This window comes from Acanthaster planci, linkage group LG07 (genome assembly GCF_054643075.1).
Source record: "Acanthaster planci isolate LZ-2023a linkage group LG07, COTS_SCS, whole genome shotgun sequence".
NCBI classification, from domain to species: Eukaryota; Metazoa; Echinodermata; class Asteroidea; order Valvatida; family Acanthasteridae; genus Acanthaster; species Acanthaster planci.
This window is the reverse complement of record NC_141783.1, coordinates 3256573-3544930: the sequence shown is the minus strand read 5'-3', so window position 1 is coordinate 3544930 and position 288358 is coordinate 3256573. Positions and strand designations below refer to the sequence as shown.

General features: G+C 41.0%; 6 protein-coding genes, 4 long non-coding RNA genes and 6 pseudogenes across 22 annotated transcripts; 8 read left to right on the top strand and 8 right to left on the bottom strand.

The window, feature by feature from the left end:
- Nucleotides 1-6520: 6520 nt before the first annotated feature.
- Nucleotides 6521-7786, top strand: LOC147798549 (uncharacterized; annotated as a pseudogene).
- A 1254-nt stretch (nucleotides 7787-9040) lies between these two features.
- LOC147798548 (uncharacterized) lies at nucleotides 9041-13263 on the top strand. Its single transcript, XM_087139226.1, has 3 exons — nucleotides 9041-9893; nucleotides 9947-12697; nucleotides 13033-13263. Exons 1-2 carry the CDS (start codon nucleotides 9333-9335, stop codon nucleotides 10226-10228), a joined length of 843 nt encoding a protein of 280 aa, XP_086995352.1. The 5' UTR covers nucleotides 9041-9332; the 3' UTR covers nucleotides 10229-12697; nucleotides 13033-13263.
- A 26307-nt stretch (nucleotides 13264-39570) lies between these two features.
- Nucleotides 39571-42950, bottom strand: LOC147798547 (uncharacterized). The gene is made up of 3 exons (XR_015426041.1): nucleotides 42614-42950; nucleotides 42236-42388; nucleotides 39571-42079 (listed from the first exon to the last, which is right to left on the bottom strand). It is a non-coding gene; the product is annotated as an uncharacterized LOC147798547 (long non-coding RNA).
- A 12176-nt stretch (nucleotides 42951-55126) lies between these two features.
- On the top strand, nucleotides 55127-56156 carry LOC147798546 (uncharacterized; annotated as a pseudogene).
- A 606-nt stretch (nucleotides 56157-56762) lies between these two features.
- Nucleotides 56763-59538, bottom strand: LOC147798545 (uncharacterized; annotated as a pseudogene).
- Nucleotides 59539-92993: 33455 nt separating this feature from the next.
- Nucleotides 92994-101428, top strand: LOC147798544 (uncharacterized). 2 transcript variants are annotated; one of them, XM_087139380.1, is made up of 4 exons: nucleotides 92994-98921; nucleotides 99188-99321; nucleotides 99622-99762; nucleotides 100074-101428. In XM_087139380.1, exons 3-4 carry the CDS (start codon nucleotides 99639-99641, stop codon nucleotides 100352-100354), a joined length of 405 nt encoding a protein of 134 aa, XP_086995506.1. In that variant the 5' UTR covers nucleotides 92994-98921; nucleotides 99188-99321; nucleotides 99622-99638; the 3' UTR covers nucleotides 100355-101428. The 2 variants fall into 2 exon arrangements, with proteins under 2 accessions (XP_086995506.1, XP_086995507.1); XM_087139381.1 differs by lacking the exons at nucleotides 92994-98921; nucleotides 99188-99321 and having other exon boundaries at nucleotides 99369-99762.
- A 17794-nt stretch (nucleotides 101429-119222) lies between these two features.
- Nucleotides 119223-129038, top strand: LOC110990248 (uncharacterized). 2 transcript variants are annotated; one of them, XM_087138790.1, is made up of 6 exons: nucleotides 119223-120006; nucleotides 124822-124960; nucleotides 125418-126139; nucleotides 126287-126387; nucleotides 127080-127160; nucleotides 127643-127824. In XM_087138790.1, the coding sequence occupies exons 3-6, from the start codon at nucleotides 125815-125817 to the stop codon at nucleotides 127685-127687; spliced, it is 552 nt and encodes a 183-aa protein (XP_086994916.1). In that variant the 5' UTR covers nucleotides 119223-120006; nucleotides 124822-124960; nucleotides 125418-125814; the 3' UTR covers nucleotides 127688-127824. The 2 variants fall into 2 exon arrangements, with proteins under 2 accessions (XP_086994916.1, XP_022110832.2); XM_022255140.2 differs by having other exon boundaries at nucleotides 119226-120006; nucleotides 126287-126367; nucleotides 127643-129038.
- An 18688-nt stretch (nucleotides 129039-147726) lies between these two features.
- On the top strand, nucleotides 147727-199873 carry LOC110990245 (uncharacterized). Of its 5 annotated transcripts, XM_087138795.1 has the most exons (5): nucleotides 147727-149153; nucleotides 178967-179047; nucleotides 195433-195594; nucleotides 195752-195940; nucleotides 196226-199872. In XM_087138795.1, exons 1-5 carry the CDS (start codon nucleotides 149151-149153, stop codon nucleotides 196241-196243), a joined length of 453 nt encoding a protein of 150 aa, XP_086994921.1. In that variant the 5' UTR covers nucleotides 147727-149150; the 3' UTR covers nucleotides 196244-199872. The 5 variants fall into 5 exon arrangements, with proteins under 5 accessions (XP_086994921.1, XP_086994918.1, XP_086994919.1 ...); XM_087138794.1 differs by lacking the exon at nucleotides 147727-149153 and having other exon boundaries at nucleotides 177217-179047; nucleotides 196226-199873; XM_087138792.1 differs by lacking the exons at nucleotides 195433-195594; nucleotides 195752-195940; nucleotides 196226-199872 and adding an exon at nucleotides 179730-180704 and having other exon boundaries at nucleotides 147745-149153.
- Nucleotides 151673-152927, bottom strand: LOC147798543 (uncharacterized; annotated as a pseudogene).
- On the bottom strand, nucleotides 159632-161840 carry LOC147798542 (uncharacterized; annotated as a pseudogene).
- Nucleotides 161891-162697, bottom strand: LOC147798541 (uncharacterized). The gene has a single exon (XM_087139196.1). It carries the CDS (start codon nucleotides 162539-162541, stop codon nucleotides 161891-161893), a length of 651 nt encoding a protein of 216 aa, XP_086995322.1. The 5' UTR covers nucleotides 162542-162697.
- An 8249-nt stretch (nucleotides 199874-208122) lies between the features above and the next one.
- LOC110990251 (uncharacterized) lies at nucleotides 208123-248296 on the top strand. Of its 3 annotated transcripts, none has more exons than XR_015425958.1 (3): nucleotides 208123-208250; nucleotides 208599-208783; nucleotides 240105-242186. It is a non-coding gene; the product is annotated as an uncharacterized LOC110990251 (long non-coding RNA). The 3 variants fall into 3 exon arrangements; XR_015425957.1 differs by having other exon boundaries at nucleotides 208161-208286; XR_002599793.2 differs by lacking the exon at nucleotides 208123-208250 and adding an exon at nucleotides 248211-248296 and having other exon boundaries at nucleotides 208293-208783; nucleotides 240105-241498.
- LOC110990249 (uncharacterized) lies at nucleotides 212771-248243 on the bottom strand. Of its 3 annotated transcripts, none has more exons than XR_015425953.1 (6): nucleotides 248154-248243; nucleotides 246876-247400; nucleotides 245004-245077; nucleotides 244835-244873; nucleotides 216666-216723; nucleotides 212771-216341 (listed from the first exon to the last, which is right to left on the bottom strand). It is a non-coding gene; the product is annotated as an uncharacterized LOC110990249 (long non-coding RNA). The 3 variants fall into 3 exon arrangements; XR_015425955.1 differs by lacking the exons at nucleotides 212771-216341; nucleotides 216666-216723 and adding exons at nucleotides 242696-243282; nucleotides 243411-243966; XR_015425954.1 differs by lacking the exons at nucleotides 212771-216341; nucleotides 216666-216723 and adding an exon at nucleotides 242696-243282 and having other exon boundaries at nucleotides 243411-244873.
- Nucleotides 224503-225415, top strand: LOC147798540 (uncharacterized; annotated as a pseudogene).
- A 4909-nt stretch (nucleotides 248297-253205) lies between the features above and the next one.
- Nucleotides 253206-276018, bottom strand: LOC110990243 (uncharacterized). 2 transcript variants are annotated; one of them, XM_087139169.1, is made up of 5 exons: nucleotides 275554-276018; nucleotides 257070-257254; nucleotides 255989-256350; nucleotides 255297-255619; nucleotides 253206-255052 (listed from the first exon to the last, which is right to left on the bottom strand). In XM_087139169.1, exons 2-4 carry the CDS (start codon nucleotides 257173-257175, stop codon nucleotides 255500-255502), a joined length of 588 nt encoding a protein of 195 aa, XP_086995295.1. In that variant the 5' UTR covers nucleotides 257176-257254; nucleotides 275554-276018; the 3' UTR covers nucleotides 253206-255052; nucleotides 255297-255499. The 2 variants fall into 2 exon arrangements, with proteins under 2 accessions (XP_086995295.1, XP_086995296.1); XM_087139170.1 differs by having other exon boundaries at nucleotides 256011-256350.
- Nucleotides 257907-260379, bottom strand: LOC110989610 (uncharacterized). 2 transcript variants are annotated; one of them, XR_002599657.2, is made up of 3 exons: nucleotides 259819-260379; nucleotides 259199-259385; nucleotides 257908-259104 (listed from the first exon to the last, which is right to left on the bottom strand). It is a non-coding gene; the product is annotated as an uncharacterized LOC110989610 (long non-coding RNA). The 2 variants fall into 2 exon arrangements; XR_015425956.1 differs by having other exon boundaries at nucleotides 257907-259104; nucleotides 259199-260379.
- Nucleotides 276019-288358: the final 12340 nt, after the last annotated feature.

Genomic DNA, 288358 nt, shown 5'->3' with positions numbered 1-288358 from the left:
ACTGGCTGGTGTAACTCCTCATTGTTGACATCAATGGTCTTTAGCTGTTTACTGTCTCTTAACTCCTCATGTTTCATGAACTGTCTCTTAACTCCTCATGTTTCATGAACAGGGAGAGGAAGTGCTGGAATAAGTCGACCATTTCATCATGGAGGCGATGGCACATTGGTTGCTTCTGTTCGAAGGTCAAGATGAATGCCTTGAACAATGTCGAGACTGACAGGTACAAATTCATGTTCAGCATTGTTCTTTTAGGTCTTTACAGAACTTTGTCAATGCTCCTTGCTTTACGGTCTTTCCCCTCTTTGGTTGATGACTTCTTCAGAATCTTACGATCTGGTATATCCTTTGTCTTGCCTTGACTGATACATGGCTGAGAATATCGTTGATCACAGGAAGATAATCCTTTCACCCATCAGCTGAAACCCATATAGTAGTAAAATGTCTGAATGGCTTTTATGACACCATGAATCTTCTGTACCACGTTGTAAATTGAGAAAAATCTATGAGCCACTTGCTGAGAAGGCACATGAAAATCAACACCTATCAATGAGCAGACTGCTTCCACGTACTCACGCAAGTCAGGAGAAAATTTGCAGTCAGTATGTACATGTAGATCATTAGCTAACTGTTCAATTACATTCCCAAAGTGCTTGCAGAATTTCTGTACACTGTTGTGCACATAATGGCAAATATTGTAACAAATAGCTTGTAATGTAATTGTATTGGTGCATATATTACCTACGCTGGGTGAGGCCTCCCAAGTTCCGTTCAGTCTTAAGGTAGGCCTATTGTTGTGTACTGGGGTAAGGCACAGACTTCTTTTGTCAATGTATTCGAATAGTTTCTCACATAGTTTCCATTGATAATCAGTCGGGAAGATCGCGATGAGTGTATAAAACCCAGTAGCACTAGCTAGAGGTGTGGTCATTTTGCCAAAGCCAACTGGCAGCATGGGTCAGAGGAACTCATCGGCTTGGGGGATCTTTAGTTTTTTACGTTCGTGCAGATAAGTCTCTGTAAATTTTCCTCCCCCAAATTTCATTTGGCCTTGTTTCTTTGGTTGTGTGCACATTTGTGCCTATTGCCTCTAGCACCACTTCATCAGATTTTTGTTGTTATGTTTAACTCTAACCAAGTGCAGTTATATCGGGCCACGCCCTTAGGTTGGTTAAACACTACACAACCTTTTCCTACATAGTTTCCTCCTCCTTTATAATTGTTAAGTATTAGTCTATAAAATATACATTGTCTGGAGGGCCCTCTGGAAATCCTGTGTTGCTGTGTGCTTTTTTGTGTGTGTTAAATTTGTCTTAATTTTTGTTTACTGGGTTTTTTTTGTCAGTCGCCCCACCGCTAAGTCAATTAGTTACCGTTCGGTCCGTTACAATATCGCCATCAATGTCTAACAACTAGGGGGCTGATTCAGGCAGTTTGGCCTCAAATCCATTCACCTTCCTCTTGTAATTTGAGAATCCGAGAGGTTTGAGACCAACTGTGACGATGGGATGTCATTCTGTTACACAGTTCAATACAGTTGCTGCATTGACAACTTGGAGAGACCGGCTTGCCCAGTGTTTCACAACTGATTGTTGAAACTCCTCTGAAAAATAACTCACTAGAACACTCAACACCTTCTTATTGTTGTTGGAAAAACACATTGATTGAAAACTTGGACTCCTTCAGATCTTTCACAAGTGGTTTGTGGTTCAGAACACCATGGCCTTCCCTCACCTTGTAAGAGGCAGTTATGCTGGACGAGCTCAATGTATCAAGGGCCTTGGGTCACGTGACATCTTACACAGATCGACTGTAGCAGAGGCCAATGAAAATGGTATATTGTTTTCTACCCAGAAAGATGTTAGCAGAGCATCCATATGTGCTTTTCGATCAATGACACTTACACTGGGTGTTGGCATGGGCCTATTTGCAATTTGCATATCCACAGGGTCAGCAACATTCGGAGGTGCACCGTACGGCAAGGGCCTGTCACAGGCAGCTGGTGGGTCATCTACACAGTCAATTACTGCCCGGCTGGCTGCAAAAACGGCTGGATGGTCGGTATATTGTTCCTTACCTCATGTATTTTGCCGTGTTTCTTTGACTTGGAGTGGTTTTCAAGTCGATCTTACCGGAAGAGCTGTACTTGAGTCTGTCATTGCACCACGAACAAATTGCATATCCCGGCTGGTCTATTTTCCGGACGTAATCCGACAAAAAAATCTCTGTTGCAATCCCTCTCCAACCATTTCCAACTAAAGACGTTGCTGATATTTTTGTCGACGTCTTTGATATTGTGTAACCGATGTACCACTTTGAACATGTTGCCGATTGTTGGGCGAAAAGCAGATTATTTCGCTTGAGAGCGTGACACGCGGCTCAAAACAGAACATGTCAGACGAGTAGCAACGTGCATGCGCATGAAAGATCCAGCTTCTAGTCTTCGTTCAAGGCATTATTCTACCCAAAATGGAAGAGGGCCTTTTTTATACGTGTGTTCCGGACCATTATGTCCGCATGGCCCAATTTTCTGGCCCAAAATGGTGGTGAAAATGACATTTTTGATCCCAAGGAATAGTAAGACATGTGGTTCGAACACAAAGGTACAGCTGAACGCTCACAGTTATCATCGTTGCACTGGCAAAACAGGATAATTTTCTTCAAAAGATGGGTATGTAATTTCTGTCTTTCTGTTTCCTTGTCTTTGGTCGTCCAGCAATATCGGAAACCCGAAACCATTTTTCAAACAATTGACCGCCCTCCTTTAACTTCACTTTATACGTAAGTTTTTTTTTATGATTTGTTTTAACTATCTGGCCTTCGTGAATTACCCTATTTGAAACTTTGCCTTTCCCGGTCATCCTTATCAAGACTTCGTAACCAATAAGGTACAAACTAGGAGGATTTTTAGCCATTGATCTTTTTACCATATTCTGTGCATTCTTCCTAGAGACGCGACGAGCTTTCTCTCTCATACGTTGAACTTCGCGCTGCCTGGACCTAACAACATCAGAATGACGGCAATCACTTGCTGCAGCAGGGATATTGGTATTAACCTTTCTTCCATGATAGACTTCAAATGGTGTTGCCCCAATAGCTTCGTTGAACTCTGTGTTTCGCAGAAAAGCATATTTTTTACACTTCGGGCCCAGTGACTTTTCTTCGTTTTGACAAAGTCAAAAAGAATTTTTTTCTTCCAGGTGCGATGTGATGATTCAATTTTCCCTTGGCTTTGTGGGTGATATGGTCGTCCTTTTACTCGAATTATTCCCCTTTTGTGCACAAATCATTGACGTGGCCCAAGAACTCTTTGCCGTTGTCACTTTGTAAAACCTTGGGCTGGCTGTCTGACAAGTAAAGCTCATCTAGTATTTCCGCAATCCTTTTACTGTTTTTGATGGCAACGGGAAGAGCCACACATACCTACTAAAGACATCCATAACACTTAGAATGTACTTAAAGGTTTCCATCTGACTCGAATTTGTCATCTTCGCCATATTCACTAAGTCAATTTGATGAATCTTCTGCACATCACCCGCTATGACAGGTGTTAATGGGGCTTTGTTTGTAAAGACCGGTGACAGTTTTTGGTGAATTGTCATGGTCTTCAAGTGTTTACTGGTATCTTTTCGAGATACCCCACGAAACTGCTCACCCAGTCGTTTTGCAACCTTCCTGATACTTCCTCCTTTACTGGTAGTGTATCCTTTCTTGATAATCCGATGGACTTCTCCCTCCTATAGAAGCATGGTGTTGTTAATGAATATACATTGTTTCGTTACTCCCCTGACTGTGTTGTCGCGTACGTGTACATTGTAAGCGAGACGCCATCTTCTCAACTGCCTCCATGCGGCCTAACCATTTGAGTCATCTAATCGTTCGGTTACTCGAATGCCGTTAAGGATATCTTGGGAAAGGTTTGACATTAAACTCAATGAAACAATGAAACATCTAATCGTTCAGGTACTCGAATGCCATTAAGGGTATCTGGGGAAAAGTTTGACATTAAACTCAATGAAACAATGAAACATCTAGGCCTAATCGTTCGGTTAGTCGAATGCCATTAAGGGTATCTGGGGAAATGTTTGACATTACACTCAATTAAACGGTGTTGTTGCATTTAAGGACAAGGGCTAATTTAGAGTCACTGGGATCAGTGTCATATTCAACATTACGAAGCCAAAGCCTCTAATTTGCACTTTTTGACGGACTTCCTTCACACAATGTGGAATTTTACTCATAGTTTAATAACGGCGCTTATTCAGCCCAACCTTTGGCAAAAATCTTTGGAATGGTGGTTTTTTATTTCTATGCTTGTTTTTAGGGGGATGAGTATTGTAATATTAATGAAATATTTGTCACGTATTAAGATGAGAGGACCAAGGCGTGAAGTAAGACATAGTCTAATTTGTTCTTGATCTCAGTAATTTAATAAAATGGTGTTGATATGCAATTTTAATTGGGAATCAGCATTGTCACAATTTGCAATTCTCCCAACTGGTAATGTTTATTTTTTTTTCGAAAAAGATAGATATAAATTACCCGTGAGGGCTTAATGTCATTCTTCGCTGACGCTACGTATTTTGTTCCCCATTCCTGCACTTGGGTGCCACAACGATGCCAGAAGAATCATCAAAGTCACGATGGTGTTAGCCCTGCACCAGTAAAAATATGGCATTATTCTCGAATTAAAAGAAAAGAATGTGATGCCAACAAATTTTTGAACAATTATTTAATGACGAGCAGTGGCTTACTTCATACATAGCAATGTCTTGCAATTGTCTTTTTGCAAATGTTACGTTAATTTTTTTTTTTTTTTTTGGTTAAATTTCATTTCTCCTCTAGTGAAAATTTACTCCTGAAAAGTGAAACTCAAGGGATAAGATGATTTCCGGTGAAATTTAATTACGCCAACATATCAGGAATCCTGTCAAATTTGAAGGATCCCCTTTTCCGAACTGTTTCAGTTTTAACGGGCAGTGAATTTCTCAGTCGATATCGTCTAGTTTCTTATTTCACTCTTCGGAAAAATAACACCATGGAAGACATGAAAACTTATTAAGTTGGCTCTGTGTGCACAAACGTTTACTTATATTTAACTGGGATAAAGGCCTAGCTACATAATTACTGGAATTAGTCATATGGAAGTAACATTTCATGCAAACCAGTTAATGCAAACATCATGCAAGCGAAAGAGCACATGGAACGATTGTTAATACAGACCTGTTCATTTTTGTTGTGTTGCTAAAGGTAAATGTCGTGTGATGTGGATCAAACACTTCGTACAAATATCAAAAATTGATGTGAAACAAATACTTCTTGCAAACACCAAAAGCGTACAAACTGAATCTGAACAAATACGAATGCACAGCCCAAGGATGAAATGATGAAACGATGTACACTGGAAGTAATAGTAACAACTTGCAAACTGAAGGATGAGAGAATAGCTAACCTTGCGGAGAATAGCTAACCTTAAAAAAGAATTGGGGGAAAGCACTTTAATAACAGCAACGTTGCATTGACGCCCCGTCCACCAATCCTCACAGCGAATCCAAATGACATATTTTTTTGTCAATATCAACCCTCTCCCACTAATCCATCAGCCAGTCTCGCCAGATATATTTGCGTTCTCCGTTCGTGAAACAACCGTGGCTTTGTTTTCGTTAGAAAGACAGTGTTGATTGATAAAAGCATCCACTGCAGTGGGTGGCAAGGCCTGTACAAAGAGGTATCAATTTTACACAGGCTAAAAAATATGGACCCATACTGGAATTCTTGTTTTGGGGGGTTTTGGTTTTTTTTTTTTGGGGGGGGTAGTTTTTGCTAAATGCACCGCCCAGCTCATTGCCAGTCTGAAGGGTGGCTGTATACAGGCTAAAAGAGTCATGAGAGACCAGACAGCCCGGTCCTTAAAATAAAGCTATAGGTGTCTGTTTTCAGTGCCGCCGACATCACTGTTGAAGTCTATATCATTATTTGTCTTGACAAACATTTTCAGTTAAATACATTTAAGACCTTTTTAGAGACTTACGTTCGTTCTTGTGGGGGATGCCATCTTCAAGTATCATGGGGAGAACCTTCTATAACCCGTTTTCTGCCGCTTGAGTGAAGCTGAATTAGACCTCTATAACATCAGGCAACTGTGGCTACTGACACCAAAGCTAACATCACAGGTGGGAATCTTGGAAAGTCACTGTCACGCCCAGACAGGGCTGTGGGTGTGTGTGTACCCGGGTACATTCAGTTTAATACGAGGCTCTTTACTGTTGCAGGCAAATCGATTATGTAACCAACTTCATCCATTTAACCGCATGCGCGTTCACTTATGACTACCGGTACACGTGCACCCGACCAACATGGGCAAAGAATTGTTCAGTATGTTTAACTTCAACCAAAAACACACATGCGGATACACAAATTCATTTTAGGCCCATTGGGGCTTCAAATAGTTTATTGCCGCTAGGCTGGGTTGCTGGAGTAAATTCCCCGGCTGACCGCACAGGCGCTGGATTTACGACCCAGCTGTTTAGTTACAGCTTCATAGGCAGAACCAATGTGTGTGCTGGTCACCTCTGTCTGAGCAGTTTGCCAGGTCGGTTCGTTCGGTTTATTGTGGGAAAAACAATCAGTGTTGTAAATTTGCAAAGTATCCTTTGTAGGTTAGTCGTTTTCTACATTCTGCAATTTATTAGCAGCTTTGGGAAAGGATATCGCGTTTATTCCAGCCCCTTCCAGTTATTTGGAAAAGATGCCACGGACAGCAAGAACAAAGCGGAGCACTGCCGGCGCTGAGGGCTCGAGACCAAGGGGGAGGCCTCGTTTGGACCCCATCGCGCCAGCGGATGTTCCGAGTGATTCATCGGTGCCCGTCGCACAGACGACTGCTGTTTCATCGGGTGAGTCTTTTTCTATCCCGTCAGAGCTAACGCCTAGACCAGTAGTTTCTGTCGCATCTGCCCCTGATGGCCCGGCCATTTCGGTTGCGTCCCCCCCTATTGTTCATTCTGTTATGTCTGTTACCACTTCGTCGGGTGTAGGGGGTGGCGATGTCACGCCCCTGACAAGTGTTTGCGATGATCTTGGGTCCGGGGTTTCTCAACACCTTCGGGACAAAATTTGGAATGGTGAATTTGTAGATTTTGCGCTTCTTTTGCGGCCCTCTAGCAGTGTCAATAGTACCAGTGACTGCGTGTTTACTATTGGGTCGCGCGATTCCCCAGCATGGCAAATTCGTTCCCACAATCAACCCCCTCGGATCACCTCAATTGAACAGTGGACCTCGGCTTTTCTAATTTTTGCATCCATCTATTTGATGCGGCACCATACGCAGGCGAGGCAGCTGCTAAAATATGCCGACATCGTCCGTTCGGCTGCTTTTCGTTGAGTAGGTTATGGGTGGCACGACTATGATATTCAACTCAGGTTGCGCCAAGCCCGCATGCCGTCTCGGTCGTGGGCCAGCATTGACGCTGAACTATGGCTAACATTGGTCGGTGCGCCCGTCCAACAAGCCATTTTTCGTCCCTATTCCAACCAGAGCAACCACCAACGGGCAATCAGTCACACCAATATTGGGGCAAGCCGCACCGCCCAGCGCGAGCACACTGCCGGAATCTGTTTCGATTTCAACCGAGGCCACTGCTTCAGACCCGCCTGTCGTTTTGCCCACAAATGCGCAACCTGTTTGTCCATCGGCCATTCCGCCGCCTCTTGCCGTGGCGGCCCTCGCTCAGTGCGGGGAGCACTCACTCCAACCACACCTCCCAACGCCGGTCAGAATAAATAAACTGCGCCCCTTTTTGGCATCGCATGGTGACAGGCATGACGCTCAGGTGCTGTAAGACGGTTTTACGTCTGGTTTCCGTATAGGGTATACGGGTCCCCGGGTTAGCACTTCTGCCCGTAATTTGATCTCTGCTCGACAAAATAGAGAGGTAGTGCAATGCAAACTTGACCGTGAGTTGCATTTGGGTAGGATTGCTGGCCCGTTCCCCAGTCCCTTATTTCCCTATTTTCGTTGTTCTCCAATAGGTTTAGTGCCGAAACAAACCCCTGGTGAGTTCCGTTTAATTCATAACCTTTCGTCTCCTTTGGGTGATTCAGTTAATGATCATATTGACCCAGCCAGGGCTGCGGTTTCTCATACGACTTTTGATGATGCTGTTGAATTGGTTTCTAGTTTGGGTCCCAGAGCCCTTCTGGCCAAGTCAGATATAAAATCGGCTTTTCGTTTACTTCCTGTTCATCCCGATGATTATGATTTACTCTGTTTTTCGTTTGACGGGTCATTTTATAACGACAAGTGTATGCCCATGGGTTGCTCCATTTCTTGTGCCACGTTCGAACGATTTAGCACCTTTCTCGAATATTGCACTCGCAAGGTTGCAGCTACTCCGCACATTCTCCACTATTTGGATGATTTTCTCTTTGTGGGCGAAGGGCAATCCAACGAGTGCGCACATGCGCTTACTTCTTTCACAGTAGTTTGCCGGGACTTTGGTGTTCCTTTGGCCAGTGACAAAACAGTGGGGCCAGTGACAAGCTTAGATTTCCTGGGCTTAACGATTGATACAGTTGCCCAGCAGATTCGGGTTCCTACGGCCAAGGTCCTTGCAATTCTGGCGAAGTTGGATTGCACTTTGGCCAAGCGTAAAGTCACCCTACGTGATCTTCAATCATTACTGGGTAGCCTAAATTTCGTTTGTAAGGCAATACGGCCGGGCCTTCTTGCGTCGTCTCATATCACAAGCGGCATTCAGAAACCACATCATTGTATCCGTATTTCCTCCAGTGCGCGGGCCGACATGCTGGCTTGGCGGGAATTTTTGTTCCATTTCAATGGTTCGGTTATTTTCCCCCAGGAGGTAATGGTATTCTAGCGGCAACTTGCACTTGTATACGAACGCATCCCAGCAGTTCGGTTTCGGAGCTTTCTTTAATGGGCGTTGGCCGCAAAGCATGTGGCCACTGCAATGGCGCTCCTTGAATTTATCCATTACTTTTCTCGCGTTGCGCTTATGGGGCCCGGCCTTGCAAAACCCGCGTGTCATATTTTGGTGTGATAATGGGGCTGTGGTGGTGATTATTAATAGCCAAACATCACGGTGTTCCAGAATTATCTACTTGGTTCGCATGTTTGTAGTGCTTTGTTTGAGGTTGAATATCCACTTTAAGGCACGCCATGTACCTGGTCTTGATGATGGCATCGCTGACGCTCTATCTCGTTTTCAGATGGATCGTTTCCGGCGGCTGGCGCCCGAGGCCGCCCCCGTTATGACACCCTTGCCTGCAGACCTTTGGAACAACTTAATTTAGAGGTTCACAGTCTTTTGATGGACTCAGTTGCCCCGCGTACCCATTCAGTTTACCAATGTGCTTGGCAATTTTTCTGTTGGTTTAATTCCCACCATGGTTTTCTTAATACAGCTTCTAGTCCCACATTGCACCAGCTCGTGCACTTTATTGCATTTTTGTCCGTTAATGGGTACGCTCCGGCTACTGTTGCATCGTATGTCTCAGGGATTGTGTCTACACTCCGCTTGCCGGGTTTCCATGACATAACTAAACATTTCATTGTGAAACGAATGTTAGATGGTTGCCGCCGCTGGTGTGGGCGGCGCGATCAACGCCGCCCTATTACGATTGTTTTACTGCGGCGTATTATTCCTGCTTTGCACTCCGTTTGTACCAATAAGTTTGAAGCCCTACTGTTTCGAGTGGCTTTCCTGTTGGCGTTTTTTGGATTTCTGCGCGTCGGTGAATTCACTGCGTCCACTCGATCTGGAATTTCACCTTTACGTCGTTCTGATGTTACCCTTCATCATACCGATTCCGGCAGTGTGGTTAATCTAAACATTCGTTTTTCCAAGACCGACCAGTACGGTCAGGGTTGTGTAATTTCCATACCTGCTGTTTCTTAGGGCAACTCTCCCTGTGCCCTGTTCAGGCCACTACACAGTTCCTCAGCAAGTGTCCTCAGCATTTCAGCAACTTCCTGTCCCATTTCGATGGTTCTCCAATTACACGTTCTCAATTCACTGCTGTTTTAAGGCGGGCCCTTGGCTTCATTGGCATTCATGATACCCGTTATACTTCTCATTCCTTCCGGATTGGAGCGGCCACAGCAGCCGCAATGGCGGGAATTCCTGACGATGAGATCCAACAGATGGGTCGTTGGCAGTCAGGCGTTTCCCGCCGCTATATTCGTATTAGCAGTGACCTCCCATGAGTTTTCAAATTTGTGGCTACTTTGTACATTGGGGTCATGTTACCCCACACCCAAAACAACCGTGATTCCAACCATACGCTAGCTTTTCATTAAGCATTGATAGCTATATAACTTCTGTTTTACTTCCATGAGCAAACCCGCCGATCGACAACAAGCCCCTTGTCTGGGTGGTTGGCTACTTGTTCATCCATTGGACCTCCCGTGTGGCGTTATCCTCTCCTTGGGGGGAGGCACTTGATGGCTGGCAACTGTTCGCTGGATGGGTAGGGGGGGCCTGCAGCTGGACCAATTCAACGACTTCCTTCATAGCTGCTGGCTGGCGGAGCAAGCATTGCCAACATGGATCATCATACACGTTGGCTCCAACGATCTGGGCTACGTCCCTAAGAAATCAATGCTCGAGGGGATTAAACAAATTCTTGCCGTCACCCGAGCATTATTACCTCACTCCATCATTTACTGGGCGGAGATTTTGCCAAGGGTCTCCTATGCCTCGGCTAACAGACAAAATTCGGTCGAGCGCACCAGGTGAGCTCTTAACCGTTCGGTGGGCAATCTTTTCCACAGGGCGCCGGGTGGGTTGATTGCGCACCCCCAAATTGAGTGGTGGCGGCAGGATTTATATTTATCCGATGGGGTGCACCTTGTGGATGCCGCTTTGGAATTCCTTATTTATAACTTCCATACCGCGTTACTCCAATCTTGCGGAGTAGCTTGATTTCCTGTTACAATGCCAGCGCAATCACCACCTCCCCCTACACACACGAGGTCACTTACCTATCATCACGCGGCCCATTTGGCGGCGGTCATAAATGACCGTGTGGCGGAATTTCATTCTTATCACCGTCATAGGCCTTAGGATTATGGATCAATATAGCTATATAAAACCTATTCAATCAACGATTTCTTACATACATGGAATCAATAGGAAGTCTGTGTAATGTTTATGGTTCACTTTGCAGTTATAACCCAGATGGAATGGGTAATCTATATACGGGTATGTACGGGTGTGACGTGAATAATGTCTATTCCGCGGATTACGCTTCGACCAGGAATGATTATGGTAGTACTTACTGCTACACCCGATGTTATGTTTCGACCGGACTTGCTTTAATAATCGATGTTACGTCTCGCGGCTTACGCTTCGACCGGGGACTATTTGCTGCATTGATTTACAATCTATTCTGTTGTCTCGCAGCTTACGCTTCGACCGGAGACTGATCATGCTTAAGTGTCTTTTACTGTTGTCCCGCGGATTACGCTTCGACCGGGGACTTGCCACGTTTAATTGTCTGATACTGTTGTCCCGCGGATTACGCTTCGACCGGGGACTTGACAAGTGCAGCCAGTTACCGTCCGCGGATTACGGTTCGACCGGGACTTCCGTAGCTTAGCTTATTTACAATGTTGTCTCGCGGTTTACGCTTCGACCGGGGATATGCTAAACTGTCACTTACATAAAATGCTATTGGTTATCGATCTGGAATTAAAACTGCTCTGGCCGTACGATAACAACAGAATTAAACTTGTGCTGGTGTAAGATTTCATTCATTTTGTGTCAGACTTATGCGGCAATAAATGAAAACTTATTCCATCGTCACTGTGGAAGAATAACTTAAATCATTAAGTGAATTAGAAACAAAAACCATATACAAAAGCGAGCCGGCCCTTGCGTCACCAAGCTCTGGATACAGAGTTTTAAAACCCCCGCTCTGTGGGAAACAGCAGCCTAATGGGCCCACGGGCGAGTTGTGTTGACAAGCGTTACCCAGCCACTATCGTGACCTTGCTTTAGACCAGTGATGACTTCCTCAAGGTAAGGATTGTACCCTGAATAATAAGCACATTACGTACAAATGTTCTGGAAAATTCAGTTTTGCACAGACACTGGCATCTATACCAGTGTTGAGATCCCTCTGAAAATATTGGTAGTTTTATTTATTTGTTGTTTTTGTCTGTTAAATTTCTCCCCTGGCAGCAAATAGTCTCGCTCTCTTACGCGTCACTTCTTTAACCAATCTAAATTTCGCGCTTGTTTTCCTAGCAGCCAGTAGAACTTCGTCGATCACGGATCGGGCGTCTTAATCGCGATCGAGAGACGCGCGGTTTCGTTGCTATGAATTACGTAAAACCACCGGCCATGGTTATTGTCCAAACATACTTTTGTCTTTGTTCGTGTTAGGGTCCGGTTTTTTTCCCCACTAATTTCTTTATCTGTATTCGTAGGATGGTGTAGTTTTTTTTGGAGTTGAGTTTGGTGTGTATGAGAGTGTTGGCAGAAGATTTTTGATTCTCAATCCGACAACATCCTAAAGTGAAAGCTGAGTGAGAGATTTGTGACCGGTGTCAACTTCGCTGAAGTCCCTGATCCAGCAGGCAAAATTCAGTGCCAATACGATCTGTCAGGAAACCGATCCCCTTCTCTGCAACAATCAGCCTAGACATTGTCTAGTTATGATGGACATAACCGTAAGTTGAACGAATTTTGTACTTAAGAATGTAAAACTGAAGAAAATATTTTAAACTTTGAAGATATAATTTATTGAATTATTACAACTTTAACTGTGAAAATAAACGAAGCTGTGTATGAGGAAATAATTCATCATTTTTTGTAACATTGACGTCAATAGAAGAGTAGCTGACCTGATGATTGGATTAGGAAGGAAAATTGACTGACCTGTATATTTATTGAAGGATACTGTAAGAAAGATGAGTAATGTCACAGAATTGAGAAGAGTTTTAACGAATGATTGGTAATGTCGGCACGATACTTGTATGTATTCGGTTGAATTTTACTTTAATAGATGGCCGTAACTGTTGGGTTTGACGTCTCCCTCCCCACCATGTGACGCACTAGCTAGGACTCCATTTCCATCTTTGAGAGAAGGCTACGAGACTTGTGTTCTCCAACTGGGGCTTCCTACTCCTAGTCACGCTGAACTAGCTGGACACGAGAGCGTCGGTATTATTTTCACATATTGAGGGAGAACCCGGCTCCATATTCATCAACTAAATAAATTTGGTATAAAACTTAACTGTTGGTTATTCACTCAATTCGAAGTAAGTCAAATTAAGAATACCTGTATTATTTGTAAATTCTGTAGTTGTTCGCTTATTTGCCGACTTGAAGAGTTAGAATCTCTAAACTGTAAACCGAGTGAGTTTGTAAATAGGCAAAACTTAAGTGCACTGATCTGGAGTGAAGTTAAATACGAGAACAGATTCGCTGGACAGTTATTGGGCATATTTCTCAGATTCATGTCTCCTCTGTCAATTTGTAAATAGATGTGTAAATAGAGTGTAAATACACAAATTTAAAAAGAATTCATTGGTCTCTTTTCATTCATTCAGTTGTTCTTGATTTATGTTCGGATCTGGGGGTCATCATTGCAGAACCAGATTGATCATTAGCTAGCGGTGACAACCAGCGACATCAACCCAATAATCTCTCCATGGTGGTCACAGAAAAGTATTCAAATAGATCAGCAAACAGACCGCTCGTCCATTACACTGTAAAATCAAACAACAAGAAACGAATGAAGGGGCCCTGTTAATGCGGATAACAAATCCCATCCACTCCTTGCTAAAAAAAATCCAATCCACGGCATCAATATTTTGGGAATAAACCTGAAACCCCCTGTTAGCATAAGGACAAAATCGACCGATTATTCCTTAAAACTTTCTTGCACAGACCGGTTTCCCTTATTTTCTCCGCCATGGAAACACTTTACGTAACCTTAGGAAACAGACCTCATGTGTGGCGGCCGAACTCAACTTCATCAAACTTAAGACGTAGGCACGTATGTTTCAGAGGGAAATTATTCACTGCGCATGTCCCGTTTTTAGGTCATTTGCCTGCGTAATGAGGGCTATGGAAATTTGTGCCAGGCAAACAGCTGCTTCATTTCATGAAATTTAGGCCTACGTCGTATTTTAATTTTGTGGAAATAAAAATTCCTGCCCAAAATATTTCAAAGTAAGAGGAGGCCCTTTCCTATTACGTGTTTGGTGAAAAGTAAATTGAGAATTGATTTTTGTGACAGCAGTAGTTTATTTACGTTTCGATGCGATTTCTGAAGACTCGGAACAAAGAATTCGAAGTTTTCAACAGTGGGCTGTGGTGGAGAAAGGTCTACAGGGTTTAGATTTGCTGACGGTTTGACGCTTGCCTTTTTGTTTCTTTTCCTAACCAGATGCGTTTGCATATCGACCTCACTCGGCACCGATTCCGTTCATTCCGCATTAAATCTTACGGTCTTGCGAGCGTAAGAATTCAGTGACTTGGGAACGGAATACAAATTCCAAAAATACAGAAAGTTAACATGAAGTTCACTTTTGTAACCACGAGGTATATCTTTCATAAAATGCAAGGAAAATGTTGAAATTCACGGTACATATCCCGAGTTTTACATGAACATTGTACTGCGCGAGCATGAACCACACAAACATGTACATTATGTACACTTGCTCCAACGGTCACAAATTTCCTTGCACCTATATGTGCACGTCTACGCCGCAGTAACAACCCGCAGTATACTGGATCGGCTTTGAGCATGTAAAACACAAACAGATCGCCCTGCGCAGAAGTACTCGTGGAAGTCGAACCAAAAATATATAGCTTCGTGTATATAGAACTGATTGTACCGTGTGGTTGGGATTCTGGCCTGTCGTATGCAGTAACTCACTGTTTTTGGAAAACATCTAAAATTCAGAAATTTTGTGAAAAAATACCAATTGGTCGATTGAAAATGGAAATAATTTACCATCTTAGCAACAATTTTGAGGCTAAATTTCAAACTTATGTCGCATTTCTTTTCCCAATTCTATAGTGCTCTATTCGATTTAAGCCTTCTAAGGCACATACAAAGAGTTCAAATCTGTTTGTTAACTTTATGCAAAGAAGTCTTCAAAACGAGGAGGCTCAACAGAGGATTGGCAAGTTGCTAAGGACATTTCCGTATGGTTCACGAGGTTCCGGTCAAGTAACCGTCTCCCACGTTCGAAGTCGTTTAATTCCACACGTTGAATGGGGGTGGAACATACGTGTAGGGCGACTTGTTACGCCCCTTCCCTATACACCCACGCACACACAATTTTCCTGCAACTGGGGATCCCCTATTGTTCCTCTTTTGTTTTTCTTCAACTCTTTTAAAAGAACACCCATATGTTTTGTGCACAATCGGGGACCCTATGTGAATCGGGGACCTTACTGTCCTCTATTGTTCAGGGTCCCCAACTGAATGCAAATACAAACTCTCACTTACTTATAAAAGTACAGCTTTTTCTCATGAATTGTATGTACTATCTACATGTATGTACATTTCCATAAAACACTTTACAAGGAATTATGCTCAAACTAATCCGCACATTACCATTTTGACCCAGAATAAGTAAACTTTTGTTTCTTTTTCAATTAGCAACATTACCCAACACAAAGCCGTTGTGGAAGAATAACAGCATACATTTAAATACCTGCAAGGAGCTTTTAAAAAGGAAAGCTTTTGAAAACAAAGAAAAATACGTTAGACTTTATTAATTAACAATGGCCTCCTGCGGACACAATGGGGCGGACATAATGGGCCTGATCGAGGATAGAATTGACCGGGCCAACCCTACAAATATATTTATTTAACCTTACGCAAGAATGAGCGGCTATCCAAACACAAGGGGGGATATCAGTTAACGAACGGTGGACTATGCCCTTGGGGCTGTTCGTTTGGTGGAGGTTTACCACCGCTCTGTGATTAGGTAATTGATCCCAATGCCAATAAAGATTACAATAAATGTCAATAAGTGATACAGGACTGAACTAAATCTCACGGTGACTAGTGATTTCCAAGGCAATTATATGATTGGTTTATTCAATGTCAGTGCTCAGTTATCCGTTATAAACAACAGCAATTAACTATATACAAAATTATCCTCACGGAGATGTAGTCCTACGTGGTCAACTGCACCACGAACGTGATTAATCAGCGTTATCCTTAACCTACACCAGAATATCCCTCACGGTGATCAGGGTAAACCTCACAGCGATCAGGGTAACCCTCACAATAACCAGGTAACCATCACAGTGATCAGGGTAACCCTCAAGTCTAAATAAATAATCTACCGATGGCTTATAACTGATAAGTCTTGACCACACAAGCAAATACGATCTTTGTAACTGTACAACACAACACAACGGTGTAGACTTGTACAACAATAATCTATACTGCCTTACGAAGCAACACAGTTCCCAAACTGCAACAATGTTTAAGGTGACTTAAATAACCCTCACCCACTTCAAGTTATTACGAAATAACACAGGTAAGTTGATTAAGAAGGCGATTGTAATAGTCCTCACCAGACTCTCACGGAAACCTGCACCCAGTAAACCTCAACGAGGAAAACAAACTCCCAGACCAGGACTGCAACCAACCGTCGCCATGCCAACAAGCATGGAAAAACGGCACACAATCCTTCTAGTCGAAGCTCCGCTAATTCCCCAATTAACTGGTTTACACGGGTTCCCTAACCTATAATCTACCACTTCTTAAATAAACGAGACTTTCTAACGATTCCCCAATCTTCAAAGAGATCTGATATAAACGGCAGCTCCGGCAACTGAGAACAAGCACCACACTAACCGATCGCACCAGGTACACTTGAGGTAGATCCCCAGCCACCAGCGGTCGTACGTCAGATTTACACTCGAAACTCGGAACACAACACAACTCCACAGAGCTCTGGTTAGCACGCTGCCATCTCGAGAAGTCCTGGCAACCCACGCAGCCAGCGCCCCAGCTGGGCATAATTCCCAGAGCTGAGCTTCCTTTCGGATGAGGTGACATCTGAGCAAAGCCCAGCTAAAATAAGTACAAGAACTCCTTTCAGATGAATTCCGCAACACATACATTAGGATATGACAGGCAACTTACCACTTGTCTCCCCCTCCCTGACTTTCAATTTAAAACTTTGAACGTTGGAAAAACAACAGCTTAAGCTCTTGCATTTTCTTACCAAGATTACACTGAGTAAATATATATAGGCTCACCTGGTTAGAAAAACTGCAGAACTGTTTTATTTTAACTTGTGCATTTCTGAAAAATGAAGCTTAATTTTGGGCTTTTACGTGCACTCTAAATTGTCCAATAATACCACTATATGAAATAAAACTAGGTCATATACCAATATAAAAATCTTATGTAAGAGCCAAGATTATACTGGTAATACAGTGCAACTGTCTTTTCGCTTGTTCTTCAAAATACAGGAATCATGGTCACCTAAAGTCACAAGCACCCCGGTGAAGATGGTTACAATCCCATTGCAGGATTTGCAGATGTTGCACAAGGCGGCGAGTCAGATTGATGGTTTGTGGAAACCCAAGTTCATCACTGATTCGTTCTCCATGTCTTTATCTTCTGTTTCCACCCCCACACATCTCCCATCACCATCCCGACTGTCTGCTGCCCTGGCCTCTTCTGCTTCTCCTGACCTTTCAGTGCCTGTAATGAATATTGAATCCCTCTCTTCGGAAAGAATCCCGGACCTTAAGAATGGTTCCTCATTTGAGGCACCTTTTGCACTTTCTTTGGTTCATGTATTATTCTTAAGAGGGAGATAAAGATAAGTAATTGCAAAGGGGTGCGAGGGAAGGAGAAGCTTGATCTGGTCCGTCTGAATGCCGTCAAGGCCATTGTAAAAGAAGAAGACATCTCTTGACCTAGGCCAGTTTGAAATATATTGGTGCCGGGAATGCATCAAGGAAATCAACGAGGGTTGCAGATGACTTAATCGTTCTATACTGGCACCGGGAATGCATCAAAGCAATCAACGAGGATTGCAGACGCCTCAATCTTCTTAAACAGTTCGTGTTATGTTTATGGTTTTATAATTTATAACTAGGCTTTGCAATGCCCACAACTTGATGTCATGTTTTTTTGTCAAATCAACTGAAATCACCCATATCACGATGATCCCTGCGAGGTAATATTCAACTTAATGAAGACATAATTTTGTCTTCCATAGCTATAACGTTGGCAAAAAGATCACAACCATGGGCAAAACTGGTTTGTAGTTTTGAAGAAGAGACCAAAGTCACACAGATTTTAGCAGTTCATGAACAATCTTGTTTGTTTACAAAATAAACAACTTTCATCTGGAAATGTTAGGTTTGTATCATGTAACATCCCCTATTTCATGACGAAGCATTGGTGAATTTAAAGGAATGCTAAATTCTAAAGCATTTGAAAAAGAGACCAACTTCAAATGCGATTTTCTCACAACCTATGTTTTTCAATCCGATGAGAATTTCAGGAACTCATTTTTTGGATTGTACATGTATGTAACCTGAAGTATTGCGGAAATAAAAGTTCACTGAATGAATGAAAGAAAAGGTTCACGTGAATCATTTAAGAAATGCGAGTTTTAAAATACTGTTAAATTTATTTGATGTTCATCAAACACGGTGACCTCTTTCGGCATTACGACTTCCAGCTCTAATCTGATAGATCTAATGAATATCTGTACCCCAACTTTGGTAACAATAAGGTAGAGGGATGCCATCTGAAAAATGGCTGTGTGCAGATTTTGAAAATTTTTTGGGGGGGAGGGTGATTTCGTTTTGTGCGAATTTGTTAACCAATAGAAAATTGGAAAGAAACAGAAAAATTAAGGACTGCAGACAAATTTTATTTTTCTTTGAGAAACTTGCACGTTGAGCGCTGAACAAAACTGCTTTTATCAGACGAATGGGTCGTCGATCAAGGAGGAAAACACGGCTACGCTGAGACAGGAACAAAGAGCTAAATTTCGCAAATAGTGATTGGAGAGGTTCATTGGAAAGATTTATTGAAGCAAAATCTTTTCAATATTAAGGACATTTTTTATTTTTAAAAAAATTACTCTGATTTATCCTTTTCTGGAAGTAAATTTTATGTAGAGTAATTCTTTAACAAGACAGACTATCCAAATAAAAGAGCCATGGATGGGGGTACAGATGGGCGAGGCAATCAGAGTTTCTGCTCTCAGCTGGGATTGTAACAGTAAGTTCTCACTTGCTCACTTGAGCTAGGCCAATTAATGGACTTTCTGAATACAGACATCTGAGTAAAGGATTTCTTTGATCTACATTGTATGTGGACTGGTTTTCAGCTTACTTGTACTTTGCAGGTAAATCTGCCAAGTGATATTATTTCCTTATTTCTCTGTGTTGTAGCTGAGACCATCTTAAGACCCTACTGGACCAACACTCTAAATTCAAGTCACAAGCTATTCAGATGAACTGCAACAGCAGTATTCCTTTGTCACTGTTCACCCTGTTACTTGTGACTGGTCTTGTTCATGGTGTTGTGTGTGGTTAGTAGTTGGGTCCTGTGGATGGTGTTAACTACAACATTGTCATTATCTGCCTAAAAGCTTAAAAAAAGATTCAAAACCACAGAGAGTTTCACAATGACAATCCTTAATCAATCTTAATCAAAACCAGTTTTAAGGACTTGAACTTCTGATGCCGATCATAGAGTAAGCATGTGTTGCCAGACATGCAGGTTTTTGGTTGATACATGTATGTGTAAATCCGTACGTCAAAGAAGTATTCAATTTGCAACAGAAGGGAGCGGACATTTATTACCTTTACTAACAATGTCAGCAAAGACTTCCACAGTTATCTTGGCCATGAAATTGGGCCCTAATTTTCTGTCCCTTTTTTCTTAAAACTGGCTTTGACAACCCCCTCCCAACATGACATTGCTACCATTGGTAAAGATTCTACTTTAATTGTTAGTTCTGAACATATTTGCCATTTTGATAATGTTTCTTAAGTACTGTCAATTAAGACAACATTTACCGTTTTGACACTCAATACAACTACTGTGTCACCCAGCAGCCCCACCCCAGCTTTATAGAGCTTTTCCCTACCCCTTCTTCTCACTAAACCACTTTTGCAATATATGTGACTTGCAATTATCCATGTTATGTTGCATCTGTTCAACAGTTCTCTACAATCCACTTGGGCACCATTTCAAAATTCTTACGGGGTAGGTGTCCGACAGAATGGTCGGACAAATACATTTATTATCAGTTGGCTATGAGGTTGAGTGTTCTCAAGTGGCTAATTCTAACTGATAAATGCCTTTTTATTGCATTACTTCCAAGGCTATGTGGTTTCAATTGAGCAACACCCCCTCCATTATTCACTCAACAAAAGTCACTGTTATTAGTTGGATGGCTCCTATAGTCAACCTGTAGGAATTTTGAAATGATGCCTTGCATGATTCAATTCAGGATAACAAATGCATGCAGCTAAAGCTATTTGAAAGGCTGATCAGTGACCCAGAAATGCTTAACTCAGTGTTCCCCACCACAGCATCCTTCGCGCCTCTGACTTCAGACTTTACCCCCGTAGAGTATCCATTTTCAGGAAGTAATGCATGCAGTCCAACAGCCCTACAATGCGGTTCCATGGAGTGTGGTATTTTGCTTCACTGATCAGCTCAGTTAATGTCAAAATGTCAGGGCAACTGCAGCAGTTGTAGCTCAATCAAAATTTGATGATGTACATGTAAATGAGCATTAGGCATTCCTGATGGGTAGTGGACTCTGTCCAAGCAGCAAGGCCAAGTAAGAGAGCAAAACAGTTAACCTGGCTACTGAGCTGAAACAAACATTTGTACGTGGATGCCATCCACATAGTATCTGTGATAGAGAGATGATGCCTGGCATCCTGGAATCCAACCCACTTTGGTGACAGGGTTGCTCATGTGGATCACTCCAAGGCCATTCATATTGTCCTCAGCATATCCTTGACAACAGTACAGAGACAGTGTCAGGCATTCTGGAAATCCAACCCACTTGGTCATTCTGGTGAGAGGTCTGCACATGGAATCACTGATTAAGGCCATTCAAACTGTCCTGGGCTTATCCCTGTCAACAATATACGGAGAGTGTCTGACATCCTGGAAATGCTACCAAATTAGCCACTCTAGCAGCAAGGCTCCTTGGGTTTGTAAGGAGACAACATCTGAAATGTTTATTGTATGTACATGTACATGCATCATTAGTCATCAGGTTGCCAGGATCCTAGAAATCCAGGAATCTAGGAATCTAGCAAGGCTTACACTGTGGGTCATCACATGGGTGTAGCTTAGTATGTCTTCAGCAGAGCATCAGCAAAGCGGGATGGCATTTGGCATTATCATACAACGGAGCAGGCCACTTTAGTGGAACACTACAGAGGGCCTGAAATGGACGTTGCTTGAAATGTCTTCAGCAGAGCATCAGTGCAGTCTGACTCTCTGGCATTCTGCTATTTATGTAGCCGTCAGGTCACCCTAGCAGCAACAGTGAGAGGCAGAGTTGAACAATGTCTGGCAGCCATGTAATGGAACCATTGGGTCCATCTAGTGGAAAGGCTCCAACGATGGACCATGGTTGATGGTACTCTGATGAAATGCTGCATTTGCTCAATTAGGATGGTTCATGTTACCAATGGTAACCATTCTTAATCATCATTTGGAAACTCTTATGCCAAACCGAAGAGTATTAATTTTGGAAGGCAGTGACATAACTTGGGTGATTTCTTTTTTGGGGGGAGCCTGGGGAGACAAATTATTCCACGGCAACACTGAAAGCCGATGAGCCACAGCTTGTACATAAGTGCAGGTTGTGTACATTTTAGAATTTCAATGAGGGGTGAGGACATGGACCTTTGCTGGAGGCATGGACCTCTGCTGGGGGAAATGTGAACCCCTAAGTTATAACACTGTGGTATGGAATACATCTTCACCGTCTGCCAGGTTTTGGAACCCCACTGACACCCTGATGTTAGGCCATTCCAAGGTTCAGATGCATTACCATTTTACATACATCCACAATGTAGTCTCATTTGACAAATATTTGATTCAGGTTTTAATCATACACACAGTTTTGTTAATAACATAACTTCATACAACTTATACAAATTCATATAAAAAGCAACTCAGTGGAAAGTAATTCATAAAATACCATTTCAATCTGATTACTAAGCACGCTTTGAGACAGAAATTCCAAGGCCCTGCCCAACTTCACCCATGGCCATAGTGATTACCATCTTAAATCTCATAGTCTCAATTTCCTGAACAACTTTGTTTTATATCTCTTTCTCTTTGGTTTCCTGGTCACTGTTGAAATATCGTTTGTGCCATCACTAGGAGAGAAGGGGGAATGGAATACTAAAGTGAAGGGTTATGGCTTGCTCATGTGCATGTACCTGCCACGTGTACATACAATTTTCCTGTAAGCCACTGTGGGTTGTGCTCTAACATGTACATACAACAGAAATAATAAAAATGCCAAGTATATTTATATATTGCCAAATCACCAGAGGCGGCGAGGCACTTACTAGAAAACAAAGAAAACAAAAGAGAGCCATCAACTATGATCTGTGGAAGAGATACTTCTTGAAAGTAGATTTGAATGATGATACACTGTCTAGATTCCTAATGTGGTGGGATGAATTGTTGCACCGGCAAGGAGTAGCAATAGGAAAAACCCTGTCCCCAGCCTTCTTAAGAGTCTTAGGGATGACAAGAATGAGACAGTCAGAGGAAAGAAAGGAATTAGAATAGGTGTGGTATTCAGAAGAGAAAAAAGAAAATAAAGTCTGGTGCAAGGGTTTAAGTGGTTTGAGGGTTTACACTATTGTGTGAAATTGAATATGTTCTACAACTGCAAGTTACTGCAGCAAAGGGAAACAGGTGTATGTATGGATTTCTTGAAAATTAACCTGAAAAATATTGTAAAAATTTCAGGGATTGTGAAAACTAAGAGTTCCATAATCTCTCTTAGAAAGTCTTATTCAAGCAGACTGGTAAGAAGATACAGGTTCATCTTAACAATTGAAACTATGTGCTGTCAGTGTACAAATCTATACTGGTAATATTTTGAAGGCAAACTGAAGGCCTTACCTTCTTTAGGAAGAAAAGTCAACAGTGTAAAGTGCTTTTAGCAAGCAAATGACTCAAATTCATATGCTTTTTAGAACTATAACAAATTCGCTTCAATCAATTAAACATTTCATCTCATGAGAAAGATTTATATCAACATGTGCCATCTACATGAATCAATGCTGCTACTTGGATACTTTTTTCATATTTGAATGCATCTGCTTTTTCAGTTGGTAAAGGACTCAAGGTGGATATCACATGTTTGACTGGAAGTTCTGTCACAATCAAATCATGTGTCATTTGTGCAAAAGGGATGAAATCCTAAACACAAGGTGGGAGGAACTATCTATAGAAATAGAATAATGTGAGAGGGAGCTGGAAGATGGCAGGACATGGTATATCTTTCTGATGGATGATATACCATTGTAGGGAAGAATTAGTGATATCTGCATATGGTGCCATCACCACAGATGTAAAGTTTGTATGTTGTGCATGTTTTATTTTGAGTGTCCAAATAACAAAAACATTTGTATTGGTTGACTGTGGCTTATATAGATGTAAGATCAAAGAACAAGGGTTTACGCCCATGGGTCTATACGTCTGTTCACAGTACAGTTCTAACTGCACCATCAATATGCATTACCACCTTCCAATGCTTCATCTTACCAAAAACACGATTTTGATCAGTTTAAAAACACGACTGACAAAATAGTTGGACAGGATGTGGAGTTCTGCTACAGTATGTGTATGTAGCATCAACAAAACGTGGTTATGAGACAGGAGAAAAAATGTGCAAATGGCAGACATTTCAGAAAGGAAAATGTTAAGAAACCTTTCACAATTAAATGATTCTATTTCTCATCCAAGAAAATGTGATTTCGAGGCAAAATCTGAAATTCAATCACAAAAACTAAATCAGAATCATAACAACAAATTGCAATGTTTATAACAAATACATGTATGTCTTACATGTTGTTGGTTCCAAATTGTGTTCACAGGAGTAAAAACACATTTAAGACTGTGTGAAGGTCATGCACTTTACATACATATTACATTACATATTTTACATTACATATTAATTATCTTCCAGTCAGTGGTATTTTTTTACAAAAGAAAAACCGTAATGCACAATCACAAACAAATGGACTCACGAAGTTATTAATAACCGTAACCCTAATAAAGCTATCGAAATCAGTTTTGAAGAATAAGCAATCTGAATAAATTTACTAGTTTTTAGTAAAAACAAGCGAAGCATTTTCATTAATTTTGAGCCAAGTGATCGATAGACAGGTTTAAGCAGTATTAATTTTCAGGAGAGAGTACCAGTAGTTGAAGTAAGATGTACTACTGTATTATTACATACTGTAACTACTGTAACATGGAATACATGTGCTACATGACATGAATAGAAAGGATTTACCTCGCGTGTTAAATGCAATCCATTTCTTAGCCATCAGTCAATTGACTGGTAAAAATAGAATGGAATGGCATCAGGTGATTTCTGATATTGACATTGCTGCTGTTATTTGGCATTTTAGTGACAGGGAGATGTCTCCCAATATTGAGGGTAAAAACGAAGGGAACAATTTGAGTGCGCTTGACAGTTTTTTTTATTTGTCAAATGACACTTCGAGTAAACTTGCATGTACATGTATTACTATTGGTCAAACATTTAAGCATTAAGTACGTTTGATGATTGTGTATTTCGTAAACATGAACTAAATAGGTCATACACGACACTGTTTATTGCCTGGTAACCGATCAAGCATTTCTGCGACAGAAAATGGGATCATTCTTAAAAAGAAAAGAGGAATTTTCAAAGGTGTCATTTCAGTAATTATTTCAGTTTGTATCATGAAAAATTTTTGGAAAATAAGAAAAATTAAGCAACATTGTCAGAACGCTCCTAGAATAAGGAAAAGGAAGTATCTTCCTGGAGGCAGCTGTTCCCCTGCTTATTCTATTGCTGCAGTATTTTTCTTGGCCTTGTAGAGCTTGTGTAGGATTTTTGAACACTGTGTAGGACTATTGGAGTCCCTCTTGGCTCAAAAATCTTTTTTTCCTGGCCTTGTAGAGGTCATGTTTATGTAGAGGTCGTGATCATGCGGACTGATCACAGATTCCCCTTCGGCTCTATTTTTTCCCGTGCGTACGGTTTTGTTACAGGCTCCTCATTCCTGCGGGATGAAGTCTCGTGGTTGCTATTGTGGCGGGCATCCCCGGGCCTACCCTGAGTTGATGGGATCAAACCAAGCACTATTAGTGGCAGAGTCGATCTTCCCAACCCAAGGCTTTTCCCCAGACGAGAGACCACACAGAGCGACCTCAAGGCAAAGGGTGCGCGACCGTTTTGGAGGAAATATACCGCCGATTGTGACCGAGTGTTAATTAGTCTCTGTTGAATTACACAATCAACCTGTAAAGAAAGTAATCCTTGACAGAAGAACTGTAGGTACAGGACGTTCAATTTATTCAACAATAATCAACACAAATCAACAAATGAAATGTACAGTGAAGTGATTGGGAGATTGGTTTGGTTGCCTGTGCATTTACTTACTTGGATTGAGCACTAATTTAGCATAGGGCCCCAGCAGCAATACGCCAATGCATCAACTATGCACCATGCGCATCAGCCATTCACTGTGCATCAACCACACACAGCGCATCTACAAAGTCACACTGCGTCAGCAATGCACCACTGCATATAAGCAACGCACCTCTGTGTAAACAATGCACACCGCTGTGTAAACCATGCACACTACATGCACTGCATCAACAATGCACACCGCGTCAGCAACGTACAACTTGTACAACTTCGTACGAGCTTCACCTAACGTGTATGCGAGCCAGCGTCAGCAACGTACAGCTCTCACAGCTTTGTACTTGCAACGCGTCAGCTACACACACTAGTCAGCCACGTACAGTCTATACAATCACGAACTTGCAACGCATCAGCACCACGCAACGCTTCGCACAGCGCTGACAATGCTTTAGCTCCGTACCAACTCACCAACTTCACTCTGCGAAGTCCAACAAGCAACCAACTATAATGCGATCGCAGCGCTCACTGCAGTAGCACGACCATGTGCACACAGCGCGCTACGCTATGCCTAGCCAGCACACGTTACCAAGTCACTAGCCAATCAGGTACGTGCACTGCAACTCATTAATAAAATTAGACTAGCTTTAGTCCTATACACTTTCCGTCACAAAGGCCCGAGCATGGCGGGGTATGTCCCCATACACCACAAGCCATAACAATTAAATAAGGAAAGTGTGTCTTCAACTTATAACTCTTCTAAAACTCATAGAAGATTCATTGGGTCTTATACAAAGTATAACTCATTAGATATTCACAAGATCTTATACACATTCTAAGGGGAAAAAGAACACCTAATTTTGCCTCATTAAATATGCGCAAAACTTTCCTACGCAATGCAACGGGCACAAGAACACCAAAATTTACCTAATTTAATATGCACAAGACTTCACCAAAATTTCAAGGCACCTAATTTAATATTTACAGGAAAATTTGCTCACAACTTTGAAATGGCATACAAACTGATCACTGTTTCTGGCATGATTTTATACAAAATTAAGAGACAAGACTTCTGGCAGATAAAATTATATAAGTAGATGTTCTCCAAGGCTCACAATATACGGTTAATTTTACACAGGTTTTAATTTATACAAAAATAGAAAATTTCAAGTACTGCATGATTACACATGATTGAAGTATAGATTTCACTTACTCGTCCGTACCAACTTAAGGATTAAAACACTTATAGAAATAACTTATGTCATCTTTAAACAAAGCTTAAAACTCTTTTATATAAGAGTGTCAGTCCTCGTCTCTGGTTCTTTACTTCCCGGTCAGCTTTCCCTCCGCGTCTACTTCTATTTGCTTCTGGTAGACCGAGTTGTGTTCATCCGTCTTAACGAGCTTGCCGTCTAGATACACCTGCGTGCAAGTGTACTCCCGGACGGTGGCGGTGCGTGTCTTCTTCGCTGGAGGCGGTACAAATGGTAGCGAGGCGGCCTCTTGTTCGTCCTCTTGGGAAGCTGACGAAAGGCTCTCGGCGGCCTCCTCCACGACCATCTGCAACATGCCTTTCGGTTTTCCCCGGGACCGCACGTAGGGTGAGACTGTTTTGGACTGGGGCGACGAAGGGCGCTCCGTCAGTGGGGACATGGGGGTAGGCGACAAAGACAAGACTGCTGCTCCAACAGCCTGCTTGGAGGCAGTTGCCTCCGCAACCTCCGGGAACGGACTTGACTCACTGGGCGACATGGTCTTAGTAGTCGGCTGACTACCGGTCACCACCGTTCGCACGGCGCTGAATAACGACCTGTCTTGACCAAGGCTCTGAGCCGGGCTTTTAGCGCCCTTCCCCGCCTCACTAGGGTGGCAGGTCTCCATATGCCGGAACAGCGTGCCTACCTGACCCGCCTGGTAGGAACACCTACTGCAAAACAAGGTACTCTTCGACTGATGTATATTTCGAATATGGCGCCAGAGGCTCTGCCTATGGTTGAACCACAGGGGGCACTCTTGGCAACTGAACCGCCTTGGCTTGGACCTTCCACGACCTTTGTCTTGCAGCATTTCTCTTCACACTCTGCAAGACAAACCATAACAGAAAGAAATATGTATTTAATGGAACATATGTCGATTTCTGGACAACCCTCGACTGTTAGCAATTTCACTGCAAGTTTGGTACATGCAATTTCACACAAAGCAAAACAACTTTGTACAGCGCTAACGATAGCGCAAGGGCAATCTGTGCGCCCGTTTTGGGTACCGCCTCGATGGTGTTTGACCCGACACAAGATTGTCCTCATTCTCCGAATTTGACCCTTCTCTGACGTCATGAGACACCAAAGGAGTTTCACCATTACTGGCCTCATCAACCAACTCCCCAGATGAACCACTGACACCTGGAACATCAGTCACTTGATCTATCGGGAGGCTCTCCTCCACAACATCCTTGGGTTGACTTGCCCAAGTACCAACTGTTTCACCGACACACGGCTTTAACCTGTCAACATGGACAACTTTCAACTTGTTCCCCGACTTTTGCTGAATACGGACGATAACATCCGATAACTTCTTGGTAATTAACCAAGGTCCTTCCCAACGAAGCTGTAGCTTGGGGGAAAGGTTCTTTCTCTTCGCTGGGTTGTGTAGCCACACAAGTTGGCCCTCTTTCAACCTGTGTTCGAATGCTCGCCTGTCATAATTTCGCCTTTGCCTCCGGGCACTTTTCCTGAGACAATCTCTTGCCCTTTTGTGGGCACTCTGCATTTCACTTCTCAATTTCTCAGCAAAGTCCAAAGTTGTGTCCTCTTCAACCTCAACACACCCCGTGACCAAATCCACTGGAACGGTCACTTCCCGTCCCAACATCATCATGTTGGGGCTTTCGCCAGTTGTGTCTTGTGGCGTACACCGGTAGGCGAAGGTGGCATAGGGGAGAAATTCGTCCCAGTCCTTCTGCCTTCGCTTAGGGTCAATGAGCATCGCCACAATGTTGACCAAGGTTTTATTAAACCTTTCGACCATGCCGTCAGACTTTGGATTGTAGGCAGTCGTACGAGTTTTGGAAATGCCAAGGACTCGGCACATTTCAGCAAACACCTCAGATTCAAAGTTAGTGCCCTGATCTGAATGTAGCTCTTGGGGCACTCCAAATCGACACACAAACTCTTTCACCAGGGTATGCGCGACCGTAACTGCAGTTGCGTCTGGAAGCGGGAGTGCCTCCATCCACCTTGTGCAGTAATCGCCAATGACCAAAACCCAACGGTTGCCATTGTCCGTCATGGGCAATGGCCCGAGCAAGTCGATGGCTACTCGCTCCATGGGAACCCCGACTGGATACTGCTGTAAGGGTGCAACCCTTCTCTTAGCAGGTGACTTTCTTCTGGCACAAACATCACATCCCCTCAGACATGACCGTACGTCCCCGGACATACCTGGCCAGAAATATCGAAGTTTCACTTTGGCCAATGTTTTATTGACCCCTAAGTGACCACTAAGTTGCCCACCATGCAACTCAGCAATGACTTCCTTGCGGAACTTTGGAGGTAACACCAACAACCACCGAATGGACTTTCCGTCATCGGAGTCCCATCGTCGGTGTAGCACACCTTCGCGGACCTCCAACTGGTCCCACTGCGACCAATAGGTCTTGCAGGTCGCTGACAAGTGGGAAATTGTCTTCCACTCTGGTCGGTTTTTGTTCTCTTCCTTCAACCTGATGAGCCAACTTACGGTGTCATCCTGTAACTGTGCTTCTCTTAAAACACTCCCAGACAGGACTGGTTGGGCGGCCACGCCCCTAACCAAGAACTCACTACCCTGAGGCTGACCCTTGGGTACCATACCAGTTGCCTCAACTCCACTGACCTCTTCCTCACGGCCGCACTGTTTACATGGCCGTCTTGACAGTCCGTCAGCATTTCTATGCTTCTTGCCACTTCTGTGCTCAACAACCAAGTCGTACTGAGACAGAACCTCCAACCATCTCGCTAACTGACCTTCGGGGTTCTTGAAATTAAGTACCCACCGCAATGCAGCATGGTCAGTTCTGACCGTCACCTTCCGGCCATACAGGTATTGTTTGAAATACTTCAAATACACCACCACAGCCAGCAACTCTTTGCGGGTGACACAATAGTTTCGCTCAGGTTTGCTGAGCTTCCGGCTCGTGTAAGCAAGCACCTTTTTGTCACCTTCTTGAACCTGGGACAGACTGCCCCAATGCCATCACCACTGGCATCGGTGTCCAGGATAAAGTTGCCTTCAGGAATCGGGTATGACAGAACTGGAGCGGCCTGGAGCCTGCTCTTCAGCTCGTCAAACGCCTCCTGACAACTCTCCGTCCACACAAAGTCCCTTGCCTTCTCCGTCAAGGCATGGAGTGGGCTTGCGATTTCTGAAAATCCCCGTATAAACCTCCGGTAATACGAGGCGAGACCCAGAAAACTTCTCACTTCTCGTACACACCTCGGAGTTGGCCAATTTGCCACTGCTTCGACCTTTCTTGGGTCTGTGGCAACCCCTTCTGAGGACACAATGTGCCCCAGGTACGCCACTGACTTTTGAAACAGCTGGCACTTGCTGGGCTTCATATTGAGCCCGGCATGTCTTAGCCGCTCAAACACTATCCGCAAACGGGCTAAGGTCTCCAGCACCGTCTGACCAAACACGATAATGTCATCTAAATAGATCAGTAGGATCTCCCACTGCAAGCCGGCCATGATCTTCTCCATGAGCCGCTCGAAAGTGGCAGGGGCATTGCACAGCCCAAATGGCATGCATTTCCACCGCCACAGCCCATTTCTCACAACAAATGCTGACTTTTGACTGGCGTCCTCATCAAGAGCGACTTGCCAGTACCCCAATGCTAAATCGAGGGTACAGAACCACTTCGCCCCTCTCAAGGCATCAAATGTTTCATCAATGCGCGGGACGGGATAGGCATCCTTGATGGTAACCGAATTCAACTTTCGGTAGTCAACGCAAAAGCGCTTCGTACCGTTCTTCTTGTCCACCAGGACAACATTTGCTGCCCATGGACTATCTGAGAGTTCAATTACTCCCCTCTCCTCCAGGTTGCGTATTTGCTCCTGAATCTCCTGCTGATGCAGGTACGGATGACGCTTCACCCTCTCTTTTATCGGTTTAGAATTACCAGTGTCTATGTGATGCTTGACCACGTCCGTGTGACCGATGTCATGGTCACCCTTGGACAACACATCTTGAAAGTCGATCAGACATTTCTGGACATCCTTATGGTACTTGGCCTCCACATTGGCTGTACCTCTCTCTTATAGATCTTGCAAATACGGGGGCAACACCTCGTCCGCATTTGCCACCACGTTGAATTCTTCATGAATTGAACTAGCTTCAACCTGGGAAACCACTCCCGCAGTTGTCCCCTCCCGGGCAACTCTTTTCTCCTTTCCAGGATTAAACACCCGCAATGGAACAACATCGCCTTCAGTCTCAACCAGAGACCTGGCCAGCATCAAGCCTCTCTTGGCTAAGTCACCACCACCTTCAACCGGTTCAACTAGGGCTGGCCCGAGCAAGTCTGTGCCCTTCCGAGCAATTTTGCCCGGGACCACAGCTTCATGACCTGGTGGAATTACTGTAGTCTGGGAAACCACAACACGCCCAATGAAGGGTTCGCCTGCACCATTCATGCACTTGATTCGCTCACCGTTGAGCCTCCACTCCCTTAATTGGAAGTCTATGTTTCCACCTGTTGGCACGAGAAAATTCATGCCCAGGATACCATCATACCTCATTTCGGCAAAGACGACTTTCACTGGGTGCGTGGTTCGACCCACTTGCACCTCCACCAAAGCCTTTCCCAGCACAGCTAATTGGCTTCCGTCAACTTGTTTGACTTGGACATCCACTGTCTCCAAGACAGGTCTCTTCTTTTTTGGGATTTTATGGTACACTTCACTACTTATCAAAGTATCAGTCGAACCTGTGTCGATTAAGAATCGACACTTGGTCGACCTCGCCAACCCCTCAACAAACAACCCATAACGAGGATTGCGGCTTGAATTAGGCAGGGAAATTATTCTCTGCCCATCGTCTTGCTTTGACCTCTTTTCTCCTCTGCTGTCATTGTTACCGAATTCTCTTTTGGACCCTCTTGGTCTCTCAGCCTTCCCGCGGGTCCTACGGGGGGCTGATCGCCGTTTCCCTGTTTTGGAGCATTCTTGCACTCCCGGGCGAAATGCCCTTTCTCCTTACACTTGAAACACTTGAAGGTTCCAGGCTCGGCTCTCCCGGGCTTGCTTTTCTTCGGAGAAGACGAGCCCTTGCCTGGCCCCTGACCTGACAATGACTTCATCATTTCGGCCACAGAACCCAAAGTCTTGGCCTGTTCCTTGAGACTTAACTCCAGAGTCTCCAACCTCTGTTCTGTGTCAGAGTTCAAAGCCCTCGCCAACTTGGCGGGCTTCCGATCCAGCAATCTGTGTTGCTCGACCTTTTCAAAATTCTCAGTCTCTAGGGCAGCCTGGACTGCTTCGTCCAAAGTTTTTGGACGGGCCCTGTTTATACCCTCTCGTACTGAGTGACTGTCAACGGCATCAATAAAGTGGTTCTTTGCCAACTTCTCTCTAGCCTCTTCCTGAATTTCAGGGTACGCTCGCACCGTTAACTCATGGATTGCTTGCCCCAATTCCAATAAGCTTTCCTTCGGCTTTTGACGCCGGTGCCTCAGCTCAACGAGATAGTTCTCGCTCTGTCGAGCTGACCCGAACCCTTCACCAGCTCACTGTAAGTGTGCTTTTGGCCTGAGTCACCCACCAACCGTAGTGCGTCACCTTGCAAGCTTGCGGCCAACCACTTCGCAGCTTGCTCTTCGCTCCACTGGTTTACCTCACGACAGGACTCGAAATGGCGGAAGTACTCCTTCCAGAGCACTTTCCCACTATACCGGTCAGGAGTTATGTTTGGCCTGCGATTGAATCGCTCCAAACTCCCCTTCTGACCCGAGTCACCATGGACACGTGCCTCTCGTTTCAGTGGCCAAGGACCCACTGACGAGCTGTCCACTCCTTCAACGGAACTGCTGTCCTTCGCCTCGACGGGTCGAGTTGCGAAACTTAGCAGATCATTGTGCACTTGTTTAGGGGTGGTCTTCTCCCCATCACAACCAAACAGGTTAGTACTCGACTTACCCTTTTCCACGCCACCTTGCCCTGACAGGAACAGCGTCAGGTCGTCCATGACTTGACTCTCGCGCTCCAAGGCGAATGGCGTCAACCCTGCTTGGGGTTTCATCCCTGGGCTTGGGTCCTTCAGAGGTGTACTTTCCATAAAGCTCACCTCCCTCCCCATCTTTGGGCCAACTCAGGCGTTCCACCTGCGCCTGACACCTTCCCAGCTGCTCCAGAGACGTACCCAGACGTCTCCCCAGGCAACTGAAACTCAACATCTGAATCGACCCAATGGAGCACACGCCCGCTCCCAGCTGGCGTGCCAACGTTCCCTCCCTTATTTGAGGAAACACCCGACTGCAGTTTCATGGCAGCCTCCAGCTTCTTCACAATTAGGTCATTTTCCCACTGCAGAAACTGGGCTTCCAAACGCAGTCGCTGCACCTCGGCCTCAGCACTTGAGGTGCTCGCTTGACCCTGCAAGCCTTTGCTCATACTGACGACCAGGCAACCACCAATACCCACAAGAAAATCAAAAGAAAATTAACAACAAAAGCAGAGCAATCAACAATTGACTCAAAATTTCTTAACAGAGAAATCAACTTAATCAGTCACAATCATCCCACTTCTGACACCATTTGTGGCGGGCATCCCCGGGCCTACCCTGAGTTGATGGGATCAAACCAAGCACTATTAGTGGCAGAGTCGATCTTCCCAACCCAAGGCTTTTCCCCAGACGAGAGACCACACAGAGCGACCTCAAGGCAAAGGGTGCGCGACCGTTTTGGAGGAAATATACCGCCGATTGTGACCGAGTGTTAATTACTCTCTGTTGAATTACACAATCAACCTGTAAAGAAAGTAATCCTTGACAGAAGAACTGTCGGTACAGGACGTTCAATTTATTCAACAATAATCAACACAAATCAACAAATGAAATGTACAGTGAAGTGATTGGGAGATTGGTTTGGTTGCCTGTGCATTTACTTACTTGGATTGAGCACTAATTTAGCGTAGGGCCCCAGCAGCAATACGCCAATGCATCAACTATGCACCATGCGCATCAGCCATTCACTGTGCATCAACCACACACAGCGCATCTACAAAGTCACACTGCGTCAGCAATGCACCACTGCATATAAGCAACGCACCTCTGTGTAAACAATGCACACCGCTGTGTAAACCATGCACACTACATGCACTGCATCAACAATGCACACCGCGTCAGCAACGTACAACTTGTACAACTTCGTACGAGCTTCACCTAACGTGTATGCGAGCCAGCGTCAGCAACGTACAGCTCTCACAGCTTTGTACTTGCAACGCGTCAGCTACACACACTAGTCAGCCACGTACAGTCTATACAATCACGTACTTGCAACGCATCAGCACCACGCAACGCTTTGCACAGCGCTGACAATGCCTTAGCTCCGTACCAACTCACCAACTTCACTCTGCGAAGTCCAACAAGCAACCAACTATAATGCGATCGCAGCGCTCACTGCAGTAGCACGACCATGTGCACACAGCGCGCTACGCTATGCCTAGCCAGCACACGTTACCAAGTCACTAGCCAATCAGGTACGTGCACTGCAACTCATTAATAAAATTAGACTAGCTTTAGTCCTATACACTTTCCGTCACACTATTTATACGCTTTTTATGCTGTAGGAATTTTAAGGGTAGAGAAGGATCCTATTTTGCACTGTGTAGAATGGGATAGGACTGTAGAATCCTACAACCATGTGGTCTTTATTATTCTTATTATTATCAATCATCCCACAGAACTGCCTTATGCTTCACCTAGATCAACTCACGAGAAGACATTTGAACGAAGGAAATGCATGTACTTACCTGACTTACCTGATTAACCGTGACCATGCACCAGTCTGTCGGTGTGAAACTTAACATGAATGATCAGCCGACATTTGCAGCTGGCCGTGTAGATTTAGGAAGGAATGTAGCTGTAGCCACTAGGCACTACTGAAGTGCACTGTACAACGTGCCTACATATACACACTCCGACATTCCGCGGAAAATCTGGAAATCAATCATGTCAAATTTGGGTTCGTTGTCCCTCCAGTCCAGGTCTTACCATGGAGGAAGGAACACCATGGTCTTACATTATCAGTACATGGAGGAAGGAACAGATAAAATCAGATCAAGCCGAATAATTATATCCCAGTTATGCCTATAACGAAATCAGGTAACTGTGTTCAGCCTAGCGTGGAGGTAAGAAAATCAGACGTACGATGATCACTCTCTCGACCTGATCTCCCGTATTGTACTTTTCTGGGGAACAAGGTCATGAAATTAGCCTACATGTACAGTATATGTACTGTACATGTACTGTACATGCTGTACGTAAAAATATGACTTTCACGAAAGGTCCTGACGTGCGATATGATGCTGACCGAACCGAGGGCTCACCATAGTTCCGCATGGCTTGTACATTGTACACATGTACAGTACAGTACGTGTATTGTACATGTACATGTGTTACATGTACCCTACATGTACATGTACATTGTACACTGTACAGTACGCTTATGGCCAAGTGTGCACAGCACTATCTGGTTTCTTCCAGGGTCACGCCCCTTCCACCATGTTATGAATAATGCAATATTTCCTGCTTGGTGTGGGTGTTCCCTCCACAAAAGTTACACCCCTTCTAAGCTTGTTATGAATAATGCAACAGAAATTTCGCCACATGTTCTACCTGCAAATGGTCGTAACCACACGTATTGGATCTAAAAGACGTCTCGCTATAATAGCCGGACAAAAGGGAATTGGTTTAAGAGACGAAGGAAGAGAGGGGCAAATTCAAAATCGAACGCGAATTCGGGCTTAATGAAGGGGAGAAGAAAATCAAACGGGCTAACCAAAAACTTGTGGGGAAACAGCGCCCTCAGGTGTCCAGAGAATCATGGACTTTCAATAGGTGCACTATGTGTTTGACCAAACAGGAATTTGAAATACTTTTATTTGTTGAATAAGAATGTAAAATTGTATAAAAACTGTGCCTTAGAAAAGTAATTGCAGCTACACTTTTACGACGTAAGATCTATAGTCATGTACTAAATGCACTTTGATTTAGGAGGAAAAATAAATGACAGGTCTATTGAATCAGAACAGATCGAGGGGTTGCCAAAACGTTAAACAAAATGGTAAAACAATATAATTTCTTTTATTATATTCTGTTTGTTGTTGGGAAACAGATTCCTTAAAGTCTAAGGCAACATAGCTCACAAATATAAGTAAATAAGTGTAGGAAAATTAGGACATATTCAGCTTCAGGGAGAGAGGAAACTCCTGGACAAATAATACTAGTAAAGCCACAAAAGCGGGTAAGGATTAAACACACAATCCACACTGTCCTCCGGGAATTAATCCTTGTTCACACAGGTGACAAGCATGACAAGTATCATTGTAGCAACCTGACTCCACAGTCTGCTAAGAACTTGCAATATTTATGTCAGCAGGCTCTGCAATTGCAGGCGGATTTATCAGATCCAAACTGGACATGCAAACAAAGTCCAAAACATATCACTCCTTTCAGGTTTCAGAGGCTCAACATTAAATTCTAAATTTGATCGGGGTCTAGTCATTGTCTACCCAGAAGCTATTGTTTAGTTTGTAAAATTAGTAAAAGATTTCTAGGTGTGGAAAGCAGCGTCCCGGAGATGTTGCGCTTTTAAAAATAACTCACCCGATGCTGTTTCAATAGGTACAATAATAACACTGTTTCAAATTCAAATGTAAATTAAGATTGTTCAAATATAAATCCTTTTTAAACAATGTTGTTCACAAGCCTTACTCAAATAGCAAAATGAATTATGTTTCAAATTATTATGGAATAGTGCAGGTATTCAGGGATTAGCGCAGTAGGTAGAATCCCTTCTTGAGTCAGAATCCTCTTACATCCAGGTAAAATCCATCTTCCTTCAAGTTGTTGTCTCCGCTCGTTGTTTCAATTTAAAATTATTTATATAAAACGGTCTCAAAAAGAAATCTGTCCACTCAAAGCTTTTGTTTCTGTTTTGCTTGGTTTAATACGAAATCAATTTTACTCCACTGTGAAATGGCGATCGCATCTATATGAAATAATGTAGTGATAGCGATCCACAATCCACACAATCCTGCCTCAATTGACTAGTGGATGTGCATAAGCTGGCTGAGTGACGGCAAAATTTCCAGACATCAGATTTCAAACTGAACTCATCGAATTCATAATACAAACCAAGACTTCAATTTCAGTTTTAATAGAAAAACTGCACGAGCCCTCTCGAGTTTGGGCTTCAGAACCTATTATATAACACGTTTTCTCAGATTTTTTTTGGGGGGTGCTGTTAGAGACTAAACAGCAAACAGGTCGAAATGGAGGAAACTGGTCGCCAAGGCTTTAGCAGAGTATGGTACATGATGATGATGATTAGGAGGGCGATGAGGGTGATGATGATGTAAAATGATTTTTTTTTCGGGCGGATACAAGGATTATCAAGAGAATTATGTCGCAGGTAGAACAATGGAGGGCTTAGTGTACACATGTATATAGGCATTAGGGTGGGAACAGCGCCGTATTCTCCTTTTCCATTTTCTCATATTCTCATTATTGTATCATCCACTTCTGAAATGAATTAAGGTGGTATCTTATTTAAAAAAAAATGTCCTTGCATCCGACAATTGAATTACGACATTAATCAGAATGGGTTTAAAATTACAATTTATTTTTGCATGATAATTTTTGTTGAACTTCTTATTAAAAAACGTTTAACTTTCATATAAAGGGAAAATAGAATGAAATAAAGTTACAAATACACGAGAAAGGCCGACCACATCTTTTCAAGTCTTGTGCGCGAAACGCCTCCTGAAGGCACTGTTACAATTAATGCTAATAATGCTCTCTACAAAGTCTAGCGCTCAAGTGTTATCTCTTTCAGCACTGGATATGTTGATTTTTTTATTAAGTCAATGAGGAATGTGCTTTTCAGGAATATACTTAAATAATCCATCAGCTCATCGTCAAGGCGGAATAAACAAGTCTTGTGCAAGTTACAGCGCTTAAATTTCCAGGACCACGAGGTGCAATCCACAGCCAGGATGAATAGTCACAGTCACAATATACGTCCAAACTAGGTGGCTGCGAATGGAAGTAGTACACGTATCTACGGCAGGAGGTTAGCCTGTAGCTTCATGTCAGCATGCTGCTGGCCAACGAACTTCATTAGGGGACACCTCGGCGAAGCAAGCAAGATGCGACGCATGGGATGCTGGAAATCATAGTTTTTACGTCTAATTCCACGCATTCCAGGTATCTTGGAGGGTCTTGAACGACGACCATGGAGCCGTTGCTGTGTGTTTATTCCGTTGTTTTGTAAAACCATGGAGGAATTTCTGAAGGAAGAAGTTTCATGTTCCTACCCCGAGAACTCCGGTAGTTCTTCGTCCGCTGCGCAGTCCCAATCGCGGGCGAGTTCAGGGGTTTGCCAGTGAGGGTTGTAACGTCCTAGGTAGCTCGGCTTACACGGCACTTCGTGTGACCTGACCTTGATTGTACTAACATTATACATGTAAACAGTTTGTGGCTTTCCTCAGTGGTTTACGTCGGTGGTCGGTAGGTAACTGTTGTGCTGTCTTCTTGACTCTGCGTGACTAAGAATCTAACATCTTAGTGTGAACCACGGAGGAAGGAAAAACAGGTGGGCCCAGGAACAGTCCTATTCAATAACACCATGATAAATTTCTGAGTTGTTACACCATACGATAGTTCACAGACCGACCGACCGTGCCTTGCTTTGCTGACGTACCCTACTTGTACCGTCATGTCTGTACAGTCTCCATTACTACAGGTAAGTCATTCAGGTAAGTACAGTGTACTCACATGTAAACGATTGGAGTTGCAGCCGTGCACTGATTTGGGGAATTGGCATGTTTGTTTTTTTCACAGAGCAAGGAAACAGACAGGTTGAATAGAAGAGGTGCGGGGGAAGTTACATTTGTTAAAATTGATTGAGGATGTAAGTTGCTCACAAAGTACTGCTATGGAAAAGACTGACAATTTCCTTTTTAGTTTTGTTGTAGTTATAACAGTATAATGTGTGAGTGAGGTTTGATCTTTCAGTAGAAAGAAATACAGTAGAAATGTAGATACATGCACAGCACAAATCACTGCAGATAATAAGTTCAAAAGAAGTTCAAAGCACTTGTTTTTCCCGGGGGGGGATTGACACAACAGAATTTTCAGTCTTGGTGTCATTCTCTGTAGTGACGTCACTGTTGTCACTGTCACTTGAGTGACTGAGAATGAACTGTCATGACTATCCGAATCATCTAGAAAAATTCCTTGAAGTGCATCAGCACTGCACATGCTACTCATGCATCTCAAATGAAAGGATCCATAAGCAGGGTAATTCAGGATTGTTCTCAATTTTAATGAAAAGGGGAAGAATTGTCTGCTTGTGATGGTCTCTGGTGATATGGACAGAAACTTGTCTTAAAATGCTACGAAGTGATGCTTAATTTCTACTGCCAGCCATCTTTCTCATGGATTAACATGGAAGGCCAGTGTAATTGCCAGTGTTCTGCAAATCTACCTACATCATTCTTTTAGAATACAGCATTCCAATTTGACAGTTGAGTGAGAATATAAAGGCTTGTATTGAGGCACTTCACTAATTAGTTCTGTCACAATCAAGGATGGATCCTGAGGCTTGGAAAAAATCAGTTACCATCCCCCATCAGCACTTGTGTCTTTTCTCTGTGGCATGGTTTCAATGACAGAATGACAGAATACTTCATACTGTAAGCCAACACACTGTACTGGCAGATGTGATGGCCTCCATTCAGTTACTGGCCAAATATTTAGCAGTTAAGCAAGTAAATTCAAAGTACCAATGTAAAGTTGACATAGATTAGGACAAGTATCACACATTTACATCTGTAATGCTGTTTCCTTATCTTTAGAGACCCAAGTATTGTGAACACTATACATGTAATTAAAAAACCTTGGCAACAAATAAACAATGATGACTTGCCAATATTTCTCTTTAAAAAGCCCATATTTGAAGCATTGAACACATTTAATTTCACAAATAATTTTACAATCTGCTACATGTACATATACATACATACTTACATGTATAACCTTTGTATTTCACAATATACACATTCGTTATAAGGTATGGAAACTTCCATAATACACCTGTACGTGCCACTTACAAGTGCCAACAAATTACAAGTTATCATTGTACCGAGGGAAGCCTTGAAAGAATTCTTTAATCAATTTGTAATACAAATAATTTCCATTCTTTGATGGCCTTTGCAGTCCAGTTGCATGCCAACCTTTTTCTGGCAGAAATGCACATACATGTACAGTACGTGGATTCGTTTTGATTTTGTCATTTGGCAAAATTCTTGAGACTACAAGTACAATGTACATCCATTCTTGGGATATTTAGCTGGCTCCCTCTGGGTCCGCTGGTGTCTTCTGATACGTCCATTCACATCTTGAAGTAGAACAGGGGTATTTCCCTTTCCTTTCATTTGAGCGTCTTGTACAGACTGGCATCTTTGCAATTGATCATAAGCAATGTAACTGATTGAGTTGCTGTAAAGTTTAAATGTAATTGTAAAATTAAATGTAATATAAATTGCTCGTGGATTTAAAAACACACCTGCAATTTGCTGTGAGCAATAAAACATGCTTGACACACATCAGAGTGTGGTGGTATTTGGACTTTAATAGAGCGCAAATTGTATGGCACAAGGAAAAAACCTCGCAACAGAAAATACACTAAAAGTCAAAATTATAACATGGAAATCAAGATAAACTCTACCAATTTCAACTGACAAATTACATTTTAACCATTGACCATTTACTGATCATCCAGTATCAAAATATAATTCACTCAACAGAACATAGCCTTCACAGAGAAACAAGATCAACTCCTCTGGTCAAGGTCTAACTCCTTTCCCAAACTTACATTATAAAACTCACTGAATGCAGTGCATTAACATATAACTTAGGTGAAAAAAAACCACTGACACAAGAGAAAAGATAAAACATACCCCAATCCTTCCCAGAGGTGCCTTAACTCACACACACATGGGCCAGTGGCACCAAGGCCATCTGGACCCTACACTGCCAGTTCACTTCATGCTCCACAGCTGTGTCACAGGGTCAAAACCAAAAGTGAGGTGAGTGCACAAAACAGCTAAAACAGAAGAGATAATGTTTTAACTTCTACATTAAATGTACTTTGTTTAACAACTGAATCACCAGTGACAGGAAACAACTTGATGCTGAAATTCCTATTTGACCAGCACTGTATTAAACCAAGTATTGTGGACACTGCGGTATTATAAAAAAACTAAATACAAATTATGTACCAAAAATGGGAAAATGGTTACAAACTACTGGTAGCAAACTAAACAAACAAGATTTTAAAATTAATGCATGGTAAACAATACAAAAGTATAAAAGATAAAAAGAAAGAAACAGAAAAAACTCTGCCTGACAAACACCAGAAAATTCAATGAGCCAACACTTCATACAAGTTATATTTCAAATCTCAGAATCATGGATCCTAAACTTTGCCAACAACAACCAGTACTACATTTTCCATAATCAAGCTAATTACAAGTGAGAGTTAAAAGAAATTGTGACATGGATTCAGAACAATAAGAAAAAGCATCTTATCCCTTAACCTTTTAAATGACACAGAATAACTTTTTCAAGTCCAGGATGCTCAGTAAGGTTAAAGACAGAATTACATGAAACTAACAATGGATTATACTCAAACTCCTGAAAGAATCGGCACACCAACTAAGCAGTTTTATTGTGTGTACATGTATGTGTCTCTTGCCACAGCTTCAATTTTAATCAATGTTGAACTGTTCATCCATTTTTGTTATACAAGTCCATGACCTAAAACAAAGAACAGCAGTTACCCTTGGTGTTCACACACAAGGAATAGAAATATCCCTAACCTATGAGTTATCTCAGACATGTTAGCGTTGCAAAACTGTTAACATAAAACAAGACGGTAATTGGAGACACATGTAGGAATTATGGCAACTGACTCATTTCAATACATTTTCTCATTCTTATTCGTTTTTATTTAGATCATAAAACCATTTACAAACAGATCATTAGGTTACAGTTAATGATTTTTCTGTGCACATGGGGATCTGGCTGGTGGGGACCATCAGGTTGGGGATGCAGGGCATTGCAGTATGCTGAGTAGAGTTACTTGTTCTGCAAAACAAAAGCAAATATTGAGAACAATTTGAAATTTTGTTGCTGCATTGACTGGTAAGTTTTCTGATGTTCTCAAAGAGTGAGACCGAATTATACGAACCGTATACATGACCTCTTAAGTTTTATTTTAAGGAATTCGAAAGGATAACTTACGAGTCAGGACAATATCGGGCGGTGACAACATCTCCTTGAAAGGGACAGAAGTTACAAACACATTGGCGTTCCTGGGGATTGGTGTTGTCGTCCTCGTCCCCATCCTCACTGGCGTCCCTAAAATCCAGCTCTGCGTTAAACCACGGGGCATTCCTGGGGGAAAAAAAACAATAAAAAAACATGCAGAAACAGAGTTATCTCAGACATGTTAGCGTTGCAAAACTGTTAACATAAAACAAGACGGTAAATATAAGTACATATATTAGAACAGGAGACACGTGTAGGAATTATGGCAACTGACTCATTCAATACATTTTCTCTTTCTTATTCGCTTTTATTCAGATAATAAAACCATTTACAAACAGATCATTAGGTTACAGTTAATGATTTTTCTGTGCACATGGGGATCTGGCTGGTGGGGACCATCAGGTTGGGGATGCAGGGCATTGCAGTATGCTGAGTCGAGTTACGTTGTTCTGCAAAACAAAAGCAAATATTGAGAACAATTTGAAATTTTGTTCCTGCATTGACTGGTAAGTTTTCTGATGTTCTCAAAGAGTGAGACCGAATTATATGAACCATATACATGACCTCTTAAGTTTTATTTTAAGGAATTCGAAAGGATATCTTACGAGTCAGGACGATATCGGGCAGTGACAACATCTCCGTGAAAGGAACAGAGGTTACAAACACATTGGCATTCCGTCTTTCAAATTCAGCTTCACCCCTCAATATTTCAGCATAGGCCTTACATTTGTGACCTGTTATCAGTGCAAGGCTAGGAGTGGAGTAGATGTTTCTTACTTCATCAAATCCAACAGCTTGTTTACTTGCATTGATAACTTGTTTAAATTTCTGAGGACATACTGTATCCATTCAGCATCTACATGTACCTCGTCAGTTGGATACTCCAACACTATTCTTGCAATCTCACACAAGCATTGCCTTTTGTAGCTTTCCTGATCGGTTGAGTATCCAATCCATGTTTTATGGTTTCTCCAAAGAATTTGAGTATATCTCAGCTTGCCTATCATTCATCATGTTGGCCTCTATTACTTTCAGCCATTGATTTGAGTGAGATATACTGTACATGGAGACAATTGCAACAACCTGTTTATCGCCTATTCACATAATGCATTACTCTATATGAGCACATGCACATCAATATTTACAATATCAAATTACAAACTGCAGTCTGAAGTTGTCTTTATCTGTTTACAGGCCAACATATGAAGCAAGGTGCACGAAGTATGCTCGCATAAGAAACATGTAAATTGTTTTAGAAATATCAAACTATTAAATGACTGAATGTGAGGTCACTTGTACTTGAGAACGGTCAAACTTTTCATCACATTGACTCATGAGGACACACTTCTTGTGACAGGTAACAACATCGCTAACACTGATCCTAACAGGCACCTGTCCATCGCTTCCTCTCCTGGATTTAATCAAATCTCCAAAGTCCCCATTCCCCTCACAAACAACAAGTGACATTAATCACTGAAGTAGGGTTTCAACTTCTGTTGGCGTCAAGACCTCTGAAACATGGATGGATATGGCATTGTGACAACCATACATGTATGCACGTAACAACTCATACATTGTCAGATGCCAAGGACAAAGGTAGATTAAAGTGAGAGGCGATTTTATTTTCTGAGCTTTTTATTCAAATATTTCCACAGTGACCTGATTCCAGGGGAAAAACAAACAGTGTAAAGTCATAATAATCATAACAAAAAGTAAGATATTTGTTGCTACTTAATTGATGATCCAACAATTAGTATGGCATGGCTATGGGACTGGGTTAAAAAATTTAGTTGATAAATTTTGAAAAAGAAATATTTACATAAATATACCTGTAAAAGCACGTACCGGTATACACATACATGTACATGTGATTATCAAGGTAATCAAAATACAATGTACATGTAGCACATGAATGAAGTGCTTGGCTCCTAGCCTCCTGTTATAATGAATCAGACAATCCTAACTTTAATAATGTCAGCGGGGTATATCTTCTGGTCTGAATGCAGGGCCCCCAAACTGTCTCCGGTGCTGTCTCTGATTCCAAATCTGTTATTCAATTGATGTGTCAACGTTGTCTTCAACAAACCTAACTGCCACCCAAACTGCAATAACAGTGGAAAATATTATTAAGCCTTATGCATGCAAGTACCCAGGCTTATGGCACATAAAATTAAAACATTTAACCTTCAAAAAGCCAACTGCAAAGAGTTAACCTGAAAGAAGAGATTTACTGCAGCGATACAAAGAAATGTCGGGTTCAGAATCCCCCTATCATCATCCAGGCTCTTGACTTATTTGTGGTAATATGCATTTCAATCCTCATTGATTTCATCTACATGTATGCTTGATTCACTCTCTGCACTGTCATCACTACACATGTAACTGGTTTCTTTGATTCCTCCTCAAACTCACTTTAAATGTCAAATTCATCATCAAAGAGTGGTGAGTGATCATCGTGTTTTTTTTTTCATTAGGCTTATCCCTCTTCGTTTATTTTAGGTCAAGTTGCACCTTCCTACAGATTGTCGTTCCAGCGTTTTCTGCTGTCCATTAATTCCTCTTGGAACTTCATACGAATTAAGCACCACACCTCTTGATGTGTTACACACAACATCTGATGACATAGCTGCCTTTTTTCTATCCACTACCTCTCTGTTATCATTGACAGAAGGTTCACAAAGGCCACAAAGACGCATCTCGTATTAAAACAACAACTTTTCTTCTGTAGAACTTTACATTCGTGTACAAGTGTATATCCATTCAACCTCGGGGTTCCCATGGGGATGTAGGATGGATGCGGGATGGATCCCGCCAGGATGCGAGATGGATCCCGCCAGGACGCGGGCTGGATCCCACCAGGATGCGGTATGGGCGATTTGCATGGGATAGCCGGTATCCTAGTTGGATTCCAGTCACAACCCACTGACATCCCACTGGGATCCCTGTTTCATGCAGCTGACATCCCACTGGGATCACAATTTGATGCAACTGACATCCCACTGGGATCCCAGTTTTGTTCAACTGACGTCCCAATGGTGTTCCATATGTGCTGTCTGGTCGCATTGCATTTTTCAACTCAAGTCGCATTTTTCAACTGGTATTGGTGTCCCAGTTTTCAACCTGTGTCTCATTTTTTGGTTTGGTGTTGCATTTTTAACCAGTGTCACATTTTCAACCGGTGTTGCATTTTTCAACCAGTGTCACATTTTCAACCGGTGTCACATTTTTCAACCAGTGTTGGTGTCGCATTTTTCAACGGGTGTTTCATTTTTCAACTGGTGTTGCATTTTTCAACCTGCATTGCATTTTAGGTTTGGTGTTGCATTCATCAACCGGTGTCGTATCTTTCAACCAGTGTTGCATTTTCAACAGGTGTTGTCCAAAAATTACCAGCACAACACTGCAGGAAGATTTCGAAAGTGTACACCGTGCCCTCCTCAGAAAGGTTGTTGTTTGATCCTTCAGGGGAGTAATTGATCATGTACAGCTTCTTCATATCTTGCAATGTCAGGTCATCATCTTGGTACACAAACAGTGAAGCCGTTGCAGTTGGATTCTTCTTGATTTCAGGCTAAAGTGGCCTTAGGCCTTCAATGAACTGACTGGTTGCTGGTTGTACTCTGGAAAAAGGGTAGTATAATAAAGAATCAGGACACACAGAGCCACTCTCCAAGCCATGATAGTTTCATTGTTCAAAAAGTGGTCCCGGCGGTTTGTTCACAGGTCTGCGTACCTCCAGGTGACGAAAAACCATGGCACTGAGCATCTGGTGAATCCCCCAGCCCCCATCCCATTCAAACTCATGGTTTAATGTGCCACAACATGTACTCACCAGCAGTAGCAGAAATACACACAAGACAGTCACTCACAGGCCTACTCCTCTGGTTGCCATTTTCGATTCATAACAAAACAACACAACACCCAAATATTTAAAAGCTAAAAATCACGAATTATTGATAACAAGGTAGCATCAAAAAACACATCCAATAAGATAAAAGATAAGGGCAATTATTATCAGTACAAAATGTAGACAAAAAAGATTTAAACGTATTAAAAAGACAAAAACACAAGCAAATTCAGAACAAACCTGGCAGCCGAGACAGCGCCGTCACACCTTTTAGACACTCACAAGCTGCAGACTTGGAGTGTTAATAGTTGCTGTTGTTTTCATTTGCAAAACTTCGTCCTTTATTTGTTTCAAGTTCCATAGGAAATTCCTCTCCAGATTTTTGATGATATTCTTTTTCTCCAATTGCTAAATCGAATGAATCTGTAAATATTCCAAGTCTGCTTGGGTGGAGGGCTATTAGCACCCTGCTCTTCATTTGCAACCTTTACCTTTGTTGGCCCTGATTTGGAGGTTAATCGGTCTTTCTTTCTTTTAATCTTACAATTGTTGTAACGTTCACCGTCATCTGCTACTTTCAAGCGTGTTTTTATAAACTTTTTGTGTTTATGCCGTTATCATGTACATGTACACGTACATGTATTTTTACGCCTAGTGTTTCATCTTCATCGTTCGTTTCTTGAGAGTTTTATTCAGTCACGTTAAATTGGTTTTTGTGTTGTACGGAAGTTATGCCCAATTCATTATTGTCACTTGTGCTGTCTGAAGCTGATCAAAATGAACGTTTTCCTGAATTACAACCATTCATTCTGCAATAAAACGTAACATTATCCATGAATGATTCATCTTTGCATTCTGGTGCAAGATCTATGTGTCAGTAATGATTCGACCAGAACATTTGTTGCAAGTAACCATGCTCCAGTTGGCATTGTGCGGCTGATTTACATACATGTATACAGTACAGTTGGGGCTCAGAATCACCACTTTTTCCATGTTTGAATCATTTATTTTTTTTATTTTGTTGCAGTGTGGCTGCTTTTTCATTGTTTGGTTCATTATTGTTTGCCAATTTCTTTGCATTTTTCCATTGGGGACAGCTTTCTCCCTGGTTGGGCTCATAATTAATAATTTCAAGCCTCTTGTCGTTTGACATTTCTGTTTTTGCTTACGCACATGCGACTTTTGTTTACATGTTCAACTGTATTGGCATTATCCTTCTTTACTGCTTTGCACCTTGCAAGAATCAGGCAACTTTACCCCTTATATCATGTCTGTTTTGATCCCACATGATTGACACTGCCTTTAATCCATTCCTGTCTCGTCTATCCCACTGAATCTTGGCTTGTAATAAGCAATGACAGCTACTCGGTAGGGCATTGTCATTAACTTGCTTTGAACCAATGGACGGGCCTATTACTACTGCCAATTGGTCGGCCTTCTGTTAAGCTGCTGTCTTTTTCTTCCCTCCACTGGAATGGTTATCTCCATTGTTGATTGCCCTCTCCTTAATGAATAAAAGAAAAGGAAAACAAAATAGAAAAGTAAAACATAACTACATTGTACCAATACACTAAATACCCCATTAGCTACAAGTTGAGTCATATACACAAAAATGTTGCAAGTGTTAAAAGAGAAAATCTCTTGGTCTGACGGGTGAAGGAATTCATTATTGTCACTTGTGCTGTCTGAAGCTGATCAAAATGAACGTTTTCCTGAATTACAACCATTCATTCTGCAATAAAACGTAACATTATCCATGAATGATTCATCTTTGCATTCTGGTGCAAGATCTATGTGTCAGTAATGATTCGACCAGAACATTTGTTGCAAGTAACCATGCTCCAGTTGGCATTGTGCGGCTGATTTACATACATGTACACAGTACAGTTGGGGCTCAGAATCATCACTTTTTTCCATGTTTGAATCATTTTATTTTTTACTTTTTTTGTTGCAGTTTGGCTGCTTTTTCATTGTTTGGTTCATTATTTTTTGCCAATTTCTTTGCATTTTTCCATTGGGGACAGCTTTCTCCCTGGTTTGGCTCATAATTATTAATTTCAAGCCTCTTGTCGTTGGACATTTCTGTTTTTGCTTATGCACATGCGACTTTTGTTTACATGTTCAACTGTATTGGAATTATCCTTCTTTACTGCTTTGCACCTTGCAAGAATCAGGCAACTTTACCCCTTATAGCATGTCTGTTTTGAGCCCACATGATTGACACTGCCTTTAATCCATTCCTGTCTCGTCTAACCCACCAAATCTTGGCTTGTAATAAGCAAAGACAGCTACTCGGTAGGGCATTTTCATTAACTTGCTTTGAACCAATGGACTGGCCTATTACTTCTGCCAACTGGTCGGCCTTCTGTTAAGCTGCTGTCCTCTTCTTCCCTCTACTGGAATGGTTATCTCCATTGTTGATTGCCCTCTCCTTAATGAATAAAAGAAAAGGAAAACAAAATAGAAAAGTAAAACATAACTACATTGTACCAATACACTAAATACCCCATTAGCTACAAGTTGAGTCATATACACAAAAATGTTGCAAGTGTTAAAAGAAAATCTCTTGGTCTGGCAGGGGTGAAGGATTTACTAATAAAATTCCTGCAGAACAATTCTCTGCCCTCTGTGTGTGGATACATCTAGGAAGTTGTTATTTGACTGAGTTGTAACAAATTGTCTCTTGGGAATGTGGACAGAATTGATCATTATGGTGCAGCTCACACCAGCAGAAACCGTTTGTGCTTCCCTGGTTATTAGAACATGTACATGTATGTACGACACAAGAGCCTTGCAGCAGTGCTAAACTCCTTTGCCCAATCACAGTACTGCACCCTGGTCAAACTTGACTTTAGATGAGGTGGTGACATCACTGTGACGGATGTGACGGGTAACAAATATATCCACTTGACAAGCTTGTCATGATCAGGTGTACATTAACAGCACAAAGAGCACGGTTTAATTTGTCCAAAACAAATATGCAAAAATTGACTTTAAACAGTTGGAAATTATAAGTATAAATCAACAACAATTTTGTTCATAATTGAAGTTAAGCAATCATAACTAATCACATAGTATCTGGCAATTAACAGGATTGATGACATTAACCTGGATCCACATATACATTTTACACTGCACACAATAAACCTAATGTGACATGTAATCGACCCCAATACACATTGTAAATTGCCCCAATTTTGTTACTTGTGCATGTGTTTTTCCCCAAAATAAATGCCTTAAACATATCCCACAACCCAAAGAATGTCTATAATAACCAAAGAAAGGAATTACAAATGACAAGTTATGTATATTTCACTTACGACTTTGGGATGGCGTGATAACGAAACATGAAATATGGCGACTGCAAAGCGTGACCGGGAAGTTTTAGATTACAGTGCAATTGTAACAGCGCCCTCTATCATTGAAATATAACAATCAATAAATTTACCCATAAAGAAGCATTCTGACTTAACAATCACCTTTTGTCAGTTACCATGGAAAATACCTGTAGTTTCGCACAAAGAGACTGTTTCCGGAATGGACATTACTGTACCAAAATATCATTGGTAATTCTATCACCATCACCTTCTACTTGTACTGTTTGCTAGTTGCGCAGATAGATTATCACATGGGTCGCCCATGGGATAATTTACCATTAATCCTGTGAAATGATCTGAGTTGCAGTTTCAGTTGCATTCCTTTGTGTAAATGAATCAGAGTGGATTCAGGTATTTTGAGTTGAGAATGCCAAAATGAAATGGAAATATTGTGGAAATGTACACATATCCTTGTTTCATTTTACATGTAATATATGCATGAGGTGAAGTAAAACAAATGGAACATTGTTTATTTTGGTTACACAGTCGATATTGCCTCCCCTGGCATTAGCAGTTGACAAACTAGTTCCTCAACTTTGCCTTGGGAACTAGTTTGTTAACTTCAGATACCAGTGGGAGCTAATATCGACTTTCCAACCTCAAACTATGTTATACTATCTGTATACTAATCACATCAAAGTTGTGGAATCTTTACCTTTTCCTGTTGTTCCTCTTCACGTTCTTTAACTTTGGCATTCTTTCAGAGGTCTGCAACAACACCTGAATGATTTCCCATAACTTTAATGGCTCTTGTTCTAACGGTAGCCTATATAGACCATGGCAAACACATTCTGTTCTCTAGTTCCTTTAATTCTTTTGAGTAGTGTAGAACATCATGTATGACAGGGCAATCATATATTTTTCCTGTATGTCAATATTATGGACCCTCGGTTTTTGAAATTAGGAATCATGAAAACCATAAAACGAGTATGCATGTGTGTGGCATGAGGAAATTGATAATAAATGTCATTTAACTAGCTTTTCCATACATATATATGCCATGGGGCCAAGAAGGGTTGATTGAGGTTATGCAGCACTGTTGGTTGCCTGCTGGGCTTTCATTGTTTTAATCTGGTTCCAATGAATATACAGGGTTAGGGTTTGCCTGAGCATATCATTCTCCTAGTGATAAAAAACACACTCGACTCAAACTCTGCCTGAATGCATAATCCTGTGAATAAACATGAACATGTCAGAACTATACCGAATCGCATTTCCTGGTACATTGTATTTGCACTTGCATTTACAATTATTTAGTTTGGGCAATTTCTTACATTGTGCCCAAGTTCCTTGCAGTTTGAACATTGATATGGTCTGGACTTTGTGCTGCTGATTCTCCAGATCTTTGGGCTGGTGTAAAATGGTGTCTCTGAGGGAGAGAGTTTGACCATATTTCCTGGCAAAGTGCCCTCATAGTTCCCCTGAACAACTTGTTGGCTGCCTCATTTTCCTCTCCGCTGATTCTGCCAATGGTGCCAGGCCCCTCAGGATCTTCAATTATTTCCTGCACATGCTCAATCATCTTGTGGAGATAATTGGGCCATGCGGCATACGTGAAGCTGGTCAGCAGCAGATTCCCCATTTCTACCACACGTTGTCTGTAGGTGCTGACAGCTTCTGGATCAGGGCGATGGGCATGGTATGCCGTACGAAGACGAAATAAGTTCAAAACTTTGGCCAGGCTCTCTTTTCTGTTTCCGTGCAGAATGAGTGCCAAGCAAGTTTTGCCTTTCTAGCATCCAAAAAAAATTGCAGGCAAAGTTTCCTGGCATCATTAATTTTGGCACCAACCTAATAGTTGCTGTGATGTGCTCGTTGAATCTCTTCTCTGTCTCTTCTTGTCCCCTCTCTAGACCCTGGCAGTTTTGCAGACAACAAGCTTCTTGAACAAACTACCCAAATTAATGTCAGGATGAGTGGCATTGATAAGTTAATCTTTTGGCTCTGATTTGAGAATTGGGTGGGATATCACACCCCCAGCCTTTTTTGCAAGTTCTGATGCTGACAGATTGTCAGACTGGCGCACCTTCTCTGGGATCATCCCTTACATCTCAAGCGGTTGTAAAATACTAGTTTTACTGATACCTATTGTTTGTTTGTTGGCTGGTTGGGTTTGGGTGTTTTTTTTCTTTGGCTGTTCCTCTCCCATGGTATTTAGCCCACCTGCCTAAAACTGTCTCTTGGGCTGTCTCCCTACATGGTTTTTCCTTCATGATAACAAAAACAAACAAACAAACAAACAGTAAAAGTATAAACCAGAAAGGAAAGCAACAAATAGACCTTACAACACATGTAAAAATTCAATACCTGCATCAGTGAAAGGTTGAATCCTCCCATCTCGTCCTTGTATAGTTTTCCATACACTTGGCAGACAGCTTACTGCTCGGAAAGAATGCTTATAATTGTTAAGATTGCTCAAAAGAAAATCAAGTGCAATTGTGGTTTGGTTTTCTTTTTACCAAAAAAAGTGAGTTGTTCCCTTTGTGTTTGCTCACAATGACGGTTAGTTCCGAACTTTGATACTTGCAACCTCCATTGGTTTGATAGTTTTTTGTTTCTGACAGGTAGAAATTTAAGTTAAAAACTTGGGAAGAGATAAATATGCAGAAATTGTTTCTACCTTAATTGATTGCATAGAATATTTATTAACTCACTGAGCATTCATGTGGGACAAAAACAGGTTTTCCTCCTGAGTTGCTTCGGCGTGTCTTAAGTTCTGTCGTATTTCTTGCAGTTCCTCATTTAGCTTCTTCAGCTTTGTGTCTTGTTTCTTGTTTTGCATGTATAGCATGCGTAGAGTTACATCAGATGGTGCACTGGACCCCTAAATCAGACATTTGGAAATACATATGCACAGCAGGATAAGTTTTTATCACAACATTTAGCATACTGACTCATCATCGGAACAGGTTTTGCATCTGCTGTTTTCCAGTCTCCCTTTATTCACACTTGAGCTTACTTCTGTTACATCAGTTTATATCACTGCTTAAAATGATAAACTAGAACTTTATATTATTTTCTAAAGGTCTTGCGAGATACGGAGGGTTGCCAACCACTGAAGAACCACCAACACATCAAAGTGTTGTGTGTTCTTCCCTTTTCAATGAAATGCAATGGTAGAGTTTATGCCTAAAGTTTTTGCTGTGTTCAGATGTTTGCATGACTTAATGTCGTAGGTATTAGTAATAACTGAATCGGGTTCAAATTGTTGCTGATATTTCACTTGAAAATAAGCCTCAAAATTTGACCAAAGAGAACTGCAACTTAAAAATGCCAAAAACTTAATATGAAATTAATGATCCAAATATTTGAATTCCATACTTGTCGTTAAATGTGCTTAATTTACCACTGAAATGATTCCCGCTAAAGTATTGAGCGAAGATGAAGACTGTCCACTCCTCTCGGACAAAATGGACGATGTACATGTAGATTCTTGGCTTTCAGATTCTCTATTGCTAGAAGTTAGTGTTGAGGTTGCTTGTGGGAATCCAACTGCATTCAGAGGGACATCTCCCCTGCTTCCCAGGGTGCCGATTGGATGTCTTTTCTGCAAGTTCTTTCTTAAGTCTCAAGATCCTTTTCCTGTCCTCCTCACGTCCCTTCGATACTTCTTTGATTTTCTCCTTCAACGCCCAGTTCTCTTCCTTGATTTCTCGATGATGTTGCCTGCTCCTGGAAGCAAAGTCAAATTGTGTCGAAGGATGTGTTGTGCCCAGCTTTCTGGGATGACGGTGCTGCAAAGTGGGCCGGCGAGCTTTATTCTGTAATATACCCACACTGGCCATGGATTTCCTTTAGTTTACCAAGGTTTTCCCCTTTAAAGTTGATGGCCAAATGTTGATTTCAAGAGTTTGCCTGTTTTGCAAGTGCTTGAAGATGGGAATAATGCTTGAACTTTCTCATGGGCTAATTTTACTGGTACACGTCCATTTTTATTGACTTAAAAAATATCATGAATTGCTTTTGTCAGAGATTCCATATTAAAAAAAACAGTATACGGAATGAACCAGATGACGAAATAGGTGCTGAACAAAAAAAACGTATCGATAGAATGGAGTTGCTGCACCACCAGGTTGAAATATTTTTTGCACAAAGATATAATGCTGTTTGTTTATTATAAACCAGATGGATTTGGGGATTTGTGTGGTGATGTGCTGACCTGAGCTCATTCTTTAATGCTGATCTACGTTTATTCTATACAAGCCAGAGTCCACAAGTCCACATCAACATGCTGACATGGCATTAAGGTCACAGACCACAGTCAGACCATGTACATGCAACTAATTTTGACTTATAAAAGACCACTCGTACGATCAATCCAATTTGATATGGTATCAGTCTGTGTGTAAAGCGTCCACTTAGAAAAAAACATGCTTTAAACAATAAGAGTTCAGCCAAGACTGTGTGTTAGATGCGGATCCCTTTTGGCACTTGGCATAAGTGTAAATGTGTGCACAAGCAGTGTTTTCCAGTATTAGCTACTTTTATATTCCTGTGTTACCATAGTGAATGTCGACCACCTACATGTACATCCGTTGTCCATAATTACAGACTGTTCATGCTGGATTCTGTTGAATCTGCACTACCTTTTGGTATAGAACCTAGGCTCAACCCAACGTCACAATATCCTGACTGTAGAGGGATCCCAATACGATGCATTTAGGAACGATCTGCGCACTTCCACGTTCAAAGCGAGGCTGTATTTGTCAGCTTTGGGGCCTGTGTACATACACTTGTACGTGCATGATCTTCTTAGATCCACACACAGTGACTGGATCATGGCCACTCACTCTCAACTTTCGCCGTCTTGAATGACTTGAATGCCGGATTTTTATGACTGAAAATTGGATTCCAGATACAAAATACAAAAAGGTATTTGTACATGTAATAAAGACTTCTGAGCCTGCAAATTTTTATTGAAGAGTCTCTTAGGATCTGTGAAAAGAACAAATTGTGGCTATTTTTGTGACTCGATCTTCGAAGTCGAACATTAATTATCATGTGGCTCCACACAGGCGAGCTAACATTGACAATGCCATGGCGGAAATGTGTAGTAGGCCTAGCACACTTCGACTTCGTTTTACCCTTTTTTATTGAAACATTTGAATTCATCTGGTGAAATGATGGTTCATAACACATGTGCTTAATCATTGTGAGCAGTTTTATTGTCTTGAAATTTCTTTCAAAATTCAAAAGCAGCGTCGTCTTGAAACTGGGAACGCCATGTAAATGTATTTTTCTAAGTAACTTTCATTAGGCCTAGTTTCAAACTGAACGAACATTTCTAGTAATATTGGATACATAATCCCAGTAATCATTCCTTCATTCACTCACTAAGCAGCTTAGATGTGATCCTACCAAATATTTACTTGAGTTTTTGTTGTCGTTTAACATAATGAAAGCCGGGTTTAAGTTACAATAGGCATGAGAGGCTGATAGGCTTACAGGCACATGTACATGTATGGTTATGATGATGTTTTCCTTGGACATGTGTCTCTTTTGATGAATTTCAAAAAGTGCACTTTAAGAGTATTGGTACCAATACAGGTACCGTAATGATGTACCCCTCATTTGGGCCGACAATGGCATGACTGAAAACTGAACTTAGCATTGTCTGACATAGGCCTACATGTACATGTACATGTAGGTTCAACGTAATTGCATGTGCAGATTTTTTTCTCATGTCATAAGCTTGGGATTGGCATTTCAAGCTAAATAAACTGTTCTGTTGTATTGAACTAGTAAACAGGTTATTTGCTCCATCATGCCACCTGTGGGGACTTCACGAGGAGTTGAATGTGCAGCATACGGTTGCAGTAGTCGCTTCTAACAAGGACATGTCAAGATCGCCATTCCATTTTCTTTTTCTTTTCCCTCTGATCCGAAAAGACGAGACAGGTGGTGTATGAGAATCAAGAGAGCTTATGGTTGTGATGGGTTTGTTGTTGGCAAGTCCACTCAAATCTGCCATCTTCACTTTAAAGATGAGGACATCAGGAAAACTCTGAATGGAATCTGGTGACTCAAACCTGATGCTGAGCCAAAAGATGTACTGTCTGGTTTATCCCCCAGTAAACGCAGGGTGCTTAAAGGTGTAACTTAAATCATTTCACTTCAAGTTGTTCAGCCGGTGAACAGCCAACAGATGATGATGTAGATGTATCAGTGAGTAGTGATGAATCCCTAAGTAACTCTCACAGTGAATGTGATGCTCATATCAATGTAATGAATGAGAGCAAACACTCCAATGAAGTTACAGCACTGAAGGAAACAGTCCAGAGACTGCAAAAGACAATAAATTGTTTTTAAAATAAATGAGCAAAATAAGTTCATAAATACTTTGGAAAACAATGATTCTTTGACAAAACACTACACTGGTTTTCCTAGCTACTCCCTGTTATTGGCCATGTTGTCTTTCCTGAATCCAGGCGATAATTGTAAACATGTTATTGCCTACACTCCTGACAGAGAAACTGTACCATCATGCACTGTTTTACAGCAACCTGTAACCAAAGATGCAGACCACACTTGTGTGAGTTCACATAGAACCCCTAATAAACCTGGGAGAGTAGGACACTTGTCAGCCAAAGAGCAATTCATTTTGGTTCTTTGTAGAGTAAGGTAAGGTTTCTTTGTAAAACATTTGGCATATCTCTGTGGCGCTTCATGAATTGCATGAATTATTATCCATGGACTCATAAATGTAAAAAGAAAGAGTTCCACATACGAAAGTTCACTCATTTTCCTTTTTAATAATCAATTAATCCCCAGAAATCAGTTACAGGCCAGAAAAGTCAATTTTAGCAGTGAAAGAGTAGAAGCATTTTCAATGAGAAAACAATTTCTAGACTATTGTCTTATAGTTTATACACAGGGTGTTACGTGAACTTCGTATATGGAACTCTTCCCATGTAAACCTGGATTCATACATAAAAATATGGAACCATGAGATTCACATCAACGCTTATTGTGCATACATTGAAGTCTTGAGTTGAATTTGTTAGAGACCCGAGTATGCACCATACATGTACATATACTAGCTTGAAGTTTTCACTGAAATGGTCTAAATACAAGAAAGTACAGCGTAGATGTATAACTTTTTAAGAGGACATTGACTGGAATTTAACACTAGCCACTGTTACTTAAAAGCCAAAATAAACATCAGCTAATTTTTTGTACAGGGTGTTCCAAAATGCAGAGTCAAATGTTATCTGTTGAATGATTAAGCCTTTATGTGTGCACACAACAAAATTGCACCATTCTGCTCCAGTTAATGCTAGCTGACCCTGCTCTTGAGTGTAGTATGGATGATCTTTTTTGAGTACAGGCTTGCCACCTTCAAGTTTACAACAGAAATGGGGATCATGACATGCTGTCAGAGGGTCTTCGTCTTTCTGTTTTTCAGGGCATTTCATGTCGAGAATTCCAAAAGGACTTTCTGCCAAAAAGTCCACTACCTTGCGGTCTGGTGATGCACCCAACGACCAAGCCTTTGGATCAATCACAAGTCCACACTTCTCAAGACGAACAGCATGCCCAGACCCATTCATGTGTGAATACTTCTTGGCAGCAAATGGCTCAAAATCAATTCCATGTTAGAACTTTTTCTTCAAAAAGTCTGACACAGGTTTCTCTTCACCAGGTAAAAACATTCTGCAAATTTGCAGTCTAATTTCTTTCAAATTAATATTGAATGAAACTTGGAAGCTGTGAATCTAAACTGTCGGTGATTAAACTTTTCTCCGTGTATCATTTGCTATTTGGACTGTGTCAATTTGTTGAATGAAAGAATAGAAGTCTTATTCAAGTTGTTAGGCAGGGACATAATTGATATTATAGATAGGAACAGTTGTTAATGGAAATGATGGGTAAAAACTCAAATCTAGCCCTGTTCAACTTGGCTGGACACTGAATGAGCACCTCTCAGGAAAATTACTGTAAACCTGAAAATGAAATTCAAAAATAGAACACCGGTAGCTTACTGGTGAGCCAAGTGGAGCAGGACCAAATCTTGTGTTTTTGTACAGTGTGGTTTGATCCTCCTCCTCAACAAGATCCAAAAATGGGATTGAGGGACACGTTTCTCAGAGTGACTGCTAAAATTCAGTTAATTTTTCATTATCATTTACTCTACAGTAAGGCACTCGTGTGTCAGACAATGTTGACTCAATTCCACAACCTGTAGTCATCTCATCAACCTTTAGCTGTTTAACTGTCACATCCATTACCGGCTGCTCATCAACTGTGCCTTTACACCTTGGGACTACCCACTGACTTAGTCTTGAGGTTCATGCAACCTCTTCCGGTACAGCTTTTGAACCATGAATGTGGTAACTTGCCAACTCGAAAAGTAATGCGTGCATATGGTTGCACACACCCCCTAAGCCAGCTGGGCAGTCACAGTGGGCATAAGTAATGTTTGCATCAAGAAATCGCATGGCAACACTTTCTAGAGCAGCTCTTCATACTGGCCAAGCATATTGCCTTGCAGTAGAAAAAGTTGTCATCCCAACGGGTGAAAATAGAACCAGCACTGAGATATCTCTGAGCTTTGAAGTGTGCACCATGTATTGCTGGTTTTGAAACTCTTGTCGATTCCTTCTGGGGTCTTGATTTCATGTTGGCTAAATCTACATGCAGATCGATCTCGCGACGGGTAAGGGTAGGGACGCTGCTCAAACTCTTCCTCCAGTCTGAAGCATTTCCCCACTGGTGGTTACAACCTTTGTGTGGGATACCAGTGGTGTCAGCACCATAGGTTATGCATGGTCTAGAGCATTGTGTGTTTCTCTGCCTTGTTTTTTGTCCACTGCTTGTTAGATGTGGGATCAACAATTTGAAACTGATCGCCATTTTTAACAATCAGCTGGATTCTAAAATGTGAAAAAACACAAAACAGGAAAAATAGCACACTGTAAAAACCTAATCCAAAGGGCTTGTGTGCAGAAAATATCCCAACACACTAATGCTGCCGTGTACATGTAGTTGAGTGGGCTAATATTTCAAGCTGCTGTTCACTTGATAGTAAAACATTTCATATTTCAGCCTTGAAGATTTTGAAAGAAGGGAAAGGAAAAATCTGGCACGTTTTGTATATGAACGCAACATTAATTTGGATGCCTAAGGTGAAAGAGTCTTCCCAAAGATTATTTGTTTTGCCTCTGTATTCTGTATTCCTTAAACCTTTATTTTTTTGTGATAATTTTTTTGCATGTATTTTGGTCATATTGTATACATAGTATTATGACAAAAAGTTGAAAATGAACTGAACTGACTTGTCCCAACATGATCTATTTGAGTCAGTCTCCCTATTCAATGTGACTTTCAGCTTAAAAAAGCAAGACACAATATTTTGGTGTACTCAAATTTCTGCTCTTTTATTCCATTCAATAGGAATCGCTTACTAGCAGTCTCCCGTATAACCTTTGCTATTACATCAATACAGTGAATGAACTTGCTTATCCAGTATACACAGCTTCATGTAGCTCATTGCTACTTCTTGAATGGCATGAGTTTCTGAATTCCCACAAGCCAATCTTTGAGTAGTATGTGGAAAAACACAGTCAGTTGCTGAATATTTTGCAGTTGAGTACTGTTCCAAATGAAGCTACATGTAGATGCAGTATTATTCCCACGTCAGGTGCTATTTTTGCGCCCCCAAAAGTGTACTGGACAGGCACCACCAAGCTAGTTGTCACACCAATTCATAAAGTAACTGCTCTGGTATTCTACTTTTCCCTGACCATGACCCAATGTTAAAAGAGGCAACGATAGAGTCATAGTTATTTAGACTACCTCTCTATCATCTGTGCCTTGGTTTTGAATCCCTTTCAAGAATCTCCACCATGTCCACGGCAGCTTAACCAAAACTTGAGGTCTGAGCATTTCTTTTTCTGAAGGGCAGGCACTGTTATATCTAGCTTGGCTCCGGGAATGTCTTCCTCTTTGACTGTGAATTCTGCCATTGTCTATTAAACAAAGAAAATTAGGTTTTCAAGCATTAGAAAAATTATCCATCATATAAATAGAAGATGGCATACAAACATGACAACTAAAATCATTTCTAAAACTGTCATAAATGGTTGGTTCAGCCACTCATCAGGCATCTCTCCTTATCAAACGTGTTTAACCAAGTATGATTGAACATTGTGATGGCAGGAAAAAAATTATGCCAATATGGGGAAAATTTGCTCGGTTGTATATGTAGGGACTGCACATGAATTTTGAGGTTTATTTCATGTTGTTTAAAACATGTCTTTCTGGAAAGAGTGATTGAGTCTGATTACATAACTCTTTGAATGGGGTCAACAGGTTACCCGGTTGCGAAGTTATGGCCATTTGAAATTTTCTGAAATATGACAATTGGTAGCCATTTCCCAATGCATTCAACCGTTTTGTTTTAGCCTAATTTAGGTTGTTTACAACTAGTTTTTGTAGTAAACAAAGTAGTAAACAAAATCAAATTGGCATAACTTCTAAACTATATGTCCTAAGACATCTACATTTGTTATACTGGCTACTAATGAGTTGTTCATCATGATCACATATGAACAGAATATTTTACCCAAACAGTCGTTGCCATGGCAACAACGATACAAATTGTTTGTTTGCGCATTTACGACCATTGGAAGGTATACCGATAGGCTTTTAAATATGAAGCTATTGTGTAACCATCAATCTATTTGATTGACTCAAATAAAAGAGACTTGGGATGTTCCATATTCAAAATATTGCATGCTTAATTTGTTTACCTCATTTAATACTATACATTTTTGGAGGAAAATGTAAACAAAGTAGTAAACAAATTGAACTGCTTATAAATATTAAAGTATGCATCTAAAAATCACCAAGTTTAGCAGTTGTATTGGTGACTGTTTGCACTGTGCATATTAAATCAATTTGTTCTTCTTCTGATGTACATGTAGCTGTTGTCAAGTACAGAGAGCAGGATGACACAGAAGGTGGTGGTGCCCATTCCAAATATCGGAGATGACGAAAAATTCGCCTCTCTGGTAGCCTTGCATGGCAATAATAGCCGCTGACGGAAACATCCAATCCGTTGGTGCCAAGTTTCTAATGAAACCCCTATAACACAGTCTGAAAAAAAATTATAAAAATGAGTTTTGTAGTTGGCATTCATAAAATTAATAATTGAAAATGAGACAATTACACAGTAATCATGATCCACTTTTCTCAAAAGAAAGGAATTAAATGTATGAACAACAAGAAAATTCAGCATAAGTTTATCCCCTGCCTGTGCTGGCAAGCAATCAGGAATTAATGCATAATGGATAGATTTCACCATGGAAATTTATCTTCAATCAACATATCGACAGGAAAAACTGTGAAAAAGTATTTCACATAGCAAGGGACTACCAAAATTTTGGGCATAGGTTTCCCTCCTACGGCACAGGCCAGAAGACACAATTAATACATACAGAGTAGGAACTGCGACCCATTATCCAAAATGTTCATTTTGCAGCATGTTTTTATCTGTTGTTACAGAGGACATAAATCTGATTAATAATCTTTTTGATTCATTAAAATTGGTGGTAAAATGGCCAAGTTATTGATATTTTAAGATTTTTGAGGCTGTTGATTATCGTCTTCAGTTTCGTATTGTTTCTACAGTTCCCAAACAGTGATTCTTTAGTTGTTTACAACTGTAAACAAATCTGTAAACTGGTTCTAAAATATTTTTGCACTAATTTTGCAAAAATATTTCATTATTTTCTTTACATTGTAAACAGCCGTTGCCATGGTAACAAATGATAAAAAAGTATTATTGATTTAGTGGATAGTAGAAGAGAATTTCATTAATAACACAAGCCAAGGAATCCAAGTTGCATTCCTTTTTTGGTCAACAATACACTCTTTTATTTGTTTACTCATTTTTCGTCATGTAAACAAAGTAGTATACGAAATTGATCGGCTGTAACACTGAAACTTAATGAGATAAAGTTGCCATTTTTTCTTAATTTCCGCAATTTGACATAATTCTTTGATGTGTGGTGTTACGATTATTTGTATCAACAGCATACTGCCTGGATAAGACAATATTAATAATGTATTGTAATCTATTGCCACTAAATTGAGGAAAAAAGCACAATTGTGTAAGCCAGCCCCGAGGGGTTGGTGGAAAGGTAATCTGAAAATGAGCAAAGTTATGCAAACATCAGTAATTGTTGCAAAACTGGACAACGTCTTTAATCACTGGCTGCTCATCAAGGAATCTTTCATCATGTAATCAACACCTTCCTTCGCACTAACAAATTATCGCTCAAACTTATAACCATTCAGAAGGTCTAAATAGTACATTCAATCCCAAAGAAATGAAACTCTAACCAATGGACGAAAGAAACATAATACAAAACAAAATTTTCGCACATGCATAAAAGTATGGCAAGAGCACAATTGTCAAATACTCATTTAGATCCTTAAACTATACTGTGTCTTTTCACCGGGCTGAGTTGCGCAAGTGAGTGAACCAAAATAAGAGTGAAGTCAATCCTATTAAATATGCACAAGAAAAATGTGTGTTCTTGGCCCTACTAGTTTTCACACGGTTTAGCACTTGCAGCTGCTGCCATATAAGCGCATGGTCGAAGATAAACAACCTCTTATCTCAAACAGTGTCTGTGGTCACTACCCAGTGGACCACATGGGCACATCCTGTCTCCCCTACCCTCGCCCGAATACTAATGAGCTAGGGCTTGGTTCCAGGAATGGGTGACTAATCTCTGCTTGGACCATTTCCTGTCCAATGTATGATAGCCACATACACTGTAAATCACTGGCTGCTCATCAAGGAATGCTTGAGACAGCCAAGGTGAACAAAGAGGGTGAAGTTCCATTTCCTGCTGGGTGCCTTAGCCAATCAGAAGGAAGTGACCATGGCAACTGGGTCACTGCCCAGCTGACCAACTGTACAGGCTAAAAGTGAGCATGTGCTAGCCACAAGAGCACAGGGAAAGTGCATGAGGCAAACATACGGGGAAAGACTATTTTGGGGGGGGGGGAATTTCCTAAAACTTTCTCTCAGCTTTCGGAGGGGCCCTACACTTGTATTTAAAGTCTTGTTTCTTTTTATTACTTCAAAAGAGTCTCAGTAGTACAATTGTTTACTTGTATTCATCAAGTCTGAACATCAAGCATTTTGCAACTGTGAAACAAGTATATGTAGTTGAAATGTAACCTTTAGCAAGTATTTCAAGAGTTTGAACATGTTTCTGTAACTTTTAAGTAAACATTAGTAATGCACAGGTATTGATGACACTACTTGGCACACTCAGCAATTTGACATGTACAAATTATGTGTTTTCTTAAGTTTAGAAGCAACATTTTCTGTCAGAATGGTAACATTGAACTGTTTTAGCACTTCATATCTCAAAGATACTTAAGACTAAAATACACTATAAAAGGATTTTCAAAGAATTGTCCTTGTAGTCATCAACAAGACAAAGAGAATAAACTTTGGGGACATCTTCATGTGTAATATTATACCAAGAGGGAAAGCCTGGAACTTGACTGATGACAGTGCCTCTATACCATTCTTCCCCATCATCGGTGTTCCAAAGATCAGAGACTTTTTTGCCAACTAGCAAGGAGATTGTCAGATATTCATTGTCTGGTGTCTTCTGCACAGAGTGGGAAGAAAATACAGACTTTGCAGCATTGGTCATTTTTGTCAAGTGCGACAGAATTTCAGATAGAGGCTTGTCCAATCGTTTAGTTGAATTTGGCACAGATGCATTAAAATGAAAACCCTTATCACCTTCCATGCACTGATTTAGCATTTCCCTCCTGAAGCATATCTGTTTCTTTACTGCCTCAAACTTCTGGGTTTTTTTGTTTTCTGTGTGTCTAGGTACTCTACCATCTGCTCTTCTGATTGCCAGAGCCCCGTCTCTGCAATGTCAAGAGTTAGACATTCTTTCTTTGCAAGTAATAGCAGACGACTATCTTGTAGAGTCTTAGCTTTCTCTGCTTGCTGAGTTTCCCATTATTTTATTATTTACAGACTTCTCTGTTTTGCAATTTTTTGGGCATTTTTAGACGCAAATTGTACGGTTTTGACAAGTTGTTCTAAATCTTCTTCACTCTTTGAGTCTATGAATTCAGCAGTTTCATTAAATACGTACATCACTTGAGCTTCATTTGCAATCGCTGTTGAGTTTGGTCGTTTGTGAATGAGATAATCTAGATAACCAAATATTCTCTCTGGTAATTTATTATGTTTGGGGGCGGATGCAGTTGTTTGTTTCACCTCCTCGTTGTGTTTCACTTTGTGGAATCTTCCTCCTGGAATATAGTCTGCAGTCACTCTTTTGAAGAGTTGTAGAATAGTACTCAGAGTATGCTGAAGAAGAGAAAGAGTGATTTCATCGAAGGGCCAGGCCCCATGAGGTATTCATACACTTCATCTTTCTCCAGTAAAGACTTGTCAAAATAACCAGCACGACCAAAAGCAAAATCAGCAAGAATCTTTTCCTATGAAGTGACCTGTTCTAGAAACTTCACGAGCCCAGTATAAATCTCACACATCTCTAGAATATGGCCATTTTTTCAGTTAGTCACCATAGGGGTGCACTTCTTGATTTGTTGATTATACCCAAAACTTTACATCCTGCCAAGTATAGAGGTACCTTACAATCTGCAAGCAGTGGCTTCAGAAGTTCATTTGTTGTACCATGTAATGGAAAATCTTTAATGTGGTTTGCCAAAAAATAAGTACGACCACCAAACAGAAAAACAACATTGAATCTGTTGCTTTGGAAGGGCTGGAAGTAGGTTGAATTCAGACCAACTTTTCCTTTAAAAACCTTCCAAGCCCTATGACACCCATTCTTTTTGTCAGACCTCTTGCAAATGCTTTTCAGGCATTGTGAACAAGGCAAGTTATGCCACTGGAGGTATTAAAGACAGTTATGCCTGGTTCAGCTGCAGCACCGACCTTTCCTTCCAAGTATGATTCCTCAAATCGTTGAAATGATACAGCAACTGCATCGGCCATAGAAGTCAGAAGATGAAGGCCACAGAAGAAGTTGAACATTAGCGACGACTTTTCTTGTTGTATTCCATCATGCAAACTCTCATTCTCCTGTAACAGCTGATATATTGTTTCTTTTTGTTCCTTTACCTTCTGATGAAGCTCTTTGCACTCTCTTCGAGAGATTCTGTGTACGTTCCTGTCCATGGTTTGTTCCCTGAATCATCTGGCTGCTGATCCTCTATTCTTGGCATTTTTTTCAATTTCTGAAAATCAGACATCAAGGACCGCTTAATTTCTTTTCGCGTGACAATTGAGAAGTCAGCTTCTCTGTGCATGTGGATGAAATGGAGATCAGTAGTTTCTCCAGAATTTCCTCCCGGTAAAGCGACTGTCCATTATGTATTGACAGACAACACTAGTCTTCCCCCACTTTGCAATACCAGCCCAGACATTTAGCTTGATTGGTTGTGTGGCTTTTGGCTTGAGTTTTCTTGGACGTCCTTTCCTTTGAAATGTTAACTTGCTGTATCTGTCGAGCTGCACTGTACACTCATCTGTGAAAATAACGTTGAAGGTGTCACCACGACCTACAGTATCACGGCAGAAATCAAGGCATGCTTGCTTGTTGGGTCGCACATTAGTTGACAGTAGCCTGGTCCACTTGCCACCCAACCTAACCTTAAACGTATGCAGCGGATAGTTGATTTTGCAGCACAAGACCAAATATATTATGCAAAATAAGGCTAACATTGGCCCAGAGAAGTTGAGAGGACATGGGAACACATATTTTGGGTATGCTTCAGCCTTCTTCCCCAAGCGTTTATTCCAGCCGCAACTTGAAACAACAAATACAAATGTTCTGGATTTACAGGAATTGCTATGGGGCCCCAGAAACACCTTGAATGATACACAAGTAAAGGCAACAATAATACATGTAGCTATTAGCAAAGTGCACAGTGCTAACAACTATAACGGAGAACTTCTCCTTAGCGTCACGAGCAAGAGACGCCGGGTTTAACGACGCAAAGTAACGGGCAAGAAACGCTGGATCTTGTAATGCATGTGTAACGGGCAAGAGATGCCAAAACTCTAACACATAGATAACGGGCAAGAGACGCCGAACCTTTAACTGGTGGCCAGTAACCGAGAGAGACTGTGTGTGCAGTAAGTCGCCAGAATGTTTGCCCCCATCCCGACCCCCCAAGGTACGGGGGGCCCGGGGGGGGGAGAAGCCACCCCGCGACTGGGGCTTTTATGCCCAGAAGAGGACGTGACTTGTGCCAAACAAGTTCCGACATTAGGAACTTGCCCAATCCCCCCTTTTTTGCCAGTTACAACCCCTCCCCTACTTACAAGGGAATAACAACATACGGACAAAGGTGCACATGCTAGGGCTTGGAAATGCGAGGAGGGTGGAGGAGGGCCTCAGGGTTGTGTTTGAAGAAAGTGATAGCGGCAACTAAGTTCTGGCAGAACAATTTGTTGCTTAGCTGGGAGAGGTGTAAGCCATCTCGCCAGAAGATGCAGTGTTAGGGTTGATACTGTCAGAATGAACTATGGCATGGGCCTTCCCCAGATGTCTGCACAGCCTATGAGCATATTTATTAAGGGCATTGACATTTCTCTGGCCCACTCCAGGGCGTTCCTCATTATAGTAAATAAGGCGCATCAGAATGTCTGACCAAATGATGGTAGTGTTGGGGAGGGGCCTTGTCTGGGCGAATGTACCTAAGAACTGCAGCAGATTGCCACCGCCCCATGGTCTGAATTTGTGGCAGCGGGATGCCATTTGTGGCCACGGAAGTAGCGGCGCCAGTGCGGAACCTGTGTGTATTAAATCCTTCAGTTGAGATCCCACAAGCCACAAGGGACCTCGACAACATACAGCGGAACTGGTACGAGGTCAGTGGGGTGCTGTCAATGTGGATGAAAAGAGGGCCCTGACGTGCGGGCCGCAGTTTCAGGTAACTAGATACCAGGGCCACGGGGCAAATGCCGGGGGGCTGTTGGGGCCTGAGCTGCAGGCGAGATGAGGTGCCGCACTGATCCGTTTTAGAAAACCTAATGGTGACGACTAAACTGGCCACAGGAGGGGGTGTAACTGAGACGTCGCAGACACTCAGGATCTTGGAAGTGTCGCAAGATCGGCTGGGGTCAGAGAACTCCCCAACCCACAGGCAGCCAAAAAAGGCAAGCGAGAACGCCGCGCAGAAGAGGTTGGCTTCGAGCTCAGAGTAAGTAATTGGTGGTATGATGTTGCATAATTTCGTGAGCAAGTGGGTAGTAATGGGGCGTCATCCTTCCTGACAGATGGTAGGTTGCTAGCCACCCCTGGTTTACGGGGGCCCGAATAGCCCAGTTTGAAACCCGACGAAAACCCCACACGGAGAGTGGTAGCTGCCTTGGTAAGCGGGTATGCGTCGAGCCATGGTATAAGTTTTTCGAGGTGTGTGGGGGTGTGGGCCAGGTAGCATAGGCAATTAGTTGAAGAACCGCAAAGAGGTTTGTTAGCGGGGGTGTGGAGGTTGAGACTACTGGGGATTTTGGCTGGTTTTGTTTGCATGTGACTTGCAGGCAAATGCACCATGGCCGGCGGAGTTGCAAGAGAGGCATTTGTGGGGCACCCGGTGGGTCGGTTGAATGCAAAACATGGGGCTCCATTCCTATTGGGTAGGCGGGGGTACGGGTGAAAGGAGCTACTGGCGCGCTTTGGCCCAGAAGCCAGGGCCCCCCCAAGCTTCCTTGAGCAGGCCCAGGGGCAGTGATGTAGAGGGCCCACAGTTCTCCATTGATGATGGACCAGGGACGACTGGGGTGAAGTTGTTGCCGCATTCGAAACTGCCTGTCGTACTCGAGCCAGCCACGGTTAGGGAACCGAGCAGCGGCCGTGCGGATAACATGCATGTTTTTAAGCAATTCCTGATTGCGCCCCGGGTGTGCTGACAAGAAAATTGATGCAAAGATCAGAAATGCATCGGTCCACGATAGGATACAAGTTATTATTTTTTGTGTGTGTATCTTTGATGCAAAGTTGACCTGCCTTATTTAGGGGGAAGGTGAGGTTAGGGGTGGGTGGCTTGGGGGAAGCATGATGGCTGAGTAAGGTATCGAGCTCGCTAAATTCACTCTTGATTATCTTTTCCTTGACACCCACCGGGAACCTACCCCCAAGGGGTTCGCAAATCGAGATGAGGGCCCCCCTTTCGCCCCCGTAAAGGTAGCTGGGGGCATTGGCACTAGAAGCTAAGCCTAAGTGTGAATGGGGGTTAGGTACATGTACATGTATATTAGCTAGGCCTAACCCTAGAGAACCAGTTGGGCCTTCTGGCCCTAGGGAGGTATGGGGGAGACCTAGGGTGGAGGTAGAAAGGCACTTACCCCTCTGACCCAAAGGGGGTTCCCCGGAGACAGGCTCCTGGGAACCGTATTATGCCAGGTTAGCTCATTTGAGGATGCTGGAAATTTTTTAGGATGCCCACACACTGCTCTATTTGCGAAAGATCCTGTTGCTTTCAATTTCTTTAGAAATAGTCGTATCATTCATCACTAATTTTCCCTTATGGCATACATGTAAGTTATAAAATGTCCTTTATGTCGGGGAAAAAAGTGATTTTTTTCAATCTAGCCCTACGTTTTTTTGTGTCTCCGTGGATTCAACAAGTACTAAATGAAAACCTGAATTCTTAATTGCACTTTAATTGATAGCAGCAACAGAGTGGAAATAAGTGTATGTTAACTGTCTTCATTTTTCTCTGGTTTTTCTAAAAGTCATGTATGTAAGTCACTGTTGGATTTACATTTGCTGAGAGTATTGAAGACCTTATGTTTTGCTGTAGTTTTTGCATAATTCATGTGAAATGTGAAAATGTGAAGGTTTTTAATAAGAAAACTCTTTTGATTTTCCAGACCAGTCCTACAAGTTTTTTGTGCATTGCATGTCAAGTGATGTCCATATACAACGTACATGTATGGAACTCTTTCGTTAAAAAAGTTTTTTTTCACTGTGATGTAACATGTACAGTACCGCCCACATGTACATGTGGGTCCGTTTCCTCGTGAGGAACGAGCGAGCACGAGCAAGGAAAATTCTGTTATGAGTACGAGGCTCCTCACAAGCTAACGAGGGGCCTCGCAAGGGAAGCCCTCCACTCGTGAGTTTAAAACAAGGCGATTACGATCTAAACAAAGGACTCTCTCATTCCCGGGTTGCATGCCGGAACACAGCGAGTACCCCTCACTCATAAAGCTGTTCGTAATTGTACATGTGTACGTGCTCTGTGGTTTGTCATAGAGCCATACAGGGTACATGTGAATACATACATGTAGGCCTATACTGTAAATCTGGACCACAGGAGCGCACGGTTGTTTGCCATATTTTGGTGCATAAAGCCCATTCTTGTGAGTGAAAAACCTCAGAGACCACCCCACACAAGGCTAACGTACGTATACATGTAGTACTTGAAAAACTTTAAAGCTTTGTACAATTGTGATCGAACTAATGTATGTACATGTGCAGTTCATCATGGTTGTGCATATTCATCACTCGCTACCTATTGACGTGTGATGTACGTGTGATGGGGATTGTGGCGATGATGACGGCTTGTGATCCTAGTCATGCTAGTAGTACACCTAAATGTACCGTGTTCTAACATATCAGAACTGCCTTGAAAGACATTTTTGGGGCATGGAGCTGCCAAGTTGTTTTTCGATCACAGAACCTTTGCAAGGCGGCGGATGGCTTCATTCACAGACTTTCAACAGGTTCAATGGACGATGGTCTGTTTTCATCATGTTCATAGCTACCAAGTCCATGTAACTCTCCGACCTTTTAGTTTTTCATCGTTGTGGAAAGATAAGCTTTTTCTAATCATGGACATGACCGAAACAATGACAAGTCTATTGACAAACATTCTGACAGTTAACATTTACACCTTGTATCACCATTAATCGTCATCATTTTGCCATTATTCATAATGTTTATTACCACCATCAGTTCAAAGGTAACTTCTCATACAATATTATATTAATCATCTCAATCATGTCAGTGAATGTCAGCCTTTACAAAAAAGCAGAGAAGACTAAGTTTGGTCAGCCAAACGTTTTCTAATTTTGTGTATGTTTTTACTGGAAAATACCTTGATAAATGAAGAATGTTTCAGATTCTTGGTTTCCATGGACTGTGGATTTTGTACCAAACAGCTGAAAATGGTAAGTCGTAAAACTCAAGATTGTACTACATTTTTAACTTATACTCCCTCAAAGAATATTTCAAATAAGATACACAGTCAATTTTATTTTTTTTATGAAAATGGCTTATGTAATGTAATCCTTGGTTATGCTCACTTATTTATTTTTTTTTAAAAGTTCATTAAAATGGGGAAACTTGGAACTGATTGATCAGAAGATGAAATAAGACCAATTAAAGAAAAACATGTCAGCATCACCGCACTCCTTTTGGGGGTTGCCTCAATTTGTTTTAATGTTGAAATTTTTGAATAAGTTTTATTTTCATCGTGCTATGTATTCTGTTTTTCATACACACAAAGTAACACAGAATGAAAACTCAAGTTGTCGATTTAATTTGCAAACATTTTATACTTTTATTTTCAAACAAATTATGGTTTAAATATTTTTTCTGTGCTACATACAGCCCCTATAATATTAAACAAGACTAAACACGTTTTTTGCACCGTGCTTGATGTCTTTCATTTTTAGTAACAATGGAAAATCCACAGTTTGATTTTGTAAAAGTAATGCCGGCCATCTTGAAAAGCCCCTCCTGCCCCCTTTTTTCATAAATCCAGACACTGAGCATGTTTGTATGGTTTTACTCTAATTTGCAAGCCAGAATTTTTTTGTACCCCTTCCTCACTGGATCTTTTTAAATGTCTCCTTTGGGCTTCCTGCACAGCCTTCTGCATCTTTCGTCGAGAGCAGTTACACACTTTTTGTTCCAATAAACCTCATACTCCTGCTTGGGTATCAAAACGTACTTCTCCATGATATCCTTGACAAATGTCAATCTAGGAGGATCTAACGCATCCTTCCCCCAGACCCCCCTGCAGTTGGATCTCACCATCTCTGACTCAGTAAATAGTTCCCTTATCAAAATTAATGCACAATTAGGAATTGAGGATTGCTTGTTGAAGATTTACATGTTTTTTTCTGGTGAAATTAATGACTCATCATCACCTGCCTGAATACCCTCAATGGTCGGTATAGTCTGGATTTGTATGTAGTCTGAACTCATACTCTGAATACTAGAAGTGCCGCTACTTTTTTCCTTCAGGAGGAGCTGAAGAGGCCTGTTGTTTTCCCGTAGCAACTTCCAGTTGCCAAGGGCCAGTTTTGTTACCTCCTCCACAGTCTTCAAGCAGGGGCATGAGTTACAATCAAGCTACATGCAAGTAAAAAACGTACAGGTCCTTGCAGGTTGGCGGGTTCCTGATGGTCTGTGGGTTCCTGCGGTCTGTGGGTCCCTGGTGGTCTGTGGGTTCCTGCTGGTCTGTGGGTTCCTGCTGGTCTGTGGGTCCCTGGTGGTCTGTGGGTCCCTGCTGGTCTGTGAGTTCCTGGGGGTCTGTGTGTTCCTGATGGTCTGTGGGTTCCTGCTGGTCTGTGGGTTCCTGCTGGTCTGTGGGTCCCTGCTGGTCTGTGAGTTCCTGCTGGTCTGTGTGTTCCTGATGGTCTGTGGGTTCCTGCTGGTCTGTGGGTTCCTGCTGGTCTGTGGTTCCGGGTGGTCTTGAGGTTCCTTGTGGTCTTGGGGTTCCACCTCCATGAGGATTTCCTCATCAAGACTTGGTGCACCTAGATTCCATACCTGCTTCAATAAAATATTACAGGACTAAAGCATGTCTCTTTGAAATGCATGTAACTAACTTGCAATGGAGCCCCAGCATTGAATTATTTTCTGCAGTGTAGCATATCCCACCAGTTATTCACACTTAATAATCACAGTTTACAGGTTGATGAAGAATTATGGCCTGTGAGCATGATCTTTATTTGAACGATTCCGTCCAAAAGGTAAGTGGGGTATTTCTCTGCTAGAAGTGAAATCTGGTTTTTCGTTTTGCTGAGTTTTTGAAATGTAACATCAGAGCAAATGCATGACAACAACAATGCTATCTCTTTTTTGAAGGTGTGTTGACTCTGAAAAGAGCCAATTGGTTTAATTAGCTTATTCAAAATCCTGTTGCTTGCCCACTGGCTTGTATCACTGCAGGACCAACTTTCATCATGGAGCAGTAAATGCTCCATGCTTTCATCAGGTGGTTGATGTACCTTGTGGAGGACTCTACTGTCACTTTGATTTGCCAGAAGAGGTGTTTTTCCTCAATGAGTTTGTCTTTGTTCTTTGGTTTTACCTGGCATTGAGGGAATTGTTTCAGCTTGTGCCACAGACATTCTGTGGGGTTATGATCTGGTGATTCTATGGGAACAGGAAACCAGTTGATCCCGATCTGCTGCATGAATTCTTTGGTTTCTCAAGCTCCATGCTTGGGATTGTTCTCCTGCTCGAAGCAGTGCTCCTGGGGAAAATGCTTGTGGATGAAAGGGAGATCAGTAGTTTCTCCAGAATTTCCTCCCAGTAAAGCGACTGTCCATTATGTATTGACAGACAGCACAAGTCTTCCCCCACTTTGAAATACCAGCCCAGACATTCAGCTTGATTGGTTGTGTGGCTTTTGGCTTGAGTTTTCTTGGACATCCTTTCCTTTGAAATGTTAACTTGCTGTACCTGTCGAGCTGCACTGTACGATGGCCTTTCTCCCGATGCTTTGTGACTTTTTGTGAGTGAGGGGAAGGCCTTTCTGTCAGTTCACCAAGTTTCTGCATGAGTTCAGCATTCTCATTTTCAAATGATTTTTTTTTGGTTTGTTAGCTTTTCATTTGCGGCCTCAAAAGCTTGGTAGTTGTAGAAGGTTTTCTTGGTCCTTTGAAGACTGGTAGCTTGTACGATTCCTCCAGCCACTCATTCAATCGTTCCTTTCCATCAGCCCGTCCAATGTTCTTTCTCAGGTCTCTATTCTTGCTGTGAAGTTTTGTCCAACTTAATCGAATCTTGTGCGACCAATCAGTTTCTCCGGTTGTAAGACTATGCAAAATCAGCCGCAGCCAGTCTTCTGTAGCCACCCATTTGGTTGTTGGACTTGTCTCCCGAAGGGTGTACAGCTGTAGTACGTGTTTGTTTTTGAGCGCATGTGGAAGATTAACAGAAGTGCACATGCCATTCTTGAGGGGTTGAAGAAGCTCATCAGTGAGGAGTGGAGTGGTCTTAGCAACTGGAGGTCCAGGGTTCAACTCAACATCACCAGATAGAGTGATACAGAGTTGCCCAGACAAGTGCAGATAGCACAAGGACGATACGATGACTACTGCAAAATAGGTGCGCAGACCTGGACCGGCAGAAAAGCCAGATGACGTGAAGTTTGCAGCATCTTTATCAACTCAGTTTGATGAGCAAGGTCTAGGTTGATAGCAACCAATCCTTTGCCTCCAAACTTCGAGGGAAACACCCATGATAATGCTGGGAAGTAATTCATGGGAAAAATAAAAAAGGTCATCAATATTTCAGTGTCTGAGTGATAATTGAAACCCTATCCCGCACCTAAAATATAATTGTAGTCCCACAAACACATCTTACTGTCCAAATTTTTATGAAAAAAATGATAAATATTAGTTTTTATAAATATTACAGATTCTTACTTGCTTAGGTACAAAAATAGAACAAACTTTTCATTTATTTTGTACAAGAAGACAAACGAAATTGTAACTGTTTTTGTTTGAAAAAAATTGGAACTCCATTCCTAAAACGAAATCAACAATCGATGGGAGTAAATGGGATAAATAGAACAGCCAAAAATGGCCATCCTGACATATCTTCCTTAACTATATGCCGTACTGTTCCTAAAAATGTACTCCCTCTGGAACTACAAAATCCAAGTGCCTAATTGTGCAAATTTCATGATTATAAAAGAGGTTATGATCAATCAAATATTGTTAATTTTCAATCATTTTTAAATGTCTTCACATTAATCAATCAAAAATTGAATTCCTGTACACAAATCTGAGGACCTAATTTCGTATATTTTCACATCGTGCCGCGAAGAATAGGTGTTTAAATGCAATGATCAATGATTTTCGTGGGGTTTTTTTTTCAGTCGTTAGGGTTCTTCTTCGGCAACCAAATGGCATCCATGTGGATGATGCTATCCCACAATGCTTTGTGCAAGCCAAGTGAAACCGATTTTCTGCACGGAGACTGAGTTTTTTACACAACATTTTTTCGGCAGTGTGATGCGCAGTAGCGATGCGCAGTAGCCATATGCAGTCGCTACATTTACTTTACTGACATTCATCAAACCCAGGTCAGTTTTTTGTATGGTACTTTTGCTTAAGAGCATCACAGTCATTCCAAATTTCAAATGCTACAGATAATGTACAACACTAACCCTCACCCTGCTGAATGCCACAAGTTGCAAAGGGGGAAAAATTCTTTGGGATTTCAGGCGTACTTGTATGTGCAGAAATTTTCAGATGAGGGTGAGCACCGAATGCACAAACGTTTTGATGGGGGCTCTGTGGACCCTTCCCTAGAAAACTGGTAGAATTATACTGCTACAGCTATTTCTGGAAAATATCCCCTTCCCCCAAAAAGAAAAAACCTCAACATGTGCCTGAATTCTGCTGCACTCGGCATGCTCACAGCTTGTGTTAGTGTTAGATGCATTCTATCCTCCGTGAGCCCCCATATTATAAGCAAAAACAAAGTTCTCAAAATACTCCACATGAAAAGTTGTCTGTGAGCCCCCAAAATCAAATCTTGGGTGTATGGCTAGTTGTAAATATCGGGCCTAATTAATGGTCAAATGTGTCTCATAAAGGAAACTTCATGCGCAAATTGACAAGAAATAAAATATCAGGGAAAGTAATTGCAAAGAATTTTGGTTTTGCAACGATACCTGTACTGAGACATGTCAAAGTTGTATCATGCTTGTACATAATCTAATTCATTTTGAGATCGTGTGCAAGCTTCTTTCTGTCTAGTAAACACTACCATGGGCCAAAGGTAGCGCTAGCTTACGATCGGTCATGGCAACACAGACGTGGAAACTGGGGATGGCGACCACACAGACTACTATGACTGTGGCTGTCTGTCATGGTTACATGACGATTGCTCTGTATTCTGTCATTTTGAGGGTTTGAAACTGTCCGCCTAGATTTCATCAACAGGGCATATTTAAATTTAAACATAAGCTGTGCATGATCTGTTATTCACTTACGAAATCTGTGAAGATGACGTAGGGTTATTCGACGATGAATGAAATCATCTGTCCTGCGCCGCAACTTTCCCGCCATTCATGTAACATATACAGTTCACGTAACACCAGGAAAGACGAGAAGCACTGGCATATTACACCATGTTGTGATAGTTTGGACGGAAACCAGTGACGGACTGAAAATTTCCCCTAGAAAATTTCCCTCAGAAGGTGTATGTGAAATGGAAACTATTGTGAGGAGAACCAGTTGAACTGGTAGGGGCTTGCAAGATATTGTAACGTGTCCCGCTGAACAGGGTTCGACGCTGGTAAAGAATGACACTCAGCAACAACTCGCTGTTTTGGTCAGGAAATCTGCTTTAATCTCTCGTCCACAACAATCCGTTTTTTTTAGCTCAAATCCAACATGGCGCCTGGCGACATGGACTGCGCAGGCGCGAGGCGGGAAAACCGCGGGCCATTCGCAACCAGCGCGGGCAGCCAGCCAACTCCATGCGGGTCCGAGCTGGCGCCCCCACCGGCCGGACCCGCCGGCGCTACAATATTCACATAACCAAACTTGGCCTGGACAGACATGAAGAACGTAGTCAAACAACGTGGCATATGTCGTTAGTTGATTGAAAATTTAATAAATTGCACCGAATTATCTGCAAAGTGTCAAAAAAGGAACCCATATTTCAGCTTTGGTACAAACATTTCTATTCTGCTTTCCCAGGATGGATATTTATCTTCACACAACAATCTACATGTAGGACAGACGGTTACGTGAATCATACAGTTTCGTTTTCTGAAGAAATTTCTTCGACGATGTTGACTTGGTATCCCCCAAAATTGTAATTACCGAATTGACACAGTGTCTCTTCTGAAGTGGCAGTGCAGAAATAGAAAACAATTGGTTGTTTTATTTTGAAATTACATTTACATCCACCCCATACAGTCAGTGTCCCAATTTGGTGCCCCCCTCCCTGGATGACATTCACATTGACAATAAAACCTATAAAAAATAGATAAGAAATGCAGAGAAGTTCAGTTTATCTTTATTATCAGTACAACTGATAATGTTATTTTATACACAAAATTTATACAGTAAAGTGTGCAGTATTCGTGAAAAGACACCTCTGGAAATGTATACACAAAATAGGCCCCAGAGCAAATAAACAGCCACATCCAGTTTCAAATGTATATGCCAATCACATATCCATGCTAAAGCCAGTTGGCCATAGGTGTTACTCTATCAATGGTGGCAATTGTTACATTTATAGTAAATCCACAGCAAATATGAAGCCTTCATTGTGACCATGCACTTTTACTCTTGAACAGCAATAAATACCAAAATTTCAAACAAGTTTGTAACTTGGTATTACACCAGATACACAAACTAAGGTTCAAACATTCCCATGGTGAAAAAACTAAACTAAATGTAACATGCACTCTGTACCTTATTTGTAAAAGATAATTGCCACGCAATTCTGTATTAGCCTACCATTCACATCATTCTTGAAGTGATAGATGTTTGTTAGTCTCTCAAACCTGTCTGTTCTCAGCAGCCTCCGTATGTCTGACACCATGTCAGCTGTGGTTTTCACCAGGAGCGAAGCTTTCATACTGTAGCTACGCATACATCTTTAAAGGCATCACTGTTTTCCTATTGACATTATAGACAAAAAGTTTCAAGGGAACTGTGAATTATTCAGAATATAAAGGTAAGTTGCACCTTTAATTGCTTTTTTGCCATTATCTTACAAGACTGGCTGATTCAGATTATACCAATTCCTGCAAGTCTCATTCAGATTATACTAATTCCTGCAAGTCTCATTCCACTGATATGTTTAACGGGTGTACTCTGGCAGCAGTCAACATTTCAAATGAATCAGTTTTTAAAAATTGTCTGCCAACCACCACAAAAGACACAAATTTCAACTTTTCTTAAAAAGGACGTCAGATGGAAATATTTCCCATGTGGCTTCAAAATGATGTTTTACTTTCAACCAACACAGAAAACTGAGCAGCGTATTTTTTCACAATGCACCAAACGTGTCACCCACCTTTGTAATTTATCAAAATTCTCATTCATCCACACAACAATTTGATTAATTTGACTAATTACCTCTGTTTTCAATGCTGTCCTCTTCTTTCACCAAAATTTCCATATCATATGGGATACTTTTATCTGTACTGTATATTGCCCATCATCACCAAATGAGCACGAATCAACAAATAAAATACCTTTGACCTTGAACTAAGGATAACCATACTTTTGTTTGACGTTAACATAATTGTCATTCTAAGTACCTCCCTGTCTGCCACAACAGCAGCAATATGGGTGAACCCCTTGTTGTTCCCTTGGGTAAGTTGGGCCATGTTTTCCAAGAAAGCGACGCAGCTTGCATCATTCCTCAGGTTTCATCAGCCTCAAGTTCTTGCTGGTCACTGCTGACTTGTTCCCTCTCATCCTTCCATTCCCTCGCAGGCATCAGAAATGATACAAATGGCCTCGGAGTTGGGATTGGTAGGGAACCAGTGTAAACTCACTCCATCCTTAGTAGTTATGCTGCAAGTAGCAGCAACATACCTCATTGACATGGCCAAAACACTGCAGTTTTGGACCCCAAATAGTAAAGTACCTTCACATGACTTTTGCACACACACATATGGCTTCTGCTAGGTCAGACCAGTCAGCAAGGCAAACATGTTTGCGTCATACCCCTCGTAAAGACTTATGTTAATGCTTAATTAAGCTAAAATTCTGTGGGTGGAGGAACCTGTCGCAACCTTTGAAATAATGTTTCTCATACTTATTCAAGAAACCATTTATCACATCACACAAAATATGAGTCTGTATATCATGATTTTTTGGTTTAACAAGAATAATGCAAAATTATCCATCATCCTGCCTTTAGCTAATTCGATTTGAAGCCATACTTGAAAATGTATTGTAATAAAAATTCTGAAAGTGCCTACTGCAGCCTTGAACTACACGTAGATGTTTGTTTTCTATTTCTGGTATATTTCATTTCTGTCTTTGGGGGGTTGAGGGAGCTTGTTGTAGAAATGCATATTTCTTTCTGTTGATGATTTGAATCAACACGCTGTTTTTAATTTTAAGTTGTCCCTTCCCTTTTAATTGTCCTTGACGAAACAATCAGTTTATAAAGCATGTGGTTCCAGTTTGTAATGTTCAAGAATAGATGCCAATTATTAGTTCATTTGTAAACCAACAAACTTCAGTGTTTCGGTTGTCAAGGCCATAACTATTGTATTTCAATAAGCGTAAATCTTTAGACTTATCACAAAAGCTGGCCTCAGCTTTGTTTTATTTCCAAGAACTCTTTGAATATTGCCAGATACCAGAAGTTTTTTGGGTAAACTGGCAAGAAAATTGTATTTTCCTCGGGTACACCAGACCCAGCCATGTAATAGGGCACACCAGGCCCACCCAAAACACAGCCCCTTAGACCGTGTTAATATTCAGGGCACACTAGACCCTGCTACAAGTATGGCTTACCAGACCATCATAGTGTAATTAGGGCACACCAGGCCCACCGTAAATATGGCACACCAGGCCATCAAAGTAAGGCCACACCTGGCCCACCATTATACAACTCTAAACAAGGCACTGTAGCGGCCCATGTTAATGTAACAATTATAACACACCTGGCTGACCCATAAATGCTGAATAACAACTGGGCATACAAGACCCTAAAATCAGTAAAAGCCAACAGTCATGTTAACACCAATTAATTAATAACTCTGTAGTGAAAACACTAAACCTGAATTATTAAATCTGCAGGCAACAGTTGGGAGGAATGGCCCATGGTGAACATCCATGGAGCCAATCGAGTGCCTGTCACAAAACATCGAGATTACAGCTATAGTGCTTCCATTGTATGCTCTAGCAGCTGTAACTGGTAAGATAACTTTATTGGCCATTGATAGATCATTTCTTGACCGTGTCTGTTGAAATTCCCGCCAAAAACTGCTTCAAAATGTCAAGCTTACTCAAATCTCTATGCAAGGTACAATTCCCAAATCTGAACCTCTGAGGGGAAGAAATGGTTCTTGGTGTACATCCAAGAAACACAAAACCGAATATTTGCGATAATACAAAGCACAATACCAACATTTTGTGCGCACCATAATATGTTACTAAACACAAGGTGAAGATGGGGCGGAGGCGGCTAAACAAAATTTGGAAGTTGCACTGTCTATTAAATCTTTACCCTATAAAGGCTGTGACAAAACTGATCTTAATTACATTCCCTAAATCCATCAAGCCATGCCTCCCATTAAGAAGATGTCCCATTTGTTAAAAGTTTTGTCACAGAAGTTCCCTTATTGGGCTAAATTCTATAATGTAATTGGCCGACACATTATGCTAATTATTCAGTGGATCCTTTTTTAGAATTCTGTGTTTATGCTTCCTTCCAATTCCACACATACCTGCAGATAAGGAAAGCTGGTAAAAAACACTACCTAATAGTTCAAGTACCACGTCTTGGTAGTTAAGCATAGGAGAGATTTCTCAGTTTTTCTTGTCCAAATTTGCAGTGAAATTGGATCATTTAGCTAGTCAGCTTCACAGAGCCATCCTAACACACAGTATTGCTTGCAAGCTGTTACAATACATACATGTACCAACCATTACACACAGGCGAAATACACACATACATGTATGTACCGCAAACCAATTGCAAAGACCTTCATGAAGATGTATGTTTTCCACATGTCCACACTCTGCCTACAGCACTGGCAGAGCCCAATGAATATTCATCACAATGTTGCCTCAAAGCAGCTGATTGGCTGCCTACCACGGTACAGGATCCCTTGTTGACACAGAATTGCTTATGGCATTCTGTGCAGTAAATAAGCAGTACATCCAAATACATGCATTACTTACACATGTACTGTGTAAGCATAATCCGTGCATGCACAAATGTTCATCTTCGAATGTGCTGTGGTTTTAGCTGATGTTGGCATATCTTAACATTAATTAATTCAAAGAACACATTGTTGCATATCATTAATGAAATTATCTGTGACAAACCAATTGAACACTTATATGGAATACTGAGAATAAAGCATTTGATCATTTAATGATGAAATGTCATGTACATGTAGGGCGGCTAGTAACTGCAATCCTCATGTTATTTTCAAAGTGAGAAATGAAATGTTTTATGTTCTTAAGAATTTCGTATGCTCAGTTCGTCCAAAAGGTTTTTTGACAGATATCATTGGTTTTTCTTTTTGCTTAGGTTTTGAAATGTAACATCAGAACAAACGCATGACAACAAGAATGCAGTCTCTTTTTTGAAGATGTGTTGGCTCTGAAAAGAGCCAATTGGTTTAATTAGCTGATTCAAAATCCTGTTGCTTGCCCATTGGCTTGTATCACTGCAGGAATAACTTTCATCATGGAGCTGTAATACAGTAGCTCCATGCTTTCATCAAGTGGTTGATGTACCTTGTGCAGGGCTCTGCTGTCACTTTAGTTTGCCAGAAGATGTGAATTCCTTCAATGAGTTTGTCCGCTGCTGTGAGCCACAGCTGGAAATCAATTTCCCCCAAGAACGTGCAGAATTGGCCTCCTACCTAAGGCGGAATTGCTCGTCATAATCTCGCCAGCCAAGCCCCGGGAATTTAATGGATGCAGTACGAATGATTTCGGCATACTTAATGTAACCGGACCAGGTTCCTCAAGCTAGGCTGTTTTATTAGCAAACAATCACTTACGATCTTAGGCAAAATAAAAGGGGTTGGTGGATTGGCTATAACCAGAAAAAGAGGAAATACATGCAATAAGTAAAATGGAAACTTAAACACAACACACTTAAGAACAGATAACTATGCAGCAGGAACTATATACCCACAAAGAAAACATAATAGACCTGATACAGGCTGTATAAAGATAAACTCAACTCCAAAAACAGAGCGAATATCTAATGAGGCACAAAGCAGTAGCATATGGTGGAACACAGTCTTGAGCACAGAATGCTATTTAGGTTTTCAATCATCAGTGGTTCCTGGGTAAACCTGTGCAGCGTTGCGGCAATGATCGTATATCAATTACTGGAGCAAACTAAAATTGAAACACAACAACTTCAACTCTAAAGCAGCAATATCGATACATACAGTATGGTGCAATCCTACAGTTCATGGATATACAACAATCGATAAGCTCACTTCCTAAATACCAACATTACACTCAGCCAGATGGCCTAAGGTTTTTTTTACTCCAGTAGGCTCCAACAAAATAACAACTTCATTGTTTCTACCAGAACTCATTCTCATGGCCTTATGAATGTGCTCTGCTCACCTTACATACATGTACTTTTGCTGGCCGAAAAATGTACATGCAAAAGTCAAATCCCCACAAAAAGACTTAGACTTATACAGTACTTGCATTTTATTTTTCAAGACATATGTCGTTTATTCCTGTTCGATACTGGTAATTTATTCATCGTACATGTATTCTTTTATTGCGAACCGGGTATCAAATTTCCAGTATTAAATCAAAGATATAATGAAGTAGATGAACCAAACAAGAAATTCAGTCTGCTTGGATAAGACTTTCCAAGATCAAGATCATGGAACTGATTGTTTTCATTATCTCTGAAGTATTTACATTATTTGCCAGGTTAAGTTTCAAGAAATCCACACATACACCTACTTACCTCTGCTTCAATAGCTACCAGTTGGTCAACATATTCAATTCTAGACGTTAGCCCATACCCTCAAATCACTTAAACTCCTGCACCAGGCTTTCTTTTCTACTCTTTTGAGTATCCAGACCTATTCTAATTCCCTTCTTTCTCTGACTGTCTCTTATTGTCATCCCTATTAAAGTCTACAAAGAAGGCTGATGACAGGACTTTTTCTATTGCTACTCTTTGCCTGTGTAACAATTCATCCCACCACGTTTGGAACCCAGACAGTGCATCATCATTCAAATCTGCTTTCAAGAAGTATCTCTTCCACAGATCATAGTTGATTGTCTCTTTTGTTTCTTTTCAAAGTGTCTTGCAGCCTCTGGTAATATGGCAATATATAAATATATTTATGATTTTTAGTGTTATTATTTCTGTTGTATTTACATGTTAGAGCGTCTGCCTACAGTGGCTTACAGATATGCACACGTGGCATGTACATGTACCTGTCATTACCATTCAGTTCAATATTTCATTCCCTTTCTCTCAGTGATGACACAGAGGATACTTCAACAGTGACCAGGGAACCAAAAGATATAAAAACAAAGTTGTTTAGAAAATTGAGAATATTAGGTTCAAGCTGTAATCACTATGGCTATGGGTGGGGATGAGCGAGGCCTGGGCATTTCTGCATTGTAGCTTGCTTAGCAATTAGATTGAATGGTATTTTATTTATTTCTTTCCACTGAGTTACTTAGTTTATATGAAGTTGTACAAGTTAAATGACGTTATGTTATTAACAAAACTGTGAGCATGATTAAACCTTAAGTATTTTTCAAATGAGACTACGTTATTGATGTATGTAAAATGAGAATGCATCCGAACCTTGGAATGGCCTAACATCAAGGTGTCAGTGGGGTTCCAAAACCTGGCTGACGGTGAAGATGTATTCCATACCGCAACTCTATAACTTGGGGGTGTTACAATTTGGCCACTAAAGTGGCCTGATTGAAGCATTGGCATGGTGCCAAACACCATCCTACTCTGCTGATGCTTTGCTGAAGACATTAAGCAACATCCACTTGATGACCCACAGTGTAAGCCCTGCCAGATTCAGGGGATTTCTAGGATGTTAGCAACCTGGTGACTAATGATGCATGTGCATGCAAAAACAGTTCAGATGTTGTCTCCTCACAAACTCAAGGTGCCTTGCTGCTACAGTGACTGATTTGGTAGCACTTACAGGATGCCAGACACTGTCCCTATACTGTCTACAGGAATATGCGGAAGACAGTTTGAATAGCCTTCATCAGTGATCCCCATGATGAGCAGACCTCTCACCAGAATGACCAAGTGGGTTGGATTTCCAGAATGCCAGGCATCATCTCTGTATTGCTAATACTATGGAAATGACAGCCACTTACAGATGTTTGTTTCAGCTCTGTTGCCAGAGTGGCTATGTTGCTCAAAGTCCACTAGCCGATAGGAATGCCTAATGTTCTTCCACATTACCAAAAGTTGATTGAGCTACAACTGCTGCAGTTGCCCTGACACTTTGACATCAAGTGAGCTGATCAGTGAAGCACAATACCACACTCCATGGAACAACAATGGGGGCTGTTGAAAAGCATGCAGAACATCCCGACACTGGACTATCTTCAGGGGTGAAAATGTAATTCAGCGGAGTGAAGGATTCTTTGGTAGAGAGCATTCAGTAAGATGCTTCTGGGTCACAGTTCAGCCCATGAATTTGCTATCCTGAACGGAGTCTCTGAAGTAGGTACTGCTGATGCTGTTCTGAACGCAATTCAAGTAACAGCTGCTGATAACCCTCTGTAATGTTACAAAGTGGCTTGGCAGTTGATACTATGCAGATGACATCCACTTACAAATGTTTGTTTCAGCTCTGTAGCGAGGGTGACTGTGTTGCTCTCTTACTTGGCCTTGCTGTTAGGACAAAGTCCACTAGCCACTAGAAATGCCTAGTGCTCCTCCGCATCATCAAAAATTGATTGAGATACAACTGCTGCTGCAGTTTTGCTGAAACTTGGACATCGAGTGAACTGATCAGTGAAACAAAACATCACACTCCATTTTACCACAATGTGGAGCTGTTGAACAGCATGCAACACTTCCTGACAATGGACACTCTACAGGGGTAAAGGCTGCAGTCAGAGGAGCGAAGATGCTGTGGTGGGGAACATTCAGTCAGCAATTTCGGGGTCATTGTTCAGCATTTAAAATAGCTTTAGCTGTATGAATTTGCTGTCCTGAGCAGAATCCCTCAAATTGACAGCATAACGTGGTAATAGCAAGTTATGTATACTGCAGAAGGCATGTATATTGCAGAAGGCATGTATATTGCTGAAGTGGTGAGAGGAAAGGGTAGGGCTGGAAAAGCTCTGTAAATTTTGCTGGTGGTAGGGGGCTACTGGTAGTTGAGTATGTGACACAATGGTTGTATTGATTTTCAAATTAATTGTTGTATTCAGCTGATGGTATTCATCAAAAAGGCAAAAATTTTAAGAACAATTTAAGTGTAATCTTTACCAGTGGTAGCAATGTTATGTTTGTGTTAGGTATTACCAGAGTCAGTTTTAAGCAAAGGGAGACAGGAAACAGGGATTGTAAGTTTTTGGATAGTGTTCCTATAATAGAAGGGAGGGCTTCATTTTAACTTTTGAATTGACCTTGGTAGATGACTGTGACATCGTGCTCAACAACTGTAGGGTTGATATTGTCTGAAAAGTGCAAGGTTTTGAGTGAAATTATGAGGGGAAACTGTGAGTGTTATTACACATGCCACACGGTGGATTGAAATTTACATGGTTAGTTTACCAGTAAGAAAGTCACATTTTCTCACAATTTACAGTTTGAAAAATTCAAAAAATAGGGAAAGTGCAATGAAGAGTGTTGCCTTTGTTATTTTGGGAGACTTACCAGTTTTGCAAGATTGAAATCTCAAAAAAACTGGGAGTCCCCAAGTATACAATCATTGGAAATTGGGCTTGATTTCATGGTTAAGATAACTGTGGAACTTGCGGCTGACATTATTAGGCAAGCTAATAATTGACTCTTTTCTGTTGGAATTAAATACTTAGTTGATGTTTGCATATATCAATCAAAATACTTACTGTCTGACAACACATGCTTAATCTATGATCTGCATCAGAAGGTCATGTCTTTAAAGCTGGTTTCAATGATTACAATTATGAGATTAAGAATTGTTATCATGGAATTCCTCCGTCTTTGTAGTTTTGCCAATTTTTGAAGCTTTTAAGCAGGTAACAGTGTTGTAGTTCAGACCATCCCCAAGACCAATCACAAAACCACACGCAAGACTATGAACAAGACCAGTCACAAGTAACAGGGTGAACAATGAAAAAGAAATACTTTTCTTGCAGTTTATCTGAATAACTTGTGACTTGATTTTGAACGAAGTCTTGTGTGTTGATCCTGTGGGGTCTTGAAATGGTTTCAACTACAACACTGGGAAACCACTTGGCAAAGTTGAATGTTAACATGTTAAGTAAGCGTCGGATAGAAACCAGTCAACATCCAATGTGGCTGAAAGAAATCCTTTGCTCAGATTTCTGTGTTCAAAAGATCCATAAAATTGGCCTGGCTCAACTGAGAATTGTTACATTCCTAGCTGAAAGCAGAAACCCTGATTGCCTCGCCTCAATTTTATATATCCCCATCCATGGCTAGTTTATTTGGATGTGCTATTTAATTTATTAAAGACTTATTCCATTCAAACGTCACTTCAAGTGCAGCGTGAAAGGTTGGAGAACTTTATCTGTTACATCTATAGTTCCACATGTACATCATGTAAAGAGACCACACACAGTGCATCATGCCCAGTCTTGAAGAACTGAGGCTGCTTTTTCTAACTGCATCTCTGTAACCTATGAGAATGGTCCACTATCTAGAATCCACAAGTCCAAAGGACTGGCCCGAAAACTTGGTTGTCATTAAAGTAAGTATCCAACTCATCACATCTCTGTGTTGGTTGCCAACATGGGGTTGTACCTCCAAAAGGGTTTAGAAATTTATTAAACTCTCAGATTGTAAAATTTCCTTCCACTGTTTGCTATCTTTTCTTCATACTGTCACTTTTTATGCATTTTGAATTTCCATCAAATGCTGCGAATAAGAGATGTACTATATATTCTTTACAAAAATATTGTCTGCATTAAGTCATAGGAAATATCTTGAATGTGTACCATTCACAATATGATCATCACTAAATACTGGACTGCCAGTTGAAATAATACAGGAAATCATTTTGCCTAATTTCCTTCTTCCATCAACACTTTAACAAGACTATTTCTTTCACAAGGTGCTGCACAAAGTATATTATCTACAGACCTAATTTACCTGTACATCTATTATAGGATCACCCAAAAATGGATCTACAGTATTTTTCAACATGGGATGGATGAAACAACAAATGGACCATGTGGGGACCGTGAAACGGACTATGTGGATAGTGCTGCAGCCGTCTCATGAACCCAGCTTTTCTTTCAAACATTGAAACAGCTCAATTCCTCTGGAATATGACCAAACTGAAAATTTATTCATTGAGGCTTGTGTAACTATGTCTTTCTGACATAATTTCCTTTGAAAGATGTAGCCTATCAACCAATATAACTGACTTCCAGTTTCTTACACCAGTATTCAAAATTTCTCAGACATGTAGTCAGTAATGCTGTATTTGTCTTCATTACAACTTATCACTTTATTCTTTACCAAAGGATTTCAAAAGACAGCACAAACATGCTCATGACTTGTTATCACCAGTGCTGCAGACACCTGGAAGAAGGCAACAATGAGTCAGGTGGTACCTGATGATACCCCCACCCACTGAGTGGATAATACAAAGATCAGTGTCATGTTGTATCTGATTGCTTGGCTGTGGCTGACAGTAATGTATGTGTCTATGGGAAACGAATTTAGCCACTAACTGGCCGTTTGCATTGGTGCATGCACTATTGTCAACAAGCCCAGCTATTAGGATGTGCCTTGACATGCTGATCTTTGGGGGACCTTTAACCGTAGGTGTATCATGTCTTTACTTGCATCCTGTTCACTGATTACTAAAATACTTTTTTGTTTTCAGGGATGGATTAGCGCGGGGGAGCTGTTAATTAATTTTGGATTTTTGCCTTGCCCGATGTGTATTACAACACTGCACTCAGTGTTAGCCCCTAAATGCTTGTGAAAACCCACTAGTGAAACAAACGGCTTGTGTCGGCTTTGGTTTGAGTCAGATGTAGCAGCAGGATGTTTCCAAGGATGGATTTGCATCAGGGAGGTGTTAATTAATTTTGGATTTTTTTACACTTGTGTTTTTTTTACAATCCTTTGGGGGCAAACACTGAGTATACAGTGTTGTAATACAAGTCGGGCAGGGCAAAAATCCAAAATTAATTACTTTTTTCTCCCACAATGTAGGTTCCATTCCTGAAAAAAAGAGGAAGCTTAGGTACCCCCCTTCAAAAAAAACTTCAGTTTCTGGTCAGTGTGCATTAAAAGTCCAAAAGCTGCCAAACTTGCTTGACTGACTGGACTCCTACTACTGCATAAAAATGTTTAAATGTTTTAGATGGGGTATGGTCAAGTAACATGCAGAGTTAAGGAGTCCCTCTATTAGGCCCCCCCATACAGTTAGTCAGACACTCTTTTTCAGATGACATCATTCCTGTATTATACATTTGCCTCTGGAAACCAGACAAACGAGGTGGTCTTATGTCTTGTTTACATGTACATCTACAAGCTGGAAATCAAACTTACCTTCTTGGTTTGTCATACATGTAGGTGAGGGGGGTGCTTGTACAGCCACAGTCAAAATAGAAACGGTTCATGAAGTGGGAAACGACAGATAAATGGTAAGCTCCTTACCCACTTCAGAGTAAAGCAGGCAACGATAGGAAGTCACTAGCTAAATTGCTTGTGGTTCCATGAACACCACACCTTGGTGATGCTTTGTGATAACAGAGAGCTTTGAGGATTACACTCCATTGTGGCTGGTGGTTGAGTCATTAGAGCTGTTTAAACAGCTGGGACTCCAGCCCGTTGATATGTCAATAATTTTTGGGGGGTTTGGGGATGAGTTTGTACAATCGTTTTGATGGATATGGATTTTTTGTTTTTCCTTCAGTCTGCTACACTGCCCTTAAATACCAACATTAGTTGACTTTTCTTATTTTCCTTTTTTAGATTTATTTTGAAGTCCCGTGATTGTTGCATCTATAATGTTCTCCATTTCATCTATTGTCTATTCCAACCTTTGACAAATCTATCAAGTGGAAATCACTGCCTGGCAGCGCTAGATTTTAGGAAAGAAAACTCCAGATCTTAATTAAATGAGATGAGACTTAGTGATGCAAATGGAGTTAGTCTTTTGTTAAGAAATTAATTGCTTCACCCTTTCGAATAAGTTGTGCTAGGCCTGTGGATGAACTGGCCCAATGTACACAACAAAGCCGATGCACAATAACCATTCATGGTTAGCTGGCCGTCAGGGCTTTTGTACCAAGGCCGGGAATGTACATGTACACATGTATGCATCAAAGAGGTCTCTGCATAGCCAACTTCCTTTCCGGAAAAGCTCTCTTGCAATCATTGCCCACTTGCAGTTAAATCGGGCGTTGGTTTGAAGGGGATTAAGGTCAATCGTTTCCCAGTTGTTGAACCGTTTCTATTTTGACTTGGGGCCTTACAACTTTACAAGGCAATTGCAGTCCCATCTGTATCTCACTATTAGAATAGTGTGCATCAAGTCTTCAAAGCATTCTGTCTAATAATACCAAAGGTCTAGGTTGGGGTGCTGCTGCCTCTAGCTAATTGCTCCCACAGGCAGCTGGCAGTAATACATGCATCTATGTGGGGAGTGCTGCAGCCTCTAGCTAGTTGCTCCAACAGGCAGCTGGCAGTAATACAGGCATCTATGTGGGGAGTGCTGCAGCCTCTAGCTAGTTGCTCTCAGGTAGCTGGCAGTAATACAGGCATCTATGTGGGGAGTGCTGCAGCCTCTAGCTAGTTGCTCCAACAGGCAGCTGGCAGTAATACAGGCATCTAGGTGGGGAGTGCTGCAGCCTCTAGCTAGTTGCTCCAACAGGCAGCTGGCAGTAATACAGGCATCTATGTGGGGAGTGCTGCAGCCTCTAGCTAGTTGCTCTCAGGTAGCTGGCAGTAATACAGGCATCTATGTGGGGAGTGCTGCAGCCTCTAGCTAGTTGCTCTCAGGCAGCTGGCAGTAATACAGGCATCTATGTGGGGAGTGCTAGAGTCTCTTGATCATTACTCCCACAGGCACACTATCAAGCAGCCATCTGAAGGAAAAAAATTCAACTGTGTAAAAGAAAGTATTGGCCCTTCATAGTCCGCTGCTTCTAACCCTCCATGCAGCCCTTGGATAATGCTAGTATTTCATAGTTAAAGCCAGGCCTTCTATAAAGCCACTTTGCACAGAAAACTGGTAACAGAAGTGGTATTTTTTCATTTTCATGCACAAGGCCCATATATAGTGTCTATATAACACATATAAGTGTCTAATCATACTTCAAAAAGACATGACCAAGGGAACACCTGTGGTTAAAAGTCCCCCAAAGATCAGCATGTTAAGCCACATCCAAATAGCTTGGCTACAGTTGACAATAGTACATGCACCTATGCAAACTGCCAGTTAGTGGCTAAATCCATTTCCCATAGACAAATACATTACTGTCAGCCACAGCCAAGCAATCAGATACAACATCACACTGGTCTTTGTATTATCCACTCAGTAGGTGGGGGTATCATCAGGTACCACCCGACTCATTGTTGCCTTCTTCCAGGTGTTTCAACCTTAATAGAAAGTCACTACAAAGGGCAGGACAATCAAGTTACATTGTCCTACCGTGAAGTGACAGAGTGATCGTGATAAAGAAACACAGTCAAGAAAGGAGGAGATGCTTCCCAACACTGAGGACAAAGTGAAAATGACAGGAAGTGAGACAAGGAAATGCAAGCATAAAGCCCAGAGAATGAGGAGCAGTGAGAATCAGTTCATCTGAGAGTGAGATTTCATTAATGAGGCAATGGAAGTGAAAAGGTCAGAGACAGAATACTATCTATTGGTCAACAGATTCAAGAGGAGGGATTTGAAACAAAATGTATATGAACAAGCATCATCAAAGCAGCATTACTGAGCCTCAATTACAATACTCAGTGTGAATGATGCAGGGTTGAGGCCAAGGAGGTTGAACCATTTTCCAACAATGACCTAGAAGCTGACAGGCAACCCAGCTAGAGATCCCTCCCCAAATGATAAAGAAACAAAAGAGCATGTTACAAATAAGCATAATGAACAACACTGATAGATGCATACTACGTCCTTGATAAAAATTTGTGGGGCATGGAAGTGGCAAGATCAACAAGACATTCATGAATCAAGTCAAGCAGAAAAGGGGTCCAAAACCAATGAGCAATAGGTGGCGATTCATACTGGACTTGAAGTGCATGTTGCAAGTAAGTTGGAATAAATTTTGAATAAGTAGACAAAAGATACCCTGCAACCATGGCAATGGATAGTGATGAATGATATGGGAGGGGCAATCAACACTTCTGCTTTCAGAAACAAATGTCCATGGAACAGTAAGTTCTGAACTGGGGAAACATCTCTGGAGCTGCTAAGCACAATAAACATTTGCTATCAAGTTACCGGCCAAAATGAACTAAAATGAAATGTACATGTACACGTACTTTGGCTGGTTACCAGCTGATATTTGACATGAAGTTGCTTAGCAGGTGCTATTTCCTGCTTAGGAGCTCCATGCCACTGGACCCAAATGTTATCAAGTCTTTCACTGATTACTCTTCTTCCTTGTCACATGATTTGTACTAATTTCTTTTTGTTCTTGGGGCCTGTCTACTTCACACTGATCCAGATCTTGATCAGAGATTCCAACACTGGTTTGCTCCATCCATTAGGTGCTTTGTGGTGTCAGTGAACCAACGTCAGATCAGTGATCCAGCTCTTGATCAGTGATCCCAATGCTGGTTTGCTTCATCCATTAGGTAGATTGTGGTGTCAGCGAACCAACGACAGACCACTGATCATGATCTGTATCAGTGCAAAGCAAACAGACCCTTGATCGTTGTTTTTCAACAAATTTCTGCTTCATTTCTACCATTACTACCAATACTCAGACTTACATGTAAGATTAAGCTTTGACCATTTGGCTTCATGATGCATCAATCACCAAAGGCAGTTATTAAGACCAGAGCTTAATTCAGTAGCTATGCTTACTGAAAGCAAACAACAAAAAGGGTATTTCACAAGTTACCAAGAAATCTAACACACATGTATACACAAATATTCATCCTTTAGTAACAAGGACTTGTTATAGGATTGATCACAAAATTTCAGTGACAGTTTTGTCAGTCAAGAATTGCACTATAAGTACAGCCATGAATCAAGCATTAGTCCTGTCCATTTTCCTTATTAGTGTACAAGTCCCTAGCCAGGGGAGAGAAGGCCTGAAGGCCTGGGTGGGGCCCTCGGCAGAAACTGTAAAATTATCTATTATTCTTGTGATGCCCCCATGCTCCAAACTGGCAATTGGGCTGTACATGTAGCATTTGCAAAATAAACGAAAAGATTACCATGAGAAATAGCAGTAAAAATGTTTGTCCCTCTGTTGGCCATTCTGAAGATAGTGGATACTGCTTTGAAAATCAATACTGTCACCATTGCGTATTTCTGGTCAGTTAGAGGCAAAAGCAATGGAAATATTCCATTATTTTTCCATTACAAGTAAATGTTGGTTTCCATCGACTGGATTGTTTGGAATACACATCACTATAAATCTGGTCCTATGTTTATCCTTATGATGGCAAGAATGTCCATCAATGTGCTGCTAGATCCATGCTTCAACCACGTGGAGATATACCAGGATATCCAGTTGAGGTCTTGTATGATCTCAGTACTCATGAACTCATTCCACTCACATGTACACCAAAACACACCCATCAGCAAGCCATTCCAAGTGCCATTTTTACAGCCACACGTGTATTTGTTATACATGTACGCAACACAATAAGTGAATTGTCTGTAGAATGGTATCAGCTGTGCACAGATGACGCTGCATCCTCAGGAAATTCAACCAACTTGGTTACTACGATAGGGTTATTCATGGGTATCACTGATGAAGGCCATTCAACTTGTCCACTGCATATCCCTGTCAACAGTGCACTACAGTTTTTTGTATTTGAGAGATAAAAATATAAAAATATGAGAAACATCTTCACCGTCAGCCAGGGTTTGGAACCCCACTGACACCCTGATGTTAGGCCATTCCAAGGTTCAGATGCATTCCCATATTACCTACATTAACAATGAAGTCCTGTCTAAAACGAGATTGATTGAATTTTTAAACATATATGTCAGTTTTGTTAATAAACATAAAATAAATATACACATACATTTACATCCATCTCATAAATTTAAAAACCATTAACACTATATGTACGAATGTACAAATGTGCTGTCCTTATGTATGTATTATCTTGGAGAAAACAACAAATTGTTGTAATCACTGCAGAAAACCATTTTCAGGTGCAGCAAGCAATTGTGCTTGGAGATTGATCTTTTTCTAGTAGGACATCATCTGGCTTATTTTTGCTACTGTACATGAGCAATGGGCACACTAAAGTCTGTGAAAAGACAATGGATGGTGCTGTGACATCATTAGCAGAGCTTCCGTTTTGGGGACACGATTATCTAGGCTTCAGCCACAGTAGCATTACAAGCCATAGCCCTTATATTACTCAAGTATGCTGGCAAATGTCCTCAGCCACAAGTTCATGGCCATAGCCCCAGCATTACTCAAGTATGAAGCTTAAGGTCCACAGCCACAAACCCAATGTTGCTCACTTGGCTGTCTTCTCTGTGTCACCAATGAGGATGTCTTTGTATGCAAGATGCCACAGCCAACATTTGGGACATGTCATTGCTTTTTCCAAAGTCTACATATACATGTACACTCTACATGAACATCTGCTGTATTCAGAGCTAAGACACAGTAACTTTAATAACATGTCAGTATTGCATAAAACCCACTGTACACAACAGTAGAACAAGGTACATGTACACATTATGGGCTACAGGTCTTGGCTTCTCCTTTTATCATGAACAAAAAATCGTATGAACTGATCAAGAAACTGACATAGTTAAGCTAAATGACATGACAATCCCGAGGACATTCAAGGAACAAAGGTTTTCCATGGAGGGGCCAGAATTCTTTTGGGGGCCACAAACTCAGGAATTCCTGTGTGCTAATTACTTTTATGGCCCCTTAAGGGGGTATAAATTTTGAGGCTTTGTACTTAGGCATGTGGGAGAAAAAATGAGACGGTCCCAAAGACTGGCTTTATTTCTTTTTTGGAAACCTCAGAATATTTTGCCTCCTTCAGGATTGCTATGCTCCCCATTGGCCCCCCCCCATTCCCCAGATCTGCCTTTGATAAAACCCTCATGGTGAGTGCCAAGCAAGGTCAGCAATCATCAATTTGACCTAAAGGACGTTTAATTTTTTGAGGCATGGCTAAAAGCTATATTTGAATGAAATCACTGCAAACAATCTATTCAAAGTCAAGTCACTAGTTATTTCGAATAAAAAAATATATGTAATATATGCATTCCTTTACCATGACCCGAATAACGCATTATATAGAACTAACTCATTTGTAACTCTAGTCAATAATATTCACTATATGAACTGCCTTTAATTTTTAAATTAAGCACATTAAAAAGCAGAAATGTTGAGGCCCTGCCCAAGACCATGCTGTGGGCACGGATACTGCAGGGCTCCATGGGGTGCAGTTTGGAAAGTAGTTTAGTCTTTTGTCCTGTGATTTCCTTGAAAAAAATATTTTTGAAATCCTTCCCTGCATTAGTCGAAGAGTTGACTGCATCCATTCCTGTATTTTCATGATCATCTTTTGTTTTGTTTTCGATATTTTGGCCTTTGCATGCTTGCTGGGAAATTAACAAGCACATTATCAAACATACAGGAATACCTGTAGGTACATGGATACTGCAATGAATTACCAATGTCTCTGGTGAATGTTTGAATGAGTGGGAGGGGTCATTGGAATGCTTGGAAATGGTTCAGGCTGTAAAACTAGTGATTTGGAATTTCTTCAAACACAAGGTGAAAGAAGGTGAGGGAAGTCATTTAAATTAAACACAACAAGTCTTACGGAATAAGTCGAGAATGTGTGGTCAGTGGGCTGATATGGTGTTTAGAGGTGTGAAATGGTTTGTAAAAGAATGCAAACTAGAGCAGGAAACGTAGCTTTGTGTTGAGCAGATTAGCAAAAATGCTCTGGATTTCATCAGAGAAGGAGGAAAACATGGTACCAAGACCAAATTCTGTTTATAAGAAACATTCAAAAAGAGTGATAAATGAAGGTAACATTAGCTTACTCAGTTGAATTTATGAAAAATAATGGACCGTAAACTGGCTGCAAAATATCCAAGTCCAGTGGAGCAGTCTGAGCATAACAATCAAGACTGAATCAGAAACGAAGTTCTATGAAGATGTACATGTAGTTGTAAAACAGTACTACATGTAGGTGTGAATGAAGTATTGCAATGATACACTAGTTTATGAAGTAAGTACCAGTCTGGGATCCCAATGTCTGCGTTGGTGGTAGTCCCGGATTTGTTAGACATCTGTGGCATGTTGACTGATGCTAGTGCACACACCCAATCCTTGAGTGCAAGGAAGCATCAGCTTTGCCATTTTGCTTCTACATGTATGTCTCTCACTTCCTGTTGCTCATTGGTCCTTGTTGGCATTAATCTTGGACTTCAGAAGCTAGCATATCATCTGAGAGGAGAATCTAGAAGATAGTTCCACTGGGCAGGCTGTTTGTAGCATTGATTTTTGTGAGTGCCCGGCTCTCTGCTTGTAAAAGGTTTTGAGCAGTGGAGTAGGTGAGTCTTACCAATTCAACCAACTTTGCTATCAACCTGTGTTTTTTTCAGTGGATTTCCCGCAGGTTGGCAAGGCATATTCAGTAATACACATAGCAACTGGAACATGCTTCCAATGGTTATCACTGAGTTAGGATGAAGGCATCAGGAGGAAACCATCCTTTAAAAAGAAATCAAATAAATCATAAAAAAACAAGTGAAAGAAAATATAACATTGGGCAGGGAATGAATTTCACCGATGTGCTTGAAATTGCTTTTGAACAGACCATTTTCTACTTCTAAAAAATGTAGGTACTTTGACGGATAATGGAGAACCACAATCAAGCATATTTATCCAAGAAGATAAAGAGCTGCTAGTTTTCACTAAGAAAGGCAGCAAACAGCAGATCCAGCACCTTTCAGTATATCATTTTGCAAAGAGAAGCAATCCTCAGGAACACTCTGTGCCGGTCCTTATCAGCTGGACCAGCATATTTGCTCTGCTGGTTTTGGTCAGTCAAAACTGTGAATTCACTATTGCGTTCAGAAATATTACCAGTAAATGTACATTCAGTACTTACACATGTTAACATAAACTTTGTCACCATGAATTTCTGTACATGTGGCAAGCATGAAACCTTTGCTGAGACCATTCAATATATTATGCTTTGAAATATAACTTTGTCTAAGCACATATTTGGCTGCCAGCAGAGCTCTCACTCTCTCCGTCTTCCACGCTGCAGAGGACGATCACAATAAATGGTTGCTGACCAGTTTGACCCTAAAATTACCTGTTTGGGAGATCAATGTGTGCGCTATCCTCATGCCGACGGTAAGCTTGTAGCTTATCCCTTCTGGTAATGAGATTTCAGTTGAGTAAATCAATTATTAAGAGGTGTATTTTCTGGCTGTTTTAATGATCGTTATTGAAACGTTCTGACGTGTGTACGTGCACTATGCCTGTAACCAACTCATGTACTGTACATGTACATTTCTATTGCAGTAGCCTGGCTGTGGGTGAAGAGAGCACGCTGGCTTGGGGTTTTTTTTTTTCCGTTTACTACCATGGCTGGGCTGGGGTTTGTGTTCACTACTGTAATATTATTCTGGTTGACTGCCGATGATAGTTCTTGATATCATCCTGGGCTGGGGAACAACTAAGAAATACCCCTGTGGTGTTGAGTCATTTCTCAAGTGGTACACACCCTCGTCACACCGAGGTAGAGTTCACACCCCCCTCCTTGACAGGAGCCATCCCACCCCAGTTCCATGACATTACATTACCAGTTAAAATTTGCATGTTTCTTATAATTACATTATCTCAACTCAACAGAGTACTGTTGCTAATCAAGGTTTGAAACCAATCACTTCACTTTGACCAACTAAATTGGGATGGAAAATTGCTTCGTTTGTATTTGTAACCTACCCTTTCTGGATTTTATACAAATAACAATTAAACACATCCCCTGTCAATTACATAAACTAAGTACACAGATCATGTTTTTCTGAAATACTTTTAGTGAAGATATAAGTGTATATAACACTCATATTAACGAGTGATCGTTGACCACACTTTACCACAAGTTAAATGAATTTTACCACAGGAATATTACCACACAAGTATAACCACTAAAAGTACCAGAGGAATAGTACCACAAGAATATTACCACAGGAACTGCACTCACAGGACAAATCAATCTTACCACAGGAATAGTACCACAAGAATCACCACAGGATTTACCACAGGAATCTTAACACAGCAAAAGTACCACAGGATTAGTACCACAAGAATTTCACTGCAGTCATTCAATGTACCCACAAATTTTACCACTGGAATATTACCACAGGAATACTACCACAGGGTGCTGTGGTACATGTCCCCCAAACCATAGGATTTTCCTATGGTATTTCCTGTGGTATTTTCCTATTTTTGTGTGGTAGTACCAAAGGACATTTTTATAAGGGATATCACACGAGCAAGCTCAAAGTATGTTCGTGAACAGTGTGAAGCCAAAGTGACAAAAATTCGCAAATATGCAGATTTGCAAACCACACTAAGAAACCAGTATAGGGCCACTAATGCAAAACACGATGTCTCTTGTGACAAAACCTCTCCGTTGAGATCATCGCAAGCCAGGCTCACCACCACACAAAAGACTCAGCCCAAGCAGAAGAGGAAAAGCTGTTAATTCGCCAGGGGAACTCCATCTACCTGTAGGGTAAGTTGGTTGCTTGTGGAAACTACTGTTAGACATGTACATGTAGTATGTACATGTACATACATGTAAGTGGATTTCATTTCATCAATCTCAACAGTTGATGTTGATGATTTCCTACCCAACTTACATGACAACGAACGTCTGGGGCAAGAATGGACAGTGCTGATTGGCAAAATCATTGCACAGCATATTCCATCTCTCAAGTGGTTCAGTGAACACATTCCAGCTAACGTTTCCAATGCTTACACAACTGAACTTCAGCAGAAGTCCAACAATGTAAGTAGATATACATGTATTACAGTTCATTTAGTATCCTTCATATTATTCATCAAAAATAATTTTGGCATGCATTATACACCAAAGCATACGCGGCTGCGAGGGTGGCTGTGCACTTGTGCACTCTTGTGAAGCTGTGTAGAGGAAGGGTTAATCACATCAACTTTGGTCAGCTGAGTCATTCAGCAATAAACGAGGTTTGACAGATTCTCTTACTGCAGTGCATTAACCCTAACAATCCTGAATCCTTCAGGTTTGATGGACATGTGTATAGTGGTATACTCTTTATTTGTTAGGCCTTTACACAGCAGTGTTTGGAATTAGAGCTTTTAAGCAATTATTACATTTTAGGAGAAAAAAAATGTAATTAATCTGTCTCTTTTACGTTCAAAGAAAACACCTGAGAAAAAGAAACTGAAGGGGGAAAGCCAAAAGTAAAGTGTAGTCAAGGAAGCTAGCAGTGAAAAAGGTCAGAGGCAGCTAAAGCAAAAGAGGCTCAGATAGCTGCAAATGAAATAATGGTTGAAAAACTAATCATTGATCATTCTGGCAAGGAAGCAGCTTTACAAGCACTGGATCAACTTCAATTCACTTCAAGCAACATAGCTTCAAGCAGCACGGCTTCAAGCAGCATAACTTCAGGCCCTTCCACATCTCTCTCTTTGTCGGGAATCTACTGCATGCACATGAGACAACTTTTGTACTTGGACGGTAAAACAATTGTTCAATACAGTTGGCAGAAGACTGACAGTCAGTCACAGTTGAAGCAAAGTAATGAGGCACTGCCGCAGGCAGAGGGCTTGAGAGTCAACCAAATGTCAGAGAAGAAAAAATTACTCAAAGCAGAAATATAGAGCCTTGCAAGCCAACTCACTGGGCTTTTGTTCAGGACTAAAGGCCCACTTGTCTGCCCCTGTAACTGTGGAGTTTGTGGACTTCTTGTCCTCCTGCATTTTTGGAAATTCAGCCAGAGAGACCGAGTTTCTCTCATTGTCATCAGTTTCAACAACCATCACTTCACCAACCCTGGCACCTACAAGTACCTTCCCACTAGCTTGTGCGCACTCCATTGTTGAGTTTGACACCCACCACTTTGAACCCTGTGCCCATAACTTCATACGGCTCTGTACTCACCACTTCGTCCACTCCTGTAGCTGCTCCAAAAATGGAACACCCAAGTGATATCGAGATGGTTGACATGGGTGAAGTCTCCTTTAAGAAGGTTGTGCGGGACTCCTGCCTATCTGCTGCTAAGGGGTCACCCGCCAAGCTGACTTAAAACCTCCTGCAGGCCTTCTTCACAGAAGATATACTGGCAAGTAGCTCTCGGGTGGGAAACAGAGGACGTCAACGTCTACCTGCTCATGTCATTAAGGCGATCACAGGATGATAACCAGGGGGAGAAAACAAATCCCCACACTAGAAAAGGGAAATCAAGGAAACATAAAAGATACTACAAGGGAACATGGCCAATACCAAAGGGGAAGCGACAAAAGAGTGCTATGGGGGAGAAGAGACTTTCAACTTTGGACTCACTATTTGAAACATTTTTGTGCAACGTTTCAGAATTGAAAACCAAACTTTTTCTACATGATAAGAATAAGGTTGAACATTCTACCCATGTGGAGTTCATTGCCTGTCAGAATGACTCTCTGAACACCTTTCAACACCAAATTCTTGCCAGTAATCATGATATTATTACATTAAGGTCAACTGTAAATAAAATGGACCAGAGAAGGACCAGCTCCTTCATACCCTCAAAACAAATAGGGAGGAGCGACTCAGGGCAGAGAAGAAGCGAGATGAGCTGGCCCAGCAGGTTGAGCACCTTCAAGAAGAGAACCACCAGCTTGCATCTGAGAATGCTGTTTTTTGCACCAAGCAGATAATCCAGCTGGAGCAGTATTCAAGCACTTCAGCTAGGCATCTTGTCCTCGTCGCAAGACCAACCGGCACCAAATCGAAACCCCAGACACCTGTACCTATCCGACTCCCCCCAAGCTCCCAGCTCATCGGCAACTTCTAAGACTTTGGAAGGCAGGGTGAGGGAACTGATGAAGGTATGTCTCTTTTGTGTGTTTATACTGACCACATTCATTTTGTAAACACTTCAGTTTAGTCTGAATTTCACTTTTCAGCCGCCTTATATGCATTAAATTAAGTTCAATTAAATAGCAACATACTAATTGAAAGTTACCAAACCAATGTTATTTCAGTTTAAAGCTGTTTTGAACCAGAAGAGGACAACAAACTGAACAATCCTACGCTGCAATTTAAAAGATAAGTTTCTTCCTTTGATAACTTTTATTCATGCTTTAATTTTCAGATGTGCCAGATGATATCTTCGAAGGAGAGCCCAACTTCACAGGATATCATCACGACACTGGCATCATTCTTCTGGAAGTTCCCCTCCCTTAGCATAAGATGCTTGTCGCAAAGCTGACCTCTCTCTGCGGAAAGGTAAAATAAAATATTCAGACAAACTGTGTGGAAAGTTACCAGAGTTGTTTTGTGCAGTTATATACACTTGATTATTAAGAAATGTAGCAAGGTATGAAGAAAAGTCTAATTGTGTTAAAAAATCCTTAAAAAAACCTTGAGTCCCCATGGAGTATGTACACAACTGGTCAAGGTTTACTCAAAAATCCCAAAACTTGCCACTTCAAAGGAAATTGCTCTGTGTGATGCATTTATCGCTTAATCTTTGAAGATTGTTCATGTAATTGTAAATTTTATATTTCTCTTGCATTGTATTCACAGAACTGACTGCCGGAGAGATGCTGGACTTGAAGGTGCTGCTGAGGTTGCCCATGCACAAATTCAGGCAGCTGCGCACCCTCTTATCCAATCATGGCGTCAGGCTTTTTTCCAGTGACAGGCATGTCCACAGGGAGTTAAGAGGTAACTCGCTTTGGTAGCACTTATAATAGTCACAGGCAGTCAAAAATAGCATCTCCCAAGACAGATAATCATTGCGACAGGTGCTGAGATCAATTAAATTAACTCAAAAAGAAGAACGCAGGCAACTGGTCGTCAAATCTAATCAATCAAGTAATACCAACAGTCATGTTTAGTGACTATAAAGTGTTTTACATGGTCCCTTGACTGATGTAGATTGAAAGGACAAGTTATCCACAATGGATATTTGCACTGAGATTTAAGTAAAATTTCCATTCTCAAAACTTTGATTTGCATTATTATCATCATTTTAGGTTGTCATGATATATCAGAGACGACCACCGAGCTGGGGGAGCTGCAGATGAAGAAGAACGTTGGCTCGTCATCTCCAACTGATGTGGCTTACATGCGCATCCGAAATCTGACAAGCCACGTTGAGAATCTCATCGGGAGCCACATGGAAGCAGGGGATGTCTGGTACAGCACCAATTTTCGGGGAGAAGTATGGATAAAAGTTCTAGGGGATAAAGGGGGGCCGGGCACCAAACTTGCGTGCCGGATATGTAACTTCAATCAAAGTAATTCAGCCGATTAAACAGATATTCTTGCCCTCCATAATGCAACTGATTTGTATAATATGGCCATGATTTTCTCTCCTTTCAAACAACAGATTTTACAGCTCCAACGTAATTCACAATTAAGGGTTGGGGACAAATAAAATATGCATTTGTTTGGCTGGGGATTACAAGTTTTTAACAAAGGGTATGGGCCACATGGGTTCTAATGCATCCTACCCATGCCTTTGGTGTTATGTACCCCTCTCAGCCTTGCCACAGGTAAAGATGCCCACTCCCCTAAAATCAGGGATGAGGCTGGCGAGGGCTGGATGGACAATCCATCATGGTACTAGCAAAGAGAACCTGAGGAGATTGTCCAGGATCTTGCCGATAAAAAGGCAGATCCTAGGAGGGGTGGTAACACCAAGACAAATGGCCCATACCACAACTCTATCTCCAGCGAGCCTATCTTGCCAATCATCCATGATCTAATGCACATACACGTATATAGCTCCACCCATCTTACATATTATGTTAGGTCTTGTTGTAAGGTTCTAAAGAAATATTGAGTGTTTGTGTAGGGACACTGATCAAGGGGACCTGAGGGCAGTGGATGATAAATTAAATGATAAGTGGCAGGAGTTGTCTATTGAGGCTAAAATGGGCGAGAGAGAGCACAGCCGAGCAGCGAAAGACTTGAAATATGAAGAGAGGTTGTTAGAGGAATTCCGGAAGGTGAGAAGAGGACGAAGAGGTAGGGGTGAATGTGATCCATGTGATTTTTCTGCTTGCGCTGTCGCTGTAATGGAAGGAGAGGTTGAAGGAGATGTGGAATGGTTTCAGTGTGATGAGTGTGGTAATGGGCGAGAAAAAGGATGGTTTCATAAAGATTGTGTCAGATTAAAGGGTGTTGATATGGAGAAGAAAAATTGTCCAGTTTGTAAGGGGGAAGAGAAAAATGTTAAGGATGTTGTGTGGAAGCAGGAAATAGTTGTAGATAGGCTAAAAGAGAGGGTAGGACAAATAAAAATGGGATGGGACAAAAGGAAGGGTGCCCTTCAGAAGATATATGATGAAGTGAAATCTAAAATGGGGCCCCTGGAAAAGAGAAAAGCAGGGCTATCATTCACAGAGTTTTGTTGCGATCACTGCAAGATAATTTTAAATCAATCATAACAGTTGATTGATGTGCTCGATGGATTTGAGGAGCAAGGGGCACACAGAGAACTTTTTTCTAGGTTAAGGGACATATTCCACATCACTGAGAAGGGGTTTTTATCGGTCCAAGAAAGCAAGATCTTTCCCTTTGCCACTAAGCATCCACTCACAATCAGCTACAGTGGCACAGCCATGTACACCACCATTCTCATCTTCCGCGCAACAGATGTCTGCCAGACTTTAACCTGCATTCCCAACCTTTGGTCTACCCAACGCATCTTCCAGATCAGCCGTATCTCCCAGAACAACTGCATCTACCAGACCAATCGCATCCCCCAGACCAGCCGCACCTCCCAGACCAGCCACACCTCCCACACGAACCGCATCTCCCAGACCTGGGAACTTCATTTCAAGGACCACCAATTACATGTTTACCTTCGTCATGCCACAGTAATTTATCACAATAATTATACAAATTGCAAATAAGACTTCATTTGCAAAGATTGAAAATGAAGCAATGTCGCATTGCTGGCATGACAGCATGTAAACGCAATTGTCCATGACATGGTATCACATGCCCCCCCCCATCATGTGATAGGTTGCCATGGGATGGAATTTAAGAAGTACCAATTCTGAATTCTTACATGTACAGGTATGAGCACAATTTATGAGCACAAACTGAACAGCACATGAAGCTATAACAAACAAATGCCACACAATTGGGACTATCAAAAATCCCTGTGAATTTTACATTGAAGTACTGTTTATGCTTTCGTCAAACTTTGTTACTGTTATCAATAAAAGTAGCACATTTTGGACTTGAATGACAAACCAGTAAGAAAAGTTTGTGTGGACTTACTGTATGTATCTGTTACCACTGCACTGCACTTCAATCTTTACAATGCCTGTACATAAATCTCATTTAGAACAAGTTGTAAAACTATGCCCTATATCAGCCATTTTTTTTATTTGTCTGTTTTTCAGTTTTGCACTCACAAAGACAAGGCTCCATTGGACTATGCTCCACAATCACATGATGAAATACACAACGTTTTTCGGCGTGTAAATTTTTTGTATTTTTATTAAAAAAAATTTTTTTCATTATTATTTTTTTATGTTTTTTCCAGATTTTTTCCAGAAGTAAGAGATACATACATGTTTGAATTTTCTGCACAGCTTGAAGTAGAGGTATACACCACGTTCCTCTCACATATAGGACAGCTATCTCATGCAGCACAGACTCACATCCACACCTACCACCCCCACACGCACAATGGAACGGACATTTTAAGCCCTGTCTGCACTGGGTTTTAAATTTTGAAGAAAGAAATGGGCAAATATTTTCAGCGTCTGAACTTGGGCGTTTATATGGAAAAATTTTACTGAGACTGTACGGAGCAACTACGCTTTCAGTATATGATTTTGTTTTGGAACACCATATATGATGTTTTTGTGCTATTTCCATTTAAAATGCTGCAATACCCCAAAATTACATCTACTGTGTCCAGTGCGGACAGGGCTTTAAACAAACCTCACTTCTCTATTTGCGTAGTCATCCATCAGGGGCTCGGCCAGGACTTCACACTCCCAATCATCATCTTCATCACCCTCAACCGGCTTACACTCCACATTAAACAATCCATTCTCTCCCACTCCTAGCACTTGTCTTTTATACCACACTTCTTCTCCATCCCCATCCAACCATACAGACTCAATCTCACATCCTATCACATCCTTTGCACACAAATCCACCTCTTTCAAATCTCCATTTTCCCAGTCTTCATCTATTTGTTTTCTTGTGTACTCATACTTATCCTTATCAATATCATACTGAAATACATACAGTACTCCCCACGCTTCTTTCTCTCAATCACGTACACTATCTTTTCCTGTTTTCCCTCACTCATCAAATCATCAGCATTCGTACAGTACTCAGTCTTGCACGGTTCACTGCACTCACACCATCACTACTTTCACTGCTGTCTCATCTTGGCCATTATCTTTCTCCGCGCACTCATCACTCATCAACACCTGTCTCGTGTTTTCTCTCATCTCGAAGCTACCTGGAGGGACGAGCGGAAATCACCCTTCCCCAACTACGGGGTTAGCCCCAAATCTCAAGGGAGAAATGAGGCAATATTTGGAAAAAACCCATATCACTGACGAGGAGCTACTGAATGTGGAGACTAGTCTGGAGGAGAAGTGTCTTCAGAAGCGAGGGTCGAAAGTTAAGGTCAGCAGCATCGTTTCTGATGACTTGCAGAGTCCTGATGGTGTGGAGAATTTGGTCAAGGAGATAAGGGAGATGAAGGCATCGATTGCAGTCCTGCAGCAGAACAAGGACCCAAAGAAACAAGACATACCAGAAACAGCAAGAAGCGTCCATCCTGTGCCCAGTGTGAAGAAGCAGGAAAGCCAGAGGGGTGCAATCATTGTTTCAAGTGTGGAAGCACCGAGCACTACGCACGTGGATGTCGACGTGGATGGCAGGGAAACGACAAACAGCTACTCCTGGGGGACGAGAAGTAGCTAGCAGAAAAGTTCCTAAGATGTTTTGGATGTGGAAAAATGGATTTGATCAAGAACATGAAACTTTGTTCAGACTGTCATAATACTTCATACTGTTCCAAGGGTTGCCAGCGCAACAACAGGAGTGAGCACAAGAAAATTTGTTGTCAGTTGCAGGAGTTAAATCGTCCAGCTCATGCCGGGAAAAAGAACTGCAACAGAACTATGGTATGTCATATCACACCAAAACACCACGACAACCTCATAAAACTAGTCGGCCAAAAATGCATGGTCCTCTGCACTTTAGAAGGGAGGCCCTCTGGGGTCTTGTGGGACACCGCTTCGCAAGTGGCCATGGTGGCTGACCAAGTTTGCCCGAGGCTGACCTGCGAAGTACCAAGTACCTTGTTGACCTAGATTTCCAACTCACAGCAGCGAATGGGACACCCGTACCATTTGAGGGGTGGACACCTTTACGACTTGCATTCAACCATGAGGGCCACACCAAGGAAATGACTGTCCCATTTCTGGTCACCAGGGATGACGTACCTGAACCAATAATTGGTTATAACGTACATGTAATTGAGGAGATTATTCACCTGTCCTCTAGTGATGACAGTCTTTTGGGATTGTTGTCAGCAGCCTTTCTGAAACAGACGAAAAGGGGGTTGACCACCATAGTTAACCTCATCCGTGAGAATAACCCAGATGATTTTGGAGTAACAAGGACGGGAAAGTCACCTCTCACCATCCCAAAGAACCGGACTGTTGAAGTCACCTGTATTATTCGCACTGGTCCCCTACACGACACAAGAGTTAGTGTTCGAGCCGAATATCCTGGGCGATTTACCGGATGGCTTGCAGCTTGACGAGTGCATTGTCCAGCTGAAAAAGGGATCCACTAGCCGTGTGAAAATCCCAGTGAAGAACCATACATACAAAGACATCATCCTTCTGCAATGCACTTTGTTGGGACATTTACGACTGACACGCTCAGTTTGCTCTGGTGGAATAAATCCACAACCCAGTGTGAATGGTTTCACAGTTAGAGACAGTGAAAAGGATGAGGCACTGACCCCTGAGAGTGAACCATCCGTGTGGGAATCATTTGACCTGTCCAACCTGAGTGAAACCCAGAAAGAAACGGCGTTAAAGATGTTGCAGGAAGAATCTTCAAGTTTCGCAAAACCTGAGAGCGATGTGGGGTCCATCCCAGAATTGCAGATGAAGATTCACTTAACAGATGATGTCCAAGTACAGCGAACCTATCAGTCCATCCCACGACCCCTCTATCAGGAAGTGAAAGCCTATCTACAGGATTTGATAGAAAGGGAATGGATTGTAAAATCCCAGTCGCCTTACGCATCACCTGTCGTGTGTGTGAGGAAGAAATGCGGAGGATTGTGTCTCTGTGTAGATTATCGCGACCTCAATAGGAAAACTGTTGATGACCGCCACCCGATACCTCGTATTCAAGACGTCTTAGATGGCCTGGGAGGAAACCAATGGTTCGGTACACTTGACCAAGGCAAGGCTTACCACCAGGGGTACATGCATGAAGGTAGTCGGCACAAAACGGCTTTGGTTACCCCCTGGGGCCTACATGAGTGGGTCAGGATTCCATTCGGACTTAAGAATGCACCGGCCACGTACCAACATTGCATGGAACACATACTGGATGGACTCAATCACCAAATATGTGAAGTCTACCTTGACGATATAATAGTGTACAGTGCAAGTTTCGAAGAACATGTACAAAATCTTGTACATGTACATGTACAAAAGTCTACTGAAGCCTCGAAAGCCAATGGAAGTGAAGTGAAACAGAAAAACAACACAAGAAGGACAAAACAAGGGCAGCTTTCATTCAAGATGCCGATCCAATGGCTGCCCCAACATCAACAAGTACTGAACTCATTCCTAGATGAACTATCAAGTCAACCGGTGATGAGCTACCCAGATTTCAGTCTCCCGTTCGTGCTACATACTGATGCGTCTCAAGAGGGACTTGGTACGGTAGTCTATCAGCAGCAAGGGGACAGAATGAAGACAATAGCCTATGGTTCTCGGTCACTGACGCCAGCCAAGAAAAACTATCACTTGCACTCAGGGAAACTTGAGTTTCTGGCATTAAAGTGTGCGACCATGGACCACTTCAGGGATTACTTGTACAATGCGAAATCATTCACCGTCTATACCGACAATAATCCCCTCACATACATCCTGAGTACAAGCCAAACTGAACGCCATTGGTCATCGATGGGTGGGAAAACTGGCAGATTTATCTTCAGTATCAAATATGGACCTGGAAGAGAAAATGGAGATGCCGATGCAATTTCAAGAATGTGGATGTCAGCTGAAAATCTTGAAGAGTTGTATACTGAAGAAATTTTCCCAGCTGTAATCCAAGCATGTGTACAGGGCTTGCAGGTTCAAGAACAGAGAGAGTTTGCATTTGTAAACTGCCTGGCCGTGAACTCTGACACGATGGATCAACTGGAGGATCAGCTGCCAGATGGGATCCAGAAGTTCAGTCAAACTGATGTACATGTATACAATGCCCAACGTGAAGACAAAGCAATCGCCAGGTTCTTGAACTACAAGTCTAAAGGACAATGGCCCAAGCGTGCAGAGAGGGCTGGAGAAGAAAAGGACACAACCACAATGATGCATGAATGGAAACTATCAATGTTGGCCAAAATGGGATTCTCTGGCGAATCACGAAATGCAGACAACTAGTCATACCACAGAAATGGCGTTTACTTGTTTGCAAGGAACTACACAACAAGATGGGACACTTGTCAAAAGATAGAGTTCTTCATCTGGCCCGGGAGCGTTTCTATTGACCCCATATGGAAAACTTCATCGAGTCTTACATCACCAAACAGTGTCACTGTATGAAACAGAAGAAACCAGCCAGACCAGGTAGAGCTCCGATGGTGAACATAGTCACTAACCGTTTGAGCTGGTAAGCATTGATTTTCTACATTTGGAACAGAGCACCGGGGGACAGGAGTACATTTTGGTCGTGATGGATCATTTTACTTGGTATGCGCAAGCATATCCCACTAAGAACAAAGCTGGATGTGCTGCGGCAGACAAGATTTACGCCTCCCGATTGACCTGGCTTTTGGGTTGGAAGATCAACGCAATAAGACGAGGGACCATGGCGAATATGTTCAAAGGTGGAAGGCTCGGATGACTGAGGCTTACAATCTTGCACACAGAAATGCAGAGAAGTCAGCAGCAAAAAGTAAACATTACTATTACCGAAAAGCCCTCAACACATCATTTGCACCAGGCGATCGAGTTTTGGTGAAGAACTGCGTCCCTCCTGGTGGGCCTGGGAAACTACAGTCTTACTTCGAAGACAAAGTGCATGTGGTTGTTGCACAAAAGGGAGATCTACCAGTGTATGAGTTGAGACCAGAGACAGGAGAGGGGAGGACCAGAGTTCTCCATCGCAATCTGCTTCGTCCCTGAGATTTCATCTCCAGTGAGCTACCCAACCGAAGTACAGAGAACCAAAGACGAGATCCCACATAGTCCAGACGACCAACGCGAGGGCACCACCACAGTCAGCCTGTCGACCCACCCAGCAGTACAGATGAGGAGGAAGTATTTTCATTCAGTACCACAAAGGGAACAATCCTGAGTCAGTGCAGAGGACATCTGCAGCAGAGGAGATTTCCTGTGGACAGCGGAGCTGTTATGACGAAACATCTGCTGACGAAGGACCTGCAGGATTGGAGATAACCAGTGATGCAGGAGCAGGCCGTGAAGGTGACAATTATGCTGAACCAGACCCACATTTATTGATATTGTGCTATGTGAGTAGGACTGTGTGCAGCTTGAGTAATCGCTATGTCATCAGTGCACCACACTGGCCTTCACAGGAAACCCCCTGTGGGGAATGTTTATGTTTTACCCCAGTCCTCTGGAAGGGCTACTCCCTAGTTCATTAGTATGTATTAGGATTTTGGTCAACTGTTTATTGTTCAGTAGGACACTGGCCAGCAACTTCACTGTTCTGCTTGAACTACTGTGAATATTTAATCAGGCAGACTTGTGATTTTACAATGTGCCTACTAGTACTTACCTGATTGGTAATTGTTTTGTGGATTTATGCAACTGCTTGCCTCCCGAGTATTAGAAATAACTGTGGATGCGTACTACATGTTGGCTATGAAAAACTTAAGGCTAGGCCAGGCGTATGGAGATTTATGTTTCCAGTACATGTATGTCATGTTATTGATATGTGAACTAGTTCAGTGGTACTTTATTAAATTTGTGCATTATTTTAGTTGCCAGTTCAGAATCCCTCCTTTGATCATCATTATTTTATTCTGCCACAGCGAATTGGAACCCTGGGTACCCCCTTTGATCCTGGTACCCCGGCACACCCTGGTAACATAATTAAAAGTTTGTTTAATACCCAAAGACGTGACAAGAGAAATTGCCGGAAGACCAAGAAGAAAAAAAAAGTAGAAAAACAAAGCCATTTCTACATAGCGCACTATGGTCATTCAATTTGAAAATTGCCCTGAAAAAAAATGGCTGATGAGATTTAAAACACTATAGAAAAAAATTAAAATGTAGGCGCTTTTGTTGCAGGCAAAGATTTCCCCACTTAGTTTGTGCATTAGCCTTAGCTATAAGTAGTGCTCCCTGATAAACATTGCCCAGGTACCTATGGGTTGGCAGCTGAGCCCCAGGGCATTGCAGAGCCACCGGTTGAAACAAAGAGGGTCTTATTAGTTTTCCCACAGCCTTTGTGAGAAATTCCTCATTCAGCAGAAGGGCATGGATCGGTGCAGACTGCACTGACTTTCTCTCTCCACACTTATGTACTAGCCCAGAAAGTTTGTCTGCCCCGCTATATTGGTGAGTCCCCATTTCTTAAGTTTTGATGATTCTTGCAGGTATTTTAATATTCCTACATGTTCTTCACTGAGTTTTGGATTACCTTTTGTGTATTTTTAACTTAGTCTAGTTTTATCAGATAATCTAGTTTTCTCAGATAATCTAGAGGCGAGAGTTGATGAAGAATTATTAGCCTGCTTTATTAGAAGATGTAGTAGAGCTCTGCTGGTTTTAAATGCATGTGACTGAAGAGATGTTTTCTTGATTAGTTTTTAATTTGTCGGTTGATACACAGAACATGAACACTTGATGTATTTGAAGTTACTGAAGTTTCACATGCACTAAGTACTCTGAGAGCAAATCTATTTGTCTGAGGAATTCTCCCGTGGCTTGGTTTTTCTGGTAATAGACTTGTGTAAGTCTGTAGTTTCAAATAATTACACTTCACTGCCTTGCCGATGTAAATACACGTGTTAGCACCACAAAAGAGTTTTCTCTAAGTGGACTAGACCCACTCTATCTTTAAAGGGAAGCATGTGTTATGAGTATTTGTTCATGGTCCAGTAGATGAGGTAAACCAGGCTCAGTAGCACAATATAAACTTTGTGGTTTTGGCAGCTGGTCCCCAAAGTTAGTTTGCCTCAGGGACTCATTAAGTGATAAGGAACTCTCAGTGGAGACTTTTTGTTTATAGTTTGGCACTAGCTTGATCAAAATGGATATGCTCCTGACTGTTTCCCCATGGTTTAGTAGTGTTGGTGCATGTACTCTTTCTGAAGCATTATTATTTACTAGTTACATGTAGGCTTTGTAGTAATTTACAGTTATCCTGCCACTTATACTCCTAATTTTTGCATGTTTGTTGTATTCTTCTTTTCAGGATGTTAGTCAGATTGCGCACCGAGTAATCCTCTTTTGGTGCTGTGTTGGGTTTTTTTTGTTTTGTTTTATTTAGTTTTTCGTTTTGGTTTTTTTTGGTGATTTCGATTTGCTTGCATATTCTGCATTTCTTTTTTGATCCTCCAGTTGATCCATTGTGGAAAAAGGAAACAAATAGTTTTAACGTTTTCGTTGTTGAATTTCAGTTAGCAATCTTCAGTTTGGCAAATCATCTAAAAGTTTTCCAGAATTACAATCCAAGTTTTTATCCTTTGTCGTGTCATTTTTCTACACCCTTTGGAATCGAAATAAAAATTTAGTTCGCAATTCGTCTTTGAACCCGGTTCGTTTGCTTCTTTTTCTGTTGACTCTCACTTGTGCCAAAATTCCAGGTTACACTTTCACTTATTATTCATTATGTCAGATAATTCCTGTAATGTTTCACTGAAGTAGGCATGGAATTGAGTTTGAGTTGAACAAGTCTGGATAAGGAAAGTCCCATAAAGGTTTTTAACATCACACCTTGGTGCTCTCAGCTTAATATGTGACAACTACGAGTAAAATTGCAATTTGTGTGTAGCAGGCCCATCATTACAAAACTGCAAATTGGAGGCTATGACTTCACCATTGTTAACGACTCAACTGTAACTTTTTTCATTTAATGCAATGATGGTAATAAAATTGTTATATTGAGTTTACTGTCACAATTTTTTCAGATATATCCTTCATGGCACACGTGTAACTGAGTGATTGGATGACTCAAATGGACAAGTCCCATGGAGACAGTTAAGAAGATGGTGGCTCACCAACATCACCACAGAGTCTGGGGATGAACAGAACAGCGGATATTCATCAACACCATGCTACTAAAAGAAGGAGAAGTCCACAAAATTATCAAGAAGGGATACACCTACAGTAATGGAGAAAGTATCAGGAAGGTTTCAAAATGACAGTGTGAGCAGTTTTGTGATTATCTCGAAAGGATACCAGTAAAAACTTGAAGGCAATGAAAATACACCAAAAAGTACGGTAACACCTATGTTTACAAACAAAGCCCCACTAGCACCTGGCATGGCAAGTGAGGTGCAGAAATTTATTTAATTGACTTATTGAACATGGCGTAGGCGACAGATTCAAGTGAAAGGGAAACTTTTACGTAGATTCTAAGTGCTAGGGATATCTTTAGTAGGTACCCATAGTTCTTCACACTGCCACCAAAAAGCAGTAAAGGGATTCCTGAACACAAGAGGACCTTTATTTGTCAGAAGGCCAGACAAAGGTTTTCAGAGTGACAATGGCAAAGAGCTTTATGGGCCACACCACTGATTTGTGCACAAGAAGGAAAATACATGTACATGTAAGTCCAGTATTAAAGGACTTTTTGCAAGTTTTCCAGTATTTCATTTGCATTTCCCTCGGTCTCCTTTTTGTATTTTTCTTGTTTATTTATCAAAACAAAAATCTGTGAATAGGGAGGCAATACTGGCTAGCCCTACCACAAGCCAGTGCTTCTCTGTAGTTGTACATGACAGTCTTGTCACAAATTTGTAAATGTGAGATTACAAACATTTTTCGAGGTGCCATGATCTTGCTGGGTTAATTCCAAGGCTTGGTCTGTCCTGCTAGAACCAGTTAGATGAAATGAATTACGGTACGACTGTGATAGGAGCACTGAGTGATTGTCATGTATGTCATTATCTTTAGCTGACTTGAGTCAGACAGGAGTCATCATCAGACACCTTTAAGCTCTAGTATTTATGACAGTTCAAACCAAAATGTGCTCTATGCTTTGTTACGCCACTCAGATTGGAATCACGAAAAGGTTTAGCATAAGCATTATGTAAGCACTGATTTAACGTACTGAATCATATTAGTTTCTAGTATTACCAATTGATTCATATACCAGGAACTATGGCGTGGTTCTGATAACTTTCTTTTTGATCAGTTTTTCATAAATAAATTCCTTAATGCAATTACTGAAATTTTTGGATAAAAATCTATGTATGAAATATTTGCTTTTCTGTCTTCAAATTTTGTTGACCATGATGACCACAAACTACCATGGTGGTATAAATACATGTACATGTAAATAAATTAGCAATAAAAGTCTACGTATATAATGTAGTGATATCCTTCAAAAGTGCAACAAGCATAAATAATGTGTGTGGCACAGGAAGTTCTCGGTTTACAAGTGCACATAAACTTTACTGATCAAGCAGGGGAAAAAAAGTAGGTGTGGTGGCTGGCTGAATTTAACTTTGATATAAAGTACCGCTCAGGGAAAGCCAACACCATTGCCCGATGCTCTTAGCCGACAGTACACTCAAGCAAGGGAAACCCTACAGATACTGTGCCAGTCAACATCCCTCCAAGACAGTAACAGAGTGGCCCATGTGAGTGTTCACGCAGCAGCTGCTACTGAAGCTGTACCTTCAGTGGGAACATACTCTTCTGAGGAGCAGGCACAGCTGCAGAGAGAGGATGAAGCCATTTCTCATTCCTTGTATTCTTGCGGTTGGGCACTCAACCCTGGTCTAACCTCTCAAGGCCTGAAATGGGAACCACCTGAGCATTCCTGAGGAGATGGGACCGAATTCGAGAACTTCAGGGGGTTCTACATGTCCATACACAGGATCCAGTGGAAGGAGAAAGCCACAAGATGCTGCTACCAGTGGAACTACAACCCATGGTACTTAATGCTCTAGGCAATCAAGCAGGTCACTGGGGGCAAAAGAGGACCATGGCACTAATCCGGAGGCGATTCTACTGGCCTGGTATGGCAGGCGACGTAGAGAAGTAGTGCAAGAAGTGCAAAAGATGTACCCTGGCCAAGGTACCTGTGCGAACTATCCAACCTTTGAAGCTTGTACTTTTTTCTCAGGCCTATTACTGAGAGAAAAACAAGAGTAGGGTAAAAGGTTATTGTTTGCCTGGTGCCAATGGACATTAGTGGTGGTCAGTTTTATGGGTTGGCAGTATTTGTAGGTAGCCGCGTTGTGTTTTCGTACATTCCATCAGCATGGCTTCAACTAGTAGGATGTCTAGCACCGATGCACTGTAAGGTATTTTTCTGCCAGATTCTGAATATCATGATATGTCCTCTCCGAAGAGAGTGGCTCAGATGTTCAAAGTCACTCAAGTGACAGTGATGTGACATGTGAGAAAAGTGATACCGACAGCGAGGACTCGGAATCGGACAGGGAATCACCGGTGAAAAAGAAACGTCCGCCAAATATTCCCCCTAAAGGCCAGGGATGCGGACCACTGCAAGTACATGAACCTCAACCGACAGCAGCGCCTCCCTCTGTCGCCCCCTTGGCCCCTGCCACCCCCTTGATTTTTAGTCCATGTATGCCAAGTTTATTTGAATTTTATATAATTAACATGTATTAGACAAAAGAACATCAGTAAATGGTTAGATTTTCATCAACAAATCATTGAAGAACTGTTTCTGCCAAACTCTTGTGTAACGTTCCTACCCCCCCATGTGTCTGAAAATCTGTTATGTGCCGCCCCCAAGGCATATTTTTTGGGCTGGATTTCACTTTCAGATTTACATGGCAAAGAGGACACCCAACTATCAATTTAAATTCCTTTAGAAGAGAAATTAGGCTACGAACAAAATAATAGGCCTATAATGAAGCCGTCCACGATGGACGGAGATTGCGCATATAATAACATTCAAAACAGGGCCCATGCATCTTTTACAGTCTCTTACATGCCCAATAGGAATCCTACAGAGATATGTACACTCCTTTACATTTCCTATAGAATCCTATAGTTTTTTAGGAATCCTATAGAAATACGTTCAATCATTTACATGTTCAATAGGACCCTATAGGATTCTATGGAATCCTATAGGGTCCTATCATGCGCATGCCTACAGGAATCCTATAGGATTTTTTGTAAGGTATGGATACGCCATATGCCTTATTGCTAATACCGTAAGGTAGGGCCAATTTTCAGTTGATATTTTATGTATTCTTTATTGTTTAAGATAGATAAGATACATGTAGGAGTTGTGCCCCTTAATGTCACTCCAAAATAATGTTTGCTAGGCTTATCTCGAAAAATCTTCTATTCAAAGTTACCCAATCATTTTGCAATAATGAACAGAATTTTAGCAGAATGCAACTTTCTAAGTAACTTACTTCATGTTATTTATGGACACTTTCCTACTTTTAGGACTACTTTTGAAACATGCCTAGAACAACAGTGATCAGTATCATTGTAATACAGAATAACATTTAAATTGTTGCCTGTTCTTTTCCTTTAATGATAAATCATACAAATAATCTATACTTGTTTAATGGCAGACACTAGTGTCACAAGATGACCAGAAGAACAACCAGTCCATCAACTCGGCCAGGTCTCCAATGTTCTGGAAACCCCAACACCATATCAGGCTGGCGACTATCAACTTGAAGGAACCTCCTGCAGTGATGGTGTGTACTAGGTATCTTGCATTGCTTGGCTTTACTTTCAACTTGCATTTCAAAATAATAAATCTATACTTGATATTTACAACGTGTTCTCTAAATTGGTAGACATTGTGAGTTAATATGAATGTCACCTTTGTTTGGCGTCTTGCTATATATTTGATCTTATTATTTTGTGTGTACTTTTTAGATATTGGACCAGATGCAAAGGAAACTGGTATCTACAGGAGGCACTTCGCTCAGGATGGACCAAGCTTTCCAGTGCAAGCCCACATCAAGAATGGACTCGTCCTTGAACTGCACAGCTACATCCAAACAGAACTATCATTGAATTTGTTAGTATACTAAAACTAAAATCACAGGTGTGGTAGGAGTCAAAGTTCTGTGATATGAAAGTGACAGTTGGCATTGCACCCAAAGGGCTATAAAAATCCACAACTCTCTTTACTTACTGCAGATATTTGCAGAATTGCCTTAAGGTTGACTTTTGCCAATTTTTTCTCAAATTAAAGGTAATTAATATGCAAATCATTTTCACTTAATTGAACTTTCATCTGTAGTTTCTGAGGAGTACAGGGTATGTCAAATACATTAGGAGTATACCGTACACGTACATGTGGCATTGATCCTCAAAAATCCCAATAATTGGTGCTGTACTGTAAAAAAAAACGAATAAGTATTTATCCAAATTGGTCAATTTTACGCATTGCATATATTAATTAATTAGAAAATGGCTTTATTTAACATAAGACAAACAGTAATGTTTACCAACATACATGTACCTGTAACCACCACATCAGAAATTCAATCAAAGTCTACAGCTGCCAGGAGTCAGGACATCTTGTAACTTATTATAATTATTCTTTACTTTTGTTATCTTGATTGACAGGCTTCTTGTTGGAGTGTACTTGAAAGGCCACTTACACACACTGTGTTGGTTTGGGGTTTCAGGGTTTAGTTTTTTGATTCAACTTCAAGTCTTTTAAGTCATTTAGTCCTTTTGGTTTTTTTGGCATTTTTCCCATACCTTTTCATTAATAAATTCTTTTAAAGTCAAATATTGATGTCTGAGTCCATATTAATTCAGTTTCCTGCGACTTTTCCTTCAAAGATCCTTAGTTTAGTTGGAGTTGTTTTGCGAGTTTCCCCATAGTGCGCCATTTTTCCCTGTTACAACCGCATGGGTGATTTTGCAGTAAGGTAGAATGGCATTCTGGGAAGGAAAGGGGGCAATGTTTGCTCCTTTTTCCTTCCCACACTGCCTTTCTACCATTGTGCAAAATCACGTGTGGTATCAGCAATAAGGCTTATTGCCAAAAACAAAAGTTTTGCAGAGGTCAGTGACTTCAGAGCAACTATAAAACATGTTTCCATCAGGATCAACACTTGATAGTTCTGTAAATCATGGATCTATGCCTATCAATCATCCAACAAAACTGCCTTGTGCTTCACCTAGATCAACTCACGAGAAGACATTTGAGCGAAGGAAATACATGTACTTACCTGACCTACCTGATTAACCATGCACCTGTCTGTCAGTGTGAAACCTAACTTGTATCTGTATGATGCAGCTCGCCGTGTTGATTCAGGAATGCAGGCACTAGCGAAGGAACCGCCTGTGTAATGGTACACTGTACTGAAGTGCACTGTACATGTACAATGTGCCCGGCATTATACACACACCGACATTCCGCGGAAATCAACCATGTCAAATTTGGGTTCGTTGTCCCTCCATTTCAGGTCTTACATTATCAGTACAACCATGGAGGTAAGAAAAGATAAAATCAGATCAAGCCGAATAATTATCTTCCAGCCATGCCAGTAACGAAATCAGGTAACGGAGCTCAGCCTAGCGTGGAGGTAAGAAAGTCAGACGTACATGTACGATGATCACTCTCTCTCGACCAGATCCCCGTATTATACTTTTCTGAGGAACAAGGTCATGAAGGAAGGCCTACATGTATGTACTGTACATACATAAAAATATGACTGTCACAAAAGGTCCTGGCGTGCGATAAGATCGGACCGAGGGCTCACTACTACTGGTAGTTCCGCATTCTTGCACATATGTACATGTACATATTACAAGTACTGTACATGTACATGTACAAGTACGTGTACATGTACGTACATGTACGTGTACGTGTACAATACATGTACAGTACACTGCATGCCCCGGCGGACCTATGGCCACGTGTGCACAGCGCTGTCCGGTTTCTTCCAGGGCCACTCCCCTACTACCACATTATGAATAATGCAATACTTTTCTGCCTGGTGTGGGTGTTTCCTCCGCAAAAGTTACATATTTATAAAAAAATATTTTCTGGAACCCCACCCCCTCTAAACGTTTATGAATGATGGAACAGAAAGTTCGCCACATATTCCACCTGCAAATGGCCGTAACCACACGTATTGAATCTTAAAGACGTCTTGATGTAACAGCCGGACAAAAGGGAATTGGTTTTAGAGACGAAGGAGGATAGGGGTAAATTCAAAATTGAATGCGAATTCGGGCTTAATGAAGAAAATCAAACGGGTTAATAAAAAACTCGTAGGGGAAACAGCGCCTTCAGTTTTCCAGAGGAGCATGGACTTTCAAAGAAATGGGTGCACTATTCAATGCGTTTCCCCTCCTTCCTCCATGGTTTGACCAAACAGGAGTTTGAAATACTTTTTATTTGAACATAAAAACTGTGCCTAAGAAAAGTAATTGCAGCTACACTTTTATGACTTAAGATCTATATCCATGCATTAAATGCACTTTGATTTAGGAGGAAAAATAAATGACAGGTCTACTGAATTAGGGCAGATTGTGGGGTTGCCAAAATGTTAAACAAAAATGTTAAAACAATATAATTTCTTTTATTAAATTCTCTTTGTTGTTGGAAAACTGATTCTTTAGAGTCTAAGGCAACATCACAAATATAAGTAAATGAGGGTAGGAAAATTAGGACATGTTCACTTTTAGGGGGAGAGGAAACTCCTGGACAAATAATATTAGGAAACCCCAAAAATCGGGTAAGGATTGAATACACAGTCCACACACTGTCCTCCGGGAATTAATCCTTGGTCACACAGGTGACAAGCACGACAAGTATCATTGACTCCACAGTCTGCAAGTAACTTGGAATCATATTTATTTCGACAGAGTCTGCAACTGCAGGCGGATTTTTCAGATCCTAACTGGACGTGCAAACAACGTCCAAAACATATCACTCCTTTCAGGTTTCAGATGCTCAACATTAAATTCTAAAGTTGGGTCGGGGTCAAGTCATTTTCCATTCAAAGGCTATGGTTTAGTTTGTAAGTAAAATTTCGAGGTGTGGAAAGCAGCGTCCTGGATCCGGAGATGTTGCGCTTTCAAAAATAATTCAGCCAATGCTGTTTCAACAGGTACAATGATAACACTGTTTGAAATTCAAATGTAAAACAAGATTGTTCAAATATAAAATCTATTTTAAACAATGTTGTTTATAAGCCTTACTCAAGTAGCAAAATGAATTATGTTTCAACTTATTATTTAACAGCGCAGCTATTCTGGGCTTAATGCAGCATTTCAAATTTGTTTTTTCCATTTCAAATTGTTTATATGAAACGGTTTCAGAGTGAGTCTGTCCACTCAAAGCTTTTGTTTCTGTTTTGCTTGGTTTAATACGAAATCAGTTTTACTCCACTGAGAAATGGCGATCGCATCTATGTGAAATAATGTAGTGATAGCGAATCACAATCCACTGAACCCTGCCTCATTTGAATGGTGGATGTGCATCAGCTGACTGAATGACGGCAAAATTTCCAATCAGATTTCAAACTGAACTCGTCAAATTCATAATACAAACCAAGACTTCAATTTCAGTTTAGAAAAACTGCACAACCCCTCTCAAGTTTGGGCTTCAGAACCTGTTGTGTAACACGTTTTCTCGATTTTTTGGGGGAGGGGGTGCTGCTAGGTCGAAAAGGCTCTGACAGAGTATGGCAGATGATGATGCTGATAATACACGATGATTTTTCGGGCGGATACAAGGGCTGTCAAGACAATTATGTAGCAGTTTGAACAATAGAGGGCTCACTGTATACATGTAGATAGGCATGAAGATGGAAAAAGTGCCATTTTCTCCTTTTCCATTTTCTTTTCCAATTCTCATTATTTTATCGTCAATTTCTGAAACGAATTAAGGTGGTGTCTTATTAAAACAATTTTTTCCACCCGACAACTGAATTACCGTGACGATTTAAGCAGAATGGGTTAAAATACAATTTAGTTTTGTATGATCATTTTTGTTGAACTGTTTATAAGATAAGTTAAATTTTCAAATAACAATACTGACTGGTAAAATTACAAATACACGACAAAAGGCCGACCACATCTTTTGAAGGGTTGTGCGCGAAACTCCTCCTGTATGCACCGTTACAATTAGTGCTGATAGTGCTCTCTACAAAATCTCACTCTAAAGTTTATCCCTTTCAGCATGGGATATGTTGATTTTTTTTTGATTAACGAGGAGTGTACTGTTCAGGAATATACTTAACAGTTTGGCAACCCCTCGATCTGCCCTAATTCAGGAGGCCTGTCATTTATTTTTCCTCCTAAATCAAAGTACACTTAGTGCATGAATTTAGATTTTAGGTTTTATATTGTAGCTGCAATTACTTTTCTTAGGCACAATTTTCATACAATTTTATGCTCTTATTCAACAAATCAAAAGTATTTCAAACTCCTGTTTGGTCAAACGCGGTGAAAAACGCACTTATTGAAAGCCCGTGCTTTTGTTGACACCTGAGGGCGCTGTTTCCCTCAATTTTTTTAAGGCGTTTAATTTTTTTCTCCCTTCATTCATTAAGCCCGAATTCGCGTTCGATTTTGAATCTACTTTTCCTTCTTCGTCTCTAAAATCGTTTTATTTTTGTCCGGCTATATACCCAGACGTTTTTCAGATTAAATGCACGTTTTCAAAGAAGAAGCGACCATTTGCAGGTATGTGGCGAACTTTCTGTTACATTATTTATAGCCTATTTAGAGGGCGTGGTTCCAGACAAGTTATTGCATTATTCATAAACTCGGTGGTAGGAAGTGGCCGGGGAAGAAACCAGAAGTACCGTACACGCGTGACCGAAGTTCCCCGAGCGTAATGTACCGTACATTCGTGAAGTCATGCTTTTACTGATGTTAGGCCTACACCTTCATGACCTCGTTTCCCTGAAAAGTACTTTCCAGGGGGATCTGGTCATGCTGGTCGAGGGTGATCATCGTGCGTCTGTTTATCTACATGGCTGTACATATGCATGTACAGAATGGAGAACTACCAGAAGTAGTGAGCCCTGGGCCTCGGCACGGTAGGCATCGTAAGGCAACGCACGGCCCTTCGTGAAGTCATATCATGTACTGTTGTTAGGCCTACACCTTCATGACCCTTGTTTCCCAGAAAAGTACACTGCAAGGGGGGATCTGGTCGAGAGGGCATCGTGCGTTTGATTTTCTTACTTCCATGCTTCCAGGATCCACGTCAGACAGACATGACTGAGCTGAGCTCCGTTACCTGATTTCGTTACTGGGAAAAAATCATTCAGCTTGATCGGATCGTGGTTTAATAGTTATACATCATAGACCCGGAATCCAAATTCGACATGGTTGATTTCCGCCGAATGTCGGCGTAGTGTGTACATGTACAAAATGTACATGTACAAGGAGACACACGTTGTACAGCGCACTTCAGTATGACTATAGCCTAGGGTGTTCCTTCGTTTGTGCCTACATTCTGATCAACACGGCCAGCTGCAGGTATCGGCTGATCATACATGTTACTTCACACTGACAGACTGGTGCATGGTTAATCAGGTAAAGTCAGGTAAGTACATGCATTTCCTTGGCTCAGATGTCTTCTCGTGAGTCAGTGTACAAGCTGACTTACTTTTGAAGCCTTAGCTTGCACGGTACATGTAAGTTAGTCACCTTGGAGGAATGCTGTCATCTTGGTGGAGCACAAGGCAGTTTGGTTGGATGATTAATTTGATTCATTTTTTAGAGAACTATCAAATGTTGATGGAAACCAGTTTTACAGTTGCTCTTAAAGCAGCTATCAATTGTATGATGGACCTCTAGACCCCCGGGGCTGAAGCGTCATGTTTACAAATGGTGGGTCAGCCCGTGATGGTAGTGGTGGGGAAAGTATGATTTTGATGCATCAGAGAAAGGCTGAGGTTGTGTAAAGGGTGCGTCAATGTAGAGTCAAGGGACCGTCAAACAATACGTCCGATCTATATATGTGCAAACTCGATACTCTATACATGTCATACGGAGATCAAATGCTCCAGGAAATCAACCAAAAATTCAGCACTATCTTAGGTTTTACGATAGGCCTACAATATTACTTTAAAAACTTACGATTTCGCACACTGTAGAGAATGAATGCAAATGACCAAATCAAGCCCTACCTCCAAAACTTTGGGGCCTGACGTCCGTTACGCATCCACGAACCCCACAGAACAAAATTTGTTTGACACCCTCCGTTTTCTCGGTTGTGTACCACAGTTTCGTGGATTCATGGTAGCTTACCAGTACATACTTTCAAGTTATTTATGAAGAAAAAATCCAGCCCACATTATGCTGTTTGTCCAAAATCATGCAAGTAATTCCCGTTCTGTGTCTAGAATCACTTGGTTCATATGTGTTCTTGTGAAGACAAGCTGCGACCAAATGGTTGATTACGGCTGCGATCGATACACAAGACATGGGAATTGGCTGCAGCAGCTTTCCGTATGTGTGTGTCATTCTTAGCCGTGACTGGACCGACTGCTTGAAATGGCAGTTGGCTGCGACACGATGCAATCACAGGGCTTTTCATTATTTATGCCGAGAGGTAGGAATGTCAAGCTAGACCTCAGTGCATGCACAACAGGTAGAGTACCGATCTCACACAAACCTTGGCCCCACTCTACCGTTGACACGAGGGACATGACACTCGGAGACAAGAAGTTGGTAGACTCCCTACATGCACCAGAACATACTCTGACTCAGATCAGAGCAACGGCTTTGTCATATCATTGTATGGAGGGACAGTTGAATCTTAAGAACATACATGTACATGTATCATGAAATTATGTTCTTTTCAGATTCACAACTGATTCACGGACAAGAGGTTGGATTATTCCCTCGAGAAAAACTCAAACACTAATGAACAGTTTTACTGACAAAAATTTGAATTTTTGCTAATTACACTTCACAAAACATTGACTTATTCTTTTCCCATTCAGATTCTTAACAGGAGAACCTAAGATCATTGAGCAGAAATCCAAAGATGTGTTCAAATCAGCAGGTTATTTTTTCACCCTTATCCACTGAACATGAAATTCTTGCTTTCTGGTCACAAACAATACACGCACTGTTCCAAAACGGCAAGTAACATTTGACTTTCTAGATGAAATACACGTACATTAAGTATTATTTCCGCCAGGTCAGACAGTTGAACTATACGTACATTGTACATTTTAACCTCCAACGATAGTTTGACAGCAATTGAACTTTAATTACCACAAAAAGTAAAAAGTCACTGTTTCTTTTGGATATGAATTTATAAACAGTACATGAAGGAGTGTGTCCCCAAAAACCTCAAGAAAAGCTGCTTTCTGGAAGCCTTCGAATAGTCAAGGCGAATGTGGCGAAAATGAGTTGGCCCATGTGTTGAAAACAATCATGAACGTGTGCAGCTTACATAACGCTCCAACACGGTGAGCCGTTTGTGGCAGCAAGGCAGTTCACTCACGCTGGTCTCTCTTTTAGCATTATGTAAGCTGTGCGCGTACACATAGACGACCCTTCTCGCTACAAATGCCTTCACTTGGCCAAAGGCTGGCTTTGTGGTTGAATTAGGTTTTCTTAGCGATAAGGTGGGAAAATAGTATCTTAACATTATCCCTTTTTTCTGGTTTTCAAACGCACACATTTTTGATAGACTGTGAAGTGCTTATTGCGTGCAAATTAAATCCAAGAGAAAAGTACTGAGATTGGTGAAAATGAAGGCTAATTGTTTCAAAATTGTCAATTTCTGCTAGAAGTCATTTGAACATAAAAAGTTCTAGCTCAAACATTAAAAGAAATAATCTGAGTACTAAATCAATACATTGGCACCGATAGGAAAACCATCTCCAGACAAGTAGCTTGTATTTGTGTATAAATAAAAGTTAGAGAAATAAGATCACCAACGTACTTATGTATTGCAATTCTAGAAGGGCCTCGTCTCTGCAAAATTGTGCTGTATCATCCCTACTTCTTCAAAAATGACTCACTCCTTTCAATATGAGAACAGTATTTTAAACCTGAAAGGATTCAAAATTTTGAAGATCTGAAAAGTGTCTCAGCGACTAATTACCCTGACAGAATTGTTCTGTCGCTTTTGTCATTGTACACATACATGTACATCACATGTGTATGAAACAATCACAAATTGGTTGTTATTAAACACTGTAGTTCAACAAAGGACTTAGAATAAAAATAAATAGATTGCCGGTATGTTTCACAGGCACTTCTGGCATATGGCAAGGGATAGTGTGAAATAATATTGAGTTATAAATTGTACATGTACAAGCAATTATTGCATAAAAGACTGCCATGTACATGTATTTCTTAATAAACTACATGTACCTGGGCATAAAAATTTACGACCAATAAATGTTTTTTTTTCCTGAGATGCATTTTTTAAAATTAACATGTACACATCATAAAATGCCCACACATTTCTTGCCAAGATCTGAAGTATCTCAGATGCAATTAACGTGACAAAATTGTTCTTGAGCTTTGTTCATTTTACGAGTACATCACACATGCATGAAAAAAACCCAAAAAAACTGGTCCTTTAACACAATGAATTCACCAAAGGACTTAGAATAAAAATAAATAGATTATGTTTGGCAACTATGCACTTGTTGTGGCATACGGCAAGGGATAGTGTAAACTAATAATTTACACATGCAATGATTGCCAAATTATTGCCATGTACTTTTAAAAACCAATGAATGTTTCAACTAATGACCAAAAATAAGGTACATGTATCTACAAGTACATTTGAACAAACACAAGTACCGAAACAAACCACAAACGTAAGCGCATATAATGCAAGAAACTGCTTGCTTAAAGCACCATCAATAAATTGAGTGACAAGCCTGTTAAAATAAACAGCTCAACATGAACCTTGCACAAATATACATGTGCAAATGTACATGTACACATGTGTAAATATGCATTTAAACATGCACATTTGGCGCATGTGCTTTGTTTGTATGCACTTGTCGGTAGTGCTAACACATACATTTACACAAAGCTTATGTGCTAAATGTGCATGTTTATATGCATATTTTCACATGTGCATACACTTGTATAAATGATTCAAGAACTATACATGACTCAAAAACTGTAAAAAAAAACTCTATTTCATTTCAATCCATGACGATCAGGTCCAAAAGCATACATGTAATTTACATGGATTGACCCAAATGCCACGGAGTGCCAGAGGTCATTTTAGTTTTGAATTATTTTGTCTACTTGTACGTGTACGGGACACTACCGTCAATTACCATACCTACACATTGGGCAAAGCCATTTCCCCTTTGGAATTCGGTGCAAATTTACACAACCAAAATGGAACCACCTAATTTGGCACTGCTTGTTGTCGCACAAGACCATCTGCCCATACATTTCTTCCTTGCAAATGCAGAATACATCTTGTTCAAGATCAGGTACGGGTGCCTCTCAGCAATTCGGACAATACCAGGACCCTTTTGGCTTCCGAATGATGTTGACATATTGAAAATAGAACCATTGCTGCTTGCATGCTACGTTTTCACGGAGTACCATCTTTCCGAATCTACCACTGCAAATAAAATGAAGTACACATACAAGTTCAGTGCAAGACTCTGCATTACATTCCCATTAGCAGTCATTCAAGAATTACCACCTGCAAAGCATTTCACAGACATACAATGTATACAAAATGAATCTTTAATTGAATGCAAAGAAATTTGTAAAATCTCTGGGAAGAATTCGTGGTCAATTAATGAAAGATCTTATCAGATTCAATGGCACCAAAGGCTGAACCAATGATCAAGTTTAAAGACCACCCCTAATAGACACAGCGTAGACACAGCGTACTTATTCTCAGACTGAAATAAATCATCGTGCACACACGCCTCAGTTTGTCTTCTGGCCACTCTTTGATTTATTTCCAAGAACTCTTCGAATATTGCCAGAAACCAGAAGTTTTTTGGGCAAACTGGCAACAAAATTGCATTTTCATTGGGCACACCAGACCCAGCCATGAAACAGGGCACACCAGGCCCACCCAAAACACAGCCCCTTAGACCGTGTTAATATTCAGGGCACACTAGACCCTGCTACAAGTTTGGCTTACCAGACCATCATGTGTGTAATTAGGGCGCACCAGGCCCACCGTAAATATGGCACATTACGCCATCAAAGTTAGGCCACACCTGGCCCACCATTATACAACTCTAAACATGGCACTTTAATCCATGTTAATGTAACACATGTATAAGACACCTGGCTCACCATAAATACTGAATAACAACCGGGCACACCAAGAGTCATGTTACCACCAATTAATTAATAACTTTGTAGTGAAAACACTAAACTTGAATTATTAAATCTGCAGGCACCCAATGTTCCCCCGTTGGAGACTTGTGGGAGGAATGGCCCACGGTGAACATCCATGGAGCCAATCGAGTGCCTGTCACAAAACATCGAGATTACAGCTATAGTGCCTCCATTTTATGCTCTAGCAGCTGTAACTGGTAAAATAACTTTATTGGCCATTATAATAGATCATTTCTTGACAGTGTCTGTCAAAATTCCTGCCAAAAACTGCTTCTAAGTGCTTCAAAGTTTCATTTACACAATAACATGTTACTTAACACAAGATGGAGATGGGACGGAGGCGGGTAAACAAAAGTTTGGAAGTTGCGCTGTCTATTAAATCTTCACCCTATAAAGGCTTTGACAAAACTGACCTTAAATTACATTCCCTACATCCATCAAGACATACATGTACCTCCCATCAAGAAGATGTCCCATTGGTTAAAAGTTTTGTCACAGAAGTTCCCTTATTGGGCTAAATTCTCTAATGTAATTGGCTGACACATTATGCGAATCATTCAGTGGAGCCTTTTTTTTTAAATTCTGTGTTTTCTACAAATTTTCTGAAGACATTTTGATCAAGATACTTCCTTCCAATTCTACACATACCTGCAGATAAAGAAAGCTGGTAAAAAGCACCACCTAATAGTTCAAGTACTGTTCTGGCCTACATAAAAGTGTAGCCGGACAGGGGTGGTAACTTAATTTCAACCGGAAAGTTCAACCGAAGAACAAAGAAGAATTATGGCCGAAGGTCAGGCTCCATTATCCACACTGACTTTATTCATGGAGGAAGGAAAACAGAAGGAGAGAGCACAAATTGACTTCAAAGGGACAGTGATGGTCGCCGCGGTCGTAAAAACAGCGGTGGTTGGTCCCACTGAGCTTCTTATGTAAACACCTCCCTAATTCAATTTTCGCGCGGTCGAGCAGCTTTCGCTAGGAATCATGGGAAGGATTTTGCCTTATCAGTTGCGCGCATACGTATATATCTAGGAATACTACATCCAACATGGCTGCCTACGGACCGGAAGACTTTGTTTACGGTGATTTTGATTTTGAAGGTTTGAGTGATTTTTCCGATATAGCGGAGGACAAAATTGATTCCGTGGAGAATGTCATTACTGACGACGAGGAGGAGGATGATGGTCGTGAGTTTAGCTTTTGCAAAGGGTTACCGACAAAAGAAATGATCGCATGTGAAGGAACAAACTGCAACGTGGAGTGGTTCCACTATGCGTGCGTCGGCCTCACCGCGGCAACAATACCAGATGGCAGCTGGTTTTGCGAAAGCTGTCGGCCTAGTATATTGTTGTCATTGAAACCGAAAGACAAAGGTGAGTGTTAAGCATTTTTAGTGGGTTAATTTTTCAATCACAGCTTATTCAACTGTGTAAATGGGCTTATTTTATAGGCCTATTTGTAATCTTTTGTTCTGGTCATTAAATCATGTTCATTCACATTTGCTTTTCTCCCCTGCGAAGCTCCCTCCACATCTGGCACTGGATCGGGACATGGCAGTGTTGATGAGCTAGACAATGATGCTAGTACAAGTAAACAACAAGGCAAGCAAGCCAAACATAAGGTCAAGAAGAAGAGTACAGATTGAATATGAAATCATTGTATTAAGTTTTTGGCAGTGGATATTTACATTAGCCCATGGAGGAAGGAAAACAGTTTTGCAACATTCACCAAATCCTATTCTGCCGACGTGAAATTTTGGACGTTTTTCTTTAAAAAATCTGTCAAAGTCACAAACCAGAAAAAGGTTAAGCCTACACACTATTTTTTAAGAGTTGAGGACAATATTTAGAAAGAAAAATAATTTAAAAAAAAAGCTTGAAAAGGAGGTTTCAAACCTACAAGGGGGTTTGAGTGTCAAGATCTCCATATAACTGTTCTATCCATTGCACCACCATGACCACTATCGCAGCTTCACAAATGACAAATTCAGGAAGTAAGCTTTAAAGGCTTCTTGTGCATCAGGGCACTGTCTATGCATATGCCAGGAGGTAAGCATTTTGTTGAATGTTGCCAGGCAATAGCCGAATAATACACTTACTAAATTTTAATTCATGCAAATATGTAGCACTGTAGCAATTTTGATAATTATCCTTCCTCTTTGGTCATGTTGGTTCCAAGAATCCAGTGAACCATACTTGCTGTTGAGTGAATTTCTTTGTAGGTTTATGTATATAAACACATAAAAAACAAAGTACATGTCAATTTTTCCTGTACCAGTACTTATTTTACGCGTTGTTCCTTCGCCCTTTTCAGCAACCTCAGCAACTACCACGGATGATCCCAATAAAGGAAGCAAGACCAAGAAAGAAGAAAAAAAGAAGACGGATAAGAAAGGTTGGTCAAATCTGAATGCTGTCTTTGATAAAATGGAAAAAGCAGAGCATTTTGACTTTATTTTGTTACTTACATACAAAGTACCTAGACGGATGCGGATAAGAATTATTAAAATAATTAGGAAATTTTTTTCTTCAAGGTTCATTTTCAAGGCTTTTTGCTGCAATGCCTCACTTTCAGTGAGATCATAACTAGTGTAAGAAGTTGGACCACGATAAATTCCTTCCTGTAGACAATCTAGACATTCAAAATCGAATCTGTCCATTTCCAAAATTTCAGACCCAATATCATGCTATAGTCGATGTTCATCAAGTGCACCTCAGTTGTTAATACATGTAGTTGAACTTTTTCTACATGGTCATTCATAATCAAAAAGTCATGAAGTGCCAAGAGAAATTGTTAAAATTTACTGTCTGCTTGTAAAGTAACAACTTAGTACAAGTAAGTTTGTGACTTTGAAACATTTTGTCCTTTCTCCACAGCAATGGAAAGACCCACTGCTAAGTTCACCAAGGAGGATGCCATAGGGAATGCTGCTTCCTACTTCACAGGGGTTCTTTCATCAATGAAGGATCATCCAATGTTTAACCTGGGGAATACCACAACTCTGCAAGCACTTGCCGTGATAACACAGCTGCTTTTATGCATTAATGAAGCGCCAGTCCAGGAATTTTGCACATCAGCCGTGACTGCTCTGTGGTTCATCTTGGAGAGTGATGACAGCATGCAATTGAAAGAGCAAGCATACATGAACATTTGGGTCAAGTACCACCGACTTACGGGTGAACTCTGTGCAAAGTGGGAGGAACTACTCTGGTCAATTAAAATTGAACAAAATGGGAAACACATATATACCTCATTTCAGTTTTATTACTTGGCGTGTTTCAAAATCTGATGGAGGTCAGGAACGCAAAGGACGCTCCCAAGATTGACGAGTCCACAAGAGAAAATTGTCTTGACAAAGAAAAGGAGAAAGTTCTCCGGTACATAGCTGGATATGTTCCCTTTGCCCTACTGAAAAAATTGAAAAAGTACAGCAACACAGCAGCTATTGCATTCTGTAAGTTCTTAAATTCCTGGGAAGTTGCAGGTTCTGGATACTCAAAAACCTTTCTAGACTAGAATTCTAGTCTAGAATACACACGGGAGTGGATAGGCACTCAGAATAGAGGGGGTCTCTTTAAAGTGTTAGATGATGTCTATCTCTTCTTTTGAGCTATTGAACTTGTAAGTAGAGTGTTTCTCACTCACAAAAATCTTGTTAAAATGTAAGGAGTGAACATCAAAGCTGTGCTTGCTAACAGGATGTTTACAAATAAACTTGTTCAGGACTATTGGAGCAACTTGATACGTGACAAACTGAATGCAAATTCCTCTAAAAAACTGTTTGACATGGTGGTGAATTTCTACATCAAGATTCGCTGCAAACCTTTCATTAAGGTGTATTTGAACCTCAAGAAAATGAACTCAAAAAGCATCTCTAAGAAAGCAGAGAAAGCCCTGCGTAAAAACCTAGATGAAGACAAAGAGAAGTGAGAATTTTCAGTAACAACCTCAAGTATTCATACACTTTGGTACTGCTTGAACAGTGAAATTAATGTTACTAATGTTAGCAACTTTACTATATACATGTACATCTATGTACAAAAGTGCTATGAATTCCAACAGCACAGACTCTCATTATCTGGATTACACTATTTACTCTGAAATGTACCTATACAGACGAATACATTTTGTCAAAGCATAATACCTGTACTTCTTAAAATGGACCTGCTTCCAAGCCTTCCAAATATCCTTTCTGAGTAGAAGCAGCCCGTCAGCAGCCTTTACATTAAAAGATCCCTGGAATTTAAATAAAAATCCTTCAGAAAAATAAAAGGATGGGCATGGCTGTTTATTTGAATATTGTGTAATTTCACAGCATTCAAATTAACCTTTCGAAATTCCATAATTTGTATGCTTGAGCCCCTGCACATGTAATTTTTAGAGCGACATGTCCAGCTTCCCTGTACAAAAACCATATGTACTGTTTTCTCGACATTAGTCAATTTCTGCTAGAATTCACTACAGCCTTTGTTTAACTTCAGTTGGCCAAATGGGCTATTCCTGGATACACAATATGCAAGTCAACAAGATGTTCTGCAAGCCACTGATTCCAACCACAGAACCTGTCTAAGGGGGTTGGGCTGACTAGCAACAGGCGATAGGTAAATTATTAAAAATGTCAGTGACATGACAAAAATAGCCTATTTTCTTCAATAGTTCCCAGATAATGGAAACGGTAGGCAATTTGCTTTCTATTGCTCAGGTCGATTACTTTGGCCTCAAATGACTTTGAAGTCTCGACCAACTCATGGACCTAACTTATGAGTTTGATGACTACTTATGCTTGGGCCTTTTGGGAAGCTGTGTGCTGTCCAGAACTGGCTTTCCAGTGTCAACAGGTCGGACATTGGCTTTCCGTGAAGCCTTCAGACACTTCGAAGCAACATAGAAGGAAAACATGTTGTAACCCACTTGCTCCACTGTTGGATTATCGCTGCAGCCTCCTGCCCCTCGGTGCTTAGAAAAGTGCATCTCGAGAGGGTCCTGATTGAACTTTTCACTTAGCAAGTAGTCCACACCAGGAGACTGAAGGAGCAGTTGGGCGAGTTTCAGGAAAGTATTCACTGAAAGAAAAATCAATTGAAAAACGCAAATGAAGTTGTAATATTGTGCATTTAAAACACATTTTGGAAATTAGGGGATAAAGGGATACAAATTTTTCATGCTTACACATGCACCAACTGTAGCTCAAGGCATAAATGATGTACTTTCCCGTGACATTTTGCATTCCTTTCGGCCAAAATGGAGGGGGAAAAAATAATAAAATTGGTTGAAAAATCTCATTTTATTATTTTTCTGTTTCTGCAAAATTCAACATCGAAGGCGTCCGTAAACCAAGAATAAAAAATGCGGCATAAAGGTAGTACTTCTATTCAATACAGAGATTTTACAAAGGAGATTAATATCTGCAGATCCTGCCAATTCTAATACTCTTCACTTTTCTGTGTCAATTTTTTTTCATGGGGTTGGTTCCATTGTCATTTGATACATTTACATAAATGTTCAATGAACTCTTAATTAACTACATTTTCCCTTGTTGACGCATGAATTTTCATAATTGTATAGTATGTAATCTACTTACATGCAGATGACGAGTCTTTTTGTGGTACCCAGAATTTTCGAGGTTGTTACGGGTGGTCTTTAACAGGTGAGGTACGTTGCAGAAGAAGTACATGTGTCTTGATGGTTCTGCTGGACTTCGCGTACAATGAACAATACTGCTGTTGTTATCCGCGTCCCTGTTCATCCGGTAATATTTTCTGTTGGGGGAGGCACCGTCACGCACCAAGGCCCGTACAACAAATCCAGCATTCTCAAGTAACACGATGGCCTCAAGTAGACTAGGATACAGCTGGTGACTGGAAATGCCAAAACTAGGGTAGTATCCCACAGGTGCATTAAGGCCAGTGAAAATTCCCCTCGCCATCAAGACCAGCACGTGTGTCGCAATGGGAATTTCCTTCTCTCCCTTGCACCTTCGCTCAAATGCGAGGACCTCGTTTCCGATGCTTTCCACATCTACCGCTCCGACAACATTACCTGTGCTCTGTGAATAAACCAAGCCTGACTTTAATTTTCGTTTTATCAAACAAGACAGAAATATCTCGATGATGGTCGGGCATGTCCTGTGAGATGTGGTCTTCCATGATTCTCTTCACCAGATCGCTGTTGAAGCCTGAAGTTGGAGTTGCGAAGTGGCTGTATGGATGCAGCGTTGTAGGGTGAGGCAGCCGCAGGAACCCAGTATCCCTCATGAGATTATATGCAGATGAAGACTTGCTGTGTAGGGCGATACAAAAGCATATCACAGCAGGCATGGCAGGATGCCATCGCATCGCCTTCCCTTTCTTGATTGATTCTTGGTGTTGTGCCTACAACAGAGATGCGGGGGATGAAGATTTTATCTCGACAGTAGCTGTAGCACACTCCTGAAAGGCATTTTGCAGGGCAAAATCTTGGTTTGGAGTAAGCTGGACGCTCTCTGCTTCGATGATTTGTGAAATCTTGTTGCCAAGTATTCGGTTCCTCTTCATAAGGGCTCGCTTTTGCGCCTGCAGGAGCGATGCTTTTGCTCGAAGCTGAACCGAGCTGAGTCTGTCATTCCGAGTTGTGCTGGGAGCACGACAGACAACTGGAGACTTTGATCTCTTTACTCGACCTGTAAGTGAAGACAGATCTCCCCTGTGCAGTTTGCACAGATCACATCTACTCTACGGCTTCAGTGTCAGAAGACTGCACATCTCATGGCGGATGGTTGGGAACAGATATGTCTGATAGACATCTCTTCCGGTTACAGTGACGGGAATTTGCCCATGCTCTCCCTCTTTTGACTTGACTAACTCGGGAAAATCTCCATTCCCCACGCACACATTCAATGATTCCATACCATCTATTAGGGTGACGAAGGAATCAAAATTCAAAACATCTGGCAGTTGATGGAGATGATGAGGTCTGGAAGCCATTTTCACCTCACATACCGAAACTTCCCATGAACAATTAGGATGAATGGAGATGCAAATCTCTGGATGGCCATTGGATGCGAAACACATTACCAAGATATTGCTTGGCCCTTTCCAAACAATCCAGCCAAGCGATGCAGCATGTGCGCTCCATGTTGAGAAGTCAAGATGTGGTTGGGCTTCTTCTTGGCCAATAGACTTGCAGACTTCGCATGCCTGATGCCTCTGAAAGTGTGAAGAGCTATTTTACATGTAGCCACCTTCTTCTTCTTCGAACGAGACCACCATTGCTGCAACTTCTTGTAGCACCCATGGCAAATATATGGGGGATGGGTTAAGTCATCATCCAGACTAATATCTACACCAAGGGCTGGCAATACCATCCAGCCATACTTCTCCTTAGAATGAGCGTTTCGGCCTTTCTGCACGGCCCAAGCTGGCCACACAAGCGGCACAAATCTTGCAGGCACTGTGAAGCCATCAGTTGTACATGTACATATCTGTGCTGCCCAAATCGATCAAAACACACGAGAAAAAAAGACGTAATTTTGCTTCACTGTCGCTCCAAAATTATTTCGGCGATGGAACACCACGAACAAGCATGACAAGACCTACAGGAGACAAAGTGAAAAAAAAATTGTAAAGCCATTCTCGCAATCTGAAAATTTGTGTCAAAAGCAGCGGTACTTTGAAAAAACATTGGAGTATTCAAACTACCATGCAGCATGCATGGAAGAATGGCCAAGGTCTGTAAGTTCATCCAGCTGACCTGTAATTTAAATTACAAATTTTTGGTAAATTTGGTTTATGTTTTCTATATTTATGTTAATTGTGACCAGATGCAATCGATAAACAATACATGTATGTTACAAAATCACAGGCACATTATTCATATTATTGTAGCTTGGCCTAATATAATATTTCTGTTTGTGTGCCGGGCCTTGCGCTTACTTGAAAAGGGAATTTAGGACCAACTACATGTAAATGTGCTTAACGTTATACACATTTTCTTACAATTACATGTAGGCCCTCTATGACTTTTTTTTTGATGCAGAGTCTGTAGCATCTCTTCATCAGGTTCATTTTTCCCCAGCTTCATAATGTATAAATTTTTCCACTGGCTATTGTGGTGTTATCAAGTTGCAACTTCAATTTTCTTTCCATATTTCTCATGATTTCTTCATAACGAATTTTATTTCTTCCGGTGTATAGGCCTATAGTATACAAAAAATATTTAAGATCTGGACAAATTATTTGGATTTCATTTTCAATTTAATACGTTAACAATCATGAAAAGTTGGATGATGATTGCTTCTCATTTGTCATCAATATAAATAACATCGGCGGAAACACTGGGAGCCTAAAAGAAAACAAAATCAAAACAAAAAAAAATACAACTTTTTGATCAATATTTTGACCAATTGTCCAGTACTGGCCAGCCAAAAGACTAACATGTGGTCTGCACTGACTTTTTGTCAACATTTTAGTCCATTTTTCAACCGTAGGAAATGGTCGGAAAGCAGTTTTTTAAGAAAAATATTGTATGTATGAATTTTTTATTTCATAGGTTTCGTATTGAACGGGAAAAGTGCATGTCTTACCGAATTTTTGTCCAATTTTCTTGAGCGAAACATCAACCGACACGAAAATCCGCACTGATTCTCATGGGTTTCCTTGCGCTTGCACAGGGGCTATGGAGAACAACTGCGCATGCGAAAAGCATATTTGTTGGCCCCTGTAATCTTTACTCCAGTGAAGAATTTCGCTGCAAGTTCTATAACCGTGTACGTTGGTTACCAGCGAACTGCGGCAACCATCATTTTGCACAAAGAGCAGTTGCGGTGGTAAAACCTGATGACCGCAGCGGGAGGCCTCCGCGCAAAGTCTACGGGCCCAGCCAGGCCGTAATGAGGTGGTCATTGATTGCACTGATAACAGAACTCCGTTCTATCTCCTTCTGTTTTCTTTCCTCCTTGTTAGAACAAAAGGGCTCGTGCTGTCAAGAGAAAACTTGCTTAAACTTTCCTATAATATCTAATGTATATTAAACCACAAGTTTCCTCAAAGTTATTCTATACATTATTTCTGAAACAGTGATAACAAATAGATGCAACATACCTGTAAAAATGACACAGCAAAGTGGACACTGGTTGAGTGGTGTAGGAGTCAATATTCATGTGCTCACTGGTCAAAGCATGGAGTCAGAATGACCCCAGAACAAAGGATCTCACACAACCCTACAGTGGCCCACAGGAAGTTGCATCATTTTCACCATGAAGTCCTTCAACCGTTCCCTGTCATCACATGTGGTTTACATTAAATTAAATGTTGTCCTCAATATTTCTATGCAAACAGATGACGACTACAAGACATACTTTACAATTACATAGGATCAAAATCAGTTCAAAGAGTCTCTGTGAAGATCCCTTCTGTCTAAATATAGTTAGCGGTGGACCGGGATGGTAGGGTGCTGTTGACACGGTAGCCTCGGCATCTGCTGGTTAGGCCATATCAGCATTGGGGATGGCATCCACAGCATCGAGTAAGAGGCCCAAGGCATAGGGACTGCAGATGGTGACATGGTTACCTAAGGCCAGGACATTGGAGGCTGAGGACTGAGCTGGCTCGTCGTTCTCACTTCATTGACTCCGTTGTCAGCGTGAGGTTGACCCAACATCTCATAGCCCCATCGTTGAGGAAGTTGTCTCTGTCTCGCTAGGTAGGGTCGTTCCTCTGGGGGGTGCTCAGGTACATGATCTGCAGCATACGCATCTGCACCATCTGCACCATCTTGCTCGGTTGTAGTTGTTCAGCGGTGGGACTGCAACATCAACTTCATGTCCAGCAATTTTGATCGGGCTCTGGGGCAGGTCCTGGGGAAACTGCCCTGGGAACAGTAGCTGGCTCAGGAACAGGTGTATGAGCCGCTCTTTCAGGGACTGCAACTGGGTCAGGCTCAGAAACAGGGGCTGGGATGTTGGCTCGTGTAGGTGTGCCTGTAGCGTCAGTCCTCTGGAGATCTCCTGGAATATACTCTTTTGCTGCATAGTTCAACAGCGAGGCTGGTTTCAGGGACTGATGCAGCTCCACCAGAATCTCCTCATCTGAGCTTTTGTGGTCAGGGTCACTTTGCTCCTGGATTTCTGGGTCAGTGTTGCCTCGTTTTTGTCGCCGGTCTTTTCCACGTGTGGGGTGAGCTTGTTGTGTTTGAAGGCCCGACATTGCTGGGTCTCCCCTGCATAGGTTATTACAGGGTGACAACAAGTTCCTGTGGAGGGTGCGGATTCTTCCTCTTCCACCCTCTTGTCGCACTTCGTACACAGGAGAATCATCTCTCATCCGTCTTACCACAGTGTAAACTTCATTCTCCCAGTACACTCGCAGTTTTCCGGAACCCCCATTCTCATTGAGATTTCTCGCCAGTACCCTATCGCCAGGCTGTAAGACAGTGCTTTGTGTCTTCTTGTCGTAGTGGTTCTTACCACAGGTAGATAACTTTCCAGAATTCCGCCTAGCTACTCGGTAGGCCTCTTCCATCTGCCTCCTCCATCGCTCAGTGTACTCTCGATGACTGTTGGGGTGGTTAACCTCTTGTGAAAATCCGAACATGAGGTCAACTGGCAAGCAAGGGTGTCGACCGTACAGAAGAAAGAAAGGGGAGAATCCTGTAGCCTCAGAGCGAGTGCAGTTGTATGCATGTACAACTTGATTCAGGGATTCCTTCCAACGGGCATTATCCTTCTCTGGTAGGGTCCGGAGCATCCCCAAGAGTGTGTGGTTGAACCTCTCAACCTGTCCATTACCCTGGGGGTGGTAGGAACTGGTTCTGGATGGGGTGATGCCACACAAGCTCTGCAACCGCTGTGTGGAGGGCCGAGAAAGTACGGGGTTCGTAACTGACACTGTTGAAATAAGGCAGAAGGGAGGCCGTGAGTGAATGCTGGTTATACTAGGCTGCAAGCTCTGCCAAGAATCGTGTTCGCTCTATAGTAACACAAATAAAATCTTCTGTGGCCAAAAACGAGTAACCTGCTACCATGGCACAGGAGAAACTTGAAAACAAAAGAGAAACTAAACCACAAACTAGTCTGGCCAAGCTTAACATAAACACCAAGCACTGAACTCCTAACTTAAGCCATAGAACTCTATACATACTATAAGGCACTGGACAGACCCTGGGGCAAACTAATGAGATGACCACCTGTTCTTGGAATGTTCCCCCAGGGCTCAAGGACCCAACTGACCGTACACAGAAAAGGCATGGTAAAAGTAAAGCAACTATAAAATAAAGTAACTGCAAAACCACTCACTGTGCACATAACAAACACCAATGAATGTATCTACAAGACCTTCTAGCCACAGAGGAAACAAAAATCTGTCTTAATCTTTCCTTAAAAATTGCAGCTAGCTGGACTACAAGGCAATAACAAGGAAGCACCAAGTAACCGAAAAATAAAGAAAAACTAGGAAAAGATTCTATGAACAAAAAGAAAAGAGAACAATTCTCTACCACCAAAAGTTACAACAAGGTAAAAAGGAAATCGAGGGGAAGAGCAAAGTGAGTTAAAATTAAGTACATTATCACTGTTCCTTGTTCTATGATAATGATAAAACAATGTACACATACCTGTTGAAATAAGGCAGAAGGGAGCCCGTTAAAAAATGCTGGTTATACTAGGCTGCAAGCTCTGCCAAGAATGACCAGCACCCCAACATGACCCACCCCCTGTCCACTCAACAGGACTGTGCCACTAAAATATTTGGGTGTACACAAAAGTGGGCCTATACATAACAAATTTCATGTGGGCAGTGTAGACTAGTACCCTACAGCTGGAACAGCTGATTTTCAAACTCTCAGCCCTGATCGTGGTGGAGTTTATGGGGAAAGCAGAATCTGAGCTCGAAATCATTGAAGATTTTGTCTGCGACCGTCCTGCCAGATTTATTGGGGGTGGGGTAGGCCTGTGCAACGGGTGTAAAGTGTTCCATGACCACAAGAATGTACTCATAACCTCCAACGCTCGTCTCTAGGTGTACGAAGTCAATGGAGACCATCTTGAAGGGAGCTGTGGTCGTGATGCTTAGGAGTGGTTCCTGAGTCAGGCGGTTGGGCTTATGCTGCTTCAGACACTGACAGACATTGGTGACAAAATGTCCCGCTGCATGCGAGGCCAGTAAAAATGGTCTCGTGCCAGGTGGATGACACGTTCAGCCCCTAGGTGACCCATATCCTCATGCAACTCCTTGAGGACCTGTCGGTGGTATTTCTGGGGTAGGACAAGCTGATTCCGTCGGAGAACCCCGGCACTGTCAACCTTGAGCTTGTCTCGTTCTCTGAGGAGGATGTTGACATCTGGGTGTTCCTTGCTTCTCTCTTGTGTAGTTGGTCGATGTCCTCTGTCAGTGTACTTCATGGCTGGGCCAATGATGGCGTCTGCTTTCTGGGCTGCCTGAAGCTCTGCCTTGATGGTGTAATGGCTCGGTGTCGTGTTGTTATCTGGACAAGATGTGGCGGTGGTAATAGCAGTGACCCATGGGGCACTTCCCGACTCTCCCCATATGGCAGCCTCTACAGTGGCGGTAATATGGTTTCTGCTCACCTTCTCAGTACACTAGGTTATGTACTCATCGATGTCCAGGGGTAGTCATGAAAGGACATCTGCATAAGCGTTGTTCCAGCCTGGCCTGTACTTTATTGTGAAATTGAAGTCGGCGAGTTCTGCACCCCACCGGTGTCCAGTGCAGCATTCAGCTTTGCAGATAATCTACTGTATGGTGGGCCCCTACATGTGTATACATTTATTCAAAGATATATCTGGAGATGTTAAATATACTGTTCGCAAAGTCAATTTTTAAGCCAACTGAGTATCTGGCCATTGCTAAGGGCAAGTAAGTTTGCAAACTTCGCAAAGCTAAATGTTCATGTGTGGTCAAGTTAATGAGGTAGTCACGTGTCCTGCGCCTTTGTTATGGTAATGATACTGAATATTTCATGACATTCGGGCGTCTTTTTTTAATAATGCGAAGTTGGCAAACTTACCTTAATTAATGTACATTGTCATTTATTCCAAAGAACGTTCGCGATCGGCATTCAGAAAAAAGCATTGTTCAAATATCGTTCAATGCAATGCAAAAACATTCAGATAAAAAAGCAGAATGGCTATTTCTGTAAGCTTATAACATTATTGGGTAAAACGTAAGGCAAGGACTTGGCCTTTTAACAATATAATTGAAGGAAGTACGATCGTACAAAATTAACGTGAAACTGAGAATGAGAATAAAGTGATTGCACCGAAGGAATGTGGAAGGAATGTAAAGTATTCCCATTGTGTTTACGGATAGTGGAACCCTAATTATATTGTTATTCTGCTAAATCTGGTTTAAGAAATGAACTGGTGTCCGTATTACAATCGAAATATAGGGGTATTTACGAGTGGGAAGGCGGTCTCTATCTGTCCAGTCGATCAGCTATTAAAAATGATCATGATCTTTTACCCAGCCCAGAAGACAATATTTGCGAACACTGAGGTGTGGTACAGCCTACCGTGAAATGAAGTATTCTCATTTAGTGGAACCCCACACACATTCAAAAATGTGCATTTGTAAATGGACATGTCCCCGTGTTAAAATTGAAACATTTATAACCTGCTGGGAATCTCTGAGCGACTGGTCCGGAAGGCATCACGTTCAGCATCAACAATTGCAATTTTAAATGTTTTTCATTCTGCAACAGGTTATTTCTGATGACCGCAATCGGTCGCAGATTTGTCAACAATATTGCCATCAGCTAATTGCTTTTTGATTCCTCTTCGCATTTGCAGAGAATTGTTTTCAAAAAGTGAAGCAAAGTCGGAGATTTCGTTCAATTTATCTGCGACCGACAGCCCAACATGCTAGCGCCCTTGCAGATATCATCCCTGTACATAAAACAGTAATTGCATATACAACTACGTGAGCGCGGGATTTCCATTCAGCTTAGCGCGCAATGTCAGAGCCGTTTTAGAAACCAAAGTTTAACACCCTCCGGCTTGTATAAATGAAGCCTGAATATTTATGGAAACAGGGTTTAGAAACTGACGGTATGTAATGGTAAGGTGCCGGTCACATGGTGTAATGGAATAGGACCTACATGTACTACTTCTAGGAACAAGTCGACTGCTCGGTGCATGAACCATATGCATCACTAAAACAACATGTAAAGTGCACAGCTAGTTGTACAATAAGTACAGTGTTGCAATGAGGAATGACTCAAATATCACACAAAGATATATATAATGTTTGCCTGGAGAAATAGGCTGCTTTCTACGATAACTGCCAGCTTTCCTATATAAATTGTGGATAAAAGTCTGTTTTATTTAATCACTGAACATGATTTTATAAATATACTGGCAAAACATTAACTAAATAAAGTTTATAAATCCCAATATTTAGTACTGCAGAGGATACCGTTCGACCAAGTCCAGCCCTTGCAAGAGAAACGGCAAGCAAGAATTTATTATGAGACACAGAATACACCTCATATTCAACCTGGCCAACCCTCCATTTAGAAAACTTTTCCCAGGCATCGTAGCTCATCGAACCCATGATGAATTAACATAAATCAATTCAATTCTGATTCAGAATCCGAATCATCAAAATCCGAATCATCAAAATCCGAATCCAAATCATCCGAAATGTAAACTGAGTAATGATACATGTATAATATACCCAGCCAGAAATGAGACCGAAGAAGACAGAACCTGTGTGTGTAGCAGTGCTACATGCTACACAGAATGTACAGTCAGGTGATATACAATAGGATATAGGCACAGGCTATCGGATGGTCCAAGAACCAGACCTTTAAGTGCACGCTAATGCTACACAATGCTAGACGACGACGCAAGAAAAGGAAGGGGCCGCGGCGTGTAGCAAAAAAGTGCTACACCGTTGACTTGTGCACAAACCCGCTGCTACACAGTGCTACATGGGAAAATGAAAAAGGGGCCAGGGCATGTAGCAAAAAAGTGCTATACCATAGACTTGTGCACAAACCCGCTGCTACACAGTGCTACATGAGGAAACGAAAAAGGAAGGGGCCGCGGCGTGTAGCAAAAAAGTGCTACACCGTTGACTTGTGCACAAACCCGCTGCTACACAGTGCTACACGGGAAAATGAAAAAGGAACGGGCCGCGGCGTGTAGCAAAAAAGTGCTATACCATAGACTTGTGCACAAACCCGCTGCTACACAGTGCTACATGAGGAAACGAAAAAGGAAGGGGCCGCGGCGTGTAGCAAAAAAGTGCTATACCATAGACTTGTGCACAAACCCGCGGCTACACAGTGCTAAATGCGAAAATGAAAAAGGAAGGGGCCAGGGCGTGTAGCAAAAAAGTGCTATACCATAGACTTGTGCACAAACCCGCTGCTACACAGTGCTACAGGGAGAAATGAAAAAGGAAGGGGCCGCGGCGTGTAGCAAAAAGTGTTACACCATGAGGTCATTACAAGAGCGCAGGGAGTTGAGTGCTGGACGCCAATCCGTGGAGACATTTTCACTTTCAGAATGACCCTGAATGATCACGGTTATTCACTTGTGAATGAACAGCCTGTGCATAGGTCTCAGGGGCCGTTGCACGATTCTTTGGGGGTACCCAGGTGCTTTTGACACGGAGGGGCTCCCAGTTGCATGGAGCAGAGTCTAAGCAAAATTCTTGAAGTCGTTTTTTTTTAATTAAGTGAGGTATCACAAATAAGTGGCTGGTCAGTGTCCACCGTAAATGATTTTCATATCAGAAATATCAATCTGAATCAATGCAAATGTGGACCCAAGTCCCTGAGGGTGGTAATAAGAAACTCCATCGATGTCCTTAGAAACCAGGTCACACCATGATCAAAGTAAACCAGTCTTATTTAGACAAACAAGTGTCATTTTGTCATTGTACCTTTGGGTACATGCAGATGTTTATTATGGGTGTAAATTTGATGAGATTGACCAGCACCCCTCATCACACCAATACTTAATTGCTTTAAAAAGTAAATCCAAAAAAAGAGCTACATTCGGAGTGTCAAGCCTTTTATCTGTAAACCTTGTATCCTTTGCCCCTAACCAATTTATATAAAACACACTTTCATATGAATGCAACCCCAATACCTTGCTTTGTCGACGTTTGCTTCTCTGTGGTGCCGTCCTCAAGCAGGTCCTGCAGAAACCCTTGAAACAAAGAACAAAGAAATTTTCATAACATGCCAGTTTTGCCCAAGTAACTTAAGATGGTCTGCAAGTCAAAAAAGGTGTGCCATATTTGCGTAAGTCACTTTGGAGTAGTGAAACCACTATTGGCCGACAATCTAAGTCTTCCCAATGAAGTCATATATATGACTTCATAAACTACCTTCCTTACTGATCAAAGCGGCATCCATTTCATGTTGGTGGCAGTGTACATCCAATGTAATGCAGTGCCCCTTCGGACTAATTAGCATCGAGTACACTACACTTTTAGGGACACAAGATTGCATGGTTCGGACCAACAACTTCATGATCCATAGAAAAGTGGCATTTAAAATACAATTTGCCATTAAATGCAACTTTCATAATTAAATCAGGTAAAAACAGACTGTTCTTTCAAAATTTCAAGACATTAATTAAGTTTGAAAAATTGCCACCCATTTTGTTCAACTTCTGCCCCCGCAATGGAAACACGTATTTGGGAGATTGCAGCATACACTGATGTAATTTACAAAACAAATCCTCTGGTGAATATGAATTACAGCCGAAGCAGTTACCTGGTGCAAACAAAGTTGTGAACTTTCACATGATAGCACATTCGGCTAAGTTCATTGACTGAAATATGCCCTCCCTGTCAATCAGTAACAGTTGTATTGAAGTCCATCACAAGTACTTTCACCAGTCCCTTCGAATGTTCAATCACAAGTTATTCATTACTGCCCTACCTCATCCCCCGTTGTCGTCTGTGATTCTGCAATATTTAAGGTCAGGGTAGAGGGGCAGTCTGCTTGATTGGTTGTGTTCTCTGGATGTTTTCTCTTCCTTGAAGCACGGTCTGTAAATATGATGGGACAGCATCATCTTGTGTAATTTTCTTAAAGTTAAATGCTGAGCATATATTCACGAATTATTCCTTCATACCAGATGCATTTCTGATTAGTAATGGGTGAGACCTCAGCCTAAATAAGTGTCCTTCAACTTGCCGACATCGTTTCTACAACTAAATCTTGTGCCCCCATTCTCATTTGAAAATGGGTATGACGTTATTTTGAGATTTCAGCCAATTGCCATTTGGAGAGAAGCCAACTAGGATACAAACTACGATATGGATTCAAACCCACCTAAACCACACAGATATTAGGGTTTCAACTCCCACTATGTCCATCCTTTGAAATGAACTGTTATCCTATGTTTCTTTGGTGTTAAAGTGTAATTAGCAACAAACCACATTAAGATGATCATCAGTCTACATTTATTTCAATGGAAATGGAAGGCTTTATTGGACATGTGCAAGTTTTCAATGCATTTTTAAGTGTTGGCGGTGTGTTGACGTTACTATCAATGTGTTGGTGTGTGTTGACGGTGTGTTGACGCTAATTAGTATGACCCGCAAAAAGAGAAAATGAAAGCATTATTCATGCCACGCTACACTGCAGCTCGAACAATTGCTGTTCAATGTAGAAGGTATTGCTTGCCTTCACAAACTGCCTGCTTTCCTTATACAGCTTGTAGCCGACTGTTGGGTTACCATAACAATCATACTGGTATGTTAGGCTGCAATGGCGACATCTTAGGGTTGATTGTCTGCCATTCTTTGAACCAGTCAAGGTAACTACAGTCACTTTGATGGTATCATGATTATGGCTCAGATCACGATTACAAGAAATGCATGATGAATATGGGGGAAGCGAACAGAAATCAAGGGCATCTTCAGGGCACGCAGGATGAGAAATGGAGGACACTAGTGGGCATGTGCTTGAACTTGTTTCGGTCAGACTTGCTGAAGACACGTCAATTGAACTTCCTGAAGACAAATTCAAAGACGCGTCGTTTGGACTTGATGAAGATAAATTCAAAGACGGGTTGATTGGACTTGCTGACGCAGAAGGTGAAGACACGTTTAACTGAAGCCTAGCCGACAACAAAAATTCACACAGGTGTACATCTTCTCCCAGAGTTTCACTAAATATGGATGCGTTAAATGAAGACGACACGTCACTGACTTCAATGGCTCGTTGAATTTGGCAAACTTCAAGAAATCCGTACTTCGAAACGACAACTCCAAACTGTTCCTTTGTGCTCAGCTGATTGAAAGAAGTTGACGTGATGTCTAACTTTCTCAACGAGATCTGATACTGTTCCACTACCTTGTCGTCTTCTTCAAGTCTACTTACAAATGCAGCTAAATCAACTTGAGAAACCTTTGTCTTTGGCATCATGAACATAAAACATACTAAACGGCGATTAAAGTGAAGAAAACTGGCAAAATGTACACTGGACAAAACTCAAACCGCACATGTTAGTCAGAGGAAAGCGTGCAAGATTAAGATAGAGAGCGTGCAATAAAGTTTTGCAGGTGTTCTGTTGTAAGGGTACGCAGATATGTAATGCTTTTGCTGCATACCAGTGAACCTCTGCTCATTAATGCGCATGCTCAGTTCTGTAGCAGTGCTACGAGGAAGACCGTGTGGATTCGGCCATCTCATTTCTGGCGGCATATGGAGCAATAGTTTTTTCAAATATATCAAATAAGCATCTCTGTATAAATGACTACACATATATTTAACAAGTAACGGTATCACATCACTCCAGATCTAGTCACGTGCAAACATTATTTAATGAAGGTGTACAGCAAAATCTTGAATAAGTGAAACTTTAAGGAATTAGAATGTATTAGCAGAGTTTTGAGTTAAGGAGAGTTGTAGTTTATTCTGGGGCTGTGACAAGTAAATTGTGTAAATAAAACTAAACAAACTACAGTTGACTTAAATAATGGGACACAGAGCGATGAAAGCACATGGTGTACAGTAGAATTTTGAATAAGCCAAACTTCAAGAAAGTTTAAAGCAGATTTGTATGGTAGTGTTCTACTGAAGGGAACGATTTCTTTCTTTGACTTTTCAGAGTTTGAGTTATCGAACTTTCACTGCACTTGTACACAATAAGCCAAACATATCTTTGTACTTGGGTAAATCTACATGTACAGGGTGTGCTTGCTTTAAAATTTATGGTCTAATCATCGATTGTATGAAAAATAATGCAACCAAATGTTCAAAGGCAGAGCAACAGCATAAGGGAAATGTGTGCACAAGAAAAAACCATTTGGCATTAAAGATAATTGCTCGAGTTGAATAAAACTACATGAGTACACTTTAAATAGTATCAATAAAACCAAAGTCACTCCAAGTTGTCTTCTGATAAATGTAGTGTACTGGCTATACCCGTGGCATGTTCTTGACCTGTTTTCGGCACTTGGCATTAATACTTTCACGAATATTGCGAAGCTGTATCAGTGTCTCCTTCGATAAAAGATGGCCCCTGCTCAAGATCAGTGGAAGACTGTTGCGAATGATGAGCTGCAAGGGTTTTGATCACCGGGGCAAGGGCTGCAAAGTTCATGTCAGCGGATTTCCTAGATGCCGCCACCTCTAGCCGGGCCAAGAGTTGCTTCTGCAGTGAAATCACTTCACGCAGCACGTCATCACGACATCACACGCCAAAGTGTGAAAAGATGATGGTACTTTCCCATTCAGTGACACTTCATCTCTGGTGACTTGTAATAATTCCTGATTGGAGTATGTAAACTCGTGCCATTTTTGTGTCCAAAAATTTGGATTATGGACGGACATAAGAACGAGACCAATCATTTAGTTTATTTGTCGGTTGACTGGTGGTGCTTTCCTCCCTTCGTATGGGACTCATCAGTTGCAATGTGGGTGATTCCGGAAGCGGCATTGTACGAACTCACATGTGATTCATGATTGAAATTTGTGGGCCAAAAATGGGCAAATGCCTGTGTAATAGTAGGGAATTAGAGCAGCCATTTTATTCAGTTTCAGTTTGTTCGGCAAGTAGGGAGAGCAGTATATTCAGTGTTTCGTCCTCTTCTTCTGGTTGTTCGTAAAAGCCCGAGTCAGTTGGGATTGGATTGGGCTTTGTTATGTTAGATGGTAGTTTGGCTCTCACTAGTCTTTCTCTGATGTTTTGGGCTTTTTTGAAAGCAATGAATGGGGGTTACAGAAAGATTTCCGAGAGTAATCCATTGATTTGAATGAGGTGCCAATGTTTGTTTAAAGCTCGATGAAGATCACGGTGGGTAATGGCTGGGTTGTAGGTGGTAACGAAGACTTATTTGTTTTGGTTTTTGTTGTTTGTTGCATCCTTCGTATTGTTTATTAGCCTTGATCGTTCGGCATGTGAGACTTTGGAAGTAGTTGCTTCGATTTCTGTTGGGGTGTATCCTCTGTTGAGTATGTTTTCCGAAAAAGATTTGACCTGGAGTTTGAAGTCCTCCTCGTTGGTTGTGTTCCTGGCGTAATAGAGGGTTTAGCCATATATGAATGCCCAGAACGTGTGAGGTAGATGGGAGGAGGTGTTATGGAGATATTGGAGTGTTTCCATGGGTTTCATAGATCTTTGTGTCTAGAATGCCCGTTTCATGGAAGCGTTTTCCTTTGAAAATAGTGAGGTCGGGGTAGTTTATTGTTTCGGAGGCCTCGTATGTGAACTTGAGATTTGCGTGAAGTTCGTTCATGTGAGCAACAAATTCTTGGCATTGGTTGACATTTCCGCTGTAGATGACTAGTATGTCATCTCTGTATTGCCACCATGTGAAGATGTTGTGTGCTCTATGGAGTATTTCGTTCTCAAATTTATGGAGGGTAATATCACAAATTTCTGGGCTGGCTGTGGAGTCCATGGCACATCCAATTTTCTGGAGAAAGAATTTGTTTCCGAAGCGGAAGCAGTTGCGGCCGAGGATGAGTGCCACAAGTGATTGGACGTAGGTCGAGTTGGGTTTTGTGATAGTGTAGTTGTAGTTGGATTTGTTCAAAGCAAATACACATTGGATTGCTTCTGCTTGGCGGACATTTGTGTACATTGAAACAGCATCAATGCTTGTGGAAAGGTTGTTCTCCCGGTGGTGGAGTTTTATGTCTTTTGGGGAGGAAGTACACGGTTGGACTTTGGCATTTCTCTGGAAGTGGATTTGAATATCTCAGAGTGACATTGTCGATTTGGTTGTTGTTTCTCATTTCAATGAGCTTGTTGTGAACCAGGGTTGTGGTTTGCGGGGTTATGTCAGTGTAATGGTGGGACTCAAGATGGTGGAAACCCATGTTAGGGTAGTCCTGAATATCCATAATGCAGAAACCTGTGCCCTTGTCATAGGGTTTAAGTACAATGTCCGGGTTGTTTTTAAGCCTTCTAAGAGTGGCTAGTTCAGATTTGGAAATTTTTTTTGCCGATATCGTAGTCTGATGTGGGCAAGTTGGAATTTAGTGGCTTCCAAGTATTGTTCTAGTGTTGCACTCGGTGTGGATTTTGGATGCCAAGTTGATTGAAGTTTGAAAGGATGGTTGTTGGATTGTTTGTCGTGCATTAGAAATGCAATTCTGAGTCTTCAGTTTGAAGGCGGTTATGTCTTTTATAAGCGTGGTGTGGTTTGATTTAGCGGGAGTGGGAACGAAGTTGAGACCTTTTCCTAAAGCAATCTTTTTAGTGTTTATGAGTGTCGCTTTGGATAGTTTGATAATGAACATTTCAAATTGTTCCGCTAATCGATTCATCCGGTTGGATTCGGTGATTTGGGCTTTGTTTCGGCAGGTTGTGGAGAAACAGTTCATTTTGAGTTGACTGAGTGTTCTCTTCTTTTCTTTGTTTAATTTTCTTTTGGCCATTGCTTTGGTTGTTAATTGGTTAAATTAAGGAGGCTCCATCACAGTATATGGTTGTATTCCTCAGTTCACTACGTGTGAAGTGAAAGTATAGGGAATACTTGGGGGTTTAGATTTTATTCCTTTATTCAGATGGTGGTTGTATGTGATAGCATTGGCTGGAAATATTCTCTTTAATGGAGGTGGTGGTCTTGAAAAAGACCGGTTGTTTAGGAGAGACTTTTCTATAGTTTTGGTGTTTCCTCTTCACTCCTCGTGGTTGGGTTTTTTGCAGAGTGAAGTACTCGAACAAGTTGCGGGCTGTGGTGCGATCTTGGCTGTGGAGTTCTGCACCGATGGTTTAGAGGGCCTTGCGTCTCGCAGAAGTGAGTTGTTCCTCCGTCCTAACCAGCTGATGCTGGTATTCTTCAACGGTGAACTTGGTGAAAAGTAGCGCCGTGCGGTTCAGCAGTTTCTTCCAGAAGAAAGAGCTCTGGAACTTGAGTGGTGTGGCCGAGGTGGACGCACCCTGATGTCAATGTAGCTTGGTGGTATTTGAGTCTCAATGACCTTTGACAGAGATAGTGTTTGTCGGGTTATGTGAGTTTTAGCAGAAGTAAGTCTGTTGACTTTTTCTGCCAAGCTCCTAACCCGTTGAAATTGTGTGTCAGTTAGGCGGTGTGATTGTAGGACCCGTTCTTTGCTGGTTGATGGTGCCGGATCAGGGGACTGTATGTCCAGTGACAGGAGAAGTGAATCGTCGTCACTGGAGGTATCTTGGGCCTGTTGTTGTCCGCAGGGGATGTCCAAGTCAGAGCTGGGCGATGCTAATGGTTGAGCATGGCAGCTGGCCTTGATCTTGTTCTTGCCCGAAGACTTGTTAAGTTTAGACATGTTGTCTGAATGGCTGTGAAATGGCCAGATAGGTGTTTATAAAACTGTTGTTTGTGTAGCGTGGCAGAGGGTGCACTGAAGTGTGGCAAAAGAACTGTGCATTGTGATTGGTCAGTGCGTTGTCCAATGGGTGCGCTGATGCGCTAGTAGGAGGAATCCCAGTGTTTTCAGTTGGTGTGTGTGTTTCTTTTTGGGTAAAAAAATGCTTTTGGGGGGGTGGGTTTGGGTAAGATATGACTGGAAGTTGTGGATAAGGGAAACCTGTTGTTTTAGTTTGGTTTGTGGGTTTTAGCGAAAATCGTGTCTAAATCCTAGGTGATTTGGGGATTGTGGTTACATTTCGCTGAAATTTTGGTGTTTCCCAGATTGTGTTAGTTTGTTTGTAAGCCGTAAGGCCCTTGTGGGTTAGCCCATTGCCAGTTTTAGGAATGTATACCCAAAGTGTGTTTGTTGGCGTGGGCGATTATGTTTTCCGATTGCGGAAATGGGGTGGGATTCCGAATAATGTGTGTTACGAGTGTGTCAGTCTATGTGGCCGAGATTGGTGGTGCAAGTCTGTGGTCATACTCGGTGTACGGTTAACAGAGAGGGAGGCAGCGTGAAGATACCTTGCTTGCTAAACAAGATGGTATTCTCGGGCAGTTTGTGTAACCATCGACCGACAATACCCCCTAAAAGGGCAAGGAGTATGTCATAGGAGTGTGAAAAGATGATGGTACATTCCCATTCAGAGACACAATTTCCATGTTAATTCTACATTAGGTGTTGGTAAACCGTCATGCAAACTGTGACAAACAAAACTTTAATGAATACCGGCCGCCACCACTCCATTCGGACAAATACGTTCAACTGACATTACTCTAGCTCATCAATTGTTTATTTTCAGGGGTGCATGTACATGTATAACCAAACAATTCCAATGAGATAAAAAAGTTTCTACATTTTTGTATAATTACTTAACACACTTGGCCCACTTTCAAATGTTATTGCATATTTCATGGACATGCTTCAGTTGCTGTAAGCAATTCTGTATTTCATTTCCCATTGTTCATTTTCAGGGCAATAACCAAACAATTTCAATGAGATAGGTATGTGTACTTTAGCCATGCTGATGTCATTCATAATTGAACACTTTTACTAGACGGTTCTTGGTAATTTACAAATTATGTGCCTATAAGTTGTTCCTTACATCAACCATGGAGGTAGGAAAAGAAGGAGTTAGCGCGAGCGAAGATCAGAGGGGCTATGTCTCATGCCGCGATAAGATCATGACCGCAAAGTAAACAACGGTCCGGGCTGCCAAAAACCACAAGCACGTTGCATGCTGGGATATTAGTAGGCATTGCGCACGCGCACGGGCTCCCAACGCAAATGAAAAAATGGCGGTCTACAGGGCTGATGACTTTTATAACGGGTCTGATTTGAGCGATTTATAGGAGAGTGAGGAGGAGATTTTTGACTTTCCCGACGATGAATGTGAAGAAGAGATGCCAAGATACTGTGTGTGTGGACTTCCGGCAACTACAGACATGATAGCCTGTGATAAGGCCGGATGCAGTATCGAATGGTTTCATTTCGATTGCGTGGGGCTGTCCGACGACAACATTCCAAAGGGATCCTGGTTTTGTTGCTTCTGTCGCAAAGCCGACAGTACTACCAGGCTCACTGATGGTAAGTGCTCCCTTTCCTTTCCTTGAGTTGGAACAACATACTTTTCAGCCTTGACATGTCTGGTTACTACCCTCTAAAATAGAAAAGGGTGACAAAACTTGCACATGCACATGACAATGCAATGCATCGATGATGATCGATCCTGCATGTCCTGATCCTGTACTGCCTGTTGTCAATTTGCATTAGCATGATTAGGGCCTAGGCCTAGGCAGTGCTAGGCATAATTTGAAAAAAAAAATTATGAAATGTTCAGATGGATGGTTTGGCCGGCCATGACTTGCCATCATTTTCAACATGCTACATTTTTCCTCTTAACTCTGTAGGCCTATTCTTTTTTTTTTTTTTTGCTTCATATTCATTTCTACCAGTAGATTCGTCAGACATTGCCTCCCATGAAAATGAAGAGCCTTGCAGCTGATTCCTCTGGGAACATCTCTTTCATCTGGTTGTTGTTGAAAGTTACAGTTTCTATCAATGCACTGTTCATGCCAGGTTCAACTTTCATCCCTTCAGCCTGAATCATATCTTCAATTTTGTTCTGCATCTGACACAGCTTTCGCTTGAGCTCCTTTCTCTCCTTCTGCAGCGTGCAGGTTTTCTGCTTGAGCATGGAATATGTCATAGATGACAATGGCCGCTTCGATGTCGAGTTTACAGGCAACGCCGACTTAGAACGCAACCGATGCAGGACACCTGCCAAGTCACTTCTATGAATGCGGCATACTGAACAGCGATTTCCTCCTTCAACAAGAAGACGGCAACTTTTATGACGTATTGTGTCACCCACAACATACACTGGACATTCTCCATCAGGCCCTCTTTTCAGCTCCAAGATTTCACGGAAATCACTATTTCCTTCACACACTTGTTTTGATGCCAGTGCCTCACACACCTTTAAACAATCATCAAGAGACAACTGTGTTGGTAATTCAAGGGACAGCCTGTCATGTTGGACCTCAATGCCAGCTATTACTAACTTCCATGTGAAGGTGGTAAAGACTGTGAAATAACACACGGGAATGCATCTTGGACCCATCTTCATGATCTGAAGAAGCCCGTCACCGATCCATGTCAACAATCCACAGCTTTCAGCTTTCTCCTTGTACACTTGCAGTGAAGACATGGGGTCATCATCACACACTGATTTCTGGGAGCAGGAATCACAGGAATCACAGGAATCACTTGTAAAAGTAGCCAGATTGATGTTGCAGGTTTTGGATTTCATGTTTCTCCTGCCATATTTCTCCCACCACTACTTGAGCTTCATCTGGCACAGCTTACAGATGAAAGGTGGATGTTTGTCAGGCTGGTCTTCTTCAACCCTAACATCGAATGCTGCACTTATCAGCTTGGATACTTTTTCTTTCGAAACCGGACATCTTCCTTCAGTGATTGCTCGGTCATGACCACATAATCTGCAGAGATTTCTCAGACAATGTACGTGTGGTGCCATTCTTGACGAATGTGCATGGAGTCACTGATGACTGAAAGATAAATTAAAATGTGTACAATTAATTTACAAAAAAATTTAACATTGGGCCATTCCAACCTCCACGATATAAGGGCCTGTAGCATGTATGGGCTCCCTACTATAGGAGGCCTATGTACATGATTTACATGTTGATCATTCGGTGCTAATTTGGAAAACAAAAATTAGGCTACGAATGATCATGACCATTCATTTTATTCTCATATATGATTCAATGAAATGATGACTGACACTACATATTATAAAAAAAAATTACGCTTGTGTATAGCCTAATCTCACTAGGCTAGGCCTTTTTCTGTCATGTCTTTTGTGATTTACATGTACCATGGCTATTTAGTCAGTAGCCTATTTTCAGTTTTACGATCACATGTAATTCCTTATCCACATTGACATTAGGAAAAATGTTGAAATTAAATGTACATAAAAATGATGAGGAATTCAACAGGCCAGTGTTAAAAATAAAATATAAAAAATATTTCAATGACTGATCATGTCTCATAAACGTAATAACGCTGAATCAATGCCAATTCCTTCGCTTCGGTGTGATTATAGGGGAATAAAAACCCCAGTTCTATATTAAATTCAATCAGAAGTGCGTCATGTTTTCGTTTTAGGCATCGCAATTATCATTATTTTTGGAAGTGCTAAGCATCACTAAGTTACAATTCTTATTCAACACGGAAGCGCCACGCTTCAGAAGCATTTTCCGTTAATTTCATTCACAGGGCATGGCAGGATCCTTCTGAAAACAGCCAAAATTTCTCCATATAAATCTACAAAACTCAGTTTTTTTGAAATCTGAAAAATTACCTCTCAAAGCCAAAAAATTGGCCGATTATCTCCGTTCAAAAACTGCAGTAGGGTAGAATTTCGTTGCGCATTCGAAAAAGAACATGGCGATAGCGTCCCCACGCCAGAAATCTACTGCGCATGTCCTGAAGATATATTCGACTCTTTGATGGCAGGAATATCAACTCCAGTAAAGCTTATTTGCAAGTGCAACGGCCAGAGCAAGTGGCATGAAACATAGCGCACAAGGGGATTAGCGGTGGTCGTAAAACTAGTCAGCCACAACGGAAAACCCGTAGCTTTCTGCAGCGACCGCGGAAGGTGCTAATTGGGAGAACCCGTGCCAACTCCTTCTTTTCCTACCTCCATGCATCAACAGTTTCTGAAAGGGCAAAGAAAGACAAAGACTTTAAATTAACATTATTCTTCTTATTTTTGTACAGCTAAACAGTACTCCTTTTATCTGTGAAGGCCAGTATTTCATTCACATAGATTTATATACTTTAGCTACATCACGGATGAAATACAAGGAAATGTTGCTGTCCTTCTGTTTGCACTGGCACAGAAATGAGGTAAGATAGCTGGAATAGTGATGCTTCTGCTGACTATAGGTTGGTAGGCCCGACTTCATTTTCCTCCAGTGTCCCTCTATGTTATTGGTGTGGCCACTTTCACTGTTCACAAATTCCTTAGAGTGATTCCTTGTCTTGTAGAGATATTTCTGGAGGTTGGAGTAGGCTTTCCACCAGTCCGATACAATTGTTGTGCCCGGAGCTTTGAATTAGAGGACAGAGGGTGCCTTCATCATGTTGTTCCACTGTAACAATAAAGCACTCCCTTGTATCTTCCTCAGTGCCATCAAACACCCATTGTCCCTCAATAAGGTGTCCCCGTTAATATTTATGTTTCCCTGTTTTACTTTCGTCAATCTGGACTTGCTTCACCTCTCCTCCGATCTTTTTCTTGCCCATCTGCAACAGCATGACTTCACATGTGTCCGTGCAGGACATGTTCCAGTCCACACCTGTGTGTTGACCCAACTGGAGCTGCTTACGAATTTGTTCTTGTTTAAATCTCAACACCACCAGTAGGTATACTTCAGAGTTTCTTCTAGTGATCAGTTGCTCTGCGAGAACTAACTGTTGGTTCAGATTGATTTCTCACACTGGTGTCTTTTCTGACCAATTCGTCATTCCCATTTCACACGATCTGCTCTGTTGTTGGCCTCAAGGATTGACATTGATTGCAAGCATGTTGGACATGCCATTTCCTTGGCAATCAGTCCCTGGCTTTAACACCATTAGATGATAGCATCTTGGCTCCAAAGTACTTTCTGACACAATCTATCGTAGGTCAAAAAGGCTGCAGAACCACAGTCATCCTTCCTTTGATAAGAGGTGGACGCATCCACAACTCTTGAGTGGATTTTGTACAGGTACTGTTTGGGGAACATCATGCTGCACTTCAATGTTGCATTTTCTATCGAATCTACTCATCACTCCACTTGTAACTTTGGTCACAAACTCATGAATTGCAACAATATAGTCTTTCCACAGTGTTGTTTCGTTTTATGTTTATGCTTCATATGAACTTACATCTGCACAAGATACTCACTGGACTTTAATCGACTAAAAGTACCAAATCCAGGCATGGATTGCTTGAACACCTCTTAGCAAGCAGGGATTGCTTGCACACCTCTTGACAGGCAGGGATTACCTGCACACCTCTTGGTAGGCAGGGATTGCTTGCATACCTCTTGACGGGCAGAGATTGCTTGCACACCTCTTGGCAGGCAGGGATTACCTACACACCTCTTGGCAGGCAGGGATTGCTTGCACACCTCTTTACAGGCAGAGATTCCTTGCACACCTCTTGACAGGCAGAGATTGCTTGCACTGCACACCTCTTGGCAGGCAGGGATTACCTGCACACCTCTTGGCAAGCATGGATTGCTTGCACTGCACACCTCTTGGCAGGCAGGGATTACCTGCACACCTCTTGGCAGGCAGGGATTGCTTGCACACCTCTTGGCAGGCAGGGATTGCCTGCACACCTCTTAGCGTGCATTGGAGTGTGCATTAAATCGCCAAAACCACTAGATTTTGTTGTGCTGGGTCGATAGCCTCTGACCAACCCCTCCACAAACTGAACAGCAGGTAGATCACAAGACAGTTCCTGGTAAGCCAGCTGATGCTGACCATAACCCACAGAATTCTCTCAGGTGCCCCCACAAAGATATTGTGACAGTGTTTTATCAATTTACTGACCCATTGAATCTTACCACAGCCAGTGGGTCTCACTATGCAAAATGTTGTGGAATGTTGGAAGTTGAAACCCATGAGAAAAAATGATTCACTGCCCAAAATGCGACAGGAATTTATACCTTATAAAATGATGACATCATAACACAAAACCTATATATATATATTAAACTGGCATTCTTTACAGCGTCAAGTACAGGCACTTCAGAAATCAGATTCTGAAACACATTGCTGTCCAAGATATTGGACATTACAGTTCCAAAAATAGATGATAAAATAGCCAACAGCAATAACAAGTATAATTAACACTACAATTTGAATAAACACAGGAGAACATTTAGAGCCGAGATAACTCTGAGAAGGTGTGGTTGCCATGGCATTTTTTGATCTAATGTGAACAGTGCAAGCCAACCTGGCCTATTATGCCGTCTGGTAACTCATAGGGCAAAGTGTCGAAATCGTCCACCATTACCCTCTTGTTATAGCAGGTCCTGTAATCTGTGAACAGTGACTTTGTAGGAATCATTCTCGTTTTAAGATCCCTGGTTATATGGTGCGGATTCTCGATGGTGAGGCGTTTGTACTGGCATCTTTTACCATTTTAACTACCGTGTCAAAATTGATCTTCTGACTATTTCTGAAATTAAGCATGAAGCCTCGAACTCTACAGACCATTTTCCCGGTGTCCAACTTGTTGGTCTAATTCTTTGGTCCACCCAAACAAAATTGTCAATCTAATTACCTTTTTTGGGACTGACTTTGTCTGATAAAGTCACCCAATTATTAAAAACCACTTTGTAATTAGGGTTGGGTCCAGAGGCCATGAGGCAGAACGCGTTGCTGCTGCGAATGAGCTTCAGTTTCACGTCCACGCCGTTCAGCATGTGTCTGTCCTGAAAGAAAATATCACTGTGAATGGGGCCGATCAGGTCCACCACTTTGCTGTTTTTGGTGTACTCATGTCTCCTTTTCAGGCCCTGATCGACGGCATCATCGTCCCCTGCGGGGTCGGCATTGTCCATCTTGCCGGCGGTGTCCTTGTAAAACAATGCAGAAGTAAGTTGGGATATCATGGCATCAGTACCGTAGGTGAGGATGGTCTCCAGCAAGGCGCGGTAGGGGTAAGTAGGTGTGGAGGGTGAGATGAGGCGTTCGTTCAAACTGACGTCAATCTGGCTGAATAGGGACTGTAAGAATAAATTGACGGGGCCCACGTGATCATTCTCTGTTAAATTGGAACCGTCCGCCTTGGTTATTTTGGCTTTGACGTAAAGCTGACTTTGGTTGAAATCCATGTATTCATCTCCTGATCCCGGCACGAAAAACTCGATGGGTCCTCCATCGGAGATGGTAGAAATGGGGTGGAATTCTTCCCACTGTCCCTTGACGATACTGGTCTGAGTGGGTGGTACAGAAAATAAGTCCAGTTCGGATTTGGTGCACTCGCACGAATTATCGTGTAGGAGCGACATGATGAGAATCGGGGAAGCTAAAAGGTGTGCAGAGCTTAGTCGAAGATGTCGTGAGATCTTCTCGCTCTCTTGCGGGACGAGGTACTGGCGTGTCTGCCGTTTGCTTTCCTTTTTATACCGCGCCGCAGGGCTCCCGTAACTCTAGTCTCCACACTGCGAAGGGCCGTGTTTGCCAGGTTGCGCCCGGCGTGGCGGAGTCGGTTTTTAGCTGACGTCTTAATATTTTTGCCTTCTAGCGCATCTTGCGCGATGCCTACACCCGTACGGATCGCTTCCCGACCCAGAGTTTTAGCTCCCTGTTTGAGCAGGGGCATGGCAGAGCGGAACAGTCCACCCAGAATTCCTCCAAGTCCATAGCCTCTCTGATTTCTCGGGCCAGTGAACACGGGGTGACCGCACCCCACTTGGCTGATGTAATAATCTTCGTAATGCTTGCTACTGCTGGGTAGATAACTGCTCCTCATGGTGTTCAGTTGAAGTAAGACGAGCGCTTCCTTCTAAAGTGAAGTTTCACGATGACTCTCCCGCTCACAAATGGAATGGGCTGTCCTGTACTATCCCTTATATCTATTTCAATCATGTGAACCAACTTGTGTTTCAGGGGCATGTAGTGGGGACTGTCGTAGATTTTGGTCACAGTTTCACCGTACTGACCGTCCACATTTACAATGCGCAGTAAGGGCGCCCGGGTGTCTCCCACGGTGTGGTACTCGACAATATTAGTGTAAATAAAAAGTGAGTAGAATGGCTGCATATCCACCACTCTGGTGCTCTTCGCGGTCCCGACTACGACCGCACCGTCATCAAAGCCGAGCAGGTTTGCCAGACGACCCAGTAGTTTAATTGCCACTCTGTTGTTTGTCTTGATGATGACTTTTTGAATAAACTTATTGTACTTGAATCGGACGAGCCCGCCGTGCTCGATGGGAGGTTCGAAATTCCTCAACAATTCTTCAGATGTCAGGTAATATCCCTCTGGTATGTGGTGAAAGTGAAATCTGGAGTCTTCCGATCCGGCCGAACAAGCCAAAAGATTCCCTTCAATCACGTTCAACCAGCGATGCGGATAGGTCACTTCGGCCAAGGCCACTTCCCAGTCTCCTTCGAAAGAAAGGGGTGTAGGTAAATTCACGTAAAAATGGCTAAGCGTGTTGTTGGGATGTGTGTCCATGGAACTGTTACTAGGGAGCGTGACGTAGAATGAGTCCGCCATGGTGAAGGTTGGCTCGGTACTGTGAGAACCACCACTGACATCTGCAAGTTTTTATAACCTGCGCAGACTCGTCACCCAGCTGTTAAATTTGTTGGGGTAGCCGACCCACTTGACAAAATACTCTGTTTTCCCCCCTTTTTTCCGCTTGCATAACACTTTCTCCACCTGATACAGATCGTCCGATTTCACGACCCGTTGGAGCTCCTGTTCGTAGAAGGTCCCTTCCAATTCTTCCCCATCATAATCCTTCAACTTGTACACGGGTGGGCGCCGTGGGATTTGCGCGCTGATCGTAAACAGTTCGGTGGTCCAGCTTGGGAGATATCCTTTTCTGAACGGTCTGGTCACCATACTGATGCGCACCGTGTCTCCCACAGCAAATTTGAAAATGGTTGATTGTACTGAAGGATTGTTGTACAAATTTGTCCATACAGTTTCGGCGTTTTGAATATTTACCGAAGCCGGAGCGGCCTTGATACTTCTGTGATACGCGTTATTGTACGCAGACATCAATTTTGGTAAAACCTTGATGTACACCCGACTGTTGGTGGCCGTGAAATACTTGTACATTTTTGTCTTGAGCGTCCTGTTGAATCGCTCCACCACACTGGCTTTTGTTTCGTTCTGCGTGGTGAAAAATTTGATGTTTCTTTTCTTGAGAAAGGACTGAAATTGTCGGTTGAGAAACTCAGTTCCTTTGTCGGTCTGCAGCATTTGGGGTTTCCGCCCACTTTTTAAGATTGTCTTGAAACCCGCAATTAGGGCACTGCCGGTCTTAGTTTTGAGCGGGACGACCCAGGCATATTTTGACAAGATGTCGATACACGTCAGGAGATAGTTGTAATTTGCATTAAATCGACTGAGCGACCTCATATCTACCAGATCTGCCTGCCATTGGTGGTCGATACCACCCACCACAACCCTGTTCCGCTGAAACTGTCTACGAATGGGTTTGTGTAGCGTATACGTGGGTTGTTCACTCAGCCAGGTTTTAATTTGTTTCCGGTCGGTGTCCACGTTGTCTCTTCGAGCAGCACGGTAAACAGCCTCCACACCACCAAAACCGGCTGGATTTTGGGGATCGTAATACACTCGTTTCAGAAACGTCTCGTTCCGTGCCATCCTGGAAATCTGAGTTCTGGATTATGACTTTACTACGACAGCAGAGACACACGCAGCGCATTTTTTGAGCCAGTTGATGGAAACCGCAGCCCGGTTTCGGCCGACAGCACTCCATGGTGGGCCAGTGTTAAATGACGGTACTGGTGCTGATGATCAGATTAATAAGGAGTCCATTTAGGCTTTAAGCGCGCCGATGTTCTCGTACCGGCTGCTGTTTTTCCTCTCCTCTTTCTGGGTTTGGGAGTTGACTTGAGGTGTGGCGCTTCGGCAAACAAACGAGAAAGGTGGAAAGACTCCTCTTCTTCCGGTTCTTCTCTCAGGTGCACCTTGACCTTAGAAGAATCATCAAAACTACCTTTTCCCTCCAATTTTGGCGGCTCGTCTCCTGCCGGCGCCTTCGGCTCCAGCCTGGTGGGTTGATCATTGTCCTTCTTGGTCTCCAAAGTCATGGTCAGTGGTGCCATTCTTTGTTTGTTTAGGTTGATGTAGCGTTGCAGTGTCTGGTGATAAAGCTTAATTTTATCTTCGTCTGAAATATTTTGCCGCTCTAAGAGATCCCTCATCTCAGCATCCAAGCTATGCACCACGCGTGTCGTTGGCGTTTGTTCCAATCGTCTCGCTGACTGTAATTTTGCCAGCGTTTCTTGAGGCACGAGAATCATTTTCTTGGTGTGCTCCATGTTTATTTAAAAAGTAATCCGCCGAGGGCACTCAGTACTGGAGTGAGTAAAGCTCCGAGGAAACCTCCCTTTTGACGTAAAAGTTTCTTTTTCTTTAGAGCAGGAGTTTTTTTGTTGCTGAGCGCACGCAAGTGACGTTTGTATTTCAAGTAATTTCTTCTTTTCCGATGGTTTCAGAGGTACGTTACCATTAAGGATGTTGAGGGCGCACTCACATAAACAGGCTATCAGTTCTTTGTTGGCTCCTTGGATCACTCCCTGTCTCTGCTTGTCGCTCCCCCTGGCCAGCACGTGGAGGTAGGGAGCGTTGTGCTGCAGTCGCCTCGTCATCTTCAAATGATTGATGTCCATTGCAAACCCTATCATTTATACCTTGGCGACGTAAACAACCGGGTATTCGCCGGGAAAAATGTTGGTTCTGAGTCTCAGGTTTTCTGGAGTGTCCGGTTTTAAATCGACGAAAAGATAACCATAGGGTGCGGCAGTTGCATCTCGATAAGCCTCCATCATGTATTTGGGTTTACTCGGGTACATCTGTCTCGCTAAATGTGTAATCTGCGATGCATCTCTTGGATTCTTAAAAAGGACCATGTAATGAGCGTTTAAACTTATAGTTCGCATTTCTTTTCCCTTGTAAAATAAATTTTGTAAAATGAGAATAACCGACAGGTTTCTGTGATGGCTTCCCTTGGTAAAAAGCTCGGTGACCTTTGCGTTGTTGCCGCTTTCTGACATGAGATCATCGATTACAACCAAGTTTCTTTGACTTCGGTCCAGGGAATGAAGTAGATCATCGGGAAAGCCCTCCACAAATCGAATTTGAGGCACCAGACTAGCCAGATGGTCATAAGCATCTTGATATTCCCCGTAACACCAGATAATATTGTCAAGAGCCGGTTCGATGAGTGTATTTCCATCAGCAAGTATGAGTCGTTTCACAAACTGGGTTTTCCCGCTCCCCGTAGGACCAGCGATGACGGAAGTAAAGGGATGTTTAAGTCTCGCGTCCATCTGAGCAAATGAACCCTTTTAAAGTAATGCGGTAGATTTTAAAGGTATCCAATCTTCATTTCCCCCCCCCTTTTTTTTAATTTTTTTTAATTTTTTTTTAAATTTTTTATTACCGCCCCTGTCCCAATGTTGCTTCTATTTTTTTTTTTATTTTTTTTTTTATACATTTTATTTTTATTTTTTTTAATTTATTTTGATTTAACCTTATTCTATTTTATAATTATTGTTATTATTGTTGTTTCCTAAAGTTTCAAACTACTTAAAGAAAGAAATTTTCTTTTCTTCTTGTTTCGATCATATTTTATTCTTGAAAAAGACTGTCTTTCTTTACGCTGAGGAAAATCAAATCAAATTAAGACTTAAACAGAAACAAGGAGAACTTAGATATTGCAAATTAAAATTCAAACAGAAACAACAAGAATTACAAAAAGGCAAAATTCAACGCAAATAAGCACCTTTGGAAATTTGTTTTGAAACGACAAGAATTTAGAAAATTACAAATTTAACGCAAATAAGCACCTTTGGAAATTTGTCTTGAATCGACAAGAATTTAGAAATGATGGCAAACATCCAACTTTGGAAACTGTAAATCGAGGGAAACATCCACCTGATATTATAGCGTTCAAGGTTATTTCAATGATTGTATACTTGCGGAGTTTCCATTGCACTTGCGTATTTTTACAGTTTTGCGTGTGTTTTCATTTGTTTTGTTGGTTTCATTTTGGTTGTGGCCCTTTTAGAGTTCCAATGTCCTAGAGGTCCAAGTATGTTGTTGTTACTCCATCCGGTGCCACCTTCCTCTTGGGATAGAGGTAAGTGAACGCAGTCTTCACCTGCTGGTAGGTGTGCATGCCGTCCTCCCGCATCCGGAAGCCGCGGTTGACCCCTTCCCCGGCTTGCTGTGTCTGAAGCGTATCCAAGTATCGCCGCTTGCTGATGTTGTTGGTCCTTTTGTTGATCCCCTTGCAGCTTGCCTTATCTTGGTCACCGAAGCAGTAATACGTTTTGCTGCAAAGGGCGACGATGCCGTCCCCCTCCCATTCGACTTTGAAGAGGCCAGGTGTGCGCTTGTCGAAGGCACGATGGGTAGGGGTGTCGTTGCGGGGAAACCAGGATGACTTCTCACGCTGAAACTGGTCCCGCAGATGTGGCTTGATGATGTCCTCCAATCTCTGCGCCGAAATGGCCATGTACGCAGAATCAGTGTCCATTTCGCAGAGCTGAAAATCTGCGGGATCAATGAACTTCAGGAGAAAGTCAAAGTAAAATTGGAGCATACGCAGTTTGGCATATTGGTAGACGAAGAAACCAAATGCAACGGGAGACCCAGGCGGATGGCTTTTTTGTTGAGCTCCACCTCATATAGTTTCTCGTCCAGTGTATGGAGGGCACGGAAATTGGGCAGGTTGATGAGACGAGATGCTGCTTCATCGCTGTGTGCAACTTGAACTTGCAGGTGTTTCTCCTGGTTGGTCACCGTCTTGCCATAGGCGGAATTCCCCAGGAGCTTCATGGTGTCTGCGATGATTCCTTTAGACGGGTCGACGTCACCGTCCCTCCTGGCGTTGCTGACCGCCTCCCCGAAGGGTTGAAAACACGCTGCCTGCCCATACTGAATGAACTGGTAGATATGTGTAACGTGAAGACCATGCTGTATGTACCACCGTAACAGCGGAGAGGCTAGTAGAATACGGCGACCAAACATACTACCGATGAGGCTGCGGCGAGGTGACTTCATCAGACTTTCCCTCTCTGCATACTCCCGCATATGGTCCCCAATGTCCTCGCGGCTAATCTCGACGTTCTTGAAGATGGGCGGCATTTCTGCAAACGTCTCGCGAAGTTGGGCGGGTACATCGATATCGCACTCCACCAGGCCGAAGAGCTCTTCGTTGACGACTGCATCCAGGATGCCACGCTGGTTGAGTGTCTTATGCTGGTGAGGCAGTCTTCTGGAACGGACAAAGTCAGCGGCGTTGGCATCTTCCTGTTGCAAGCGAGTCCATTCACATTCCCACATCTCGACCAGACTATGACCCTGGGCCCGGATGTAGGTGGATATCTCCTCAGTCTGTCGCCTCAGTTCAGCACGCGGCAGGTTCTTCACAGGGTTGAATTCTTGGGGATTCAGATGACAGCGATGCCCGTGCCAGAAACAGCCATGGAACTGGTAAACGGTATTGTTCTCTTTACAGAAGCCGTCTACTGGAATTGCCCTCGACCCCACTCGCTTTTCACCGCGGTTGAGTTGATGGCGAATGAAGAGACCATCAGTGTGTGCCACCCACTCCAACCATTCTGATGCCTTGGCTCCCCACTTGTGGCTCGGCACTGGCTTGAAGTTGTCTTCTTCTCGTCGCCTGATAAAAGTCCCGACCGGCATTGGTTGCATCAAGGACCACAGATACAAGGCGTTTGCATCAAACCCGACAATATTGGCACACTGCTGCGGTCCTCCTCGAATCTGTGTCTTCCCCCTCTCATGGTAGCGGTGGAACACTATGGACGGGCCCCCGACAATGTTCTTTTTCAGCAGGTAATACAAGTCCTTGTTGGGCTCGTCGATGAGGGAAAAGGATATGTTATCTGCGAGTGTCAAAAACAGATACTGCAAAGAGAGGCCGGGTACAGATATGGCTGTCTTGAACATGTCCCAAAACATCTGCAAACAGCGAAGAGTAGAAAACATTAAGGTTTGAGTTAAAGTTGCTGGGTGAGCTTTGCCACAGCCTCGGTGACATCTGCGCCCTGGGCGTGCAGATTCTTCCATTCTTCGGCCGACAAATTCAACCCCTTTTTTCCGGCCAACAGCTTAGTCTTGTTTTCGTTGTAGTAGTATTCTCTGATGTTAACGTAAACACGGTCCTTGAAACGCTTGACAAAAGCATAAGGCTCACCTCCAATGTGGAACCTGACGGCGTTGCTGTCGTTTTCCTCCTGGTTAGGGTCTGGGGCGAAACACTTCCTCTTGCTGGCGGTGCCTTCTTCATTGCCATCTGGCGACAGTTTTCTGTTCGCTGCAGACTTTCCCTTCACGAAGGGAGGCTGGGCGAGTTTCAAGGGTGGATGACCGCTCAATTCTGCCATAGCAGCCGCTAGCACGTCAGGCTCCGGCCGATAGTGTACTTGACTCTCTTCTTCCTGCTCTGGGTAGCCGGTAGGAATGGACCACACGCTTTCACAGGTGAAAATGTTGTAATAGTACGGCTTCTGCTCGGTCGTACTGAAAGCCTCCCGCCATCCCCTTTTTACTTGGTCATGAGTCAACTTCTTCACAGAGTCGAACGGCCCTGCATCCGAATTGACCGTTGGAGAGGGTGGAGGAAAACCACTTCCAGATTCCGATGCCATCGCGTTTTGCAGTTTACGTTAGCGAGACTGACTGGCGATAAAATGACGCTGTAAAGCGGAGCTCGTGTCGTGTTCTGGTTTAGCAGAGAGTGACGCGAAATTAAAATGCTCCGACTTTTATACAGTCGGTCTCTTTGTTACCACAACAAGTCGTTGCTACTCAGCAGTCAACCAATCAGTGAAAGACAAATATACTTGTTTTGACTTGTCCGCGGCGCCATTCTGCCAAGTAAAGCTACATCACATATACTCAATGCAAAATATAGCAAGAAAGCTAATAAAGTTAAAATCGAAATTGTTTTTATGTCTACCTTTGCATACATCTCGTCGGCGATGCGCTGAATCTCCTCCAGCTGACTATTGGTGTAGTCGGGACTCTCCCATGGCTGAGACATAACTATAGTTATTAACGTTGGTAGAACAAGGCTGCAAAAAGTTGACTCGGAAGGGATGACAGATGACTCTCGGAGATCGGATTTGAACTGAATCGTGCGTTACATCCATGTTATATCCTCCCCAGAGGAGGACCATGTTTGGGGAAATACCTTGGCAACGACAATCAACAATCTTTTTAGACGCGGACTTTGGGGCCAAGATGCGCAAGAAGTGATGTTTGTTGTGAAAGTCTCTCTGGCAACCACGGATTTGCGAGGCGAACTCAGCTCCTTACTCTTCGTACTTCAACAAAACGCTGAGTGACTGACAGCCGGCCCATAGAAATTGAGACCTGCATCATCTCGTTGGATGAGGATGTTGCTTAAAAGATGTTTACTGTAGGTGATATTTGTTGTGCAAGTCCCTCTGGCAACCATGTATCCTGCGTGGAGTCCCTCCGGGAACTCCACTCAACCCGCGACTTCGTCCCGGCTTGACGCCATTCGCATAATTTATACGTATATTATACGTATAAATTATCAATTCTTTTGTTTCACGTCAGGTATATGATAATTCACTCACACCTCACACCACCTCGCACCACCTCCACCTCACACCACCTCGCACCACCTCCACCTCACACCACCTCGGTATACGGTCGTCCAGTCAAGCCATTCGGACAGAAGTTTGAACAGAAAATCGAAACAGGTATTTTGCTTTGAATTTTATTTTATTCATTTATTTTATCGATTTGAAAATTTACGCGTCCACTTCGTGACTTCGTCACTCGTTCCCCAACTGGCTAACACCAGTTGAACACTACCGTGGGGTGAGCCCTCCTCACCACTCCGTGGTTCGGCGTGGAGTCCCTCCGGGAACTCCACTCAACCCGCGACTTCGTCCCGGCTTGACGCCATTCGCATAATTTATACGTATATTATATGTATAATTTATCAATTCTTTTGTTTCACATCAGGTATATGATAATTCACTCCCACCTCACACCACCTCGCACCACCTCCACCTCATCCCACCTCGCACCACCTCCACCTCACACCACCTCATCCCACCTCCACCTCAATACGGTACCACCTCATCCCACCTCACACCTCAATACGGTCCCACCTCAACACGGTATGATTTTGCTCACAATATACTACTGTTTTCCAAACCTATATGGCTGTACCCTGGCGTACGTGGAAATATCGTAGCCTTTTCTGTTCGCGCTTCTATAAGGCTCCTCTTCGTTTTTCTGTTTTTTTGTCTTGGACTTCTCACTTGATAGGAATATCGTAGGCACTGCATCCGTTTTAGCAGCCTCCTGAACTTCATGCCAAATGAATCTTGCAGGCTTGCAATTGGCTCAAAACATTCCGGCTTGAAGTGGTCGCTGCAGAGTTTTGAGCTTGCTGTTGGTCCAGTCCACTTGGCCCGTGTGAGCTTGACTTTTGCGGCCCAAATTTTTCAATATTTCACATTTTTTGTTAAATTATGCATGCTTGTGCCATTTTTTGAAGTATTTCCACAACCTGCAGCAACACACCTACATGTAGTTGGCATTTCCAGAAATATCATTAGAACATCGGCAAGTTGGTGATCTTGAAGTCGTACTGTAATACTATAACACGCTGAGTTACAATGGGCAAACGTGCATCGGGGGGCTGCTAGCTAGTCGATGACTTCACAAACGTACGTCACATTCATGCAAAATTTCTATGTTAATTAGGTACTTCGACATGGGCGGGGCTGTTTGGCAAACACTCTTTATTATTATTTTTCTCTTGCGTATCAATTACTAAAATGACTTTTATTTACAGGAAATCTTCTTAAACGTATAATCTTCCATTTGCAATGATAAAAATTGCTTTTCATGGGCCCTTTAAAGGCCGCTTTATTACAAAATTTATTACAAAAGTTTCTTCAGTGTGAAGACCATCATGGTTGTTTCATCTTGAACAGGAGGCGTGATTTCATTGATCTGAACTTCTTCTTCTTGACAAATAGCAGAAGGCTAGACATATGGCAGGCTGACCAAATTCCGCGCTCTTTATAATTTCTCCCACCCTCATGCATATTCTGTCCCATGAAGCTTCTCAGATTCATGCATCATTATACTCTGCTCCGATAGACCCGTTTCAAACACCGTGCCTTGCCCTGATTGGCTCTGCCCCTCCAACATATTCTGTCCCATGAAGATTGTCATGCATAAATTTACATGAAGGTGTCTTATTAAGGTCCAACACTGCCACTTTTTCTGAAAGTTTCTTATGAACACAATTTGGTCTCAGTGCCATGTGTAACTGTAACCATGTTTTCCTCTTGCTCTGTTGAAATCCGGTACATTTTGTCTAAATCTCAACACCAACCTGCCTTTCCTTCTCTAGCTTGCATTCTTTTACAAACCATTTCACATTGTCAATATTATTGGTACATATACACCTCAAAACACCATGAGCCCACTGACAGCTAATTCCTGACTTATTCCATAAGACTTTTAATGTCTAACTCAAAAGGCTTCCCCTACCTTCTCTCACCTTGAGTTTGAAGAAATTCTCGGTCACTAGTTTTACTCTACTGACCCCTCCCTCCCAGTCATTCAAACATTCACCAGAGATGTTGATGTTGCAAATTACAATTCAGTATCCACATACCTACGTGTATTCCTGCACTGTCTGACAATGTGCTTGTGGTATTTCATCACATGCATGCAAACAAAGGGTCCCAAACTAGTATTTTAAAGCATTTGAAGCAAAACATTTTACCTCTTGTAAAGATGATCATGCAAGTACGTGAATGGGAGCTGTCTTTGGGCAAAGGATTCAATTATCACTTTGACTAAGACAATGAGGTATTCTTGATTTGTTGCAACAAATGAAGAAACGAGAAAGTCTCAGAACAAAGAACTAAACTTCTTTCCAGGCTGCACCCCAAGGAGGCCTGCAGTATCCCAGTCCATAGCATCCTGTCATCACTGTGCCTTTAGATGGTCTTGGGCATGACCTCAACATTTCTGCTTTTCAACATGCTTCAAACATTAAATAAAATTTATGTAAATAGTCTACTGACTAGAGTTACGAATGAGTAACTCTGTATAATGCATGTTAGTCATGTTAAAGTTAGTCATGGTAAAGGAATGCATTTATCACATTCGGGGCAAGCTTTTGCTTAGTTACATAAGAGATGCCTTGCAACAATACATTTACACAGTTCTTGACCAAAGAGAAGGGCACAAAGGAACCAGTCCATTCCAGAGATGCTGGTCAGTATGCAAAAGCTTGCCCCGAGTCACAAGGTACAGCAACAGTGTCTTTAGTCTGGGGAATTCAAATTGTTACGTTTATGTACAATTAGATTACTCAGTGCACCAGAGTTTGTTCAAATTTAACTCACAAATGGCTTATTCCTGAGTTTCATGGCTTCCCCAAAAGAATTCCATCCTTGGGTTTGCAATGTAATTTAGCTTAAGAATATATCATTTTCTTGATCAGTTCATTTCATGATGTTTGTTATGACAAAAAGAAAAGCCAAGACCTGTATCTCATAATGTGTACATGTACCATGTTCTACTGTTATGCACAGTGGGCTTTATGAATAACAACGTTACTGTGTCTTACTTCTGAATACTGCAGATGTTCATGGAGAGTGTATTTGTAGACTTTGGAGAAAGCAATGACATGTTCCAAATGTTGGCTGTGGCATCTTGCATTCAAACACATCCTCAGTGGTGACACAGAGAAGACAGTCAAATAGCAATATTGGGTTTGTGGCTGTGGACCTTAGGCTTCATACTTGAGCAATGATGGGGCAATGGCTTTCGGTTTGTGACTGTTGGATCTTTGCCCACGTATGCCATCCTCTGTCCCGTCACAGATTTCACTGTTGTCACTGTTCATGCACAGCAGCAAAATCGCACCTGATGAGTTTATACAAGACAAAGATCAATCTCCAAGCTCCATTGAATGCTGCACCTGCAGCGGGTATTATGCATTAATTACATGCTCAATAATTCATTGTTTTCTCCAATATAATACAATCACACAGCACATTTGTACGTATAATGTTAATGTTCTGTACATGTATAAGGAGATGAAAGTAACTTTAACATGGTTACTTTATGTTTATTAAAAAAACTGATGTGTATGATTAACAATTCAATCAGTCTCATTTCAGACAGGACTTCATTGTTGATGTAAGTAATATAGGAATGCATCTGAACCTTGGAATGGCCTAACATCAGGGTGTCAGTGGGGTTCCAAACCCTTGCTGACGGTGAAGATGTTTCCCATATGTTGATCAATCAAATACCAAACAGTGGCGTCCGCAGATTGGGTACAAATTCAGTTGAGTGGTCTTATCAGTGATCCTCATGAGCAGTCTTTTCACTAGAATGACCAAAATGGGTTGGATTTTCTGGATGTGAGCCCTCATCTATACACAGCTGATACCATACTGAAGATTTTTTCTGAAACATTCATGTAAAAATGGCACTGGGAAGATGTTGCTGATGGATGTTTTCCAAATGCACATGGGAGTGGAATCAATTCACGAGTATTGAGATCGTATAAAAACTGGAATGGAAAGGCATTTGTAATCACAAATCCTGATTGCCATATTTCCAGGAAGTTTAAGCATGGATGTAGCTACATGTAGATGGATGGATAAGATGGCCAATTTATAGTGATGTATTCTTCCAAGTCAATCCAGTAATTTGAACGTGGAACATTTACTTTGGAAACTGAAAAAAACTCAATTACTTTTGCCTTAGAGGGCCCAGCAAATACACAACATAATTAATTGAAGTCAGTATTTCAGTTTGGAAAGTGGGAAGAATTCTACAAACTTCCTTTGAACTACAGTGACTGTATTGAATTTCAAAGCAGTATCCGCTGTGTGCAAAATGACCTTTAAAAGGACAAGTATTTAAAAAGCAACACTTTAACTGTAATGTTTAGTAGCAATATTTTGTGTTTAATTTGGCAGAAGTTGCATGTACAGCCCCATTGCCAGTTTCAGGCTTTGGGAGCCACTCTACTAGCTAGGGGCACATCACAAGGGCAAGAGAGATTTTTTTTGTCAATGGGGACAGCTACTTCCCATGGGGTCCCAGCCCCTCTAGGTTCTCCCTCTTACTGGCAATGGGGCCTGTACATGTGATAACTTGGGAATTGGACAGGACTAGTACTTGATTCATGGCTGTGCTAATAGTGCAATATTTGGATGACAGTACTGCCACTAAAATTCTGTGTTCAATCCAGTAACAAGTCCTTATTAGCAGAGGATGAATGCATGTGTATCCATGTTAGATTTCTTGGTAATTTGTAAAATGCTGTTTTTGTTATTTGCTTCCAGTAAGAGAACTATTGAATCTGGCCCTGGTCCTAACAACTAATGTTAGTGATTGAAACTTCATCAAGCCAAATGGGCAGAGATCAATCCCAAGTCTGAGTGTTGGGAGTAATGGTAGAATTAAGCATAAAGTTGTTGAAAAAACAAACAAAAAAGATCAAAGGCCTGTTTGTTTTGCCCTGATCCGGATCCTGATCAGTGATCTGGTATTGGTTCACTGACACGACAATCCATCTAATAAATTAAGCAAACCAGCGTTGGGATCACTGATCAAGATCTGGATCAGTGATCTGACGTTGGTTTAATGACATCACAATCCACCCAATGAATGAAACAAACCAGCACTGGGATCACTGATCAAGATCTGAATCATTGTGAAACAGGCCCCAAGACCAAATACAAATGTGACAAGTAAGAAGAGTAGTCACAGAGAAAGACTTGCTTGATAACATTTGGGTCCAGTGTCACGGAGCTCCTAAGCTGGAAATAGCACTGGCTAAGCAAATTCATAGGTCACATATCAGCTGGTGACCAGCCAACATAGAGAACATTTCATTTCATTTTGTCCAGTAGCTTTCATAGTAAATTTCATTGTGCTTAGCAGCTCCAAAGACACTGCCCCAGTTCAGAACTGGCTGTTTAATGTTCATTTGTTGCTAAAAGCAGAACTGTTGATTGCCCCTCCCCATAACACTCATCACCGTCCATTGCCATGATTGCAGGGTATCTTCTGTCTACTTTATTAAGCATTCATTACATGCTGGAATGTGACTTCAATTCCTGTTTGAATCGCCACCAACCGCTCTTTGTTTTTGGACCCTTGGTTCGTGAATGCCTTGTTACATCTTTCTAATCCCATCCAACCTCCTTGTCTCTACTAAGTTTATCCCGTACGTACATGTAGTATGCATAGATCAAAGTTGTTCATATGCTTATCCATAACGTGCTCATTTATTCCTTCATCATTTGGGGAGGGGAGTGAGTTGGGTTGCTTGTCAGTTTCTGGTTCAACCTCCTTGGCCTCAATCCTTCATCATTCAGACTGAGTCACGTAGGATGTCTGTGACCTATTCACAGCTGCTTCCTTGTTAGGGAAACCTTGCTTGATATCAGATGAGGGAAATGGAGGCACCTACTGCAAGTAACTACATGTGATTTAGATTTAGACATTTAGTACTTACTCCTCCTCATTCTCTGAGCTCCATGCTGCTGATAAGCCCAGTCCCTTATCTTCCTTCCTCCTGTCATTTTCACTTTGTCCTTAGAGTTGGGAAGCATCTCCTCCTTTCTTGGCTGTGTTTCTTTATCACTATCACTCTGTCACTTCACAGTGGGACAGCTTAACTTGATTGTCCTAACCTTTGTAGTGACTTTCTATTAAGGTTGAAACACCTTAGAGAAGGCAACAATGAGTCAGGTGGTACCTGATGATACCCCCACCTACTGAGTGGATAATACAAAGACCAGTGTGATGTTGTATCTGATTGCTTGGCTGTGGCTGACAGTAATGTATGTGTCTATGAGAAATGGATTTAGCCACTAACTGGCAGTTTGCATAGGTACATGTACTATTGGCAACTGTAGCCAAGCTATTTGGACGTGGCTGACCATGCTGATCATTGGGGGACCTTTAACCACAGGTGTTCCTTTGTCATGTCTTGTTGAACTATTATTAGACACTATTATATGGTATATAGACATTCTATATAAGCCTTGTGCATGAACACAAAAAGGGAACTTTGCAATAAATGGATGTGACATGTATGTGCAGTGCACACATGTATGGTGTGAAATACATGTACTGTACATGCAAGTCATTTTGTGAACTTCTAGGCTGTTGCATGTGTACCAGACATGAAGGTCAATGACATTGGTAAGAAGTGTGCATAGAACCCATACTACAGTCATGGAGAGTTGGTGCTGTTGGAATTCCATCACAAGATGCCTCAACTTCAAGTAACCTTACAGCACATGTACCATTCAGATACCAACATTCTTTCTCATTAAGGGTCCATTTATACTGACGAGTAGTAATTGAACTCTGCACAGTGAAAAAACATTCAACACAGTGGTTCCATATGGGGACTATTTAAACTTAAAGCAGACAACCCCTTTGGTGTGGTAGTTATCCACTGTTCAGAAACCTGAGGAATTTTTCAAGATATACCAATCTGAGTCAGCTCAATTCTGGCCTATCAGTACCTTACGAGACTTGATTACAAAGATAGGTTTCTGCTTCATGAGGGTTATATTTTGTGCAAAAATGCACTGCATATAGCTTTCCACTGCCACTTCGGTCACCAGTTGTCTGTGCAAAGTGGCTTTATAGAAGGCCTGGCTTTAACTTTGAAATACTAGCATTATCCAAGGGCTGAATGGACGGTAAACTGCAGATGACTATAAAAGGTGGTTACTAGGATACTGTGCTAGCAACTAGCTAGTTGGTGGACCAACTAGCTAGATGCTGCAGCACTCCCCACATAGATGCCTGTATTACTGCCAGCTGCCTGGTGGAGCAACTAGCTAGAGCCTGCAGCACTCCCCACATAGATGCCTGTATTACTGCCAGCTGCCTGTGGGAGCAACTAGCTAGAGGCTGCAGCATTCCCAACCTAGATGCCTGTATTACTGCCAGTTGTCTGTGAGAGCAACTAGCTAGAGGCTGCAGCACTCCCCACATAGATGCCTGTATTACTGCCAGCTGCCTGGTGGAGCAACTAGCTAGAGCCTGCAGCACTCCCCACACAGATGCCTGTATTACTGCCAGCTGCCTGTGTGAGCAACTAGCTAGAGGCTGCAGCACTCCCCACGTAGATGCCTGTATTACTGCCAGCTGCCTGTGGGAGCAACTAGCTAGAGGCTGCAGCATTCCCAACCTAGATGCCTGTGTTACTGCCAGTTGTTTGTGAGAGCAACTAGCTAGAGGCTGCAACAACCCAACCTGGACTAGACCTTTGGTATTATTGGTCAAAATGTATGTAAGACTTAATGCACAGTATCCTATTATTGAGATAGAAATGGGACTGCAATTGCCTTGTAAAGTTGTAACATACCTGGTACCCTACAATGCAACAGAGCACTGGAGCCTCAGCATTTCTCGTGGTTGTGGTGTGGTTGCACAAGCATCCCCCTCACCTGTGACAAATTTAGAGGGTGAGCCAACATCTCAATGCCAATGGTCCCTGACACCTGTAGCTCACAGTGTTTTGTTGTTAGTTTGTAAATGGCAAATAGAACAAACAAGCATGTCCATGTGACAAACTCATCCCAAATGTGTCCGGTTTCTGTTCAGGGGTAGGCTGGTTTTTTTGCCACATTTTTTCCCCTAGAAATGATACAAGCACATGTGCAAATCACTCCTTGGAAACAAAAATGTACTTAAGTAATCAGTGAACAGGATGTAAATAAAGAGATGGTACACCTGTGGTTAAAGGTCCCCCAAAGATCAGTATGGCAAGCCACATCCAAATAGCTTGGCTACAGTTGACAATAGTACATGCACCTATGCAAACTGCCAGTTAGTGGCTAAACCCATTTCTCATAGACACATACATTACTCTCAGCCACAGCCAAGCAATCAGATACAACATCACACTGGTCTTTGTATTATCCACTCAGTAGGTGGGGGTATCATCAGGTACCACCTGACTCATTGTTGCCTTCTGCCAGGCGTTCCATCAGTCTGCAGCACTGGTGATAACAAGTCATTTGTGTTTTTGTGCTGTCTGTTGACAAGTTTTGTTCAAGATTTAAGTGATAAGTTGTGATCAAGACAAATACAGCATTACTGACTACAAGTTTGAGAAATTTTGAATACTGGCATAAGAAAGTGGAAGTCAGTTATATTGGTTGATAGGCTACACCCGTCAAAGGAAATTGTGTCAGAAAGACATCGTTAGATAAGCCTCAATGAATAATTTTTCAGTTTGGTAGATATTCCAGAGAAATTGAGCTGTTTAAAGAAATAACTGGATTCATGTGAAGGCTAAAGCACTTCCATATACATGTAGTCCATTTCATGGTCCCCACATGGTCCATTTGTTTGTGTGCCATCCATCCCACATTAAAACATACAGTAGCAGCATTGCCAAGTGAAAGTAGTAATTAGTTAATTGGAGTGAAGTTAAAGAGGAAAACGCACAAAGTTATCTAAGCAGAGTATATTTGGTACAAAGAAATTATAATCAGTTGTGATTGGAGAGATCCATTATTGGGTGATAATGTAATAGATGAAAGTAACTTAGAACAACAATTTGAAGAGCAGTCATATACAATGGATCCTGGATACATGGAAGTTTGCAACCTGTAGATAATGTAATTAATGTAGCACGTTGTGAAGGAAATAGTCCTGTTAGAGTGTTGACGGAAGAAGGATATTAGGCCAAATGATTTACTGTATTATTTCAAATGGCAGTCCAGTATTTAGCGATGATCATATTGTGAATGGTACCCATTCAAGATATTTCCTCAACTGACTTAATGCAGACAATATTTTTCCACAGAATATCCAGTACATCTCTTATTCACAGCATTTGTTGGAAATTCAAAATGCATAAAAAGTGACAGTATGAAGAAAAGATAGCAAACAGTTGAAGGAAATTTTACAATCTGATAGTGTAATGAATTTCTGAATCCATTTGGAGGTACCCGGTACACGCCCATATTGGCAACCAACACAGAGATGTGATGAGTTGGATGCTTACTTTAATGACAATAAAGTTTTTGGCTCAGTCCCTTGGGCTTGTAGATAGTGGACTGTTTTCATGGGTTACAGAGATGCAGTTAGAAAACATGGCCTCAGTTCTCCAAGACTGGGCATTATGCACTATGTGGTCTCTTTACAGGATGTACATGTGGAACTATGGATGTAACAGATAAAGTTCTCCAGCCTTTCACACTGGACTTGAAGTTTGGATGGAATACGTCTTTAATAAATTAAACAGCACATCCAAATAAATAGCCATGGATGGGGATATATATAAAACTGAGGCGAGGCAATCAGAGTTTCTGCTTTCAGCTAGGAATGTAACAATTCTCAGTACAGTTGAGCCAGGCCAATTTTGGACCTTTTGAATACGGACATCCAAACACAGGATTTATTTCATACACATTGTATGTGGACTGGTTTCCAGCTAACCTTTACGTAACATGCAAATTTGCCAAATGAGTTCCCAGTGTTGTAGTTGAGACCATTTTAAGACCCCAAAGGATCAACACACAAGACTTTCAGTCAAAAATCAAGTCATGAGCTATTCAGATGAACTGGAACAAAAGTATTCCTTTTTCATTGTTCAGCCTGTTACTAATGACTGGTTTTGCTCGTGGTCTTGTGTGTGGTTTTGTGATTGGTCTTGTGGATGGTCTGAGCTACAACACTGTTACCTGCTTAAAAGCTTCACAAAATTGGCAAAACTCTTTAAGACAAAGGAGTTCCATAATAATAAGTCTTAACCACATCACTGTAACAGTTGACAGCCACAACCAGTTTTAAGGAATTGACCTTCTGACACAGATCACAGAGTAAGCATGTATTGCCAGACAGTAAGTATTTTGGTTGATAAGTGCATACATCAACTGAGTATTTGATTCCGACAGAAGAGAGTGCATGATTTCTAGCTGTGCTAACAATGTCAGTGGAGAGTTCCACAGTTAATGGTCATGAAATCAGGCCCTATTTCCTGTCTCTCTTCCTTAAAACTTACTCTGGCAATACCAAACACAAAGGTAACAACATTTTTACCACTGGTAAAATTTACATTCAAATTGTTGGTTTGTAAACTGTTTGGGTACTCTCAAGCGCGGAAAACATTTCCTGCTTTGAAACTCAATGCAAGTTATCGTGTCATCCAAAAGCAAGCCCCCCCCCGAGAAATGTACAGAGCTTTCCAGCCCTTCCCCTTCCTCGCACTGGACTGCTTTTACACTATACACTAACTGTACACTAACTGTTCAACAGCTCTCGACCATCAACTCGAGGGACTCCATTCAGGATAGCAAATTCATGCAGCGAAAGTTATTTTAGGCTGAACTGTGACTCAGAAATAGCTAACTGAATGCTCTCTACCAAAGCATCCTTCACTCCTCTGAATGACATTTTAACCCCTGAAAAGTGTCCATTGTTTGGATGTTCTCCATGCTGTTCAACAGCCCTACAATGTGGTTCCATAGAGTGTGGTATTGTGCTTCACTGATCAGCTCATGTGATGTCAAAGTGTCAGGGCAGCTGGAGCAGTTGTAGCTCAATCAACTTTTGATGATGCGGAGGAGCATTACGCATCCCTAATGGTTGGTGGACTTTGTCTTAGCAGTAAGGCCACGTAAGAGAGCAATGCAGTCACCCTGGCTACAGAGCTGAAACAAACATTTGTAAGTGGATGCCATCTGCAAAGTATCTGTGGTTGAGAGATGATGCCTGACATCCTGAAAATCCAACCCACTTGGTCATTCTGGTGAGAGGTCTGCTCATCGTGGGGATCACTGATGAAGGCCATTCAAACTGTCCATGGCGTATCCCTGTCAACAGTATAGGGACAGTGTCTAGCATCCTGGAAATCCCACCAAATTGGTCACTATAGCAGGAAGGCTCCTTGGGTTTATAAGGAGACATCTGAACTGGTTTTGCATGAACATGCATCATTAGTCACCATGTTGCTCACATCCTAGAAATCCCAGAATCTGGCATGGCTTACACTGTATACTGTGGGTCATCAAGTGGATGTAGCTTAATGTCTTCGGCAAAGCATCAGCAGAGTAGGATGGTGTTTGGCATCATGCTAATGCTTCCATCAGGCCACTTTAGTGACCAAGTTGAAACACCCCCAAGTTATACAATTGCAGCATGGAATACATCTTCACCGTCAGCCTGGGTTTGGAACCCCACTGACACCCTGATGTTAGGCTATTCCAAGGATCAGATGCATTCTCATTTTACATACATGTACATCAACAACGTAGTCTCATTTGAAAAATCTTTGATTTAACTTTTAATCATACTCACAGCTTTGTTAATGACATAATTTCATATAACTTACATGTATACACCTCAATATAAACCAAGCAACTCAATGGAAAGCAATTCCCAATGTACCATTTTAATCTGATTGCCAAGCAAGCTTCAAAGCAGAAATGCCAAGGTCTCACCTATCCAACCCATGGCCGTAGTGATTACAGCTTGGAGTCTCAATTTTCTAAACAACTTTCTCTTTGGTTCCCTGGTCAGTGTTGAAATATCCTTTGAGCCATCACTAGGAAAAAAAGTGCAAAGAGATATTGAATTGAAGGGTTATGGCTGGTACATGTTCATACCTGTAAACAATCACCTATGATCTGTGGAAGAGAAGATTTGAATGATGATACAATGTCTGGGTTTGTAATGTGGTGGGACGAATTGTTGCACAGGCATGGAGCAGCAATAGAAAAAGCCATGTCCTCAGCCTTCTGAGAAGACTCAGGAATGACAAGAATCAGACGGTCAGAGGAAAGAAGGGCATTAGAATGGGTCTGGGTACTCAGAAAAGAAAAAACCCTGGTCCGGGGTTTAAGTGATTTGACGGTTTGGACTAATGTGTGTAACTGAATATGTTGATCCAATGGAAGCTATGAGCCAATGGCTCAAGCTGTAGGGCGAGGACACCGACAGCCCAAACAGAGGGTATTTCTGGGAAAGAGTTCAGGATCAAGTGATGAGGAAGACAAAGCAGGCCCTTCTAAGTGTGTTAAAACCAAGAAGATGCATGTTATGATGGTGAAAATGATAAAAGATGCTCAAATTCCTGGTATGGCCTAGTGAAAAACCAGAGTTTGGGTGCTGAACTTGCGATTCCTTGTAAAATGGGAAGCAACACCACGGCTTCCTATAGCCTACTCTTGTGAATTGTTTCAATTTGATTGCCGAATCTACTGTATTATCTACATATGTTTATGGTTTATAGTTAAGTGTTGTAGCTGAGATTTTTTGGGGGTGGGCAAGAACAAGGAAATTCTGAGGCCACCAAGGCCTTCAAACACTTCAACACTTCAAAGACATTCATCCCTTTGCTTGGTGACAGAATTGCTGTTCAAAATGTTTGTCAAAAGTCAGGCTCATTGGATCCACCACTTCAGTCAACGAAGAACACACTCATGAAAAAGCTCCGAGCAAGCTGCAGCTTAACAGATGAAGAAAAACTGATATGAATGATGACGATTTTGGAGAGTGTGGGAGTGTTAAGAGCAAGGACACTGCGGTAGGATTGAATAAGTAAATATGAACACCTAATAAATTGAAATTGAATACAAAATGTCAACATACTTTTCATTTGGTAACAATGAAGTTGATTACCCATGGAAAAATGGAGTTTGGGCTGATTTGAAGTATAATGGAAGACTGTCGATCATATTGTTGGTTAAAGTTAACATATGTATCCCTTTTTGTGCTGAAGATATACTTTGGATCACATGAAATGTATATTACATGTAATAACTAAGTATAGTGAATGAGCAGTTTCCATGATAAATATGGTTTCGAGTCAACTTGAACCAAATACCAAATCAGACCCATCCCGAATCAACCAGAACCCACTGGTGGAACATCTCATAAGTTCTACCAAGCTTCGATCTGTTCATGAATTTTGAGTATATCTTCACCAACACCACGTAATAACACAAATCTATGGATGTGTGCGTGTTGCAGGCAAAGATTTCCCCCACTTAGTTTGTGCATTAGCCTTAGCTATAAGTAGTGTTCCCTGATATAAACATTGCCCAGGTACCTATGGGTTGGCAGCTGAGCCCCAGGGCATTGCAGAGCCACCGGTTGAAACAAAGAGGGTCTTATTAGTTTTCCCACAGCCTTTGTGAGAAATTCCTCATTCAGCAGACGGGCATGGATCGGTGCAGACTGCACTGACTTTCTCTCTCCACACTTATGTACTAGCCCAGAAAGTTTGTCTGCCCTGCTATATTGGTGTGTCCCCATTTCTTAAGTTGATGATTCTTGCAGGTATTTTGATATTCCTACATGTTCTTCACTGAGTTTTGGATTACCTTTTGTGTATTTTTAACTTAGTCTAGTTTTATCAGATAGTCTAGTTTTCTCAGATAATCTAGAGGCGAGAGTTGATGAAGAATTATTAGCCTGCTTTATTAGAAGATGTAGTAGAGCTCTGCTGGTTTTAAATGCATGTGACTGAAGAGATGTTTTCTTGATTAGTTTTTAATTTGTCGGTTGATACACAGAACATGAACACTTGATGTATTTGAAGTTACTGAAGTTTCACATGCACTAAGTACTCTGAGAGCAAGTCTATTTGTCTGAGGAATTCTCCCATGGCTTGGTTTTTCTGGTAATAGACTTGTGTAAGTCTGTAGTTTCAAATAATTATGCTTCACTGCCTTGCCGATGTAAATACACGTTTTAGCACCACAAAAAAGTTTTCTTTAAGTGGACTAGACCCACTCTATCTTTAAAGGGAAGCATGTGTTATGAGTATTTGTTCATGGTCCAGTAGATGAGGTTAACCAGGCTCAGTAGCACAATATAAACTTTGTGGTTTTGGCAGCTGGTCCCCAAAGTTAGTTTGCCTCAGGGACTCATTAAGTGATAAGGAACTCTCAGTGGAGACTTTTTGTTTATAGTTTGGCACTAGCTTGATCGAAATGGATATGCTCCTGACTGTTTCCCCATGGTTTAGTAGTGTTGGTGCATGTACTCTTTCTGAAGCATTATTATCTACTAGTTAGGCTTTGTAGTAATTTACAGTTATCCTGCCACTTATACTCCTTATTTTTGCATGTTTGTTGTATTCTTCTTTTCAGGATGTTAGTCAGATTGCGCACCGAGTAATCCTCTTTTGGTGCTGTTTTGGGTTTTTTTTGTTTGTTTTATTTAGTCTTTCGTTTTGTTTTGTTTTTGGTGATTTCGATTCGTTTGCATTTTCTGCATTTCTTTTTTGATCCTCCAGTTGATCCATTTTGGAAAAAGGAAACAAATAGTTTTAACGTTTTCGTTGTTGAATTTCAATTAGCAACCTTCAGTTTGGCAAATCATCTAAAAGTTTTCCAGAATTATAATCCAAGTTTCTATCCTTTGTCGTGTCATTTTTCTACACCCTTTGGAATCGAAATAAAAATTTAGTTCGCGATTTGTCTTTGAACCCGGTTCATTTGCTTCTTTTTCTGTTGACTCTCACTTGTGCCAAAATTCCAGGTTACATGCGCACTTCAATGCATATTTTATAGAAATGTGATAAAATTTCGTTTTCACAAATGTCGTGTCACGTGTTCCATGATTTGCCGTATTCAGAAATTGAGGTTTTTCTTTACTTTACACAGTTACGAGTTTAAAACCATTCTTTTTCAGTTTAGTCACCCATTTACGGGTAAACTAAAATCATTTTAGACATTTTATGCTTTTTTTGTGCTATATTGACAAAACACACATTTGTGCTTCTTTGTGAAAACTAGATTGTTTGATAATTGCACAAGTGTACAATATGCGCTCACACATTTGTGTCACTTCGTGAAACCAAAATTGCTCTAATCACGCTTTTCACAAACTGGCACAAAAGTGAAGATGTGTGTCGGTGGTGCGGATGATGATATGCACCCAATACCCAAATTCCAATGAAAATTTTAATGCCTTCATTTATTTTGGCTTAGATTTTTTTTTAATGTAAAATGAACTGTATTTAAAGTGAAATGATTATCTCTTGCCCTTTTTCGCAGGAAACTACACGTGCAAAGAAAACAAAAGCTGTAAAGGTTGCGGTCCAGGAGAAAAATGCCACTAAGCCAAAGAAGAAAGAGGTACGATGATATAAGCAGATCATTTTAATTTATGAACTAATAACAATTCACAGAAGTCAAAATTAAGCCTCTTTGCAACTATCTAACAAAATATGTTTTCATGTTTCTTTCCACACTGTTTGGACAAACTAAGTATTTGCACTCGAGTTGTAATTACTCATTTCCCTTTCCAACACAGGCTGCAAGAGTTGTTTGCAGAGGGGCAGGGCCATTGAAACCACTCTGCACATAACAAATACGATTGGTTTGAATAATTTACTATAAAGAGCAAGGACACATACAATTTGTTTACATTATTTTGTTTTCTACATAATTTTTTGTAAATTTCTTGTGTGGATGCAGGAAACAGACAGAACAATACTCTACGGTTGCTTTTTACATGTAAATCACGTACAGGTGTACTTAAAAATATTAAATATTATATATTGTTGCTTTCTTATCTACAGATTTCACTTCTAGCAGAGAAATACCCCACTTACCTTTTGGACGGAATCGTTCAAATAAAGATCATGCTCACAGGCCATAATTCTTCATCAACCTGTAAACTGTGATTATTAAGTGTGAATAACTGGTGGGATATGCTACACTGCAGAAAATAATTCAATGCTGGGGCTCCATTGCAAGTTAGTTACATGCATTTCAAAGAGACACGCTTAAGTCCTGTAATATTTTATTGAAGCAGGTATGGAATCTAGGTGCACCAAGTCTTGATGAGGAAATCCTCATGGAGGTGGAACCCCAAGACCACAAGGAACCTCAAGACCACCCGGAACCACAGACCAGCAGGAACCCACAGACCAGCAGGAACCCACAGACCAGCAGGAACCCACAGACCATCAGGAACACACAGACCAGCAGGAACTCACAGACCAGCAGGGACCCACAGACCAGCAGGAACCCACAGACCAGCAGGAACCCACAGACCATCAGGAACACACAGACCCGCAGGAACTCACAGACCAGCAGGGACCCACAGACCAGCAGGAACCCACAGACCAGCAGGAACCCACAGACCCGCAGGAACCCACAGACCACCAGGGACCCACAGACCAGCAGGAACCCACAGACCAGCAGGAACCCACAGACCACCAGGGACCCACAGACCGCAGGAACCCACAGACCACCAGGGACCCACAGACCAGCAGGAACCCACAGACCAGCAGGAACCCACAGACCACCAGGGACCCACAGACCGCAGGAACCCACAGACCATCAGGAACCCGCCAACCTGCAAGGACCTGTACGTTTTTTACTTGCATGTAGCTTGATTGTAACTCATGCCCCTGCTTAAAGACTGTGGAGGAGGTAAAAAAACTGGCCCTTGGCAACTGGAAGTTGCTACGGGAAAACAACAGGCCTCTTCAGCTCCTCCTGAAGGAAAAAAGTAGCGGCACTTCTAGTATTCAGAGTATGAGTTCAGACTACGTACAAATCCAGACTATACCGACCATTGAGGGTATTCAGGCACGTAATGATGAGTCATTAATTTCACCAGAAAAAAACATGTAAATCTTCAACAAGCAATCCTCAATTCCTAATTGTGCATTAATTTTGATAAGGGAACTATTTACTGAGTCAGAGATGGTGAGATCCAACTGCAGGGGGGTCAGGGGGAAGGATGCGTTAGATCCTCCTAGATTGACATTTGTCAAGGATATCATGGAGAAGTACGTTTTGATACCCAAGCAGGAGTATGAGGTTTATTGGAACAAAAAGTGTGTAACTGCTCTTGATGAAAGATGCAGAAGGCTGTGTAGGAAGCCCAAAGGAGACATTTAAAAAGATCCAGTGAGGAAGGGGTACAAAAAAATTCTGGCTTGCAAATTAGAGTAAAAACCAAACAAACATGCTTAGTGAAAAAAAAACTTTTCTAAGGAAAGAGGTCCATACATTTATGTGGACATCACTTGACATGCGATGCACAAACGTGTAGGACTGGTCTGGAAAATCAAAAGAGTTTTCTTATTAAAAACCTTCACATTTTCACATTTCACATGAATTATGCAAAAACTACAACAAAACATAAGGTCTTCAATACTTTCAGCAAATGTACATGTAAATCCAACAGTGACTTTCATACATGACTTTTAGAAAAACCAGAGAAAAATGAAGACAGTTAAGATACACTTATTTCCACTCTGTTACTGCTATCAATTAAAGTGTAATTAAGAAGTCAGGTTTTCATTTAGTACCTGTTGAATCCACGGAGACACACAAAAATGTAGGGTTAGATTGAAAAAAAATCACTTTTTTCACCGACATGAAGGATATTTTATAACTTACATGTATACCATAAGGGAAAATTAGTGATGAATGATACGACTATTTCTAAAGAAATTGAAAGCAACAGGATCTTTCGCAAATACAGCAGTGTGTGGGCATCCTAAAAAAATTCCAGCATCCTCAAATGAGATGATTCATTATTCGTATGCAAATGATGACAAGCTAACCTGGCATAATGTTAGCCTTATTTTGCATAATATATTTGGTCTTGTGCTGCAGAATCAACTATCCGCTGAATACAGTACATTTAAAGTTAGGTTGGGTGGCAAGTGGACCAGCCTATTGTCAACTAATATGTGACCCAACAAGCAAGCATGCCTTGATTTCTGCCGTGATGCTGTAGGTCGTGGTAACAACTTCGACGTTATTTTCACAGATGAGTGTACAGTGCAGCTCGACAGGTATAGCAAGTTAACATTTCAAAGGAAATGATGTCCAAGAAAACTCAAGCCAAAAGCCACACAACCAATCAAGCTGAATGTCTGGGCTGGTATTTCAAAGTAGGGGAAGACTTGTGCTGTCTGGCAATACATAATGGACAGTATCTTTACCGGGAGGAAATTCTGGAGAAACTACTGATCTCCCTTTCATCCAGAAGCATTTTCCCCAGGAGCACTGCTTCCAGCAGGAGTACAATCCCAAGCATGGAGCTTGAGAAACCAAAGAATTCATGCAGCAGATCGGGATCAACTGGTTTCCTGTTCCCACAGAATCACCAGATCATAACCCCACAGAATGTCTGTGGCACAAGCTGAAACAATTCCCTCAATGCCAGGTAAAACCAGTGAACAAAGACAAATTCATTGAGGAAAAACACCTCTTCTGGCAAACCAAAGTGACAGTAGAGTCCTCCACAAGGTACATCAACCACTTGATGAAAGCATGGAGCAATTACTGCTCCATGATGAAAGTTGGTCCTGCAGTGATACAAGCCAGTGGGCAAGCAATAGGATTTTGAATAAGCTAATTAAACCAATTGGCTCTTTTCAGAGTCAACACACCTTCAAAAAAAGAGATAGCATTCTTGTTGTCATGCGTTTACTCTGATGTTACATTTCAAAACCTCAGCAAAAAGAAAAGCCAATGATCTGTCAATAAACCTTTTGGATGAACTGAGCATACTAAATTCATAAGAACATAAAACATTTCATTTCTCACTTTGAAAATAACATAAGGATTGCAGTTACTAGCTGCCCTACATGTATGTACATGTACATTGTATTTTGTCCTCTGTCAAATCTGTCACATGGAAACAAAAACAACAAGAAAAAAAGTCTAAAAAGTCCTCTAATCAGAAAGGTGAAATTTAATGAGGGATAAGTGAACAGCCTTTGTGATATGTCTAAAGATTTAAACTTATTGAAATACAATAGTTATGGCCTTGGCAACCGAAACACTGAAGTTTGTTGGTTTACAAATGAACTAATAATTGGCATCTATTCTTGAACATTACAAACTGGAACCAAATGCTTAATAAACTGATCGTTTCGTCAAGGAAAAACTAAAAGGGAAGGGACAACTTAAATTAAAAACAGCGTGTTGATTCAAATCATCAACAGAAAGAAATATACATTTCTACAACAAGCTCCCTCACCCCCCCCAGACAAATAAAATATACCAGAAATAGAAAACAAACATCTACGTGTAGTTCCAAGGCTGCAGTAGGCACTTTCAGAATTTTTATTACAATACATTTTCAAGTATGACTTCAAATCAAAATAGCTAAAGGCAGGATGATGGATATATTTTGCATTATTCTTGTTAAACCAAAAAATTATGATATACAGACTCATATTTTGTGTGATGTGATAAATGGTTTCTTGAATAAGTATGAGAAAAATTATTTCAAAGGTTGCGACAGCTTCCTCCACCCACAGAATTTTAGCTTAATTAAGCATTAACATAAATCTTCACGAGGGGTATAACGCAAACATGTTTGCCTTGGTGACTGGTCTGACCTAGCAGAAGCCATATGTTTGTGTGCAGAAGTCGTGTGAAGGTGCTGTACGATTTTGGGTCCAAAAGTGCAGTGTTTTGGCCATGCCAATGAGGTGTGTTGCTGCTACTTGCAGCAAAACTACTAAGGATGGAGTGAGTTTACACTGGTTCCCTACCAATCCCAACTCTGAGGCCATTTGTATGATTTCTGATGCCTGCGAGGGAATGGAAGGATGAGAGGGAACAAGTCAGCAGTCAGACTGATACCATATCAAATTGTATTGATCGTACGAGTGGTCTTTTTTAAGTCACAAGTGAAGGTTAGTTGCATGTACATGGTCTGGCTGTGGTCTGTGGCCTTAATGCCAGGTCAGCATGTTGATGTGGACTTGCAGACGTGGACTCTGGCTGGTATAGAATAAGCTTAGATCAGCATTAAAGAATAAGCTCAGGTCAGCACATCAGCACCCAAATCCATCCAGTTATAATAAACAACCAACATCATATCCTGGTGCAAAATATATTTCAACCTGGTGGTGCAACAACTCCATTCTATCGATCCGTTTTTTGTTCAGCACCTATTTCGTCATCTGATTTTTTAATATGGAATCTCTGACAAAAGCAATTCATGATATTTTTGAAGTCAATAAAAATGGACGTGTACCAGTAAAATTAGCCCATGAGAAAGTTCAAGCATTATTCCCATCTTCAAGCACTTGCAAAACAGGCAAACTCTTGAAATCATCATTTGGCCAGCAACTTAAAAGGGGAAAACCTGGGAAAACTAAAGCAAGTCCAGTGTGTGCTATATTACGGAATACAGCTCGCCCGCCCACTTTGCAGCACCGTCATCCCAGAAAGCTGGGGACAACACAACCTCGGACACATTTTGCCTTTGCTTTCAGGAGTAGACAAAATCATCGAGAAATCAAGGAAGAGAACTGGGCGTTGAAGGAGAAAATCAAAGAATTATCGGAGGGGCGAAAGGAGAACAGGAAAAGGATCTTGAGACTTAAGAAAGAACTTGCAGAAAAGACATCCAATAGGTGCCCTGGGAAGCAGGAGTGATGTCTCTCTGAATGCAATTGGATTCCCACAAGCAACCTCAACCCCAAATTCTAGTGAAAGAGAATCCGAAAGCCAGGAGTCTACATGTACATCGTCCATTTTGTCTGAGAGGAGTGGACAGTCTTCATCTTCGCTCAATACTTAAGCGGAAATTATGTCAATGGTGAATTCAGCACATTTAACGACAAGTATGGAATTCAAATATTTGGATCATTAATTTCATACATTAAGTTTTTGGCATATTTCAGTTGCAGTTCTCTTTGGTCGAATTTTGAGGCTTATTTTCAAGTGACAAACAATATCAGCAACAATTTGAACCAAATTTGGTTATTACTAATATCTATGGCATTAAGTCGTGCAAACATCTGAACACAGCAAAATATTTTAGGCATAAACTTCACCATTGCATTTCTCTTGTCAAAGAACATTTTCAGAATTGTCCGAGCGTGGTGTTTTTAACATGAAAAGGGAAGAACACACAACAGTTTAGATGTAGGGGTGGTCCTTCAGTGGTTGACAACCCTCCATACCTCTCAAGTCTCTTAGGAATAAAGTTATAGTTTATCATTTTAAGCAGTGATGTAATCTGATGTGGCAGAAGTAAGCTCAAGTGTGAATAAAGGGAGACTGGAAAACAGCAGATGCAAAAATTGTCCTTATGAGTCAGTATGCTAAATGTTGTGATAAAAACTTGTGCAGCTTTGTACATGTATTTCCAAATGTCTTGTTTAGGGGTCCAGTGCACCATCTGAAGTAACTCTGTGCTTGCTATATATGCAAAACAAGAAATTAGAGGCACAGCTGAAGAAGCAAAATGAGAAACTCCAAGAAATACAACAGAACATGAGACACGCTGGAGCAACTCAGGAGGCAAACCAGTTGCTGTCCCACATGAATGCTCAGTGAGTTAATAAATATTCTATGCAATCAATTAAGAAAAAACAATTTCTGCATATGTATCTCTTCCCAAGTTTTTAACTTCAATTTGTACCAGTCAGAAACAAGAAACAATAGACCAACGGAGGTAGAAAGTATCAAAGTTCGGAACTTACTGTCATTGTGAGCGAACACAAAGGGAACAACTCACTTTTCTTGGTAAAAAGAAAACCAAACCGCAATTGCCCTTGATTTTCTTTGAGCAATCTTAACAATTATAAGCATTCTTTCCCAGCAGCAAGCTGTCTGCAAAGTGTATGGAAATCTATACAAAGACAAGATGGGAGGATTCAACCTTTCACTGATGCAGGTATTGAATTTTTATATGTGTTGTAAGGTCTATTTGTTGCTTTCCTTTCTGGTTTATACTTTTACTGTTTGTTTGTTTTTGTTATCATGAAGGAAAAACCATGTAGGGAGACAGCCCAAGAGACAGTTTTAGGCAGGTGGGCTAAATACCATGGGAGAGGAACAGCCAAAGAAAAAAAACACCCAAACCCAACCAGCCAACAAACAAACAATAGGTATCAGTAAAACTAGTATTTTACAACTGCTTGAGATGTAAGGGATGATCCCAGAGAAAGCGTGCAAGTCTCACAACCTGTCAGCATCAGAACTTGCAAAAGAGGCTGGGGGTGTGAAATCCCACCTAATTCTCAAATCAGAGACAAAAGATAAACTCATCAATGCCACTCGCCCTGACATTAATGTGGGTAGTTTGTTCAAGAAGCTTGTTGTCCGAAAAATTGCCAGGGTCTAGAGCGGGGACATTACAGAGGATGTTAAGCCAATGTTTGAAGCTGCAGAGAAGAGATTCAACAAGCACATCACAGCAACTATTGGGTTGGTGCCAAAACTGATAATGCCAGGAAACTTTGCTCGCAATTTTTTCGATGCTAGAAAGGTGAAACTTTCTGGGCACTCATTCAGTACGGAAACAGAAAAGAGAGCCTGGCCAAAGTTTTGAACTTATTTTGAAGTGTTCGTACAGTATACCGTGCCCATCACTCCGATCCAGAAGCTGTCGGCACCTACAAACAACGTGCGGTAGAAATGGGGAATCTGCTGTTGACCAGCTTCACATATGCCGCATCGCTCAATTATCTCCACAAGATAATTGAGCATGTGCAGGAAATAATTGAAGATCCTGAGGGGCCTGGCACCATTGGCAGAATCAGCAGAGAGGAAAATGAGGCAGCCAACAAGTTGTTCAGGGAACTACGAGGGCACTTTGCCAAGAAACATGAACAAACTCTCTCCCTTTTGGTGTGGCTCTACACCAGCCCAAAGATCTGGAGAATCAGCAACACAAAGTCCAGATCATATCAATGTTCAAAACGCGAGGAGTTTGGGCACAATGCAAGAAATTGCCCGCACTAAATACTTGTAAATGCAAATACAATGTACCAGGAAATGCAATTCGGTATAGTTCTGACGAATCATTCAGGCAACGTTTGAGTGTTTTTTATCACTAGGAAAATGATATGCTCAGATTAAAACAATGAAAGCCCAGCAGGCAACCAACAGTGCTGCATAACCTCAATCAACCCTTCTTGGCCCCACGGCATGTATATGTATGGAAAAGCTAGTTGAATGACATTTATTATCAATTTCCTCATGCCACACACATGCATACTTGTTTTATGGTTTTCATGCTTCCTAATCTCAAAAACCGAGGGTCCATAATATTGACATACAGGAAAAATATTTGATTGCCCTGTCATACATGACCTATTACACTACTCAAAAGAATTAAAGGAACAAGAGAACAGAATGTTTTGTCATGGTCTATAGGGGCTACAGTTAGAACAAGAGGCATTAAGGTTATGTGAAAATCATTGTCGAATCTAGATACTTAAGTTCTTAGAGGGCGCTATTACAACTTAATTTTAATTTCCTTAAACAATTGGTGGCGCTCTTCAAAACTATGCCTATTCCAAAAGTTACATGAAGTCTCCATTTTGATGCAAGGTGTATTTTTCACCTTTTTAGTCTGGCATGTTACCCAATCTGGGTGAGTAAACCCTTGTTAATAGTTCATTACCACTTCTGTGTTAAAACTTTGTGGGATAAGTGGTTATTCTTACTGTATTTGTCATCCAAAGTTTCATGTGTATTTTTTTATTACTGTCACATGGGCGGGACTATTTGTTAATGTTTTTTACTGATTACTGTTGTGATCCTTTATTGAATTTCAGCATAAAGCCAAGTCAAAGCCAAAACCTAAAGCCTAAAGACAAAGAATGGCAGAGAGAAATAGACAGAAAGAAATGCAAATGAAACTGCAGCTCAGATCATTTCACAGGATTAATGGTGAATTATCCCATGGGCAACCCATGTGATAATCTATCTGCACAACTGACAAACAGTACAAGTAGCAGGTGATGGTGATAGAATTACCAATGAGATTTTGGTACAGTAATGTCCATTCCGGAAACAGTCTCTTTTGTGTGAAACTACAGGTATTTTCCATGGTAACTGACAGAAGGTGATGTCACCACCTCATCTAAAGTCAAGTTTGACCTGGGTGCAGTATTGTGATTGGGCAAAGGAGTTTAGCACTGCTGCAAGGCTCTTGTGTCGTACATACATGTACATGTCCTAATAACCAGGGAAGCACCAACGGTTTCTGCTGGTGTGAACTGCACCATATTGATCAATTCTGCCCACATTCCCAAGAGATAATATTTGTTACAACTCAGTCAAATAATAACTTCCTATCCCATGTATCCACACACAGAGGGCAGAGAATTATTCTGCAGGAATTTTATTTCATTAGTAAATCCTTCACCCCTGCCAGACCAAGAGATTTTCTCTTTTAACACTTCAACATTTTTGTGTACATGACTCAACTTGTAGCTAATGGGGTATTCAGTGTATTGGTACAATGTATGTTTTTACTTGTCTATTTTGTTATCCTTTTCTCGTATTCATTAAGGAAAGGGCAACCAACAATTGAGATAACCATTCCAGTAGAGGGAAGAAGAAGACAGCAGCTTAACAGAAGGCCGACCAGTTGGCAGAAGTAATAGGCCAGTCCATTGGTTCAAAGCAAATTAATGACAATGCCCTGCCAAGTAGCTGTCTTTTCTTATTACCAGCCAAGATTTGGTGGGTTAGACGAGACAGGAATGGATCAAAGGCAGTGTCAATCATGTGGGCTCAAAACAGACATGATATAAGGGGTAAAGTTGCCTGATTCTTGCAAGGTGCAAAGCAGTAAAGAAGGATAATTCCAATACAGTTGAACATGTAAACAAAAGTTGCAAAACCAAAATGTCCAACCACAAGAGGCTTGAAATTCATAATTATGAGCCCAACCAGGGAGAAAGCTGTCCTCAATGGAAAAATGCAAAGAAATTGGCAAACAATGATGAACCAAACAATGAAAAAAGCAGCCAAACTGCAAAAAAAATAAATTGATTCACACACGGAAAAAAGTGGTGATTCTGAGCCCCAACTGTACTGTATACATGTATGTAAATCAGCAGCACAATGCCAACCAGAGCATGGTTGCTTGCAACAAATGTTCTGGCTGGTATCATTTACTGATACATAGATCTTGAGCCAGAATGCATGGGTAATGTTATGTTTTATTGGAGAATGAATGGTTGTAATTCAGGAAAACTTTCATTTTGATCAGCTTCAGACAGCACAAGTGACATGAATTGGGCATAACTTCCGTACAACACAAAAACCAATTTCACATGAGCGAATAAAACTCTCAAGAAACGAACGATGAAGATGAAACACTAGACATAGAAATGCATGTACATGATAACGGCACAAACACAAAAAGTTTATAAAAACACGCTTGAAAGTAGCAGATGACAGTGAACATTACAACAATTGTATGATTAAAAGTGCAAAGTTGAGGAGAAGAAAGACCGATTAACCTCCAAATCAGGGCCAACAAAGGCAAAGGTTGCAAATGAAGAGCAGGGTGCTAATAGCCCTCCACCCAAGCAGACTTTGAATATTTACAAATTCATTCAATTTAGCAATTGGAGAAAAAGAATGTCATCAAAAATCTGAACACGAATTTCCTATGGAACTTGAAACAAATAAAGGACAAAGTTTTGCAAATGAAGACAACAGCAACTATTAACACTCCAAGTCTACAGCTTTTTATTGTCTAAACAATTGAGAATTTTCAAATGAGTCTCTCTCAGATAGTACCAGTGAAACGTTACAGGACTTAATCCCGGAAAAAGTTCTTTTAGAAATGTGTAGTAAGAGGAAACATAAATCTCATCAAATCTAAAAGCAGAAAAACATTCAGACCAATCAAGCCACCTCCCTCCCAAAAATGTCACTTTCACATAAAGAATACTACATGGACGCTGTATGTGCATTTTCTGTTATTCACTTTCAATTCGCTTCCAGGGCCTTGCATGACGAGAATAAAACCAGCTTCCTCCAAGTCAATATCGTGTGTATATTTTGACCAGTTCATTACAGAATTTCTCTGCCATCACAAACACTATAAAGCCTATCCCATGCAGGGACTACATGTACATTTGATAAACAAAGATTCTAAATGGCAACTATAACAAACCACATACATGTGTATGCACAAGAGCTAATTTTAAATGACATTTCAAATTTACATTCTTGAAAACAAAATGAGACAAATGTGACAGGTCGACTATTCTAGTCACCTGATCCCTCCACTTCTGTAACACATTTCTTATTCACTTCTAGACTTCAATATTCCTCTTTCTACACATGTACCTCGTGAACAGACTTGTACCATTTAACATAATTAGATGCAGCTTTGTATTGTAGAGTGCCCTCTCTTTTAATCCTGTACTTTACACTTGATAAATACACATGTAGCTGGCAATACCTCTGTGAAGTATCCTCCATGATTACATTCCTGTACTGACTGGTGCATTTGCATATTTACAGAGCCATGCATGCCACATAATTCTGACAATAGTGACTTGAACAGTGTATTGTTTCTGCCCTGCATTTGTTCACTACTACTACAACTACATGTATGAAAAGCTTTTGTGGTTCACCCCCACCCTGTGGAGTGGGGATTGAGTAGAAACATACTGATCAAATCACTCTGCTTCAGAGCCTCCTTGCCTGAGCATCAAGCTACTTTGTTGCTACAGCTCATATCATTACATTTGTACATATATGAACCTTTGCAACCATTGCCTTCTTGCATACTGCGTTGGTGATTGGCACAGGTTCCATTTACAAAGTTCTTAGATGACATAGGACCCAGTATTGGCATTTCCCATATTGTCTGTTTTGGGTAAATCTTATTCTACAAATACACATGTAGATATACTTTTGATAAAGATACTAATGTCTCCACAACTTATTATTGTTAATCAGAGATTAAAGATGAAGAACCCCGAGACTAAAATTAAGTGTTCTTGGATTCATAGAAACTGGAAAAGTTAAATTAACTGTTCTTGGATCCGTGGAAAGTAGAGGGTTCCTGAAAAAAATTTGTGCTTATAACAAATTTGTCAGTTCTGCATGTGCCCACTACTTATCTGTGCATATTTTCATGAATATTTTCTTGAATTTTTACAGCCATCCTCTGTGTCCCTCACACTTCATATTTAAGGTGTAGCAGTTCTATATACTACCAGCTGTACGCTTTGGTAGGTTTGATGTATTTGATGTACACTGTGTGTACTATTTTTTATAAAATCTGAGAACGAGAATTAAATTTGGGAAAGTAAGAGTAACTTGTGGGTCAATCTTAACTTACACTAATTGAATGCATATTTGGTAAGATCTGTTATATTGTACATTGCTTCAAAACTGTTAAAATTATTACCGAGTTGCTAAATTGTCATATCCTACCTACACTCTGTGCACATGATTATAGGCACATGTTTGGGTATTATTATCCCAACTGTGGGATTTTCCACTGGTGGCAAATGGGGCTTGCACTATTGGCTTGGCTGAAAAGACATATACCGTGTGTGTTGTAAATCAGCCACATGCAGCTGTTTGTCTCAGAACTATTTGCTGAATTGTTATCTGTGGCCTTAAACAAAACAGTAGTAGGGTGAAAGCTTACTACTTTTTGGCATATGACTGAGAGATGAAACAGTAGTAGGGTGAAAGCTTACTACTTTTTGGCATATGACTGAGAGATGAAACAGTAGTAGGGTGAAAGCTTACTACTTTTTGGTATATGACTGAGAGATGAAACAGTAATAGGGTGAAAGCTTACTACTTTTTTCTGGCCTATGACTGAGAGATGAAACAGTAGTTGGGTGAAAGCTTACTACTTTTTCTCAGGCCTATTACTGAGAAAAAAACAAGAGTAGGGTAAAAAGTTATTGTTTGCCTGGTGCCAATGGACATTAGTGGTTGTCAGTTTTATGGGTTGGCAGTATTTGAAGGTGGCAGCCTTGTGTTTTCATTTATTCAATCACCATGGCGTCTACTAGCAGGTTGTCCAGCCATGGAGGAAGGAGGGGAAGGAGTTCGAACGGCCCGCCAAGCCCCACAGGATATTTACAGACCGATTAGTACCCCTCACTGACCAGTGGTAAAGGCATGGAGGCCTCCCGCTGCGCGTCCACTGGCCGACAGATTTACGACCGCGATAAGACTCCTTTGTGCACAGGGTCCATTGCCGCTTGATAGCAGTGCTTCGTGTTCTTACTGGAGAAATCGCTGTTCACCAACAAACAAATAAACCTATATAGCATGCGCGCTAGCTCTGGATCCCAACCATGCTTGTGCCATCTTTTCCATCGCATGCAGCAGAAAATTCCAAATCGTTTGATATATAGATGGTCCTTTTCCGACTTTTTTTCGGTAAGACACATTAAGATTTTATTGTAGTGGAATTCATAAGATTATGAAAAATATGACGACATACTTCTGATATTTTTGGGGGTTTCCGAAATGTTGCGATCGTTGAATTTTCGTTGTCTTGTAGGGAAAGACTTTCTTTGTCCACTCATATGTATTGCATAGCGGAGCGAAGTGGAGCGCTCTCACTATCAAGGGGTTAAAATTTACCATTTTGACGTTTTGAATGAAAAAAACCCCGACTAAACTCTAGTCATAGACGTCTTAAATAGAAAAATGAGTGTGGGTTGTAACTCTTTTTGTATTTTAATTTCTGTTTTGACCACAAATGAGGATTTTTTCCGGCATGATGACGGACATGATGGACACTCACGTCAGATAGCCTAGAAAAAAAAAATCATCTGGGCCAACGTTTAATAAGGCCCCATGCTCTTCTAAGAATAAAGTCTCACACCTTTAAAATTTCATTCTTTTTTTAATTTTTAGGGTCTTTACATGCCATAGCCTCATTCCATTATCCAGTGCACGATGTTTTGTATTTGAGAAAAGTTATTAATTTAAAGGCCACCAGCATGATTTTCATGATTTTTGTCAGTAGATAAAACTTTAACACGTTAAGCCCACACTATTTCTGTTTTTTGGGCAAAGCATGGAGGAAGGAGGGGCAAAGTTAACATTTAGACCTAACGTTACACGTAAAAGTGTTATGTATGAAAATTTTTTTAAAATAAGGCATGTAAAAGAGGCTGCGTTTTATAAATGGAGGAGGAAGAAATCTACCCATTTCTTTTTTTTTCCTCGTCCATTTATAAATCATGGAGGAAGGAAACTAGGCTTACGAATTTTGTGTTAAATTTATAAAAATTTTACATAAATATATGCATTAACTGTTCCATGTTGTCAGCCATGAACTGAATGATGCAGAGGTGCCCATAAATAATTAAATATTTTTCTCGATATGAAATCAATTTCATCATCACATTTACTTCTGTTACAGTTTTCATGTATGGCAATGGAATTTTACTAAACTCATTCCTCCCATCCCTCCTCCATGTTTCTCCATTGTCTCATTGCATTTGCAGAATCTAAAAAGATGTAAACATGTTTCTTGGAAATTAAAGTCACTATAATAATGGAAGAATTTTTTTTCAAACAGCAAAAGTGATTTTGTCTGTGTGTTTATTATTGATTTTTCCAAGACTACAAACACTCATTTCTCTTTTGTTACAGGCATTACGCATACAAGTATGAATCAGCACCGACAGTGCCTGCGGGCACTCTGCAGGCTATGTGGCTTGGAACGAGCTATTCCAAGTGACCGGCAACCGGTGGATAAGAGGCAGCTAGGGAAGGTCATAGAGAGTGCTTTTGGTGTAAGGATCCAAGAGGATGATGATGATGTTCATCCCCCCTATGTCTGCAAGGTGTGCCACTTATAGCTGAGGAAATGCTGGCCGAAACATCAGAAAAAAGTAAAAGCCAACCTCAATATTGAGGTACACACCTTTGAGCAGCCATCTTGTGACAAGTGTGATGTGAAGTTGCAAGATGAAGGGAAGTTGCCAAAGTGGAAGGCTGTGGCGGAGAGATATGGCCTTCTGACATGGTGTAGTGATGAGTTGCTGCAGGTAATGCAGATGAGCAGGGAGGGACGCCCTTCGCTTTTCTTCACCATAAGAAAGGATTTGACATGGCAGTTAGTCGTTGCTGGGACGCCGGTACCTCCGGGCAGTCATATTTGCAGGGGTATTCCCGACATCCTGGATTCCACTCATGTAGATGAAATTTTGTCCAATATTTCATCCCTTGTGGTCTGTGAAGGGAATGCAGATTTCTTGGATCTGATAGAGGCGAGGAAGGGGAGTCAGGGTGAGGTACCAGTCCGAGTTTCAACCAATGATGTTGTAAACGAGGGTGTAATACGCCACAAGCATTGCCTGCAGATGAGTGACCGGAGCCCTTGATGTAATGTGTGTCAAATATACAGTTCCAATCTCAATGCCCTACATAGCCAACAGCGGATGAAAATCCATCAGGAAATTACTCCATCATCCACCATCCCAAATGTAAAAATGACGAGGAAGCAGCTACAGCAGAAGGTGACACAGCTGCAGATGGAAAGGCAAAGTCTGAAACGTCGAGTAAATGCCTTGGAAGAAAGAGTGGCAACTATAATCCGTGAAGACTGTATTGGGGTCGACGATCTTCAAAATGAGATCAGCAGATCAATGCAAAGCTGTGATGCTGAGATGATCAAGGCCCTGGGCAAAGACACCCCGGCTCATTTGTTGTGGGAGAAACAAAAAGAATCAATGATGAAAGGAAACAGATGAAGTGGCACCCTGCAGTCATTCGCTGGTGTATTGCGCTTCAAAATAGATCATCCTCAGCCTATAACCTGATACGGCAGACGGGTTTCATCAGATTGCCACACCCATCTACATTACATCCATACAGCCACTTTGCCAACCACACGACCGACTTTAATTTTGATATGCTGGCAAGGGTGGTCAAAGATTACAAGCTTCATGCTAGGCCAGAGCATGAAGCTTGTATATCTCTGCTCTTCGACGAGATGAAGGTGAAGGCAGGTCTTGTCTTTTCGATAAAGTCTGGCAAAGTGATCGGATTAACAGATGTTGGGAGCCTGGCAAATGAGTTGGCCAGCTTTGAAAGGAAATGCCGGGGTGATACGGAGCCTGACACTGCCACCCATGTCCTTGTGTTGATGGTACGTGGAATCTTCATGAGTCTGCATACCCCAGTTGGGTATTACCCAACAGTTGGTGTGACAAGCCACCAACTGTTTCCATGCCTTTGGGAGGCAATTCTTCATTTGGAGGTAGCTGGTTGGAAGGTGCGGGCCCTCGTCTCTGATGGAGCATCGCCTCATCGAAAATTCTATCATCTCCATCAAGACCGCGGTTCATCTGATGAGGTTGTGTACTTCACACCCAACCCCTTTGACACGACCAGACGTATACATTTTGTCTGTGATGTCCCTCATCTCATCAAGACAACCAGAAACAACTTTGAGAATTCTAGCTATCACAACAAGACAAGGCTCCTTTGCGCAAGACATTGTGCATGTAATACCATTACCCGAACAGAAAAAGGGATGCATTTTTCCCATCCACTCGAAGTTGTGTTGACATTTGTTTGCCTGTTTTTATGGTGCACATCACTTGTATGCGTTCAACTTTTTAATCTAGTTTATGATAGGTACAGTTTGCACCATTCTTCATTGTTTGCAGGCATCATTGAATTTTGGTAGTTCACAAACTGCACAATCCTGAGGACTGGTCTCATGCTGTTTGTGAAATTATCTTTAACAATTTGTTCACATTTTATTTTATTTACAGTACAACAAACAACCCATCGAGTGGACCCAACTGCTTCAGATGTATGAGTGGGACATGGGGCTGGAACGACACTCTCCAGGACTTCGACGTCTACATAAGTTGACGTATGAGCACTTGCATCTCACGCCTGCATTGAGAATGAGAGTGTACATGGCTGCACAGGTAAGACCTGCATGAACATTGTGTTCTTTACTACCTGGAAAATGTACTAATTGGAGGTGCTTTTTTTTAAGTTTTTAAAAATGTTAACAAAATACTCTTCAAAGCATACCTTTTTATTAAAAAATGGCATTTGCAATTGAATTATTTCTGTGTGTAGGTCCTCAGCTCTACAGTCGCAAATGCCTTCGAGTCGCATGGGAAAACTGGAGCAACATCTACAGTCAAATTTCTGCGGATGTTTGATCAGATGTTCGATTGTTTGAATGTTTCAAACACACATGCTGCAAGACACCTGAGGAAACCTTCACTAGAACCATACAGGAGCTCTACAGACTGGCGCTTTGAGGTATTTTTGGTTCTTGTTATCCCTGTCTGTAGGCAAGTGTACAGTGTAACACTGTTATTACAAGGTCTTTTTGACTTCACAAACTGCCTTGTTATAACAATTACCTTGTCTTATCAGTGCTAGAAAAAAAAGACCTGGGACCAAAAATTGTCCTTGTTATTTTTTCCTCCATGGTTATACCCATGATGTATTAACAGTGTTCTTCTTGTCTGTGTTTGATTATTAATGTACATGTATAATAACCTTATCCAATTACATGTACGTGTACCATTTTAAATCCCATAGGTTATCATTGGCATCTGATTCTGATCATCTTGATGAATCCTCCTCTGAAGAGAGTGGCTCGGATAACCTAAGTAACTTGAGCGATAGTGGCATGACTTTTGAGGAAACTGACAGCAAAGACTCAGAGTCAGAGGGGCATCATCACCTGTGCGAAAGAAACGTCCCCTGCATTTTCATATCACTTGTCCAATGCATTTACATGTACATGTACATGTATACCCAAAACATCTTGCAGAATTTATTAGAGTTTATTTATTGATCCAGTTTAGAGCAGTCTTTGAAGTAGTCTTTCACACTATATACTTTTATTTCACTGTTTAGGTTTTGTTTATTTCTCACACATGCAAATTTACTTTTTTCATTTTTGTCTGGCATAATTGAGTTTGTTTTTTAAGATTTTTAGTCCATGTACATGAAGTTTATTTGAATTTTATTGCTACTACAATGTATCACACAGAAGAATATCAGTAAATAGATTTTCATCAACAAGTCATTGAAGAACTGTTTCTGCCAAACTCTTGTGTAACGTTCCTACCCACCCTCGCATGTGTCTGAAAATCTGTCGTGTGCCGCCCCCACAGGCATTTTTTTTTGGCCGGTTCAGGTTTACAGGACATAGAGGACACCCACCTATCAATTTAAATACCTTTAGAAAAGAAAGAAAAATAAGCTCAAGAAAAATAACAATGAGGATTATACTGAGGCCGTCCACGATGGACGGACTTTGAACATTCAGATTAAAAAAAGGGCCCATGCAACGCAAGGAGAAGGAAGTATGAGGAACTGGATGATCCCTCAGACTCTGATTGAAATGGAGTACTACTTGTTTACTGAGAAATATAATGACCTAGCAAAGATGAGTGTTCAATAATTTTAACTGTGAATATGCGTATGCCCTATATTTCACAAAAACCTTAAATTCTGGATAAGTATGAATGGATTCAAAGTAAGTTGCATAAGGACTAGAAAATGTACACACATGTATGGTCTTTCCAACAAATGCTGCTCCATATTCATATGCTGCAGTAGCTAGTCCTTGAATGTAAAAGACCATGCAGAATGATATGGGGCACCCATAGGCATATACCCTAGTAGGATCCTGTATACATATACAATGAAATAGGCTGTGTTGAGATTGGTATGGGGTGCCAATCGGCGTACCCTAGTAGGATCCTGTATACATATATGTCGGACCCTGTTAGAATGCCACTTGAAGATGTTGGGTTCAACTAAGTGTCATTCCCACAGAAGTGTGTCACAGCATACCCCTCTCCAAGAAGGCCGGATGGAGAAACCATCTGCATAATTAGTCATCTATATGTTTCCACTTTTCCCGTGGTTCTTCCTTTTCCGACTGACCATACATGTATGTTTTCTTAGCCAATCCATCTAAGAAGTGGGCGAATAACCTTAAACTGACTATAAAATTGAGACCACATCCTGGTACGAGATCTTGAGAAAGTCTTAATTCAAAAGATGAGATCATTCCTTATCCAAGAAAACTTAGTGACTAAAGACCATACTGCATCAATTGTTCCGAGCACATGGCTCACCCGTTATAAGAGGCCCAGGTCGCCCTGTCCTCCTCAGAAGCGGTCTGAGACCTGATGAGAAGGCTGTCTCCAAGTGCTGTCTGCACTTTGCTTGTTAGACAAAAGTTGCTGAAACTTTTCTCCTTTTCCTTCTCATCACTGACCTGTGTGCTCTGTTGGTGCAGGGTACTTGCCCATAGGTCATGTCGCTTTGGGGAGCCGACCCGGTTCGTCTCTCTACCATCTTCACTTAGACCCTTTTCCCCATCATCATGCTGGATCTGTGAGTCTATTGACCTAGCGAAGGACTACCAAGGACTTGGAGCTGCACCCATGTCCAATGGTCAAGTTGGATCGATCAAGATCAAGATCACAGCTCAGCCTGATTTAGTTTTTTTTTTTATTTCTTGATTGTATAAGGGATTGCATTTTTTCTGTATAAGTCATTTGGTTCCTTTCCAGTTATTGATTGGATTGCTTTGAATCCTGTTTTCAATTTAAGTGTATGTTTTAAATTACCTGTCCACCCATTGTTGGTACTTCTTGTATATCGCCATGTACTTTGAGTGATTGTATTTTTAGTGTTTTCTTGCAATAAGATTATTTGAGGATCAACATAAGAAGCTGTCCGTTTGGATTCTTTCGAACAGATTTTCCTTGTAAAACAATTTATTAAACCGGCACAGGTCTCGACTATGACAATCGAGAGCCAACCTGTGACATATACAATGAAACAGGCTGTGTTGAGACTGGTGTGGGGCGCCAATCCGGGTACCCTAGTAGGATCCTGTATACATGTTTAACCCTAACAGTCCCAAATCCTCCAATTTCAATTTGACTTTACATACACCCTAGGGGGTTAGGGATAATGAAAAAAGCTGTGTTGAGACTGGTATGGGGCACTAATTGGAGTGCCCTAGTAGGATCCTGTATACATATATAATGAACCAGGCTGTGTTGAGACTGGTATAGGGCACCAACCAGCATACCTTAGTAGGATCCTGTTTACATGTATAATGAAACAGGTTGTGTTGAGACTGGTATGGGGCGCTACTTACCCTATTAGGATCCTGTATACATGTACTTGTATAATGAAACAGGTTGTGTTGAGACTGGTATGGGGTGCCAATCAGCCTTCCTTAGTAGGATCTTGTATACATGTAAAATGAAACAGGTGTTGAGACTGGTATGGGGTGCCACTTACCCTAGTAGGATCTTGTATACATGTGTAATGAAACAGGCTGTGTTGAGACTAGTGTTGGACATCATATTCTAATATGAAGCACCAATTATATTAATGCTTATTTTCTCTATGGATCACAATAAAACAAAAAAAAATAATTCAAGGAAAGTGGTAATGCGTTGCATAAATAATTTTGATTAAAAAATAGCTTTTTGTAATAACTTTTCTAGCAACAGCAATCTTGTATGTTTGGCAAAAGAGTTGGCATAAGTTCAATTATGAAAGTGCCTTTAATCATAAGTGGAAGGATTAAATGTTTTGAACAAAATGCATGCTTTATATGATAAATTGACATTCTATTCTCTGAGATGAAGTTAAAATTAAACCTTAATAAATGCAATACTGAAAATATTTCTCTCATTGTGTGAGTAAAAAATTCAACAAACGTAATTCCCAATTTTACCAATGCCGTTCAATTAACCTATTAAACACCAACAAAGAGCGTCAAACTGATCAAAGTGAAACACATGTCAATCAGTTTGCAAATTATGCATCTAGGAAATAGAAAGCAAAGAATACAATTAAAGATATACATGTATCAAGAGAAATAGAGAAAAGAAAGCTAAACAAGTTACATAAAGTACACTCGTCTAAATCTGTGTACAGCACATAAAATCAGCTGCTTCCAAGAATTGCAATTTACTGCTGCAAGACGAGAGGCCTGCAAATGTTGAGATGACATCTACCCATGAGCAGATCGAAGACCACCCTCACCAGCAAAGAAGAGAAAGTCCCTATATGCCTCTTCAAATTAGTTTGTGCCCACACAAACATGATAAGGACCAAATATTCCAAAACTGTTGTGTGTATATATTCAGCTCTTGCCCACAGGAATGTTATTTCAATGTAGAAATGCACTGTAATTGTTTCATCTCGAGGCAGCATGTAATTGATTGAATGGAATTAAATGACATCCTATGTCAAACTGGGATTCTAGTGGGATGTCAAGCGCACAAAACTGGGAGCCCAGTGGGATATATGGTGTTCCATAAATGTGCCATCCGGTCAGATTTCTCAACCGCCATCACTTTTCTGGTTTAGAGACACATTTTTTAACTGGCGTCGCTTTTTCATCGTGTGTCAATGTGACATTTTTCAACAGGTGTCACATTTTCAAACTGGTGGCACTTTTTTCAACCGGTGTTGGATTTTTCAACTGGCATTGCATTTTCTACAAACAAACTTGTCTAAGAAATATCATGCACCTTTTTTTTTTTGTGAAAGTACATTATCTAGGGTAAAAGAAGCAATCAGCAATAAAAATGCGACACCGGTTGAAAACTGCAACACTGGTTAAAAAATGCGACACTGGTTGAAAAATGCGACATCGGTTGATAAATGCCACACCAAACCAAAAATACAACGCAGGTTGAAAAATGCGACACCAGTTGAAAAATGCGACACCCGTTGAAAAATGCGACACCAACACCGGTTGAAAAAAAAATGTGACACTGGTTGAAAAATGCAACACCAAACCAAAAATGTGACACAGGTTGAAAAATGCGACACCAACACCAGTTGAAAAATGTGATGTGAGTTGAAAAATGCGACTCCAAACCAAAAATGCAACACAGGTTGAAAAATGCAACACAGGTTGAAAAATGCAACACAGGTTGAAAAATGCAACACCAGTTGAAAAATGCGACACCAACACTTGTTGAAAAATGCAACACCAGGACACGAAAAATTAATATTATTGGCGGGTTGGGTGCTCCGAATAAAAAAATGCAGAGGTGCTGGGAAAATTTAAAAACCACACGTGGTCTAGGTTTGGATAGAAAAGAAATGCCGAGAAGGGAAGAATCAATATTATTGGTGGGTTAGCTGCTCCGAATAAAAAAGAGATGTGGTGCAGAAAAAAATTAAAACCTTATAAATGCCGAGGGGGGAAAGAATTCATATTTTGGTGGGTTGGGTGCTCTGAATAAAATAATTGGGGGGTTGTGTTAGTGAGAAATAATAAAAACCACACGTGATCTAGGTGAGGACAGAAATGCCAAGGAGGGAAGTATTAATATATTTGGCGGATAGGGTGTTAGGAAAAGAAATGCTAAGGCGGGCTGTCCTGTCAATCAAAGATGCAACCAAATCTACTGGAACAATTGTTATACATGATAGTCTGTCAGCTGTAAATCATTGGTTGGATGAAAGCTCCTCAGAGACTTCATTTGGAATACTCTCCTGATTTTATTCCCTAGCTACTTTTATTTTTCTCTTCATATGATCAATAACGAATGGCCAGTGAATTCATCCCATAAAAACGGGTCTTCAATAAATACTTTTTTTAAATTTCCTTTTTTCCTCAAAGCACTTGACCACTGTATGGTACTAGAGTATCATCACCGACCACTACATTCCATGATATCCCCCATCTGTACGAGGTGCACAGCTGCATTTTTGGATAAAAAAGGAAATCACATTAGGCGGACAACAGAGCGCTTGCATTCACCGTCCATGTTATTGCCTCCGATTGCGAGCTGTTTTGGATATGTCTGGATGAAACTTTTCCCTGAGAGTAAGGGTAGGAAGTTTAAACATTTAACCATTTTAACGAAACACATTAAATCCGTTAGAGAGATTTTCCAAGACATTTAAACGGAACTAACTGTAGAAGGTTTCACAAAGCTCAATTGACGCAATCTGGGTTAATTTTTATTTTCAAAGATACTGCAAAAGTCGACACTTCAGGAACTCTCGATAACTCAGGCTTAGAGCTGGTCAGTCTTGTCAAACCCTTAAGTACCATTTGAAACATCGAACAAAAATATTCACCTGTTTTAATACTTAATATTATGATTTTTAATTGACTTAGATGCCAATCATGTGCCAATACACCAAAAGAATACCTTGGGACTAAATGAATATTTGCAAGTGGCTCAGCAAATCGGGAAGATAAAAAATTGTAGAATAAATCCTTCCCTGTTCTGCAGGAAAATAAATCTTCTGAGGAGTGATTGAAAGCTCTATTGTTCCATGAGACAAAATGTATCTTTTTAAGTATTTGGGTCAGGCAGGCTCTCTTTGAAGATGCCCCCTCTTCATAGGAAGACTAAAAATACATTGATCACAAATCCTCAGCCAATTACTAAGTTGATTCTTGGCAAGTAAAGCTGCCATTGGTAGGATAGCTTGTGCAGTCCCAGAGTTATGCCACTGTTGCCAAGAAAGAGTATCACTATGGGAAATCCTATGCCCCTTCAAGGCCCTGCCGGGACTCTGCCTGGCCGCTAGCCAGACTTTGTTGTACAGCCTTGGATAAATTAAATAATGTTCCTCTACAGTTTGGCTGAATGGCCTTAATCAACTTGCAACACAGTGATGGGAGTTTGCAAGGCATTAGGGACAGGCTAGTTCCTACGAGTGAAGTGGGCAAACACAGGGTGTGCTTTAATGATAGGGATAGATTGATCATGCGCAAATGGGAGAGGAAATCCGATCCAAGTGATATTGTGCATCAGATAGTGCTTCCGCAAAAGTGTAGGCTAGAAGTACTTCAGCTGGCACATGATGCTATTCTAGCAGGCCATTTGGGGGTTTCCAAAACCAAAGATAGGGTAGTCTCACATTTTTACTGGTCAGGTATATTCAAACAAGTTGACGACTACTATCGCAGCTGTCAAGTTTGCCAATTCACTGACAAGACAAAAAGTCCTCGTAAACACCCACTGTGCAATCTGCCTATCATTCAGACTCCATTCAAGAGGATAAGAATTGACATTGTAGGTCCTTTCCCAAGATCCATTAAAAGGAATACTGTACATGTAGGTACCTGTCAACAATTTCTGATTATGCGACAGGATACTTGAGGCTATCCCTTTGCCAAATATTTGGGCTGACACGGTAGCAAATGCCCTGATCAAAGTATTTTCAAGAGTGGGATTGCCTAAGGAAATTGTGCATGACCAAGGTACAAACTTCGTGTCTCAGATTATGAAAAATATGTGCAAGAGTCTAGGGATACAACAAATCCCCACAACACAGTACCATCCACAAACCAATGGTTTGACTGAACGCTTTCATGTTAAAGAACATGATCAAAACCCGAAATGACAAACAAATGAAAAGATGGGATGAATACATTCCCCCATTTCTGTTTGCATACAGAGAAGTACCGGTACCTAGTCAGGCTACTGGGTACTCCCCATTTGAGTTGTTATATGGGAGAAAAGTGAGGGGTCCGCTAACTTTGATTACAGAGCAAAGGACAACAGATGATGACTCATCCCCAGATGTAGTTCAGTACATGATAGTACTGAACTACACTGCACTGTCCTGTGCAGTGCAGGGCTTCCCTTTAATTCTTACAAAATGTATGTTTTAACCTTGAGGAAGGGTTGGTTGGTTGGGTAAAAGGAATTGCAGGAAATTCTCTGGGAATTCTTAAAATTATCATTTTTCCTCATTCTTGCAGCTGGACATTCCAAAAATGATCTGCTGTATATTTTTTTCCGATGTCAAAAAGAGAACCACTGAAGTCAAAAGGGAAACCAACATGTACATGTACACATACATTCCGGAACTTCAGCTTGCATGAATACTGTGTAAAAAATAGGCTGAGGTGATATCTGATAGTCTGTGAATGTGTACAGTTTAATTTTTTTTTCTGGGGGGGGGCAATGTGGAATGCATGTGCGTGTAAACAGAATGCAGATATGCATCAATTCTTGCCAGCATCCTTTGAGCTTTATGGATATAGGTCTGAACTCTTGCTTGCATTTATTTATTACTTTATCTGTAGCAAGTTTAACATCAAAGCTCTTGCCAGTATTCTTTTTGTTTACAACACCTTGACTCTATTTGTAGTGGGTTTGACACTAAACTCTTGCCAGTATCCATTGAGTGTATGTGTATACTGATATATTCTTGTCATTCTTGTATACATTTACATGCAAAATAAAGTTTTTGCTTCAGACTTATGCATTTTAATTGCCATTGTAGTATTTTTAGTACATGTACATGTATCACATGTACAAACAGTTGTACAAATGTGTGTATGTTAATGTACATGTATACTTCGTCATGCGCATGTACATGTGCAGTCAACATGTGTACAGCCTTGATATAGTGGACACCTGCACTAGTGGCCACAGGTACCGCGGGTGGCCACTATATCAAGGTTTGACTGTATGTACATGTACCATTTTTTATCCAAAATAGTCTGCAATTAATTAATATGGTAGAGTGTTGGTGTTGTGGCGCACAAAATCCCATAGACAATACATAGGAAACGCTGCGCCATGGCCCATACACACGATAATACTGAATTAGTTTTACCAGTATCAAGAAAAAATATTGTTAGCCCCCAAATTCCACAGAAAGGGAATACCCATCAAGCTTTGAACATTTTAACTATCATAATTCTCAACTTTGAGTGCCCGCTGCAAACCCCAGAACCTATTTTTAAGGGCAGCAATCACCGATTCCATCTCTGACTGATTGTATTTTTCATTAAACGGTAAATGGGCCGGCCATACATGTACATGTACGTGCTTGGCAAACTTAGGGGGTGAGTTGGCTAGGGGGCCGAGTCGGTCAGGGGGCGAGTCGGTCAGGGGGCGAGTCGGTCAGGGGGTGAGTTGGCTAGGGGGCGAGTTGGCTAGGGTGCAAGTTGGTAACATTCATCATTAGTTCGTAGCATGTTAAGACAATTCTCTGTCCATATCACCAGAGACCATCACAAGCAGGCAATTCTTCCCTTTTTTATCAAATTGAGAACAATCCTGAATTACCCTGCTTATGGATCCTTTCATTTGAGATGCATGAGTAGGATGTGCAGTGCTGATGCACTTCGAGGAATTTTTCTAGATGATTTGAATAGTCATGACAGTTCATCCTCGATGAAAGTTGCACTGAAGGCCCCAGTCACTCAAGTGACTGTGACAACAGTGGCATCACTACGAAGAATGACACCAAGACTGAAGATTCTGTTGTGTCAGAAAAACAAGTGCTTTGAACTTCTTTTGAACTCATTATCTGCAGCAATTTGTGCTGTGCTTGTGGCTACATTTCTACTGTATATCTACTGCAAGATCAAACTTCACTCACACATTATACTCTAGCTACAATAAAGCTGGCCACCATTCAACCAAAAAATTGTCAGTCTTTTCCATACGTGTAGCTGTACATGTACTTTGTGAGCAACGTACACCCTCAATCATGTCAATCAATTTCAACAAATGTACTGTAACTTCCCCTGCACCTCTTCCATTCAACCTGTTTCCTTGCTCTGTGAAAAAAAAGAAAAAGGCCAATTCCCCAAATATATGCAAGGCTGCAAATCCAACCATTTATATGTAAGTACACTGTACTTACCTGAATGACTTACCTGTAGTAATGGAGACTGTACAGAAATGACAGTATAGTACGTGTACGTCAACTAAGCAAGGCACGGTCGGCCTAAGAACTATCATGTGGTGGAACAGGTCAGGAATTTACCATGGTGTCACTGAATAGGCCTATCCCTGGACCCACTTGTTTTCCTTCTTTCGTGCTTAGATGTTAGAATCTTAGTCATGCAGAATCAAGAAGACAACACAACAGTTACCTGCCGACCATCGACATAAACCACTGAGGAAAGCCACAAACTGTCTACATGTATATTGTTACAATGTACAGTGTACCAATCGAGGTCGGGTCACACGAAGTGCCATGTAAGCCGAGCTGGGACGTTACAACCCTCACTGGCAGACCCCTGAACTTGCCCGCGATTGGGACTGCGCGGCGGACCATGGAGGTAAATTCTACCTCCATGGGCGGACGAAGAACCACCGGAGTTCTCGGTGTAGGAACATGAAACTTCTTCCTTCATGAATTCCTCCATGGTTTTACACAACAACGGAATGAACACACAGCAAAGGCTCCATGATCGTTGTGCAAGACCTTCCAAGACGCGTGGAATTAGACGGAGAAACGATGATTTCCAGCAACCAATGCGTCGCGTCTTGTTCTCTTCGCCGAGGAGTCCCCACAAGAAAAAAACTCGTTGGTTACAGTGACTTGGTCAGCAGCATGCTGGCATGAAGCCACAGGCTAACCTCCTCCCGTAGATATGTGTACTACTTCCAGTCGCAGCCACCTAGTTCGGACGTGTATTGTGACTGTGACTACTCATCCTAGCTGTGGGTGGCACCTCGTGATCCTGGAAATTGAAGCGCTGTAACTTGCACAAGACTTGTTTATTGCACCTTGACAATGAGCTGATGGTTTATTTAAGTGTATTGCCGAATAGTACCTCATTAAAAAGAAATCAATATATCCCGTGCTGATGTTGAGAGCTAGACTTTGTGGAGGGCATTATCAGCATTAATTGTAACGGTGAATACAGGAGGCGTTTCGCGCACAAGACCTGAAAAGATGTGGTCGGCCTTTCTCGTGTATTTGTAACTTTATTTCATTCTATTTTCCCTTTATATGAAATTATAAATGTATTTTTTATAAGCAGTTCAACAAAAATGATCATGCAAAAATAAATTGTAATTTTAACCCATTCTGCTTAATGTCGTAATTCAGTTTTCGGATGCAAGGACATTTTTTAAAATAAGATACCACCTTAATTCATTTCAGAAATGGATGATAAAGTGGTGAGAATTGGAAAAGAAAATGGAAATTTGAAATCGAAACAACAAGTGGAGACGAGGAAGATGGATTTTACCTGGATGTAAGAGGAGGCAACAAGAAAGGAATCTGCTTGCTGCATTAATCCCAGAATACCTGCACAGTTAAATAATAATTTGAACTATAATTCATTTTGCTATTTGAGTAAGGCTTATAAACAACATTGTTTACAAACGATTTTACATTTGAACAATCCTAATTTACATTTGAATTTGAAACAGTGTTATTTATTGTTCCTGTTGAAACAGCATTGGTTGAGTTATTTTTGAAAGCGCAACATCTCCGGGACGCTGCTTCCCACACGTCAAAATGTTACTAAACTCACAAAATAAACCATAGCCTTTACAATGACTAGACCCCAACCCAACTTTAGAATTTAATGTTGAGCTTCTGAAACCTGAAAGGAGTGACATGTTTTGGACGTAGTTTGCATGTCCAGTTATTTGATAAATCTGCCTGCATTCAGCCTGCAAAAATAAATATGATTCCAAGTTACTTGCAGACTGTGGAGTCAATGATACTTGTCGTGCTTGTCACCTGTGTGACCAAGGATTAAATCCCCGGGGGACAGTGTGCGGGTTGTGTGTTCAATCCTTACCCGATTTTGTGGGTCTTACTAATATTATTTGTCCAGGAGTTTCCCCTTTTCCTAAAACTGAACATGTCCTAATTTTCCTACACTTATTTACTTATATTTGTGAGCTATGTTGCCTAAGACTTTAAAGAATCAGTTTCCCAAAAATAAACAGAATTTAATAAAAAAATTATATCGTTTTACCATTTTTGTTTAACATTTTGGCAACCCCTCAATCTGCCCTAATTAGGTAGACCTGTCATTTATTTCCCCTCCAAATTAAATTGCATTTAGAGCATGCATATAGATCTTGAGTCGTAAAAGTGTAGCTGCAATTACTTTTCTTAGGCAGAGTTTTTATACAATTTACACTCTTATTCAACAAATAAAAAGTATTTCCAACTCCTGTTTGGTCAAACACATTAAATAGTGCACCTATTGAAAGTCCATGATTCTCTGGACAACTGGGGGCGCTGTTTCCCCCACGAGTTTTTGGTGAACCCGTTTGATTTTCTTGTACCCTTCGTTAAGCCCGAATTCGCGTTCGATTTTGAATTTGCCCCTCTCCTCCTTCGTCTCTAAAATTAATTCCCCTTTGTCTGGCTGTTATACCGAGACGTCTTTTAGATTCAATACGTGTGGTTACGACCATTTGCAGGTAGAATATGTGGCGAACTTTCTGTTGCATTATTCATATCACGCTTAGAAGGGGTGTAACTTTCATGGAGGGAACACCCACAACTAGTAGGAAATATTGCATTATTCATAAACATTGTGGTAGGGGGGTGGCCCTGGAAGAAACCAGATAGTGCTGTGCACACGTGGCCATAGAATTACCGTACAGCACATGTACAATCTACATGTACAATCTGCATGTACATGTACAATCTACATGTACAGTACATGTACATATGTGTGCATGTAACACATGTACAGTACATGTACATATACATGTACATAGTACGTGTACATTTTGTGCGGTTCACCTACAGTACTGTACAGTACATGTGTAGACGAATGCGGAACTACGCGGTGAGCCCTCGGTCCGGTCAGCACCATATCGTACGTCAGAACCTTTCGTGAAAGTCATATTTTACAGTATGTAAATGTACATATACATGTACATGTAGGCCAACCTTCATGACCTTGTTCCCCAGAAAAGTACAATACGTGGGATCTGGTCGAGAGAGAGTGATCATCGTACGTCTGATTTTCTTACCTCCACGCTAGGCTGAGCACAGTTACCTTATTTCGTTACTGGCATACCTGTAACTAGGATGTAATTATTCGGCTTGATCTGATTTTATCTTTTCCTAGTCCTACCTCCATGGTTGTATTGATAATGTAAGACCTGGACTGGAGGGACAACGAACCCAAATTTGACATGATTGATTTCCGGATTTTCCGCAGAATGTCGGAGTGTGTATATGGATTATGTGTTCCTTTCCGACCTCCATGCTCCATGGTTGTAGAGTGCACTTCAGTAGTGCCCAGTGCCTACATTTCTTCCCGAATCTACACTGCCAGCTGCAGGTGTCGGCAGATCATTTACTTCACACTGGCAGACTGGTGCATGGTTAATCAGGTAAAGTCAGGTACGTAAATGTATTTTCTTCGTTCAAATGTCTTCTCGTGAGTTGATCTCGGTGAAGCATAACGCAGTTTTGTTGGATGATTGATAATAACAAGAATAATAAGGACTTGTAATGCGCGCATATCCATCCTACTGGGTGTTCAAGGCGCAGGATCCATGATTCAGAGAACTATCAAGTGTTGATCAAGTCACTGACCTCTGCAAAACTGATCTTTTTGGCAATAAGCCTTATTGCTGATATGGCACGTGATTTTGCACAATGGTAGAAAGGCATTGTGGGAAGGAAAAAGAAGCAAACATTGTCCCCTTTTCCTCCTGCCTTTCTACCATTCTGCATTCAGGATTCTTATAGGACATGTAAAGGTCTGTACATATATCGATACGATTGATACTACATGTATGCCCGATATGGGGTCAATTTTTTTGAGACCACATGGTCGTAGGATTCTACAGTCCTATCCCATTCCGGATTTAATTAATTGAAGGTTCCAGTAAAAAGCGTCTAACTTTTACATTTTGAAGCCGAACTACTTTCTCTAGTAAATTTTATAATGCTGCATTGGTTTCTGTATGTTACTCCTTAAGTCTGTGGTAGAACACATGGTGTGTCGTCACAGCTGCCTCCAGGAGGATACTTCCTTTTCCTTATTCTAGGAGCGTTCACACAATGTTGCTTAATTTTTCTTATTTTCCAAAAATTTTTCATGATACAAACTGAAATAATTACTGAAATGACACCTTTGAAAATTCCACTTTTCTTTTTAAGAATGTTCCCATTTTCTGTCGCAGAAATGCTTGATCGGTTACCAGGCAATAAACAGTGTCGTGTATGCCTCATCAAATGTACTAAATGCTTAAATCTTTGACCAATGGTAATACATGTACGTGCAAGTTTACTCGAAGTGTCATTTGACAAATAAAAAAACCTGTTAAGGGCACTCAAATTGTTCACTTCGTTTTTACCATCAATACTGGGAGACATCTCCCTGTCACTAAAATGCCAAATTACTGCAGCATTGTCAATATCAGAATCACCTGTTGTCATTCCATTCTATTTTTACCAGTCAATTGACTGGTGGCACAGAAATGGATTACATTTAACACGCGAGGTACATCCTTTCTATTCATGTCATGAAGCATACGTACATGTATTCTGTTAAATGTTTATTCTGTTGCTGATGTGATTCTTGATTTGGTTCTATTGGGCATCAATACATTCACCATTGTGTTATACCCTGACATGTGAAACATTTGAGTGATTCCAATGATATGCCCATTCTCCATTCATGGTAAGGTTCCCGCTTCCTGATGAATGGCCTTCTTCTACTAATTGGTTGAAACAGTCGTGGTGCTACAATTACATTTCATAGTACACCATCAATGGAATCAATTACATAAACCACATAAATTTAAGCACAGTTGTGGTTACACCTTTAGTTCTCAGGTATTGAAGTTGTAATCAAATTGTGCGGGGATAGGATGTACTGGTAATATCCTGGCTTATTTTATTTTACATTACCTTCTTTTTAGGCAGACATCCTCCTAAAGTTAAAATAAATGGCAGTTATCCCTGTGAGCTGAAATTTGATTTGACTGAGAATTAAAGGATATTAAGTTGAATCCAAAGTTTGCAAATTCTTCTAGTAATTTTTATGTTTAGAGTACATTTTGCTTCGAACTGAATGTGCAATGGCCACTGCTCACATTTTAATTTACTGCACTGGGCATATTAAAAAGTTGTAAATGGCAGAATTGAGCTTGGTGGTATCTGGTTAAATTTATGAAATAATTTTATCTTACATGACTAGCTATTACCGGAGTATACTTGAAAGTCATCATTCACATGAATTTATCGAAAATGTACATGTACAGTATGGTGTGATTGCACAACATGCCAAAAGTGTGCAACACCAAAATAAAGAAAAAAGTGGTGTTGAAAAATGATCTGTTAGAGGAAGTACTGGTTTAAATGATCAGGTCACAATTTATCCTTTTGAACTGGGACAATAAAAAGGAACATGAATTTGGAGTAACAAAAATACAATTCACAATCTATGACAAAAAGGAGAATTCGCTGTAAATAATTCTTAAAAGTATTATATTGGAAAACGTCAATTTAGGTTAAACAATTTAAATGGCAGCAAATGTGTGTGTACTTCGAAAAATTTATGAAAAGAACCATTACTGGAAAAGAGCAATGCAATGCAACCAAAATGATTTAAGAAATAAGAAAAAATGATGAAAATGTGATGCTAAAAAGGACAAGGATAATAAAACAATATGTTAAACATCTAGAATAAAGTAGGAGAAACAAATCAGAAAAACAGGAACTATAAAATGTTCCTTTAAAAATGTAGTTTATGTACAAGGGCATTCCGAGAGAAGAAAGGGTCACCACTCACCAGGATGGGGTCATGCTATTTAGCTTCAAAAAAACGTACCAACAAGTTATCCAAGAATATTTAGGCAAAGATTTTTAATTTAACATTTTAATTAGGAAACTACATATCAAATTAAATGTACGTCTATTATATCAATCTGAATTTGAGTGTTGAAATTTGAGTGACAGTCGGGCCTGTTTGTGCAGTCCAACTGGCCGCCATCTAGTTTTCGCATAGACGACAAAGGAAAGAAAGATGGCAGCCCCCACACATCGTGAAAAATATTCCTTTTCCTGTGAGAATCTACATGTATTGCTATTGGTGTTTCTCTTATACAGTAGCAAGTGTTAGAGTGTCTACAATATATTAAAACCACTTTTAAATCTGTAGAGGGTATTTCAAGTTGACACTTGTTGACATTAAATAGCATGACCTCTGGGATGTGCACAGTTCTATGAGCCTTTATTACAAATGCAAATCTTCTGAACTACCACTTCCAAGAACACAGGAACAAAGAACTACATGTATGGCATGGTCAATGGTCTTTGCTGCCTATATGCATGTACAATAAGTAAAAGGGTACGAGCATGCTTTTGCAGCTCACAAACATAAAGACCAGAAACATAAAAACAAACATAAAGTGAAAGAAAAAGATTCCTGAAATCAGTAAAACAATACACATAAAAACATGTACCGATTCTTTATTTGGGTCTACCTAGCCCCCTTCAAACCACAGTTGAAGTACTGTTGAGTACTACACCTGGCAGATTTGAACAAAACATGAAAATCAAATTGGCCATGAACAAAGATATAAAAAAAAGAACCAACAAAATTTTAAAAATATATATTTACCTGTGTAGCGAGTTACTCCATGTGTGGCATTATAAGATTCCGCAAAGCCGACAAAGCTTACCCAGGAATGATTCCTATCAAAATGTTAACAACAGGACAAAATAACATGCATTAAAAGATAATGAATCTGCATTTTGGCTTTCTCTGAAATATACGTGTATAAACTGAACATTCATTGGAGTTGTATAATTTCACTTTGGTACATGTAAATTAAACAGTGCTCAGGGTCATGCTAAGTACGTTGTACAATGAGTGTCAACAAAATATTCAAGCATTTTTAAGCAAATGTTTTATATTTACACTGTACAATATTAGCAAGGCTCCTACATATCACATTCATTATATCACGTAGTGGAAAATGATATGTTAGTGTGAAAATTGGAGCGCCAAAGTTGGACCTGCTCTTACAGCCGGACCAGCTGCCATCTTGTTTTTGCAAGGATGAAATGAAGAAAGATGGCGGCCTCCATGCATTGTGAAAAAGTTTCGTTCTTCGGCATGAATCTTAAAGTGAGCAGTTTGGTTTTTCTGCGTGAATCTGGAAGCGAATTCAATGTTTCTCTTACACAGTAGCAGGTCTTAGAGTCCCTAAATTATGATAAACCCACTTTTAAATCTGTAGAGGGTAAATGTACATGTATTTTCAAGTTGTTGACACTTTGTTGATTTATAATGCTTACCCATAGAACAATTTTTATGTGAGCTTTTTTACAACCAGTATTTGTTTGCATTTCGGGTTTTCAGTAGAACCCATCCTGCAAAGGGGAATCAATCCTGCGATGGTAATAAAACCGCAGGGAAGCTAAACTGCAAATTAACTGGATTCACCTAGTATACTGAAAGTAGGCAGTGTCTAAATCCCATCCATCCAAGCACACAGTCAGAAAACCTGGATGCTCCGTTATGCAGTCCAATGTTTCATTGTAGTTGTCCATCGTCTTAACCACTTGCTCAATCTCCTTACAACAAACTGACACCTTCACTGCCGGCATGGCAACACAGCTGCCACGGCAACACAGCTGCCACAAGAGCACCTGTAAATGAAACAAGTGTAAATCGAACCGTACTTGTCTGTACATGTACAGTGTACACGTACCATACAGCTTTATATACAGTGTGGGAAAACAACCTCAAATTATCTGACCCTTGTGCAAGGACATCACAATCACAACAGTACACGTATATACATGTATGTGTCTATGGAGCGCATTTACGATCGTGTACTGTACATGATGTACAACATGTACTTCACCTACCAGCTTGATTACGGGCTAAGTGCACATACATCCAACTAGGAATACTAAATTGCTTGTTGCCACTTGCCAGGTACATGATGGATGATCCATAATTGTGTCTTTCCACAGTAATTTTGTCTTTTGTCTTTTTTGTAAATCTTCATTCACATGTGTACCGTCACTGTCCGACATGTCCGAACTGTGCACCGGCACCGCTGACCGATGTCAGCCCCAGCCTTCTGATTGCAAAAAGTTTGTTTTGTTTGGCTGCTAAACAATCGCTCTCTCTTGACAAATGTACAGGCACAACACAAAAAATATGAATGATCCAAAAAACTATGGCCTTCGTGAGTTATCATTGTAAGTGTTCCCATTGCTTACCAAGTGTTGTTACCGAGTCGCCATGCCATGTCCTCACCATCGTCTTGCACCCCCGTGATGACATTTCCAGCATCATCGTCGCTGTCACCGCTCGCTACTTCGGGTTCGTACATGTACGGTACAGCCTGACTGACTTCATTTCTGTGCTCACGATCATCCTCAGAGCTGTTTAACTCATCCTCCGAAAAATTGGCTTCAAAATCGCTCTTGGAAACTTCAGAATCTGCCATTTTTTTTAGTTTGCACGAAGAAAGGTGAATGTTGTACGCGTGGCATGCAGACGCTTGGCAAGTTGTTCTTTACCTGACATCACAATATCAACATCTGGGCATTCAGTGTTAGGGGATTTTTGTAGGGCGGGGTGCTGGATCAGAAATTCTTGATTTAAAATGGCTAATATTACCACTCATTTGACTTCTCCAATGAAAATTTCTGTCTTTTATTATCTTAACCATATTTTCAATCACCATAACTATGTTTTATTTTAAATAGCTGGGAACCTTTAACATGGTTTATTCTTGCAGGTGGCCCTTGTTAATTTTGACACCAATAAGTTGGGATGTGTGGGCATTCAAGGACAACTGGACTAGAATACCAACATCTTCCACATGTTACATTGTTGGCTCTTAACAAACTTCTGTCTTAAAATTCAATCTCTTCATGTTGTGATTCTGGAATGTCAAAAAAAAACAAAAAAACATGTACTTCCGGGGTGATCATATAGGATATCTTCAATGCTCCATTTTAAAAATTATATTACCCAAACCATAGAAGAAATAACCACATTCATGATTTGCTTGGAAGATCAGATCATTGAGATGGTTGATAAACATGTATAATATTACTTTGAGATGTAACATTTTACAAGTGGATCTACAAACAACGTAATTATATGCAACAACTTAATTCAGCATTAAGACACTCACTGCTGAACAAAATCTTTACGTTTTGATGAGCTTTAGCGTACTTTTTAAAGAATAGTTGCAGACAGTGTACATTACCATCCAAAAAAGAAACTTGATTACAGCATGACACAATCACCTCATTAAACCTTAAAATAGCCAAATCACAGGTGACCGGAATTCAGAATTTAGGTTGCAGCACTCAAACTCCAAGTCTGATGACTTATCCAGGAATAAGCCAGTGCATTGGCAGTGAAACTTACACGTAGTTTGGCATTTGGAACACTGCACCCAAGAGCCCAATACTAAAGTCAGTGTGTTACAAAGCGAATCCACTCAGAAATACATGTAAGGAAGGGGGGGGACAGCTACATTTAGTTCCAATATACAAATTTTATTAGGTTGTGTGAAGGGTATTATTAAAAACCAGCAGTCAACAGGGATGATGAAAAACTGTCTGAAAGATTAAGAAAATAAATAGACAGTAAATTACCTGAAATTTTGTTTCCTTATTACAAGTTAAATTATTCCAGGACAGGGATTCCTTTTTTTGTAATGTTAACCACATTACCCAAATTACCAGGAATGGTCCATGTATTTATTCAGATATTATTTACAATTTGATTACTAATATAAAACACATTATCTACAAAATAATATTTTACTATCGAGAATACACTTCTGGTTCTCTTATTAGAGTTATTCAACTGTTACTTTTATTCAAATAATTTGTTTTTGTAATCTCACAAAACTCAACAAGGAAATGGAATGGCCTCAAGAAAACAGCTCAGAAAATCACAGGTCTGGAATTTCCCACTCTTGAAAGTCCATGCGATGAAAAGAACTAGCCAAGGTAAATATTATGAAGGTTACATTTCCCCCTTTGTTTAATAATTCTAGTTATTATAGAACAGATTATGACTGGATGTTCCCTGCTACATTAACACTTGCTATAGAGTCAATTGTACAGGATTCAGTTCATCTCACATGTGAAAAGAATTTCCAATTATGGACTATAAAATTATAGCGTTATGTACCGTACAACCAACCATCCATTGCCGTGAGATAATTCTACAAATTTATACAAGTAATTACAAGTAACATGATTGAATGACAAAAAGATCCTACAAAATTGTGTACTGGTACAGCATTAAAACATCATTTACCAAACAAAGTGTACCGCAAGTACACTGTACAGCATGTTTTTTTAAAAAACAGAAACATTAGTCATTTGTTTCTGACCAACTAGTTAGGTCTTTTCATACATGTACATGTACGTGCCTGCAAATGTTGACTAATAATCCTACTAGGTGATTTCACACCACGTAAACACACAATAGCAGAATGGCTTGATTTAGCTGATAAAAATTGAACAACTTTTATCAGTTAAATAAAGCCTGGAATGATTTAACTGATAAAAATTGAACAATTTCTGCTATTGTGTGTTTAATAATTAAATGGTTAATTTTCAACAAACTCCTAACTGCAATGTAAAATGCTTGAGATATTTTTAATCAAAAGATTGGACATACTTCGATGAGTTACATACTTCCAGTAGTTGTGATGTACAGTGCAAAACTGTACCACATTTTATACCATAGGCTCAAACCTAAAGGAATCCTGTGGTTCATCCAGGATTATCAAAAGCTCATTTCAGCAGATTTCATGTTGTATGGTAATTTCTACTTCAATAGCAGAGTTTGCAGACTTTGGTCTGACGGAGTCATACAGCTGTCTGGTATACAGCTGTCTGGTAATTTGCTCGTTTGATGTGTAGAAGCAAACTGTCCCAATTTGGAGGCAGGGCACTGTCATTTTGACCAAGGAGAAAACAGTTGAATTGAGCATCATTAATACTCTGGTATTGCTTCTGTCCAAACACATCACAGACGAATTCTTCAATTTGCTTTCTTAGCTGCTCTGTGACTTCCCATTCTGCTCCTAGCTGGGTGAACGCAAATATATATCTCTCCTTGCTCAGCAAGACCTTCACAAACTTATTCTTTCCTTTACTTCGAAAAGAACTTACAATATCACAACCAGAAAAGGAATGAAGTCCGATGAGAGCCTGGGCTACATTGTCTCCCAATTATCAACCAATTTATGTACATATATACACAAGCATTAAATACCTTTGTTATTTTTGCTGCCTTGCGGTACTGGAAGGTCACATTGATTGCAGACATCATCCTGTAGATTAAAGTAGTATTCTGTGTTATTTGTTATTGTGTTATTTATATATTTTTTAAAAAGGCTTCCTTTGTTGATTTACTTTATATGGTTTTGTGGATATTCAGTGCAGTGCGTGCGTGGGGAATATAACACTTCTACATAATGTACATGTACTCTACATGTCTACGCGTCATTACATAACAGGAAACAGTCGCCGGATAAAAGACTCTGTCCTATGGCGTCACGATTCTTGGGAATTTCTTTGGACAACTTTCAATACCTGACAGCTGTTGTAGCTTTTGCTTCCAGAAGGGAGTGAAATGGGGTCGTGAAAAACTATAATTTTTAACATATTTCCGCACATTTTGAAATTATTCAGATGTGTTTTCTTGCTATATATATTTGTTTTATGTGCTGGTGCATGTTTTAAAAGAAATCTCCACAGCAAAGATTATCCCCTTTAAGCAGTAGTGTTACTGCTCCAATTAATTGCAAGTTGAATTAAGTTGTGGGGGGACACATCTACATGTACATGTACTATAAGGTTTATGCTTTGTGTAACTTTGATGACTGTACAGACATATGTACATGTAGTGTAGGCCTACATTTACCCTACATCTACAGGTATCTTTTGCATAATGATACATGTAGGGCCCACACACACTATCCCACTGTGATCTTTGACTGGTCCCTGTCCTTATTGATCTATTCATAAGCCGTGAGACGTCTGGGCACTATGTATGGAATGGGGACCAGCGTGATCTCCACGGCGCGGAGCTGGAGCCAGAGTACTTTAGAATTCATTATGAAGCACAAGGGTGCGGGCAGTTTCATAAATGATTATAAATAGATTTATTCCAGGACACTTGTTGGCAAGGAAAAACTAACAGAAGAATCCCACCAGAAAGTGATTGCAAAACATTTGAAATCAACAATGGACTTACTCGGTCCAACAGATTAATGCACACCATCTGAAAAGCTTTTCTACATTCATGAATGCACAGTTCCACACCCCCCTCCCACAAAATAAATGTCTACAAAAAGACAAAAATGCAATCCTAAGCCACCGATGCACTGATGATGCATTCTTTTAACTGCCCTTCATCTGGTAACATCAAAAGCATACACAAACAACTGTTTCCAACTTCAATAATAACATTGATTACCTTTGGCCTTGCAATTTGCATGACAGTTGCGATGCTCATAAGGCTCCTTTCTCCTCAGCTTTTCAACTTCAGCGAGAACTTTATCTTTGTCACTGTCAACTTTCACCATGTTGAACATGTCCAGATGGCCACGTTCTCGCATTTTGTTCTCCAACTCGCCATTGAAGAATACAGAAGACACATTCTTCGCAGAGAGACCTTTGATGTAAATTTTACAATAGCACTGATTCTTGCTTTCAACATTGCACCACAACTAAATCGTAACTGTTGAAACAATTGACAAAGTTTTCTATTCAATGTATATTGCTTAGGTATTCCTTCTTGTACCTGTGTGTCTTGTCAATTTGAAGGTACCATTATAGGACTCAGAGAATCCAGAAAAGCTGACCCATGAGTGGTTCCTGTTAAAAACAGAGAAAAAAAAATTGTTTAACTAACGGAGGGAGGCGGGTACTTGACATTTTGATTTACACACTGTACCGAGGGCGGTCCACTGCAACAGTAAAAAAATGGGCTTCAACAATTATAACATTTACCGCATTTCTACTACACAATAATTCTAAATTCTCACCACATGAAATTGTGCTTCATAATTCACATTTATCATTACCAGTAGTTTGCCAATACATGTAGCAATGCTTTATCTTCCATAGTAGGCCAGTTATGTCATAAATGGTCGTGCAAAATAATTTTGATTGGATGCTGATCAAAGTCACACTCATGCATGATCAGAGGCAACACCAGAGGGAATAGTTATTTAGCAAGGCGTGCAGGTGTAGCACTCTACCACACAACAAGTGCATTGTACATGAGGGTACATTTACGTGTACAAACTCAAACCAAAGTTCAGAAAAAAATTCCAAACTGTGTATTAAACAGAACCGAACCAAACCTTCACTTCTGGCACCTGCCGGGTAGGTGCAGCACTAAGGCATACACAAATCAAATAAACATGCACAATCCACATTGGCTAGTGACGCATACATGTACACGTATAGAATAGAGTCATGACACGACTTATTGAAAACATGTTCACAATAAGTTTGTACATGTTCATGAGTTCCACACATACAGACCCCTTGATAATGTGCCCAAATTCCAAACATACAATTAGGTTGTTACGCCCCACCTACATATACAGCATCAGTCCCAACTACCCACAATGTACATGCACAGCCTATGCTTTTGACTTCTGCCAAAGGTACCAGTCCTTGTACAAAGTGAATGACAGTTTTTTGTCATCTTTTGCTGGTTGTGAATTTAGAGTTCATTGTCACATACATTTATAATCTATATGAAATGTTTGGTGCACGTATAAAAAAGCAATTTTTAACAAAGTAATCATTTGCAGTCAGAAAATCAGTGAGATAATTGTGTCATCAGTTAAAATGAAATATTTGGGGGGGGGGGCCTTTTTCCTTTCACAGCAGAGTCTCCAAGAGTAAATTAGCTGTCATAAGGGCAATAGATTTGACATGATTTCCTCATCTTAATCATCCCTCATTTTACAGTCTTGGTGCAGTTCTCAAAATGTTCAGTTTCTAAGGAAGGCAAAATGGCAGGAAAATTCTCAGTTGGAAGTCGCGTCCAGGCATTCCATGAGTTGGGAAGATGGTGTGCAGCTAAAGTAGTCAAAGATGAAGAATGGTCATACCTACTTAGTTTTATTGGATATACTGGGCATGATATCTGGGTGGATGAACGTTCCGTAAGACATCCACTACCTACCTATGAAGAGCATCATTAAAGACGTAAGTAACATGCTCATGTTCTATTTTAACATTCAGTTGTTGGCATACCGGTATATCCAAAAGAAATATGATTTAAAAATTAATACGTATTTCCAAAACATACCGGTACTTGTATAAAGAATTAATGAATAAATAACAAATTTGTTACTTACTTGTAAATGCACTGTACATGTTTCTCAAAGAAAAACCCACTTACATGTACATGTAGGCAGGATTAGTAAATCGGAATATTTGCAGACAGTTTTCTGTGGTAGATGTACAAAATTATTACCTGTTGATGTAATGAAATGCCAAAAAACTCTGGAAGGATTTTTGAAAAGTCGTCCTGTCTTCATAGATCACATATTTTTACCTTTGAATATTTTAGTTTTACATGTACATGCATGAGTATTACAGCCAACATATATATCTTTGTTACAGAAAACTGCAGGCAAGCCACAAAAAGATTACTGTCACAAAGTGTAAAAGGAAGCATTTACAGTTTTTAAGTGAGTGTCAGCAAGGCTAGCAGGTTGAAACAAGACAGTGATGGGCACAGTGGCACTATTCTAAGTAGCAGTGGATACCTTCAAAGGATCATTTTCCTCCAAGATGGAACTGCAGTAAACCTTGAAAACATTTCATTTCCAGGTAAAGATTACTCAGATAAATGTTTTAGGAATCCCACAGACATCTTGGGCATGCATTTTTAAACTTCTTATTCCTAAAAAAAATCCTGGAAAAGTCATGAAATGCAGTTGTCAGATTTCTGTGGAAACCCAGTTTTCACAAGCAGGAGAGCAATTTAATAACAATGTGACTCTAGTGTTTGATTTAATTATTTTGGGGTGTTACCTGTTTTCTTTATATTACTTAATGAAATCTGTTTGGACTGTATGCACAGAAGTAATCTGCAAATGAATTTTTGATACATTTAAAAAAACAGAATGGAATTTGTTGTTGGATTTTGTCATGATGACTCTTAAATATTGACTATTTTGTTGATATTTATATTGTTTTGGGATTTCCTTCAACAGAAAGTACTGATTCCAACAAACAACTTACAAAAAGGAAAAAAAAGAAAAAGCAGCGTAAAAAAGTCTTGTCTGTGAGATACATGTAAATGTCGATAAATATAAGTCTTAAAGTGATGTTGACTGTTCATGATATTGAAAGAAAAGTTCCTTCATCTATACGTATTTGCTAATAAGTCATACAAACATGGTTGTACAGTATTTTAAGAGTGGAGAAACAAATGGTTCCCCAGTCGTCCCACCGCTATCCCATGATGAACCAGCCGGCACACTATGGCCAGACAATAAAAAGTACCATATCCTTGTCAATGAGCAAGAAGTACAACTGCACAATGTAATCACTTCAAAGAAAATGCCAGATATTGTAAGAGAGGCCATACACTGGAGATATCCATTTATGGAATACATGTAGAACTTACTTAATGAACTTAAATGAATTAATCAGCAACCAACACATTGTGACAAACACTTTAGTAAAAAATCCCATATTATAAGCCTCATTAAACAACAGGGAAGGATAAAGGTAAATCAAAACAGTCTGCTAAAATGCTCAATGTTGAAAAAAAGTTTTATTTTTATGCAAATTTACAGAGAAAACATTTGAATTCAAGTACTCACAAGATTTCTTTCTCAGACCAAGTAAAGTTATTTGGTTAATTCTGTAAAGAGTGTTCAGGGCTGTTTAAAACACGCACTGTACCTAGAAAGCATACTGTACCTGGGAGGCAAAAAGAAGCAGAGTATCAAGCAGAAAAAAACAAACTGAAGTTACTACTGCTCCTTTATACAAAATTCTTTAAATTAAAAATTGACAAACCTTATTTTAATTGAAATACCCTTATCACTTGGAAGTTAGAATAACTCAAACAACACATACTTACAGTAGCCTGTAGTTTTACTTTTCTGCGTTATGCTCTTAATGCTGTAATATTCATGTTAAAACCCAGTTTATTTTCTACCTGAAATATTGCAGGGTAATTATAATACAAAATTTATGACTCGTGGGGTGATGCAAGTTCAGGAAAGATGTTCTCATGAATCACCGCGCTTATTATGCAAATTCTAGATTTTTAAGTTGGTGATTTGGCTTGTATTACGAGTGACAGTGATTGTCATCTGCACGTACCTCAAACAGATTGCTTCTGGTTATATAAAATGTTTAGGATAATTCAGGTGTGTTTTGTGTGTATTGTGCTTCATTTTTTTATAGCCATGTTCTTTTTTGTCATTTTTGTTAGTTAAAGGTGCTATTAATTATGCTAAGGTGCTATTAAAGGGGCTGGTTATTATTTCCATGTGTTCTTGTGTTTCTTGATTCATTATGTGCAACAGAAACTGTTTCTATGATGAAATTTTTAACAGTTCACCCATTTATATACCGGTACACATGTACATCTTATAAAGACACCACACTTTGTTTTCTTAATCTGGCAGAGTCTTTTGTCAGTTCTACTGAGAACATTACTAAATGAAGCTCATTAATATGTGCTTCCCTAGTTACTGTAATTTATTTCCAATTTGGTAAAACTGTCAATTAGGACTCAAAGTCTCTGTATGGTTTTGCATCTTCAAGTGAATGCATATCACTTGTCTGATTTTGTGAATATACCCACTTGTTTCCTTTCAAAATACAAATTAGTTGAATTTGAGCTATGTACTTGTTTATTTTGTGGTTTTTATGGAGACAAATCAACATTGGTGTGTTGTTTGAAGAATGCAGCATCAAGCCTTTCTACAAACATGAAAAAATTGTTGTTGCCATTTAAAATATACATGTACATGGGCAAGTGAACACCATCCCACCCATCCCCACAAACACCTTGAATAAAATAGATGTAGATAATTGAAAATGTAAATTGAAAGGAAAAGAAGCATGTTCATATCTTGTGGAAACCTATAAAGTTTTACATAGTTAAGAGACGTACATGTATATTTTTTAGAACCCAGCAAGAAGTACAGGGGCCAATTTAGAGCATCCCTACTCCAGATGGGATCCCTGAACACACGCACATACCAGTATTTGTACAAAGAGCATTGCATTGTACATGTACATGTATGTATTTCCACAAGTACTGTATACTGGTATACACATGTACCTGTACTGGTAAACTCCTTTCCTGTGTACATGTACATGTAAATGTAGGCCACTTTTTCCCCCCTTATTATAATTCTCTGTGAGCAGTTTATGTAAAGTACATGTACTCCCAGAGGAGCCATTCACTGCAGTGACCTGTGGTCATTGGTGGGGCAATGCCAAGACTGACCACCTGTAGGAGGCAAGCCTGGATTGGTTTGATGTTGAGTCATTGGATAGATACTTTTATCCCCAAAGGAGACATGCTCCCATTAGTCTTTTCATTGAAAGGGATGTGAAGTTTTGAGAGATTTTTAAATGGGAGAAATTCGTAATGTCCTAAGCATACCATCTACATGTACTAATACCGGTCGGTCAACGACCAGGCTCTGACTCAACACATGCCTTATCATTTGACATTGAAAGTTTCTAGCCACACGAGTCATTTTTTTTCACCTACCTAATATGCTTCGAATAAATCACATTATTTCTGAGAATTGAGGAAACCGACATGACCAAAAATTTCCTTTAGAGGTCAGTTTCTTTTGACCAACTGTACATGTACCAGTACATCCCATGTAATAATTGCACTGTATTTAAGCACTGGTCTACCTGCTCCCCAGCTGACAAGTAAGCCAATAAAGTTTGCAATCAATGGATCGTACCTGCAGTTTTCTATTGGGCATTAGACTTCATTAGCTTTTGAAAAATCAAAAGAACGTTCAATGTGAAATGGAAAATCACAAAGACAAACTCAGTCGAATGTGTAGGATTTGTGGTCGTACTAAACACCAAAGGGACAGACCTTTTGTTTTAGCAAGGAGTCTTTCACGTGACCTTTATTTCTCCTTTTTGGTGGATGTAAACTGTGATATCGCTGGAACTCGCCCAGTTTGGCTGTGCCACAAATGTCGGTGTAGGGCACTGAAGGAGTTTTCAAGGAGTGAAACAAGTGAAAAGGGCAGATTTAAAATGATATTTCGTGAACATTATGAAAAACAGTGTTCAGTGTGTGGAATCTCACAGCTGGAGCAAGCAGATACTACTGCTCTTGTAAAAAGTAATCTTCAAAAAGAGTTTGAGCGGGGAGCATCACACTCAAGCACCAAGAATCTTGAAAAAGTCACAAGCACACATAGTAGCACTGGTACAGTGTCACCATCTCAAGAGCCAACTTCAGATGTAGCCACATGTAGCTTCCAGAGTACCATTGAAAATGAATTTTGTTTGACATCTGTTGTTAAGTCTTTACCGACTAAACTTAAAGTGAAGTTGGCCGAGGCTCTTGGTAAGTCTATTTCAAGTGAGGTGTATGATGATGCCATATCAATATCAGCAAGATACCAACATCCGGATAACTTGATGGATCAGTCTGCAAAAACATGGCTGTCTGAGCGCAATCCAGTTATCAAGAGCTTCATAGAAGGTGCTACAGAATTCAGCAGTCAAGGAAGTTATGATAGTTCAACAAACATCTTGGTACGCCCAGGCAAAGGCAGTAGATTCAATCTACAAATCCAGATATTCACAATTTGTTTCAACGCTGTCTTTTGCTGAGAACATCACATTATATTCAGTGACAGGAAGTAAAGCTGCTGTCAACATGAGTAGTTCCTCAAGTGCAGGAGGAGGAATGACAACGATACTTCATTGGTTAAAGTCTCAAGCAAAAGAAGGTCCTATAGTCTTTCCTGATGAGGGAGATTTGTTTATTGCAATAGATAATGAGCAGGTTGTAGGAAAAACATGGAGGGTATATGCAAATCGCAAAGTTCCAACCAGCATCGTGACTAGTGTCATTGGAATGAGACTTCGTAACTCAAGAGAACAGGAAAAATGGCTGCTCCCTTCATCATTTTCAGCCAAATTTATAGAGATGATGGTTTGGATCATGTCCACTCTGATGTGTGCAGATGACCAACTAGAAAATAAAAGTTCATCGACAACAGAACCAGAACTTCATGTTGTTGACCCAGTTTTTGTCAATCCCAATTCTTGATGAGTCAATTACTGAAGTGCTGAGACATGTGGGAAGATGTGCTGGTATCGACAAGTATGGGTCAGGAAAAAGAAAATGGACTTTTGTAGCTATGGATGGACTGCCCTTTTCTATGGCATATAATGTTGTTCAAGCAACATTCACTTGCAAGGCATGTCAAATTTCCATGTATGGTGAAGAAATCAAGGCAAACCATTGCTCTGATGCTCATCATGGTGATGATAGCTTTCTTGACAGAGAGTTTGACTGGGTTTTTCTGCGGATTGGTCATGGACATTTTGAAATGAACATGAAAAAAGCTTTCATGGAACTGAACTTTGAGCCGTTTATGGCCAACATTGCCAAAGAGCTTGGGTTTAGAAGTGCCAATGCTCAGAGATACGTAAAAACATACAGTGACAACCACAAGACCTGGGACCTTGTATGCATAGCAAGAGATGCATTTGCTGATGAATTGCTGCGACCCCATGTCAAGAAGTGTCTCAAATTGCATGAACCATGCACTGTGAATGGGTACTTTGGTTTTGCAATGAACAACATACAAAACCCCAACTGCAAGTTCATCTATGAATAAATATTTGTGTATATCCAAGCAATTGTTAACTTCCGAGTGGGGCTGCAAGAAAACAAGCATCACTTGGTTATAGCTGGCAAAGAGAAATTCTCACCTCTGTGGTTTTCAAGAAATCATCCAAAGTACCAGCAAATACATGTCTGTGACACTCATGACAGATACTGCCATGGAGATGATGTCAAATGCTTGGTTACTGAAAATGAGTCATTCTCCATCACAGGAAATCCCAACAGTGGTGAAGGGTTAGATTTTGTTCTGGAAAATGTGAACAAGAAGGTAAAAGCCATATTGGCCAATGGTGTTCCAAACGCAGATGACTGGATGTTGGCATTCCGTAACTATCATGAACTAGAGAAAATCCGAGCATCGACATTGTCAAGAATGGGGATATCTGACCCTTCATCTGGAATATCTTCAAAACACCGCAGCTATGATGAAGAAATTAGAAAATGCCACTGTCTAATTAGAAAATCAAAGATTCTTGACAACCCACATGTACACTGTCCACTCCAATCTCTCTCTGGTAAAATGCTGAAAGACAACCTGTTAGATGTCACCGCCATAGGCAAAAAAAATAAGCACATCTACACCAATTCCCTCAAAAAGAGCAAGTGTAAACCTAGTGATCTCCTGTACGTGATTGTCACTGATGATGAAATAGCTGTTCAGTCCAGATCTGTAACTAAAGCGTCATTAGCAGCTTCAATCCAAGAAAAGCTACTCCGTCTCTCCCATGGGAATGTCGCAGACTATTTCAGTGAGCAATGGAATGAAGTAAAAAAAGGAAAAAAGGATAGATATATTGAATTTTTCAAACTGTTGGATGAATCCGAAATTGACCAGAGAACTGATAATGGTGAATATGACTTGGAAAAACCTGATCACAAATAACCAATCCACACGAGTTTGTGGATGTGTATACACATGTACATGTACCTGTATACATTGTACATACTGTATTATACCACATCTTCTGCATCTGGATTGCAAACAGCTGCATGCAAATGCACTCAGTTTTATGTATTTTGCACAGCGAATGCATTTGTACATTGCACATGTACATTTATCAATGCAAAATTAGAAAACTCAAAAGATCAGAGAGCATTCACATGAATTCAGTAGAATTACTGATTGCGAAGATCAACCAGTACCAGACACAACATCTACAAGCTTGAAGTTAAAGTGGTAAGTACCGTAAATTTTATAATTATTTCCTCTTGCACCTTATCAATATACACACATCTATATGTATCTCAAAAACTTTAAATTCCCCCAAAAGTCCTTTACCTAGAGGAGTGAAGACTTTGGGGTTAAAGACAGTTTACACACAGCAATAATGAGTAGACTTGTAAAGGCGTTGGATGTTGAATAGTTTTCAGTCGTAAAAGCATTTTGAAATTTATTCTATCAAAAAGTCTAAGAAAAGCTAAATTCTACATTCATGGTGAACATGTATACATGTGAAAAATGCTCAAAGTAATACCAGATGTCCATCACACTCATACTCAAGGACAATCACATACTATGTGAGTCACCAACATTTCTAAGAGAGAAGGAAGTGATGGCATTCTGAGAACTCTGAGTTACTGTAGGTGTGGTTTTTTGAACTTGTAGGTACGTGCTGTAATTAGGCTCAAGGCTGAAAACTACATATAAGAGCCTCTGCACTTAGGCACTTTGCTCAGTGACCATTTTGTACATTTTGTCAGAGTTTCATCTGCTTTGGTTCCTTGGCTTTGTTGACAGTTAATAAACTGTACACAGCATACATGTACTATGGATGACTTGAGCACTCTTCGCACAGCTGTGGGAATGGAATCATCCTCTGATGAAGATTCTCCAACTATTACCGATGGATTCTCATCGGTAAACAGTTTCTCTGGATTGTCACCACCGAGTACAGCAGTCCCAGTAATTGGTTCTTTATTACATGTGTAACTGGACCAGGTTCCTCAAGCTAGGCTGTTTTATTAGCAAACAACCACTTACTATCTTAGGCAAAATAAAAGGGGTTGGTGGATTGGCGATAAACAGAAAAAGAGGAAATACATGCAATAAGTAAAATGGAAACTTAAACACAACACACTTAAGAACAGATAACTATGCAGCAGGAACTATATACCCACAAAGAAAACATAATAGACCTGATACAGGCTGTATAAAGATAAACTCAACTCCAAAAACAGAGCGAATATCTAATGATGCAAAAAGCAGTAGCATATGGTGGAACACAGTCTTGAGCACAAAATGCTATTTAGGTTTTCAATCATCAGTGGTTCCTGGGTAAACCTGTGCAGCGATGCGGCAATGATCGTATATATCAATTACTGGAGCAAACTAAAATTGAAACACAACAACTTCAACTCTAAAGCAGCAATATCGATACATACAGTATGGCGCAATCCTACAGTTCATGGATATACAACAATCGATAAGCTCACTTCCTAAATACCAACATTACACTCAGCCAGATGGCCTAAGGGTTTTTTTTACTCCAGTAGGCTCCAACAAAATAACAACTTCATTGTTTCTACCAGAACCCTGCCACATGTGGTGAATGATCAGGAATGATGATAAGCAGAGGCACTGCTCATTATAACAGTGTTATACACACATTAGACACAGGCCTGTGGCCTCATGATCTGAGCCAATTACTACAACATAGAAAGTTCAGCAAAAAATATGACAAACTTTGAGCATTTCAACCCAAACAAATCTGCAAAATCACACTTAAATGCAATACAGTGAAAACAACAATTCATCTTACACTGGCATCTGAAATGATCAGTAAAAGATTGCAGTTTCAAACCACCACTGGCTCAACCAAGATGGTCCCTTCCGAGTACAAAATTTATATTGGTGACTATCTAATTCTTATACAGAAATTACATTCATGTAACTAAATAATTCCTTGAGATTGGTTTACACAGTCAATGGGCATTCTTAATAATCACTAGTCACAGAGCAATCAAAACCATTTGAAAGGCAAATGAAATGAGAGAATAACCAAAAGAACCTGTTTTCTATTAAAATGTTTCAGTCAATTCAATCAGGTTAATCATCTAGTTGATATATCGTGTGATTTATAAGACAAGGAAACAATGACACTCACCAATTGTTCCCAAAATATGGCTTTACATGTCCAGTTTAGAGGTGTGCAGTACGTGTGTCTACTCCTAACAACAGTCTGTGGGAAAGTGACCTGTTGGTCTTGGGTGCAGGCCCTGGCTAGCTGTGGAATTGCCCTGAGGCATGCAGCCACCAGACCTCACTGCTTCCCATCACTCACTGATTAGGACAAGATTACACCAGTCCACCCAAGGTGGCTGGTTACAACTTTCCTCTGTTAAAGCATTGCTTTCCACAGCAATGATGGCGATAACTTAATTATAAAATCACGGTAAATAGGGTGCAAAATACAATTTTCAAAATGCAACAAAATACAACAGCTCAACAGTTCTCAGTGAAGTGTCCATCAGGGGTATTCTTCTACTTGGTGAGGAGACCGGCTTCTTTTTTTTCGTAAAACCTGTTAATTGTCTGACCCATTGTTGATGGAATCCGGCTGATGTCTTGGTAGGCAAGGTTGTCAACACGTGTTATTCTGTTCGATGCTGAAGATTGGAGATGATAGGGGTTGGAGTGCTGCCCAGCCCCTATCCTTGTGGAGCGTCTCAGAGGAATTTGGTCAACTTCAGCACAACCTCCAGGCGGTTCTCCCCCAGTGGAGCCAGGGCCTGGCTGGGAAATGGGGGTCGCTGCACTGGAGTTGGCGGTCGTCTCTTCAGAGGCTTTGGCAGTCACAGTCGGAGTGCCCGAATGGGGAAGCGTGCCTGGACCTGCTGGCTCCTCAGCAGCCTGCTGGGTGGTCTCCTCTGTTATGCCAGGATCATGGGGCTGTTTTGAGGGTAGATCTGCAGCGTGGTTGACTGGACCCTGTGCTGCATTGCCAGTGTACATGGTTATTACAAACTCGGATGGATGCAGGTTGACCACGCCATCGTCATCCACTAGGACGCCTTGTGGGGGAGTCTGTGTTGGGGTACTCTGGGGAACGCTGTCTCCCGTATCGAGGAGCTCCGTTCGTGTCACCCTCTTCATGGGTTCAGTGCCGTCGGCAGGCTGTACCAGGTACACATTCTTTTGTGGTTGTGCGATGACCTTGTAGGGCATCGGCCTCCAATGATCCGCAATCTTATTTCTACCAGGAGCGTGGTTCCGTAGCAGCACTCTCGTCCCTGGAGCAATGCCCTTGTCATTTGCCTTGTTGTCCCGTCTCTCGTAGCTTCCACTGGTGTGCGGCTACCCAAGGCTCAGTTGGTGGTGCTTCCCTGTCATCCTCGCCAAACCTCAACATGTGGTCAATTGGTAGCATCGGTTCCCGGCCCATGAATACATAGATGGGGGAAAGGCCAGTGGATGCATATGGGTTGCAGTTATACATAAAGGTTAACTCCTGTAGGTGGTCTGGCGAGCGTTTCTTCTGTTCAGGGGGTAGAGTACGAATCTCGCTCATTCGACGCCTTATCCAGTGTGGTGAAATCAATTGCAAGAGCATCTAGTGGTTTGTCTGTCTGAAGTGTGCCAACAGTCGGACGTACTCTTGGAGTAGGTGCCTTCGCCACCGTGCATCTCTCGCAGTTCTTGCACCACTTTTCCACATCAGCGGATATGCCAGGCCACCAACATCTCTTCTGTAGGAGTGCAAGGGTGCGTTCCTGGCCTTGGTGGCAGCCTGGTTGTGTAGTGCCTCCAGTACCATTGGTTGGAGCTCTGCGGGTAGTAGCAACTGGTGACGCTCACCTTCCAGGGGGTCATGGCACTTGATGTAGAGTACCCCCTTCTTCTCAATCACTCTGTCCCATCTTCGCACAAGGGCTCTGACAGCATTAGACTCGTGCTTCAGGTGCAGCCAAGTGGGCTTGGTGCCGTATCTCCAGTTCCTCGCGAAGCCTCCAATGGCTGGGTCCTTTACCTGCAGTTCTGCTATTTTCTCCTGCGTGAAGCCCGGTAAGGTGGTTGTTGTAGGGGGTGCCTCCAGAGCTGTGGTGCTTCGTACGTTCGCCATCCTGACTTGCACCCAGGCAATGTCATGAAGGGATGAAGAATGGGTCAGCTCCGGTGCTGCATCTTCGATGTCTACTGGGTTGCGGCTAAGGGCGTCAGCATTCGCATTCGCTCTACCAGACCGGTACTTGACTTGGAACTTGAACTGGGACAACTGGCTCACCCATCTCATCTCTGTTGCCCCTAGTTTCGCTGTTTGGATGTAAGAAAGTGGATTGTTGTCAGTGAACACAAGAAATTCTGCCCCCAAGAGGTAGTCCCAAAATTTCTCCGTGATTGCCCACTTCAAGGCCAGAAGCTCGAGTTTCATGGAGCTATATCGCTCCATGTTGTGCTCAGTTGGACGGAGACTTCGGCTGGCATAGGAGATGACTACCCTTCCTGATTCTTGGTCTTGGGACAGCACTGCTCCCAGGCCATCGAAGCTGGCATCGGTTTCTAAGATGAAGGGTTTTTTGAAGTCTGGGTATCCAAGCATTGGTGGGGATATCAATCTCTTTTGCAGCTCTGTAAAGGCCTGGGTGCATTCAGGGCTCCAACGGCTGAGGAAGTCTTGTTCCTGACTTAGGCTTGGCCGATGTCGTCCTCTTTTCTTCCTGGATCCCTCTTTGGTCAGCATAGCGTGGAGTGGTGCTGCTATTCGGCTGAAGTGTTGGACAAATTGCCGGTAATATTCTGTGAGTCCAAGAAAGGACCGTAACTCCTGCTCGCTCCTGGGTAGTTTCCACTTGCTGATCGCTTCCGTCTTACTTGGATCTGTCGCCACTCCTTTTGCGGAGACGATGTGACCCAGGTACTGGCACTCCTGACAAAGGAAATGGCACTTTTACCTTGAGGCCATGGTGTCTCAGGCGTTCCAGGACCACTTCTAATCGCTGTAGGTGCTCTTCAAATCCACTTAAGAATATCAATATGTCGTCTAGGTAAAGGAGCAAGCTATTATAGTTGAGGTCGCCCAAGATCACCTCCATAAGCCGCTGGAAGGTAGCGGGGCTGTTGCTTAGCCAAAAAGGCATCCTGAAGTACTCGAACAAGCCCCCTGTGCCTGCACGGAAGGCTGTCTTGTGGATGTCTTCTTCAGCGATGGCCACCTGGTGATATCCTTGGGTAAGTCGATGGAACTGAAGTATTTGGCCCCCTGTAGAGAGTCCAGTGCTTCATCGATGCGAGGCAGGGGGTAGGTGTCACTTTCGGTTCTCTTATTTAGAGCCCGATAGTCCACACACAACCGAATGCTCCCATCCTTCTTCCGGACGACCACAACCGGTGCTGCGTACGTACTTGTAGATGGCCTGATTATTTTTTGTCGCAAGAGCTTCTGCAGATGAGCTTTTACCTCTTCCATCTGGTGTGGCGGAATCCTCCGATGAGGCATGCAGACTGGTCTCTCATCATGTGTTGGGATTTTGTGGGTTATCTTTGTGGTGTAGCTGAGGTCCTCGTCATCATGTCAGAACACATCTTCGTAACTCCTCAGAAGTTTGGTGAGCTGTCTCTGTTGGTCTGGGTTCATTGTTGTGTTGTCCATGTCGAGAGAGAATGGTAAAGGTCTGCCTTCAGCTGACATGTGTGTAGAGGCACGTTCCACATGGGCCGTCTTTACCTCTCCGGGATCAATGGTGCCGCTCCCACTTCTTCCTGGAGTACTGCATCCCTCAGCCTCAAGAACCTGTCCACCAGTCATTACTCCAAGGCGTGTCCGTGGCTGTAACCACACATCCTCACCACCAATATTGGTGACCCTTACCGACACTAGCCCATTCTGGATGGATGAACAGGTACTGACCACTGCTATGTTGCGTGGGAGATTCCCAGTGTGACGACCTCTTTTGAAGATAGACTTCTTGGTGCCCCCATTGATGTGCACGTCACGACTCGGTGACTCTGTGCCGGTAGAAGAATCGGCTGCCTCCCAGCAACCTTGACGAACCTCACCTTGGCATCTGCCTTGTCCTCAATCTCACAAGCCAGCAAGGCATCTGTCCACGGGTTGCCCCGAATGGTCTGAAGATAGCTACCGCCATTTTTCTCAACCAGGGCTGAGCAAATCTCCCGGATCACATTACAGCCCAGCAAACCTGTGAGGTTGGCACTGCTTGCTGCAGACGTTGGTGAAACAAGCACTGCCACCCTACCTAGTTGGATCCCAAGGATGTCCATATCCAGTTCCGTGTAGCCAAGATACGGAACTTCTATGCCGTTGGCAGCATACACTTTAAGCCAACCAGATATATCCTGTAGAGGTTTCCGATTCTCCAGCAAGTGATAGATGCTGATAGATGCTGACTTCACTTCCAGTGTCGAGGACAAATCGAACGTTCTGTCCCAAGACTAATATGGACACCTCAGGGCTCCTTGCGACTGCCCTTTGGAACACCTCCGTGTTGCAAGTGCCAAAAGGGGAGCCATCTTCCTCCCCCTCCACCGCTTGGCTCCTTACGATGGAGGGCTTGCTTTTGGGGACATTTTCGGGTCTTCGTTATCCTTCTGGGAGGGGTGGAATGTTGGTGCACCTGCCCAGTGGTCTGGTGTTGTCATCGCTTGTCTCCTCTTCTGGGGGCTGGGGCATTCTCTCGCAAAATGGCCAAAGCCATCACAGTTGAAGCACTTTACAGACCTCCTGGTAGGTTTGGCCACGGGGGTGGGGGGGTTCTGCGGTGGTCTAGTAGGCCTCTGAGTTTGGACATCCTGCTGTGACAGTAGGCGCGACACATGTTCACAGAGATTAGTCACTGCTTCCTGAGTCGTAAGTAACTGGGCTCCCTGGTGGTCAAGCTGGGCTTGCAGCATATTTGTTTGCTCCGTGGTCTTGGCTGCCCTGGACATTGTCGTGCTGGAGGATGTCTCCCAGGAGATGACTTTACTGCGTAATTCTGCGAACTTCATATCAGGGTTCTCTTGTACAACCCTCCGAACCTCCCTTCGCAGTGTGGGGTCTGCCAGGCCAGCTGCAAAGCACTGGCAGAGAACAGTGTCCTGGTCCTTGATGCTGTCTGCTGAGGATACCAGGACGACCCGCCTCAACAACTTCATGAGTTGGAAGGAGAAATCTTGAATGGACTCCCCCCCCTCGCTGGACTCTAGCGTAGAACTCACCCCAACGGGACGATGGAGTGTCCTGCGGGCACAGGGTCTTGATCACACGGTCCAGAATCTTCTTCGGGGTGTCCCTGTCAGCTGCGGGGCAAAGTCATATTTCATCTCTTGCTGCGCCTTCAAGATGGTCCAGTATGAACTGTACCCCCTCTGACGCCGACTGGTCACTTGTCATCTGGCGCATATTCTCGACCCATTCTGTGACTTCTGTGTCCTTTTCTGTGCGGGGTCGCCCAGCGAGCTTGGAGCCCCGTTCTCTTGGGACTACCACAACTTTCGTCTTCTGGTGGGGCCCTCCCTGCTCTTCTAGCCGCCTGGTGAGCTCCTTTATCTTCTCCTCCAGTTCCTCCATGGTGGGCGTCGGTGGTGTCTATCACACGCCCAGTCGTTCCCTGCAAGGTTGCCAATGTTTTCCTACCAACCCCTTTTTGCTTGAATCCTGTCTACAACGCAATGTGACCGGACCAGGTTCCTCAAGCTAGGCTGTTTTATAAGCAAACAACCACTTACGATCTTAGGCAAAATAAAAGGGGTTTGTGGATTGGCTATAAACAGAAAAAGAGGAAATACATGCAATAAGTAAAATGGAAACTTAAACACAACACACTTAAGAACAGATAACTATGCAGCAGGAACTATATACCCACAAAGAAAACATAATAGACCTGATACAGGCTGTATAAAGATAAACTCAATTCCAAAAACAGAGCGAATATCTAATGAGGCAAAAAGCAGTAGCATATGGTGGAACACAGTCTTGAGCACAAAATGCTATTTAGGTTTTCAATCATCAGTGGTTCCTGGGTAAACCTGAGCAGCGATGCGGCAATGATCGTATATCAATTACTGGAGCAAACTAAAATTGAAACACAACAACTTCAACTCTGAAGCAGCAATATCGATACATACAGTATGGCGCAATCCTACAGTTCATGGATATACAACAATCGATAACCTCACTTCCTAAATACCAACATTACACTCAGCCAGATGGCCTAAGGGTTTTTTACTCCTGTAGGCTCCAACAAAATAACAACTTCATTGTTTCTACCAGAACCCTGCCACATGTGGTGTATGATCAGGAATAATGATAAACAGAGGCACTGCTCATTATAACAGTGTTATACACACATTAGACACAGGCCTGTGGCCTCATGATCTGAGCCAATTACTACATAGAAAGTTCAACAAAAAACATGACAATCTTTGACCATTTCAACCCTAACAAATCTGCAAAATCACACTTAAATGCAATACAGTGAAAACAACAATTCATCTTACACTGGCATCTGAAATGATCAGTAAAAGATTGCAGTTTCAAACCACCACTGGCTCAACCAAGATGGTCCCTTCCGAGTACAAAATTTATATTGGTGACTATCTAATTCTTATACAGAAATTACATTCATGTAACTAAATAATTCCTTGAGATTGGTTTACACAGTCAATGGACATTCTTAATAATCACTAGTCACAGAGCAATCAAAACCATTTGAAAGGCAAATGAAATGAGAGAATAACCAAAAGAACCTGTTTTCTAAATCTTTCCTCATTCAAAGTTGCAAAAAATGATTTGAGAGGGAAATACCGGTAGCATGTTATTAAGAATTAGAATGGGTATATCAATTACATATATACATGCACATGTAAAGCAATGTATCGGTGCATGTATTGTATATGTACACGCACATGTACCTATGGTACCAATGAACACAAAGTAACATTCTGGTCAAGCAGATGGGTAATCTTTCCAGTGCAGATGTCATAACACACCAAACCTGCATTTACATATACCAGAACATGTATTTGAGGTGTTTACTTTTTATAGGTAGCTTTTCTGTTTTCACTTTTACATTTGTATTACATGTACATGTAGGTCTTTTCAGAAAAATCTTATGTGAGAGAGAGATGAATCAGTGGTCATAAAGTATTCAAAATATATCAATTTTGTGCTGGAACTAGCGGAACATGAAGCAGCAGGGCAGCTCTGAAATGGTTCTAAACTCTGCAGATATTTAGTGTCAAACTAAGAGTGTTTAAAGATTTGTAGCCAAACTTTGACCAGAACTGGGGGTCACATTTTTCTGTATTTCTTAACAATTACATGTATAATGTGGTGAAATTCCATTGTTTGCCGTGTCTCCATGCATGGTCATGAAATACATGTACATGTAGGTGAGATTTATCCTCTATAAAGAACCAGCATGTTATTCCTGCATACATGTACCAGCTCCGGTAGACGTGATAGACATGATGCCACTTATCGCAGTTGCAAACAAAATGCTTGGGCTTTGTGCATAAAATGCCCAATGCTGTATTCTGCCCTATAACAATACTACATTCATTTCAGATTTATGTGTATGTTTACACTGTACGTTGGTGGTATTGCATTGTGTTTTAGGAATATCAGATTTTATAGGGAAAAATTCTTGTCTGTGCACTTGAACATGGACCAGGATATGTACACATACAGGTAGAAGTAAAGTGACACGAAAAGGCTATTTTTCTTCATGTGAATTTTATAAGTTACAAATGGTTATGAGCGTGTAAGTTTTTCAGACATCCATCTAGTACATTTACATATGTATAAGATGGGAATTACCCATTTTCCCAAGTGCATTATACCTTTATTTTCTTTTTGTCATATCCTAAAACGTGGTATTTATAACAATTGATAAAAATTAATGATGTCAAATACATGTTTATATGTGTACATGTGCACATAAAGTGTAAATTATTTCAAACTAGGGTAAAAAAGGACATACAACTTAGACTGTATCACTTTTGCCTGAATTATGTTTTACCAAGAGGGCGATCCCTTGCACGTTTGTACTGGTACTTGCATGGTAGCGTCCAGGTCTTTTGCAATCTGGTAATTGTCTAAAAGATTAATACCAGCGCTTTCATATCATTAATAAAGAACTTTTGCCAAAAGGATTTTCAAGTTGATGATTATTAAAAGACTGGTATGAGTCCAATCCATTCAACTTCTTCCCAAAATATGTGGGAAAAATAACAGAATACTTTGATGTTTGAAAACATTTTAGGATTTCTTTATAGGACACTGTGTTTTACCATATTGATGCTGGTACGTAAATGGATTTTTTTTTAATAAGTGTTCAAAAAGATGTACATGTAGTGGAACAGTGGGGTTAGTTTTCCAGTCGCAAGTCAATGAACGATAGAATTGTAATTTTTGAACCGACATATAATGGTAATAGTGGCTCCCCAAAATTCTTTTTAACAGTTATGACATTGATCAGATTACACCAACTTTTTTCTGGACAACTTTCATTTCTTTGTTTTGATCGATTGAAAATGAGGTACAGTACATACACATGTACAGTACCAGAACAGGTAGGATCTTACCCAGTTTTCGCCCCCTGCTGTAGCATCACTACAAATGCTACAAATCCTACTTGCACTAAATGCCTTGTTAACACTCAGCCAGGGACCATGTGTGACTGGTCAGGAATTCAGGTGAGCCACAAGGCCTCAAAATGCCTCAAGGGAATTTTTTTATCCGTATTGTGGCGGGACAACTGACACCTTTTTGTGGCGGACCAGCAGACTGGCCAGATCGGAGATAGAATTGACCTGGCCTACCCCACAAATATATTTATTAACCTTACGCAAGAATGAGCGGCTATCCTGACGCAAGGGGGATATCAGTTAACGAACGGTGGACTATGCCTTAGGGGCTGTTCGTTTGGTGGAAGTTTACCACCGCTCTGTGATTAGGTAATTGATCCCAATGTCAATAAAGATTACAATTAATGTCAATACAAGTGATACAGGACTGATTAAATCTCACGGTGACCAGTGACTTCTAAGGCAATTATATGATTGGTTTATTCAATGTCAGTGCTCAGTTATCCGTTATATACAACAGCAATTAGCTATATACAAAATTATCCTCACAGGGATAATTGTCCTACGTGGTCAACTGCACCACGAACGTGATTAATAAGCCTTATCCTTAACCTACACCAGAATAACCCTCGCAGTGATCAGGGTAAACCCTCACGGTGATCAGGGTAACCCTCACAATAACCAGGTAACCCTCACAGTGATCAGGGTAGCCCTCAAGTCTAAATAAATAATCTACTGATGGCTTATAACTGATAAGTCTTGACCACAAAAGCAATTACAATCTTCGTAACTGTACAACGCAACAGGGTACACTTATACAAGAATAATCTATACTGCCTTACAAAGCAACACAGTTCCCAAACTGCAACAAGGTTTAAGGTGACTTAAATAACCCTCACCCACTTTAAGTTATTATGAAATAACACAGGTAAGTTGATTAAGAAGGCGAATATAATAGTCCTCACCAGACTCTAACAGAAACCTGCACCCAGTAAACCTCAACGAGGAAAGCAAGCTCCCAGACCAGGACCGCAACCAACCGTCGCTATGCCAACAAGCATGGAACAACGGCACACAATCCTTCTAGTCTAAGCTTCGCTAATTCCCCAATTAACTGGTTCGCTCGGGTTCCCTAACCCTATAATCTACCACTTCTTAAATAAACGAGACTGTCTAACGATTCCCAATCTTCAAAGAGATCTGATATAATCGGCAGCTCCGGCAACTGAGAACAAGCACCACACTAACCGATCGCACCAGGTACACTTGAGGTAGATCCCCAACCACCAGCGGTCGTACGTCAGATTTACTCTCAAAACACAACACAACTCTACAGAGCTCTGGTTAGCACGCTGCCATCTTGAGAAGTCCCGGCAACCCACGCAGCCAGCGCCAGACCTAAGGTAATGCGCGCCTCTGATTGGTTGCCGCGCGCATGTTTAATGCATGATTAAGACGCGCCTGAATTATTAATGAGCCAGACTAAACACAAGTCTGCACAGCTACCCTGTTTTGCCACAGTATCAATGACCTGATAATGGGAGTTTAATGTGTAGGAATGTTAAGGGTTTACAAAGACCACTGCTTGTGATAAGGACTTTCTTGCATCCCCCATACATGTCCTTTTATTACAAATCATGGTTCAATGCAGATCCCAGTGCAGCCTGTCTAAAAATAGGGTGTAGAGATGATTTACATTTGATGAAAATTTCCTTGCATGTAACTCAAAATACCAATCATACAAATAACTACATACCTGTAAATATACATTACAAAATGCTGTTCACATGTACATACGTGTGTTTCAAGAAAAATCCCTTCAGGTTAAAGAGAATCCTTCCTCACTTACTATGAATTGAAATAATATGACATACACAGTGTTGAAAACTGATAATTCCTGACTCCATGTACATGTATAACATGTACAGTACAGTAGTTATGTTAAGTACAGTTAAGTACAAATGCAGCTCAGGGAAGAACAACATGTTGGTAGGCCTGCTAACTGTTCTGTGCTATCTTTATTTTGTGGGAATTTAGTGTAGTCCCAGCAAAGCTGATTTTCCTTAAAACAAAATCTGTCAGTTCTGTGCAGAGTATGTTGCACACACAGTACAATGTAAGTAAAGACTGTGCTCAACATATCAGCATCGTTAACTGACATCAAATAAACACAAAATCACCTGATCTGGAAACACTCCTATTTCTTAATTTGGAAACGCTGGATAATATGACGGTTTTCTAGATCAGACAACAGTATTTGGAAATTCTGGACCATGTGACTTTGTCTCCAGATCAGGCAACCCTTGGAAGGTTTCCTAATTTGGAAACGCTGGGTCATGTGACATATTCTTTCCAGATAAGGCAACCCTCGGTGAGTTTCCTAATTTGGAGACGACTCTGCTCAGCTAGCAATATTTCCTGATTAGGAAATGTGTCACCAGAATGGGGATTTGGATTACTGTTTGGAATTGTACCGGACTGATGTATAGTTTGGCCCGTTTAACCTACATATAGATTGCTAAAGTCGGGCAGGCCAAACTACAACACAGAGGTCTAGAGAGCATGTATGTGTTACGCCCCAACTATAGCATCAGTCCCAACTATTGTTGGGCCCTGTCACAAGTCAGTGATATTTTACGCCAACTGTTTGATTAATTTAAAGACACAAACTGTATGCTGCCAAGTTGGCAAAATTTCCTTATATGCCCTGTTATGCAAAGTCAGGTGCGGTCCTGTATGGTTCACTCCCGCATGGGTACATACTGGGTGTGGTCCTGTGTGACACACACTGACAGGCCTGTGGTGTGATAGCAAAAGTTTGAGCGATGGCTCTGAAACTAGAATTTTATTAAGCCTTCAACCATTTCAACCTTGTTGATGTGGATTGGAAATCCTGTGTTGGCGGTAGCCATAAGTTGGGAGAGCGATTTGCTGCCCCAAATTTTCAGGAGAAAAGTTGAAAGAGAAAAGTCAGGCTGTGACAATTTTCAGTGTGCTGTAAGACCTCAGGAGCCAATATATACTGTAAGTGTTCTTTTTAATTATTTTCTAATATTTAGTCATTATTTTTTGGTCTAGTATATGTAAGTGTTATTACTGTATATAGCTGCGACAATGGGGAGTTCAAAAGCCAATTTTGGTGACTGTTTTGATAATGAAGTTTCTCCTTTTGGGTATGGAAAATTAGTAATTTGGTTAAATGGTGCACAAATGTTTGCCGTAAGATGTACATGTGTATTAGCGAACATGGGTATGATTATTCAATATTTCAGGGCTCCTTATTACAGAGTCGGAGCTCCCGTAATTGGACCTCGTTGAATACCGTGACGCGATCAAGCCAGGTCCTACATTGGCCGGATAGGGACAGCAAGTCTGCCGGAGGGGGACGCGGCTACCTACCTGCCTTTTGGTCTACTTAGTCAAGCCCCGACTCACCTGCATCATCCTCAATGGATCGGCTGAGAGTCATGTAAGTAACATCGGCACATCTGACAAGTGACTAACTTTCCCTTTGAACAGTCCGAATTTGGGCTAGTGGTAATTATTAACCAGCCCACCAGCCTTCTAGTTTCTATAAAATCCATTTTTTTTAAACTGTTAATCTTCTGTATTTTGCTCCCCTTTCATCAAATTGTTTTTGTGGCTTGTATATTTGTAAATAAATTAGTTTCCATTGAATTTTGAAGTTAAATTATCTGTTTGAGTGTACTGTGTAATTTACCGTGCACGCATTGCATGTCAGAGGGTAGGGGGGACCCAGGCTTGTAACAGGCCCGTCCCAAATAAAGTGCTACAGTTGGGCCGGCCAGACTGCAGCAGAGAGGTCCTGTGTGCATGATGTGCCCAGCATGTGCCAAAGTCATATTGTTTACAAATGTCATGTCATCGGTCATAGGACTAGATGAACAGATAAAGTGCCACATTTTAGATGAATTGTGTCAAGTGTTAGACACATTGACTTGCGAAATGTTGCAACATTTTCCATAGACATTGTTCAACAATAGTTGGCCCAGCCCAACTGTAGTGCTGCAGTTGGGACTGTCCCGACTATAGTTGGGACTTATGCTGTAGTTGTGGCGTAACATATGTATGTGCCCAGCATGTGCCAAAGTCACATTGCTTACAGTGTTATCGCACAGATTGACCCTCCTTCTATAACAGTCAAAAATTTCTTCCACTTCATTTGCCCCAGTACACAAACCCATATGGGAAATTTGACTGGTTTTGACTGATGTGACAACTTTATACTATATTCTCTGCTCTGGCAAGTACTCAGGTAGGTACATGTAACTCATACGTGTCAAGTTCACAACATTTGGTCTTGTTTCAGATGCCCTTCTCTGAACAGGGGGCAGAGCTATTGGACAACTAATTTGAAACGTTTCGTTCATTTCGTTTTGCATCGCGTCGTATACGTGTAATAATTTCTATACTTGTAGAGGTCATGGAAATTGCCCCCCCTTTTTTTTAATTGTTGGTTAACTTTTTCCCCCTTCCTATAATGCATCGACCCAGAATTGTTCTACCCTGTAACATAATGGACTTGACCAAAAGTGCCACATCAGCAGGGACAGGAAGTTGCCTTCATTGTTTCTCATGCAATGTTCAAGGCAACATCATCTTCATTAAAGTCACAAGCTTTCCTGTATTCCTGACTGGTGTATTTCCATTATTTTTACAGGTATGTTGATATATCCTTTTATCTTTCATTTCTGTATTATACCTTGTCATAGATATCATTGGAATTGTGTTTTGTTATTTTGGTACTTTATTTTACTAACAAGCGACATGAAGAAATCAGTTGTTTAGTCTTGAGACATTGAGATAGTCAATTCCTTGAGAGTGTGAAGCTTTCTGTAGGAATAACAAGGTTCCCTCCTTGACTAAAGTATTCTTTAGAACCTTACTGCATTTTTGCCAAGTTTTCTGAAAGACAAGGTTCCAGACAGCTGTGATAGTATGATTTTAATATGATGAATTATGGTTCATGTCAAGACAGCTGATTTGTGAAGTTTACTTAATTTGGACCAAGGATTGTTGCAAGGTTTCCTGGATGCCAGAATTAGTTATGTATAAATAGTGATTTTAGTTAAGACTGATTTCTGAACAATCATTTTGTGTTTTAGAGTTAGAAGTTTTTGTAAGTTACATGTGTCTTGTGATTTTGCCGTACTACCTTTACTTAGAACAAAGGAACCTTGAGACATGCACATGGGTCAGCCAAGACCATGCTGAGTCCAGTGCATGACTCTTGTTCATTCAGCCAGATATAATCCCCGATTGTTTATCTCAGCCACCTGTGGGAAAGTGCAGTTGGGCTGTGTGATGGTGATATAGACTTAGTATGGGCAAGTATGCCAGAGAACAGCATATTGATAATTGCTAAGGCTAGCTAGTATCGATATTGTGTTAGGTTGATAGGTTAGCTCATGGATAGATATCGATATCGCAAGTGTTTTCTAGGCAATCAGAGTTTTAAGGAATTTATCTTTGCGTTATGTGTTTTGCCAGAATTTGTACTGACTCAATCATTTCTTCATTGTTTCTCATGCAATGTTCAAGGCAACATCATCTTCATTAAAGTCACAAGCTTTCCTGTATTCCTGACTGGTGTATTTCCATTATTTTTACAGGACTGCGTATCACATCATATTTTAATGTAACACCTGCACATGTATGCCCTTTCGGTCATACACGGGTGTAACATACTGTCACACCAGGGGTCCGACTTTCCCCTCAGTGGACCAAAAAAATAACTAACCAGTATGGTAGTAGGTACACAAGTTTTGGGAGGTCAAACAATCATACTTCAAAATCGATAAACCGTTTTTTTTTTTTTCATTAGACAAGGAACATTTATTCTACCAACCCCCCCTACCAAAAAAACACTTGTACCCAAAACCAGTTTCTAATCGAATTAGTAAAACGTGTAAATACCTAATTATATCCCCCCTACGGCCATTTCGTGAAAATAAATAAACAAATCTTTACCACTAATTAGTTAATTATTCAAGCCCCACCAGGCCACCTTCATAACAGTCAACAGTTTGCATGGGTGGAAGAATGCCCACGCTCGTGTACCATGCAGTTCTCTGCAATATGTCTGCCAGCTCCTTGGAGTAAAGCTGTCTCCAGGTGGGTGCACGGATGAACATCAGCGCCTGGGCTGATCTTCCAGGAAGGTCGAAGGATGGTTCTCCCTGCTGGCCTGATGGTCGGCCTTAAACCTCTCTGTACGGTTTCACCTCGAGCTGGGTGGGGTAGCTAGTTCACTAAGAACTGTGGAGCGATACTGGTGCTCGTTTATTCATAAAGATGTTTGTTCACTCAGAACAAATATAATGATCCTTCGGAATGACGGTTGTTCACTCAGAACAAATGGTTTCCTCAGAATGAAGGTGGTTCACTCCGAACAAATGGTTCACTCAGAACCAGCAAGGTTTTAAGTTCCCCTCAGGGAAAACCCTTTGAAAAAGAATCCAAATAACCTTCAATAATTTTTGGCCATTTAAACACATCTTTTAAATGAGCTTACAATTATCTTATACAAAATAAGCATCAACATAAATAGAAACCAAGTAAAATTAACTTACAGTTTGATTTCCAAACTGGCTTTTCTTCAGGGCCACGCCCTATGTACAGTACATGCAGGACATGTACCTCACCACACAGGTGGACTACCCTTCCATACACCACTAAGGCTGCATTGGTAGTGCCTAACAGCACACACACAGGGGAGTGCCTTGGACTAAAGTTACTCAAGCATGATTAATTTTTCTTTCTACCAATATTTATATAACCACGGTTTTCACACATTTCCCAACTTGTGATGTTAATGTAATATAAACATGATTTATAAACTTCTCACATTGTGACACATACTGAATTGTAAATTTCGAAAGAATGCCGATAATCTGTCTTGTAGGTGGCTGTTGTGGCAATCAAAACAATTCCCTGGGAGCAGTAATGTAGATTCAGAGCAGTATTGTTGTCGATCCTCCGGGTCGCCGCCATGCCCATGGCCAACAGCCTCGAGTTGCAAAATCTCTTTCTGAGTGTATTGGTTCGAACTGACCAGGCCATATTTCTTGTGCCTCATCAGCTCCTTCAATGTCGTTTTCTTTGTCAAATGGACATGACAACTGATCGCTGTGATCAGAAAAAGCAATAACACTGGAATTATCGGCGCTTGAGTTTGACATGATTGCAAAGTCCAATGCTAACACTTCTACATAATGTACATGTACTGTACATGTCTACGCGTCATTACATAACAGGGAACAGTCGCCGGATAAAAGACTCTGTCCTACGGCGTCACGATTCTTTGGAATTTCTTTGGACAACTTTCAATACCTGACAGCTGTTGTAGCTTTTGCTTCCAGAACGGAGTGAAATAGGGTCGTGAAAAACTATAATTTTTAACATATTTCCGCACATTTTGAAATTATTCAGATGTGTTTTCTTGCTATATATATTTGTTTTATGTGCTGGTGCATGTTTTAAAAGAAATCTCCACAGCAAAGATTATCCCCTTTAAGCAGTAGTGTTACTGCTCCAATTAATTGCAAGTTGAATTAAGTTTTGGGGGGACACATCTACATGTACTATAAGGTTATGCTTTGTGTAACTTTGATGAATGTACTGACATACGTACATGTAGTGTTGGCCTACATTTACCGTACATCTACAGGTACATGTGTCTTTGGCATAATGATACATGTAGGGCCCACACACACCATGCCACTGTGATCTTGGACTGGTCCCCGTCCTTATTGATCTATTCATAAGCTGTGAGACGTCTGGGCACCATGCATGGAATGGGGACCTGCGTGATATCCACGGTGCGGAGCTGGAGTACTTTAGAATTCATTATGAAGCACAAGGGTGCGGGCAGTTTCATAAATGATTATAAATAGATTTATTCCTGGACACTTGTTGGCAAGGAAAAACTAACAGAAGAATCCCACCAGAAAGTGATCCAGATGGCCACGTTCTCGCATTTTGTTCTCCAACTCACCATTGAAGAATGCAGAAGACACATTCCTCGCAGAGAGACCTTTGATACAAATTTGACAACAGCAGTGATTACTTGCTTACAACATTGCACCACAACTAAATTGTAACTGTTGAAACAATTGACAAAGTTTTTTATTCAATGTATATTGCTTAGGTATTCTTTCTTGTACCTGTGTGTCTTGTCAATTTGAAGGTACCATTATAGGACTCAGAAAAGCCAGAAAAGCTGACCCATGAGTGGTTCCTGTTAAAAACATAGAAAAGAAAATTGTTTAACTAACGCAGGGAGGCAGGTACTTGACATTTTGATTTACACACTGTACCGAGGGCGGTCCACTGCAACAGTAAAAAAAAATGGGCTTCAACAATTATAACATTTGCCGCATTTCTACCACACAATAATTCTAAATTCGCACCACGTGAAATTGTGCTTCATAATTCACATTTGTCATGCTTTACCTTCCACAGTAGGCCAGTGATGTCATAAATGGCCATGCAAAATAATTTTGATCGGATGCTGATCAAAGTCACACTCATGCATGATCAGAGGCAACACCAGAAGGAATAGTTATTTAGCAAGGCGTGCAGGTGTAGCACTCTACCACACAACAAGTGCATTGTACATGAGGGTACATTTACGTGTCCAAACTCAAACCAAAGTTCAGAAAAAAATTCCAAACTGTGTATTAAACAGAACCGAACCAAACCTTCACTTCTGGCACCTGCCCGGTAGGTGCAGCACTAAGGCATACACAAATCAAGTAAACATGCACAATCCACATTGGCTATTGACGCATACATGTACATGTATAGAATAGGGTCATGACACGACTTATTGAAAACATGTCCACAATACGTTTGTGCATGTTCATGAGTTCCACACATACAGACCCCTTGATTATGTGCCCAAATTCCAAAAATACAATGAGGCCTACATATATACAGCATCAGTCCCAACTACCTACAATGTATAGTTTGGCCCGTTTAACCTACATGTACATATACATGTAGATTGCTAAAGTCGGGCAGGCCAAACTACAACACAGAGGTCTAGAGGGCATGTATGTGTTACGCCCCAACTATAGCATCAGTCCCAACTATTGTTAGGCCCTGTCACAAGTCAGTGATAGTTTACGCCAACTGTTTGATTAATTTAAAGACACAAACTGTATGCTGCCAAGTTGGCAAAATTTCCTTATATGCCCTGTTATGCAAAGTAAGGTGCGGTCCTGTATGGTTCACACCCGCATGGGTACATGCCAGGCATGGGGACCTGAATAGTGTTTTATAGTGCCTGCTCACTGAGGCGTTGTCCAGCAGGGGTAGCCTTAAATACTGGGGTGTGGTTCTGTGTGACACACACTGACAGGCCTGTGGTAAGATAGCACAAGTTTGAGCGATAGCCCTGGAGCCAGAATTTTATTAAGCCTTCAACCTTGTTGATGTGGATTGGAAATCCTGTGTTGGCGGTAGCCATAAGTTGGGAGAGCGATTTGCTGCCCCAAATTTTCAGGAGAAAAGTTAAAAGAGAAAAGGCAGGCTGTGACAATTTTCAGTGTGCTGTAAGACCTCATATGTGCCATATTTTAGAGGAATGGTGTCAATTGTGAGCATAAATGTGGCCAAGGTTGAGAAATTTTCTACAGAGACTGAATAAGCCAGCCCTACTGCAGACCTACAGTTGGGACTCTCTCTCCTAACTATACTTGGGGTGTGACAAGACTGACTTGAAATAAACTCAGGGAATAAACATCCAGCTGCTTTGCCGAATGCCGTTCAGGTTTCTGTAAACACATGCCGTGCTGGGAACCCCTAGCTCTTCCCATTTGAAGAGGCTTGTAGTTTGTATATGTTTTCTCAAGCTCAACTGATGAGGCAAATTGGAAATTGTGTGAAGATGAGATGGTCAGTGTTGTTAGGGGCATGAGAGGAGAAAAGAGGAAATGGGGCAAAGTTACTGCACAGTATCTACCAGGCATACATGTAGGCCCAACTGCTAACATAAATTCTACAAAGTAAGCTATAACATAAGGAAAACTTACACAAGATTACACTGCAGTTCCAATATTCTCCTCTCAAGGAAGACACAATCTGCAGCCTCCACCGCCTGCCTCCCTTGGCTGACCATATAATGACCAACTTGTTTTGGCATTCCCGTACACACTGTACTTGTATATAATGTCACACTTCTTGCACCGTACCGACAGCTTCTTTCCCTCTTTCAGACCTTTAACTGTGAAGACCTTCTACACCACAAATTTGTGGTGCTGCCACAGTTTGTTAAAACAAAATTAAACAGTTGCCACAGGGAGGAAGCCGCAATACAGACTCTGCATTTTTTCCAGTTCCTGAGGATGGTCCACTGCTTGGGCTTGGCGAAAGTGATGAAATGTTCAACTTCAAAAGGATGTCACAAAGCTCCAAAGGTACACCAAGACCTTCGCTTACTACATCTGCTGAGAATTGATTCAGTGCTTGTTCTTTGGCCGCTTCCAACAAGCAGAGCACACTCTTCAATCCAAACTTGGAAACCAGTATACCAAGTTTTTCGTCATCAGAGAGTGGGCCTAATAATGAATTCAAAGAATTCAAGTCTGAAGAAAAGAACTTAGACAATGAGTCTTTGAAAGCGTTGATGGTCTCTACACTTTCCTGTTCCTCTTTAAGTAGTCTCCCAACATTTATATGCTTTCTTTTAGACATTATGCATCGTGGTGGTGTGGGGAAAAAGGCAGAAACAGACGGTAAATACGGCATAAAATTGAAAATTCAGCACAAAGTAACAGAGAGAAACTCACAAGACAAGAATGGCTTTGGTAAAACATGCGGCATGGCATATTGTAAAGAGTGGTCTGGTACCTTAATCTGCAAATATAGTTTCATATATCAATGCCGCACAAAGGCGCTGACCATTCGTTGGTACACTGTTTTGTAATATAATTGATACACACAGCCCAGGATACCAGTTGTGTAGGGTCTGTAGCTGTACAGATAACAGTCAGGAATAATGCAAGCCCCATATTCGGCTGCATTTGGTGATTCGACTAAGTGGTTGTCTTTTGCCAAACTCGGGTTAGAAATTTGAAGTTTTCCTACTAAATATCTTGTCAAAGTTTAAACAAGTACATTTATTTGTCTATACGTGCGTGGCAGCCTAGGTAGGGCGGTCAGAATGTTAACCGTGCCTTCCGATTTGCTTCCGCTTTGTATGGCTTTATTTCATAGACACGAAATTATATGTTTAGCTTATAATGTCAGTGCACAAATGCTGAGGTTATTGTTCCATAGTACACGAACAAATATCACCTAGGTATACATACCAAGTACATTTGTCTCCAAGTAGTCATTATCTTCCTTTGATTTTTCTTCCTTGGCAGTGGCATCATCTTCGCTGGTGTACTATTTGTGGTACCCATATTCCAGATGTGGGGAAACGATTCAACACTGAACGATCTGTCAATAGAGGACCAATCGGTTGAGCTTGTACGTTTCGTATGTTTGGGGAATCCATAGGCCTTTTCACACTATGAACGTCCGATCCATGTCTAAATCTACAGGTTCCAAACCGTGTTGACTTCTTAAAATTTCAACATGATTCAATTCCGCTCCGTTTTCACACTGCAGAACACAGCGCCAGTATTTTTGCTACACGTGTAATATGCAGACAAGCATGTACAACACGTAGATCCCCCGAGCATTTGGTCTCTTTGAGCTTATGAACAGTGCTAAACTGCAAGACGTGGGACATGCTCTGCTTGGGATGGAGTGCGTCTAGATGCACACTTTCTACGGCTGTTTCATTGCTGCTTATACACTTGTCTTTTGCATGCACATGTGGGTGCCATCCACTAATTCAACTCTCATTGAAAACAGTGTAAAATCAGCATTGTTCAGGGCTCAACGTGCAAGCCGAAATCCCTCATGTTTTTTGAACAAAATTAAAAAATTTTTCTTCAGTCCTTAATTTTTCTATTTCTTTCCAGTTTTCTGTTGGTTAACAATTAGCGCAAAACAAAATCACCAAAATTTCCGAAGTTTCCATGCAGCCATTTTTCAAATGGCATCCCTCTATTCTACCTCATCGTTACCAAAGTTGGGGTACAGATATTCATTAGATCTATCAGATTAGAGCTGGAAGTCTTAACGCAAAAAGAGGTCATAGTGTTTGATGAACATCAAATTAATTTTAACAGAATTGTAAAACTCGCATTTCTTAAATAGTTCATGTGAACCTTTTCTTTCATTCAGTCGAACTTTTATTTCCACAATACTTCAGGTTACATACAATCCCAAAAAAATGAGTTAATGAAATTTTATTACTAAATTTTACATTTGCATGCAAAAGCACTTGGCTCAATGGAACTAAGAAGGTTGCAAAGAATCAGAATCATAAATTAAAACCATAAACATTACATGAACAGTTTGGAACGATTAAGTCGTCTGCAACACTCGTCAATTGCTTTGATGCATTCCCAGCGCTAGTATAGAATGATTGGGTCGTCTGCAACCCTCGTCGATTGCTTTGATGCATTCCCGGCGCCAGTATATTTCAAACTGGCCCAGGCCAAGAGATGTCTTCTCATTTTACAATGACCTTGACGGCATTCAGACGGACCAGATCAAGCTTCTCCTTCCCCCGCACCCCTTTGCAATTACTTATCTTCGTCTCCCTCTTGAGAATAATACACGGACCAAAGAAAGTGCAAAATGTGCCTTAGATGAGGACCCATTCTTAAGGTCTGTGATTATTCCTGAAGAGAGGGATTCCATATTCATTGTAGGGGCTGAAGGGTCAGGAGAAGCAGAGGAGGCCAGGGCAGCAGACGGTCCGGATGGTGATGGGAGATGTGTGGGGATGAAGAGAGTAGATGAAGACATGGATGACGAATCAGCGATCAACTCGTGTTTCCACAAGCTATCAATCTGACTCGCCATCTTGCGCAACATCTGCAAATCCTGCAGTGGGATTGTAACCATCTTTACTGGGGTGCTGGTGACTTTGGGTGACTGTGATTCCTGTATTTTGAAGAACAAGCGAAAAGACAGTTGCTTTATTGGAATGTTCTTTATCTTTTGTTGTGCCGAATTGCAATGGAAACACACATGATGGCATGTGCCCAGTATTCACAGCTGTCCGACTCACAGCCAAGCCGCGTTGCTTGCCTGCCATTCCTTTTGCACAGTTCTTTGTCTTGTTTACTTCCAGACATTATTTTGCAAATGTTGCACTTATTTTAGACAGGTTTGTTCTTAGTCTGTTCCTTTTCCACACATGAGACACAGACAAAGCAAGATGCCAACAATGCAATCACATTTTGAAATACATATTTTGAGTGAACTGGCTCCTTTTAGAGCCATACATTTTCACTGAAGAGATTATTTATATGTCACGTGGAGTTATCGCAAACCCCAAGCCTTCAACCATTTTATGTCACAATACTACATGAAACTTTTGAGCTTTGATGTCACAGGCGGGCCGGCTGGCACACTGGGTATCACAAGGCGGCTAGCATGCTTGGTGTCGCATAATGGCTGGCGTTATGGTGACACTGGGCAGTAATGGGACTGAAGACCAGGCACTCCTTGATGACACCAGACCAGGCGGTGACTGGCATACAAGCATCAAGATGCCACGGGAGTGAGCGGAGAAACCACCGGAGTCCCCTTCTGGCTATACCCAGTAGAGACTTCAGTCAGATGTCTCTGTATCTAAAAGAGCCAACATGGTGGTCCTTGCCACATTACCACATGTTCTTACCGCTCCAAAAAAGGACTTACAAGGGCGAACTCTGCTTTCCCTTAATTAATACACTTATTTTACATGTACGTTTAAGAGTTCTAATGCAAAACACAGACTTATATACATGTATACACACCCATTAATTTAACATGTGGAAAAGCAAAGGTTTACCCCCAAAGTGAACAAATCTATCTCGGCATCGAATATGCTTCATGGTGCCATATGACCAGATGTTCACACAAAAATGCAGGTGCAGGCCAAAGCTAGACTGGCTGAAAGGTTTCTCAGCTTTGAATTAACCACATGCACTGATCCAAGCTAAGAATTTCGACTTTTCAATGACAATGCTCTTAAACAAAGAGAAATTGTGCAGTCCGAGTCTCTCACTTAATCCCACTTCGAAGAAGGGAAGACCAAGGTGTTACAACTTGGGCAGACATGAAAGAGATAAACATTTATTGTCTAGCTCGAAATTTCAGTATAGAGGGATAGAGAGCAATTAAAATGGCGCACACAGAGTATGCATTAGGAAAACAGAGAAAATGGACACCAAGTAATTTCTAACCTCAGACCATCGTGAGGTCTGGGTTACATTAGTAAGCTTTCACCTTACTTACTGTTTCATCTCTCAGTCATATGCCAAAAAGTAGTAAGCTTTCACCCTACTACTGTTTCATCTCTCAGTCATATGCCAAAAAGTAGTGTAGCATAAACCTAATTGGGCTCTTGTCCTCCAATCCAGCCAAACACTTGAAAAAGGGGACGCAGTGCACTCAAGGCTTCAAACTCCAAACTCAGTTACTTGTTTTAATAAATTAAGATCTGCTACCTGCCACAAAGCTTCCAAAAACACAACTGATCGTTCTCCACATACAAAAGCACACTGTCTGGAAAAGTGTAACATTGTAGCAATTGACCCAGCCCTGGAATCCAGCCAAGCCCTTCCTTGGTACCCAACAAAAGAAGCCAATAGAAGCGATCTATTTATAGCTACCTATTTCTGGAGCACGCGCCGGCCAAATTCCAAAACCAGGCCAGGTGCACACCCTTACCAAAATAACCAATTTAAATTTCCAATTGGAACCAATTGGAATTTTGCCAATTGGGATTTTGCCAATTGGATTATGCCAATTTGAATTTTGCCAATTGGATTTTCTTACTTTAATTGAGTCAAATTTTTCCAAAAGGAATAATCTCAAATAGCAAAACTGTTTACATTGAACAGAGTAGGCCTACAAAAATACATACATACACACATTGAAGATTAATTGACATTGATTTTATATGACCTTGAGTTATGTGTATTTATTGTACCTCATAATAAACATCATGGAGTAGTATTCATGCCGGAATAAGTACTTTTAAATCACAGAATGCAAAAGAAGCACTTAATTACAATGATAAAATAAACAAACATTTCCAATGTTTTATCCATAATAACTTAAACAACTGTCTCTCTGAATGTATATGATTCACCTTCAAAGCACTGCTTTGACCTCATAAACAATTGTTATTCTTGACTTGAGATAAAAACGAAATAGGAACTTAGTATTATTCCAAAATATTGATCAGCTTGATCCAGAACATTAGTAGTGAAAAGTACAAGAAATTGTGCCTTTTAAGAAATTAGTGTGTTTGAAAATCTTGTCCAAATATTGGACAATTGGTGACAAAGGCTCATCTCAAATGCAACCTTTTATGTAGAGCTAGAGTCATCTTTGAAGTGTTCTGACTTCTGTAAATCTCTGAAGAACTTGACTGAATATAGACAGAATAGATACCGCATGTAGTGGGGCAAAAACCAAGGCAGGTTTTTTAATTTTGATATTTATGTAACTAACTCAGTCAAGTCTCTAGAGTAGATAGTCAATTTACATTACTGTAGAAAGTCAAGTTCCATCCACTGACACATGACTCATCCTCCTGGTCATCAAGACAGTATGCTTTCTTTTGAACAGGGCACTTCTGCATGGTATTGAAGGGAAAGAAAAAGTTTGCAGTTGATAGGAAATCAATTTATGCTTTTGTTTGGCAACAAGAGGACATGTACAACTAGACAAAAAGTCTTCCAGTTGATTGTAATCCCTTTTATGGGTTGCTTTATGTGAAAAATTTTCTAAAAACCTTATACATTTCCTGGTAGTATCACTCAGTAGTCTGCACAAAGATTTCAGCACCCAGTCACATTAACCACTGTACTTTCTTGGATGTAACATTTCAGGCTCATCACTATTTATAAAAGTACCCTCTGTCATTAGTAATGAAAGAGGTGACTCAACATGTAAGAAATCGCAGCTGCAAGGTCGTGACTATTCTAGCACAGCTTTGACTTTCACATAAGCCTTTGTTTTAGTAGTGGCCACTCTTTGGTGACAATGTTACACTGTATCCGCACTGTTACTGCTATCCTCGCTTTCTGAAGTGTTTGATTGGTCCCTGTCACTCTGGTACAATTAATATGAGGAAATGACAAAATCCGTCGTAATTATTCCGCAAATCGAAAAGGACTCCTTTGATATTATTAAAAACGTAAAAGCCATATAAGTACCAGCAGTTGAGATCATCCATTTATTTTTTAAAAACTACATTATATTTGTTATCAATGAATTGCTGTGTGCATTTTTCCTCATGAACAGGCGTTTGGTATGATGGCTGTTGTTAAAGGTGGAGAGAGCAGTGCAACTGGAACGACATCTATGGACAGATGCTCCTGAGGCTCCTTCATTTTCCATAAGCCACTCTCTGTATCAATAACTGCATGCATCCACCAGGATATCTTGCCGAACTCCTTCAGTGTGTCCTTGCACTGGAGGAAGTAGAGAACCTGCCCAAAAGAAAATGTACTGTGCACCGCCATGATTACTTGACTCACGGCCTGCCTGAAAAAAGCCAGTGATGATGGAAGAGACAGTACTCTTACTAGTATTTTTTTTTTCCAAGCACGAGTACTTCAGAGTACATGGGTAGTCCTTCTGGGCGGTGAAAACCTTCTCTACATTGGTACCTGAAATACCAAGTGAGAGGAGAGCAGCCTTATTCTCCTCTAACACTGTTTCCCTTTGCCTCTGAACCACCCTTCTCTGGTCTTTCATGTTGTCATGATCTATCAATTGATTTAGAACAAATTATCGGTTGTTCAGTCCTTTTACATGTACATACATGTAATAGAAGAAAACTACCCAGTGTGGTGAGCTGGCTAGAACTGACTCACATCACCACAGTGTTTCCCTTTAAACCCTCGGCCACTGGTGGCCATCTGTTCAAATGCAGTTTGTTGCTAAACTCTATAAGACAATTACTCCCTGACATACCTACTGTACAACAAACCAGGGAAAATTGCAATTGAATTGCTCTTATTGATTGGGTTGTAGTGTACATGTATTTGGCTTTCAAATTTAAAAGAGCAAAATACTCTTGCTGAGTAAGTAGTATTACCTTGATTGCACATCATTTCCTAATAAGGTCTGAGACATTTAGAGACTTCATCAGTGTTACATTTGTTTACGATTGATCTTTCATTATGCAAGGAAAAGTGTAAAACTTTCCATTTTTAGACATTGGTCCTTGTTTCCAAGTTGGTTGTCAGGAGACTCGTTTGCAGGAATCACAGTGATTGAGTTTTTTTGTACATATATGTACACTGCGTTCAGGAAGCAAACCGGACATGGCCATAAATTGACTGAACTCATAGATCTGTAAAGAGAACAGCAGAAATCATTAGCCCTCCCAATACTGTAAATACACCTGATATGAACAAGCACATCAAACAAAAGGAGACTATTTGCATTGTAATCAATGCTAGAGGAGCACTGGAATACAACACTTATCGATTTGCCATTTCTGCTCCAATTTTGTATGAAAGAAAGCTTGCATAAACATCACAAATTTTTAATAAATCCACTCAATTAGTTTTGATACTGAAGGAAGAACAGATTATTGAGTGTTTGCAAAGAGAACTTGAAATCCATGATGGATAGAAACTAAAAAGTGACCCCTTTGAACATACATGTAAATCTAGATTTATTCTATAAAAACTCATTCTGTTTCCTTTCAACAATGTTGTCATGAAAAGAGTCAGAGCCATCCCTCCACAGAACCATTTATGTATTTTTTTTCTTCTTGCTGACAATATCTTATCTGTTGCAGAAATTAGTTTGTGAGTTGAGTATGACAAATTTTAGTGTCGTGAATGAACCATCCATCGTCTATATAACTCCATGAATGAGTGGAAATAACTTTGCCGATTAACTGCAAGTTAGGAGGGTAGTAATTCATACTGCTGATATGCAATCTGTTAAAACGAAATTGTGGTCTTATTCTGTATGCTTCGATTGCAGTTGCTTCTGACTCTTTCCTGTTGAGTATTCTACCGCTCAGGAAAGACAGAAACTGCTCGAATCCAAACATCCACTGGAATGTTGCTGGATCGTACTTTTGCAGTGCTGAGGAGGCTTGGTGCAGAATGTGCATACACAGTGTCTGAACAGTTAAAAAAAAAGAAAAGATCAGTATTCCAAAATGGTATTTTGTATGGTAATACTTCCCTTGTGCTTACAATACCCTTGAAACACCTACCCTTATGTTCTTCAGTATTGTAAAGGTCTCTGCAGTGCCAAAAATATTATCAGGTACATGAATGTTACGTCTATTCATTGTCAAGCTCTGTCATTTCAGAATATTACCAAAAACGTTTTGTGAACATGCAAGACAATCACAAACTCACCTGAATTCCTAAGGGAAGTCTTGTTCAACCATGCCCAAGACCTCACAAAGCTCCTTCTAGACGTGTACTGGTACCTTTTTCCAATCACTGCAGTTCATGCACAGTAGGCTGGTCCGTGTAAAGAGTTTCTTCAGGGTCCAGTCTAGTCCACATGGTGGCCGTATTGAAAGCAGCCTCTCATCTGCTGCTGCTTTTTTCTCTTGTCAATGTCCATAATGCACAGCTCGCAGGTTTATTTGTCTCCCAAGGGCAGCCTCAGCATTATGGAGCTTTTCATTGTCATCTCTTCCAGTCAGAAGCCCAATAATCTTCTTCATGACCACCTGTTCATACATTAAATTGGTCATGTGTATTACCCTTGACAAAAAAGACTTGATTTCACATTTGTTTTGTTACCCTCATGCTTATATGTATCTAACTCTTAATCAAATATAAAACACATATTTCTCTTTTTTGTATTTAATTGATACCATCTAAAATAGGAGCATATTTAATGTAACAATTAATTCCTTACAGTATAACGTTCCTAAACTCTGTCATAACCTTTTTATCAGTTTATTCATTATGCAACAAAAGTGTATTTACATCACTGCTTTAGAATAAGTGGCTGGTTAACAAAACTTAGGCTCAATAAAACAATGTTTTACGCAAATCAAGGTCGTTTTTAGCTTATCAAAAAATTTCACACTCACATGAAATACATGATTAGTATACCTCACTTGAACTGTGTGCATGAGCTCGACGAGTATATCAACGTTGATGAAATATGGCAGTCGAGCCGATTTTTCCACTCCCTTCTTTTCTGTTGCCTTCTCCAGCTTTGTTGCTGCTGACTTTGCCTTTTTCCGTTTACGGGTTGTTGGACCATGGGAGGCTTTGTGCCAAAGTTCTAACACCTGTCTGCCAAAGTCTAACTGCTGTCCCACCGATGTCAATGCATGAGGTGGGCAGTTCAAAGAATATGGGAAGGTAATATATGGTAAAAATCGCCAACATCTTCCACCTGAATCACCCCTGTTGACTAAACGCTTTTGAAACTCTGAGATGTGTCTACCTGAAAAGGCATTAAAATCAGCCCATTGTCAGATGTAAAGTATGATTTAAAAATAAAAAAATCAAAGATAAGAAATTTTACTGGTTGGCACAACAAAGAGATAAATATCAATGTGTAAAGAAGCAATTGTCCAAAACTGACAACATTCAGAAATAATTGGAATTAGAAAAATTGGAAATTTAGAATACAATTGCAGAAATATCTCCTCTCTTTTTTTGTAATAGCCTACAGGCGTTCTCTCCAAATGGCATTGCGTGTATGTAGCCAATATTTCAAACACGACACAAACATGGAATTAAAAAAACCTCATGGTGTATTTTCTGTTTGAAGTGCAACAATCTTCAAAAGCGCCAGTGAAAAATCTCACTTTTAATAACCAAAGGCAACATAGGTGAACATAAAATTCTTATGAAATAAAAATTGATAAGAAAGGGTTCTTTAAGAAGAAATATGAGAAATGTACATGAATAGCTTGAGTCTGACTCAATAATTGAGTACTGCGGCTTATAATAAGATTATAATAAGATTATTGCTTAAGCACACAATGCAGACCATTTTCTGTACATTTGTGTGTGTAGTGATACAGGATGAAAAAGTCAGCATCGAGATTGGCTGGTTTTAAGGTGGTTTTACAAAGTTAAGTGTTGAGACTAGTTAAAAACTCTATAAGACGTAACAATTTTAGAACAAACACAAAACTTTCACAGAAATGGCATTACCTTTATCATACATGAGTTTCCGAGCAGGTGACATGTGAATATCATTCACAGGATTTTGTTCCTCTACCAACTCGTGCTGCTGAAGACTTCTGGCAATTACCGGCATCTTGAATCATCGTTGCAATCGGGGAATGAGTGGTAAATAGGCAAAGGCCTTTTGGGGCTTCTGTGTGCCATCGTGATACCTAGAGAAGTCCAAATAAGTGAATGTTTGTTGAAAAAGGGATGAGTTTTCACAAGACATTTATGTCCATCGGTTCTTTTTTAATACATAGCACAAATTTCCATGAATGTGTTAACACAGCATACCTGTGGTCGATTTTACAAGGCACTAAGATCAATTTTAAATCATGAAGCTGCATACAGCTGCAATTTTTGTAAGTTCCTTGCCAGTTGGCATTCTTGCACAACTAACTCTGAAGAAACATTTTTAGAGTACAGTAATGAGTGGATACCACTTCAGAATCGAGGTGGATTATTCATCGTTAATGATGATGTTTACATATTTTTCAGAACTTTAGAAAAGGAGGCGAGGCCATTTCTCCCTACTGGTAATTTGGTGTCGGCAGAAATATTAAGAGAGATTTGAAGGATAAAATAATGTCCCAAACAAGAGTTCATAATTACTGCTTTAATTTGACACAAGGTAAAATAACTTGCATGGTCTCAAAAACGCTTTTTAGATATTGTTGTAAATTTGTATATCAAAATACAAATCAAAGCATTCCTGTAGGTATATCTTGATTTGAAGAAAGCAAAAGGTAAAGTTCCAAAGTTTGAAGCTTCAAAAATCTTGCCTCTTGAATAAATTCTAAAATAGGTATCAACAGAACATGTACAAGAAATTTAATTTAAATGACAGAAACTACCCTCTTCCACTTTTCCAAAACAACCAACCAGCCACAACAAAACCAGAAAAATATATTGTATTTAATCTATCAACACAGCATACAAATTTATTAATTACATGAACATTGGTGTGTTGGATTCTCTGCAGTGAAAAAGCAGTTCACCGATTGTTTAAAAATCCATCTTAATTTACTGGATGACATCATCATAAGGTCTTTTCAATGGATGTTTTGAAAAGATCAACACAACTTTGACTTGGTAAAAGTGCCAACAAATACTACAGGAAAGTAACTGCTAAGATTGGAAACAAGAAATAGTTTCAAGACTTGAATAATCTCTCTCATCGGATAACAATACTGTGATAATACTATCAAAACTTTACAGACTTTCCACATGATGTGAAAATGTCCTTTGTCTCTCTGAGGTCATATGGTAAGAATAGGGAGAGTACTTAAAAATATCAGAAGTCAAATGAGTCAAATGTTAAAAAATAGTGCTGGGGTCATCATTACATCATCTCAATTTTCATGTATAACCTAGGATAACAAAGCATTTACATTTTAAAAAGAATTGGCAAATAAATATCGTTCAGTTGCAGTTTGATCACATCACCGTAGCATCAATCTTCATTGGTTCATCTCCTTCAATGGGCATTACTTGGTTAACGTTTGTTCTAAAAACAAATCATGCACAAAGTGTATGTCGTTTGGGGAGGAATATGTGCATAAGAAGAAAGGTTATTAATATTTAGTAGCTTTGAAAAGGTCAAGCCAATCACTTCATTCCATATTTGTAATACCATTCAGTTTACCAATTCAGATGACCTTTCCACAACTTTACTTGGAGAGAGCATAAAGATGTAATCTGTTATAATAGTGTTACTCAAGGTGTTTTAAATTAAGTAATACAAAAATTACAGGGGTGGTTGAAATCTAAAAATATGACAACATCAACTAATTTGATAGACTCAGAGGTTCGTCATCTGTGACTGAATCATCAAAACTCCAAACATCTTCTGATTCCGACACTGAAGGGGAGGTTTTGGCTGTTGAATTGCCTTCGATGTCTTCTTCAGCTTGGACAGCACACCCAGTGCGTTGTACCTTGTCTGTAGGTTTGCCTGTGTGTCAGCCCTTCTGTCAACTGAGTCTTCTGGACTCTGTTATGCAGGCCAGTATGCCAATACCTAATTGAAATTACAAAGATAAACATATTTACATACATATCGCTGATAAAAAAAATTCAACAAGAACGCCAGTGAAAATAAAATGATCTTATACCTGTGCAACTGCATGCACTCAGGACCCACTGCTGCTGGGCAGAGTATGTTCGAATGAGCTCCTGGTATGAAGCCATAGGTTTCTGACCAGGGTCGATCTTGGCCCCATCCTCGGCTTTGTAGGTGTTCCCACAAGAATCAGGTTGCATTGTGTCTGTCATGACACCCATCTTTTTGTTCAAAATCAACTAGAGGAAAAGAAGAGGCAATTTTCTTTTACAACCAACTGTGCCAATTCTGAAAACACCAATCTCAGTTTGCAAGATTTCTGTCTGAACCTACAAACTGCACAAGACTGACTTATGATTTATTTTACGAAAACAGAAGAAATCATGTACATGTACTAGATGGATGGAACAATCGATGTAGTGCACACGACTCATGCAAAAACACTGCATTTTGAGTATGAATCTAATGTAAGACCTGTGTGTAAAGATGCAATGATGTAAAGATGTTTGGGGGTCATTGGCATGTCAGTAATATATGAGTGTTTCTGAAATCGGTGAAAAGGGTACTTGTGGAAGACCATTTTTGACATTTTTCAAACCATAAATGGAGAAGGAACGGTTTCCTTACCTTGCATCTTTAAAACTAATATTAAACCTTTAAACCGCATAATACCTGGTTTGGTGTCGGCCACTTGGTAGTAACAGCTTTCCACTTCCTGGAACTGATCAGCCTTGATCAGGTGTTCCTTCACATTTTCCTGCTGTGCTACTTGGCACAGTACTGCGACTGTAAAGGTAGTCAACTTCATTTTTGTGCTGAGATCAATTAAAGTTGCTCAGAGAGCATTCTGAGAAACTTCGTCCCAGCTCTGTGAAGACGTTGTACATGTAGTTAAAACAATATTTGAATTTTCAAGTTGCACGGTCTCAATAAGAGTTTACTTCGGATGAGCTAGTTGACCCCTTCTTCAATAAAGGTGGCTTTTTCTTATATCCTGATTAGTTGCTGTGATAATACAGGGTAACAGAAACAAAAAAGACCTACTGCCTGTCTAACGATCATCCTGTATTTACGTAAATAATCATGTAATTTGCGCCAGCCTGAGTGGTTGTGGTGTTTTCAAGAGATGCCTTTACTTATATTATCCACACACTTGTAACTGTGGATTTTTGTTTTTCACATGTCAAGCATATAATTGAAACCAGAGGGCATAAATGGATTTGAAGGATTTCAGAAGATTTCAGTTATTGAATATTTAATGCCTCCTTGCAGGGTATTTTTCACTGCTTTGACTCATAGTTTTGTCTGACATAAAATACATAAAAACTAGCTGAAGGTGACATTTGGAAGACCATAGAGGCAGTAATCTCATTTTGGACATTAACTTTTATCTTTCCAGTATCTCTGCACTTCGTTCAAGAAGAGAAGGTTGCATGTGTACACAAATGCAATTTCGGAGTTCTTACCATATGTTAACTCTATTGAAATATACTGTATTAGTATATTAACATCTTTCATTTACCTTTGGCAAGTCAAGCACGGTCAACTGGAAGCCTGGAAAGTCTCTGCAGAGTTCTGTTATGGAGTTAACTTTTATATTGATGACGTCCATTGTCAGATGGAAGCCAACAACTCTGTTGACACCCTGGAAAGGCACCTCCGTTAAAAATGTACCCTTCCTTCCTCTGAACTTCGACTTCTGCAGCCAAATTTCCTTCCATTATTTTTCATAAACTCAACTGAGTAAGCTAATGAGATTTTCATCCACCACTTGTTCTGAAATTTTCTTATAAACAAATTTTGGTCTCAGTACCATGTGTAAATGTAACCATGTTTTCCTCCTGCTCTGTTGAAATCCAGAACATTTTTCAAAATCTCAACACTAACCTGCCTTTCTTTCCCTAGCTTCCAGTCTTTTGTAAACCATTTTACACTGTCAATATTACTTGCACACCTCAAAACACCATCAGCCCACTGACAGCTTATTGTTGACTTATCCCATAAGACTTGTTATGTCTTACTCAGATGGCTTCCCCTACCTTCTCTTCGCTTGTGCTTGAAGAGATTCTCAGTCACTAGTTCTACTCCACTGACCCCTCCCTCCTACTCATTCAAACATGCACCAGTGGTTGGTGATACATCGCACATACCAGTATGCCATTCCAGTATGCATTTACCTACATGTATTCTTGCACTGTCTGACAATGTGCTTGTGGTATTTACCAGCATGCATGCAAACAAATGCAAAAAATCGATGTTTCAAAGTACTACGTGTACAAGAGCTGTCTTATGGGCAATCAATGCAATCAACTCTTTGACTACTACAATGAGGTATTCTTTATTTTTTGCAATAAATGAAGTTTCAAGGAAGTCTCTGGACAAAAAATTAAACTGCTGCCCTGGCTGTACCCCAAGGAGCCCTGCAGTATCCCTGCCCGTAGCATCCTGTCATCACTATGGCTTAAGATGGTCTTGGGGAAGGCCTCAACATTTCTGCTTTTAAACCTACCTAAAACATTATTACATTTGATATAGTGAGTAGTAGTGACTAGAGTTACAAATGAGTCAGTTCTATATAATGCATGCCAGTCAGGTCTTGGTAATGGATGCATTTATCACATATAATTTTAATTATATGTGGGCAGATTATATCATTTTAATTATATCAGGGCAGATCTTGGGAATGGGAGGGGCCAATGGGGAGCATAGCAATCCTGAAGGAGGCGAAATATTCTGACGTTTCCAAAAATGAGATAGAGCCAAGTCTTTGGGACCCTCTCATTTTATCTTACGAATGCCTAGGAACAAAGCCTCACAATTTACTCCCTTTTAAGGAGTCCATAAAAGGTGATTAACATACAGGAATTCCTGTGTTTTGTGACCTCACAAAGAAATCTGGCCCCTCCAAAGAAAACGTTTGTTCCTGATCTGTCCTTGGGTTTGTCGTGTAATTTAGCTTAACTATGTCAATTTTTGATTTATTCATTTGATGATGACAAAAAGGGAAGCTGGGACCTGTAGCCCATAACGTGTACATATACCCTGTTCCACTGTTGTGCAACAGTGGGCTTTATGCAATACTGACATATTAAAAAAAGTTACTGTGTCTTAGCTCTGAATACTGCAGATGTTCATGGAGAGTGTATATGTAGACTTTGGAGAAAGCAATGACATGTTCCAAATGTTGGCTGTAGCATCTTGCATACAAAGACATCCACAGAGAAGACAGCCAAGTAAGAAATATTGGGTTTGTGCCTGTGGACCTTAGGCTTCATACTTGAGTAATGCTGGGGCTATGGCTATGAGTTTATGGCTATGTACATTTACCAACATACTTGAGTAATATTAGGGCTACGGCTTGGTACTGTGGCTGAGGCCCAGATAATTGTGTCCCCAAACTGAAGCTCTGCTAATGATGTCACAGCACCATCCACTGTCTTTTCACAGACTTCAGTGTGCTCCCTGTTCATGTATAGCAGCAAAACCAAGCCAGATGATGTCATACTAGAAAAAGATCAATCTCCAATTTCAATTGCTTGCTGCACCTGAAAATGGTTTTATGCAGTGCTTATAAGAATTCATTGTTTCCTCCAAGATAATACAATCATAAGTACAGCACATTTGTACGTTCACACATGTGGTGTTAACACATGTAGTTTGTAAATGTATGAGATGGAAGTATTTGTTAGGTATATTTATTTTATATTTCTTAACAAAACTGATGTGTATAATAATTTAACACTTCAATTGATCTCATTTCAGACAGGACTTCATTGTTAATGAAGGTAATATGGGAATGCATCTGAACCTTGGAATGGCCTAACATCAGGGTGTCAGTGGGGTTCCAAAGCCTGGCTGACGGTGAAGATGTTTCCCATATTTTTATCACTCAAATACAAAACTGTGGCACTCTGTTGACAGGGATATGCAGAGGACAAGTTGAATGGCCTTCATCAGTGATCCCAGTGAACAACCCTGTCGTAGTAACCAAGTTGCTGATGAGGCTACAGTCGATACAAGTGTGGCTGTTAAATGGCACGCGGAATGTCTTGCAGATGACTGTTTTTTGGGTGCACATTTGAGTGGAATGAGTTTATGAGTGCTGAGATCATACAAGACCTCAACTGGATATCCTAATATATCTCCAGGTGGTTGAAGCATGGATCCAGCAGTACATTGATGGACATTCTAGCCGTCATAAGGATAAGATGACCAGTTTATAGTGATGTGTATTCCAAACAATCCAGTCAATGGTAGTCAATATTTACTAGGGAAACTGGAAAAAATTCCTTCGCGTTCGCCTCAGAGTGACCAGAAAATACACGATAGTGACAGTATTGAATTTCAAAGCAGTATCCACTGTCTTCAGAATGTTCAGAATGACCAACAAAGTTTCTGCCAAGGGCCCTGCCCAGCCCTTCTCTTCCCTGGCTAGGGACCTGTACACTAATAAGGAAAACGGAGAGGACTAATGCTTGATTCGTGGCTGCACTTATAGTGCAATCCTTGACTGACAAAACTTTCTCTGAAATTTTGTGTTGGGATCACTGATCAAGATCTGGATCATTGATCTGACGTACATGTAGGTTCACTGACACCAAAATCCACCTAATGGATGAATCAAACCAACGTTGGGATCACTGATCATGATCTGGATCAGTGATCTCACGTTAGTTCACTGACACCACAATCCACCTAATGGATGAAGCAAACCAGCGTTGGGATCACTGATCAAGATCCGGACCATTGATGTGACGTTGATTCACTGACACCACAATCCATCTAATGGATAAAGAAAACCAGTGTTGGTTCACTGATCAAGATTTGAATCAGTGTGAAATAAATAGGCCCCAAGAACAAAAACAAATCATTACAAATCATGTGACAAGTAAGAAGAGTAATCATAGTGAAAGACTTGCTTGATAACATTTGAGTCCAGTGTCATGGAGCTCCTAAGCAGGAAATAGCAGTTGCTTAGCAAATTAATGTGTCAAATATCAGCTGGTAACCAGTCAAAGTACAGTGTACATTTCATTTTAGATCATTTTTGCCAGTAACTTGATTGCAAATGCTTATTGTGTTCAACAGCTCCAAAGACACTGCCCCAGTTTAGAACTTACTGTTCCATGTATATTTGTTGCCGAAAGCAGAAGTGTTGATTTCCCCTCCCAATATCATTCATCACCATCCATTGCCATGGTTGCAGGGTATCTTCTGTTTACTTTATTCAACATTTATTTCAACTTACATGCTACATGCACGTCAAGTCCACTATGAATTGCCACCTACAACTCATTGCTTTTGGACCCCTTTCTGCATGAATTGATTCGAATGTCTTGTTGATCTTTCTAAGCCCATTCCACTTTCTTGCCCCACAAAAGATTATCAAGGACATGGTATTCATGTATCAGTGTCATTCATCGTGCATATGCGTAACTTACTCTTTTGTTCCTTTATCATTTGGAGAGGGATGTAGCTGGGTTGCCTGTCAGCTTCTGGGTCATTGTTAAAGCACAGTACAATCTCCTTTCCCTCCATCCAGCATCATTTAAACTGAGCATTGGGATGGAGGCTCAGCAATGCTGCTGTGATGATTCTTGTTCACACTTATTTTGTTTTCAACTTTCCAATCACTCCCCTCATATCTGTTGACCAATAGATTGTATTCTGTCTCTGACCTTTTCACTGCCATTGCCTCATTAAGGAAATCTCACTCACTCTCAGATGAGCCAAATAGATGCAGGTACTACCAACAACAAAGTTAGACACCTGATTCTTACTCCTCATTCTCTGGGCTCTTTGCTTCCATTTCCTTGTCTTACTTTCTGTCATTTTCACTTTGTCCTCAGAGTTGGGAAGCATCACCTTTCTTTCCTGGCTTTTTTCTTTATCACTATCACTCTGTCACTTCACAGTAGGACAACCCAACTTGATTGTCCTGAACTTTGTAGTGACTTTTTATGAAGGTTTAAACATCTGGAAGAAGGCAACAATGAGTCAGGTGGTACCTGATGATACCCCCACCTACTGAGTGGATAATACAAAGACCAGTGTGATGTATCTGATTGCTTGGCTGTGGCTGACAGTAATGTATGTGTCTATGGGAAATGGATTTAGCCACTAACTGGCAGGTTGCATAGGTGCATGTACTATTGTCAACTGTAGCCAAGCTATTTGGATGTGGCTTAAAATGCTGATCTTTGGGGGACCTTTAACCACAGGTGTTCCCTTGGTCATGTCTTTTTGAAGTATTATTAGACACCATTGTGTGGCATATAGACATTCTATACAGGCCGTGTGCATGAACACAAATAGGGAACTTGTGAATATGTGCTGAGCACACATGTATGATGTGAAATACATGTACATACAAGTCATTTTGTGAACCTCTAGGATTGTTACATGTGCACCAGACATGAAAGTCGATGACATTGGTAAGGAGTGTGCATAGAACCCATACTACAGTCATGGATAGCTGTGCTGTTGGAATTCCATCACAAGATGCAACAACTTCAAGTAATCATTTACCTTACAACACATTTACAGTTCAGATACCAACATTCTTTCTCATTAAGGGTCCATTTATACTGACAGGTAGTAATTGAATTCTGCACAGTAAAAAACATTCATCACTGCAGTTTCCTTTTGGACTGTTTAAACTTAAAGCAGATCAACAACCCCTTTGGTATGGGGTTATCCACTGTTCAGAAACCTGAGCAATTTTTCAAGAGAAACCGCACTGAGTCAGCTCAATGCTGACCTGTCAGTACCTTACAATATTTGATTACATAGGTAGGTTACTGGTTCACGTGAATCATATTTTGTGTAATACTGCACTGCATACAGCTTTCCACTGCCACTTCTGTTTCCAGTTGTCTGTGTAAAGAGGTTTTATAGAAGGCCTGGCTTTAACTTCTTAATACTACAGAGATGCCACTTTTCCGATTTTAATCGGAAATCCAACATTTGGTATTTTTCTCCCCAAATCCGTTTTTTTTTTACATTTCCCCCTTCAATGTTTTCAACATTGACAAAATTAAATAAAGAAGAAAAGACTGGATGCAAATCTATGATGCGCACATATCCTGCGCCATGCGATTGGGTATTTAGTCTTGTACACCAGTCATCAGTAGAGTACTTACGTCAGTCATATTGTGGTGCGAAATACAAAGGACAGTGTTGAGTGGTGTCTTCAGTGACTGAAAATACGTTTAAATATTGACCTTCAACACATGTAAATTGCTTGTCATAGACAGCTTGATGCATGCACATGCAAACATGTGTGATGCATGAGCGTATACAATGATGTACGTTGGATGATCAACACAGGGATAGACTTTATGTTCGAGGGCCGACAAAATGCAGCATCTAATTGTCAACAGAAATGAGGATCTCCATGATATTGAAAGAGATGTCAAGGACAAATATCAGTGGAGATGGCTCAAGGAAAAAGATAACAATGGTGATTTCTTTTCTACTTATGTCAGAAAGCTTTGTTTGCCAGGTAAGCCTACTGACTACCGTCACCATGGTCTTGACCATAACGCTGCATACTTCTGATCGGGCAGAAAGCTTTCGTCATGCTCTTTTTGAGTAAAAAACAGCAGGCTGGCCTACATGTAGGCTGCAACTCATGACTGTGATCGACCAGCGATGATCAAGATAGAACTTTTTGGTTTTTATAGCTGACTACACGATGAAGGTGCACGTTGTGTTCATGCACGCAGACCCATGCATTATAAAACCGACACCGTGCAATGCGCTGTGGATGTGTTGGCTCTTTCAAGCCTCCGCATGAAATGTTGAGTGTAACCATAGATGTTGTATGCCTTGAGGCAGCATAGAATATATATATGAATTTTTTTCAACCTTTGTTAAGGCACAAGTTCTTAACAATTTACACAGAATTCAAACCAGTTTTTTGAAATACATTTTTGCATGGAATGTCTGTGCATTTTTATTGCAGACACAGCAGACTGCATTTGGTGCAATGATAAGCTTTGGCGACCAAATGTCATATGCAGAGGCAAGAACTTTGTCATTCATTGCAGAGCACTCCCTTCCATTGTCACTCTCTCCTCAGTCAATTGAGTATGCCAAGGAAATGTCGAAGGATCACAAAGCATTGGAGAGTATTTCAATGGGCAGAACCTGTGCCGAGTACAAGCTGAGCAATGGGCTGTCTGAAGTTCTGCACAAACGACTCGTCAGCACTCTTCAACAAGTTTCATTCTCAATGAACACTGATGAGTGCACAGCAAGAAATAATCAGAAGATTCTAAGTATCCTGGTATCTTACTTTTCATAGGAGGAGAAGCGCACTTTTGTTTACCCGTTGGCTTTTGTGCTGCTGCTGGCAATAAGTTCTGAAGTTGTGTATTAAGCAGTTTGTGACATTTTTGAAGAAAACAACATTCTATACACCAACCTTGTATCAGTCCTTTCAGATTCAGCTGCATACATGAGGGGCAAAACATCTGGCTTCGAAACTCTGCTGCTCCAAAGAAAAGTACCACACCTACTTCACATGGATGGGGACTTGTGTCACCATATCCACAACTGCGTCAAATTGTTTTGTTCTCACTTTGAGCACAGAGTTGAACATCTATGTAATGATCTGCATAGGGACCTGAAGTGGTCTCCAGATTTGAAGGCTTTACTTCAGGAATTATGTAGTATCTTTGGCATCACATTCCATACTCCAAAGGAACGAGTACCACACAACTGGCTGTCTGTCCTTGATACATCTAGTGATATTGTTCTTATGTTTCCAGCCATTTTATGCATGTATTTTGCATATGTGCCTAAGGATGAGCAAGAGCTGTACAAGGACTTCATCAAGACATCCCATCTGCCTGAATCAACCAAATCTAGGCTGAAAGAAATCAGAACATTGTGCAAGGCAAAGTTCAAGACTCCAACAGCAGCAGGAAAAGAAAGGAAGACCAGAATCATGAAAATGCTGTTCCATAAACACAATCAAACAATGGCCTCCCTCTACCTGTACAGTGATGTCTTGCCAGTGTTCAAGTCTTGTGTATTGCTGTTCCAGCAGTCCAGCCCCATGATACACAGAATCCATGCTGAAATCACCAGTCTTGTCAGAACATTTCTGTCAGGTTTCTGTTGCCATGAGACGATTAAAGATGCATCCCCATTAGGAGTTGCAGACAGTGAAGCTGTTGGAATGTCTTCGTCCACTGTCAGAGTTCTACATTGGTCGGAGTGCGAGAAAATGCATTGATCACCTGCCAAAATCTCTTGGAAATGAGTTCATCCTGAAAGTGAAAGAAGCATGTGTAACAACAGGAAAACATCTGCTGAAAAAGATGCCCATTAGTAATTGCCTCCTGCGTAGCCTTTCTGCACTATATCCTAAAGCTATGGGATCTTCTGTCACATACTCAGTGCTGAAGAGACTTCCTTTGCACTTAGCATCTGTGTTTCATAATGATAGTGACAGAGATCAGTATGAGCAAGAAGTATCAAGACTGCAGCTGGATAAAACCCTGCCACCTGTGGAAATTTCATGGACATACAACAGAACTGGATAAATGGTGTGGTGAAGTACTGGCAACAAAGAAATATCCCTGCCTTGGTCGTCAAGTGTGCACTTTCACAGCCCCTAAAGTTGAGCAGTCCTTCAGTGTGATGAACCACTTGGCAAATGCAAAAACCAATTGCTTGAATGTGTCAACATATCATGCTTATCAGACTGTCAAGTATGATCTGAAAGCGAAAGGAACAACACCACTCCACTTGCATAAGTGACCAGACATACAAAAGAGCCCTGTGGATCATAGCCTTTGCTACCACATGCAAACAGCTTCATGGAGAAAAAAGCAAAACAGAGAAAAGGAGCCAAGGGTACAGGTTCAGAGCACAGGACAGTGACAGCAATGGCAGCAGCAAAGACAACACAAATCTCATCAAGTGTCAAGAAATGCAAAAAAGCACCTGTATCTAGCCTTAAGGGAAAAAGAAAACTCAGCATGCACTAAAAACGTGCAGCACGTAAAAACGATCCTGGATACATGCAAATTTCCAACCTTTTAGATAATGCATATGTACATAGTGTCACCCCTTGTGAAGGAGATAGTCCTGTTAGAGTGTTGATGATGACAGATCTGAGTGTTTAATTAATTTCTTAATCCATTTAGGGGTACACCCCCATATTTGCAACCAACACAGATATGTGATGAGTTAGATGCTTACTTTAATGACAACAAAGTTTTTGGGCCAGTCCTTTGGACTTGTAGGTTGTAGATGGTGGACCATTTTCATAAGTTACAGAGGTGCCTTTAGAAAAAGCGGCCCCAGTTCTCGAAGACCGGGCATGTTGCACCTTGTGTGGTCTCATGTACATGTGGAACTTTAGGTGTAACAGATAAAGTTTTCCAGCCTTTCACACTGGACTTGAAGTTAAGTTTTGATGGAATGACTCTTTAGTAAATCAACAGCACATCCAAATAAACTAGCCATGGATGGGGAAACATGTGGAACTGTAAATGTAACTCATAAAGTTCTTCAAGCTTTCACACTGGCCTTGAAGTGAATTTTATGTTGAGTCATTCTTTAATAAGACAGACTATCCGAATTAAAGAACAACGGATGAGGGTATGGATGGGCGAGGCGATCAGAGTTTCTGCTCTCAGCTGGGACTGCAACAATAAGTTCTCAGTTGAGCTAGGCAAATTTATGGTCCTTCTGAAAACAGACATCTGAGTAAAGGATTTATTTGAACTATATATGTATATGGACTGGTTTTCAGCTGACTTATACTTAACAGGTAAATTTGCCGAGTGATATTATTTCCTTATTTATCCATGTTGTAGCTGAGACCATCGTAATGATGGTTATGATGGTGATGTTATGTCAGATGATGGCGAACGGACGTGTGTGCGACGTCGCTCCCAGTTTTGTACCAAATATTGGTAGTAATATGAAGAATGTACTGTTAAAACTCAAACAGTCACCAACTGATCAAATACAGTCATTGCTGCTCAACGAATTTTGCTTAGAGGATCTACTGAGTACCAGAAAAGCTGTCTTTGAATCTGCCAAAGAAAAGTGTGTTCTCAGCGACCAGATCCAAGATGGCGATGCAGCTGCCACAGGTATGCTAAAGATGCGCAGATCAGCTGAGGCAGTAGCTGATGATATACGAGATCTGTGTCTCTTTGTGTTTGATCACCGAACAAACTTTCCCAAAGCTTGTTTGAGTAGCAGTGGTAACGCCAAGGCTAAATCAACTCTAAAATCTGTATCCCAAAATGATGACGCTATGACAGCTACAACTTGTACTGGAATAAGCAATAATGCAACTGAACCTACACAAAATGATATACATGTAAATCACGCCTTATTGGAGAAGATTCTATCGGCGGTTAATCAGTTACAGCAAGATGTAAAATCACTGGATACCAAGTTTTCCTCTCAAATGTCGGCGCTTCTTGATAAAGTAAATTTGGAAAAGCCCTACAAAAAACAACTACAAGATCTAAATGATGAACGCCGTGGTCTCCAAACGGCTATTGATATGCTGATGAGCACTGACAAGGACAACGACGCTGTCAATAGTGACACAGGTGCATCTTCACAGCTCAGCCGTTGTCCAGATCCGGTGCCAACTACGAACCGCTTTTCAGTATTGTCAGAATGCAGCGAAGCCGACACCAATGATAACTCCGTACAAGACATGGAGCGACTTATTGACACCTACTACGATGCCATACACGCAACACAAGACCATCAGAACTCGCAGAATCAGCCTAAACAGCCATCGTTCTAACTCCAACTTAGCCAGTATCGAGAAAAACATCGTCTACAACGCACTCGTAAACCGTCATTTAAACCCCAGCCTGACGTTTTGGTAATCGGTGACTCTATGATCAAACACATAAATGGTCATAAACTCTCTCGCTCCAAGCAGGTTCAATGCTCACCCCAACCTGGTGCCAAAGTGGATGATATCTATCCTCATGCCATTACCAACGTGAGAAGGCACAAACCATCCGAGATAATCCTACACGTCGGTACAAACAACGTCAAAGACAACGCTGAGGACATACGGGATAAAGTCGTCTCGCTGGTAGAGGCAATCCAGTCGCCTCCCGAAGTGCCGACCTTCAAGTGTCAGCGGATTGCTCTATCTGGTGTTATCCACCGATACGGCGAGTCTGCTTCAGAATCAAATAGAGTAAATTTGACCAATAGTTACTTAAAGGAATCTGCTCACCAGCGGGGCTAGGGATTCATTGACAATGCCAATACTACCCACCGCCACTTATGCGCTGATGGTATTCACCTCAACAGATCTGGTCAGGCCGCCCTGGCTACGAATTTGTTGAGTTATCTGTACCCGAGATCGAGAAAGCCAACAGAGTTGGCAAAGCAAAACGACCGTAAGATACCAAGAGTCGCCCCTGGTTCAACATATGCAGAAGCTGTTAGAGTTCACCAGGGCCAGAATTTTCCAGAACGAGCGTGGAAAACGTGGATGAGATCGCCAAATGCTCCAACCGCAACGAAGACAACACAGGACAATCGCCTCTACCTCCAAAGACCACGCAAACCACTGCCGTCACAAGCGACCGAATGGTTCAAATATCAGCAGAGGACGAACCAGACCAGAAACTGCCCGTCAGGACTCAGAAACAACCAATTCGGGTTGCACCATGAATGGCCCTCATTTGCACAATGGGTCCATTCCTAAACTTAACGGTAGAGGCATAAAGGTTGCCCATCTTAATATCCACAGTGTCGTTAGTAAAATAGATGAACTTAGGCACTTATTAAAACTGAAGCCATTTGATGTCATCTGTCTAAACGAAACACTATGCGATTCAACAGTATCTGATGTTATATTGATTGATGAGTTTACCGTTGTAAGAAAGGACAGAACTAGACACGGCGGTGGTGTTGCAGTTTACATTTCTAATCATCTCACTTTTAAAAGAAGATCTGATATCGAGTCCGAGCATCTAGAAAATATTTGGCTCGAAGTAAAGTATGGCGATTGTGCTCCGATTCTAATTGGATCTGTTTATAGACCGCCGAATTCTAGTCGTCTTTTCTTTGAGAAACTTGATAATGATCTATCCACAGCTGCAATGACTAATAATGAAATTATTTTACTGGGTGATTTTAATTGTGATTTTACCGATGGTGTGTCAAACAGTAATGCGGATAATTTGAAGTTTTATACTGAGATGTACGGGCTAACACAGTTAATCCAGTATCCAACTAGGGTAACTAGACAAAGCAAAACTACTATTGATTTAATCTTTGTGAATAATCCAGATGCACATAACGACAGTGGGGTTGTTTGTACGGGCATCAGTGATCATTTCCTTACTTACACCATCAGGAATGCCAGGCGTCAATATCAAGCCCAGAATGGCCATAATCGTATATCATACAGGCCCTTGCGTGAGTTAAACACACGGAATTTTATCTATGATTTATCCTGTCAACAATGGGCAATTCTTGATACAATTGATGACATTGATTTGGCTTGTGAAAAATGGGTTGCATGTTTATGAAAGTTGTCGATTTCCATATTCCTGTACGACAGAAGAATCTTAGGAAAATAGTCTGTCCTTGGATATCACGTGATATCGTGCATTTAATGAAAGAGCGTGATAAAATGCACAAAGCTGCTGTTAAATCAAATGATACTGAGTTATGGAGTGCATATCGCTCATTGAGAAACAGAGTCACTCGCTCAATACGCAAACAAAAGTCAGCTTATTATCGTGGTATTCTTTGTGACAACAGAGGAAATAGCAAGAAAATATGGAACTGCATTAATGAGGTAATCTCCAAGGGAAAACCCACTTTGCCACACTCAGTTAACCACCAAGGCCAAAATTGTGATAAGCCTGATGATATTGCTAACGTTTTTAATGATTATTTTATTAACTGCGCAAAAAAGTGACCGAGAAACTACCAGAGTATAGCAATATGAGTTCACCACATGAGAGTAACATTCATAATGCCTTTGAATTGGAAACTGTGCCGGAAACCTATATTGCAGAGATTATAAATCATATGAATATCAATAAGGCTAGTGGAGACGACGATATCAGTTGTCACATACTTAAAGTTGCTATGCCTGCAATTCTCGAGTCACTAACTAAACTGGTGAACCGGTCTTTACAATGCGGTTCGGTACCTCAGATTATGAAGAGTGCAAAGGTCATCCCGGTATACAAAACCGGTGATAAAGCTGACGTAGGCAATTACCGACCAATTTCTATCCTTCCAATTATCAGCAAAATTTTTGAAAAATCTGTGTACGATCAACTATATGCTTATATTACTGACAATGAGCTTTTGCACACTAATCAATCCGCCTTTCGACCGTTACACTCAACAACAACCATTCTAGCTAAATTGGTCAACCAGTGGAGCTGTAATATTGAAAATGGCCAACTTAACGGAGTGGCTTTTATTGATCTTAGGAAGGCATTTGATACAATCGATCATAACATTCTTCTTTTTAAATTGAAAAGTCTTGGTTGCAAAAGTCGTACACTGAATTGGTTTTCTAGCTATTTGTCAAACCGGACTCAAAGAGTGTGTTTTAAAAAGGTCTTCTTAGATCGATTAAAGGTTGTCAGCGGTGTGCCACAGGGCTCAATTCTAGGTCCGCTATTATTCTCTCTATATGTGAATTCCATGCCGTCTGCAGTGACTGATGGTACAGTGGACATGTTTGCCGATGACACCACTGTTACTGTCTGTGGAAAAACTGCAAATGAGGTTGCTGATAAATTATGTATTGCAATAGACCAAATAAGCAGATGGCTGGAGACTAATAGACTGGTACTTAACTTTAATAAAACAAATTTCATGATCATAGGGGCAAAAGCTAGGCTGAAGAATACGAGTGAAGTAGCAGTGGCTGTTAATCAGAGTGTAATTAAACGTGTCAAGAGTACGAAATGCCTTGGAGTAATAATCGATGAAGAGTTAAAATGGACTGATCATGTAAATTATGTTATCAATATGGTGCAGAAGAAACTTGCTATTTTGAGACGTGCTAAACCATACGTTACATCTGCTGTGCTAAAAACAATGTATAATGCTTTCATTTTACCCCACTTCAACTATTGTTCACAAATATGGTCGGATAAGTATCAAATGCACAATGATAAATTAATCAAATTACAAAAGTATGCCGCCCGTCTAATCTTGTCTAAGGGTTTTGATATTCCATCTCGTGAACTTTTTAAGGAACTAGGATGGCTGCCACTACACGATCGTTTTTACTATCTAAAGGCTGTTTTTATGTACAAGTGTACCCATGATTTAGCTCCGACGTACTTAGCCAGCAACGTAATAAAGGCATCAGACGTACATCAGTATGGTACAAGAGGAGCCAATAACTTAATTATTCCAAAATATAAAACGGAGTGCTACAAACAAAGTCCAATCATTAATTGTACCCGGATATGGAACACACTGAGTACTGAAATTCGTTCGGCGCCATCGCTTTCATATTTTAAAACACTTTTGAAAACAAATCTTTTAGCTTCTGAGATTTAATTTTTTATCTCTTGACGTCATTCTAGTTCCCACACTCACACATTCTAATTTTATAATTTTATCGGTATCATGTTGTACTGTTTTCTGTCCAACCACGAAGTTGTTTTATCACATATTATTTTTACTAGTTTGGTATATCTTTTTTGGATTCTTCTATGTACTTTATAACCGTGTTTTCTCTAGATATATTTTAACATATACAGTTAGATTATTTACTGTTACGTGTTTTGTGTCCTTGCTTGTGTTGCCATTCTATAATTGGGTATATTTTATGTATGTTTTATGTTTTTGATTTATTTTATCTTATTACATTCGTTTTGTAATTTTAATTATTTTACTAACTTTGTTATAAGCTTTAACTTTAGTTTTTATTATCTATTTTAATTCCCCAGGGCCCCATGGAAGACCACAGAAATGTGAATGGGTATCCCTGGTAAAATAAAGATAATAATAATCGTAAGACCCCACAGGACTAACACTCAAAATTCAAGTCACAAGCTATTCAGATGAATTGCAACAAAAGTATTCTTTTGTCGTTGTTCACCCGGTTACTTGTGACTGGTCTTGTTCATGGTCTTGTGTGGTTTGTGATTGGTCTTGTGGATGGTCTTGACTACAACACTGTTATTATCTGCCTAAAAGCTTTAAACATTAAAAAACTTAGAGTTTCATAATAACAATTCTTAATCATTCTTAATCAAAACCAGTTTTAAGGACTTGAATTTCTGATGCAGGTCATAGAGTAAGCATGTGTTGCCAGACAGGCAGGTTTTTGGTTGATATGTGTAAATCCGTACGTCAACGAAGTATTAAATTTGCGACAGAAGAAAGTGCACAATTAATAGCTGTACTTACAATGTCAGCAAAGACTGCAGCTGGCCGTGTACATGTAGATTTAGGAAGGAATGTAGCCACTAGGCACTACTGAAGTGCACAGTACAAAGTGCCTACATATACACACTCCGACATTCCGCGGAAAATCCGGAAATCAATCATGTCAAATTTGGGTTCGTCGTCCCTCCATTTCAAGTCTTGCATTATCAGTACAACCATAGAGGTAGGAAAAGATAAAATCAGATCAAGCCGAATAATTATATCCCAGTTATGCCTATAACGAAATCAGGTAACTGCCTAGCGTGGAGGTAAGAAAATCAGACGTACGATGATCACGCTCTCTCGACCAGATCCCCCGTATTGTGTTTTTCTGGGGACCAAGGTCATGAAGGTTAGCCTACATACTGTACGCAAAAATATGACTTTCACAAAAGGTCCTGACGTGCGATATCATGCTGACCGGACCAAGGGCTCACCGTAGTTCCGTATTCTTGTACACATGTACAGTGCAGTACGTGTATTGTACATGTGCTGTACAATGTACATGTACATGTGCTGTACATGTACAGTACAGTACGTTTATGGCTGCGTGTGCACAGCACTATCTGGTTTCTTCCAGGGCCGCTCCCCTACCACCATGTTTATGAATAATGCAATATTTCCTGCTTGGTGTGGGTGTTCCCTCCACAGAAGTTACACCCCTTCTAAGCGTGTTATGAATAATGCAACAGAAAGTTCGCCACATATTCTACCTGCAAATGGTCGTAACCAAACGTATTCGTTCCTCCATGATCTAAAAGACTTCTCTGTATAATAGCTGGACAAAAGGGAATTGGTTTTAGAGACAAAGGAGGAGAGCGCAAATTCAAAATCGAACGCGAAGAAAATCAAGCGGGTTAACAAAAAACTCGTGGGGGAAACAGCGCCCTCAGGTGTCTAGAGAATCATGGATTTTCAATAGGTGCACTATTCAACGTGTTTGACCAAACAGGAATTTGAAATACTTTTATTTGTTGAATAAGAGTGTAAAATTGTATAAAATCGTGCCTCAGAAAAGTAATTGCAGCTACACTTTTACACCTTAAGATCTATAGTCATGTACTAAATGCACTTTGATTTAGGAGGAAAAATAAATGACAGGTCTATTGAATTAGGGCAGATCGAGGGGTTGCCAAAACGTTAAAATGGTAAAACAATATAATTTCTTTTATTATATTCTCTTTGTTGTCGGGAAACTGATTCCTTAAAGTCTAAGGCAACATAGCTCACAAATATAAGTAAATAAGTGTAGGAAAATCAGGATATATTCAGCTTCAGGGAGAGGAAACTCCTGGACAAATTATATTAGTAAACCCCAAAAATCGGGTAAGGATTGAATACACAATCCACACACTGTCCTCTGGGAATTAATCCTTGGTCACACAGGTGACAAGCATGACAAGTATCATTGTAGCATCCTGACTCCACAGTCTGCTAAGAACTTGCAATCATATTTATTTCAGCAGGCTCTGCAACTGCAGGCGGATTTATCAGATCCAAACTGGACATACAAACAACGTCCAAAATATATCATTCCTCTCAGGTTTTAGAAGCTCAGCATTAAATTCTAAATTGGATCGGGGTCTAGTCATTGTCTACCCAAAGGCTATTGTTTAGTTTGGAAGTTTAGTAAAAAAATTCTTGGTGTGGAAAGCAGCGTCGCGGAGATGTTAGGCTTTCAAAAATAACTCAACCGATGCTGTTTCAACAGGTACAATAATAACACTGTTTCAAATTCAAATGTAAAATAAGATTGTTCAAATATAAAATCCTTTTTAAACAATGTTGTTTATAAGCCTTACTCAAATAGCAAAATGAATTATGTTTCAAATTATTATGGAACAGTGCAGGTATTCTGGAATAGCACAGTAAGCAGAATCCCCTCTTGAGTCAGAATCCTCTTACACCCAGGTAAAATCCATCTTTCGCTCGTTGTTTCAATTTAAAATTATTTATATAAAACGGTTTCAGAGTGAATCTGTCAACTCAAAGCTTCTGTTTCTGTTTTGCTTGGTTTAATACGAAATCAATTTTACTCCACTGAGAAATGGCGATCGCATCTATATGAAATAATGTAGTGATAGTGATCCACAATCCACGCAATCCTGCCTCCATTGACTAGTGGATGTGCATCAGCTGGCTGAATGACGGCAAAATTTCCAGACATCAGATTTCAAACTGAACTCATCGAATTCATAATACAAACCAAGACTTCAATTTCAGTTTTAACAGAAAAACTGCACGAGCCCTCTCGAGTTCGGGCTTCAGAACCTATTATATGAGACGTTTTCTCAAATCTTTGTTTTGGGGGTGCTGTTAGAGACTAAACAGTAAATAGGTCGAAATGGAGGAAACTGGTCGCCAAGGCTTTAGCAGAGTATGGTACATGATGATGATGATTAGGAGGGCGATGAGGGTGATGATGATGTAAAATGATTTTTTTCGGGCGGATACAAGGACTATCAAGACAATTATGTCGCAGGTAGAACAATGGAGGGCTTAGTGTACACATGTATATAGGCATAAGGATGGAAACAGCGCCGTATTCTCCTTTTCCATTTTCTTATATTTTCATTTTTTTTATCATCCATTTCTGAAATGAATTAAGGTGGTATCTCATTTTAAAAAAATGTCCTTGCATCCGACAATTGAATTACGACATTAAGCAGAATGGGTTTAAATTACAATTTATTTTTGCATGATGATTTTTGTTGAACTGCTTATAAAAATACATTTAACTTTCATATAAAAGGGAAAATAGAATGAAATGAAGTTACAAATACACGAGAAAGGCCGACCACATCTTTTCAAGTCTTGTGCGCGAAACACCTCCCGTATGCACCGTTTAATTAATGCTAATAATGCTCTCTACAAAGTCTAGCGCTCAAGTGTTATCTCTTTCAGCACTGGATATGTTGATTTTTTTATTAAGTTAATGAGGAATGTACTGTTCAGGAATATACTTAAATAAACCATCAGCTCATCGTCAAGGCGCAATAAACAAGTGTTGTGCAAGTTACAGCGCTTCAATTTCCAGGACCACGAGGTGCCATCCACAGCCAGAATGAATAGTCACAGTCACAATATACTTCCAAACTAGGTGGCTGCGACTGGAAGTAGTACACATATCTAGGGCAGGAGGTTAGCCTGTGGCTTCATCTCAGCATGCTGCTGGCCAACGAACTTCTTCAGGGGGACACCTCGGCGAAGCGAACAAGACGCGACGCATTGGATGCTGGAAATCATAGTTTTTACGTCTAATTCCAGGTATCTTGGAGGGCCTTGAACGACGATGTGTGTTTATTCGATGTGTGCTGTGTGTTTATTCCGTAAAACTATGGAGGAATTTCTGAAGGAAGAAGTTTCATTTTCCTACCCCGAGAACGCCAGTAGTTCTTCGTCCGCCGCGCAGTCCCAATCGCGGGCGAGTTCAGGGGTCTGCCAGTGAGGGTTGTAACGTCCTAGGTGAGCTTACATGGCACTTCGTGTGACCTGACCTTGATTGTACTAACATTATACATGTAGACAGTTTGAGGCTTTCCTCAGTGGTTTTTGTCGATGGTCGGTAGGCAACTGTTGTGCTGTCTTCTTGACTCTGCGTGACTAAGAATCTAACATCTTAGTGTGAACCACGGAGGAAGGAAAACAGGTGGGCCCAGGGATAGGCCCATTCAATGACACCATGGTATATTTCTGAGCTGTTCCACCACATGATAGTTCACAGGCCGACCGACCGACCGTGCCTTGCTTTGCTGACATACCCTACTTGTACCGTCATTTCTGTACAGTCTCCATTACTACAGGTAAGTCATTCAGGTGAGTACAGTGTACTTACATGTAAATGATTGGAGTTGCTGCCGTGCACTGATTTGGGGAATCGGCATGTTTATTTTTTTTTTCACTGAGCAAGGAAACAGACAGGTTGAATAGAAGAGGTGCGGGGGAAGTTACATTTGTTCAAAGTGACTGAGGGTGTCAGTTGCTCACAAAGTACTGCTATGGAAAAGACTGACAACTTTCTTTTTAGCTTTGTTGTAGTTATAACAGTATAATGTGTGAGTGAGGTTTGATCTTCCAGTAGAAAGAAATACAGTAGAACTGTAGATACATGCACAGCACAAATCACTGCAGATAATAAGTTCAAAAGAAGTTCAAAGCACTTGTTTTTCCGGGGGGGGGATTGACACAACAGAATTTTCAGTCTTGGTGTCATTCTCTGTAGTGACGTCACTGTTGTTTCTGTCACTTGAGTGACTGAGGATGAATTGTCATGACTATCCGAATAATCTAGAAAAATTCCTTTTAGTGCATCAGCACTGCACATCCTACTCATGCATGTCAAATGAAAGGATCCATAAGCAGGGTAATTCAGGATTGTTCTCAATTTTGGTGAAAAGGGGAAGAATTGTCTGCTTGTGATGGTCTCTGGTGATATGGACAGAAACTTGCCTTAACATGCTACGAACTGACGTTTAATTTCTACTGGCAGTCATCTTTCTCATGGATTAACAATTAACATGGAAGGCCAGTGTAATTGCCAGTGTTCTGCAAATCTACCTACATGTACATCATTCTTTTAGAATACAGCATTCCAATTTGACAGTTGAGTGAGAATATAAAGGCTTGTATTGAGGCACTTCACTAATTAGTTCTGTCACAATCAAGGATGGACCCTGAGGCTAGGAAAAAATCAGTTCCCATCCCCCTTCTGCACTTGTGTCTTTTTTCTGTGGCATGGTTTCAATGACAGAATACTTAATATGGCATACTGTAAGCCAACACACTGTACTGGCAGATGTGATGGCCTCCATTCAGCTACTGGCCAAATATTTAGCAGTTAAGCAAGTAAATTCAAAGTACCAATGTAAAGTTGACATAGATTAGGACAAGTATCACACATTTACATCTGTAATGCTGTCTCCCTGTCTTTAGAGACCCACGTATCGTGAACACTGTATATGTAAATAAAAAACCTTGGTAACAAACAAACAATGATGACCGGCCCTTAATAAGTTCTTTTGACTTATTTTTACTTAAAATCTGCCAATATTTCTCTTTACAAAGCCCATATTTGAAGCAGTGGACACATTTAATTTCACAAATAATTTTACAATCTGCTACATGTACATATACATACATACTTACATGTATAACCTTTGTATTTCACAATATACATGTACACATTCGTTATGAGGTATGGAAACTTCAATAATATGTGCCAGTTACAAGCGCCAACAAATTACAAGTTATCACTGTACGGAGGGAAGCCTTGAAAGAATTCTTTAATCAATTTGTAATACAAATAATTTCCATTCTTTTATGGCCTTTGCAGTCCAGTAGCATGCATACCTTTTTCTAACAGAAATACATGTGTACAGTACTTGGATTAGTTTTGATTTTGTCATTTGGCAAAATTCTTGAGACTACAAGTACAATGTACATCCATTCTTGGGATGTTTAGCTGGCTCCCTCCAGGTCCACCGGTGTCTTCTGATACGTCCATTCACATCTTGAAGTGGGACAGCGGTATATCGTACTTGTCTTTCCTTTCATTTGAGCATCGTGTACAGACTGGCATCTTTGCTATTGATCATAAGCAATGTAACTGATTGCATTGCTGTAAATTATAAATGTAATTGTAAAATTAAATGTCATATAAATTACTTGTGGATTTAAAAACACACCTGCAATTTGCTGTGAGCAATAAAACATGCTCGACACACATCAGAGTGTGGTGGTATTTGGACTTTAATAGAGCGCAAATTGTATGGCACAAGGAAAAACCCTGTAACAGAAAATACACAAAAAGTCGAAATTATAATGTGGAAATCAAGATAAACTCCACCAATTTCAGCTGACAAATTACGTTTTAACCATTGATCATTTACTGATCATCCAGTATTAAATTATAATTCACTCAACAGAACATAGCCTTCCCAAAGAAACAAGAAGATCAACTCCTGTGGCCAAGGTGTAACTGCTTTTCCAAACTTGCATTATAAAACTCACTGAATGCAGTGCATTCACATATAACTTATGTGAAAAACACTGATACAAGAGAAAAGACAAAACATACCCCAATCCTTCCCAGGGGTGCCTTAACTCACACACACTCCTGGGCCAGTGGCACCAAGGCCAACTGGACCCTACACTGCCAGTTCTCTTCATGCTCCACAGCTGTGTCACAGGGTCAAAACCAAAAGTGAGGTGAGTGCACAAAACAGCTAAAACAGAAGAGATAATGTTTTAACTTCTACATTAAATGTACTTTGTTTAACAACTGAATCCCCAGTGGCAGGAAACAACTTGATGCTGAAATTCCTGTTTGACCAGCACTGCATTAAACCAAGTATTATGGACACTGCAATATTATAAAAAAAAACAAACTAAGTACACATGATACACCAAAAATGGGGAAATGGTTACAAACTACTGGTAGCAAACTAAACAAACAAGATTTTAAAATCAATGCGTGGTAAACAATACAAAAGTTTAAAAGATAAAAAGAAAGAAACAGAAAAAACTCTGCCTGACAAATGCCAGAAAATTCAAAGAGCCAACACTTCATACAAGTTATATTTCAAATCTCAGAATCATGTACCCTAAACTTTGTCAACAACAACCAGTATTGCATTTTCCATAATCAAGCTAATTACAAGTGAGAGTTAAAAGAAATTGTGACATGGATTCAGAACAATAAGGAAAAGCATCTTATCCCTTAATCTTTTAAATGACTTACATGTAGAATAAATTTTCCAAGTCCAGGATGCTCAGTAAGGTTAAACATAGAATTACTTGAAACTAACAATGGATTATACTCGAACACCTGAAAGAATGGGCACACCAACAAGGCAGTTTTATTGTGTGTATGTGTCTCTCACCACAGCTGCAATTTTAATCAACGTTTAACTGTTCATCTGGAATACCAATGTCGAGGGGTCTATCCCAGATTAGGGAAACCCCGATGATGTAATTCTCTACCAGCTCGATCAACTCAACAAAATAAAAAAAAACAATAGTCATTCAAGATTTAGGTTAATGTACAGTTCGAATTAAACGGGAACTTTAATTCTGGTCACTCGCACGATCTTCAACTGAAAATTGAAGCGGAGAAATATGAATCAGAAATACAATCAATGACAAAACACACAAATGAAAATACACAGAATTTACAATGATTTATATAAAAAAATCAAAAAGGATAGGGTGATAGCGGCTGCGTCTCCTACGGTCTCGTCTTGGTCTTGCTTCCGCTTGGACGATGACTCAGTTACGTCCACGAACACGTGATCAGAAAGTCCACAACAGACGAAAAGTTCAAAGTTCTCGAATGTATCGAAGCGAATGAGGATCCCGGGGACGTCCAAGGAACGTACCAGCAGGCGGCAAAGGGAAACTTCAGGGAAAACAGCAACCGTCGGGAAGAGGGTGAAATCACTGCAACAGGGGATCAGAGCAGTGACCAACACAACGCAACAGCTCCAAAAGGGGTCACCAGGTCTCACCTCGGCAATCGGCAGGGGGACCTGTACCAGAGAAATGATGGGTACAGCAAAATAATGCAAATTCGACAGCGACGATTCCAATCCAACAACGGAGAGTGGTGTGCTCTACCCCAGGCAAGGAGTGGAATCGGAATATGCGTAACTAAATTATTTTGTACACAAATTCTAAAAAACAAGTTGGATCAACAAAACTAATATCTGAAACTATACAGTAAAATCCTTCTTGAACCCAAAGCACTGAACTAAATCCAGTCTCACTAATGTGGTCTCATACTGAGATAATCTAAACACAAGCCCAAACCACTGGCAGTTAAGACAATAACTAACTCCTTGTGAATACGAAATGAGCAGTCTCAAGAAATGAATAGTCTACCGTGTATACAAGGTCAACCAAACCCTCCACACCATCTGGCCTGGTCCACCCAGTGGACACATAAATTAGAGATTGATGATAAGAACAGTGGCTGGAATGTCCCTAACAGTGCGGGCAGGCCCACATGTGGTCGACTACAGCGTTCAAGTGGCAGAATGACCAGTGACATAATACAAAAAATGTGCTGGGCTATGAACAAACGCTAATACAGTAACAGTTAAAGAAGCAAACTCATGATCGTAAAATCTAAGCAATCAAACAACGAATACATGGTCAAAATTCAGAGCAATCATTATTCATGCGAGTGTCAACTCCTTTTTAACTTTAAGGCATATCTGACTCAATAAAAAAAGGAATATTCAAGTAATCTAAGAACAAACATGACTATTGACTATCAATGAACAAGCGGTTCAAGTATCCTCAACAAAGTTCAAACAACCATATGATGTGAAATCATAAGCTAGCATCAACTTGAAAAAGTCAAAGCCATGAAATGAACATAACCCTTCACAACTTAAGTTTTCCTAGAAACCACTTGCAAACTCCACCAGTTCCAATTAAGGAAAGTAAAATGAACCGAACTCACATATTTTGACATGGCTGAAATCCACGGACCAATGGAAGTGATCCACTTCAAGACTGTCATCATGACCGTCATGAGGGGAACTCAAATACGTCATATAATTCCAATATCCGATTCATTAACAAGCAATTACTATATACAAGGAAACTCGATCACTGCGAAAGATAAATGAATTTATCATCGAGCTTTAGAGTTGAGGACGGGGGTAAACATTCTCCAAAAAATACTCAAAACAATAGTTTGACAATGAACTGAACTAGCGATAAATATATTCATAACAGAAGATAGGGGAACTTACCTGTACCAGAGAAATGATGGATACAGCAAAAAAATGCAAATTCAACAGCGACGATTCCAATCCAACAACAGAGAGCGGTGTGCTCTACCCCAGGCAAGGAGTGGAATGCACTCGACCAACCCATATCACTCCTGGCCAGGCTGTTGCCCCCCACATTGTTTTAGATAACACACAGGACCATGCCTGACACAAGGCAACACCAAGATGGATGTCTTGGGAAATTTGAGGAGACAGACTGACCTCCCCTACAAAATTAGACATACACTAGTCATTCACAAATTAGCAAAAAAACAAAACATGGCAAATTTGGGGGGGTATGACACCAATACCACAAATTTAGGGCAAACCGGATTAAGAAGTCAAGCAATCTCAACAAAGATCACTATAGGTGGTACCCATGACCACCAACATATCAACAGTGGTTGTGATACCAGACCACAAGTCAGATATAGTGATACCCAATGACCACTATTCACCAACACACCTGTCTCAAAGATATGGTGTGATAAATTTTGTTGATTTATAGCACGGTACATGCAGTGTTTTTTGACATGGATGAAACTTTTGGTAACCTCTTATTTTTTTATCAGCAATCATTTTCCAAGGTGTGCACACTATGCCTTAAACCCCCAAACCCAGATAGTCAAATCCCCAAGATTCCTTCTTTATCCATTTGTGCAGGCAAATTGTATCTAAACTATTTACGGCTTATAGTTATGTGACGCTTTAGCACCCATGTCCAATTTTGTCCATTTTTGTTAGACACGTCCATGACCTAAAACAAAGAACAGCGGTTACCCTTGGTATTCAATTGTTTGACGCGCAAGGAATAGAAATACCCCTGACCTATGAGTTATCTCAGACATGCCAGCTTTGCAAAACTGTTAACATAAAACAAGACGGTAAATATAAGTACATGTATTAGAACGGGAGACACGTGTAGGAATTATGGCAACTGACTCATTTCAATACATTTTCTCATTCTTATTCGTTTTTATTCAGATCATAAAACCATTTACAAACAGATCATTACGGTACAGTTAATGATTTTTTTGTGCACATGGGGATCCGGCTGATAGGGGCCATTAGGTTGGGGCTTTGGGGCACTGCATTAATGCTGAGTCAAGTTATGTTGTTCTGCAAAACAAAAACAAATATGGGGAACAATTTTAAATTTTTGTTGCTGCATTGATCGGTAAGTTTTCCGATGTTCTCTAAGAGTGAGACGGAATTATACAAACCGTATACACAACCTCTTAAGTTTTATTTTAAGGAATTCGAAAGGATATCTTATGAGTCAGGACGATATCGGGTGGTAACAACATCTCAGTGAAAGGGACAGAGATTGCAAACACATTGGTGTTCCTGGGTATCGGTGTCATCGTCCTCGTCCCCATCCTCATCGTCATCCCTCAAATCCAGCTCCGCGTTAAACCATAGGGCGTTCCTTGGAAAAAAACCAAAAAACATGCAGAATCAGAAACGAACGCATCGGTGCGTCACATGACAAAAAAATCTTTGCCCCTTCATCGGAAATAACGAACATGTACGATCGAGCTATTGTAATTTGTATACCGGACCTAGAGAGCAAATGAATTACAGCATAATTTTAACTTGCTTTTCGAGTAATAATTAAAAACAATTCTGGAATGATCATGGGGAACTTACCGGTTGATCAGTGGATTTTGGAGATCTACATGTAAGTATTCCCTTGTGACCGCCTGTATAGCGGGCGTCACGTTTGGCTGGGCGTTTGGAGCATTGTCTACCGTAGTGCTGAATGAATAAAAAAGCCATAACGACATTCAATTGGGACACTTTAAAAGAAATCACAATTCTTTGTCGTCATCACTACACAGATATGCACAAGTATAATGAGCTGATGAGACCGATTCATGCATAACTAGGTTAAACAGAAAAAAGACAAAAGGGCACGAACAACTAATGGCAAAAAAGAGAGACTAAGACACAGTAGTTGTGCTTTTAGAACTTTGATTCTATAAGACACTGTTACAACCAGGCTCGGTTATGAAAGTTTGTGAATCCTACATTTGGGATGCAATTCTGTTGCACACTTCATTTTCATTCTTACAAAATGAATACAAATAGTGGTTCCAGGAGAAAGTACATGCCAGGCCAAATGACAGGCCCTACTAAAAGTCAAACATCATGTACAAACAAGTATACAGCACCATAATAATTGTACACTGCACGCGGGAACATTGTACAGTGTCTTGACAGTGACTCAAACAAGGTATGTTTCGATGTTAATAGCGGCATAGACCATAGTTGCATTCATGCAAAATAGACTTGTTTTAGTCAAGTGTGGTATTTTTCTGGCTGCAATATGGGTAACAAACAAACATACATAGACTGGTCGCAAGGTTTTGCTGTGGGCATTCCTGCCAAATTACTCAGGGCTCTTGGTTTGTCTCTGGTAAGAATACTTGAGGTACATGTACTTGGCAATTCGTTGTCTTACTGCAGACACTGTTGTGTTGTGTGATGCAACAACACTTTCTGCAAATGTTATACAAAAAAAGACAACTTATTTTTGGAAAAACTGTAAGGACTTTGGTGACAGCAAATAAAGCGGTCCTTTACCATCGTTTACACCATGTCTGAGCTTAAGTGCGCATGTTCAATGTGATTGAGAATGAAAAAGAACTTTTCTGCTACCAAGTGCCTCTTAAATCTTTCGTTTTCTGCTCAAAACAACTTTAGTACTGCTAAAAAAAATAACAAGGCCAATTGATTGATCTGTTAGTAGCTTTTTTAGCTGTGCTTGAACAATACATGTTTATTAATTTTGATTTCAAATAACTTTTGCTTTACCTTCAATTACTGCACAAAATGCACTTTGCTCAAACGCCATCTTGCTCTTTTTCAGCCCCTTCATGTTAAACTCCATCTGAAGGGAAGGAGTCATCATCCTGCTAAACAGTGAATTGAACTTTGAAGACAGTTGGTGGCAACAAACAAATCAGTCCTTTTTCATTGTCTCTATCACAGTGGGTATGTGCACCGTGGCTTAGCTATGCTGTAAAATGGTTTGTTTGCTGGCAGTATGTTAGAGACAGGTCCATGTGTTTCAATGCATGAAGAAAGTTAGTAAGATACATATATGGCACAAGATAAATTAGTAAAAAAAATCTTTCAAACTTAGGGTGTATTGATTTCATCACTTTATAGGTTGTACCAAAAGTGACTGCAAATATGTATCAATTCGCATAAGCTAAGTCCTGCTGTTGAGCAATGGACCTGACTCAGATTTGTCCTTTGGTCGCAAACCCCTGACACAACCTGCACAACTTATTTTACCTTTTACAGAAAAGCAAAAATAGACACGCATGTACAGGTAGTTACATTTTCTGACCTATTTTCTGACACATTCCGAACCATATCTTCCATGTCACTTCCACCAACTCATCTACAATAGGCAATCTAAAGAGAAGAAGTTGAGGAACAAACCTGAGTAATTAGGACAACCCCCATGCTGCTGAATTTTAAACTCAAAGGCTAATTTGAATACATGATACAGAAGCACCATATGATATACTACAATCTCCCTTTTGAGTGATAAGGAATATACATGTACAGTATATGCTGAAGCACAGCTGATGCATAAAAGTGGAGTGCAGCAAGCATATGCAGGTAAACTGTGTTTATGAGTAGATGAACACTATGTGGCTTGTCGTGTACATGGATATTTTGTTGCTCTTCTTTGCATATAAACATTCTCATCTTGGAATTCTAGGATATATGATATTATATAAGTGCATAATACAAAACAATGAAAATTTACAGGGGCCACACTTGCTATGGATTAACAAATCGGAGTCAAGGATGAAAAAAATATGATCACTATAAAACAGTTTTTATCCACTTACCAAAGAGGAGCGGTAAGTGAGTCAAGTGACATCCAGTAGTTTGTTCTCAAGAGCCAGAAACTCCCCTTTTGTCTTCGTGTTCATCTCCACTGGGGGCTTGGGGTGCTCTCAAGATGGCCTGGTTGTCCTTATCACCAC

Bases quoted from the DNA above. Each gene is read 5' to 3' on its own strand.
- LOC147798541 (XM_087139196.1), bottom strand. From the start codon at position 162,541: ATGGCATCGGAATCTGGAAGTGGTTTTCCTCCACCCTCTCCAACGGTC.
- LOC110990243 (XM_087139169.1), bottom strand. From the start codon at position 257,175: ATGCCGGTAATTGCCAGAAGTCTTCAGCAGCACGAGTTGGTAGAGGAA. The intron at 256,351-257,069 runs GTAATGCCATTT...ATGCCTTTTCAG, and splicing joins GAAACTCATGTATGATAAAG to GTAGACACATCTCAGAGTTT. The intron at 255,620-255,988 runs GTGAGTGTGAAA...ATGTATGAACAG, and splicing joins ATACTAATCATGTATTTCAT to GTGGTCATGAAGAAGATTAT.
- LOC110990245 (XM_087138791.1), top strand. From the start codon at position 178,940: ATGATTATCTCTTGCCCTTTTTCGCAGGAAACTACACGTGCAAAGAAA. The intron at 179,048-179,729 runs GTACGATGATAT...TTATTGAAGCAG, and splicing joins CTAAGCCAAAGAAGAAAGAG to GTATGGAATCTAGGTGCACC.
- LOC110990248 (XM_022255140.2), top strand. From the start codon at position 125,815: ATGGCTGCCTACGGACCGGAAGACTTTGTTTACGGTGATTTTGATTTT. The intron at 126,368-127,079 runs GCAAGCAAGCCA...CGCCCTTTTCAG, and splicing joins TAGTACAAGTAAACAACAAG to CAACCTCAGCAACTACCACG. The intron at 127,161-127,642 runs GTTGGTCAAATC...CTTTCTCCACAG, and splicing joins AAAGAAGACGGATAAGAAAG to CAATGGAAAGACCCACTGCT.
- LOC147798544 (XM_087139380.1), top strand. From the start codon at position 99,639: ATGCTGGACTTGAAGGTGCTGCTGAGGTTGCCCATGCACAAATTCAGG. The intron at 99,763-100,073 runs GTAACTCGCTTT...TCATCATTTTAG, and splicing joins TGTCCACAGGGAGTTAAGAG to GTTGTCATGATATATCAGAG.
- LOC147798548 (XM_087139226.1), top strand. From the start codon at position 9,333: ATGGACTCAGTTGCCCCGCGTACCCATTCAGTTTACCAATGTGCTTGG. The intron at 9,894-9,946 runs GTAATTTCCATA...TGCCCTGTTCAG, and splicing joins ACCAGTACGGTCAGGGTTGT to GCCACTACACAGTTCCTCAG.